We start from the raw sequence: 288,358 nt of genomic DNA on the forward strand, positions 1-288,358 counted from the left end.
TCTTGAAGCAGTCCAGCACAAGTTAACACAGTCAATGATGGCAATAGACTCAGCGTATAGCAGACTCCAGAGGAGAACCAACACAGTCCAGCAAGATATGCAATACACCAGCACAGTCAATGAGAAGTATGCATACCGTGGTTCAGAAGCAGGTAGTCAAATAGGAGTGCAGGGATACCTGAGCGGCAGGAGGCCGGCTGGATGAGAAGTCCCAGGATACCTGAAGCAGCGGTCAGTAGGTGCAGCGCACAGATAAGTAGACCAACCGGGACACGAATCCACAGGAATCAATAACACGTGGAACTGGACTCACGCAGAACCCAGGAGAGTGGCGATGATCCAGCAGAGGAGTAGTAGATGAAATATAAATCCAATGCAGACAGGAGGGTAGACCTGCGGGACACGTGAAGGCGTGGAGAGCGGATCAGCAGTAGATGGATGATAGCGCGGTCAGCAGCAGCAGGGCTCTGCGGTACACGGAGGTAACCAGTAGCAACCAATAGTTGTCAGTAGCGATGGCACACGGGATAGCAGAGCAGACCAGGAGCTGTTGATCACGGAGAGTAGCAAATGGCAATGAGAGCAGCAGTCTCGAGGAAACACAGAAGAGCTGAGAAGAGACTGCAGTGCACAGGAGCAGCGGATAGGAATCAGCTAACTTGTCACGCTGATGAACACAGGCGAGTTGTAGGCTGGAGGCTGTAGTGCACGGAAGCAGCGGGTAGACGTCAGCTAACAATCCCGATGATGAACACAGGCGAGTTGTAGGCTGGAGGCTGTAGTGCACGGAAGCAGCGGATAGACAACAGCTAACAGTCACGATAATGAACCCAGGCGAGTTGCAGGCTGAAGGCTAGTAGTGCACGGAGGCAGCGGATAGGAATCAGCTCACTGACTTGATGAGGAACAGGTGAGTGGATGTAAAGTAACGGTTGGAGTGCACAGAGGCAGCGGGTAGGAACCAGCAAACAGTCACAGTGAAAAATAATAGCGATGAAGTGGATTAGAGGACTGAAGTGCACGGAGGCAGCGGATAGGAATCAGCAAACAGTCACAATAATAAGTAGTAGCGTTGAAGTGGTTTGGAAGACTGTAGTGCACGGAGGCAGCGGATAGAAATCAGCTAACAGTCACGATGATATAGTTGATGGTAGAAGTGGTATGGGGACCACAGTAGTAGAAGTGGTTTGGAAACCACAGAGGTAGAAGTGGTTTGGAAACCACAGGAATCAGCAGCGCTGAAAACACGAGGAATACAGGAACACCTTCAGAGACTCATAGGGAATGAGACTCCAAGATCAGGCCACGTGGTGTTGACCACAGGTGCTTAATATAGGGAGTGTTGCCTGATCTGCCAATTGAGTTAAAGGGACATACACAGAAGTATAGGAAAGGGCTGCGCATGCGCAGACCCTCAGGATGGAGGACGGCCACAGTTCCTAAATGTCCGGGAAGAGGCACTCACGGTACGGTGAGTGACAGTACCCCCCCTTTTAAAGGTGGGCACAGAACGCCTGGAACCGGGCTTGTCCGGATTTTTGGAGTAGAACTTCTTCAAAAGGGCAGGAGCATTAAGATCTTCGGCTTTGATCCACGAACGCTCCTCAGGACCAAAGCCCTTCCAATGAACGAGGAAACGGAGGACTCCTCGCGAAATTTTTGCATCCAATACCTCAGTAATCTCGAAATCCTCCTCCTGATGAACTTGAACTGGCTGCGGAGCTGAGGGAGGAGTTGAGAAACGGTTGATGATAAGAGGTTTGAGTAAAGACACATGGAAGGCATTGGAAATCCGAAGATTCTTAGGAAGAAGAAGTTTCACACATACTGGATTGATTACTTGAATGATCCTATATGGACCAATAAAACGAGGGGCGAATTTCATAGATGGAACCTTCAAACGAATGTTTTTAGTAGATAACCAGACACGATCTCCAATTTTTAGTGGTGGAATAGCCCGCCTCTTCTTATCTGCGAAAGATTTATATTTGATAGATGTCTTCTTTAAACAGGTTTTGACCTGAGACCAGATATTTTTAAAGGTCTGACAAGCAATCTCCACCGCAGGAACTTGGGTGGGCGGGAGGGCAGGAAATTCCGGAAAAGACGGATGGTGACCGTAGACCACAAAAAATGGAGTTTTGGATGATGACTCATGATACATGTTGTTATGGGCGAATTCAGCCCAAGGGAGCAACTCTACCCAGTTGTCTTGATTGGCTGATGAGAACATCCTTATAAAAGTCTCAAGATCTTGATTGACACGTTCAGTTTGTCCGTTAGATTGCGGATGGTAAGAAGATGAGAGTGCTAATCGTATGCCCAAGGTTTTACAAAGGGCTCGCCAGAATCTGGAAACGAATTGTACTCCTCTATCCGACACAATCTCAGACGGACATCCATGAATACGGAAGATCTCTTTAATGAAATGTTCAGCCAGAATGGATGAGGAAGGCAAACCAGCCAGAGGAATGAAATGAGCCATCTTCGAAAATCTGTCCACCACCACCCAAATAGTGTTATGATTCTTACTAGGTGGTAAGTCAGTAACGAAATCCATACTAATATGGGTCCACGGTTTGGACGGAATGGGTAGTGGTCGCAGCAACCCTGCTGGAGTTCTGCGGGAGGATTTAAACTGGGAACATAGCTCACAGGAAGCAATGAACTCTTTGACGTCTCTCCTCATTGAAGGCCACCAGTAACTTCGAGAGAGAATCTCAAAGGTCTTGTGTTCACCGGCGTGCCCAGAAAAACGAGAGGCATGGAACCACAAAAGGATTTTCCTCCTTAGAGTAGGAGGCACGAGGGTCTTCCCAAATGGTAGCGTTTTGGTGGATGAAGCAGCCAGTGAGATACATTTGGGGTCTAGAATGGTATGGTTGGGAACCTCTTCTATATCAGAGGACGTCATAACAGCTCTAGATAAAGCGTCAGCTTTTTTGTTCTTGGCAGCTGGTTTGAAGGTTATTATTAATTCAAAACGGGAAAAGAAAAGAGACCATCTTGCTTGACGAGGGTTCAAGCACTGGGCAGACTGGAGATATGACAAGTTCTTATGATCTGTGAAGATCGTCACCGGATGGCGAGCTCCTTCCAGTAAGTATCTCCATTCCTCTAATGCAGCTTTGATAGCCAGTAACTCCTTGTCTCCGATAGTATAATTCTTCTCTGCGGGCAGGAGACCCCGAGAATAAAAGGCACAAGGATGAAATTTTTGCTGTTCCGAGCGTTGGGAGAGAATAGCTCCTAAGCCCACATTAGAGGCATCTACTTCCAGGAAGAAGGGGAGTGTCACATCAGGCTGTCGAAGGATTGGAGCCGAAGAGAAGGACTCTTTTAGTATTTGGAAGGCTTGAAGAGCCTCAGGTGACCATTGCTTAGGATTAGCCCCCTTCCTAGTCAAGGCCACAATAGGAGATGCAATGGAAGAAAAGTCTTGAATGAAGCGTCTATAGTAATTGGCAAAACCTAAAAAACGCTGGATGGCACGAAGAGTAGTTGGCTGGGGCCAATGTAGTACAGCATTCACCTTGTCGGGATCCATTTTCAGGCCAACTCCGGAAACTATATACCCCAAGAATGGAATCTGGGGTAATTCGAATGAACATTTTTCTAATTTACAGAACAATGAATTTTTCCGTAGCCTGGAAAGGACTTCTGCCACATGTTGGTGGTGAGAAGGCAGGTCCTGTGAAAAGATCAATATGTCGTCCAGGTAGACGACGACACATACATATAATAAGTCCCGGAAGATCTCATTAATGAACCCTTGAAAAACAGCGGGGGCATTACACAGCCCGAAAGGCATTACCAGATATTCGTAATGCCCGTCTCTGGTGTTAAACGCTGTCTTCCATTCGTCACCGGAACGAATTCTGATTAAATTGTAGGCACCACGAAGATCCAACTTAGTAAAGATACGGGCTCCCTTGATGCGATCGAATAGCTCAGTGATCAGCGGAATGGGGTACCGATTCTTGATAGTAATGGCATTGAGTCCACGAAAATCTATGCAAGGGCGTAAAGATCCATCCTTCTTTTTAACGAAGAAGAACCCAGCTCCAGCGGGAGAGGTGGAAGGTCGAATAAACCCACGCTGGAGGTTCTCCTGTATATACTCAGATGTAGCTTGAGTTTCAGGTAACGAGAGTGGATAGACCCGGCCCCTGGGTGGAGTCTTGCCAGGTAGAAGATCGATCGGACAATCCCAAGAACGATGAGGAGGAAGACGTTCAGACTGAGCTTTATCAAAAACATCGGTAAATGAAGCATATTGAGGAGGGAGTCCCGGTGAGGTAGATGAGATGGAAGATTGCTGTACTTTGAGAGGAATGACTTGGGAAAGGCAACGATGGTGACATTCAGACCCCCAAGACGTGACTTGAGGGGTGCGCCAGTCAATCTGGGGAGAGTGACACTGAAGCCATGGAAGGCCTAAGACAATTGGACTTGTCGTAACAGGAAGGATTAAAAACGATATTTCTTCATGATGCAGGGCACCAATCTGAAGGGTTACTGGAGACGTACTCTGAGTGATGAGACCGTTGATGAGACGTGATCCATCTATAGCCGTCACAGTAATGGGTGTTTTTAAGGTAATCACAGGTAGAGACCATTGATTTACTAATGATTTGGAAATAAAATTTCCTGCTGCTCCGGAATCAATCAATGCCTGTGACTCAAAGGTTTTGGTAGCACAGGAAATCGTAACGTCAAAGGCACAGACTTTAGATTTCATGGAAGATGGAGAGGACTCCAGGGACCCTAACTTCACCTCTCCAGAACTAGTTAGGGCCTGGCATTTCCCGATCTCTTAGGGCAAGAGCTGAGCATATGAGTGGAATCGGCACAATAGATACAGAGTCTATTCTTTACTCTTCGTTTCCTCTCCTCTGAAGATAATTTGGAACGTCCTATCTCCATGGGAATCACAGAGGGTGAAACTGGACGAAATTGAGGGTTAGAACGAAGAGGTGTTTTAGCCGAAGTTGTTTTCTCAGCCTCTCTTTCACGAAATCTCATATCAACACGATGGCAAAGAGAGATCAGATCTTCAAGTGACGAAGGAAGCTCCTGGGTAGTCAGTGCATCTTTAATTGTATCGGAGAGCCCCTGCCAGAAGGCGGCAACTAGAGCTTCAGTGTTCCACTGAAGTTCAGAGGCTAAGATCCTAAATTGAATGACGTACTGTCCTACTGTATGAGATCCTTGTCGCAGACGGAGGATGCTGGAAGCAGCGGAGGTCACACGACCTGGTTCATCGAACACACTTCGAAATGTAGCAATGAATTTGGCACTATCTTGCAATATTGGGTCGTTTCTTTCCCACAGAGGGGAGGCCCAAGCCAGGGCTTGTCCAGAAAACAAAGAGATAAGATAGGCCACTCTGGAACGATGGGTAGAAAAATTTTGAGGTTGGAGCTCAAAATGGACTGAACATTGGTTAAGGAAACCCCTACAAGTTTTGGGGTCCCCATCGTACTTTGACGGAGTAGGCAGGTGAAGCATAGAAGCTGTAGACACCTGGGATGGCACTGGGGAAACGGAGGAAAGCACAGGAGCCTCAGTAGTAGCTGTCACTGTCTGTCCAGATGTTCCTTGGGAGGTTAAGGATTGATAACACTGAAGTAACAGCTGTTGGCGGGCATCCTGTTGCTCTACACGGCTGACCAGATGCTGCAGCATCTCTTTGGCTGTAGGTTCCGTATCTGGGTCTGTCATGGCCTGATCTTACTGTCACGGGCACTAGGAGTCTTTACCCAGGGATCACCAGGTGGTAGGCTTACCAGAGCAATGTAGATGGTAACAGGGTACTCTGGTAGCGGGGTGATCACGGAACAGGAAACAGCAGATGATGAGATGCTCAGGAAAGTCTATGACTAGCAGCACTGGTAATATGGAGGTAATAGTACACGAGGAACTGTAGGACAAGGACACGTGTAGGTAGTCAGTGGTCTGCGATAGCAAGTTGTACCACTGCTATAGTGAGGAGGAATGTCCAACAGAAACGAGGAGGTGATGAGAGTCAGCGGTCTGCGGATAGCAAGTTGTACCGCTGTCTGAGTGAAGGAATGGAATCCAAGTGGAGGTATCCGGGGAGTCAGTGGTCTGCGATAGCAAGTTGTACCACTGCTATGTGAGAGGATACTGGAACAGGTGATACCGGAAACAGGGATCAGTGGTCTGCTACTAGCAAGTTGTACCACTGAATATATATGTGAGGAGGTGCACGGGGAGAGACTGCAACACAGGATATACACAGGCACCTTATATACGATCCACAGTAACATGCACAATATATATATAAATGACTGAACAGGTCTGCAAATATAGGAAGTCTCTTGAAGCAGTCCAGCACAAGTTAACACAGTCAATGATGGCAATAGACTCAGCGTATAGCAGACTCCAGAGGAGAACCAACACAGTCCAGCAAGATATGCAATACACCAGCACAGTCAATGAGAAGTATGCATACCGTGGTTCAGAAGCAGGTAGTCAAATAGGAGTGCAGGGATACCTGAGCGGCAGGAGGCCGGCTGGATGAGAAGTCCCAGGATACCTGAAGCAGCGGTCAGTAGGTGCAGCGCACAGATAAGTAGACCAACCGGGACACGAATCCACAGGAATCAATAACACGTGGAACTGGACTCACGCAGAACCCAGGAGAGTGGCGATGATCCAGCAGAGGAGTAGTAGATGAAATATAAATCCAATGCAGACAGGAGGGTAGACCTGCGGGACACGTGAAGGCGTGGAGAGCGGATCAGCAGTAGATGGATGATAGCGCGGTCAGCAGCAGCAGGGCTCTGCGGTACACGGAGGTAACCAGTAGCAACCAATAGTTGTCAGTAGCGATGGCACACGGGATAGCAGAGCAGACCAGGAGCTGTTGATCACGGAGAGTAGCAAATGGCAATGAGAGCAGCAGTCTCGAGGAAACACAGAAGAGCTGAGAAGAGACTGCAGTGCACAGGAGCAGCGGATAGGAATCAGCTAACTTGTCACGCTGATGAACACAGGCGAGTTGTAGGCTGGAGGCTGTAGTGCACGGAAGCAGCGGGTAGACGTCAGCTAACAATCCCGATGATGAACACAGGCGAGTTGTAGGCTGGAGGCTGTAGTGCACGGAAGCAGCGGATAGACAACAGCTAACAGTCACGATAATGAACCCAGGCGAGTTGCAGGCTGAAGGCTAGTAGTGCACGGAGGCAGCGGATAGGAATCAGCTCACTGACTTGATGAGGAACAGGTGAGTGGATGTAAAGTAATGGTTGGAGTGCACAGAGGCAGCGGGTAGGAACCAGCAAACAGTCACAGTGAAAAATAATAGCGATGAAGTGGATTAGAGGACTGAAGTGCACGGAGGCAGCGGATAGGAATCAGCAAACAGTCACAATAATAAGTAGTAGCGTTGAAGTGGTTTGGAAGACTGTAGTGCACGGAGGCAGCGGATAGAAATCAGCTAACAGTCACGATGATATAGTTGATGGTAGAAGTGGTATGGGGACCACAGTAGTAGAAGTGGTTTGGAAACCACAGAGGTAGAAGTGGTTTGGAAACCACAGGAATCAGCAGCGCTGAAAACACGAGGAATACAGGAACACCTTCAGAGACTCATAGGGAATGAGACTCCAAGATCAGGCCACGTGGTGTTGACCACAGGTGCTTAATATAGGGAGTGTTGCCTGATCTGCCAATTGAGTTAAAGGGACATACACAGAAGTATAGGAAAGGGCTGCGCATGCGCAGACCCTCAGGATGGAGGACAGCCACGGTTCCTAAATGTCCGGGAAGAGGCACTCACGGTACGGTGAGTGACACCTCCGTGTTTTGGTTTTGGCTTTGGATCTGTATTAACTTCATGTTTTGGTTGTGCTTTCGGCAAAACCGCTCTCACGTGTTTTGGTTTTAGATCTGTATTTTTTTTCTACAAAAATAGCTAAAAATTGCTCTTTTTTGTTCCTACATTATTATTAATCTTAATAACATTAATTTCCAGTCATTTCCAGTCAATTTTTGTCTAGTGACAAGAACACTGCTACCCCTCTTGTTTCTCTATGAGCAATAGCACTGACCAATGGCACTGGAGACTGGAAAGTGACAAGAACACTACTACCCCTGTATCTGTGTGAGCAATGGTGCTGGATCTCCTGGGGAGAGAGGTACTTATGGAATCCAAAACCCACAAGATCTGCCGACAGAATAATTAAGTAGTAATGCAACTTAGAAAGCAGGTCTAGAAGAAATAATAAATGACTGATTGGCAGTCCTAAAAACACAATATTTTTTTCAAAATGCTTCCTAGAACTGTTGGGCTACCAGGTACTAAAAAGGTTGAACAAGCACACAGGTTCTAGGCCTGTACACAAGAAATTGTAGTAAACTTATGCTTGGCCATTGATTGCAAAGATTTTTAAGACGAGGAGGTCTTAATAAGGGAATACAAATCATAAATTTATTTATATATGGCAATAAGCTACTAAAAATTATGGACTGCCAATTGAACATGAAAAAGAAAGCATTTAAGCAACTGTAATCTACCCTCTCAAAATCCAGTGCACAATTTAGTTTGATGTAACCAGTTACTTTGAGTGGGTGGAGATAGGGTCTTTTACAATGTTAGCAGATTGAAAACCGTGCTTGATACTCCACAAGTTGCAAGACACTGAGGATAATGGAGGAATACAATAGGTATCTATAAATAGTAATTTTGCCAAGGTATTCACTCAGAGACAGTGTTTGGATATCGAAATTGTGTCTGCAAATCACAGAACTGCTAAAAAGCTGAGGGCAGCACACACATACCTAAATGATGAATGACTTATAGTTAAAGCAGTTGAAAATAACAAGCGTAAATAATTTGTTTGCTAGCCTTTATAACTAGAGATGAGCGCACTCGGATTTCCTGAATCCGAGCCCACCCGAACGTTGCCGATCCGAGTCGGTTCCGAGACAGATCCGGGTATTGGCGCCAAATGAAAACTTGAAAGCGAGGCTCCGAGTCATAATCCCGTTGTCGGATCTCGCGATACTCGGATCCTATAAATTCCCCGCTAGTCGCCGCCATCTTCACTCGGGCATTGATCAGGGTAGAGGAAGGGTGTGTTAGGTGGTCCTCTGTTCTGGTAGATCTCGTGCTGTGCTGTTTAGTTCTGTGCTGTTTAGTGCTGTGCTGTGCTGTGTTCTGCAGTATCAGTCCAGTGGTGCTGTGTGCTGTGCTCTGTCAATTTTGAGTTCAGTGGTGCTGCTGGGTCCTGTGTGCTGTGTCCTGTTCAGTCCAGTGGTCCTGTGTCCCGTGCTCTGTGCTTCTAAGGGCATAGTTATTTCCCCAATATTCCCAAGTGTTTAAAAAATTTAAAAAAAGTTAATAAAAAAATATACAAAAAACTAATTAATTTTTTTTTTAATTACAACAAAATTTGCAAAACCAATCCTGCAGTATAAGCCCATTGGTACTGCAATATTACCAAGTTCACACATTCTGCAGTATCTTGTGCTACATATAACGGAGAGCAAAAATTTGGAGGATAAAGTAGGGAAAGATCAAGACCCACTTCCTCCTAATGCTGAAGCTGCTGCCACTAGTCATGACATAGACGATGAAATGCCATCAACGTCGTCTTCCAAGCCCGATGCCCAATCTCCTAGTACAGAGCATGTAAAATCCCAAAAGCCCAAGTTCTCAAAAAAAAGCAAAAAGAGAAACTTAAAATCATCTGAGGAGAAACGTAAAGTTGGCAATATGCCATTTACGACACGTAGTGGCAAGGAACGGCTTAGGCCCTGGCCCGTGTTCATGACTAGTGGTCCATCTTCACCCAAGGATCTTAGCCCCCCTCCTCCTCCCCCCCTACAAAAAATTGAAGAGAGTTATGCTGTCAGCAACAAAACAGCTAACAACTCTGCCTTCTAAAGAGAAATTATCACAAATCCCCAAGGCGAGTCCAAGGGTGTTGGTGGTTGTCAAGCCTGACCTTCCCATCACTGTACGGGAAGAGGTGGCTCGGGAGGAGGCTATTGATGATGTAGCTGGCGCTGTGGAGGAACTTGAGGATGAGGATGGTGATGTGGTTATTGTAAATGAGGCACCAGGGGGAGAAACAGCTGATGTCCATGGGATGAAAAAGCCCATCGTCATGCCTGGTCAGAAGACCAAAAAATGCACCTCTTCGGTCTGGAGTTATTTTTATCCAAATCCGGACAACCAATGTATGGCCATATGTAGCTTATGTAAAGCTCAAATAAGCAGGGGTAAGGATCTTGCCCACCTAGGGACATCCTCCCTTATACGTCCCCTGAATAACCTTCATAGTTCAGTGGTTAGTTCAGGAACTGGGGCTAGGACCATCATCGGTACAGGGACACCTAAATCCCATGGTCCAGTTGGATACACACCAGCAACACCCTCCTCGTCAACTTCCTCCACGATCTCCATCAGATTCAGTCCTGCAGCCCAAGTCAACAGCCAGACTGAGTCCTCTCCAATACGGGATTCATCCGAGGAATCCTGCAGCGGTATGCCTACTACTGCCACTGCTGCTGTTGCTGCTGTTAGTCGGTCATCTTCCCAGAGGGGAAGTCGTAAGACCGCTAAGTCTTTCACAAAACAATTGACCGTCCAACAGTCGTTTGCCATGACCACAAAATACGATAGTAGTCACCCTATTGCAAAGCGTATAACTGCGGCTGTAACTGCAATGTTGGTGTTAGACCTGCGCCCGGTGTCCGCCATCAGTGGAGTGGGATTTAGAGGGTTGATGGATGTATTGTGTCCCCGGTACCAAATCCCGTCGAGATTCCACTTCACTAGGCAGGCGATACCAAAAATGTACAGAGAAGTACGATCAAGTGTCCTCAGTGCTCTGAAAAATGCGGTTGTACCCACTGTCCACTTAACCACGGACATGTGGACAAGTGGTTCTGGGCAAACGAAGGACTATATGACTGTGACAGCCCACTGGGTAGATGCATCGCCTTCCTCAGCAACAGCAACAACTGCATCAGTAGCAGCATCTACTATCATATATTGTGGTGACCCACTCCTCTACGCAGTCCAGGTACATTTTTTGGTGCGATTAAGACCAGTTGATGGTTTTCTTATTATCTTGTGGTGACCCACTCCTCTACGCAGTCCAGATACATTTATTGGTGCGATTCATACAAGTTCAGGGTTTTTAATTTATATTGTGGTGATCACTCCTCTACGCAGTCCAGATACATTTATTGGTGTGAATCATACAAGTTCAGGGTTTTTAAATTATATTGTGGTGACCACTCCTCTACGCAGTCCAGATACATTTATTGGTGCGAATCATACAAGTTCAGGGTTTTTAAATTATATTGTGGTGACCACTCCTCTACGCAGTCCAGGTACATTTTTTGGTGCGATTAAGACCAGTTTATGGTTTTCTTATTATATTGTGGGGACCACTCCACTACGCAGTCCAGAAAGATACCTCGTTGCAACGTTTTGGACTAATAACTATATTGGGAGGTGTTCAGAATACACTGTAAATTAGTGGAAATGCTTGTTAATAAATGTTATTGAGGTTAATAATAGCGTAGGAGTGAAAATAAGCCCAAAAACTTGATTTTTGAACTTTTTATGCTTTTTTAAAAAAAAATCCGAATCCAAAACCTTAAATCCGAACCAAAACCTTTCGGCAGGTGTTTTGCGAAACAAATCCATCCGAATCCAAAACACAAAACACGAGACACCAAAAGTCGCCGGTGCACATCCCTATTTATAACCATATAGAAGTGTCCCTATTGTGAAGTATGTTCAGTATATACTTATTCTAGATGAATACTTGATAAAGGCCTGTGACAGGATGGACTTCCTATGCCACCCTGTCTGTTGTCGCTGGGGACCGGCTGGGCTTATTTTGTCTGTCAACGTCCAATTTCTTTATCCCAAATATGCCCCTCCTGTGGCAATAGGAGGTGCTTGCTGCCACCACTAGACTCCTACACCGGCACCTACAACCGCTTCCTTCTGGGTAACTCTCGCTGCTAGGGTACCCCCTTGCTGGTACACCTGGGCTGGTATACCTGACCACTTGCCTTCAGATCAGGGTTGCTGTGGATGGTTTCCCCTGGTCTATCACATTGGCCAGAGCTGCAGGTAGTGGGCAAAACGTTGGCACTGGAATGCTGGGTCCATCTCAGGAGAACGGATTGGATTTGGGTCTAATCTGTAGGCAGGGGCGGGCTGGACCGGGGGGGCAGGGGGGCAGCGGGCCGCTCAGTCTAACGGCTGTTCAGGCCGGCCGTCAAGTGGATGCAGTATTTGCTTAATTTTACCGGCGGCCGCATCACTTGTCACGCGATGTGGCCGCCTGTGCACCCCCCGGGCTGAAACCTGACAGCTTGCACCTGTCTGTAGGAATTTACAGCAGGGTAAGTAGTCGGTTCTTGAAGAAAAAGATGGTTTATTAGCTCAAGTAGTCCTAACAAGGACAGTTCACACGCCAGTCTGTGGTACTAGCAATCTTTCCAGAAGTATAGATGGTACAAGAATGATAACTTTCAGTGTACAAGGGCTCTCTTTTTATACAGTTTTGGACACAGCCTCACAGGGTAAGCCAGCCCCCTGAGTTATTTTTAGTATCAGGATGAAATATATGTTTCCCCAAACATAGATTTAAATGCAATTCATACTTAAAAAAATGTACACTTATCTGTGATATCCTAAAACTTGCTGTGATTTCCTGTTTTAGACACAGAGAAAATATAATAGCAAGTCTAATTAAACCTTCATGTGCCTTCAGTTCTGTTGGACACTCACACATCAAAAGTTCTAATTAACATGAGACTAACATGGAGGCCTTTCTTCAGAGAGTTGCAGAATACACATTTCCTCCACTCTATTCAAGATGAGGTCTTACCATCGATTTATACAGTGTCAAAATTACACTATCTTCCCTTGCATCTATGCCCCTTTTTATATATATATATATATATATATATATACACACACACATTGGCACTCTGCTAAGATCAGTAATTTAGTTAGCCATGTCGAATCTAAATCAGATTGTTCACCTGTAAGTGTCAGTTTATCAGTTATGAGCTCATCAGCTGGAGAGAATTAAATACACTGCATGGTTTGAGTGTACAATAAACTATGCTTTATTAGTTACAAGTCCCTATCTATATAGCAAAAATTACGTATTACAGAAAACTACGCCCCAACAGGTTTTAACCACTCATGTTCCCTTCACACAGATGATAATACAGTCTCGCATTATCAGACAGGAAAACTCCACAGGGGGGGTTGCTTATCTCCTGTCTGGTATGTCCAAGGTTATAAGCATAGCCTTGCAAATAATGAATTACTCCTACAAAACAGGTGCATCTAATTTGTATTTAAGCTATAACAGAACAAAATGGCTATAAGGCAACAAGATGGCGTCAGCTTAGCAAAATCACATTTCTCAGCCACCCCATCTGGGATACTGCAAAGCTTTCTTTAATCTGCTACCAGCCCTTCAGTGAAAAGGTCAAGTCAATCAGAATATTTATCTCACCTGTTTGCAGCCTTATGAAGTCCCTCATTTCTACCAAACCTTTGTAGGAGCAAAGATTTGTTTTGGATCTCTCTGCTTGTGCTTTGAAGAAAACTTGTTTTGTTTGACTGTACATCATGAGTCTACCTTTTCCAATACTTTGACCGTGGCTTCATCCCACCTTCTAATCCTTTGACTTCACCTTGTACCTCGGGCCAGTACTGTGACAACCATAAGGTACATAAAAATGTATAAAGTATAGCACTAAAACATTTGAATAAATTAGAGTGAGCAAATTCAATACAAATAGGATTATAAACATAGATACCACATGTTTTAGAACTATGTAACAAAAGTAGGTAAATTAATGATTATTAGACTAGCTAATTTCAAATTTATCATAGTAATGATAAATTGGAAATTAGAGAATGTACTTAATGATTTGCGATGACATTAAATACTATAATGCATTAGAAAAAAGAATAAATACAAATATTTTTTGTAAGTCTGAACATATCATTATAACATCCAAATACATGGATTTTATGACTGTTATCTATATCTAGCAAAGTTGGAGGCGAGAGTAATCGTAATGTGAGAATGTTTAGTACATCTGTCTTATGAGTTATGTCACTGATTGGGTGAAACAATACAATATTATATTGATTATTAAAGTGTAAACCCTTACTTTTAGCATGTACACTACATTACATGTAGCATAGGGAAATTTATCAGGTGCAGTCATAATATTAAGACTTGGAGGATTTTTGACCTACCAACTACATTTTCGAGATACATATGTCAGGCGCCGTCTCCGCGCTGACACTTGGTTCAGGAGACGGACGCCTGCATCTTCTCAGCAACCAAGTCCTGTTGCCTAGCAGCGGGACGCTATCTCTGCTCACCTGTCTGCAGCCAGCATGTCTTACCGCCAAAATCTCCCTAACCCTATCAGGAGGCGCCTTAGGGTATATAAAGCAGCCTCTGACACATGTCTAGTGCCAGAGTATTTGGTCTTCAGATTTGCTCCAGCGTTTGTTCCTGTGTTGCTGTTATTTGGATTCTGACCCCGGCTTGTTCCTGACTTCTCCTTTGGTTCCTGATTCTGGCTTAGACTGATATTTGGCATTGACCCGGCTTCCTGACCATTCTCCTGCTTCTGATTTGGCTATATCAGTTCCTCTGGTTTTGACCCAGCTTGTTGACTACTCTTCCATCCTGCATCCTGGTGGGCTGTCACCGCTGCCTCAATTTTTACCTTGCCAGCTGACTGATACTGAGGGCCGCGACCTGCACATCCCTTGCAGCAAAGTCCATACCTCCTTGCGGGGGTTGCTGGTGAAAACCAGGGGCGTGTTAGACTCCGCACCTCAGTACTCAGTAGCGCCAACTGCTGGCAGGTATCATCAATTCCACAGAGTGATTCTGACAACATAACAATATGGGGACTCCAAGGGATTAGATCAAAGATGACAAATCTGGATTCAACTAAATGGGGAAAGAAGGAACTTCTAACTATATTATAATAGGAAGGTCAGGAAATAAGCTGTGTCACGGTTATGGTTGTTCCCAGGAGAGAAATAAATGGCTGGGATATCTATGACAGACACTACAGGAAAGAGCAAGTTGCTTAGTCCTGAGCGGACGAAGCTGAAGTTCATGACTTGGATAAGGTAAAATCGTGAGGTACAAAGCCAATGTCGATGGGTTGGAGAATGTAGAATCATGGGGGACAAAAGCAAAGTTGATAAAACAAAACTTCAGCAGAGAAACAAAATTAGGAGTGAAGGCCTTATAAAAGCTGCATTCAGATGAGGTATCCGAGGCCTAATTGACTTGACCTTTAGCAAAGTTCTCATTGCAGTAACTGAGAATGTGCAGTGGCCAGTGCTGATGGTACATTACCACCCGTTGTTTGTAGCTGGTATTGCGGCAGATCCTCACATGTTTCTCTTCTCAGTATTGACGGGGCACTGCCACCTGTCATCTGTTGCTGGTAATGCTGCACATCTTAAAACTTCCCCCACCTCTTTAAAAGCAGACTCTGGAAGAGATCATTTAGGCTTGGCAGAATGCAGTCTGAAGGATTTGGCGAGCAGAGCAGGTGAACATCAGTCGACTTAATTCAAGAGTGGTCCTCAGGATCGAAGCCCTTCCAATGCACCAGGTAATGCACACCTCTCTGGTGTCTGCTGGAGTCAATTATGATTTTGTGATATAGAATTACTGAGATTCAGCGCTCAAAGGAGTGGAGCTATAGTGATCTAAATGTGCTGCAACACAGTAAACTTAATATTGGAAAAATTAAGAACACTATGCAGCTCTCTCCAGTAAAATGAGTGTGTCTAAATGGCATAATTAAACAATATATCATATGTGTCAAAATAACATGCATTCTATTAGATATAAAAGTTATTAAAAATCTTCTTAAAATATCCCCATATCTTGTTTTAAACATCAAGAAAATACAGATGATTTTTATTCTGCACCTTTGTAATTGCACTTACAGTTAGATAGTAGACATTCAGCATGTCCTGAAGCTCCTAGAATTACAGGGAATCATTTCATATTTTCTCAAAACGTTTTCTACAAAGTAAACTTTCCAAAGGCTGATCAGATGGAATATTTATTCCACCTGTCTGTGGCTGACCAGTAGTTACCACTCCAAATGAACTCCCATGGAGAAAAAAATAGAAAAAGGGAGAAGAATCTAGTGCATAACGTTTTGGTATTTATTGTTAAAAAAACATAAAACATGAAAAAAACATATAAAGTAAAAAAACATAGAAAATATAAAAATTATTCCAAATCGAATATTCAGTATCCTAAAATACTCCAGTATGTGGTTGTATAAATTAGACTCCTACCAGAAAAAAGGGCTGAAAAGCACATTCATCTCCCATAGAAATCAAAATATTTAGCCCAGGATAATATAGTGCAGGGTAGGTGAATATCAGCTCCACTGATAACAAGCTCATATACAAAGCCCTCACATGCTGCCTAATAGTTTCGATTCTGTTGATTATTTTTCAAGGCATGTGGAGGATGGGCCAGCAATAAAGATATAATTACAGGATTACTAATTATTTTATCAGCAACAAATGACCTAGAGATCAAAATTCAAATAGATTTTAATTTTTACATACCAACATTAATTCACAGAATGATAATATCATTAGTCCTTCCTTGTGGTTAACACATATCTAGATAACATCCTGGTTTAACACAAAAATATAACGCTAAATGATTCCTGCTATACATGGCAGCACGGTGGCTAAGTGATTAGCACTTCTGCCTCACAGCGCTGGGGTCATGAGTTGAATTCCTGACCATGGCTTTATCTGTGTGGAGTTTGTTTGTTCTCCCCGTGTTTGCGGGGGTTTCCTCCGGGGGGTCCGGTTTCCTCCCACACTCCAAAAACATACTAGTAGGTTAATTGGCTGCTATCAAAATTGACCCTAGTCTGCGTGTGTATGTTAGGGATTTAGACTGCAAGCTCCAATGGGGCAGGGACTGATGTGAGTAAGTTCTCTGTACGGCGCTGCGGAATTAGTGGCGCTATATAAATAAATGGTGATGACGATGATCAGAATAATTATAGATCAGAGTCTGCATAATACAAAATCACCCCCATAAATTTGATATTGGCGTGAGGGAATATTAGAATAGTATACATTTCTATTCTGTTTTGAAACTACGGCACTATCTTTCTATACAATTAAATCTATTTTTCCATGCGACTTAGAATTGCAAATATGCCTTAAGAAATAATAATATCAAGCAGCCTGCCAAGTGAATAGTCTGATTCTATTCCAATGACAGCTATCTTAAACTGCTAGATTTCTTTATACTTTTTCCTCAGATCGCAATGACATGCCGCTCCTACTCTGGTAATGAGAAGGAACGACACATTCAAGCTTCTTGCCCGCATGTCTCAAAATTATAATTATAGCTCAGGGAATACAAATTTAAACAGCTTGTCAAATGAGTATTCTAATGCCAGCTGTCTTGAACTCCTTAATTACTTTATAATCAGTCATACTTTGCAGAAAGCGATGGCATTCCGTCCTTACTTTATATATGTAATTGACCGATACTACCTTTTCGCACATACATCTGAGAGAACCCAGGTCCGGAACAACCCATTAAATAAATAATTTAATGACTGCTGTCTCGAACACCTCAATCTCAATAAATCTGATCGTTTCTGCAGATGGTATTTAATAAATACCAAATACACAGCAAAATAGATACTAAAATAAAGTCAATGAATGAATCTATCATTCTTACTATGTTTTGAATCAACAGTTATTGGAAATCTGCAATTTATATTGAAACCATCAAACAGAGGTGATTGTTAATATAACTATATGTGCCTCTACATACCTCACATAATATTGGATCAACTGGATGATGTATCCCTTGCTGTCCCCTTCTTCTACTGTGGGAGGAGGAACCATATTTCATCTCGGAAATGGGTCCTTCACCAATGGTCTCAGAAAGTGGAACGATGTGTAGCTCAGGGAGGAAGGTGGGAACCGTAGCCTATATACTAATCGTTTTACCTTACCACTGATTCGATATGGACCATTGTACTTTGTCCCCAGGTTAAATGAGGGCATTTTCAGGGCAATGTTGCATGGGGAGAGCAATGCTTTATCACCCACTGAAAATACTAGCTTGTCCCATCTTCTCTGGTCTGCAAACATTTTTTGTTTAGCTACCACAATCTTCAGACACTTTTTCATAATTTCCCATCTTCCCTGGAGATCCTGCATATGCATGTCTGCAAAAGAGATGATGGGATGACCACTGGATGGAAGCCATGGATAACATAGAATGGTGATCCCACCATGGAGTCCTGCACCAGTGTTAGAAATACATGAGATGAATGAGGTTGTGTTGCAATTAAAGATGGTTTATTGAGACTCAGCAGACAGGGAATAATGACATAGTACTGAACAGGCAATAATATGATATGATATGCAGGATAATAGCTGAAGCAAAACAGTTACACTGTGCTGAACAAGAAACAGAAATATGTAGACAAATATGGAGATACACGGTGTAGCAGAAAATCTCTGGCAATAGATAGTCACTGGCACTCTCCATTTCACCATCTTTCTCTCTGTCCTTTCTGTCTTTCCCATTACTCCCATTTTTATTCCTTACCTCCCTTTCCCCTGTCTTTTTTCATTCACTCCCTGCTCTGTTTATTCTCCTCTTTGTGTCCCCCAGCCATGTTTCTCCCCAAACTATGTGCCGCTCCCCCGACCCTATAGCATCAAGGAGCCAACCGCCATTGCATGCGCCCCCCCCCCCCCCCAAGTCTGTCGACGGTCAGTTTTCCCTCATAGACACCCCTGGGTGTTTTTTACACCCCACTGCCCCCACTGCCCTAATCACATGACTTTTACACAAATGTTATTAAGGGACCACAGCTGCCTGCCCCTTCCAAACCCATTTAATCAGCAGCACCTCCCCTTCCCAACCTCCCATTGCAACCAGTACACACTTTCCCCCCTCCCATGCCCCAGCCCAGCCAGCCGTGACTGTAGTATTGTGACATGTAGGTCATAGGCAGTTGTGACACCCCACTCCCCTGCCCTGCCATTTCCAAGCACCCAGGCGGACCCCCTACACAACATATACTTATTAATACTACCGTCCCCCCACTCGAGGGCCCACATGGGGGTGTTGACCTCAACCCTCCAAAGTTTCTTATAATTAACCCCCCACAGCTCGCCAGCCCCTCTCACTACCCGCCCCATAGCTACCTCTCCCCCCTGCCAACCACCATGCCCCCTCACTCTCACCTCATCATGCTCCAATCCCCACCGCTCACCCTGCCTTTTTTATCCTGTTGTTACATTCAGGATACACTCACTCTAGATTTGTACAGATCTAGCAAGGCTGAGGTCAGGAGGATTAACCTGTTGATCTGACACAGGTATGATGTCAGATCCTCCCTTTATTTCAGATTCCCCGCCACAAGGTCACATGATGTTTTCCAACAGGGAGTCATATGAGCTCCTCACTGTAAACCAGAATAGCGGCTGACAGGCGCTAGAAAAAAGACAGGTGAGCGCTCTTACACCTGTCTCTTCCCCTCTCATCATAAATACGTGCCCCTTATACCACTTCCCGCCTCCCTACCTTCTTCCCTACATTTTGAGGGCTTATTTTGTACTTGCACGTACTGCCACTGAGGTGCTCTAGGTTGTCCAGTCTCTACTATTGGGCTCTGACTGATTACAGGAGCACACATTGCCGGGTACTAAAATGTTTCTCGCTTCAGTACTGCAGATTTTACAGGGTGAGGAACATTTTCAGGTGGCGCAACAGAGTTTCACAGGGATCCGGTGATGCAAAAGTTGTTGGACGATACCATTTAGCACAATGTATGGAAGCAAGGGGACCCTATGGATGCAGGACCGATGACGTGTCTCTGGTGAGTATGATGCACACACTGCATTTTATCAAAACGACACACGACAGGACATGACATGATAGTACAGTGCCGGCTCTTTAAACGCTGACTGGGGCCGCAAAATCTGAGGCTATTACACACGCATCTATCTGATATAAGCAACCCTAAATAAGCACTGCTGCACAGTTGTGGAGACATGGTTAAGTAGGCTAGTACATCCCTGTCAATGGTAATCAGGATACAGGCTTATAAGTCCTGCCCACTTGGATGGCATGCCTTTTGTCAGAATGTATGATTCACCTTTACTACATCTAACTAAAACTCAGTACCTCCATGCAATCAACACTAAAAGGGTTTTAATATTGTAATTATTATCCCATGTGCAAGCATTTGCGTTTTCATTATTTAATCTGTTGCCGATTAATATGTAATTTTCTTTATACATATTTCGTAGATGACACGTGCCACTATATCCAGACAAGGTTGTATGTACATTTAACATAATTTTATTAAAGGAATAGAAGCTATAGATAACAGTTAATAAAAGTGGCAGGTACACCTATAGCCTGTGTGCGATTATCATGTTATCTGATGATTGGTTGATATAGGTTTATATGTCCCACTCCGTCGACATTGGTCTTGCCTTGGCAAACCTTTAGCAACGACATGCTTCATATGGGTTTTGGTCACAGGCTCTTTGTCTGTTAAAGGACCACAGCATTGCCAGGAAAGCATTGAGATCAACGACTAATACATACGGCGCTACTGCTGATTGGCCGCAGGTCACTGCTCTCTTCGAAGTAAAGGTGGTTCTTGGTCCTTTTGTGTGGGGGACTCTTTAACCTGCTTTGTGGGGGCATGCATTGTGAGTCTGGAGGGGGTGTGGTCCTTCTTAAGCCAGATTTAGCACCGGCCATTAAATAACGGTCTAGTGGCCATCCGCTCATTTAGTTCAGTATTCAGTTGTTTCAGCTATCTCGCATTTTGCTTTCTCTGCAATCAATTTATTCTAATTAAACTGTGTCCTAGTTCTGTGTCTGAGTTGTTTATGATTTACAGTATCGCGTTTTAACCATACTTGCCTACTCTCCTGGACTTCCGGAAGAGTAGGCAGACCTCCTGGATTCGCCAAAATTCCCAGCATTGAATGATGTAGAATGTTCACACTATAACACTACACACTATTACATGAGGATTTCCAATCTCTATATTATAAATAGAACTCGTGCAGCCAAGAGATCACTTTTCGGCGGGTGCTAGTTTAGTGTCGTTTAAATGCTTTTTTTTTGCCAAGCAAGGGTCATTTGGATGTTTTACAGATGAAGACCACTGGCTGTAGGTAAGTAATAAAGATGGTAAATGAGAGTTTGTGTAGAGGTGTTTTTATTTCAATAAAGTAATTTTTACAGTGGTATGTGTGTTTTATTATATTTTTCTTTGATGCACTTCAGGTCCCATCAGGCCCTGGCAGCCATAGGTATGCTGGTGCTTGTAGTACTGCAAGTGCCAGCATGACCAGACATTTAATGGCAGCCTGGTCATGCTGGGGCGTGTAGTGCATCACGGACAATATGTTTCCTTACTATTAAATATTTTTTTATTACCCCAAACCGCCCATGGGGGTGGGAAGAGCCCTAGCGCCTTCAGAACGTGGCTGGGTACCCCTAGAGGGGGTGCATTTTTTTTGTGGCCTCTATCTTCCTAGGGAATTCAGCCTGTGCTGACCAGCCTGGGACTGGTTTGTCATTGTAGCAGGGGGACCCACGTTGCAGGTTCCCCTGCTATAGTGCCCTGGCTGGCAAAGTCTAGTGCTTGTAATAGTAAAATTGTGGAGACCCCGTACTTTTTGTCCCGTCTCCCGATTTTGCTAGTATCAGCCTAGGCTGACAGCATTAGTGTTGGTTTGAGGGGATGGCACACTTTTTTGTTTTTTTATATTTATGTCTGGGGGTATTACCAGTTTATATTTAACCCTTCAGTTCAACATTTTAACCCTGTCGATCAAATGATCATGTCAACATTCTGAATGTCAACATTATGGTGTCAACATTCTGAATGTCAACATGTTCATTATTGACATTTCGTACGTAACCCCATTTTTGGTGCAAGTTAGCAGCTTGGAAAAGCGTATCTTGCGCCAAAAAAACAGACATAAGTCCAACTATAAGTGAGCTCCTTAGGCAACAAACTCTCTTAAACTGAGCGTAGGTCTGCACATGTTCCACTATATTGTGCAATCACGTTATTTCACTCAGTCCACGGTGCATTTGCTGGCTAGGCATGTCAAAATAGAAGAAGTAAACCAGCTACCATTAAGAGTGTTGGAGGAAAGTCAACTGGAAAGATTTATCATGTGGTTGGTGTACATCTGGGGCAAAGCTTGTCCTTTGAATTAACTATCTATATAAAACCAATAGTGTTCTTCAATTGACAAAATCATTGGACAGTTTGTTTTCTTGCGTTTCTTACACAACTTATATGATACAATTTACACAACTTTTTGGCCATATCTTTTCTATATCTATGTGAATTTGCGTGCTATCCATGGAAACTTACATTTAAGACATGCCGGTATGTTATGGGAGAAGATGTTGAAGCTTTGATATATTTTTTATTTAGCACAGATACATAGAATGTTTTAGTTTATTATCCTTATTTTTTACATTTGGTGCACCTCAAGGAATTGTTAAAGATTATCATGTTTTTAGATTGATACAAATTGTATTTTTTATATATTTTTTTTCATTTAGACTAATTTTATTTAATTGTTGTTGAGTTAAGGTGGAGTGTGTGTATCAGCGCTGTACATTTGTGTTGTTTATGGTTGATTTACAAACCCAGTTGAGTGAATGCAAACTAGCAGTTCCTTTGCTATGCTGTTCTACTTTAAAAAAAACAACAATTACGAAAGCTGTCAGTCTCTGAATTCTTCTGTGAATTCATGGCCTGCAGAGTCCAGTTGAAGCTTTTCCTATCTGTATTAAAGCATGCATTTGTCATTTAAACTGCCACTGTAAACAAATATTAACTTCCTAATGAGTAGGCTGTGGACCGGAAAAAGAGCTCAAATAATCTTTTTTCTTTTTTTAATGAAACATGGGACTTGCTTGGGCTGCATTGTGTGAAAAAAAATGTGAATTGTTCATTTCAATCTAACAAATAGGCTTTGGGTCACTGACTTTTAGAAGTCTGTCAGATTTTTTTAACAAAAAATAGAGACTAAGAGAATTCCAGTGGCAGTAGGGGTCTTCAGATATTCAAACTATAAATCACTACAGAGAGTAAATGAATTAGCCTATGCTAAATTATGTGAACATGGCTGACAGACTTTTAAAAAATAAGGTGAGGAAAGGGCCAGCAATACCAATAAGCAAACTAAGGCAGTTGTCTAAGGCAACAAAGCTTAGGGGGCATCTAAAACACTGAATGAGTCCCATTCAATGTTTTTAATGGCACCATAGCGATTCCACTTCTTACCAGTGAAGCTGTCAGCTGCTGCGCCTCCATGTCTGTGTTGGGCTTGGATTGTTTCACTTGGATGGGGTCCCCATCTCCCACCTCCCGCATCCTAAAGTAAGAAGCAGAGGGGGCAGGGTTGCTGCTTCTAAGGAGGGGGCACCTACAGATCTAGCACCGGCCCAGCCAAAAGAAACCATACTGTGCAATCTACAGAGGCATCACTATGCTTTTTAACATTAAAATAATAAATTTCCAAGTTCATCAATAAGGGGGGTTCTGGGCAACTATAACCCCCCCATCCCCCCCACCCCCCAGGTGCATGACTGTGTGTGTGGCTTTCTGATTTGTTCCTGTCACATTACATGTAAGTAATGCTATCTTTGAGGTTTGGTGTGCTGGTTTCAAACTATCTGCTCCTGTGGCTGCAACTGTCATTCAGCATAAGGGGTAGACGAATGTTTTCCAGCTATATCAGCTTCTGTTCAGTATCAACCGATAAAAAAATAATTTATTGTCTACCCTTTTGATTATATTCAAGCAACATTTTACTCAATACATACTGCACTAATGGTTGCTTCTGGTTCTGTTCATTTACAGGAAATGAGGAAAGTTTGAGTACCAAACTGATTTTAGGCAGTGCTGTACACTTCAGGAATATAGCTGCAATTTTGCATGTGCATGTCAGTTAGGTTTTACTATGATGTGCAGCGCTTCCTTCTTATAATTCAAAATAAGGTTTCTGTTGTGGATCATAAAAGGGCAGGAGCACTGATTGATATATTTGAATTCATTTTAAATTGTTTGGTTGTGATTTCAATATATATTTTATATGTAGTCTAGTTAGTTACATTTGTTGGTTGGTGTTTGTAGGTAGAAAAAATATTTACATAGGTTGTGTTTCATTGAGGTTTATAGGAGAACTATACATTCTCTGTCTCTTTACTGAAGATGAGATGTATGCCAGTGTCACTTCAAGTGACCTTGAATCCAAGGCTGTAACGCAGGTGGTGTGACCGGTGCCACGATCCAGGTCTCATGGCTGGGGGTGGGGGCACCATGGTTGTCCTCTATTTTCCCCTGTAATACGTGTCTGCCTTGACCGGCACCTGTTTCGGACTCTAGGGGGAGCACAGGCATTTCTTTGCTTCCTGGTGGAAATTAATGTGCAGCCCGGATCCTTTGCTCTACTGTCTGCCCACTCCCTACTCATGTGACAGCTTACCCCCTTTTCCCTCTGTATATGGCAGTCTCTAGTTAGTCCCTCCATTTTGCTTCTATTCTTGTGACCCAGACTCCGGCTTCATTTTGACCTTGCTCCTGCTCATCCCTGGCATTGTGGTTTTCCTGACTTCTGACCCCTGGCCTGTCTGACCCTCTGTTTTTCTTACAACCATGGATGATCCAGTGCAATGTGCCTCCTGGCTAACTTGGACTCCTGACACCTGTGGATCTTCTGGTGCCTTGTGCCTTCTGGCTAAACCTGGAATTCTGACACCTGTGGATCATCTGTTGCCTCGTGCCACTCAGCTGGAATCCTGTTACCTGTGGTTTATCCAGTGTCTCCTGCATCTCCAGCCTCAGAGCCTTACTTGGTTAACCAACTACCCTGTATCAAAAGCCGTTGTGCTAATTGCGTTGACTTGTGTCCTAACTTAGACTGCTTTTCTTCTATTCTGGCTGTTGTCTAGGCAGCCGGGATGCTACTCCCTCCCCTTCATGTCCCAGCTGTTGCCCAGACAACCTGCATGCTGTTGCTACTTCCACCCCGGTTGTTTGGCAGGGAGCCGGGGCGCACGATTGAGACTGAAATCACATGAATGCAGTCTCCTATGTGTTCATGGGGGTATACTACTTGTTCCCCCTTCTGATTGGTCCTTCAATGTTTAAAAGGTATGGAGGGCTTAGCCTCCCTGCCTGTTATAGCATACTTTGCCTTGCAATTGCTCTGCCTAATCTGGATCTGCATTCTGCTGTTTGATCACCTGTCATCTGACCTTTTGGCTTGTTATTTGGACAGTTCTCATTTTATGCCTGCCCTTGACCCTTTGGCTCTGTTACCTGGACTACCATTGTTCGCTGCCAGCCCCTGACCCTCCAACAGGAATCAAGATTCTCCCTCTCTGCTTCTTATATTTTGACACCTGGCCTGGCCCTGGTTGATTCTCTCCCCGCTAACCGTTCGTCGATATAAGCTTTTACTACTATCAGTGTAAATCCTGGGGACATCCGAGAATATCCTTCTACGTTAAAGGAGGCTGCTCTGGGTGAAGACCTCAGCTACAGTATCTGTTCTAAAAGCTTATACAGGATTTGGGAAAGCCCTAACACCCTGTGCTGTAGTTCTCCCTCTGTGTCTAAGATCTGCATTTATCCTTACACCTACCATCCCTGCTGTCTTAAACCTGCTGCCTCAATGAACTAAGTTGCCATTAACCAACCATTCATTGCATCTGTTGGTTCCTGTGTAATTCATGCTATACTTGCTATTTCCTGCTGTCTTGTATCTGCTGCCTCTAAGAACTGAGTTGCCATTAACCATGCACCTATTGCTCCCTGTGTAACCATGTTATCAATAAAGATTTGTTTTCATTACCTGTCACAACTGTCAGGAAGTGATAAGTTGGACTCTAGTACTCACCATGATTGACACTAGCAGACCAGAGGTGCAGAGTCTAATGAGTTCCACGGTGTTCACCAAGAACCGCTGCACAGCAGGACAGACTATGCTGCAGAGAAGTCGCAGATTGTGGTCCACAGGACTGCCTCAGAATGTAGCACTGCAGACAGAAGAGTTGACTGCAAAAGTGGGTGTACATTAGTTCATTATGATCAGGTGGGTTTCGTCCCTGGTAGGCAGGCCAGGAATAACACGAGGAGAACCATTGACCTTATTCACATACTTAACACTAGGAAAACTCCCTCCATTATTCTATCCTTGGATGCCAAAAAGGCCTTCGACAGGATCTCCTGGCAATAAGAAATATATAGGAGTACTGGGCGGTGCTAAATTTAATCACATAAATAAAACAAAATAAAAAAATCACAAATCCCACTTCGTGACAAGTGAATACAAAAAAAAATATGAATTGAAAATACTTATATTTGCATGAAGGGTAGATCCGTGTATCACAGTGTTCTGATCTTTTCCTCCATATTATGTAGAATGAAGATATATTGTAAATAAAATATAAAAATACAACATAGTGTGATGTAAAAGCAAAAAATGTTATACAAAATATCAATGAAGTGATTCAATCCTTAAGTTTGTTGTTTTTTAGATTGTTTCCACTACGGATTCTCTCCTTATGTGATTCCACTCACCAGATGATATATAGATAAGCGCTTTAGGTGCGCAAATACATTCAATGTGATATGATGTCTAATCCATCTCCACCCGAATCCTTAAGTGAAAACAATTACAAGAGTGATGTAAATATAAAGCCCGATATCAATTTTCTTTGAATTCCTCCGTGGAAATATCGACATTTTTCTTCCAGATATGTTCCCTCAGTATTGATATGAAAAAGGAAAATAAAACGAATTTAGCATGATACCGTTTGACTAAAAATACATATTTATTGCACATATACAGCACATAAAAAAAACTATATAAAAAATAGTCTCTGGCAGTTTATGACCCATACTCTCAGGCACTTTGGTCTGTGTGGGGACTTCCTGACGAGGGTACGGGCTTCCCATCCCTTCGCTAAGGTTAAGGTCAATGGCTCTCCTTATGATCCCATCCCAATTAGTAATGGTACCCGCCAGGGATGCCCTCTTTCCTCTTTAATCTTTGCCCTGGTCATCAAGCCTCTGGCAGCTACTATCCGAGCCTCTCCAGATATAAGGTGGGTGGACACGTGGTCTCTGGAGTAAGCTCTCTCTCTTTGCTGATGATATACTCCTCACGCTCCAGCAACCAAGAACATCTCTGCCCAATCTGTTCGAACTCCTCATGGGATATGGACAGCTCGCCACACCTCCCCTCCCCATTTGAATCTCTTTGCCTCTCTTCCCCCTTGCGGAGGGGTATGATTTCTTCCTTGTATAACCTCCTACTGGAGAATATGTTGCTTTCTGGGAACGCACATGACAGATTGAATGTGGCCTCTAGTTCTATATCTACATTAATTAAAGAAAACGTTTACAACGTTTACTACAGGTGGTATCTTACACCCGATAGGCTTGCAAAGATGTATCAGTCTGCTTCTCTTAATTGCTGGAGAAATTGTGGTCTTTGAGGCACCCTCAAGCATATTTGGTGGTCATGTCCTGTCATTTTCTCCTTCTGGGATAGGGTTGCGGGTCTCCTCTCCTCCCTCCTCCAATGCCCTATTAGGAAGAATCCGTGGTCCTTCCTACTTTTCTACCCTAATCGGGACCTTGATGTTCACTTAGCGAAACTAGCTTCACATGTTCTGGCGGCCGCTAGAAGCCTGATTGCTAAACTTTGGAAGCGTGCGGAGCCTCCCCGTGTCTCTTCATTGCCAACATGGAAAAAAATCACTTCCTTTCTACGAGACAAAGAAGATAAATTTCATCAAATCTGGGCTCCCTGGCTTTATTTCTAGGGTCCTGTACTTTTCCTCCCTCTAAATAACCCTCTCCCATATAACCCCACATAACACCGGGCCTATTGCTTCTCCGAGCACCATAATATAAACTTGACAACATCCCCTCCTGTGCGAGCTCATGCTCCTTTTAGTTCCCCTCACTCGACGACCATTGCCTCACGCCTCCCCTGCTCTTCACCACTTCAATATCCACCCATCTTCAATATCACCCATTTCAATATCCACCCCTTCAATATCACCCATCTTCCCTTTCCTGATTACTACCCTATACTGTAAAATATACTTTTATTATGGAAAGTGACAGTGGTTGATATTTGTATCTTGACTGCTTCATCTAAGTTGTGTTTGTCACTTATGTTAATATAATAAAATTTTGAGTTACAAAAAAAAATAAAAAAAAATGGATGTACACAGGTATCTCCGGCCGAGTCAGACAAACCAAGTTTGATACACATGCTGTCAAGGCAGGGCAATGGAGGAATCGGAAGCAGAGTCTCAGAAAGGCTAGATTTGGTACACGGGATGGCAGGAGCCGCGACTCCACTCCCTTGGGGTCTGGCGTCCTGGCCGTCGCTATGACGACCGGGATGTCACTTCCAGTCTCCGCGTCCCGGTTGCCTAGGCAACAACCGTGACGCTTGCATTTCCCTGCCGCAGCGCCCGGCTAGCTGTCAAACAGCCAGGTGCGCGGCACAGGGCTAGTTAGTTCAGCCTTATAGGACAGATTGGAGGCAGTTCTTGTTGCAGCCATCTGGCTGATTACTATGCAGCTGGGCACTGCTTCTGCATTGGCCGGCAGGGCCATTAATTAATTAAGCTAATCCTGGGGATGCTTGCAGGGCTCTGCCCTGATTGGCTCTTAGCATTATTTAAGGCAGTGAGGACTGAGCCTCACTGCCGCTTATAGCGTTCTGTACTCGGTATTGGTGCTTGCTTCTTTGCTGTGTTGGTGTTAAACCTCAGACTGCTTTCTTATTGTATGACCTCTGCCTGTTCCAGGATTCTGAACCATTGCCTGTGACCCTGACCTCCTGCCTGTACCCGGACTCTGAGCAATTGCCTGTGACCCTGACCTCCTGCCTGTACCCGGACTCTGAGCAATTGCCTGTGACCCTGATCTTCTGCCTGTATCCAGACTCTGAACCATTGCCTGTGACCCTGACCTTTTGGTATCTGAAATCTCCACCGATGCTCATGCCAGTCCACAGATATTTGGTCTGTCTCCACTCCGTGTATTACCTCCTGTACCTGTGCGCCACCGTGTGAGCATAAACTTGTACTTCACTGAGCTTAAGTCCTGGGGGCATCCGAGTACCTATGAGCATAACCACTCTCTACGGAAAAGGCGGCTGCTAAAGGTGAAGACCTCTTCTACTAAGTTCTATAAGTTTATGCCGCACTGGTTGCCATAACATTGGATATCAGGCAGCATGTAGTCAGAAGGCAGAGGTTTGGTACACTGGATATCAGGTAGAAACTCACAGGGAGGGGAAGCTGGAGCGCACGCAGAAGGAGTAGCATCAGGAGATGGGCGCGTGCCAACAAAATTGCTATGACACTGAACTATTGTCAGAGCGCAGTTTATAAAGCTAGATTTGAAATGACAGCCCTGACAGCTAGTCACATGAGCCGACACCCGGAAGTACTGAAGTGCAGTGGGAGCGAGAACGGGGCTGGAACCAGGACTGGTAAGCTCCTGACATTACCATAACTCTCCATAGTGTTCATGCTAGGAATCCTGACAGCTTGAAACAACCATCCCTCCATCCCTTCAGCATGTGACAGCCTCCACCCTTATCAGTCTTTCCACTCCACTCTGTCACTACGGCGGTCCCTCCTCCTCTGTCACCACTCTAGGAATCCTGCCTAGGCACGCAAAGCTACAGTCTTCAAACCAGCCGGAATATGGATGACTGAATATCCAGGTGGTGTAACTCAGGGAAATTGATTTTCTCCCAACTGTCCTGATATTGGTGGGACATCCTGAGTAACGGGCTGGAAAAGCTGCAGTGTTTAACAAAAAGTGGGTGGCGTTTTACCCAAATATGTCCATTTGTGGGTGAAGTTTGGGCGGAACGAGGGGGAAGGGGTTATTTTGTCCTGATTTTGTGATTCGAAATCTGAGGTATGAATATGTGTGTTCTTCCAGTGTGAATAGCAGGGCATGGAGTTAACAGACATTCTTAGTTTATAAAGTGATTGTCATAGGTCGGGTGGAGTCAGCACAGGTCAGTGCATACAGACTGTAATCACCGGTTGTCAGCTCTGTTGTCAAGTCTGTAACGGATATCAGAGAATGAGAGGCTACTCACCTGCACACAGGGGCCTGGTGACTGATGTGCCGTGCTCTGGCTACTCATTTAGTAGCATGATATCGAGCTCAGTGAGGTCAGTACCAGATATTTTCACTTCAAAAAACAAAACAAAACAATTTTGCAATGAACATGTTGTGAATATCAAACAACACACAAAGGGTTTGAGTTAGATGTCTGGGTGCAGAATTTGCATCCACGCAAACCATGTTGCAGTGTAACGGGAGCAAATGCTCACACACATACTGGTCCATTCAATTTTACACTGCATTTTAAAGTTTGGCTGTACCATGCCTTTCTCATAACTTTAAATCAGGCTGCACATTTTCCCCTCTGCAACACAAAATGATTTTTCCAGGTGCAGATTTTGCACCAAGTAGCTGGATTTGTCCAAACTGTAAATCAGCTCTGTGGCCTGCAATGACTGTTCCTATGATTACAGAAGTTATAGCAGTATTTCAATAGCCGATGTTTGGCAGAAGTCCTTTTTCCAGGATCAGGAGTTACCCCAGTATTTTGTAGTACCCAGCATCAGGATTTTAATAAGTCAAATAATTTGTAATAATTTTTGAGTGTGGTTATTAACTAAATTCTAATACTGTAGATACTACAGATCTGCAGATACACATCAGAACTGTCCCAGGAGGTATCATGGCTTTATCAGAACATCCTGTGCTCTTCGATCTGGATAACCACGTAAAACCGTCCAAGATGTTGTACGCACTGCTTGATTCCTAGTAAATGTTTTAGCTGTTAAGTCATTTTTGACTCTTATCCAGGTCTCCAGATGTGTCCAGTTTGTATATTGTACATGCTTGGGGAAACCCATAGATGTCATGTTTCTAAAATGCTCCTTCTTAATAATGTATTGAAATGATCCTTAACACTTTCCCTGTGTTTATGTATCCTTACAATTTAGATTTACTGCATATAGCAATAATAAGATTTGATTTGGGACATGTGCTTTCTAATTCTGTCTATGTTAAATCTATTTTTTTTACTATTTATAAACTTTTTTTTCACTTAGTGAAGCTGTAAGACCAGCCTAAACTCAGTTCCATTGTGCATGTTCAAAAAGTCTAGCTTGGTCAAGCATGTGCATATCCACCGAGGCTGGAGTCTTACGGCTCCCAGCCAGTAATGGCGGACAGCTGAGTATCAATTCGCTGTCCTGACAATATTTTATTAATGAATTGTGGTGATAATTGATTTTCGATTTTCTATTTTTGTGATAAGTGGTGATAGAAAACCAACCTTATTGCTGCAGAATGGTAAAAATAAATAATAGATGTGCAGATACTGAGGGCAGGAATTCGCGTTGGCACCAGTGCTGTGACAGGGAAGATTACCTTTTGTAGTCTGCTTTGCTCCTTTAAGGCTCTGAAAAATGATACTTGAAAGGCGCTTAACTCATACCCCCCAACATTTGCCTCTCCGACAGTGGGGCGGGGCCGTGGCCACATCATACTGGGGTTTGGCCATCCTAGAGCATGCCTAGACTGCCCTATACTCCCCTCCCAACAACATTCACAGCACGCGTTCAAGGCTCCTCTGCCATGTAGAGCAGCAGTGAACGTCACATAACCCCCAAATATCGAGATACAAAGCTGTCCCGATCGGGGTGGTGGGACAGAGCCCTTATGACACCTCACAGAACGGATTGTCCAATCAGCTTTCCTTGATTTGTACTTCATTGATTTTTACTGGTTTCTAGCAAACTGCTTCTCATGAATTTTGTTTCTGACCACAAAATAGTTGTGTGTGAGACTAATGTACCTTTATGAATAATGCTCTTTTTAGGCAGTAACACATTAATAGGTGGAGCTTAATCTTGTAAAAGAAATATGTCAAACTGTAATAGCTTCTGACTGATGCAGTTCTTTGCTTTTAAGTGAGTGGAAGAAAACAATTATTAACACTTTTCTGGCTGATTGAAAAAAAAGGTCAAGAAACTGCAATCAGATGACACTTTTCTTATTTCTAATTCACCTAACATATTTCTGAGTCCAAGTACGGAGGCCTAACTTTGAACGAATTTTCCAGATTTCTTGGGACTGAATCACTGAGCTGCGTGTCTGGAGAGTGAAAGTACATGGAGTTGTGTACACTATGAGCATACCTGGCATACAAGTTCTACACAGGTGTCTGCTTTCCTCCTGTCTGATCACACATCTCTTATAAACACTACATAGTCTCTGGTTTGCTTCTGATTATACTTTTCTCTCCATATTATAACAGTCAATAATTTGCCTTCCAATAATATTAGAGATGTGCGATTACTCCTGGGTTTTGATTTTGGATGTGGGTTTAGTTCTAAAACATCTTTGTGCTTTGGTTTTGCCATAAAATCATGAAATGTTTTGGTTTTGGATCTGGATTTAATTAAAAATTGTGAAACATAGGTAAAATTATGTGATTTTGAGCTGTGTTTGCTCCTATTTTGCTATTTATAGCATTAAGAGTCATTTACAGTCTATTTTCTAATGACCTCTTTACAACTGTCCAAATTTTCACCAATTTTGGCCAAGCTATTGCTGCTGACTTCAATGTGTAGCTGTTGACCCTCTTCAATGTGTCACCCATGCTGTCTAACAGTTACCTACTTGGTGTATCTTCTTTTTTTATAATGAAAATATAATTTATGTAGACATCTTTGATGAGGATGATGATGAGGGTGATGATGACATTGTCATTTGTCGCAATTGAGGAAGAGGACCCGTGACCACTGTTATCCAAATGCCCATGATTTATTTGCTCACATCCTTACCTATTGTCTGGTTCAACAACCAAAATGTTGGTTTTTGTAGGTGTCCAAACAAGTCAAGCACTTCAGCCACAAAGTAAGAGTTCCGGTCGCTGAAGTGAATGTTCTTTTCCATCTTAACTTGCACCTTTTAATATTGTGCCCTCTCATCATCTTTGAAATGTCTACTAATGCAGAGACTGTCATGACTCAGAACCCCAAACCTTGGATCTGTTGGATTTCTCCAAATCCTAATCGCTCATATCAAAATAATATAATAGATTCTGTGTTCCAAAATTGAGAATATTTATCTATCTATCTATCTATCTATCTATCTATCTATCTATCTATCTATCTATCTATCTATCATCATTATTTAATATATTCACCCCTTTGGTCATAACTTGAAAGTATTCACTACCCTTGGTCAATATTTAGTTGAAACTCCTTTTGAAAGCTATTACAAACACTTGTCTTTTTGATAAGTTTGTAATAACTTTGACCAGGTCAAATTCCTCTTTGCAACATTGCTCAAACTAAGTCAGATTAATTTGGTACCTGCAATGAATAGCAAGTTTGAGACATTGCCACAGATTTTCTATTTCTATTTCTATCTATTTCTAAGTCACAACTCTCACGTGGAAAATCAAAAATAGCTATTTCCAACCTCATTTTAAGAAACTCCAATGTTGCTCTTACAGTGTGCTTTGGATCATTATTGGAATACAAAACTTCTAGTACTCAGTTTCCCCCAGATCTTGTACACAAAGGACCTGATTCATCAAGGCACACATACTGGGCATATGTTTTAAAATTCATGAAAATTCTGATCTGCGTACCCCCCGAAATCAGCAGGAAACGGATCTGAAGATATGAGTGCTGATGAATTCAGGTGTAAGTCTGCTCTGCTCTACTACACAAGATGCTGCAGAATACGTCCAATGCCTATTTGTAATATACATTTGCAAAAGAATGCACAGAAATAATGTTACCTGTTAATAATATAAGCATTAATAACATAACAGATAAAGAAAAAAAAAGATATTTCCCTCCTTCCCTAAATACATTTTTCTAGGATGATCTTAATGACTACTGAACACAAATTCATTTTTTACAGTTGCTCCTGATTGCAAACACATGTTATAGCATGCATACGAGACTATCATCACTAGTACTCAGGACTTAGACTAGCCCTGTAGCTGGAGCAATAGATATGGCAGTAAAAAAGCACTTTTGAGAAGCCCAAAGATTTATTTGGACGTGGCTACGTGCGTTCAAGTTTGGCACGCTCCTACTGTATATTGATTACGGCAAAACGCCCCTTCCCGCACTGTTTACTCCCAGAACTTGTAGGCTGTAGTAATGGTCCTTTGTGTACGTAGATGCAGTGAACATTGCTGCGTTTAAGGAAAGTTATGTAAAAATAAGTAAGATAAACCCATGTTGCTTTAGAGGGGGATGTAAATTTAAAATGTGCTGGCAGATTTATAGTTGGGGTAGAGATGTCCTAGATCAACTTTAAATTTCAGTGTACAAATAAGCCATCAAGTATTTGTGTGCTACATGAAAAAACAGCCAATATTTTCCTTATGTGCAAAATAATAAACTAATTTGCACCCCTTGCATTGCAACATGGTTTTGTCCAGAAAACTTAAGTAAGAAAACGTACTCAATTTCTTGCCTAACTTCCTTAATGAATCAGGCCCAAAGCGATTGATTATGCGCGCTATACGCACAAAATCGGCTGATGTGTGCCTTGATGAAACATGCCCATAGACACTGACCAAGATGCTTACAACTAGCGACCAACTTAAGGGTTAAAGGTCAGGTAGGCAGATTCATACATAAAAGGGCACAAGCAATACAAAATCAGCTGGTAAAAGGTTGAGGTCAAAACAGGCATTACATTTATGTTAGGCAGCAAATAAAATCTGATCCGGAACAAAGTAAAGGTCTGTGTGATGATGAAGATCCATCACCAGGGCCGGACTGGCCATCTGGCAATTCTGAAATTTGCCAGAAGGGCCGATGGCTGTGTGGGCCTTTTCTTTTTTCTATTTGCAAAGCGGGGGGCGGGCGGCTCCAGCGCCGCGATCATGTGAGTATACAAATACTCACATGATCGCGGCGCCGGCGTCCACCCCGCCCTCCTCCCCTTTGTTTGCACTGAATGTCGGGCGTGATTCAGTGAGGAGCGGCGCCCGGAAGAAAGAAGAAAGGAGAGAAGAGAGAAAAGAGAAGAAATACAGATGTAAGTAAAAGAGAGTAGAAGCGAAGAGAGGTACAGGGGAATGAAAAAGGGGAGAAAAGGAAAAGGGGAATGAAAAAGGGGAGAAAAGGAACAGGGGAATGAAAAAGGGGAGAAATGAACAGGGTAATGAAAAAGGGGGAATAATAGGCACAGGGGAATGAAATAGGGTGAATAGAAAGCACAGGGGAATGAAAAAGGGGGGATAAAAGGCACATGGGAACGAAAAAGGTGGAATAAAAGGCACATGGGAATGAAAAAGTGGGAATAAAAGGCACGGGGGAATGAAAAAGGGGGGAAAAAAGGCACAGGGGAATGAAAAAGGGGGAATAAAGGCACAGGGGAGTGAAAAAGGGGGGATTAAAGGCACAGGGGAATGAAAAAGGGGGGATAAAAGGCACAGGGGAATAAAAAAGGGGGGATAAAAGGCACATGGGAATGAAAAAGGTGGAATAAAAGGCACATGGGAATGAAAAAGGGGGGAGAAAAGGCACAGGGGAATGAAAAGGGGGAAAAAAGGAACAAGGGAATATAAAAGGTGGAATAAAAGGCACAGGGGAATGAAAAAGGTGGAATAAAAAGCACAGGGGAATGAAAAAGGGGGATAAAAGGCACAGAGGAATGAAAAAAGGTGGGATAAAAGGCACAGGGGAATGAAAAAGGGGGGATAAAAGGCACATGGGAATGAAAAGGTGGAATAAAAGGCACATGGGAATGAAAAAGGGGGGAGAAAAGGCACAGGGGAATGAAAAGGGGGAAAAAAGGAACAAGGTAATATAAAAGGTGGAATAAAAGGCACAGGGGAATGAAAAAGGTGGAATAAAAAGCACAGGGGAATGAAAAAGGGGGATAAAAGGCACAGAGGAATGAAAAAGGTGGGATAAAAGGCACAGGGGAATGAAAAAGGTGGAATAAAAGGCACATGGGAATGAAAAAGGGGGAGAAAAGGCACAGGGGAATGAAAAGGGGGAAAAAGGAACAAGGGAATATAAAAGGTGGAATAAAAGGCACAGGGGAATGAAAAAGGTGGAATAAAAAGCTCAGGGGAATGAAAAAGGGGGCTAAAAGGCACAGAGGAATGAAAAAGGTGGGATAAAAGGCACAGGGGAATGAAAAAGGGGGGATAAAAGGCACAGGGGGATGAAGAAGGGGGACATAAAAGGTACAGGGGAATGAAGAAAGGGGGGTAAAAGGGACAGGGTGATGAAGAAAGGGGATGAGATTAAAGGCACAGGAGGATGAAGAGGGGCAAAAGCAGCATGGCAGAATGTGATGAAGGGGGTAAAAGTAGCATGGAGGCCGCAGTGCGATCATAAGGGGGCACAGTGTGGGTGATGATGAAGGGGCACAGTAATGTGGCAATATAGCGTGTGTGAGGTAGATGGTCGCTAATTAATGGGTGCTATTTTGTTTTCAGGGTAATGGTGGGGCAATGTAATAGTGGGGACTATTAATTTAAGATGGGGTGGTTTGGGGGTTATTGAATGTGGGGGTGAGTTTGGGGAGAATGAGGTCTATTTATTAAATGTGACTATGAATTTAATGGCAGTGATGGTTGCAGGAAATGGGTATATTTATGAAATGTAAATACTATTAATATATTGCTGTGGCTGTTTGCAGGGAGGGAAATAGGTTTATTTATTAAATGTGAATAATATTATTTTGATGTTGGGGCTGTAGTGAGGCCTAATTTTAAAACGTGGGTGCTATATTGATTTAACAGCGGTGCTGCTTGGAGTTTTCTAAATTTCATGTACCCATTTTTTTTCCAAATAGGGCCCCCAATATTCCAGCATCCAGACAAGCAGCAACTGATCTAAAGACACCAGCAGCCACAAGTCAGGTAGGAGAGAGCAGGACAGTCTGCCAACTGTCCTGAATTTGTTGGGTGACTGTCCCGCTTAGTCAGGATTTGGTCTGACTGCAAGGACAGTTGGGAGGTATGTCCTGCTTCACATTGTACTGCTTGTGAAGGCAGAACTGTGTGCACCTAACAGTAGTACTCACAGTATTGCCTGTGTATTTGTTGAAAATGTGTCTAGTAACCATATTACATGTAGGAGCCCCCCTGTCTTAAGTGCCTAGGCCCCCCCCTTCCCCCCCCCGAGCCTTAATCCAGCTCTGGTTAGCAGCAGGAATCTGATAGTTGCTCCCAGTCCCCGGACAGGACACAGCCTGCAGAGCAAGCCAAGGAGCTCTAAATCTCATGAGATTTATTAATCTTGTGAGACTCAGAGCTTCCCTGCTCATACTACAGGAAGTTCCCATGCTGATGGATGTCAGAGGCATAGATAAGTACAGTGGACTAGGGTGTTGTAATGTGTTTCTGGGTTGGGGGGTGGCGTGATGTGGGTGGGGAGGGCCTGATAAATGTAATGTTTTATTATAATGTATATATCAATGCCCCATGTCGACCACACCTCCAACATAATGTGGCCACGCCCTTGGCACCGCCGCCGCTGCGCAGCATCACCAACAGAGGTGGGCCTGTGTGCTTCAAATGCCAGGGCTGATTTTTAGTCCCAGTCCGGCCCTGTCCATCACATTTGAGGAAGGGGTTGGGGTTAAGTTGTCATGCAGTCTAATAACTCCACCTCTTCCTCCCATAATTGGGTGTGATTTTGTCCTTCATAAGACATGAAAGTCAAGTCTAAATTTGCCTATTGAAGCAGTAATGCCATGAAAAATGAAGATTTTTTTTTTGTTAGTTTATTTTGTTTTTACATAAATCACTGTGACAGTTTATAGGAATTATCTGGGTAATTATCATTTTTCCTTTGTTTGTTTCTTCAGGCTGCTATTAATGTGATGTGACTACCAAAGCAAGCACAGTCACATGGCACACTGTAGTGAGCAGAGAGGTTTTGGAAAGTCCCTCTGAGCTCTGTCTGTACTGCAACACTGTACAATCCTTCCCCTCCTTCTCCCTTCACTTCACATGCTGAAAGTCTGTAGGAGGGCAACTAAGAAAAATGGCTTTCAAATGCATGCTGAAAAGGTATTTAACGTTACGAGTTACGGGTATTGGTATCCCTCTGCTGTTCCCTAAGACCTGTGTATTTGGTGTGGGGGTGGACATGCTATTGTGCAGGAGTGCAACGAGTTACATTGTTAGCTGGGTGGTCCTGGTTAATGAAGCAGTGGGACATGAGCGGTTTACTTACCAGTCTCAGAACATTATGCCAAAATATTTTTAAGTATGGTCTCGATGGGACAAATTTGAGATACGCAGTAAGATCACTAGCAGCTGATTTTGACCCGGACTGATAGTATTTCCCACTGCTTCCTCTGCACAATCAGACGTTTTAGCTGCTGGTAATGGGCATCCCATCAGTTTCCCCTATGTGTTGTCTGCTTTGTGATTGAAAATGGACAGATTAGTATCGCATAAAAATAACTTGCCCCCAACAAGATAGGAATTGTCTGCAAGTGCACCTAAGACGATGCCAGATAGGTAAAGTACCTTACACTACCAACCTCTCCTTCAAGAAATTTAATGTTTCAGTGGACAACCACACACTGTTTTTGTTTTGAAAGCAATCATTTAATTCACTTGAACCTCTTACCAGATTTGTGAGGTGTTCAACTATGTAACTGGTTTTTAGTATTTCAGAAGAGAGAGGAAAATGAATAAGATTGAGGATGTTTACCATGTACACAGAAAACTGAGAAAAAATAGTGAAATTCCAGCAGAGGAATAGAGTGAAATATTAGGATCAAATTCTGCCCATGTTATATATTTTGTCTGATAAAACTGATAATTAGATATATAACCTATGCCTTAATATCCCTTCTTTAAGTAGACCAACCGATCCTATGGACAGTTCTATGAAAATGTGGATGATCGTCCAGTTCTGGATCATGAATTTATTCGAGGACAGATAGGGAGATATTGCCTGGATCATATATTAATGCAGGAGGTTTGACAGATATAGTCTGTCTGTTTGTTGAATATGATGGGATAAAGTTGGAATCAGAGCAGCAATGTTTTGACCAGCAGGGAGAATGGAAAGGATTTCAGATGGGTCTTGAGATAGTATCAGCTTTAATATTTTAATTAGTGGCCAATATGTGATATTAAAGGTGAAGCATTGGATTCAATATATCCTAAGCTTTTATGGTCAGTAAATACCTTGAGCGATTTAGAGATCCAACAAATGTTGTCATTCTTCATATGCCCATTTGACTACTAACAGTTCTTGGTTACTCATTACATAATTCATTTCAGCACATGAAAAGTTCTTTATTATATAAGCATTGGAGTGAAGTTTCTGGGCTGTTTCAGAGTATTGCAAGAGGACAGAACCAGCACCTTAGGGGCATCAAGCGCCACAATGAAAGGTTGCAGGGTGACACAACACTATGAAGGCTAATTCTTAGGATTAGCAAAGCAATGGGTACAAATGATGAAGAGAATTTATTAATAAATTGTCTGTGGTAGTTGGTGAAATCCAAAATCTTCTAGGATGGATTTTACGTTCTTGGTGAGCCCAGGCTAATATGGCCATAACCTTTCTAGGATGCATGTGTAAAGCTGAGTTGGTGATTATTTATCCAAGAAATATGACTTCAGTTGTTTGTTTTAAATATAAATAATTTTCTCTGAGCTTGGCCAATACTAAATAGACGCAGTTAAGAAGAGAATATCAATATCTCATCAAGGAATATGACTACAAATTGTCCTAAACGTTGAATAAAAATGTACAGAATACAGGAAAATGGTCAGGGTATTAAAGAGACCAAATAGCATGACTAAATGGGTCTGATGGGCATAAAAAGATCATGTAGGGACATCTGATGGGCATGTAAGGGGCATGCAGGGATGTCTGATGGGCATGTGGGAGGTTTGAGGGAAATATTGGTACTGGTAGGTTAATTGACTTCTTAGAAAATGAACCCTGCCCGGTCTGTGTGTGTGTGGTAAGGAATTTAGGTTGTAAGCTCCAATGGTACAGGGAATAAATAGAAGGACAACATATCCTCTGTATAGCACTACTTAATATGATTGGCACTATATAAATAATTACATTACTAATGAGGATTGGTTTCAAGGGTATGTGAGCAGGTCTGAGTGGGATGCTGGGGTCATGTGGAGAGGTCTTAGTGGCATGTGGGGTTTTGGAGTATATGTGGGACCTGAGCGCATGTAGGTGCATTTTGTGGCTATTGAGGGTCTGATTAGTAGAATTATGGAGCAAGTGAGGGGCATGAGATGTTTTTTTGGGATGATCAATGTTGGTGTACCAAGGTCATTCTCGGGCTGTTTTCTTTATTCTGGAACTTAAGGGCAATGTGTGTTCCCTCTGAATGTTTCAGGCAGGTCCTTGAAGTAAATCAAGGTTGACCATCACTGTGCTATATGATCCACTGCATGGAGCGGATAACATAATCTGTTTATGTTTGTGCTGAATAAAAAGTAAAAAAGGCAATTAACGTTTTAAACTATATCTCTGTTTTATTATAAAGAAAGTGGTAATAATCATTTGTAAATAGAACAAGACTGGCACTACATATCTTTACTGTCAGCATACGGCAATCACTGCAGTATGTTACATGTAATGTTTAGGATGTAAGAGGAAACCCCCTCATCCCATCCCACATACTAATCTTATCTTAACAGTTATACATCTATATTTATTTATTGGCTCATTTATCCTCTGCCAGGAGGGTTTCTTATGCATCTACTACTTATAAAGTAGTACCAGCATTCACAAATTTAATGTAAAATCAGTGCAAGACATAGGGGTGGATTTACTAAAGCTTCTAAAAAGGAAAGTGGAGGTGTTGCCCATAGCAACCAATCAGATTCTTGCTATCATTTATATAGTATAGTCTAGAAAATGACAGCTAGATTCTAAATGGTTGCTATGGGTAACACCTTCACTTTTCCTTTTTAGTAGCCTTAGTAAATCTACCCCATAATGTGCATCCATCACCCACGCCCACTGGGGGCTGCCATTTTGTGTATTGAACCAACATTCATGAGGCTTTAGCTTATCAAGTCATGAAATCAATGTCAAGTGAATAGACAGATGGCATTCCCAGGAATAGTGTCCCACAAATTGTCTTTCTCTGCTGTGTGTAAGAGATGTGTGCACTTTAATATTAATGAATGATTCAATGGGACAAATACTCCCTATTGAGAAACGGGACATTACACAAAGATGTCAAGATGTAGCACTTTACAATTGGGGACAAACATATATTTCAAAGAGCGTTGTACCTCCTTGTAACTGCAGATGCCACTGTTGCTATTGCTGTCTATAGAGAGATTTTACTGAACTGAGGGGTCTATTTATCAATAGGAGCCCGAGATTTGGACTTTTCCTATTTCTGAAAAGGCCGAGCGCTGGTAGAAAGAAAGACAAAGGCAGCACAAGTACTACTGCTGTCCTCCGCTTGCTGCCGCCATTTCAGTATGGCAATACCTGGGGGCGCTGTAAGGAAAATATGCTTTATTCATATTAAAAAAAAAACATTTTCATTTTATTTTATTATCTTAAATAATTTTTTATGTAAACTTTATTATTTATTTTATTTTTACACAAATCTGGAACTGGAAGCTCATGTTCAGGCTTCCAGCTCCAGTGCACATGCGAGAGTCCGCGTAGTCAGGCAGTATTGCAGTGGAGTTAAGCATCACTCAGCTGCCCCAGCAACCTTTCACTGATAAATAGATCCCTAAATAATTTTAGATACAGCAATGTTACCTGTGACACATGCAGAATATCCACTTTACTAGTGTAAGAGTACCATGATAACAAATCAATACATGTAATTGCAAGTTGCAACTCCATTAGGCTTCGCAAGTGGTCTAAAATGTTGTGTCCACCTGTTTTGATCTGCTGTGGCACCAAGTTTAGCTGTTGGTCTAAGAGAGCACAGATGTATTTCTATGGGTTCCAACACGTCAATTCATTTTTACATGAAAAAATAGTGCTTTTGATCATGGAGATATGAAATCTGGTACAAAATGTGACATATAATAATACACATGGGGCCTCATATAGTGTTAGGAGTAAGTCCAGCTGAAGGGTGTTAATTGCATCTGGAAAATATGTGTGGAAGAGGTATAAATGCAAATTCTCCTTTTTTTTTGCATGCATGCAGGGAAAACGTTGCCCACTTTTGCAAAAATTCTGGGCAACTTTACTTTTACTCAGAGATTTATAGCTCGGCTAGGATGTACTCCCCCCCCCCCTTCCCCCAACTTCAAATGTGTCTGCACATTTTAAATTTGTCTCCATTCACGGTGGCTAAGTGGTTAGCACTTCTGCCTCACAGCGCTGTGGTCATGAGTTCAGTACCCGACCATGGCCTTATCTGTGTGGAGTTTGTATGTTCTCCCTGTGTTTGCGTGGGTTTCCTCCGGGTGCTCTGGTTTCCTCCCACACTCCAAAAACATACTAGTAGGTTAATTGGCTGCTATCAAAAATTGACCCTAGTCTCTCCCTCCCTCTGTGTCTGTGTGTGTATGTTAGGAAATTTAGACTGTAAGCTCCAATGGGGCAGGGACTGATGTGAATGAGTTCTCTGTACAGAGCTGCGGAATCAGTGACGCTATATAAATAAATGATGATGATAATTCCCTCCTCCCCCACTGTAGCATAACATGTTTTTGCCATACCAAATTTTTTAAGATTTCAGGTCAGGTGACAAGTGCAGGAGGGGCATTACTGTAGCACCACCCCTGTTATGAAATTCCGTTATTCACAGCATCGCATAGTGGGGGCGGGGTCTGATTATGCCAATTGCATCATTAAGCCCCACCTTCACTGGGATCCAGGAGGATGCTTACTCTTCTGTGAGGACTCCCTAAAATTCGGAAGCCTCACAAAAATTCCTGGAGAGTAGGCAAGTATGGGTATTGCCAAGGTGTTAAATTTGCATTTTCTAGCTGGATTTACTTCTAATGCTAAATCAGGTCCATTTATTACTAATGCCAACTAAATACTTTTCTAACTAAATACTTTGTATTACATTCTATTCAACGTAAATCCTATATAACAGTATGTAGTTTAAACACTGTGTACTTTACTAGAGCCAAAGCTAGTATATAAACCAAGCACCAACCTGTTTTGCATCTCTTAGTTGATGATTTCACAGATGAGGGCAATTAAAACAATTCATATGTCACACAGTGGAGACAGCCATTCTGTGGGCTGAACCAATATTCATGATTAGTGATTTCACTATTTCCTAGTGAATTAATAAGCTGAATATTTGTTCATAAAATGTCTGTCTTCTCTATGTGAAGACGATGGATATACTTTAATTATAGCTACATCATGACACAAAAGTTTTGTTTTCTGCTATTCCCATCTGTAACACAAGTAATAATAAAGCATTTGGCAAATAAACCATAGATGCAAAATGACACAAATTGTTTCCAGCGCAATCTGTGCCAATAAAATCTTTAACAAATAAGTGGATATTTTTTATGTAGATGAACACATTTGCAGTATTATCCAAGTCAACTATGCAATCCCAGGAGTGGTCAAAGGGTGGTAGTAGACTTCACTTTGGAAGATAACACTTGCTTAAAGCGTCTTTTCAGGTCTTGCATGTTGGGAGACCTTGGGCGCACAAGATGCAGTCCTCTTCGCTTTTCCCCATTACAGCTGAAGATCATTTTGCCAACCTCCTGGCAAAGCTGGTAGAAAGCTCCATATACCCCTTCATAATTTTCTCGGGCAGATACTTCAGCATATGTGCCGGTCAGTTCATTGGCAAGCTGAAGACCTTCATCAGAAGACACCTGCCGGGCCCTTAAGAGATCAGCTTTATTTCCTACCAAAAGAAGCGGAATTTTAGTGTTTGGGTGGATTTTTCTTAAGTGCTGGTATAGAGGCCGCATCATGCGGTAACTAGTGTAGTCTGTGATTGAGAAGACAAATACGAAGCCATCTGCCCAATAAATGGATCGGTTGATTTGCTCCTGGCAGGAAATGCTGTCTGTGTCTTCCTGTGATGAAGAGAGTGAGAGAGAACAACTCAAGTTTAGCAGATCTTACTTCAAACTCTTGGCTAAATATAAACATAATTAATATCAGTCCTCTAAGTTGCTACAAATGCATCAGCCATGTATACAAAACATTATATGCTAAAATTCATCCATAGTCAAATTCATAGTCTTCTTGGCATGTCTAAATTAAAATAAAATGTGATAATTTGCCAGTTTCAGGGAAGTTGATCTATATGAAACCCATGCTTTCTTTCCACAGCTACTCACTCACCCTTAGGATTCTTAGACTTCTTTTCCACAATTTTACAACACCCTTTGTGGGGAATTCAATTACATACAAAGTACTGTCGGACCCTTACATGATGAGACTTTGTGGGATGTTAGGGTAGTAGATGAAAAAATCAGCAATATTTTGCGTACCGTAATACCCAACAGAACATTGCATGTAACTGACTCCCACCCCCCCCCCCTCTTTATGACATAAATTGCATCAATCTAGCATTATTTCTTCCTAGCTGTGCATAATGTGGTTTGGTTTGGCACTATTGTTTTCCTATTGCCCAGTGAGCGTCAACTCATACTGATTGCTCAGTCAATCGGAATGAAATGTCGCTTGTGGAGCAATGGGAAGTCAGTACCTCACATCCAATCACCGGAGGCCTGGGCTTTCTCGGCAGGCATCTTTACTAGGAGGGCCAGAAGGTCTGATAAGCATGATATGCCTTTTTCTGTACATTTGTGGTGTCAGTGTAATGAATGGATTGATTTATCTGTGTCGGGGCGTGTAATATCAGTGTCGTGTCATATGGTCAGTGCTTTATGTCTTTGTGTTGTCAGTGTTATAGGGTGATTGAGAACTGAATCCTTCCCTCATTTTACATTTTCCTGGAGTTTACAAATAGTGCCATGATAAACAATTCAATACATGCAATGATTGCTGTTTTAATGACATTGCAAACTCATTTGTAAACGTAAACAAACTGTAACTGTAAATAAAATAGCTGTATCTCCATAAGAAGCAAAATCACAACATACTGCCAGAAAAAATAAACAAATTGATGTTTAACAGCACACATTCCTCCTGTATCATGTGGAACAAGAGCCACTGTCCCCTTTTTATTTCTATATTACTCTTATTTTACTTGGGGAAATTGAGACAGACTTGTACAAATCAAGGTGTAGAGCACAATTAAAGGTGGTTTCGCACTGTGCAGCCGAGGTTTTGCACTTTATAAATGGCCTGCAATGTAATTTCATCCATCCTGGGTAGCACTGTGATGGATACAGGCTATTCATTTTAGAAAGTTGTGTTGAGAGGTATGCAGAGTACAGGCCTTTTTTAGAGCTAAACATAAAAAAAGCAAATTTGCACCTTGGCAAAATCACGATGCAATGTAGGGGGGTGGGGGGGACAAATTTAAAATATGCGGACAAATTTAGAGTTGAGAGGGCGTGTGTCCTGGCTCTACTCTAACTCGCAGTGTAAATAAAAAAGTTGCTCAGTTTTAATGTGCTACATGCAAAAGCAGCCAGTATTTTCCCTGCATGCCAAATGAGAATAAAAAATAAATGCATACAACCCCTTACATTGGAACATGGTTTGCCCAGGAGAAACTTTGCTCCTTTTCTTTGCTTTGTTTCTAAGATTATATGAGACTCTGTGGGCATGTGTCATTAAGGAGAGCAAGGCAAAAAAAAGGAGTAAATTTGCTCTTGGAAAAACTATGCTACAATGCAAGGGTTGCAAATTAGTTTATTATTTTTACAGATGTTCGCTCACTCCCATGTTTTGGTTTTGGATCTGGATTAACTTCGTGTTTTGGTTTTGGTTTTCCTACATTATTATTAACCTCAATAACATTCATTTCCAGTCATTTTTTTGTCAAGTGACAAGAACACTTCTACCCCTCCTGTTTCTGTATGAACAATGGCACTGGAGACTGGAGAGTTACAAGAACACTGCTACCCATGTTTTTGTGTGAGCAATGTCACTGGAGACTGGAGAGTGACAAGAACACTGTTACCCCTGTTTCTGTGTGAGCAATGGCATTGGAGAATGGAGAGTGACAAGAACACTGGTACCCCTGTTTCTGTGTGAGCAATGGCGCTGGATCTCCTGGGGAGGGAGGTACCAGTGCCGTAACTAGACATTTCAGTGCCCTGGGCGAGACAGGGCACCGGCGCCCCCCATCAAAGTGGGAGTGACATTTGCCAAGTGGGTGTGGTCAACCTAATGTGGGGGTGTGGCTAGCACTTTACTGTAAAGAATTCTGCTACACATATTTGCAAATGCATGATATATATATCTATCAGAGCCGGATTTACAGCTCATGGGGCCCTAGGCAAGATATTGGTTTGCCCCCCCCTTCACACACACAGTGGCCCCTCACATACACATAATACACACACACACAGTGGCCCCTCACACACACATAATACACACACACACAGTGGCCCCTCACACACACATAATACCAGGGGCGGATTGGGAACTTGGCCCTGGAAAAATTCTGAAAGTGGCCTCATGTAGGCGGGACCAATAAATGGTAGGCGGGGCAAATTGTAGGCGGAGTTAGCACTCCATTAGCTCGAGCCACATTGGTTTTTATACAAGGCAAATGCAATACGCTATGGTAAGCAGAGTCCGTCTATCACAGTTGACGGAGCTAACACACATATAGGCAAAGCATTGCACATGTAGGTGGAGCAGTCACAAGTAGACAGAGTCAGCACACCAGTGGATGGTGTATACACATTAGTTATGTAAGTGGAGCAGCTTAATCCAGCAGCAGGGAGTTCCCAGGGTTAGCATTAATGTAATAATAGTTGGGTCACCCACCAGATCAAAAAGTCTCAGTAACAATATAAAATTAAAAAAATAAAAAGTAAATCACACTGCTTCTGCATACCTGTATGCAAAACTGTAGCATGTCAAAACCATGCTGGTGTGTGCCTTAACCCCGAAGAAGAGGTTCCAACCTCCCAATGTCCTCTATTCCTCCCAATCCCCTCTTCTTGGAGTTAGGGATTTCAAAGATAAAAACCACATACTTTTAAATAAAACTGTGATTACTTATACACACAAGCATGAACAATTAAAACATTTTTCTTTTTCAGATTAAATTAAAATACTCCCATGGATGCATCATACATATTGAATTGCAAGGTTTATACTGTTCTGCATGATAATTTAGCCAGTATTAGTGATACAAATACAATATAAACAGCCTCCTAGTGACCGCCATACAAAATAAACATCATCCTAGGGATCGCCATACAATACAAAGAGCATCCTAGTGACCGCCATACAATACAAAAGGGAATTCTAGTGACCATCATACAATGCAAAGAGTATCCTAGCAAACGTCATGCAATAGAGAGAGCATTCTTGTGTCAGCCATACAATGCAGAGGGCATTCTTGTGTCTGCAATACAGAGAGCATCTTAATGACACTATATAAAGTGCCCTGTGTGTCTGCCCCTGTATGAGTGCAGCCCTGTGTGTCTGCCCCTGGTATGAGTGCGCCCTGTGTGTCTGCCCCTTTATGAGTGCGCCCTGTGTGTCTGCCCCTTTATGAGTGCGCCCTGTGTGTCTCCCCCTGTATGAGTGCGCCCTGTGTGTCTGCCCCTGTATGAGTGCGCCCTGTGTGTCTGCCCCTGTATGAGTGCGCCCTGTGTGTCTGCCCCTGTATGAGTGTGCCCTGTGTGTCTGCCCCTTTATGAGTGCGCCCTGTGTGTCTGCCCCTTTATGAGTGCGCCCTGTGTGTCTGCCCCTTTATGAGTGCGCCCTGTGTGTCTGCCACTGTATGAGTGCGCCCTGTGTGTCTGCCCCTGTATGAGTGCGCCCTGTGTGTCTGCCCCTGTATGAGTGCGCCCTGTGTGTCTGCTCCTGTATGAGTGTGCCCTGTGTGTCTGCCCCTTTATGAGTGCGCCCTGTGTGTCTGCCCCTGTATGAGTGCGCCCTGTGTGTCTGCCCCTGGTATGAGTGCGCCCTGTGTGTCTGCCCCTGGTATGAGTGCGCCCTGTGTGTCTGCCCCTTTATGAGTGCGCCCTGTGTGTCTGCCCCTTTATGAGTGCGCCCTGTGTGTCTGCTCCTGTATGAGTGTGCCCTGTGTGTCTGCCCCTTTATGAGTGCGCCCTGTGTGTCTGCCCCTTTATGAGTGCGCCCTGTGTGTCTGCGCCTTTATGAGTGCGCCCTGTGTGTCTGCCCCTTTATGAGTGCGCCCAATGTTTTTACTCACCAACTATATGTTGAAGTACAGGACTAACGATTATTTTATTGAGGTAGAGAGAGCATAAAAGTCTGTATATTCAGAGAGGAACTAGAGGTTTGTATATAATCTGCATTTATAGTGTACATATGGTGCTAGTGAATATGTGATTCTGTGAGTGTTAAAATACCTGCTATTTACTGCACAACTTCTTCATGTGAGTTAGTCAGGAAGTCAGAGGAGCCGTCCTCCACTCATCCCACCCCCTTGCGCTGTCACATTGGATCTGCAGCTGCGGTGATGTCATCACAGATGGACGCATAGCTCTCTCCCAGTCAGCAAGAGGATTTGATCCTTTCATCACTACCTACCCCCCCCCCCCCGCTCAAGTGCCAACCTCCCTCCCTTCTCACTCTACACCCCCCCCCCCCGCACGAGTCGCGGGGGGGGGGGGGGGTGACGCGAGTCGGGGGAGGGCCAAAAAAAAATATATATTTTTTTTCCTTTTAATGTGCCACAAAGGTGAGAGTAGCGGGCGGCTGCTGCACCCTCTCGGGCTTGCGCCCTGGGCGACAGCACCGCCTGCACCACCCTAGTTACGGCTCTGGGAGGTACGTATGGAATCCAAAACCCGTGAGATCCGACAACGCAACAATGATGTTTTGCCTCAATTCAGATCTGAGAATGAGCAAAAGTACCGGGTCCCCTAAGTTCGGATGGGCTCAGATTTCAGAAAACCGAGCTCGAGCATCTCTAATTATTTTGCACATAAGGTATATGCTGGCAGTTTTTTCATGTAGCACACAAATGTTTCATAGCTTTATTTTTACACTGAAATTTAAAGTTAATATAGGATATGCCCAACCCCAACAATAAATCTGTTCCCATATTTTAAATTTACCCCCCCCCCTCCTCAATGCAACCTGGTTTTGCCCAGGTGCCAAGTTATTGTGCAAAGTTATTCCTTTTTTATGCTTTACTCTCCTTAATGACTCAGGCACTGTGTGTCTATTTGTATATCTGGAATGAAAAAAAAGTGTTTTTGTTTATTTTAATCTTAATGTTTCTCTTTGGTTTATTCAAAGTTTGGCAATAACACATTTACGTAACCAGTGTATCTGGTGTAAAAAAATGTGTTTGTAAGCACAGATGGCCAGTGAAGCAGGGTAACGGAAAATCCTGTGTAAAAATATTATTATGTGAGATAAATCACCATTGATCATGCTGGGAATCACTAACTCTAGAAAAGTCTGATACCTGTAGTAAATGTATCAATCTGCTGGTTTAAAAAAGTAGAGATATTGCCTATAGCAACCAATCAGATTCTAGCTATCATTTATATAGTACCTTCTACAAAATGACAGCTATAATCTGATTGGTTGCTATAGGCAACATCTCCACTTTTTTTAAACTCGCAGCTTCATACATTTACCCCCTGGAACTTTTAAACTTTTATACCTACTAGGGATGAGCGCACTCGGATTTATGAAATCCGAGCCCACCCGAACGTTGCGGATCCGAGTCGGATCCGAGACAGATCCGGGTATTGGCGCCAAATTCAAAAGTGAAACTGAGGCTCTGACTCATAATCCCGTTGTCTGATCTCGCGATACTCGGATCCTATAAATTCCCCGCTAGTCGCCGCCATCTTCACTCGGGCATTGATCAGGGTAGAGGGAGGGTGTGTTAGGTGGTCCTCTGTGCTGTTTAGTTCTGTGCTGTTTAGTTCTGTGCTGTTTAGTTCTGTGCTGTTTAGTTCTGTGCTGTTTAGTTCTGTGCTGTTTAGTGCTGTACTGTGCTGTGCTGTGCTGTGCTGTGCTGTGCTGTGCAGTGCTGTGCTGTGCTGTGCTGTGCTGTGCTGTGTTCTGCAGTATCAGTCCAGTGGTGCTGTGTGCTGTGCTCTGTCCTTCTGAGGTCAGTGGTGCTGCTGGGTCCTGTGCTGTGTCCTGTTCAGTCCAGTGGTGCTGTGTCCTGTGCTCTGTGCTTCTAAGGGCATAGTTATTTCCCCATTATTCCCAAGTTTTTAAAAAATAAAAAAAAAGTAAAAAAAAAAAAAAAATTAAAAAAAAAAAAAATATATATAATAATTATAACCAAATTTGCAAAACCAATCCAGCAGTATAAGTCCATTGGTACTGCAATATTACCAAGTTCACACATTCTGCAGTATCAGTCCAGTGGTGCTGTGTCCTGTGCTCTGTCCTGCTGAGTTCCGTAGTGCTGCTGGGTCCTGTGCCGTGTCCTGTTCAGTCCAGTGGTGCTGTGTCCTGTGCTCTGTGCTTCTAAGGGCATAGTTTTTTCCCCACTATTCCCAAGTTTTTTAAAAATAAAAAAAAAGTAAAAAAAAATAAAAAATTAAAAAAAAAAAAAATATATAATAATTATAACCAAATTTGCAAAACCAATCCAGCAGTATAAGTCCATTGGTACTGCAATATTACCAAGTTCACACATTCTGCAGTATCTTGTGCTACATATAATGGAGACCAAAAATTTGGAGGATAAAGTAGGGAAAGATCAAGACCCACTTCCTCCTAATGCTGAAGCTGCTGCCACTAGTCATGACATAGACGATGAAATGCCATCAACGTCGTCTTCCAAGCCCGATGCCCAATCTCCTAGTACAGAGCATGTAAAATCCCAAAAGCCCAAGTTCTCAAAAAAAAGCAAAAAGAGAAACTTAAAATCATCTGAGGAGAAACGTAAAGTTGGCAATATGCCATTTACGACACGTAGTGGCAAGGAACGGCTTAGGCCCTGGCCCGTGTTCATGACTAGTGGTCCATCTTCACCCAAGGATCTTAGCCCCCCTCCTCCTCCCCTCCCCTACAAAAAATTGAAGAGAGTTATGCTGTCAGCAACAAAACAGCAAACAACTCTGCCTTCTAAAGAGAAATTATCACAAATCCCCAAGGCGAGTCCAAGGGTGTTGGTGGTTGTCAAGCCTGACCTTCCCATCACTGTACGGGAAGAGGTGGCTCGGGAGGAGGCTATTGATGATGTAGCTGGCGCTGTGGAGGAACTTGATGATGAGGATGGTGATGTGTTTATTGTAAATGAGGCACCAGGGGGGGAAACAGATGATGTCCATGGGATGAAAAAGCCCATCGTCATGCCTGGTCAGAAGACCAAAAAATGCACCTCTTCGGTCTGGAGTTATTTTTATCCAAATCCAGACAACCAATGTATGGCCATATGTAGCTTATGTAAAGCTCAAATAAGCAGGGGTAAGGATCTTGCCCACCTAGGAACATCCTCCCTTATACGTCACCTGAATAACCTTCATAGTTCAGTGGTTAGTTCAGGAACTGGGGCTAGGACCCTCATCGGTACAGGGACACCTAAATCCCGTGGTCCAGTTGGATACACACCAGCAACACCCTCCTCGTCAACTTCCTCCACAATCTCCATCAGATTCAGTCCTGCAGCCCAAGTCAGCAGCCAGACTGAGTCCTCCTCAATACGGGATTCATCCGAGGAATCCAGCAGCGGTACGCCTACTACTGCCACTGCTGCTGTTGCTGCTGTTAGTCGGTCATCTTCCCAGAGGGGAAGTCGTAAGACCGCTAAGTCTTTCACAAAACAATTGACCGTCCAACAGTCGTTTGCCATGACCACAAAATACGATAGTAGTCACCCTATTGCAAAGCGTATAACTGCGGCTGTAACTGCAATGTTGGTGTTAGACGTGCGCCCGGTGTCCGCCATCAGTGGAGTGGGATTTAGAGGGTTGATGGAGGTATTGTGTCCCCGGTACCAAATCCCCTCGAGATTCCACTTCACTAGGCAGGCGATACCAAAAATGTACAGAGAAGTACGATCAAGTGTCCTCAGTGCTCTTAAAAATGCAGTTGTACCCACTGTCCACTTAACCACGGACATGTGGACAAGTGGTTCTGGGCAAACGAAGGACTATATGACTGTGACAGCCCACTGGGTAGATGCATCCCCTTCCGCAGCAACAGCAACAGCTGCATCAGTAGCAGCATCTACAAAATGGCTGCTCATGCAAAGGCAGGCAACATTGTGCATTACAGGCTTTAATAAGAGGCACAACGCTGACAACATATTAGAGAAAATGAGGGAAATTATCTCCCAGTGGCTTACCCCACTTAGACTCTCATGGGGATTTGTGGTGTCAGACAATGCCAGTAACATTGTGCGGGCATTAAATATGGGCAATTTCCAGCACGTCCCATGTTTTGCCCACACCATTAATTTGGTGGTGCAGCATTACCTCAAGAGTGACAGGGGTGTGCAGGAGATGCTTGCGGTGGCGCGCAAAATTGCTGGACACTTTCGGCATTCAGCCAGTGCCTACCGCAGACTAGAGGCACAACAAAAAAGCATGAACCTGCCCTGCCATCACCTCAAACAAGAGGTTGTGACGCGCTGGAACTCCACCCTCTATATGCTGCAGAGGATGGAGGAGCAGCAAAAGGCCATTCAGGCCTACACAGCCACCTACGACATAAGCAAAGGAGTGGGGATGCGCCTCAGTCAAGTGCAGTGGAGACTGATTTCCGTGTTGTGCAAGGTTCTGCAGCCATTTGAACTTGCCACACGAGAAGTCAGTTCCGACACTGCCAGCTTGAGTCAGGTCATTCCCCTGATCAGGCTGTTGCAGAAGCAGCTGGAGAAAGTGAGGGAGATGCTGGTAAGCCATTGCGATTACACCAAGCATGTAGCTCTTGTGGATGTAGCCCTTCGTACGCTTTGCCAGGATCCGAGGGTGGTCACTCTTTTAAAGTCAGAGGAATACATTCTGGCCACCGTGCTCGATCCTCGGTTTAAAGCGTATGTTGTGTCTCTGTTTCCGGCGGACACAAGTCTACAGCGATGCAAAGACCTGCTGGTCAGGAGATTGTCCTCTGAAGAGGACCGTGACATGCCAACAGCTCCACCCTCATTTTCTTCCACATCTATGGCTGCGAGGAAAAAGCTCAGTTTTCCCAAAAGAGGCACTGGCGGGGATGCTGATAACATCTGGTCCGGACTGAAGGACCTGCCAACCATTGCAGACATGTCTACTCTCGCTGCATTGGATGCTGTCACAATAGAAAAAATTGTGGATGATTACTTTGCTGACACCATCCAAGTAGACATGTCAGACAGTCCATATTGTTACTGGCAGGAAAAAAAGGCAGTTTGGAAGCCCCTGTACAAACTGGCTCTATTTTACCTGAGTTGTCCCCCCTCCAGTGTGTACTCGGAAAGAGTTTTTAGTGCAGCGGGGAACCTGGTCAGTGAGCGGCGAAGGAGGTTGCTTCCTCATAACGTTGAAAAAATGATGTTTATAAAAATGAATAATCAATTCCTCAATGAAGTACAGCACTGCCCTCCAGATACTACAGAGGGACCTGTGGTTGTGGAGTCCAGCGGGGACGAATTGATAATGTGTGATGAGGAGGAAGTACACACTGTAGGGGGAGAGGAATCAGAGGTTGAGGATGAGGACGACATCTTGCCTCAGTAGAGCCTGTTTAGTCTGTACAGGGAGAGATGAATAGCTTTTTTGGTGTGGGGGCCCAAACAAACCAATCATTTCAGCCAAAGTTGTTTGGTAGGCCCTGTCGCTGAAATGATTGGTTTGTTAAAGTGTGCATGTCCTATTTAAACAACATAAGGGTGGGTGTGAGGGCCCAAGGACAATTCCATCTTGGACCTTTTTTTTTTGCATTATATGACCAATCAACAGTCGTTTGCCATGTTCAAAAAGTAAAACCAAATTTAAAAAAATACAAGAAATTAAACCAAAAATAAAATGCCGTGTCATAATTTAAAACAAGAGGTATTGACGTGCTCTAAAACTACTGTATTGTTGTTTATATTTTATAAACACTACACTTGACAGCTTGAGTCTTTCAATAAAAAGTAACTGTCCATTGCACGAATATTTGCAACAGGGACAATTTTAGGGTTAAGAAAGTCAACTAATAACACTTCGACGCTGTCTGTCTTTATAAACACTACACTTGGAAGTTGGAGGAGGTATTGTGGCCCCGGCACCAAATTTACTACCGGGGCCACTCCACTGTGCAGTCCATATTTAGGTGTATCAGATATTAAACAACGGTGACAGTTGATGCCCAATTTTTTAATTATATTGTGGCCTCGGTACTAAATTGTGTACCGGGGCCACCACACTACGCAGTCCAGATACTTGTTTGGTGGAATTCAGACCAGTTGAGGGTTTTATTATTATATTGTGTGGACCACTCTATCTATACCACACTACAACTCTATATACCACTCTATTTCATACTTTAATTCTATTTCATACTTTAATTCTATTTCATACTTTAATTCTATTTCATACTTTAATTCTATTTCATACTTTAATTCTATTACTAATTACCATAAAGAGGAACAAAATAAACCAATTTTACCAAAAGTATAATATGACTTAGACTTACAAACACTACACTTGAAAGATCGTGCCTTTAAATGAAAAAGTCAGTCTTCATTGCACGACTATGTGCAACAGGGACAGTTTTTTGGGTTTACAAAGTCAAACAATAACACTTTGACCCTGTCTGTCTGGGATCTCAATGACGAATTGTCTGTACCATGTTTGGAGGAGGTATTGTGGCCCCGGTATAAAATTGGGTACCAGGGCCACCCCACTATGCAGTCCAGATACTTGTTTGGTGGAATTCTGACACGTGGAGGGTTTTATTATTATTATATTGTGTGGACCACTCTATCTATACCACACTACAACTCTATATACCACTCTATTTCATACTTTAATTCTATTTCATACTTTAATTCTATTTCATACTTTAATTCTATTACTAATTACCATAAAGAGGAACAAAATAAACCAATTTTACCAAAAGTATAATATGACTTAGACTTACAAACACTACACTTGAAAGATCGTGCCTTTAAATGAAAAAGTCAGTCTTCATTGCACGACTATGTGCAACAGGGACAGTTTTTTGGGTTTACAAAGTCAAACAATAACACTTTGACCCTGTCTGTCTGGGATCTCAATGACGAATTGTCTGTACCATGTTTGGAGGAGGTATTGTGGCCCCGGTATAAAATTGGGTACCGGGGCCACCGCACTATGCAGTCCAGATACTTGTTTGGTGGAATTCTGACACGTGGAGGGTTTTTTAATTATATTGTGGCCTCGGTACCAAATTGTGTACCGGGGCCACCACACTACGCAGTCAAGATAGATAGATGCGTATTGCGTATCATAGATAAAGTACATTCAGTGGTGTGGGGCAAATTGAAAAATATTCAAAATGCACTGACATTATCAAAAACAAGAGGTTGTCACACGCTAAAACTCCAACATGTATATGATGGAGAGGATGGAGGAGCAGCCGTATGTGTAGTGTAATGCAGATCTGTTGAAGGTTTTTTATATATTTTATTGTGGTGCCCAGTGCCCACTCCTCTACGCAGTCCAGGTACATTTATTGGTGCGATTCATAAAAGTTCAGGGTTTTTAATATATATTGTGGTGACCCACTCCTCTACGCAGTCCAGGTACATTTATTGGTGCGAATCATAAAAGTTCAGGGTTTTTAATATATATTGTGGTGACCCACTCCTCTACGCAGTCCAGGTACATTTATTGGTGCGAATCATAAAAGTTCGGGGTTTTTAATATATATTGTGGTGACCCACTCCTCTACGCAGTCCAGGTACATTTATTGGTGCGAATCATAAAAGTTCAGGGTTTTTAATATATTGTGGTGACCCACTCCTCTACGCAGTCCAGGTACAATTATTGGTGCGATTCATAAAAGTTTGGGGTTTTTAAGATATTGTGGTGACCCACTCCTCTACGCAGTCCAGGTACATTTATTGGTGCGATTCATAAAAGTTCAGGGTTTTTAATATATTGTGGTGACCCACTCCTCTACGCAGTCCAGGTACATTTATTGGTGCGAATCATAAAAGTTCAGGGTTTTTAATATATATTGTGGTGACCCACTCCTCTACGCAGTCCAGGTACATTTATTGGTGCGAATCATAAAAGTTCAGGGTTTTTAAGATATTGTGGTGACCCACTCCTCTACGCAGTCCAGGTACAATTATTGGTGCGAATCATAAAAGTTCAGGGTTTTTAATATATTGTGGTGACCCACTCCTCTACGCAGTCCAGGTACATTTATTGGTGCGAATCATAAAAGTTCAGGGTTTTTAATATATATTGTGGTGACCCACTCCTCTACGCAGTCCAGGTACATTTATTGGTGCGAATCATAAAAGTTCAGGGTTTTTAATATATATTGTGGTGACCCACTCCTCTACGCAGTCCAGGTACATTTATTGGTGCGAATCATAAAAGTTCGGGGTTTTTAATATATATTGTGGTGACCCACTCCTCTACGCAGTCCAGGTACATTTATTGGTGCGAATCATAAAAGTTCAGGGTTTTTAATATATTGTGGTGACCCACTCCTCTACGCAGTCCAGGTACAATTATTGGTGCGATTCATAAAAGTTTGGGGTTTTTAAGATATTGTGGTGACCCACTCCTCTACGCAGTCCAGGTACATTTATTGGTGCGATTCATAAAAGTTCAGGGTTTTTAATATATTGTGGTGACCCACTCCTCTACGCAGTCCAGGTACATTTATTGGTGCGAATCATAAAAGTTCAGGGTTTTTAATATATATTGTGGTGACCCACTCCTCTACGCAGTCCAGGTACATTTATTGGTGCGAATCATAAAAGTTCAGGGTTTTTAAGATATTGTGGTGACCCACTCCTCTACGCAGTCCAGGTACAATTATTGGTGCGAATCATAAAAGTTCAGGGTTTTTAATATATTGTGGTGACCCACTCCTCTACGCAGTCCAGGTACATTTATTGGTGCGGATCATAAAAGTTCAGGGTTTTTAATATATATTGTGGTGACCCACTCCTCTACGCAGTCCAGGTACATTTATTGGTGCGAATCATAAAAGTTCAGGGTTTTTAATATATATTGTGGTGACCCACTCCTCTACGCAGTCCAGGTACATTTATTGGTGCGAATCATAAAAGTTCGGGGTTTTTAATATATATTGTGGTGACCCACTCCTCTACGCAGTCCAGGTACATTTATTGGTGCGAATCATAAAAGTTCAGGGTTTTTAATATATTGTGGTGACCCACTCCTCTACGCAGTCCAGGTACAATTATTGGTGCGATTCATAAAAGTTTGGGGTTTTTAAGATATTGTGGTGACCCACTCCTCTACGCAGTCCAGGTACATTTATTGGTGCGATTCATAAAAGTTCAGGGTTTTTAATATATTGTGGTGACCCACTCCTCTACGCAGTCCAGGTACATTTATTGGTGCGAATCATAAAAGTTCAGGGTTTTTAAGATATTGTGGTGACCCACTCCTCTACGCAGTCCAGGTACAATTATTGGTGCGAATCATAAAAGTTCAGGGTTTTTAATATATTGTGGTGACCCACTCCTCTACGCAGTCCAGGTACATTTATTGGTGCGAATCATAAAAGTTCAGGGTTTTTAATATATATTGTGGTGACCCACTCCTCTACGCAGTCCAGGTACATTTATTGGTGCGAATCATAAAAGTTCAGGGTTTTTAATATATATTGTGGTGACCCACTCCTCTACGCAGTCCAGGTACATTTATTGGTGCGAATCATAAAAGTTCAGGGTTTTTAATATATTGTGGTGACCCACTCCTCTACGCAGTCCAGGTACAATTATTGGTGCGATTCATAAAAGTTCGGGGTTTTTAAGATATTGTGGTGACCCACTCCTCTACGCAGTCCAGGTACATTTATTGGTGCGATTCATAAAAGTTCAGGGTTTTTAAGATATTGTGGTGACCCACTCCTCTACGCAGTCCAGGTACATTTATTGGTGCGATTCATAAAAGTTCGGGGTTTTTAAGATATTGTGGTGACCCACTCCTCTACGCAGTCCAGGTACATTTATTGGTGCGAATCATAAAAGTTCAGGGTTTTTAATATATATTGTGGTGACCCACTCCTCTACGCAGTCCAGGTACAATTATTGGTGCGAATCATAAAAGTTCAGGGTTTTTAATATATATTGTGGTGACCCACTCCTCTACGCAGTCCAGGTACATTTATTGGTGCGAATCATAAAAGTTCAGGGTTTTTAAGATATTGTGGTGACCCACTCCTCTACGCAGTCCAGGTACATTTATTGGTGCGAATCATAAAAGTTCAGGGTTTTTAAGATATTGTGGTGACCCACTCCTCTACGCAGTCCAGAAAGATACCTTGTTGCAACGTTTTGGACTAATAACTATATTGTGAGGTGTTCAGAATACACTGTAAATTAGTGGAAATGCTTGTTATTGAATGTTATTGAGGTTAATAATAGCCTAGGAGTGAAAATAAGCCCAAAAACTTGATTTTTAAACTTTTTATGTTTTTTTCAAAAAAAAATCCGAATCCAAAACCTTAAATCCGAACCGAGACCTTTCGTCAAGTGTTTTGCGAGACAAATCCGAACCTCAAAAATAACGAAAATCCGGATCCAAAACACAAAACACGAGACCTCAAAAGTCGCCGGTGCACATCCCTAATACCTACCAGCTGCTGGCAATGCTATCCAGATCACATGATACTACTATTGTATGGTAGAAGGTGGCGTTCTCAATTTACCCCTCCACCCTTCCCATATCCCACTTGTCGACTCCCAGAGAGATTTCAGTGGTGTTAGTTAGCACTGGGAAGGAGATTCAACCTCCTCTTAGCATCTATACAGTGAATTCAGATATTGATTGAACAGGAGTTATGGCCAATGCAATTTGAAATTGCTTTCACCTATGTCTCCTAATTGTAAGTGGCATACTATGTACTGGGGGCACATGTAAGTGGTATACTATGTACTGGGGGCATATGTAAGTGGCATACTATGTACTGGGGGCATATGTAAGTGGCATACTATGTACTGGTGGCACATGTAAGTGGCATACTATGTACTGGGGGCACATGTAAGTGGCATACTATGTACTGGGGGCATATGTAAGTGGCATACTATGTACTGGTGGCACATGTAAGTGGCATACTATGTACTGGGGGCACATGTAAGTGGCATACTATGTACTGGGGGCATATGTAAGTGGCATACTATGTACTGGGGGCACATGTAAGTGGCATACTATGTACTGGGGGCATATGTAAGTGGCATACTATGTACTGGGGGCACATGTAAGTGGCATACTATGTACTGGGGGCACATGTAAGTGGCATACTATGTACTGGGGGCATATGTAAGTGGCATACTATGTACTGGTGGCACATGTAAGTGGCATACTATGTACTGGGGGCATATGTAAGTGGCATACTATGTACTGGGGGCATATGTAAGTGGCATACTATGTACTGGGGGCACATGTAAGTGGCATACTATGTACTGGGGGCATATGTAAGTGGCATACTATGTACTGGGGGCATATGTAAGTGGCATACTATGTACTGGGGGCACATGTAAATGGCATACTATGTACTGGGGGCACATGTAAGTGGCATACTATGTACTGGGGGCACATGTAAGTGGCATACTATGTACTGGGGGCACATGTAAGTGGCATTCAATGTATTGGGGGCACATGTAAGTGGCATTCAATGTATTGGGGGCACATGTAAGGTGCAGTCAGTGTATTGGGGGCACATTTAAGGTGCATTCATTGTATTGGGGGCACATGTAAGGTGCATTCAGTGTATTGGGGGCACATGTAAGGTGCAGTTAGTGTATTGGGGGCACATTTAAGGTGCATTCATTGTATTGGGGGCACATGTAAGTGGCATTCATTGTATTGGGGAACATGTAAGGTGCATTCAGTGTATTGGGGGCACATTTAAGGTGCATTCAGTGTATTGGAGGCACATGTAAGTGGCATTCAGAGTATTGGGGGCACATGTAAGGTGCAGTCAGTGTATTGGGGGCACATTTAAGATGCATTCAGAGTATTGGGGGCACATGTAAGGTGCATTCAGTGTATTGGGGGCACATTTAAGGTGCATTCAATGTATTGGAGGCACATGTAAGTGGCATTCAATGTATTGGGGGCACATGTAAGGTGCAGTCAGTGTATTGGGGCCACATTTAAGGTGCATTCGGTGTATTGGGGGCACATGTAAGTGGCATTTAGAGTATTGGGGGCACATGTAAGGTGCATTCAGTGTATTGGGGGCACATGCAAGGTGCATTCAGTGTATTGGGGGCACATGTAAGTGGCATTCAGAGTATTGGGGGCACATGTAAGGTGCATTCAGTGTATTGGAGGCACATGTAAGTGGCATTCAAAATATTTGGGGCACATGTAAGGTGCATTCAGTGTATTGGAGGCACATGTAAGTGGCATTCAATGTATTGGGGGCACATGTAAGGTGCATTCAGTGTATTGGGGGCACATGTAAGTGGCATTCAGAGTATTGGGGGCACATGTAAGGTGCATTCAGTGTATTGGAGGCACATGTAAGTGGCATTCAATGTATTGGGGGCACATTTAAGGTGCATTCAGTGTATTGGAGGCACATGTAAGTGGCATTCAATGTATTGGGGGCACATGTAAGTGGCATTCAGAGTATTGGGGGCACATGTAAGTGGCATTCAGAGTATTGGGGGCACATATAAGTGACATTCAGAGTATTGGGGGCACATGTAAGGTGCATTCAGTGTATTGGGGGCACATGTAAGTGGCATTCAGAGTATTGGGGGCACATGTAAGGTGCATTCATTGTATTGGGGGCACATGCAAGGTGCATTCAGTGTATTGGGGGCACATGTAAGTGGCATTCAGTGTATTCGGGGCACATGTAAGTGGCATTCAGAGTATTGGGGGCACATGTAAGTGACATTCAGAGTATTGGGGGCACATGTAAGTGGCATTCAGAGTATTGGGGGCACATGTAAGGTGCATTCTATGTATTGGGGGCACATGTAAGTGACATGTACTGTATGTGGCATACTATGTATTGGGGCACAACTATGGCATAATGTTTATTTGTTGGTCCCATTACTATTACTATTATGATATTAACATACATACACAAACACACACACACACACACCTAGATTTTAGCCGGCACACTGATAGGAAAAAAGGTTGCCAACCCCTGCACTAGAGAGTATAATCCTTAGATACAACAGATATAGTCTTAAGACTTAATGCATATCCAAACATTGCAGCTAGAGCTGATAAAGAATCACGAAGCGTGGAGTTGAAAAGTGGAGATGTTTTGTTTGGGTTTTTTTTACATACGATATGCATTTAGCAACCGATCAGATTCGAGCTATCATTTATATAATTAGTGGATCAGTCCCCTTTCGAGAACCACCCTGGCGCTTAGCAGATGATACAACTTATCCACTTATAGGAAAAAAGGGGGGGGATAAGGAGGGGCCTCCGTAAGCTTCCCTGCAGCTTAGACCACGGTACACCAGACCGTAACAGTAGCTACAACATACACAAAAGGACGTCTAGCGCTGGGAAGATCTTACTGAATAGTGGATACTCAATTGATAAATATAGTATGGCAACAGTTAGAAACTGTAAACTTCATTTATTAAAATAACATAGTCACACTGTATAGTCCTTCTCTGAGATCACACATTAATACCATGAAAATCTAAAATTCAGAACAATACATCCCCATATACATATTCTACTTTCCCGATCCAGAAAATGGACCGTGTATCTCGTGGCTACCGTGCCACTAAAGGGAGAGACGGCAAATAAAAATTTGGTGAGGCCAAAAATGACGTCAAAAAATGTAGTACATGCCTGTATCAAAACATATTAAAAACAATAAAAAATATATGTGTGTATGTGTGGCACAACGTGGAAAGTCCAAAAATGAATCACCACTCAACTCCTATTATCCTGAGTCAGAAAGAGTGTTCCAAACGGGAATATGCATCCATTGTAAAGATCGATCATACACATGTAATATGCACAGTTTCCTCATGTATTTTGGTCAGAGACCTGTGTAATCCTCCGTGGCCATAAAAATTAACATAAAAATTCTTCGTACATCAACTAGCGAAATACGTTAGAAGACAAATCTTACCGCATCCTAGGACACCTTGAAAGAGTCATGGAAATAGAAAACATACACCTCTCCGATTTAGATCCTTGTCACAGGAGACGGTCAGTGCACCAAACAATTATTTCATAGTGGTTCTCCAAAAGCGGGTATCTGAATGTCCCGGGCAGCAGTCGTCTATGCTATTCGTTCCCCTTTGGTGTAATAGGAAAGTAAGACAGAGACGAAAGTCGCGAGCATAATTAGCTCTTTCTTCTCACACAGCGCTGTGTTGGTTGATGTTCACACTTGCTCACTTGCTGACGCGTTTCGTCCTATATCCAGTAGGACTTTCTCAAAGCTCTATTTCCCATACTCTTGGCTCCTATTTAAGCGGTTTTTGGGGGGTGTGATTTTCCTCCAGGTAATTAACTCTTTGGAGTCAGATCATCCACTTTAGACTTATCCCTTCCAAATACATAGATAACCATATATCCATAGGTCTTTAAATCAGAAGAGAGGGAGGAACAGACCTCCGATTTTAAATGCCGCTCTCAATTCTTCTTTATCATAAAACGCCGACTCTTACACACAGTTCACATTTTTATATATTTTTCTATATTATAGATTCCTTCAGATCAACTTATATATATATATATATATATATATATATATATATATATATATATATATATGGCACTTATATATATATATGGCACATATATATTCTTTGGATGTATTAGATAAAATTTGTGTATGAGAAGGCTTGAAGTATGGAAATATTTTATGTGCCAGATAAGAAGCAAACATTGAATAAGGGATAAATAGATCCCTACATATATATTTATTTTTGGGGTCTATTAGAAAGGATCTGTATATGAGAACATTTGCACTATGGAAATAATTTATGTGCCAGATTGATAATAAACATTGGATAAGGGATAAGTTGATCTGAAGGAAACTATAATATAGAAAAATATATAAAAATGTGAACTGTGTATAAGAGTCCGCGTTTTATGATAAAGAAGAATTGAGAGCGGCATTTAAAATGGGAGGTCTGTTCCTCCCTCTCTTCTGATTTAAAGACCTATGGATATATGGTTATCTATGTATTTGGAAGGGATAAGTCTAAAGTGGATGATCTGACTCCAAAGAGTTAATTACCTGGAGGAAAACCACACCCCCCAAAAACCGCTTAAATAGGAGCCAAGAGTATGGGAAATAGAGCTTTGAGAAAGTCCTACTGGATATAGGACGAAACGCGTCAGCAAGTGAGCAAGTGTGAACATCAACCAACACAGCGCTGTATGAGAAGAAAGAGCTAATTATGCTCGCGACTTTCGTCTCTGTCTTACTTTCCTATTACACCAAAGGGGAACGAATAGCATAGACGACTGCTGCCCGGGACATTCAGATACCCGCTTTTGGAGAACCACTACGAAATAATTGTTTGGTGCACTGACCGTCTCCTGTGACAAGGATCTAAATCGGAGAGGTGTATGTTTTCTATTTCCATGACTCTTTCAAGGTGTCCTAGGATGCGGTAAGATTTGTCTTCTAACGTATTTCGCTAGTTGATGTACGAAGAATTTTTATGTTAATTTTTATGGCCACGGAGGATTACACAGGTCTCTGACCAAAATACATGAGGAAACTGTGCATATTACATGTGTATGATCGATCTTTACAATGGATGCATATTCCCGTTTGGAACACTCTTTCTGACTCAGGATAATAGGAGTTGAGTGGTGATTCATTTTTGGACTTTCCACGTTGTGCCACACATACACACATATATTTTTTATTGTTTTTAATATGTTTTGATACAGGCATGTACTACATTTTTTGACGTCATTTTTGGCCTCACCAAATTTTTATTTGCCATCTCTCCCTTTAGTGGCACGGTAGCCACGAGATACACGGTCCATTTTCTGGATCGGGAAAGTAGAATATGTATATGGGGATGTATTGTTCTGAATTTTAGATTTTCATGGTATTAATGTGTGATCTCAGAGAAGGACTATACAGTGTGACTATGTTATTTTAATAAATGAAGTTTACAGTTTGTAACTGTTGCCATACTATATTTATCAATTGAGTATCCACTATTCAGTAAGGTCTTCCCAGCGCTAGACGTCCTTTTGTGTATCATTTATATAATAACTTCTACAAAATGACAGCTAGAATCTGATTGGTTACTATAGGCAACATCCCCACTTTTTCAAACCCCCAGCTTCATACATTTAACCCCTGGAATTTTTAAACTTTTTATACCTACCAGCTGCTGGCAATGCTATCCAGATCACATGATACTACTATTGTATGGTAAAAGGTGGAGTTCTCAATTTACCCCTCCTCCCTTCCCATATCCCACATGTTGATTCTGCCTTCCAGAGAGATTTCAGTGGTGTTAGTTAGCACTGGGAAGGAGATTCAACCTCCTCTTAGCATCTATACAGTGAATGCAGCTATTGATTGGACAGGAGTTGTGGCCAATGCAATTTGAAATTGCTTTCACCTATGTCTCCTAATTGATTAAACAGCTAGGACTGGTTGGGCTTTCAAGCTCTCTGATCAATAAGTTGTCAGTGCTGTTGATGCACATTTGAAATCTGGTAAAGGTATGGGACCATCACTGGGCTTCTCTTCTTTGTTTCTGCAAGCGGGTAATTCCTGATATTATCCAATATCTAATACTTTAAATCAGTGCTCCTCACCCAGTGTGCCACGGCATGACGGTGTGCCACGAGATGTTGCTAAGTGTGCCGCAGTGCAATGCCTCCAATAGGAGAAAAAGTACAAGATTTATGGAGGTACATGCGTCATACTATGGTAAACTGGAAGACCTTGCCGTAAGGAAATCATTTCACCATTTGTTTCATATGTTTTCTTTGTAAAATATTTTTGTGAAATAAAGAGTTCATTATTATTATTATTATTATTATTATTATTATTATTATTATGTTACAGAGGTGACACTTATGAATGTATTGTTTACGTGTGACGTTCCCACAAGCGTGTTCCTTATCTCTCCACTGCTGTTGCTGTCATAGTTGGCAATTACGCTTATTAGACTTGTTTTTTGTTCAAGTTGCAGGGTTTTCTTGCAGGTCCTGGGTTGCGGGTTACACGGGTTGCGGGTTACACGTGTGTCTCTCTTGGGTCTCTCTCGCCCTTGCTTTAGGTACTGCCTGAGAGTCTGAGACACTTCTAAATTTCTGCCCCTCCTCTCTGCCACGTATGTTCCATCCTATCTTCCCCTCCCACTGTACCCAGACGTCCTGCCCTCCTTCCTACTTATCCTTTCCCTGGGTATGGAGCTAGCACTGCCCCTTTCCTGTTACTTGCTGTGGTTAGCCCGTTTTGGTGAGTTTATGTTCATATAACTTTCTCTCTTTTAATCACTGATCTCCGCCGTCTTTCCTCCAGCAGTCTCTTCCTTTCTCTCCCACATTAACTGTAATCCAACAGCACAACAACGTCGGTAAGCAGCGGATCTCTCTGTCCACGAGCTTAAAGTGCTAGCCCTTTGGAACAGGGACGTCTGCATTTACTTCCTATGGAACGTTTTATATTGTGCAATGAAACTGGTGTACTTGTCAGACTTAATGTAAATAGGACTGCCTGAAATAACCAACATCATCATTTAGGCACTGTCAAAATAATCAACATAGTATATTATTGTTTTTTGGAACCATGTTTTTTACGTTATACTGCACAAATAATCTGGTGTCCAGCTAATTAGAATGTGCTGTGTTATGCTAGCTGTAGAATATGTAGCAGAGCCTTGACCAAGAACTTCGAGTTGCTCTGTCAAATATTGAGCTGAATATAAAACTATTGTGTTCATTAAAACAAGCACAGGTATCACATTAGTTGAAGTCAAAAGTTAATATTATTTATAGTTATAAACTAACATAGTTAATATAAGTTATAAGAAAAAAAATAACAATTTAATTTAATTTCTGTGTATGCATTTTGTAATTCCTGCATTTTTTGAATATTTTTGCTTTTGGTGTGCCTTGGAATTCTGGGAAGGGCTTAGGTGTGCCGAGGGTAAGCACTGCTGTACATCATTGGGTGCAAGGTCATCTTCTGCCAGCACTAAAATGCATCAGTAGTGGTGGCAGTGATCCAGCTGCTGGCCCAAGGGTCTGTTGGGAAAGATCTTGTTCAATTTGGCTAATTTGTGTATGGTCAAGTTGGACATTGTTCCTAGCACCGAGAATCAGACCTGGGGGTAAATGTATCAAGCTGAGAGTTTTCCGGCGGGTTTTCTAAAACCAATCAGATTCTAACTATCATTTATTTAGTACATTCTACAAAATGATAGCTAGAATCTGATTGGTTGCCATAGGCAACATCTCCACTTTTCAAACCCGCCGGAAAACTCTCAGCTTGATACATTTACCCCTTGGTCTGTGTCTGGTTAGATTAACAACATCTGCACAGCTGTATGTTCAGCAATAATTTTTTTCTGTCTAGCTGTATCCTCTCCTATTTAGATTATGTGGTGTAATTAGCATCCATGGGATTTTCTGTAATAAGTTGATGAATGAGCTTGCCCTTTTCTCAAATCAGCAGCTATTCTTTCCTATTTATCAGTATAGAGCTCTGGGAAGATGTTAAATTCTATGTTTGGATTGGGGATTAAATGTTAAACCACAGATTCAGCAGGGAAAGCAATGACATAAGGGTTTTAAAAGACATAAATTAAGCAGAGATTCGTGAGTATGGATGTTATTATTCACAATGTTTGTTAGATAAATCAGTTCTTGGAAACATCAACTCTAGTGCTGTGGATTAAAATAGCTATAGAACAGTTATATAATGAGCAAAACCTGGGTAACTGTGTATACTCTTAATAAAGTGGCAAGGACAAAATGATCAGTAAATAAAAGGTCACATAAACTTTTCTTTCCGATGGTATGTATCTTCTACCAGCAACGCGGCTGTCACATTGGATGTGAATGCAAAGATTGCTTTATCCAGATGGAGCCCTACTCAGCTGTGTTGTCACACATGATTTGTTTTCTGCTTCTTTTGTATTTATACAAACTCACATTTTCTACCAAATGTTCCTATATTGCAGCATGTGTGGCCCTAAAATTAGATTTTATTAGATTTTGATAGTCCAAACTTGGAAATCTGGTTATGGCATGACTGCAATCTGCAAATATGGGAGGGTGGTTGGATTGGTCAATCTTCGCTCTATCATCACCATCATCATCACCATTTATTTATATAGTGCCACTGATTCCGCAGCACTGTACAGAGAACTCATTCACATCAGTCTCTGCCCGATTGGAGCTTACAGTCTAAATTCTCTAACATAGACACACACACACACACAGACTATGGTCAATTTTGATAGCAGCCAATTAACCTACTAGTATGTTTTTGGAGTGTGGTAGGAAATCAGAGCACCTGGAGGAAACCCACGCAAACACGGGGAGAACATACAAACCCCACACAGATAAGGCCATGGTCGGGAATTGAACTCATGACCCCAGCGCTGGCAGAAGTGCTAACCACTTAGCCACCGCTTTACTTGATATCTTTGCGATTCAGTTGTTCAGCTTGATCGCTGAACAGCCCAGTCTATGCAATATAGCCCGGCACATACTAGCCAAACTGGTCACAGTTCCAGTTGTGATGAGGCCAAATAACTGAATCAGTATGCATGTGGGGTGAATTGCACAAATTTCATCTTTTTTTTTTTTTCAATCCAGTTATGGAAGATAGGAGGACAATGTCAGCCCTGTTTTATGTATGTCCTGTTTTCTCCACTGCAGAGAATTGTGGCACCTTACACATCAACAATTATAATAATTATCACCAGGAGTATTTTTCTAATGTTAGGCCCTTCTCTCTAGTGATCTTCATACCAAATCATCAGTATGGTGCATTTATAAATCTGAAGCCAGGGGTGGGCTGGCATATGCCCCAGTATTCCCCTTTGGGGAAGGGAAGTCAATGCTAACATTTTGCCTAGGGCACCATGAAATCTAGGCATGGCACGAAGTGTGAATAGCAGCACCCCTCACGATCATCCTTTATTGATCTTTATTTCAGCAGTCACACTTTTACAAGAAGTCAAATAGGGGAAGGGAAGTCAATGCTAACATTTTGAAAAGTGCATGTTTTATGGTGCAAGATGGTGGCATTTGAGGAGGAGACAGTGGCGGATCCAGGGGTGGGCGATCGGGGCAATCGCCCCCCTAGCAGTGACTTGCTGCCGGCGGCTGCACAGTATGTGCAGGTCCGTCCAGCCATGACAGGCAGGGACAGTGTGCTGCCCGGCTGCTCTGATTGTGTTTTAAACACAATCAGAAATGCCGGACGACACACTGTCCCTGCCTGTCACTGCTGAGCAGACCTGCACATAGTGTGCAGCCGCCGGCAGCCTTAGGTGTCAGAAAGGGGGCGGGGCCTAAATCACCCCCCCTAAATTGCCCGGGGTACAGCAGTTTTCTAGATCCGCCCCTGGGAGGAGAGGACTTCGTTGGCCAATCAGGACCAGATGGACTGAGTGGTGATGTATCTAAGTTGGTGCACTGGTGCACTAGTTTTGCAGTGCAAAAATTAAGATTTCATTTTGTGGAGATAAAAAATGATATTGAAATGAAATGAAGAAGCTGAGTGTGCACATTGTTAGGTGCATCTGAGGCTGTGCACAAAGTCTTCATCTGGTTTTATACTATAGTTGCTATGGGACTCATTATGCACCTTACAGCTGCACTTTGGTGGACTACTCCCAGTGACAAAAGAGAAAACTTCAAACACATATAAGTGTCAAATGTAATAAACACATTCCTGATATATCCCTCACTTTAATGTATGCCAGACATGAGACTAAACTGGATGAGTGTTTTAGTTCAATAATCTAAGTTTTATTTAATCTAAGTTGTGAGTGTAAAGTGGTAGGAGGTAGGGCTTTGATGTGACATTTACATGTTTGCACAGTGCGCCTCTACACATTTTCCTGACTCTAACCATACCTAGTTACACTTCTACTTTGCGGAGGCATCTCCCAAGGACGGACAAAAGGCATAAACCTTCATTTGTGCTATAGTGGGTCTTCTAGGTACACTGGTACAAAACCAAGTAGCAGATTTTTTGATATGTATATTTCACTCATTGTATTTTGTATTTTATTACAATATTTTAAATGTATTTAGTATTATTATAATCCTCTTATTTATAATCCATATTTCATGCAAATATTAGCTTGGTTGAATCATATTAAAGTCAGTTATATAATGTCAAAGAAAAAATCTTCATCAACTCTACTGTATTTGATTGTGCTAAACTTAATATTAGTAATTGACCAAGTGAAATAAATGTTGTATTCAGGAAGTGAATCATATCTGTCTGTTTTACCAAAGAAGAAGAAAAGCCTATTGTGCTCAATCCGCATATCGGTTATCTGTGTGTACCTTGGCACACCCAACTGTGTGTCATTTGTCAGTGTGTTGACTCATTGTACCGTGAATATAATATTTCAAGACAAAACACACATAAATGTGAATATATACCTCACATGATTTGTTCTGATTTTACTCACATATTATCCATTGCTTGTTGCTATGATGTCATACATACGTCCAGCCAGTTTACAGTTTTGGAAAAACTCAATTTATTTTCATTTGTTTTCATTATAATGATTAGAATATTGATTAGAATGGTTCAATTATTGGAAACATGTAAGTAAAAACATATATGTGCAGGTATGCAAGTCTGTGCTTTTTAAGAGATGAAAGCCAAGTGATTTTAATTAAGAATATTGAATGTTGATACTGTACAGTACCTGATATAAATAGTAATATATGAGGTATATGCTCCAATTAAAAAGCACAAATTCATAAGATCATAATAGGTTTTGACAAAATGCACTCACAGACGCGGTATGAAGTATGCTGGGTGCATAATCGGGAAATCCGGATGACCGGAATGTCTGCTGATGGAGAACACCCACCCGTAGCCTCACTAGAACAATGAGTAGTATAAGGAGACTTCAGGCAATGCAGGTGGAAGACCAGTGACAGCAGCTGCCTGTGTAATGTTCTAGAAACCCACACAAGACTGCCATGTAAATTACATTTTCCAGAATTCTTCTTTTGGATATGCTCTTATGAGTATTTTTCCTACAGAGCATTGCTTGAATGTCTCCCTAGCATTTCTCCAATTATTCAAGTGAAGCTGCATCTACAGCTCTACAAACTGATCGTAGTTGCCAATTCTTCCTATAGAAAGTGGATTTGGGTTTTACATTTTTAACTTTTGTGTTTTTCCCTGCTGTGTAGAGTTGTTTTGTTGAGATTTTACATATAACTAACTCACAGCAAACTGGAAGTACAGTCTCATCCCTGGAAGTGCTATCCCGCTATTGGGTAAGTGTACACAAAGTAGGAGTGGTTATAGCAACAACAAAGAGTTTCTGGTTTTATTAATATGTTTTCTTAAAATTATTTTTTGAACAATAAAAAATCTATGCATTTAGCAGTTTCATGAAAGTGAAGGGAAATCTGGAGAGTATTTAATATCAAAATTCTATGATGTACACTTTTAAGTGAAGCATTTTATTTCGTGCATTTTGCTGTTTGTATTTTTTATTTAATACTACAAATAAAAACTTTTATACTTACATGATTTTTATTAGTAAGATAAGCAGTCTAATATTACAGGTTATTCCACCTACCCTTTAACCAATAGGTTGCGTTTGCTTAGCTTTTTCTGGGACAGAGATGGGCTGGTTTTGGCCTTTTCTGGGATGGTGATGAGCTTGTTTTGATCTTTTCTGAGACGGAGATGGGCTTGTTTTGGTCTTTCAGGGTTGGAGGTGAGCTTGTTTTGGTATTTTCTGGGACAGATATTGACTTGTTTTGGCATTTCTGGGTTGAGGATGGGCCTCATTTATATTTAGTACACTTTTTGTTGCATTTGATTATATTTATTCACTGTGAGCGCAATTGGGACAATTTATTTGCTGGTTTGTTTGCTCAAGGAGGGATACCTTGGTCCCACTACCGCTGCACCTCACTGCTCAGCCTGTTATTGAGCACATTGTGTAGATTTTCTATTTTTGTTTGATATACAAATATGGCCAAAAGTTTTGAGAATGACACAAATATTATTTTTCACAAAGTCTGCTGCCTCATTTTTTATGATGCTAATTGGCATATACTCTACAATGTCATGAAGAGTAATCAGATGAATTGCAATTAATTTAAGTCCCTCTTTCCCATGACAATTAACTTTATCCCAAAAACAACATTTTCACTACATTTAAGCCCTGCTACAAAAAAAACAGTTGACATCAGGTCAGTGATTCTTTCGTTAACACAGGTGAGAGCGTTGATGAGGAAAAGGCTGGAGGTCACGCTGTCATGCTGATTGAGTTAGAACAGGGTAGTTCAACCCGCGGCCCGCGGGCCGCATGCGGCCCAGCACGCCTGTAAATGTGGCCCAGAAGAATTTTTGGTTGTGGCAAGGGGGCAGCACTGTTAATGGAAAAAAAAATCCTGCTAAAAAAAGAAAAGAAAATACTTACCTTGCGGTCACGCGGTCACGTCAGCTGGTACTCCGACTCCCTCCCTTGTCTCCTCCTCCGTGCGGTGCTCGCAGTGAATGTCGAGTGTGATGTGATCACGCCCAACATCCATTGCGAAGCGCAGCACAGAGGAGTTACCCTCGCGAGAAGAACAATCAGCAGCACAGAATTGGAGAAAAGAAGAGAAGAGGACAGGAGAACAAGCCGATTAAAAGGTAAGTTAAGGGGGATTTTTTTTATTATTTCAAGGGACGCTGACCAGTGAATAAAAGTCACCTGGTCCTGGAGCATCATGGACATTATCTCCCTGCTACATACTTCTACTTGTAATACTATTGGGGCATTATATATTATTCTCTTTGGCCCATTATAAGTTGTTATTCCTTAACTAACATAGTGGTGTAATTAGCAAAACAGTTCACAATTTGGGGTCACAGTGGTGTATATGTCAGGTACCGCAGGCCTGGTCAGGGCACCCTGATATACAATGCCTATATATATATATATATATCATTTTTTTTCTCATATATATATATGAGAACTATGGTTTTTTGGATGATCAGCTATCGTTATTGTTAGTGTATCTAATGTGCGGCCCAAACCAACTTGTCGTTTTCCAATGTGGCCCAGGGAAGCTAAAAGGTTGGACACCCCTGAGTTAGAATAACAGGCTGGAAGCTTTAAAAGGAGGGAGGTGCTTGAAATCATTGTTCTTCCTCTGTTAACCATGGTTATCTACAATGAAACACGTGCAGTCATCATTGCTTTGCACAAAAAGGGTTTCTCAGGCAAGGATATTGCTAGCAGCAAGATTGCACCTAAATCAACCATTTATTGGATCATCAAGAACTTCAAAGAGAGAGGTTCAATAGATGTGAAGAAGGCTTCAGGGCACCCAAGAATGTCCAGCAAGCGCCAGGACCGTCTCCTAAAGTTGCTTCAGCTGCGGGATCGGGAACCACCAGTGCAGAGCTTTATCAGGAATCGCAGCAGTCAGGTGTGAGTGCATCTGAGGCGAAGACTTTTGGAGGATAGCCTGGTGTCAAGAAGGCCAGCAAAGAAGCCACTTCTCTCAAGTAAAAACATCAGGGACAGACTGATATTGTGCAAAAAGTAAAGGGATTGGACTGCTGAGGACTGGGGTAAAGTCATTTTCTATGACGAATCCCCTTTCAGATTGTCATCTGAAAAAACGTTTGTCCGGAGAAGGAAAGGTGAGCGCTACCATCAGTCCTGTGTCATGCCAACAGTAAAGCATCCTGAGACCATTCATGTGTGGGGTTGCTTCTCAGCCAAGGGAGTGGGCTCACTCATAATTTTTCCTAAGAACACAGCCATGAATAAAGAATGGTTCCAAAACATCCTCCAAGAGCAACTTCTTCCAACCATCCAAGAACAGTTTGGTGACGAACAATGCCTTTTCCAGCATGATGGAGCAACTTGCCATAAGGCAAGAGTGATAACTAAGTGGCTCGGGGATCAAAACATTGAGATTTTGGGTCCATGGCCAGGAGACCCCCCAGACCTTAATCCCATTGAGAACTTCTGGTCAATCCTCAAGAGGCGGGTGGAAAAAAACCCCCCACAAATTCCGACAAACTCCATTGATTAGGCAAGAATGGGCGGCCATCAGTCAGTATGTGGCCCAGAAGTTGATTGACAGCATGCCAGGGCGAATTGCAGAGGTCTTCAAAAAGAAGGGACAACACTGCAAATTTTGACTTTTTGCATAAACTTAATGTAATTGTCAATAAAAGCTTTTGACACTTACGAAATGCTTGTAATTTCACTTTAGTATACCATAGCAACATCTGACAAAAATGTCTAAAAACACTGAAGCAGCAAACTTTCTGAAAACATAGACTTGTGTCATTCTCAAAACTTTTGGCCCTGACTGTAGACATATGTGAAGACATTGTAACAAGTGACTGACAAGATTTCTTAAAGTTGTAGTAAAAAATGAAAATGCTTTTATTAAGTCATCTATCCATGCATGCGCAAGTGATAAATAGGTAATAAATGCAGACTTATTTCTACAATATCAGCATTTAATGATTCAGAGCTGTTACAATGGTCATTTTCAAATTTGATGGAACACATCTATAAGCTTAGCTACATACACTGAAAGCAATATAAAACAAGCCTAATGTATGAACTTTGTTTGTAGCAGGCAGTGAAGCATTTGACACCATAATCTTCCTGCATCAGTGTAACAGGAGCCTTATATCACTATTCTGTGCTTTGGGAGATCCTGCAACTTCTGCTCTCTAACTCTCAATTTGTGGTTTCTTGTTTGCCTCCATTACCCTCAAAACATAATGACACTGCCTGTGTTACCTGCAATATGGCCCTTACTTAAAAAATGACACACTAACATTACCTTACAGGTAGACTTTTATACTGCGGGAGGAAACTAAAGCACCCAAAGGAAACTCCAAAGGAAATACAAACTCCACATAAATAGATCCCCGGTAAGAATGGAACCCAAGTTCCCTGGAAGGCAGCATTGCTAACCAGTGTTCCAGAGAACCCTAGATGACCTTATGTCCAGCAGAGATTGCAGAAAGTGCCATCCACATATGCCTAAATTCTAATCATAACTATACATCTAAATGGAGCCCCCTACATGGAGAAAATATCCTCAAAACTCTCCCCTGAAAGAGTATACATTATATATTAGCTCTGATGCGTTGTTTGACTACTGAAGTGACTAATATAATCCTAATGTGTGACTATGTAAACAGATTTTATGTATTTTGATGTAGACCTGAATAAAGTTATACACAAATCTTCATTATTGTCTTTGTAATGTACATAACAGGGTTATATGTTGTAATAATGAAATGCTTTTATGTATAAAGTAATAAATTAGTATATCAGCAAAATTGTTTGTTAACAGCAACTATACACAAAAGGCAGGCTCAAACTAGATTGTTTTGCACAACATTTTTACTGTAATTGTAATGTCTCTGTGGGACAGAAAGATTGAACTGTACAAGAAAACAAATCATTTTGGAAATAGAGCAGTGTAAAGTCCTAAATACCAGCTAACAGTCAGAGCGGCAACATCATCATAATTGGAGTTGTTTAAATACAGATAAGTATGTAGTTAAGTGACTGTTCTGGAGCTGTCTAGTGCTCCAAACTGTGTTATTGCTAAGACCTCAACAGTGACATAAGTGTCCTATGAAGTGACCTTGAGCATAAGAATTACATTAGCAAGAGATCATAGAAATATGAGTGGCTGCAGGTCTGTAGTCCAAGTCTTCTTGTCCTAATTTGTCCAATTCCTTTCTTTACACTAGACTTGCACAGGAAACGCTCTAGATAGCTCCAAACTGCCAGCAGCTGTTCCTCTCTGCCTGGGACGGTTCTTGGAGTCACTCGTGAGAACGTAATGTTTTTATGCTCCTTGCAATGACGTAAGGGAAAACTCCCCAATCAAAGGTTATTGCCTGCAGTGTCAGAGACACTTCTAATTTGTAATGCATCTTCTCTGTCAATGCATAAACCTTTCTCCCCTCTATCCTGATGACCCTTGGAATAACTTGATATAACAACACATCTGCTTAATATATGACAGTCACATAAATAGCCACCATATGTAAATACCATTATTTAACTGCATGATAGATCCAAACCTGGGTTATAGAGTAAACATCAACAAATTAAAAAGTAAATCAACAATAAAAAGTTTTACAAAAATAATTTTTAGCACTGTAATTAATTGAAATTTCTTCCAACTGTTTACTCAGTTTAATTTACTTTTAAAGTGGTTTGAAACATGTTCTCAATAACAACTTGGCTGCTGCAGTCAATCACACAAGGGAAATTCATAATTCAAATACAAATAAACAGGCAGCCAACAATGAGGAAATTTGACATACCAATTCTCACAGCCCCACTGTGAGTTTGTTAATACGGTCCATACAGACAATCACCACTTTTAGTTTTTTTAGAGCAGCTGGCCTAATGTTCTGTAGCTATGCGTGTTCATGGAATACTATAGTTATTTATTAATTTACAATATTGTTTCAGCACTTACTGGATTTATTTAATGGGCATTTTTTTCTTGTTGTTAAAACATAGTTGCTTTGCTTCTGCCTTGCATTAGTGCCTGAACTCACTTCTTGGGGTAAATTTACTTAAAATCGCGTTAGGTGGCGGCTTTAAACCGCCACACATTGCCGGCGGTTTAGTGCTCTAAACTGCTGCATTAACTATAGGGCAGGTTGAGGCTGCAATAAAAAATGCCTGGCGATGAGAGGCGGATTGAAAACAGCTGTTTAGTCAAAACCACATAAAAAAGACAGGGTTTTTTATACCTGCGTCTGATTGGCTTGATAGCTCAAGCATGCAGTTTGAGCTATCTTGTCATTCAGAACATAAGGCAAAGCACCATTGACATATAAATGGGGACATTCATTTTTTATTTGTTAAGGGGTGAAATGAATTTATAATTAATTTATGGGGCAAATTTAATTTTTTCATTATATTAAGGGGACAAAATGATTGTATTATGACATCATAAATAATTATATCCCCATTAACAATCAAATATTGTTGCCTGGTTAATATAATTATATATTCATATTTCCACCATAATATAATACAATAATAGTGTCCTCTTAATAAAATGAAAAATAAAATTGGCCCCCATAAGTTAATTATAAATTAATTTGCCTCTTAATCAATAAATAATGATTGCCCCCATATTTTATATCTGAATGCTGCTTACACTTATGTTCAGAATGGCAATATAGCTCAATGCAGACTGAGCAATCTCGCCTCTCACAACCACCCATTTTTTGGCTGTTTTTTCTGGCAGCTTTCCCAGTGGTTTGACAAACAGCAGCTTAGCAAATCTGGCTGTTTGTATTTTGTTCATGATAAACATTGGGATGTCAATTTGTAAAGCGGTGATTTGTAAAACTGTGGTTTCAGCCTTTTAACTGGCGGTTTGGCCTTTAATAAATCTGATGGTTTTAAAACCGCCGGAAAAACAGCTGAAAACTGTCAGTTTCATCAACCCGCCCTTTAGTAAATCTAGTCCCTTGTGTGCAGTATTAGATGAGTGTAGTCTGAAAGAGCTGCGCTATATGTTGGTGCTATATAAATAAAGCATAACGGTGATAAAAATACCGGCTGACCACTGACTGACATTTTACACTGGGACCTCCACAACAACTGTAAAGCCACAGCAAATAAATAAATAGACCGATGGAAGGGAATTCCCAATTGACTTTAGTAAAAGGAGACTGAGGTCTGAGTAGGGCCAAAGGAGCATAAACGCCAAGGCTGTGTCAGCCCTGCAGTAATTAATAGAGGAGAGTGGGGGTTAGGGGGAAGATAAAGGGGAATGGATTAGGTATAGATTACGTCTGAAATAGAGAGGAACTGGTTAGGAGGGAGCCAAGGGAAGTAGTGAGGGAGTAGTAGTAGGGATTGCCAGAGGTGATTAGAGAGGGAATCTAGGGGTGTAGACTAGAGTAGAATTGTTTTCAGAATTCCCATCCTCTCACGCCACAGAGAGGTTATAATATGTATTATATGTTATCTACCTCTGACCTGATCTACCTTGTCTCATCTCTGGTAACCGCCTCTCGCTCGTGCCTACAAGACTTCTCCCGTGCTGCTCCCCACTTATAGAATATACCATGCCCAATCAGACTTTCCCAAAGTCTTCAAATATTTAGACATTCTGTAAAAAGTCATCTCTTTTTGAAAGCTTACTTTACCCCTGATGATACTGTTCACACTAATACACCCTCACAGCTGTTCCAATCTTCACTCTAAGCTACACTAGCTCCTCTTGTTTCAGCTGTGCCCTCTTCCACATAGAATGTAAGCTGTCTAATGAGCAGGTTCCTCATACCCTTTGTTTTCATGTCTGCATTTATTTTGTCTGCCTTTTATGTCCTTGCTTTATGTATGTCATGTTTTTCCTACTGTACAGCGCTGCAGAGCACTGTATCACCTTACAAATATATAATAATAATGTTAACGTGTTTTATTTGCAGACGAGGCACAACAAGGTTGAAAAGCACTGCGGTCAATGGCCATGGGAGGGCGCAAGTGGCAGCTATGAGAATACTTCCCTTTCAAAGTGCGAGTGAAATACTCTTCACCACCGTTATGGGGGATCTTGTTAGAAGCCAAATAAAGGGAAGTGGGATCTCCAGGTCTTGAGGCGCCTGGGGGCATTGAGAGCCCTCTTTTATTGGTTGTGATAATTACAGTTAAGGCTGGAGCTGATGGATGCACTGACATTTTCTATGTCACCTTTCAAAAGATTGATTTATTACCTCTTTTCTCGCCAAAGCAAATCTCATGTATTTATTTCAAGGAAAAGCAGATGGGCAACAAGAAAGGGGGGGCATCAGAAGTTACTAGATTTATGGTCCACACATCGACATGTCATGTCCTCCCACAAGACTGGTATACTCTTCTACTGAAATACTATGTAGTTTAAGCAATCCCATGATCTGTTTCATCAACTTCAAAATTGGGCACAAGAGGACAAGCAGGACATATGAAAATAATGACAAGAGAGTCTCTAAAGACGAAAGCACTTAAGCAGCAGACTTGTGTGCATTTCATTAGCTTACACTTATCATTGAGGGTTAAACTATCCCTGGGCCAGGCCGACCAATAGGGGTAAAAGTGGGAGGACTGGGCACCTCATATGTATCCCCAGGGAAAATTATCCAGTTCCAGTCAGCTTCACGAGATCTCGCCCACCCACCCTTGGATTGAAGTTTTTCTCCTTTGTTTCATCGTGTTTTAATGAACGCTTTTTCCCGCATCTCAGAGTAGGCACAGTTGTTAGGAAGGGCACTGCGAGCAGCGGCTGATGAGTACGGCGCTAACGCTGATTGGCCTTAGGTAGGTCACTGCCCCCTTCGAGTTAAAGTGACTCTTGATCCTTTTTGTGTGAGGGATCCCTTAGCCTGCTTAGAAGCAGGTTATTGTGAGTCGAGAGGGGGAGTGGTCACCTGCCGCCAGGTTTAGCGCCGGCCAAGCAGCTAGGGAGTAGCCCGGTTTGTTATGTGGATGGAAGGCCAACTTGCCATGTCCTCACTTGGTTCTAGTTATCAGTTTTTATGTCACGGCGCTTACCTGTTTCAGCGCCGATCCCCCGCTTCGTACCGCCGCACTTCCGGGTAGGTCCCGGCGGAGGTCAGCTGATCTCTGGGCGGGGAATTCAAATCCTACTTCAGCCCTGGTCTGACACACTGTCTGTGTCAGAGCAACGTGTTACCTGCATCTGTCTGCATTCCCTGTGCTCCTATCTCCCTTGTGCTTTCCCCTTGCTACTCCAGACTCCTGTGTACCGAACCGGCTGTATTCCTGACTACTCTTCTGCCTCCCCCCTGGTGCTACACCGTGGATTGATTCCTGCGTACCAACCAGCTTCCACTCCAGGCTGCTACCTTCCAGATATACGGTTAGTGAACCTGGTTATCAGTTCCCTGTAGATCTGTCCGTGCCACTGCCTGTCCATCTCATAGAACTCTCTCCTTACGTCAGTAGGCTAACCTAGGGGGCCGCGACCTGCGGTTCTCCGGCAGCAAATCCCACCCTGCCTTGCGGCGGTTCTTGGAGAAGACTGGGAGGGCCGTTAGACTCCGCGCCCTAGGGAGGCCGGCGTAAATACTGACTAAGGTAACCTAGAAACCTAACACTTTAGCTGTCCCGCAGTGCACTTTCTCTGCCACCAATTTCATTTTAAAATAAATTGTGACCTAATTTTGCCACGTATTCAGTCTCTGTGTCATTATTTTAATTATGTTAAGTAAGTAATGGACAGTAATATACGGTATAGGAAAGGTATGAAGTTAGGCATCCAAGTTATGATGGTTAAGAAGAATTTAAATATTTTCTAAAACAAAGGTTCATGAATGTAATAATATTTCTTTTTGGTTAGTTTCATACATGTCATATGGTGCCTATATTTGCATTGACTTTCTTGGAAAATGTAACTTCTTGTTGCACCGCTAAATTAAAAATTATTGGGGTATACTTACAAAATGATGCTATATGCACAACTGTGCTATAATTACATAACTCCCAAATGTCCCAATTTAGGTGGGACAATCGCAGTTGTAGGGAACTACCCCGCCATCCCAGCAGTCAGGGCTGTTGGGAGGTATGTCCTGGTCACTACAGTGAGTGAGTGCCACAATTATGGGATAGGGCATGTCACAGTTGACTGGTGCACTGTGGCCAAGTGCTGAGCCCTGAAAACTGCGCAATGAAGCAGCTTCTTTCCCAGGGCTCCAGAGTACCAACACCTGGAATATTAATATGTCTTCCACAGGGGTGTTTGAGCCTGCAGACCAATATAAAATTGCTTGCACACTTTCTATTAGTCTGTAGCATCACACCCTCCCGTCAGCCATGCAGATACCACTACCTTCCACCCCCACGACCAGGGCCGAAGGTTTTTCACAAAACACCCCTGGTTACAGCACAGTGTCATACATTGCACCATTTATTTAGTGTGTACAATATGTACAATGTGTGTACATATGCAAAATTCATTTAAAAGTTCACATACAATTTTCCACAATTACCCCTTCATTTGGTATAAAATAATATGCGTTATAACTTCCCACTGCAGTTACCTGTTCTGAATGAATTAATGTTTGTACATATAGTAGAGGCAGCCAATTTGTGTGTGGAATCAATGATAATGAGAATGATGCCTATAAACTCACTAAGAACTACTGACATTAGTTTGTGCCCCATGCCTCAGTGATGACACTAATTCCTATTGAACTGAGGCATTATTCTCTGCAACATTGCCTGTCTCCACTGTATGTAGGAGATGGGTACATGTTTATACCCATTGTCATTTAGAAATGTGTATAAACAGCAACAATACAAAACTGGTCATTAAAGAAGAAAAAACAAACTTTAGCAAAAAAAATATAAACCAGAAGAACATTGTCAGTGTGTCATTTTCACAAACTTTTTAACTTATAAAAGTGGGTAAGGTAATTCTGAAGGGGTGGGGACAAATAGGAAGGGAGACACCTTACCTACTGAATTGCAGTATAGAGTTAAAAATGGACTTATTTCCAAAAGAAAGAATAATAATACATCATGCTTGCCTCATTTCATTTCTGAGAGATTGTACAAGTCAGGGGCGAACGGAGGATTGTCTCCCCCCCGACCCCCCCAAAAAAACACCCCCGCGAGAGCTGCTCCGTTTCTTCAGCGCTGTCCTATACAGCAGCCGCGGCGCTGTCTAAGAAGCGTCCGCGGCGGTGCTGTATACACTACAGCACCGCCGCGGACGCTTCTTTGACAGCGCCGCGGCTGCTGTATAGGACAGTGCAGCTATAGCGGCCACTTAGTTAGCGCAGGGGGGGGGGGTTTCTGGAGACTCAGAAACCCCCCCTGCGTGCGCCACTGCAAGTAACAGCTGACATGTCCCCTCTCAAATCTCCTCAACACCACAACTCTCCTTACCACCTTTCTGACAATTTCTCTCCCACTCACCCACAGACCCTCCCAGCCCCCCTCCCTCTTTCTCTGTCCCTGTTTTTTCTCTTTCTTACTCTCTTTCTCTACTCTACTTGGCTACTGTCACAATCAGAAACTGAAATCTAGAATCCTCAGATCTGCCTTGGCACTACTGTACCCAGAGGCGTGGAGTCTAACGGGACAGGTTGTCTTCGCCAGGAACCCCCGCAAGGAGTTATGGGCTTTGCAGCCACTGTCCCACAGGTCGCGGCCCTCAGGGAGAGTGTTAGACGAGACCTGTAAGGAGAACACAGGAGTAGGAGAAACTCTGCAGCGAGAAAACCGCAGAGTGCTGAACAGACTTGAGAAGAAGAATGAATGAGTGGCATTGAACAGCAACCAAGGAATTACTGGAACATCGAGCTGAACACGAGGAAGTGATATCTGAGAATGAGTAGCGCTGAACAGCAATTGAGGAATCACTTTAACAGTGGCACAAGCAGCAGGAGCAAAGGGAGCCATGTCTGAGCACAGTCAGGATTTGAAATACAAAGAGGAGGCACCAGACTGTCAGCTCAGGTGCCTTAAATACCCTACTAATTAAGAAAAGCACCAACAGTAAAGAAGAAGAGGTTTTCAAGGAAGATTTGGTCTGCGCAGTCGCAGACCTGAATCCAACATGGCCACCACCATTTTAAGGACGCGGCGCCGAGAGGAACCCCTGTGTGGAACAGGTAAGTATGCCAGGACCCGAGTGCGGACCCGGCGTGTGAAAGCTACTTTACTCCTATGTCTATTCCACAGTTTTCATTTGTGGGGGCTCCTTTTCCCAATTTAGCTTGTTGGTCAATGATAGTTCAGCTGTGCGAAGCAAGAATAAAGATTATAGGGTTACAATAATGCTTGAATGGGGTAAGATATATAAACAGTTGTGCCCTGGGCAGAGACTGTAGAAAAGAACGCTTTTGTACATATTCAAACAAGTTGGGAATGCCATCTCTCTCCAAAAGGGAATTTAAGGATCTTTAATTGCCCATCAATAAAGCCATATACTAATTTATGCACGCCATTAATCTTCCTCCAAGGATGATTGTATAGGGGAGTGGAACCAGGTGGGCAGTCAGAGTGGTCTCACACTGGAGTTATTGGTGTATGTATAATGATTACTTTACATTTTCTAATAGAATATAACCATACGGATCAAGAAAAATAATAGGACCCCCAAGTGTAACAACAGACATGGGAAGTTGGGAACACTTAAAATGGAAGCCGTGGTAAATACTCCAGTGGCTTGGTGTTTAAATTTGAAGCCAGCTGGAAAAGGATGAGGTGTGTGATTTATTCATACAAATAAACTTATTTATAGAAATCTGTACCTGTGGAACATGGACTGGAATTGTCTTAAACAAGTACAAAATCTGGGGAAGAATATTCATTTTAACAAAAGCAATGTGACCAAACAAGGAGAGAATGTCTCCTGTTAACATCGCTTTATGCAAACATTTTACTGTAAATAAGGGCAGTAAGTGGGAAATAGCCATATGAGAGCTTGTGGTAGCTTTGTAATGGACAGTGGGAAATGCTTTCAGCACAATGAGCAGGTTTGCTCACTAATGATAAAACACACAAATATGAGTCACACTTGTTTCTGAGTATTATCTGGACCAGTTTATAGTGGATATAAAAAGTCCACACACATTTATTGAAACTGCAGCTGTGATGTAAAGCTTGAATTAGATTAGAAGATAAATCATGTCGGACCTTTCTCCATTTTTAATGTGAACTGGCAACCAATAAAATTCAAGTGAAAAACAAATAGACACTCTTACACTAATACTTTGTGGAAGCTCTTTTTTGCATAGCAATGAGCCTTTTTGAATATGTCTCTATCAACTTTGCATACTTGGATATTGCAAGGATATCCCACTCATCCCCTGCAAAAAAGTTCAGGTCAATCAAATTGCGAGGATATCTCCTGTGCACAGCCCTCTTTGGGTCACTCCACATGTTTTAAATAGGATTGAGGTCTGGACTCTGACTTCATCATTCCAAAACGTTGATCTTCCTTTTCTGAAGCCATTACTTGGTTGACTTGGATATGTGCTTTGAATTGTTATCATATTGGAAGCTGAAATTCCTCTTCATCTTCAGCTTTCTGACAGAGGCCAGCAAGTTTTGATCCGTCCTAGCTGAACAGAAGCAGCCCCAAAGGATGATACTGCCAACGCCATACTTCTTTGGGTGATCAGCTGTGTTGTCTTTGCATCAACCCTTTCTCTTAGGATGGGCACACACTACAGAGGTTTCAGCCCATATTCGGGCCAAATCACACAATAAACGAGCGATCAGCCCAATAACGCATTACTATGTACATTGTAACGATGAACGAATATCGTTCCAAAGCAGTTTGTCATTTCATTTGAATTTTAAACTGAACTAAAAATCTCGTTCAACGATGGAACAATGTAGTTCTAATTCTGCATTGTGTATGCACTCAGGATCAGCAGTGTCCAAAGGTCTCTATGGAGATTGCAATTTTTTCAGCCGATGGTTATGACAGAGGAAGAGCACAGATCTGGAAGTAAGTCTTGTAAAACTGTATAGTTTTATACATGAATTTAGTTTTTTACATGAATCGCCATGCTGATTGAGACTTTTTTTCACTCGTTGGTAAAATCGCTAAAAATATCACTTCAGGAGAAATTTTGTATAGTGTACCCAGGCTTAGAATTAAAGCCAAAAAGGTCAACCTTGGTCTCATCAGACCATATGACATTTTTATAACATAGAGTGATTGAATGTATTATTTTTTAAAAATTTAGCTGGGCTTGGATGTGAGAAATAGCTTCTGTCTTGCCACTCCACCACAAAGTCCACATATGTGCAAAATATGGGAGATTGTTATCACATGCAGGGAAATAAATGATGATGATGATGATGATGATGATGACGACCACCTCCTGCCAGAAATTTCAGGGGCTCTTTTAATGGTGCTGTAGAAGTTTTGGTAGCCTTCCTGATGAGTTTTCTCCCTTTACTTTCATCAACTTTGGAGGGACATCTTGATCTTGGCAATTTCTCTGTTGTTCCACAATTTCTCCATCTATTGATGATAGTCTACACAGTGTTCCATGGTACATGTAATGTCTATATACCCCTCCCCTGATTGGTTTCTTTCAACAGTGAGTTTTCATGGCTATCCCAGTAGTATGCAACCAAGAAAACCGCAAGGATTTCCTACAGGAACAGATGATCTGCGGTTAATACAATCACTTTCATTACTGGCAGGTGTCTGATAATTACCTTTGAACGTGAATGTTATTAGATACTTCTGAACATAGCTACAGCCCCATTATTAAATGTTGTACACACTTATGCAACCAGAATATTGTAGGTTTTTTAATTTCATTTCTTTTTCCTAAAAATTGTCCTTTGAAAGTGTAAAAATTCTGTGATGATATACCTTTAATTTCAGGCTTTATATCACAAACACCTGCAATTTCAAAAGTGGCGTGTAGACCTTATATATTCACTGTATTTTCATGAAGCATTACAGGTTTCATTCTGTTCACTGTTTTTTTAAACAAATGTTCATTTTTAAATACATCTTAATCAAGATGAATGTTGGCTTTTCCCCTTATACCATAATGCTGTGATGCTGGTGAGGATCCTGGAGTGGTCAAACGCTACCAGTGAAAAGCAGTGGATTGTTATTGAGGGATCATACCTACGTTCCTCACCTCTGTCTACTCCATGGTTATGCAAACTACACCTCATTAGACTACCCACCATTGGCCCTACCATCTTAGCATGGTCCAGACTTCGGATCCTTCCCCACCTCTCCTCTATTATCTTACCACTGACCCCCTTATTTGAAAATCTACTTTTTCCCCCGGGCTTACAAACTGGCCCTTTCAAGACATGGGTGTGTGCTGGTATCACACATGTCGGCCAGATGATAAATCCACAGGTGTGTCCTCCTTTGCTGAGATCCAGGCTAAGTGGGAGCTTCCGGGTTTGGAAATATGGAGATACCTCCAAATTAAGCACCTCCTGACCTCAGGTTTACCTCGCAATGACATAACTAGAGCCTCCACAGCATTTGAATCGCTGTGTCTAACTGACAGTTGTCCTCCTCACCTGCTCTCCAACATCTACAAACACCTTATCGAATATCTTTTCAGCTCCTTACCTAAATTTACCACTGCTTGACAATGAGATCTGTGAGAACAGGTCCATGAGGCAGACTGGTCAGCCATTTTTGAGACCACCCATGCTTGTTCCTCAAGTGTGTCTGCGGTAGAGACCCACTACAAGGCTCTATCAAGATGGTATATGTGTCCAGCCCAACTAGCAAAATTTTATCAGGGTGTTTCAGATTCCTGCTGAAGAGGCCAGAATGCCCCTGGCACTCCAATACATATCTGGTGGGACTGTGCAGCACTTCAACCTTTCTGGTCCTAGGTCATTGACGGTCATTGAAGTCTCTGCTGAAATATTAGGAGATGTGGTACCGGATAGTCCTGCCTTCTGGCTCCTCAACAAGATTGACGTCCCAATTTCTAGTTTTAAAAAATCCATTTTAAGATATCTTATCTCAGCTGCAAAGACTGTGATTCCAACTGTCATGAAATCCGAGAGTCTTTAATGGATCCCTTGTATCTGCCAGGTTTGGAATTGCTCACTCAGGGGTGCGGAGTCTAACGAGTAGGTGGTATTCACCAGGGACCCCCGCAAGAAGGTATGGTCTTAGCTGCCCCTATCCGACAGGTCGCGGTCTCCTGGGTGAGTGCTGGGCAGATTGGTAGATTGGTAGGAGAAGCCAGGAGCGTAGAAGACAGAAGATGACTGATATTGGGCGGTGACCTGCAGAGGCGTGGAGTTACTGAATCAGCAGTACATCAATATGAGAAACGGAGGTGCAGACGATATCTGACTTGATGATTGCAGTCAGAGCAACGGCAGGAGAGTCACTGGAACAGCGGTAGTTCAATATGAGCAATGGAATGTAGAACTATAGCTGATCCGATGATGGCAACGCAGAGCAACAGCAGGAAAGTCACTGGCACAGCGGTAGTTCAGTATGAGCAATGGAGATGTAGAACTATAGCTGACCCGATGATGGTAACTCAGAGCACCCGCAGCATTTGGAGAGCTGCCAGGAGAAATTAAAATTACTCTTAAGGAGATCCAGGGTTGGAGATGGCAAATGAAGCGCAAGGGCCTCGGTCTTAGAATAATTAACTTTATATCCCGATAGCCATAGGCAGCGAGGACATCAAAGAAGGATCACATTGGGATCCATTGGTATGGTTATTAATGACCGCAATCTGGCAGCCTATGTGATGATCTCCTGGACTTTAAGACATGTCAGTTTGAAGATAACGTGACCAAATTACTGCATGTGTGGATAGATCTACCGACTTTGTGTTACATACAGAAAGGTAATGTTACAACTCGTTACCTGTTCATCACTCTCCACAAAGTTAAGAAGCAGAAGCAATATTTTCCCTCTATTGCAATGCCTGCTCAATCCATGTCCTTCTCTCTCTTCTTTTCAGATAAAGCGATAGCCTTTGTAGAGGAAGAGCCAGCAAAGAACATGGTGTACATGAAATTGCATTTGTGGAATGAATTTACCCTCGAGGAAAAAATAGCGTTTAAAGTCTTGCTAAATTAAAAAAAAGTTAATTCAAGGAGATAGGTCCACATTAAAGTAAGAAATCAAGTAATGTGCTACAAATGTATGAAAGCAGCAACTGCAGTTAACTGACCAAGCAGTGTGCAAATGAGCACAAATATGGCTCAAATTGTATCTATTAACTACCAAATACACATTTCTCTTCAAGCTTCGTTTACAATGCTATAATTTTACTGCAATTTTTTCCTTCGTTTTGTTTTTTTCTAAAGTACATCATTAAGTGAGAAAGACCCCAGCAGAAAGTCCATAGGCGTAACTAGCAGTGTGGTAGCATATGTGGATTCTACAGATGTATGCCTATACGCTGTGCTCCACTGAGCATTCGCTAGGGCTGGCGCATGCGCAATTCAGCCCAATTTGGGCGTATAGCCCAGAAGAGAAGTGAGGGGGCCTCTGGCGCGGTTAGCAGTTATGCTAGGCTTCCATAACTAAAAACTGAAAGTATATTTTTTTATGATAGTTTTCCATTAAATAAATGACGGCATATTCTCCCCAAAAGAGGCAATACTCCTCTAAAATCAAAACAGTTGCTCATATGTCTTGTGAAATAAATGTCATTCATCTAGAGAGTAACAGATACTAGATAGTGACAGTGAGCAGTGATGCCTCTCTATTATACAACATTAATATTGCTCCTCTATGATATATTACCCCATAAACTACAAAAGAATTTCTGCATCCACATGTATTGTATTCAGCCAAGTTTTTATCCCTTCACCTCCTTTTATCCTTGGCATCCATTTGATCTAGAGTAATATTTAGTTATATAGCTCAAAGCAAGACTTTGGCATATGTGATCCAGGGCCACATCCTTTAATAACAACATTGCACAAAGCCAGATTGCAAACTTCATTCTAAATGTGAGCTAGCCTCCACTTCCCAGTATTAGGATGTACATCATAATGACTCACAGGGGTATATTCTTACTGATAATATAAATGTTGGGGTAACCCTGTGCATCTGCAGTCTGTCCTTAAGACAGTTCTTTATGTGCAATTAAAAACCTCAAAATATTTTGATACTTTTTTTGTACTTCGTTTACTTATTTGTGCATAATTGTACCTGAAAACAGACCATCAGAGCAATGTATTTCTATTATTAGATTATTTCTTTGATCTCAATACATAAAGACTAGCATCAGCCACTTTGAGAGTACTCATCATTAGAGCTCCCAGTCAGATGAGGCTAAGATTGCACAACTAAAATACCAGTAAGTACTTTTATTTTTTCCACAAGTTTGAGAACTGCACTGTAGATATGTGTAACATCTGCAAAATAAATCTGCACATTTTCATCTTTGCAAGTTAATAGCACTTTATGAACCACAGTAGTTTGGATTTTGGTAAATTAAAAAAAATATATCTCCCTTCATTGGTTTGGCTGTGCAGGTCCATAAACAGCTGAAAAATCTAAAAAGCAACATGCTCATGGGGTTATATTAAATGTGGGGAAGAGCAGCCAATGTAATCTTCAAAAGTAGTAATACTATGTGTTTCATTTTACTGTCATCCAGGATGGCCCATTTAAGTACATATTTAACGAAGTTTAATTATATCTAAATAAAACAGAAAAATACTAACTATGACAACACAGCTACATAGTTAATAAGGTTGAAAGCAACACTAGTTGAATGTAATACAAAATTCCTAGTGTGATACCTGCCAATTCAGCCTCACAGGGGGAATATCCTTCCTGATGCCAAAACAGCAAAAGGATAAATTCATCCACATAATGTCCTCTAGTAATTATAGGTACAAATACAATTTGTTGCATTCTTGACAACTTTATGTGGTCACATCCGCGAGGGCAGGAAGGGTGTATAGGTGGTGGGGAGGGGCTTTGTGAATTGCGTCATTTTGGCCCACCCCCAGCGACATAATGCAGCGGGGCCAAAATGACGCGATTCCCAGAGAATCGCGTCATGCTGGCTCTAATCTACCCACTTCACTAGTGAAGTGGACAGATGCGGGAGGATGCCTTACTCTCTTGGGATTCCAGGAGACTTACCCAGAATTCGGAAGTCTCCTGGACATTCCAGGAGAGTTGGCATGATGGAGGTTACATCCTAACATTTATAAATTCTGTTAGTGAATTCACTTAATGTGGTAAGGAATTTCAGAACTTAAACACCCTTACAGTGAAAAATCCCTTCAAGTGCTAACAGTGAAAAGGGCCACTTTTCATTCACCACTGCTGACCATTTGCTCTCCTTATAGTCCAACAATGTTTGTTACATAAATCTTTCTATTGACCTCTAATATATTTTTTTGAGTTTATTAAATCACCTGTAATGTCTTTTTCCCCAAAGTAAACAAGCCTAGCTTTTCTAACCTCTCTCTACAATTTAAGCCCTACATTTCCTTTATTAATAAGTAATGAGAAATATGCTTCTGAAGTCCCTCTCCTATTCCTTCTTACAGTATGGTGCCCAAGATGTGGTCTAACTAGCGAGCTATGCAATAGTAATACTATGTTTGCATCAAGTGCATTTATCTCCCTTTTTGTGCACCCCAGGATTGAATTTTCCTTAGTACACTCCATTTCCTCTCAGCTGGTATCCCGTCCTTTTCCATCTCAGCTTTTACCAATTATATTCCATTTACTGTATATTGATCTATGTTAATCATACTTGCCTACTTTTGAAGGCAGCTGTCCAGGAGGGGGTCCACCGAGGGGGCGTGGCCACGCGTGGTGCGCCGTTAGGCCCCGACCCTGTCAATCTTAGACAATTTCGGCCAATCGCAGCAGGGGCCGAGGCCACGATGATGCGTTTAGCCCCGACCCCACCCACTTCAACAACGGAGATGACTGGATCCAGGATGTTTGCCTGCTTTCTTGGGAGTCCGGGAGAACTCCTAAAAATTTGGGAGTCTCCCGGACATTCCGGGAGAGTAGACAACTATGATGATAACAAGACTACAACGCTTTGTGTCAAAGCACACCTAACATACTAGGCCTTTTACAAGGTAGTTGATAAAAAAATACAGGGCCCAATTATGATTCCTAGTACACAGCATTAATACATTTAGTAGTATTATAGTTTAAATGTAGAAGTCCCCAAGTGCCAGCATGCCCAACCCTTAATGGCCTGGGCATGCTGGGGCTGGTTGTCACTATAGCTGGGAAACATTACGCTATGGGTTTTCCTGCTATAGTGCCACCAGCCCTGGCTGGCATAGCCTTGTGCTGGTATTGGCAATTTCAGTGGGGACTCCACACTTTTTGTTTCCCCCTATTTCCAATACCAGCCTAGGGTGGCAGGGGCAGCACTAGGGCTGGTTTTAGGCAAGATATATTATTAATATGATGTTAGAAAATTCAGTTTTTGGGGTCACCCTGCTACTGAGAAGCTGCCACATTCTAGTCTTCCCCCAGGAAACTGATGATATGAAAAATATGTTTTTATTCCTGTTTATTTTAATAAACTATTTTGCATTTGTACTTCTGTATGTCAGTTTGTTATCCTGAGATTGAGTTTTGAGAGAAGTCAGCTCTAAAACTAAATCTTAAAGGTAAATGTATCAAGCTGAGAGTTTCCGGTGGTTTTGAAAAGTGGAGATGTTGCCATAGCAACCAATCAGAGTCTAGTTATCATTTTGTACAATGATGATAACTAGGGGCCTGATTCATTAAGGATCTTAAATGAAGAGGATCCTTATTTCAGTCTCCTGGACAAAACCATGTTACATTGCAAGGGGTGCAAATTAGTATTCTGTTTTGCACATAAGTTAAATACTGTCTGTTTTTCATGTAGCACACAAATATCAACTTTAAATTTCAGTGTACAAATAAGCTATCAAGTATTTGTGTGTTACATGAAAAAACAGTCAGTATTTAACTTATGTGCAAAACAGAACACTCATTTGCACCCCTTGCATTGTAACATGGTTTTATCCAGGAGACTGAAATAAGGATCCTCTTCATTTAAGATCCTTAATGAATCAGGCCCTAGAATCTGATTGGTTGCTATAGGCAGCAACATCTCCACTTTTCAAACCCGCCAGAAACTCTCAGCTTGATACATTTACCCCTTAGTTGTGTCAAAACCGAGTAGTTAATAGTGAGTGTGAGATATCATTTTGGGGGGTGTTGTAATTATTAGACACACTAAGTGGTTATGTTTTGATTAACACCCAATCGTCACGCATGCCCATGTTGACACATGGTCCAATATAATAATATATATTTTTCAAGCTCTTTATGTATTTAAAAATATTATGGTATTAGACTTGATCATTTTTACATATTTTATTACATTCCTCTTATTTCCATACTTTTTGTCAGCCTCTTCTAGTTTTACCTATTTAAACGCTCTCTTATTCTCCGTTATTACTTCCAATGCTTTGTTATATAAACATGTGGATTACCTTTTATTTCTAGAAATGTTGTTGCCATACAGTATGCACTTGCAACAGTATTTATTTTAAATATTTGTAAAAATTTACCATTTTGTCTTGCAACTTTTATTAGAGTATATTTCCTCAGTCAATCTTTTATGTATATCTGAGCCAATTAAACTTTGCCATTGAAAAACTCATTGTTGTATTAGGACCCTTAGCCTTATTCAAGCTCCAGTCAAATGCTACAAAGAAAACATATTAATGTTATTAGAACAGAAGTTTGGAATAAGGCGCAACTGGGAAGGTAATGAAATGAACAGGTTTTCTGAGTATCACAACTTCCGGAAGTTGCAACGGAGACACGATTACGCTACAGCGTGTGAGCAGGAGCTTAGCCGCGTTTGAAAGATACCCTGATGTGCACTGTTATCTTTATCGAATGTAAGTGCAATTTTATTGTTGTTCATTAAACATTTTTATACTGGAATACTACACTATTTGGGGACTTTTGTCTTCTCTTACTTTCCGTTTGGTTACTGGGACAACTGAGCCTGGAAGATTGTATGTAGACACGATCGCGCTGCAGCATGTGAGCAGGAGCCCAATCGCGTGTGAAAGATACCCTGATGTGAATTGTTACCCTTACTAAATGTAAGTGTATTTTATTGTTATTCACAAAAATATTTTTATATTGGAATACTACACTACAAGGGAATCCTTGTTTCTTCTTGTCTTCCGTATTTATATGAACTGTATGGTGGATCCTGGGAGAAACGGATGGGAGTATATCGAGTGATTATTTGGAATCACATTCAGGTGACCTGAAAAGATTGCATATTGGGACTTTATACATTTCATATTGTGACTATGGACGATTTATTATATTTTACATGCTACCATTGATGAAATCCATTCATGTTGTGATACTCAGAAAACCTGTTCATTTCATTACCTTCCCAGTTGCGCCTTATTCCAAACTTCTGTTCTATTGTCTGTAACTTTGGGAATTTTAGTGGGTATTCCCAAGAGAATCGGGCTGCATTCCCCATCCTCTCCCCTATCCTATAGGAGCGCAGGAAGGACATCTATTCTATACTACATATTAATGTTATTAGTGTTTTTTTCTATCATTTGAGTAGATATTGGGAATCATTACATAAGTAAAAAGACAAGGTCAGTTAACTGAATCTCTGAAATGCATAAAAAGAAAATATAATTACAAGTGGGAATCTTGGTAGATAAATCCATATTTTATGTTTTACAATATTGAATTCATGATTTGTTTACTTAAATCATTTACATACTGTAATTAATGCTGTAACCTAATGTCATCATATTTTTGTTTATATTAAGAAATTTAACTTATTTATAATATTCTACTGATATTGAAATATTTGTATACATGTGTACTACTGTACTTGAGTTTTTTGTGCAACTATTGTACAACAGAAGTTTTTCTATACTTTCTCTAAATCTATACTATAATTGTTTTTTTCCCTTTTATATGGTTTCCTTTCCCTATTTTGTCCTATCCCAGCTATGAATCTTTTCTCTGTGTACTATTGTCTCCTGTATGGGCCTCTGTCTCCACTTACAATTTCTACATGCTTTCCCAGCCTTAACACAACAAAAGTTAATCCACTGTTATTTGTTAAATGTCTATTGTACTTGTGCCCAAGTGCACAAGTCCAGTACATTCAGCTGTTGAAGTGTGTCGTAAGTTTCCTGGATTCCTGCACAGACCTGTGTGTACTATTGTTCAAGTGGCAAGTGTTGGATTCCAGCCTAAATCCATTTTGTCATGCACCAACAATTGCACTATGCTAGAATCTACACCAGGCGTTCTAAACTTTTTTTTGGCCAGAACCCAGAGTGCTCTGGCAAATCAGCTCAGTTAAGTTTGGAACTAATGCTGTCTTTCTTTTTAATCACTTTACTGTCGTTTACTTGGGTATATTATTTTTAGTACAGATAACAAGTATGGAATTTGGGAATGATGCAGAATAACAATATTAAAAACGATTAACAGTTTTTTGAATACTCGTTTTAAGAACAAGGTGCCCCATAGGTTAAGAACTCACTGATCTAGAGGACACTGGCACCCTGTAAACAGAAAACAACTTGGCTAGTACCATTGGCAACGCACTTCTGTTTTCACTGGACCCCTAATCCTGTACAAGTGGCATCTCTTCAAATACTTGTTACTGTCTGCAGCTTTATCTCTGTACATTTCTGTCCTCTGTTCACATTGTTCTTGGGTATACACGACATACACAGGCTTAAATAAAGATGTATGACTTATGTCCAGATGATTCAGATTTTAACAATAAACATACAAAATGCACTTATATATACAAGGATACTAAGTCAGTCCAGCACCCACTATAAACAAGACATTCCAGTGACTCATGTCTGGCTAATTACAATTAAGATATGGCCCTTCTTCATTTTCTGGGAATTGGTATGGTTATTCCAGTTGGATCTTCTCCCAAGAGAAGTTTAATGTGTCATTAACCTCAATGCTGACAGAGAGATTTAAAGTGTTCTGATATCTGATGGGACTGTACAATCATTTCCATGTGCTGGGACTGAGACTGATATAACAGCACTTTCCACTTTCTGTCAGCTGCTTCCTAAAATGTACATGAAGAGCACGATGTTCAAGGTCTCTGTATCTGTAGTAACTGCAACCATTTGTGGCCATGCATTCACCCAGCTATTACAACATGTACATTTCTTTATATGTCTTTACCCAGTCACTGAAATCATGGACTTTTTAAAGTAAAAGTAACTCCATATGGCTTCTAGACAAAGACACACAATGCATTTTCTGCATCTACCCAGGCTTGCCCTAATTTATGACACGATTTTACTCTATGTCCCGATATGACAATGTTTGTATAATTACACCATTTGTAAATATTACATGATCCATTTTACATTAGAACAACATGTCACAGTTATAACCCTGAAACTGAAAGTTCTGCAAGCTTTTTGTAAACAAATATGTGATTGACTTGGAAATATTTGTTACTTGTTTGACTAAGGAGGGGAAGGAAAAGAAAACATATTTACAGTTGTCTACACTTCCGGAATGTCAGGGGACTTCTATAAGAGCAGACAATCCTCCTGAATCCTGCTTAGCTGTCGCATGGAAGGCAGGGACATAATGCAATAATAATCAATCACCAACCATCTCTGTAAACACTGAGGGCCTGATTCATTAAGGTACACAAAACTAACGTAATGTGCGTTTTTGTTAAAAATGTACGTGAAACGGGTATACGCATGGTAGTAGTCAACAAGGAGCGAATTTGAAGGTATGTGTGGTGTTGGATAGGGGTGAAGGTGAGCTCTGCTCTACTAGACAGGACACTGCAGGATACGGCAAATTCATATGAAGAATTTAACCTCACAAAAGAACGCACAACAAAACTCTATCAAATTAATGTTACCTGTTAATAATATAGGGCCTGGTTCATTAAGAAAAGTTAAGCAAAAAATTGAGTAAGTTTTCTTACTCAAGTTTTCTGGACAAAACCATGTTGTAATGCAAGGGGTGCAAATTAGTTTATTATTTTTCACATAAGGAAAATACTGACTGTTTTTTCATGTAGCACACAAACACTTGATAGCTTATTTGTACACTGAAATTGAAAGTTGATCTAGGACATGCCCTATCCCAAATATAAATCTGCCATCACATTTTAAATTTTCCTTCCCCTTCAATGCAACATGGTTTTGCCTTACTTACTTACTTTTGCTTAACTTTCCTTAATGAATCAGGACCATAGTCATGAATGACAAAACATTAAAAAAAAATAAAAAAAAGTTGCTGTTTTTTTAAAATAATTGTCCCCATGAAAAACATTTATTAAGATGTAATTAATGTCTACTCTACATAAAATACAAGTACAAATACAAGTTGCTCTTGATTGCAAACACATGTTCTAGCATACATACTCAGCCGCCATCACTAGTTATTGGCACTTAGTCTAGAGCTGTAATCTGAAGCAAGTGATACTGAACTGAATGCTGCTGCCTGTGCTGGAGCTTGGCATGCCTTTACTGTACACTGACTACAGGCATACGCCCATTCTCCACCCTGTTCCCTCCCTGAAATAGTAGGCTGTCATAAGTGTCCTTTGCGCTCAAAGGTGAATTGAACACTGCTGCAGTCTGTAGAGTATGGTCCGGTCCTAGGCATGTGCAGAGTAATTGTGCGCACTATACGCAAAGAAACGCCAGTTACACTTCTTAATGAATCAGGCCCTGAGTGGTAGTAGTGTGATGATGCAAACTGTGTCATGCTATGGACACTCAGTTCCAAGCGATGTCCCATCAGAGCCTCTGGTGATGAGGCTCAGCAGGATGTTAGGGCAATACAACATCGCTGATTTTCACTCGCACGCGGAATTGCGCAAATCTCCTACGGGAGTTTGCACTGAGTTGAGTTTCCTCCTCAGTGTTTACTGAGCTGAGCTGGGTGGGCTTTACTCAACTGCAATAACTACTTGATGACACAAATGATGTGATCAGGCCTCATTCACCTCTTCTTTTCTTACTTTGCCTTCACACGTTCTGGAAGTGAAAAGTACGCAGATATAAAATATAATGATTTACAATTCTATTTTTTCTTGCAATACAGACCAATCACTGAGCACTACAGCAGATTTTATCAGCACTGTCTACAGATCATTTTACTTTGCAGAAAAAGATAAGCAGTACTTTACAATAGCCCTTCATTCTTTGGTACATTTTTGATAATCTGATTACAACTAAACTTCCTTTTTAAAAAACTGGAATCAAATACAGTGATCTGAGATTAGATGATTTCAATAATATTTCCAAGATGTCAATATGATGCTGCCAGATCTGAAGAGGTCACGGTGTCCATAGCCGTAATGTCAGATTGCTGGCAGGGGCTGAGGATTTGAGACTACAGTTCCATATAAATAGTTGATTTTTCCTTATGAAAGTCATATCTTTCAACAACGTGTAAACATAAAGATATATGGGGTTCATTTAGCAATACAGTATTTTCCAGCATTGTAAAACAATTTCTACAAACTCTCTGCTGCTGGGTAGTGCATGATATGTACACACTGTCTCAATGAAAATTGGTTATCTCTAATTTGCATTAGCACATTTGTATTTACTCTTATGTACTTATTTTCCATTTGAAAACTCCTCAATACTTACCTACTTTTTATAAAACCCCATCTGGGATATCTCAATGATTTGTGCCATTGTGCAACAGGGGGTGGGGCCATAGTGACGGGATTCACAGAAAATAGTGTCATTACGACCCTGCTCACTTTGCAAGAAAATTGGGAGGGATCTGGGAGGGTGGCTTACTCTTCCGGGACTCCGGGAGAACTCCCCGAAATTTGGGAGTCTCCTAAACATTCCAAGGAAGTAGGCAGGTATGTTTCTCTCTACCCATCATGATAACAGCTACTACCTTTCCACTACATGCATGCTGCATTGCAGTTATGCATGTAAGCTATATGTTCTCATGATATAGTTGTTGATCAAAGCCCTATAGCTCCCATATCAACAAACCTCTATCTAAGAGATTTCAGATAAGTGGGTATTTGAAAAAATAAAAATATCTTTGAATTTGTAAGGGCAACTAGCCATTTAAGATTAAATTCTCTACTTAACTACAAAAGTATCTTTTCTTTATTTTGTTTTAGCTTCAATGAAAATTGGTGGATTTATTTTGGGTATTGACATGTCTGAAAACAAAAGGAAAAGTCTTAAGCTAGGTACACACTGGAGAATTTTCCGACCAATCTGTTATCTACGATTGTACCTACAACTGAAGGTCCGACCAGTCCAGCGATTCATGCATACACACTACATACGATTTACCTTCAGATCTGTGCTCTTCATCTGGTCCTATAGTCGTTTAGAGAATGACAGCACAATATGCATTCATTCATTCCTGTCACACTGATTAACCACCTTTTATAGCTATCCCCATGTCATAATGAATTTTGTTAGCTTTTGTGACTCTGAAACAAAATATTCAGTCTCGGAACAAATTAATGAATTATTCCATCTACAGCACACTCTACATTTAGTCACCAGGATATGTTCATTGCCGGCATCGGCTGAAAAGACCATGACTCTGTAAACTCTATGGAGATCATGATCGTGAGTTCATACACACTACATGATTGGAAGGTGATTGGAACGAGATTATTAAACAGTATGATCCACCAAATGAAACGACAATCGTCACTTTGGAATGACTGTTGTTCATCATGTCACTATACACACTAGCGCCATATGTGTTATTTATCGGATGATTGGCAGATAATTGGCTGAAAAACCTCAGGTGTGTACCTAGCCTTAGTAAGGTGAAGTACGGGGGAAATCTAACAAATGAAAATAAAAACAACAGATAAAAACACATAAAGATAAAGACAAATACTTGATAGCTTATTTGTACACTGAAATTTAAAGTTAATATTTGTGTGCTACATGAAAAAACAGACAGTATTTAACTTATGTGCAAAACAGAAAACTAGTTTTCACCCCTTACATTGTAACATAGTTTTGTCCAGGAGACTTAAATAAGAAACTTCTTAATTTAAGTTCCTTAATGAATCAGGCCCATTATTATTAGAACATGCAAATAAACAAGCGTCTCACCTTCAACAAAAAAACACTAAATCAAGAAGTCATTATTGCACAGTATATTTCCTGCTCTATACCATCCAAAAATGGTTCTTAAAGGAGATCTTATGAGTCTTTGGTCCTTTCTGCATTTTTTTTTAAATGTTGTAAAACAAGAGATATCTGATATAAACCATCATCAGCTAATACATACATCAGTTAATAACTGACAGTCTGTTATTTAAGAAATATTAAAACACTGGTAAGCTCATGCCTCTGGAACAAAGGTTGTAAAAACTCTTTTGTATGGTTTTGCTAGGTTCAAGCTAATCACCAATTTCTATTTTTCTGTTTTAACAAAATACCCATTAAATTGTACCGTGAGTACCCATTGCATATTGCCTGAATATCACATTTTCCTACCTATAGCTTGAAACCTTTGCTGCATGTGATCAATACAGTCGCACAGCTTACCTCCATTAATACATAAGGTGTGTCCTGCACTTGGAGGGAAATTTGCTCCCCATCGATTGTTACTTTTCTTGAGTATAGTGCACCTGCAGAGTAATAAAACAAGAATGTATCAGAGTGGCATCATGTGGAGCGATTAGCAGCACTAGCTAGTCTGTGCTAATTGGCTTATTGCATTATGACCACTCCAGTAAATAGCATCTAAATCATTAGCATTACATTCACCTATTCACATTACTTCTTTGATATTACTTTTGGAACTACTGTAACAACATATGCTATTTAATTTAATGTACTGTCATTAAAGTGAATTTCATTAGGTAAATTCTGTTATTACAGGGGCATAAAAACATCACCTATGTCTGTCTGCACATACACTACATGTTTTGAAAACAATCAGATCGCGTCATCATTTTATAAATGTCAAGTAACAGTCAGATAACCAAAATATGGGGGTTCTGAAAGTGGACCTCCTAACAACACGAGATGTCAATGATTTCCTCCCAGGTTCAGATGCTTTATATCTGACCTGAAATTTGTGTCTTGTTTATATTTTCCTCTGATTCATTCAAAGGGTTCTTCAGAAGCTTCAGGCAGAGGAAGTGGAGGAAATACAATCTTTCCTACCTAACAGCCATGGTTCCCACATTGAAACTGGAACCTTGTTGGCTTTCTCAATAGGGTGCCTTTTGACAACATAATTTGAAATCCCTTCATTTGAAACAAGGAATTAATAGCCCTAGGAATACCAGTCAGTAGCGGCTATTTCAGTTAAAGTTGGGAAAATATCCACAAATTTAAAAGATTTTTTCATTCTGACCCAGACATTTAGGTTTCACCATTTTCATCTCCAGCCTAAACGTGTTTTTTAACTTACTGACATATGGAGAGGTCAAAAGTTTAAGCTCTAAAAAAGTCCATGTATCTTCCTTGTCAGCGATGAACAATGTTCATTGAGATCAAAATCTTTGGTTATACAGTTTATTAGGACTGTAGCGGAAAAAAACCCAACTCTTATTTAAGTTGAAATGTTCCCAAAATGGGGGTTTGCCAATGGTCCTTGAGGTTCAATTCCTTGAAGTGTATACAAGCTTTTTTTTATCAAGATAAGGTAATATTAGGATTTAAGGAGGCCATTATTCCGAAGGATGCCATCACTTTCCACATTAATTAAGAATATGTTTGCAGTTATTTTTTCAGCTCATCAATCTCAGAAACAAGAACGGTGACAACCTCTGGAGATAAGGGGCTGAGCCCATACCCTGAAAAACAGCCCCATACCATTATCCCTCCTCCACCAAACTTCACAGTTAGCATAAGGCAGTCAGGCAGGTAAAATTCTCCTGGTATCCACCAAACCCAGACTCACTCATCTGACTGCCAAACAGAGAAGAATGATTTGTCACTCCACAGCACATGTTTCCACTGCTCCACAGTCTAGTGTCAGTGTGCTTTACACCACTCCATCTGACGCTTGGCATTGGTCTTGGTGATGTGAGGCTTACATGCAGCTGCTCAGCCATGGAAACCCATTCCATTAAGCTCCCGCCGCACAGTTTTTGTGCTTACATTAATTTCAGTTGAAGTTCAGAACTCTTCAGCTATGGAATCAGAAGAGCGTTGGAGACTTTTACGCACCATGCGCCCTAGCAGTCGTTGACCCCGCTCTGTGATTTAACGTGGTCTTCTGCTTCGTAGCTGAATTGCTGTTGTTCCTAAATGCTTTCACTTTCTAATAATATCACTTACAGTTGACTGTTGAATATCCAGCAGGAATGAAATTTCACAAATCGTCTTATTGCAAAGATGGCATCTTATCACAGTACCACGCTGGAAGTCATTGAGCTCTTCAGAACGACCAATTTGCAAATGGAGACTGCATGGCTAGGTGCTTGATTTTATACACCTCTGGCAAAGGATCTGATTGAAACACCTAAATTCAATAATTAACAGGTGTGGCCAAATACTTTTGTCCATATAGTGTATATGGAGTTTACAAAAACCTTCAGAAAAAGAATTAGGCTTTTTGTAATTGCAGATTACAAGCAGCTGCTCTTGGACCATTGATCATTGAATTATCAAACAGCCTATTGTCTGAGAGAGATAACCATTCCCGAACTTATCATGGCCCACTCTACCCGAATATATCTCCGTATTATGGGCAGCATTTTCCATGGTCTCACAAGAAGATATTTGTAAGGCAGCTAATTGGGTTTTGCTAGTTATTAAGCAATTATATGGTAACATGTTGTTTCCACTGCGAACAGAAAATTATAGTATTTGACGATAATTTTCCTAATTTTAGTCATAAACTGTCACCAACAGGTCATGTTTTAGAGTTTCCCTCTGTGAGAACCAGTGAGATAAACACTGGCCCAGTGAAATAGTAACATTTACCTGTGCATAAGTAAATACATTCTCAAATCATGAACTATTGGAGGCAAATGAAGACTGAAGATAAATTCCAGAGCATAAATACTGAATGTTTGACATATTAACTTTAAGACACATCAGTTATTTTAGATATATGAATAGTCTGTGTTCTTCTATGTACTAATACTACAAGTGTGTGTGCAAACATGCACTTTATTTGTTCCCCGGCTGTGTGTTAACAGGCTATAAAATACATAACTGTTGAGCATGTTTCAGATTGTAATAATGACGTCTGCACAAAGACATTCCGATTTGGGCCAGCTGATGAATCAGTTCTGTTTGACACAAGTTAATATTATTTAATGTAATGTCAAGACATTTAAACACAACTGTTTAAACACAAACTCATTCAAGAGTTTGGACTCTGAAACTTGCAGTCTTGGGGAAATATGAGGAAGTAAAGGAAAGATAATTGACCATGGCTTAAACAAGTAGCTTCCAAGCAGAAGTTTTTCAGTATGAGGGATAATGATGATTGTCCCGGAGAAAAGAAAAAGAAAGGGTGAAAAAAAGGGATGTGGTTGAATAGTTTACAAGGTAATAGGAAGATTATACCAAGAACCACAATTCACACACTCCAGGATCAATAGGAATACAGAATTTTAAACACACACTACTCAAGATATTCCTCTCTAGAGAAAGCAAGGGCAAGGGCAATGTTAGGTAATGGATGGGTGAGATTTAAGATAATATTGATTGTACATGAGTTTATCCTGTGCTGTTAACAATCGTTATCAGACGGAAGAGGCAGAGAGGAATCTCCATGCTTCCCTGTAAGCAGAGTTCTTTTTGTAACCAGATGCTGGGCAATTGACCCTTCTCTTCAGCCTCTGTTCAAACTTACCAGTGTTTGCTTCGTAGTCTCCAATAAACCTCTTTGTGAGAAACCTTACAACCAACGCTGGAACAAAGAGAAAGAAAGCACTCTGTTAGTGCGAGCCTTGTAAGGTTAGATGATACAAATTTATTGAGTCTGAAATTAGTGCCTAACCGCATTTTTTTTACTGTGTCAGCTGGGGGCTGCGCATTAACATGGACAAGTCTTTCTGAGAATGGGTAGTCTGACTTGTCTCTTTGACAGGGTAATGACAGGCCAGGTTTTCAGATTTTTCTGCAGTTGTTAATTAATTAATTGAAACCTATTAATCATAAAACACTGGTCCGCTTATGGTCTGGGAATTGGTTGTAAAGTGCATTGTTGGAAATATAAAAGCTTTGTTTTCATTAATGTAAGGTCATGTACGAAAAGTGCAAAATATGCATTCTATTTGCACACATAATTCAAAACAAAAAAATAGAAGTAAATATGTTTTTTATGTTATGTGCGCCTTTTATTACATGTGTTCAGAATGCAAAGAGTAAATAAGCTCTTATATTTCAATACAGCTGCAGTTTCCAGTGGAGATTTGCCTTTACCGATCTGCTGCCTATTGCTGCACAAAGTGATTAAGCCAAATGGATAAAAACGCTGCTGGAAACTGCAGCTCTACTGGAATCAATGGTATCTTATAAATAGCACACATCATTATCATCATCTATTTATATAGCGCCACTAATTCTGCATGCAGCGCTGTACAGAGAACTCACTCACATCAGTCCTTGCCCCATTGGATCAGCCAGTTAACCTACCAGTATGTTTTTGGAGTGGGGGAAGAAACCGGAGCACCCAGAGGAAACCCAGGCAAACATACAAACATACAAACTCCTCACAGATAAGGCAATTTTCAGGAATTGAACTCATGACCCCAGTGCTGTAAGACAGAAGAGCTAACCACTGAGCCACTGAGTATATTCTGCTTTTAAGAAGTTATGTGTAGCTGATTTTTTTCTTTGCATGTCACATTCAAAATCACCATAAAACACTCAATATTAAGAATAGCAATTTTCAGTAGGAGAACAACTGTTCATAAAACACTTGAAAATAAAATTGACTATGGAAAACTGCAGCAGGAACAAAATCACCAGTCACCAGTAACACTACACTAGCCTGTCCCTGTGACAGTAGAATTTTGCACAATGTAATAAGCACAATTTTTTTCTATTACTTCATAGGTCATGTAATCATTGCAACTCCATACTAGTATGATTATACACATGGGTTTAATGCATAAATAATTGTGCAAAGACTTAATTTATACAAAATCTTTACAATGTTACACTGCATTACTGCATTACTGATGTCATTATGTACATGTTTTGTTTTGGTTTTTTTTAACCAAGGCCGCAATATAGATATATTATAAATATATGTATTTCACTATGGAATTATGTATTAAACAATGATCTTCAGTAAAATATCTGTTGAATGAGTCATGTGACAGGTGACATCACTCCTCACCAACTATATATATATATTTTAGAGGAGTTTCTAGATGTATTCGTGTCTGGTATATTACTATAGATACACATTGACTATTTAATACTGAAACTATTTTCAGATTTGGATAATACAACGTATATACCATCTCTACACCCAGTACAAAAAAAGCCTGCATTGCTTTTAATCATTCATTGTTTATGATAAAACATTTACATTGGTATTGAAAAGTCTGAACTAGCTGTAATGCCCATATGCCCATTTAATGCCCATAATGTCATATCTGCTACAAGGTGCTGTGTGCATGCTGTGATGTATATACAATGTATTCATGCATATGCAGGCAATAGATTATCCCAAGATTCACCAATTAATAATAGATATCATACACTAAAGTGCAACTGCGATGTGGTTGCTCATGGTTTATAGTGGTGGATCTGTATGTTTATTTCCACTTTCAAATTTCTTTTAAAAAGTTGACAATTGGGGGTAACAAAACCTTAACATAGTGTTTTGTAAAATGTCCTTTATTATATATAACATACTGCATAGTACCAACTGTTCAATGCCACACACTGGTTCCCTAGTTTCTGCTTGCTTTCTATATGCATATACAGACATGAACATACCACAGTAAGCACCCACACATATTAACAATAAACACATTTTGCTATACAGTACAATGATAACATTAAACTTATAATAAAAATTATATTAAACTTAGTGTTCCCAAAGTTGTGTTACTGGTTGAGGAGTTTATCTATAAGATCTATGTGCGTTATATGAGGCATAAAACACATAAATTGTCAGTTTCAGCGAGCAGTGCCTTCTAGCCTTCACCTTCAATATAAGTTGCTGCACTGTTATCATGAATGCAATGTTCCGTTTATCCCTTATTGTACAGTACTGAGGAATATGTTGGAGCTACATGGCAGAATAACTATACTCCACAGCTGGTGTAAAATTAATAGAAATAAATATTCAAATAGTTTAAATGACAGTGGTGACTTTTTTCTGTTATAGCAATTCAAAAATAATCATTCAAATTGACAATTAGAAAGATATCCACCCTGTGCTTTGTGTTGTACTCCATTCCACACAGAAATGTAGTCTATCCATGTAAAAAAAAAACCTAAACATATATGAAGAATGTTTGGGATAGCTGTTCACAATGAGTTAGATTGCCACTGCCGAGTTTCATTTATAACCCTCAACACCTTCTCAGTGTCCCAAGAAAATGTCAACAAAACAGTTAAAAAGTTTCTATATAACAGATTAGTTATGATGTATCAGCTTCAGTTTACGTTCAAAATCTGTTAATTAACTGCAACATAGATACTCTGAAAACAATGGTAAAGATCATTATCTTCCTTGTGCAGAAACCCTTATCATTACTATACTATAGAACATTTAAAATAGAGTTTGATGCTCTACATTTCTTTTGTTACTGTTAGCAGAGAAGATTATTTAATACACAAAGTAAACTGGTCTAAAACAACATTAAATTAGATAAGAGTATATAATATCAACTAGAGGGACTTGCAGTCTTACCTGTTTTTCCAACACCACTGCTCCCCAGAACCACAATCTTTATGTTCCTGTTAGGATCACAGTCCAAGAGAGGGTATTCAGGGATAGGAACTAGTAGATAGTTGTGGGAATACTGGGACATAGTCTACAAGGACAATTATCCAGTGAGGATGATGTAGTCTTATTATCAAGTTCCACAGCTTCTGGAAGCTAATAACATTGTTTGGAAGTAGGTCAAGCTGCTAAGACCTCCCCAAGCAAGACCCTACTGTCCGCAAACTGAGGGACTTGTTCAAAGGCAGAAGGAAACTTTTCTCTCCCAGCTTGAGTGAAAACTGATTCCTACACCCATCAGCCAATCACAACGTTTCCTTTGACATTCCATGGGGAGGGGATCTGGGAAACGGTGATTTTAACTGTATCTCCTCAGATAACTTATTTTTTAGATAACTTTCTATACATCCCTATTCTTTCTGAAGATTGTACAAGAGTGCAACAAATTAAGGAACATGTAAACACTAACATATACTGTATGTACATAAAATCACTGCTGTTTTCTTACTCCAGCTTCTTTCTTAAACTATATTGTTAGTATATTAGAATTATACATACACTAAATATATTTGGCAGAAAGAGCTGTCTTTTATAATGTCCCTAGACAGGTTTATTACAAATAACTAATACAAAATCTGTAAAACTGTCAACAAGCTATAAAAACTGCTCCATGTATGCATTCAGTTTACACGCTAGTATATTTTAAACACAGTGAACAATTACTGTAGTTTTGACTTCCAAAGCCTGGTACACAGCATTTGATATTGTGTAAAGAAATGGTTAAATAAAACTGTTGTATTTTCAGTATGGGAAAGAGTTCAAGCTTCAATGATTTAATCCTTATTCTTCTGAGACGCCCTGCTAGAGGGAGACAGAGAACAATAAAGACCCAGGGTCTGTGAGTCAGTTGTAAAACATGCAGCCTTTCACAGACTGCAACAAAATTCAGTATTAAAGACTTGCCCACTGATGATAGACTTTCATCACCATCACCATTTATTTATATAGCGCCACTGATTCCGCAGCGCTGCACAGAGAACTCACCCACATCAGTCCCTGCCCCATTGGAGCTTACAGTCTAAATTCCCTAACACACACACAGACAGAGAGAGAGAAAAAGAGAGAGAGAGAGAGAGAGAGAGAGAGAGAGAGACTAGGGTCAATTTTGATAGCAGCCAATTAACCTACCAGTATGTTTTTTTGGAATGTGGGAGGAAACCGAAGCACCCGGAGGAAACCCACGCAAACACGGGGAGAACATACAAACTCCACACAGATAAGGCCATGGTCTTTGTCAGAGCATCTTGCACATTTGTTTGACCTAAAATAATATACATCTTAGTTTAAAAACATGAATCAGCATTTCATTTTTACAAACAAAATAGCATCATTCACCACTTATTCTTGTGATATGTTTGTTATAAGTTGAATTCTGCATATTATAATAGTGCAAGCTTTTTTTTTTAATTTCTAGTCAACCTTTCTGTGAAAAATAAGGGCCTGATGTAATGTCGGCCGCAAGTCCAACTGATCAGCGCAAAAAGCACTTTTAGCCAAGGATTCGTCTCAGTTTGCACTCCGACTGAGACGGATCTCCCCCTTGCACATCTCTGCACTTAGAGAGGTGGAACGGGGAAGGTAGCTGGCGACCCAAGGATTGTAATGGCGTGTTCACACACTTTACATGCAATGCTGAGTTGAAAGCAGCCGCAGATAGGTCTCTAAGAGACGTATCCAGTGTCAGACTGGGGCATGAAGGGCCCACGGGGGACTGCAACGGTAGGGGCGCACCAGAGGCTGTGTGGCCAGCCACCACAGAGGCGAGACCAGACTCTAGAGGGGGAGTGGTCAGCCCATGAAGGGCATGGCTAGCGGCATAGTGTACTATATAAAGAATGCAGTGTATATATAAAGACTGACTGCATAGTCTAGGCCCCACCTTTTAGGTCGGGACAAAGTCTTGCTCCACTAGAATTAGAACAGTTGCCAGACTGTCCTGCTCTCTCCTACTTGTTCGTGCAGCGTTCACTACCTGCTGCTGCTGATGTCTTAAGCTCAGTTGCTGTCTGGCAGGCGCGGGCTGGCAGTTTTCGGCCCGGGGGCGCACAGGTGGCCGCATCACGTGACACGCGATGCGGCCACGTCATAATGACGCGGCCGCATCGTGTGTCACGTGATGCAGCCGCCTTTACGCTGACATGGCCGCCGGTGATATTGCTAGATTATTTCATCCACGGGGGGGATGGGGGGAGGCGGCCGGCCCGAACAGCCGTTAGACTGAGCGGCCCGGGTGCCTGCTGCCCCCCGGTCCAGCCCGCCTCTGCTGTCTGGACCCTGGAATGTTGGGGTCCTCCTTTGAAAAAGAGATATGTACATTAAATATGGAAAGCCTAGCAATGAGGGCACACTCTAGCCCCCTTCCCCAATCAGTCTCAATGTTAAATCAATAGCTCTCACGTTTAAAGGGTGCGTGTGAGTGTGAAAAGCACTGGCTACTCCCCTACAGCAAAAAACTTTCATTGTTGAGTACACCATCGACAGAAGTGTAGACTGCCTGCTCAAAGAAGTGTGACATATCTCCGGGCAGGCAAAACAGAAGTCCTGAGTTTCAGGGCAGCGGGACAGTGCCCTAAAAGCACTACATAGGTAATGGAAGGTATGTAGATATTATAATGAAACAGACAAATATGAAAAAATAATGTTTCAAAGAAAGACAAAAATTGACAACACACACAAAACACATATACAAGAAGAGATACACTGTCTCAGAATAGTTACAATTAACCATACTATTACTACCCTTAGTGAGAATATACAGTGCCACCCCCAACCTTGGCTCCATGGGAATTACCTTTGCTGCAGATCAGGGGTTGGCTAATATCTAATCAAGCCCAGATGTGCCAATTGTGCATTTATATTTTATATTATATATATATTATTAATAATAATGGAACATATTATGCCACACAGTAGTGCCCCAGTTCAATTTATGGCACATTGTTCAATTTATGCCACAAATCATAATATGTCACACAGTAATGCCCCCAAATCATACTAAGCCACACAGTAATGCCCCCAAATCATTCTATGCCACACAGTAATGCCCCCAAATCATATTATGCCACACAGTAATGCCCCCAAATCATATTATGCCACACAGTAATGCCCCAAATCATACTATGCCACACAGTAATGCCCCCAAATCATTCTATGCCACACAGTAATTCCCCCAAATCATTCTATGCCACACAGTAATGCCCCCAAATCATATTATGCCACACAGTAAAGCCCCCAAATCATATTATGCCACACAGGAATGCCCCCAAATCATATTATGCCATACGATAGTGCTCCAGTTCAATTTATGCCACATTGTTCAATTTATGCCACAAATCATATTATGCCACACAGTAATTCCCCCAAATCATTCTATGCCACACAGTAATGCCCCCAAATCATATTATGCCACACAGTAATGCCCCCAAATTATATTATGCCATGCGGTAGTACCCCAGTTCAATTTATGCCACAAATCATGATAAGTGTGCATCATGTTATGCCACACAATGTCTCCAAATCATATTATGCTACAGAGTAGTGCCCCCAAATAATATTATGCCACAGAGTAGTGCCTCCAATTCATTTTATGCCAAGAACAGGCTACTCCCCCAGGTAAAAAGGGAACATTGTCAAGTTTGCAAAAAAAGCAAAAAAAAAAAGTATAATAAAATAAAGTAAATGTGACTTACCTCTGTTTCATCTCCCCTCTCTGTGGTCGGCTGGGCAGGGTCCTCGCAGCTCCTACATGCTGCCAGCATCGCAACGTCATGATGTGTGCGACTCTGAAAGGTGCAGGTGACTTACACTTGCAAATTTTGGACTTGGGTGGGTCCCACCTACATAGGAACGGGCAGAGATTGAGAACTTAAAGTGGCCCTGGAAAAAAAGCCTGAAAGTGACATTATGTAGACGGGGCCACATAAATATTAGGTGGGGCCCAGTGTGTGTGTGCGCCTACTGTATGTGTGTCCTTTTCTTGTCACTTTCCTGACCTTTGGCTGCTGGTGTCTTTAGCTTAGATGCTGCTTGTCTGGATCCTGCAATGTTGGATGTCCTATCTGGAAAAAAATGGGAACATGACATTTAGAAAACTCCAACCAGCCCTGGCACTAAATCAATAGTACACACATTTAATAATTAGGCCTCCCTCCAGCCCCAACATTAAAATAATAGTATTCACATTTGATAAATAGATCTATTTCCCTCCAACCAGCCCCGACATTAAATAAATAGTATCCGCATTTAATAAATACACCTATTTCCCTACCTCCAAACAGGCCTAGCAATAAATAGCATTTAAGTTTAATAAATATAACCATTTCCCACCACCATCTCTGACATTAAATAATTCACATTCACATTTAATAAATAGCCCTCCTGCCCAAACTTAACCCCATGTTCAATTAATAGCCCCAAACCACCCCAGCATTAAAAATCCTGCCACCTCATCTTAATTTAATAGACCCCACTATTAAATTAAATTAGCCCATCACCCCACAAATAAAAGTGCACACATTAGCCACCACCTACTTCACACCCACATTATATTACCACAAGCCCCCTGCCCTCTCCCCATTTTGCTTATAACAAGCCCCCCTGTCCTCACCTCCCCTTTTCACTTATAACAAGCCCCCCTGCCCTCACCCTCCATTTCACTTATAACAGGCCCCCTTGCCCTCACCCCCCCTTTCACTTATAACAAGCCCTGCCCCCCATTTCACTTATAAAAGCCCCCCTGTATCACCACTATTTAACTTATAACAGCCCCCCCCGTCCTCACCCCTATTACATTGCCACAAGCCCCATTGTCCACACACACATAGCACCCACATTACCATAACACACACAAATTAATTTCTCATACACCCTGACTCAACCCCCTCTCTCATACACACATTTCTCATAAACACAGACATACTAATACATTTATCATACACACTGGCACACATTCCCTCATACATACACACACTAACACACTTATCATACAGACACAGACACACACACTAATACATTTATCATACACACTGACACACATTCTCTCATACATACACACTAATACATTTATCACACACACTGACACATATTCTCTCTCATACATACACACACACTTATACATTTATCATACACACTGACACACATTATCTCTCATATATACACACACACTAATACATTTATCATACATATAGATATAGACACACACTAATACGTTTATCATACACACTGACACACATTCTCTCACACACACACACACACACACACACACACACTGATACATTTATCATACGTACAGACACAGACACACACTAATACATTTATCATACATACAGACATAGACACACACTAATACATTTATCATACATACAGACATAGACACACACTAATACATTTATCATACACACTGACACACATTCTCTCTCATACACACACACACTGATACATTTATCATACGTACAGACACACACACACTGATACATTTATCATACACACTGACACACATTCTCTCTCATACACACACACACACACACACACTAATACATTTGTAATACATACAGACACAGACACACACTAATACATTTATCATACACACTGACACAGATTCTCTCTCATACACACACACACTAATACATTTATCATACATACAGACACACACACACACACACACACTAAAACATTTATCATACATACAGACACACACACACTAATGCATTTATCATACACACTGACACACATTCTCTCTCATACACACACACACTAATGCATTTATCATACATACAGACACAGACATACACTAATACATTTATCATACACATTGACACACATTCTCTCATACATACAGACACACACTAATACATTTATCATACATACAGACACAGACACAGACACACACACACACACACACACACACACTAATGCATTTATCATACATACAGACACACACACACACTAATACATTTAACATACACACTGACACGCATCCTCTCATACATACAGACACATCTCACCTTTCTTAACTTTCCTGCTTTGCTTCCTTCATGGCAGTGTGGGTAGGGGGCGTGTCTGCTCTGATTGGCTGAGTGACTGTGTCAGCCAATCAGAGCATAGCACAGGGGGTGATAGGAGACAGTGAGGAGTTCCAGCCTGAGCAGGAAGCTCCTCTGTTTAACCAGCAACACAGGCTGCTCCTACACTTACATCTCCGAGGGGGCCTGGGAATTCTGGGGGGCCGGACCATCGGACAGTGGGGCCTACCGGCTATTTCCCCGGGATCCCGCTGGGCCAGTCCGACACTGGATGTATCTTTTGCAGGTGCTTTCTCCTGGTGCAACAGACCTTTTTAAAAAAAAAGGAGTAAAAAAAGAACTAAATTTTAAAAATAGCTGTGCACTCCATCCCAATCAGCTAAACCAACCCTTGTGCTGTTTGGGGTGTAGAAGCATGATTTGTTTCTTCTAACATTCATTTATTTATTTTACAGGGCCGCTGTGACTGATACACTTAAGTGTATCATGCACCCCGGCCCATAAGGCAGATATAGGGGTGTGTTTCTGCAATTTGCATAATATTTTGAGTGATCCGTCCAACTTGGAATCCTGTGTAAATTATGGGATACAATTTACACAGTGTAAATTACATCCAACTGTACATCAGACCCTAAAAGTACACCGTAAACAGATAATAAAAAATATAGTTATATTTAAGATACTTAGCAACAGCGGTGTAAAGTTAATAAATTCTATCAGTCAACAAAACATGGGTTGGTGTTTCATTTCTACGAATAAGTGAGTGATAGCTGATTACATTATTGTGGGATGTTGCTGTCCGTGGTACATCAGCTCATCTAGTTAAGAAAAGAGATTGTTGAACACCAAATACAAAATCAATTTTCCCTCACAAATCTCTTCATTAGGTACTGCAGCAGGAAGGCTGTCCCTTCATCTTTAATCTTGGCACCCTCCTTCTGGTGGCTTTCAACTTTAATAATGGAATGACTGATGCAAAATTTGGAGAATAGGTATTGTATCTTTCACCCAGAAACCTGCTATCCAAAGCTCTGAAGACCATGAAGCAAAAACAATTGCTGCTCAGTGATAATGTCTTCTTACAATCACTATGAGGAGCACTGTTCAATCATTTATTGAGGAGAGGAATGCCAGAGGCACTTTGGTTTAACACAGAAACATTGGATATGTTATATAGTATATTTCATGCACAGTGCTCCAAATGGAAGGACAAAAAAATCCTTATCTGGAAAGCTGTATGTCCCAATCATTCTGGATAAGAGATCCCAATATCTGTATTGCTTGCTGACTAGCTCAGTCCTTCCATCTTATTTATTTGCATTTGCTCATTTCTAGGGGTTGTGCTGTAGCTTTTATTTGTTAATGACAGTTCATGGTATCCTATTATTTACTACCAACATGGCCCATTCATATCTATTAAATGAATGGGATATGTCTACAGAATTAATGTGCCATGGCCATGTAGGAAATCAAATGTTTCATAGTCTGAAACCACTTGTATTGACTCAGCAAACTAACAAAGCGGTCACCACTGAAAGAGAGGTAAATTGGGAAAATCTTTACTATCTGTTGACTGGACAATCGGGTATGTTATCATGTATGCTGTATGTGGTGGGTATAAGACTAATGGGCATGAGGCAGAAAACTTGGCATTCATATCGTATGCAATCGATGGTGGTAGGCATAAGTATGAGGGCTAAGCTGAGTTCAGGGTCATGTTGTTATGCTGAAAATGTGGTAATCATAGGGTATATGGCAGGCATGGGGTCGTTTTTGTGCTGGGCATGTTGTGCCCAACTCAGTACTGTATTGTGGTGGACATTTGTTTGTGTGGGGGTTGGAATGATTGTCTCCATTATTCACTTCTTAATAATACAAACTCTATAAACATTTTCCATGTTGTTTTCTTTTATTCTGTAAATATGTGTGTGTTTCATATCAGTTATATATTATGTGCTCTCTCCTGGGTGAATGGAGGAACCCTGTTTTTTTGGTAAATAGTGTAAAATGCACTATTTAGTAATATAAATAAAAGTAATTGTAGAATCTGAATACAGATTCTCTTTAAAAGTAGAACTAAACACATAAAAAGTGATTTGATATCAGGATGAACTGTATTATTTTTCTTGAATATCTGCACAGCTCTGGTTAATCACAAAATTATTCAGAATTTGCTCATTACCTAGGTCATAGAGTGAAAGGTGTCCAATTGCCAGGACCAAACTCCAGGGGCTAGATTTACTAAACTGCGGGTTTCAAAAAGTGGAGATGTTGCCTATAACAACCAATCAGATTCTAGTTATCTTTTATTTAGTACATTCTACAAAATGACAGCTAGAATCTGATTGGTTAATATAGGCAACATCTCCACTTTTTCAAACCTGCAGTTTAGTAAATCTACCCCCAGGTCTGAGATAATACTGATTCTAGTAAGATCACTTTCTAATTGACTACTACTGAATTGGAGACAAATGGCCAAGCACAACCGTTAATAAAGTAACAAGATAAACATTCCTAGTACCTCTCATGCATGTGTGTCATGGGCCAGTGGTGGAACTACAACTGGTGCAGCAGGTGTGGTGCACTAGGAGGCAATAGGGCCCGCTGCAAGGAGAACTAACGAGCTGTGGACACCAGTTCCCTCCTCCCTTTTTCCCTGCACCGGCGCCCACAGCTCGCTAGTTCCGCCTCTGTCCTGAGCTAACTGACCCTTGAAATCAGGAATAATTGTACAGTTGCACTAACTATGGCAGTGATCATAATAATTATTTCAGCAATATAAATGCTCTGTAGCTCTGCAGCTGATAAGTACTGGGTGAGATGAACACAAATCCTAGAGCATATAAATGTAATATCATATTTATGACACTATTTTTGATATCCTTTGTAGAAGGTTTTTATATATATAGTCCTTTATTATTTTTAACCTTTAGAGAAATAAGTTATTCTAAACAGACTTTTCTTTCTCTAAAATAAGTGAAGCTATGTACACAAATTATAATTGGTCTGGACAATCGTTTTCACCTAATTTGGCACTTACGGCTGCGACCATTCAAGACTCTATAGCTAAAAATTATTCATTGTGCCTTAACAATACTTGTTGATCACCTTATCTGTCTGTACATGTATGTCCACAATTATGAGGGTCACCAGCAACAATCCCTGCCTGGTAAGTGGTTCCTGAATAGCAAAATTTTACCAAAAAGCGATATCAATGATTCTCTTCCGATAGTGGTGGTTGTGTGCATACAAAGACTAAGCTGAAAACATCCACAGTCCTTAGAAACAACCATATCAAAATGTGTATATCACTATATATACACACACAGCATGATGGCTTAGTGGTTAGCACTTCTGCCTCACAGCACTGGGATCATAAGTTTGATTCCCAACCATGGCCTTATCTGTGTGGAGTTTGCATGTTTTCCCCTGTGGGTTTCCTCTGGGTGCTCTGGTTTCCTCCCACACTCCAAAAACATACTAGTAGATTAATTGTCTGCCATCTGTGTGTGTGTATGTTAGGGAATTTAGATTGTAAGCTCCAATGAAGTAGGGACTGATGTGAGTTTTCTGCGGAATTAGTGGTGCTATATAAATAGCTACTGATGATGATTGATATATATAATGGTAGAAGCCATTTTAACACGTATGGCCAATAGTAGGCTACTCACAAGGGGACTTTGTCTTTTATTATTATTATTATTATTAATTTTTATTTATAGGGCGCCACAAGGTGTCCGTGGCGCCGTACAGGGACAAAAATGAATTACAATACAAGGTGAGACAGCACAGTACAGTAAACATAAAGCACAGTAACTCAGTAAGCTCAATGCACAGCTAGTGAGGGCGGGGGGAGTATCTGCAAATGACGGGGCCCAAAAGGAGGGCGCGGAAGACAGGGAGACTCCCAGAGGGGGGAGGAGGGCCCTCGAGGAGGAGGGCAAAGTAGCTGGAGAGCAGAGTTAGAAGTGGTGGAAACAGGAGGAGAGATGGCCCTGCTCAGAGGTGCGTACAATCTAAGGGGAGGGATGGACAGACGGAGAGGGAGAGAGGGAGAGTAGAGCGACGGAGGCAGGGAAGGGGAAAGAAGGGGAGAGGTAGAGGATAAGGTAGGTAGTTAAGTGGGAGTCTGTCTGTATATTTTAGCCTTCGGATCAAGGCACTTATACACATTATTTTTAGTCACATGCAGTGGTCGAAGTGTGTGTGTGTGTGTGTCGGGGGGAGGGGTAAGGTGGTATGCCACACCGCCACTTCTTCTACTACCTACATTGTAAACCCAGAGCCGCAACGAGGCAGGTGCGGGCGGTGCCGTCGCCCAGGGCACAAGGCCAAGGGGGCGCAGCAGCCACCCGCTACCTGCCTCTGTACCTCAACCCTTAAGTTCTGTTTAAGGGCTAAAGAGAGAGAGAGATATTAACTTACAAGAGTTTGATGTTTCAGCCCTTAAGTTCCGCAGTGGAACGCATGTGCGTTCCACTGACGGGAAGTTCGGCATTTTGAAAGTTTGCGTTCCAATGCGGAACTTAAGGGCTGAAGCATCAAACTCTTTTAAGTTAATCCGGGACTATGTTAACTGATGATAAAAGTTTTAGCTGGATATTCTGTAAAGGGTGATCTGTTCTCTGTATGTTACCGTTTTACGTGTTTACAGATTGCAGCTGCTTTTTACTTTAGTTTTATTTGTGTTTAATGTCAGCATATTGTGAGCTGCTCCCAGTTAATCGCAGAAGTGGAAGAAACATAATATTAAATACCCGTTGATCACAATTGTTATGAGTGTTTTGTCGCTATCCAATAACGATTGTCGAATCTCGATTTGTGTTTCCAACACACAAAGATTTATTCTCAAAAAGTAGCAGAATATATTCAAGCGAAATAATAATAATAAGTACAGCCGTTACTTATCGCAGGCGCTCTGGATCCAGTGAACAGTCATTCAGGTCTGAAGTCTGTGGTCAAGGTGACTGAACACTAGATGAGGAGCTGTTGCTTATATGCACACAGAAATACAGTAAAACAATGCAAAGGGTGTGGCTTGCTTCTATTGGTCCAGGTTTAAGGAGGGTCCAGTAGGTTGCAGATCATAGGCTAGTTTAAGCTCAGGATTCCAAAGGTGGGGGTCATCTCTCCAGGGAATGGGCTCCGATCTTTCCGCCAAGATTTCTAATCCTAATAGTCCATAATTCCTTAACATTAATAACTTGCGTATGCACTCTACGATCCATTCGCAGAGTGAACCGGACAGTTGCAAATGTGAAGGGGATTAGTATGATACCACACATGACATGATTCCTTCAACGTGTACCATATGTTTTACTGATATGCATATAACTTATAATATTACACATAAACTCTACTATATTTCGACATAAACAACTATGTGCTGCAACTACCATTAATGTGTACTATTTTACAAATGTGTGTGTTGGTGCGAATGTATGTAAAAGCGTAAATACTGTTGTTGCCCCGTGTTGCGGCTGCGTACGCCCTTCCACGCCGTAGAGTGCTCTACACATATTTTCAGACAAAGACAACCAAGTTTGCTCGATTTTAATTGAAATGACTTTATCCAATTTGCTGACTTCGACACTTTCATAAGAATAGATGTCGCTCACATGTACTTAGTTGCACTTTGCGTTAAAGTCATTTTAGCATCTTTGTATCATACTGACCACTGTCCATCCAGTGCACAATGTAATACATGGATACACAGATTTAATAGCACTTGTATATGGTGATAACTTATTGTACATGTGTGGATGTTATGTCCTATAGAAACCTTTCATACGTCACAGGTAGGGAGGCAGTGGGATCAGTTAGATGGTTTCCGTGTTGTATATGCAAATTTGTTAGTATATCTTTCTTGTTTCCCACGGCAAGAGGTATTCTCATCATAACTGTTTACGTGCAGATATTCAAGTCTGTATATACTAAAAAAAAATATATATATAATAATATATAAAGAAATATATAGTGAGAGAGAGGAATAAAGGTTTAAATCTAGAAAAAAAAAAGATTACACGTGTTTATGAGATCCCCGTTTTTTAAATCATATTTGATTATATGAAGCAAATTGATAATATGAAAAAGATTTCAACTACATCTGCCGCAATGTTTGTTTGAGAGACAAGGATAAAGCATGACAATTTTTGTCACAATATATTAAAGTAACTTAAACCTACACATACTGCAGTATTTTAGTTACATTGAGGCATTATATGAATAAGACAGACAATTTAGTATTACAATTCGAATTAAGTATATGTGAACCCCTCCTTAAATTCATGCCCAGTACAGTTTATGTAAAATAAATATATACTTTGTCCTCTACATAAAACAACTAAACTTATGAAATTCTTCCGCACTGCTGTACAGAGAACTCATTTACATCACTCCCTGCCCCATTGGGGCTTACAGTCTAAATACCCTAAAACACAGACACAGACACTTTTGCTGTTCTTATTTGAGTATTAAGTGCATAAAATATTAGAATACCTATCGCTATATATTTTTTGCATACTTTAAATGGTCATTAGGCTAGAGAGCCGGTTGTTAATTTATTGGAATCTCACCACTGTGTGTGTGTATATATATATATATATATATATATATATATATCTATCTAAATTATTTTTTTTAGTAAAGTCCTAGCCACACCCACACATTAGGTTGGCCACATCCACTTGTCAAATGCCACTCCCACTTAAATGGGGGGCGCCGGTGCCCTGTCTCGCCCAGGGTACTAAAATGTCTAGTTACGGCACTGTGTAAACCTATCAATTTCTATTGACTGACACTGACATTCCCATTACATTTTTCATACCGCCACTTCTACATTTCTACTTCGATCATTGGACATGAGATCTAATGAGCTCCACAAGCCCCTGGGTTGGTATATTAGCCTAAAACATATGGATATGTGTCTGATATGTGAGGTACACTGAGCAGATAGGTCATTTTTGTAAATAATACAGAGACATAGCCACTACATTTTCAGCCATGAATATTAAAATATGGTCGGATTTTAATTCTTCTCGGTCACCTTTATTCACACTTGTGTCGATTTTGGGTCAATTTGGTCTAAATTGGCAATTTTAGGCTAAGAACCTTTAAGAACCAGGTCTACATGGATACCATTCACACTTCTACCATCTAGATGGGTTTATTACAACAATAGCACAGTAAAACACACTTATATAAATAATTCTATCCGCATGGAATAGATAACAATTACAATGAAATTCACCCAGGTGATGACAAGGCCAATATATGTGATTGTGGTTACTCGGTCTGAAGTAACCTGTATGCAGCAGTATGGTCAGCTATACACACCCATGTTCATCCATACACCTATAAACTATGGATGCTGTCTATTGCTCCAAGTCTCTGTCTCATTCATTCCCCGGAACATCTGTCACAGGCACTCTACTCCCATGTCTCTTGTTTCCGGCCGGCTCACTTTCAACGTAACACAGCAGCGGGCGGAGCGCTTTCCCGGTGACCCTGCTGCGGCTGTCAAGGGCCGAGCTCCGGTTCATCATGGCGACGGCGGAGGAGGGCGGATGGACGTACTGATGACCGTCCGTAAGATCGCCTCGATCTGTACGATGGTGAGTGTGGAGAGCCGGGGCTGGGCAGGGGAGTGAGGGGAGGGGGTGCTGGGTGTGTAAGTGGGGGCAGACAGGGATTAGGGGGTGAGGTCCGGAGCTAAGAGAGATATCAGTGGGTGAGGGCTGCTCTGGGGTACCTGATGGAGGGGAAGTAGCTGACATCCCAGTTATGTAATATATTGTAATGTGTCACTGTTATGCTTCATTAGGTATACATAATGGTAACACTTAGTCATGTACTGTATATCTGCTGGCATATAGGAATAAATGCAGAATGACAAGCTGGCATCTAATACTCTACAGATACCTGCATATAATTATAGAAATAAATAACCTGTTCAGCTAGTAGGTAGTCCTGTGTGCATTTTAATATCACTAGTCTTCGTGTTACTATGTTGACAAATTAGTTGTGACTTAAGGTTTTTTATTTTGGTGAACAGGGTATTCATTTTGGGGACATGCTTTGTGCAGAGATTATGCACACAGTCAGGCTCTTCTGTTGATGAAAATACAATGACTGAGTTTAAATAGTGCATTTATTATCACATAAAAAAATATGCAGTAATTGAGGAGTGTCACTGCCAGTGTTTATATTATTTTGTATGTGTGCTGTGTTGAGTGTGTATTATTGTATATTACTGTAGCTTTACCTAGTATGTGTATGCACTCTTTCACTTTTTTTTTCTCTTGACACCTGTTTTGAATAGTGCCACCCTAGATGGGTGGACATGCGATGTATTTTCTGGATCTCTAAATGATGGGGGATGATGTTGTGAATTTATGTTTATGTTACTGTACTGGTACTGATCTTGGTGATGTCATAAAGTACAAATTACAAGATTAGTGCTACATAAAGATTCTTGTGATGGAATATGTGTGTATATATATATATATGTGTGTGTGTATGTGTGTGTGTATATGTATATATATATATATATATATCTGCTGAATCATTGTAATGCATCACTAAAGCTGTCTTTAGAATAGAGGCTATGAAATATTACACAGTAGCTGAGCTATGAAAAAGACATAACTTGTTTAGATTAAATGGTTATTTCAGGGTTTTTTTTAACTATTTGTGCATGTTTTAAGAATCCAGAATTATATGTAATACTTCTATGTTTGATATTTTTTAACAAATTAATTTCTTTACTCAATTGTGACTTTGTGCAGCATACATTGAGTGGTACTATGGCTAGAAAGTAACTAAATCCATATCATAGGGCAGCACGGTGGCTAAGTGGTTAGCACCTCTGCCTCACAGCGCTGGGGTCATGAGTTCAATTCCCGACCATGGCCTTATCTGTGTGGAGTTTGTATTTTCTCCCCGTGTTTGCGTGGGTTTCCTCCGGGTGCTGCGGTTTCCTCCCACACTCCAAAAACACACTAGTAGGTTAATTGGCTGCTATCAAAATTGACCCTAGTCAGTCTCTGTCTGTGTGTGTGTATGTTAAGGAATTTAGACTGTAAGCTCCAATGGGGCAGGGACTGATGTGAATGAGCGCTACGGAATCAGTGGCGCTATATAAATAAAGGGTGATGATGATAGCTACACCACACAACCTTTAAGGGCTCCTGCTCCTTTAAAAGTTCTGCCTGTGATTCCTGTGACAATCAGGGATCAGCATTTGGAGAAAAGAGGGTGTACACTTCAATTATGTACCTGCAATAATAGTTGTAAATACCTCTATCTAAATCTGTCCAGCAGGCTGCTGTTCTGTCTTTTGTTGGAAGCAGACATTGTTCAGGAGGTTTTTGCTTGGTTCTTGCTTGTTTATCACTCATCGCTTTGTGGTAATGTAAAGCCGTTTTAAAACTGTTTTCCTAGGTAACAAACATATTATTTATTATTATTATTTTTAAGACTGCAGATTGGTGGGTTCATACACCAGGGCAAAGCCAGTGATTACACAGCAAGCATAGCTGAAATACTTTTATTTTTGTTCTTTATCCCCACATTTTAGAATACTTGTGATTTCGACTAAAGTTGATAGGGAGAATACAAATCAAACATTACTTTTTAAGAAATCTACAAAATAAGACTAGAATAGGATGGAAAACTGTATTTGTCTCTATACTTCATATATGAAAAATTGAATTTGTGGGATTAGTAGTTTTTTCAAATATAATTTTGATTATCTGACAGTTTAAAGGACCCGTGTACTTCTAACTTTCATTCATGAAATATTCTCATCTATAATATGTTATCTCTATGCGGATGATACCCAAATTTATGTATCCTCTCCTGATCTCTCGACATCTGTGTTGTCCCGTGTAACTGACTGTCTTTCTTCTATTTCATCTTGGATGTCCTCTTGCCAACTCAAACTTAATCTTTCTAAAACAGGGTTAATAATATTCCCACCCGCCAACAAGAGCATACCTGACATTTCTATCTCTGTTGCTAACATGACCATAAATCCCACCCCACAAGCTCGCTGCCTAGGTGTAATCCTTGACTCACACCTATCCTTTGTTCCCCACATTGACTCTATATCTAAATCATGTTACATACATCTAAAGAACATTGCTAGAATTCGCAAATATCTCACACAAGACATTGCAAAAACCTTAATTCATGCACTTATCATCTCCCGCATTGACTATTGCAATTCCCTCATTACTGGCCTTCCCAAAAACAGACTCAAACCCCTACAATCTATTTTGCACACTGCGGCAAGATTGATTTTCTTTGCAAATCGTTATTCCTCTGTTGAATCACTCTGTATGTCTCTACACTGGTTGCCTGTTTTCTACCGAATCCAATATAAAATACTCTTACTAACCTACAAGGCCATCAACAAAGCTGCACCAACATACATCTCCTCTCTTGTCACAAAATATCTCCCAACTCGGCAACTCTGTTCTGCACAAGATCTGCGTCTCTCATCCACCCTCATTACATCCTCCCATTCCCGATTACAGGACTTTTTCCGGGCTGCACCCACTCTATGGAATTCTCTCCCTCGCACAATAAGACTCTCCTCTAGTCTACAAGCTTTCAAGCGTTCTCTGAAAACCCACCTCTTCTGACAAGCTTATAATATTCCTCAACCACCCTCTTAATCTCAGTACATTACCCTATTACCACCTGTTATACAACTACCCCTTGATCACCATTGTTATGTGACAGGATCATTTAGCTTATGAGTCACTTTTACCTTTGCAGTCTGGCTGGGCCGACTGCAAATGTAGACTTAACCTCATGTGTCAAACTCCCCTTGTCCAATAGATTGTAAGCTTGCGAGCAGGGCCTTCTCACCGCTTTGTCTGTTTTACCCAGTGTGTTTATTAGTTTACTGTGTTTGTCCCCAATTGTAAAGCGCTACAGAATATGTTGGCGCTATATAAATAAATGATGATGATAGACTATAAAGTCCACCTGCTACTTACACATCACATCATCTGAACAAACAACATAAACTAGATTTATTGGGTTTTTTTGCTGCCATGTACAACCATATTCTACGTAGATATTGGATATTTATTCATATTAATGACAGTGTGAACGGTCCATGTGATGGCTGTAGCTTGTTCACTGTGCTTCTAATGTAGGTGTTGCAAATAATACTAAAAAACAGACAAAACCTCCCCTTCATAGTAACAGCATGTTAGAATCATACTTTCAAAACCTCCCAGCTGCATATTAATGAGCGCTTCCGTAAGACTCCATAGTATTCTACTGTGCGTTAAACCCCCCTAAATCATGCAGGCAACGTCATAACTGATCCAGAGCAATTGCTTGCCAAAAAATGGTCATGCATCCCCCTCTTCCTGCCTTAACAAATGTGTCCATTTGTTAGCCTGACTGAAATGTTGAGTTACAAAGAAGTACTACCCTTCTCTCACCTGCACTTTCATGTTAGTCTGTATCCAGACAGACGTCTTTTTCCTCCTGTTAAAAATACCATTGGCTTGCTTTAATTTAATTTATCTTTCCTCACACCAAGGCCAAGATCATAGAAAAACACCTAATTGTCTAAAGAAATAGGGTCTATGAGCTTAGTTATGGTTTTAAAATTCCATTCAAGCAAATTGAGAGGTGCTTTAGAAATATCTCTAAAGTGTCACATCGCTTTTAATACACTCCTAAAAAAGTCCATCTGGATATAACCTAGATATAATATGACATTTTAATACCACCAACTTAAAAAATAGGTGAGAACTGACATTTAGCACTGGTAGTATAAAACGGGAAATGCACTAAAGATGCGCTACCATCTAGGTTTTACTAAGATGCCTATATAAGACTGTACCCCTCTTCTGCTCTCCTATTATCCATTTGTGACTTGTTCATAATGGGTTCAGTTCAATGGAAGAAAAATTGGCTGAGGCTGAAGTGAATGTCTACATAGGGATACATGATTAATATTTTCTATTACTACAGAGCGAACTGCAAGGCAACACACTTATAAACTATAAACTCTTCAATAGAAACCACTTTTTGTTTTCTGGTGTTAATCTGGCATTATGCACCAGTAAACTTCCATAGTGCATATTTACTTTCTTTGGTAACTTACTTTATAGAAATTGTGTCTCTATATTTTCTAATTAGGGCCAAATAGTAAATTGAGTATACTGTAATGTTCTTCCCTTTTGTAGAAACTGCATTTTGAAAGTTGTTAAAATTCCCTAGACCAGAGCTTCTTAACCTATGGGTCACTGTTGACATGCACTTAGTTGGGGTTGCCATGATAATGTTTATACAATCTGATTCTGTATTAATAAACATATTATGTTTATTAGCACCATGTTAGGATTGTACTTGCAGAACCCCTCAGCTGAATATTGATGAGCGCTTCCATAAAGTGAGTGTAGACAAAACAGTGTAGAATTCCTTTAATTCTAGAATCCAGGGAAGATATGCATCCATCGGCTTCAGTAGACATAATGTATATACATGCATACAGGAACACATAGATGACATATGGAGCATGTAAATAAAAGTTTATTAGTGATTCGCCGTTAAAAGATCAATAAATCAATGTGCTTCATGTTTAGACAACACACCATGTGGGAAACGTAAGAGACAACTTTATAAATTTAAATATGCATGCCCAGAAAGGCGGGGTTGTTGGAGGAACTATTGGCAAATTGTCGAACAGATGGTCGTGAGTGGGTACACACTGCAGAATTGTCACTACATTGTTCCATCGTTGAAAGAGAATTTTAGTCCGTTTATAAAATCAAATCAAACCATGCGATGTGCTTTGGAACACTTAAACACGATCGTGGGAGCGTACACACTAATGTGATATCAGACCTAACAGTCTTTTATAATGTGATTGGCAGGATAATCGGCTGAATAACTTGTAGTGTGTAACCAGCTTCTAAATAAATACATTAACAAAATTGACACTTTGATTCCAAAGCTTACTAGACATAATCAGGCTTTTTGTTGGAATAGACAAAGAACCCCTGCCCTAGATTTACACTGGGTGAAGTGTAGCAAACATGCATGTGTCTGAATTATTACACACAATATGTCTGTTTTTATTTGTGTTGCACAGTGTACTTTTATTTTGTGCATGACTAAAGATTTAGGTGTCAAAGTTTCCTGGTTTGACAGTTGTGGATGCCTTTTGAAGGTGTATGACACATCTAGTAACCTAGTGCATCGAAGTGAAGAAACTAGTGTAACCTACTTTATGATCTACAGTGCATGTAGCCCCGTCTGGTATCAGCATTGTAATTCATTCGGTGACGTGGTACCACAATACAACACTGTTTTGCATACTAGTGAAAACTATTGGCTCAAAGTATGTTAAAGTGACTGGTGTACAAAGCAGAGTACATTCTGCTGAGATTTGTACAATGGAGAGCACATTGTGGCTTGGGCACAAGGCATACCCCACTTTGGGGGTTAGGTAAAGCAGATCCCCAATCTGGCGGGTAGTGTGTAAAACAATATTTTGTTTATAACACTGTCCTGCAATGTGCTGGTTAGTGTATAGCAGACCTCTAAACTGTGGCTCCCAGAATATAGCAGATCTCATAGTCTCCTACTCTTTTCCCCATGATGTCCTCACCGTCTGCCCTAGTGTCTTCTTATTGCAAGGGGGTTTAACATGTGGGAGCGGCCAGTGCTATCCAACAGGCAGCTCTCAGCACTGATTACTAGATGTGTTGGTTTTTTTTTTTGTTTTTTTTTCACAGATACTTGTTTGATGCTAAGAGCAAAACCTTTTAAAATGTTTACTGTGTTCCTGATTGTCTTATTTGTATAAAGGAATATCTTCACCCATTTTTGGCAGAGCTTATATGGGATGCATAAGGATGCCACTTACTGATGTTCTAAGTCAACTGAATTGTATGATTATATGACTAGATCTTATTATCCTCATCATTGTTATTGTATTGCGTCATGTCATACTTTACAGGAGTATATGAATTCACTGTATCATTGATGTACAATCCGTGGGCTACTTGAGGCCTGCAAGGTAATTTTTGGCGGTCTGAAGGAAGCATGACGGGCAGAGGAGGACCCAGGACACCAGGGCAGAAAGTATTTCTGACCCAGCATCCCCCTTATCGCATTGCACCAGGTCTGGCCATGGTTGCATGGATGGGGTCTGTGACAGTAAGATCAGCCAATCAGTCAACAATTCAGAATGAATTGGCCACGCTCTGATTCACTGTTGGCCATGGTCTTCACAGGAACTTTTACAATGTTGAGAGGTTTCTGCAAAGAGGTTCCTCTTTCCTTATAGTAAATTCCATGTAGGCCTATTTTACATTTTTAAGCAAGTTAACATTTTTTTTGCAGCCCTTTCAAATGAGTAAAATCCTTTCCGTGCATGTCTAGTGCCTGAAGCTTTGTTTAACAGAATTGCATGAAGGGTGTATAAAGGGTTATAACAGCTACATGTTAGAGAGTTTGTTTTCTTTTGTGAATCTGCTTGTTCTTTGCTCTTGTTTTGCTGACCCTGCTTTGTTTAGCCTTGAAAACCACAGTCACTAAGTGAAACAAATCAATATTAAGGCTGATAAAGCGATAATTTGCTAGATGGTGCCAGACAAGACTGCTAATCGTGGAGGCCGTCTGCCCAAGCAAAGGGTTAAATTGCGATGTGTTCATTATAAAGCGCTGTGTTAATGGTACTTGGTAACATTTCTTTTCAAACCTGCATCATCTACAGTCTCCAAAGCAGTTCTCTCATTTGGGTTCTTGACTGAATGGGTTTATAATTCTTCAGCCATGGCTGTTTGTCAGTTACCTGCCCACTCTTCATTTACTTCTTCTAGGTAAACAGTCAGGATTCTCCGATCTCATCCAAAGAAACCTAGGACTGATACATATTAGCAAAAGCTATGTTACTAATTACTACTAGCTTCTCCCATTGAAATACTAAGAGAGATGTGTAATAACATATGAAAAAAACTACATAGTCTAAAATAGGTACCACTTAATGGTATAAAAACAAACATATTACATAGGGTATCCACTTATGTATTTTGTTTCTTAATAGTTAGCATTCCAAGTGACTAAATGTCACCATTCCTGAGATGTGCCCTCCTTTGTATGAACTCGCCAGATATTGCTTGGAGGTTTATAGTCAGGATAAAGTCTGTTTCTTAGAAGAAGTGAAGGAAAAATATCAATGTAGGTGGATTTCCCCTTAAAATTGTATGCCCTGTTAATTTAATACAATTCATGATTGTTGAGTATATGTAATTGGTGGGAGCAGCTATCCAGTTATGTGCTGCCATCATCTGAGAAGACCCATCTCACTGATAGAGCGATCGGACAGATATCCCCAAAGATGGAGCATCCCTTTAACTAGAAATGCATGTGCCCCAAAACACACTAAAAATATCTTCTCCAATTCACTTCACAGCTTTATTCAAAATTGATGTTTTTGAAAACATGTACCCATTTACTGCAAGTTATTAATTCAGTACTGTTGTCTTCTGGCAAAAACAGCTGTCAGTGCAGGGCTGATTCAATACTGCATGGAGCAGTATTGGCAAACCTTATAAATGTCAATGCATTACACCATTCATTCGGTATTACTGCATTTTCATATATTTTGTGTCGTTTCCATCAACAACACAGATGTAATAGTGTTTCTTTTCCTCTTAAATCCCTACTACAACCTACCTCATAACCTTTTCTCTGCTGCTGAATTAATTAGCTGGAGCCCTGGTAAAAACAGCTGCATGGAATATAGAACCGAATAGTCTGTTTTGTTTGCCACTTTAAAAAATGATAGGAGAAGGACAACGAGCTGGAAGATCAATCTTTTGAGTGATGCTTTTGATTGATCTTCCTAGTCAACACCCCCTGCAGTGTCACACAAACCTGTTTTTTTTTTTTTTTGGCCGAACTGGACTGTTACTTTCATGACATTGTCATTCTACATATGACACAGCAGTATGTTTCCATAAAAATGTAAAAAGCCAAATTTATTTAATTTTTGAAAAAATCTCAAATTATTCATACTGTAGTTAATAAATCCCCAAAGTTCTGTTTTGGGATCATGATAGGATCATCTGCTACAAGAGCTTTCATTTTTGAGTGATTAATGAAGATTGTGTTTATTGAGGCGTTACACATCTGAGAAAATTAACAAAACATTATTGTTTTCCAGTTCACTTTATTAGATGAATGCACGCTCCTCTTCAGGTGCGTTTGGGGATGAGATTCTACAGACAGCGCCTGCTCCCACTTCTGCGCAGACGTGCAAGCTTAAGTTAAAAGATTCTCCACTTGTGTTGAATAGGCCCGCCTTTTACAAGGACAGGTTACGTTTTGTGTGGACTTTAATTAGTAAAGAAAAGCCCCTTATTCGCTTATTTAAGCCCACCAGACCCTGGACCATTTGTGTCACATTTGAAAAAGCAGATTGTAGTATTCTGGGAGTATGTGTGCTGGGAGCAGGTAGGGACAGCAAATTGCAGAACAGGCACACAACACAGTGGCAGTCTACTACTTCCAGAGGAAACTCATAAACTTGTTCAAGACAAAATTTGAGAAACCACCAAAAAAGATTTTCTACTTCTCTGATGGGTCAGCCGTATAATTTTTAAAAACAAGAAAAATTTTGCCAACTTCTGCTGTCATAAAGATGATTTTGGTGTAGAAGCAGAGTAGCATGTTTCAGCGACTGCACAAGACAAAGGCCCTTGCGATGGTGTAGGTGGCCCAGTGAAGAGGTTAGCATCCCGAGCAAGCCTGCAACATCCAGAGGATCAGATTCTTACACCACAATAACCTTTTGTCTGGTAGAGGAAGGCATCATAGTTATGCATTTTACTTTCTCAGCATGAGAAGAACATATTGAGACAACAATATTTGTAGATGATCACTTCAAAAACACATTAACAATTCCTGTGACCTTGAAATTCCATGCTTCATACATGCAGCACCCACAACAAAAATCTTTGTGAAGACGTTTTTCCGTCTCACAAAATGCATTTGAAGAGTAGTGAAAACATCCCAAGAAAAGCTCCCACTTGCTGACATCAGAGGTTATGTAACTGCTCTGGGAAAAAGATGAAAATATAGATGAAGTGAAAGTGACATCCTCCATCCAGCTGGTCTATCACCATCTTTTTCATACTCCAGGAAGCCGGATGTTTTATGGATTACTATGGTAGATGTTCTGTGTAAGGTGAATCTGTTAACGCCAACAGGTCGATTGTACACCCTTTCTGAAATAGAAATACTAAAAACAAATAACGCCTTCAGCCAGATCAAACTCATTAAGTAGCACCATCCAGATCAGCAGCACCAAATAGTAATGATCTGTGCAAAGCTTTCTTAACATATATGAAAGACATACAATTATCACAAATGTTTTATATATTTCAGTATTTCCCCTGACTTCCAAAAAATTTCGATCTCTAATAAGTGATGTTATGGGTAATGAGCGCTACATGTGCAAGGTTAGAAATTCTGATTATAAGTATTATCGGATACGGTTTCACTGGTACAGCTGGAAGTATAGAATACATTCTGGAGTCAGGGAACTAGTATATTCACAGGCTTCTCTTTCTTGGTCCCTGGTTAGCATTGTCCTGTGCATCCACCTATTTGTGTTGTCCTGAGTTATATTATTAAATGTACAGAAATTCTGTTTAATATGCTTTTTTAGTTTATCAACTCTCACAGCTGTATATTTTTCAAATCTCTGTATTGGAAGAACTGCTGTTATGTCCGCTTTTTCATTAATAATTGTTCATATCCTATAGTTAACCATTTACCTAATGTGTTACTATATTTTTAACCTGGATAACGAATATGTCAATTCATTGATTAGATTAGCAAATGCTTGTTTGCATAACATGTTAGGTTTTTTTTTTATTATTGTTTTCATTTTTGTTTGTGATATAAAAAACACATGATTAAAAAAAAAAACAACCAGTATTAACATACTGTGTGTCATTGTACATAATATCCATTAAAAGGATATTTGAATGAGATGAATTAAACGTAATGAACAGGCCTAGATAGTTCTCATTATCATTATTTTAACACAGTCCAAAAGGAAAGTTCTTGTAGCAGATGATCCCAAAATAAAACTGGGGGTATTTATTAACAGTATGAACAATTTTTGAGCTGTTTTTCTAAAATTAAAAAAATATGGTTTATTGAGAAAACCAACATTTTTTTTTAATTTATAACAGCAGATATGTGTATAAAGCACAACAGTACAGGTCATACATATTATCCAAGTACCAAGATTACTAAATGTAAAGACATCAGATAAGAAAAATAAGAAATGCATAAAAATAACAGACGAAATCTAATATATATATATAAGCCTAGCGGCGTGTGTTAGTGTGTCAGAAAGGGCTCATCCAATTGACCTGAAATTTGGTATACTGACATTATTTGCCAAAAAAATGATAATAGTGAAGTCAGTTAACTTCCATCATCCCCCCCCCTTCCCCCCGTGGGAGGGGTAGTAAAGGCTAAATTTACCAGTTGAGGGCTCAAACTCTTGACCGTGTGGGTATTTATTTACCAGAGCCTGTGTTTGGTCATGGACAATTGTATGTCGCATTTTCACGAATACGGAGAAGCAGTGATGTGAAAGTGCAGGTTATGAATACTGCCCTTCAAGGAAGACTGATTGAGCACAGCGATAAGGTGTTTAGCAGAAACGTTGTGTATCGAGAGGTTTTAGAACAGTAAGACGATGGAGATTAAGGATGTGGCGATGGAGAAGAATGATGAGGTGGTGACATGTGGACAAAACCACGTTAAAAAAGGGCGCTTACGTCGGGAAGTAACGCTCTTCCCCTGAGGAGGCCTGGCCTAGCCCCAAATGCATGTCAAGGACACCTTTTTAACACCTTAAGTAGCTTGATTTGACTAGAATACATGAGTATCATGCACGGGTTAACTTGTATAGATACATTTTCCTCATCCAAGTACATTCCAAGAGGGAGTTAAAGATCTGCAAAGTGAACAATTGAGATAGAAAATTTTCCCAATACCAAAGGTGCATCTTGTGCCATTGTACATATCCAGTGAATAGAACACACTGCTATAGTTTTTTTATTTTTTGGGAGGTGCGAGGGGGAGGGACAGAGGGGGAGAGGTGGATAGAGGGAACACAAAGAGAATAGGAGAAATAAAGTTATAGAGATTGTAGAAAGAAAAGGAGGGAGAAGCAACTTAGGCTTATGAGAGGCCTGGCATAGTAAAACGTTACAATTTTTATTGAAATTGAAACAAAGGTTTAAAATGATCCCTTGCCCAACTCTCTGGCTCAGGGTTTCCCAAACCCAGTCCTCAGGGCTCCCCAACAGTGCAGGTTTTCCATATCTCCTTGCTGGAGCACAGGTGTATTCGTTACTGACTCACACATTGTAACAGATCCACAGGTGGTCCTAATTATGTCTCATGTGATCCGGAAAACCTGCACTGTTGAGGAGCCCCGAGGACTGGGATTGGGAAATCCTGCTCTAGCTCAATTAGGTGAGCTACAAATGCAGTTTAAAAAAAAAAAAAAAAAGTGTTAAACATATTTTTCGTTAAAATTGCAGCTTTAAAGGCATATAACTTCAATACCAGTATACATATTGGTCTAAGATTTGGTGTTTATTTTACATCCATGGCAGCATTTATTATATCAAATTACAATACAATCTGAAGCAATCAGTTTTTAATACTGTGTTGATTTGGTATGAAATGACCCAATATTACACCACATGGGAGTTGCATTTAACCTAAGGACCATGCTATCCCTCTAGTTCAACTGGTTGGGGTAGTGAGTTTGCTAGGGAAAAACTAGTTTTAAGATAATGATAACAAGGTAGAACTATAACATGTATTTCATTTGGCAATTCATATCCCCCAGTTGATAAAGACTTTTTGGTAGAATATTGGCATATATTAGGTGTTCACAGATTGGAAAGTATATTCAAATGATGAGAAATATGAATGGAGGGGTTTCCTTAACCGTGGTACACTTTGCTCTATGCTATTGGGATCCCTGATGACATGAGGACGTCCACAGATGAGGACCTGGTGTCCAGAGCTTGCCACAGCAGAGTGTAAGATCAAGCCTGCTCCATCTAAGTGCTATGGCATTGCTTCTCACCCCCCCATGCTTGATAACAGGAAGTCCCAATGCGATAACTGTTGGCACTGAAATAGTCACATTTGGTCTGTTTGGTTTTTTTTTTGGTCTTTTGTGTATAATTCAATAAGTATACTCCATTTACTATTACTGTGTCTACCCGACTCCCACATTCACTATAATGGCATCCACACTATAATATGCTTAATTTTATGGCTGTTTATATCAGAGAGGATGAATGTGCAAAATTACCTCCCCTGCAGATTCTTTATTGACAGTGGGCTGGGAGTATGCAGGCCTCTGTCTACACATAGTACCAAACGTTGTGTCATCTGTATGTTTGCCTTGTTTCCATTCTGATGGTCTTGGTGTAGACAGAGCACTGCATACACCAGACCAACTGAAGATGAAGTATATGCATGACAGGTGAGTGCTAGATTACCTATCGGCAAAACCGTTAACCCTTACTGCTGCAGATCAGCTGATAAGCTTATATGTTGCTTTCTCATCCATAAGGGTTCATACACAAGGGTGATAATACTATGTGGTTCACATGTTTTCTTAAAGCTTGATAAACACATTTCAAAGCTGATTGCCCTAAAAATATTGTAAGTGTATAGATCTGTACCCATGCACGCTTTCTACAAAGCTTTTCACTGCTTTGTGGCAATCTGAATGAAACCTATCGTGTTACTGAGCATTAATCCTTAGTACAGTTCTATGGCAGCATTATGGTACATTGTATACTATGCTACAGGGTTACTTAGAGAATGCGATTTAAGTCAGTGATGGGCAACAGATGGCCCTCCTAGTCTTTACCTGAGGCCCCTAGCTACTTCCTGCTTTATTGTCAGATTTATTTATTATAGCTTGTGACGCTTATTTATCTTGGATTAAAACGTCTACTGATACGTTATTATTTCTCTCATTATTGTTTTAACTTTTTATTAAGGGTAGTGTGCAGCGCTTTTGAATGTTAGAGGGCTGTTTATGTGGCCACTGTTAGTGTATCAGGTTCCCTATAACTGTTTGAAATACTCTGTAAAGATTGCAGACCATATACAAGGTTTTGTCTACACTTGACATTTCTTTTCATTGCCTGTGTATAAGAGCTCTTAGTAAAAATATGTCTTTGTAAATAATCTTATTAATCGAAGGATGTTCATTTAAACACAAAATTGTAGTATCTCGTTTGGGGATTTGAAATGTTGGGTGACAAGTATTTTTCACGGTAAAGTTTATTTATGGAGATTCTGCAATGTATTAAAATGTAGCGAAACCCTAACAAAAGCAGAGCAACAGCGTGATTGGCAAAGTTTAATGGTATATTGGCATCTTGTTTTTTTGCAATACAGTAATGTCTCTATCCAAAAGTATCTGATGCTTACACACTCCTGTCATCTTGCGGAAATTGTCTTGCTGAGTTAAAAGCAATCCATCAAGCGTTGGACTGGCAAACATTGCCTATTGAGATTATGTAAATAACACGCTTTCACCTGTCGCAGCTATTGAGTGAATGATGTAATTTGAGGCAGGGTGTATTGAATTGATAGTAGGCAGGTCTGGACAAATAGGTATTGTAAGGAAATTGTAAGTACAATCTTCTGCCATGCACAGAGCATACCAACAGCAAAGATTAGGGCTTTTATGAAAAATATTTTATGCAGTCCAACTGACCTGCAGGGGTATCCTCTGCCTGTCAGCTACTGTCCATACACATTAGACCAGCACTGTTGCCCCCACAGCATACTAGCCAGTACCCCCGCTTCCCCCGCATAGTAAATGTACTGGCCAATCCGCCTGCACAGTAGACTTGACCAGCCTCTGTGTGTCTCTTTCTGAGAGCTCGTAGAAATCTTAATTCTATTAATCTTCAACAATTTTCCACCTCTCTCCAACACCTTCTCTCCCCTATCTCTACATTCTCATCCCCTGAGATGGCAGTACCTCATTTTCACCTAACCTTAGCAACGGCCCTTGATCAAGTGGCTCCAGCGACACTTCATACTACACGTCGACTTCGATGTCAACCGTGGCACACCAAAGCAACACGAAATCTTCAAAAACTGTCCCGTAAAGCAGAACGTCACTGGCGTAAATCTCGAAGCTCTAATGACTTCTTCACATATACTTCTGTCTACCACTCCTATCGAAATGCTCTGGACACTGCAAAACAAACATACTTTCAATCTCTTATCTATGCTCAGGCTTCTAACCCCAAACGCCTTTTCAATACATTTAATCATCTTCTCAATCCTCCCACCCCGAACCCTCCATCTACTATCAGTGCTCAGGATCTTGCTACCTACTTCAAGGACAAGATTGATAAGATCAGACTAGAAATGGTATCCTCCTCCTCAACAAGCCATCAGCTCATTTCCTTCCCACTACCCTCTGACACCCTTTCTTCATTTGACCCCACAAATGAAGAGGAAATTTCTACGCTCTTCTTATCTTCCTACTCTACCTCCTGTCCTCTTGATCCTATTCCCTCGCAAATTTGTAGATCCCTGTCTTCTGTGCTCATTTCACCTCTAACTCAAATCTGTAATCTCTCACTCTCTACTGGCATCTTTCCATCACTATACAAGCATGCAGTGATTACTCCTATTCTAAAAAAACAAAACTCCGACCCAAACTCTCTCTCAAATTACCGTCCCATCTCTCAGCTCCCTTGCCCCTCCAAGCTTCTAGAGAGACTTGCCTACACTCGCCTCACACGCTTTCTTTCCGCAAACAACCTGTTGGATCCTCTTCAGTCTGGCTTTCGTTCTCAACACTCCACAGAGACTGCGCTGACCAAGGTTGTTAATGATCTGATCACTGCTAAGACTGAACGCCATTACTCTCTCCTAATTCTCCTGGATCTCTCGGCTGCATTTGACACCGTTGACCACTCTCTTCTCATACAAACGCTGCAATCCCTAGGTCTTCAAGACACAGTTCTATCCTGGTTCTCATCTTACCTCTCTAATCGCTCTTTCACTGTTAATTTCTCTGGAGCCACATCTGCTCGGCTTCCCCTATCAGTTGGAGTACCACAAGGCTCGGTGCTAGGTCCTCTGCTGTTCTCTATCTATACCGCTTCTCTTGGAAATCTAATAAGTTCCTTTGGCTTTCAGTATCATCTCTATGCGGATGATACCCAAATCTATCTATCCTCTCCTGATATCTCGACATCTGTGTTGTCCCGTGTAACTGACTGTCTTTCTGCCATTTCATCTTGGATGTCCTCTCGTCAACTCAAACTTAATCTTTCTAAAACAGAGTTAATAATATTCCCACCCGCCAACAAGAGCATACCTGACATTTCTATCTCTGTTGATAACATGACCATAAATCCCACCCCACAAGCTCGCTGCCTAGGTGTAATCCTTGATTCACGCCTATCCTTTGTTCCCCACATTGACTCTATATCTAAATCATGTTACATACATCTAAAGAACATTTCCAGAATCCGCACATATCTCACACAAGACACTGCTAAAACCTTAATTCATGCACTAATCATCTCCCGCATTGACTATTGCAATTCCCTCCTTACTGGTCTTCCCAAAAACAGACTCAAACCCCTAAAATCTATTTTGCATGCTTCGGCAAGACTGATTTTCCTTGCAAATAGCTATTCCTCTGTTGAATCACTCTGTATGTCTCTACACTGGCTGCCTGTCTTCTACCGAATCCAATATAAAATACTTTTACTAACCTACAAGGCCATCAACAAAGCTGCACCAACATACATCTCCTCTCTTGTCTCAAAATATCTCCCAACTCGGCAACTCCGTTCTGCAAAAGATCTGCGTCTCTCATCCACCCTCATTACATCCTCCCATTCCCGGTTACAGGACTTTTTTCGGGCTGCACCCACTCTATGGAACTCTCTCCCTCGCACAATAAGACTCTCCTCTGTTCTACAAACTTTCAAGCGTTCTCTGAAAACCTACCTATTCAGACAAGCTTATAATATTCCTCAACCACCATCTTAACCTCACTACCTTTAGCCTGTTACACAATTTCACACAAGACAACTACCCCCGGACCAACATTGTTGTGTGACAGGATCATTTAGCTTATGAGTCACCCTACCTTTGCAGTCTGGCTGGGCCAAGATGCAAAATGTATACTTAACCTCATGTGTCAATCTCCCATTGTCCCATAGATTGTAAGCTTGCGAGCAGGGCCTTCTCACCTCTTTGTCTGTTTTACCCAGTTTGTTTATTAGTTTATTACGTTTGTCCCCAATTGTAAAGCGCTACGGAATATGTTGGCGCTATATAAATAAATGATGATGATGATGATGATGAGAGCAAATTGGGAAATATGCTCTTATTTCTAAAACACTAGCAGTTAGCGGGTCCGATTTGTGATGTGCACCAGTTTTTATATATTGCCAAATTATTTGGTAAATAGACCAAAAAGGCTATTTAGAAAAGATTTGTTGTTTCGTTGTGTTGTCGTCATGTGGTGTTGTGGAGAGCTTTCCTTCCAGCAGTCAAACAATTGTCTTCAATACTTGTTGCATTGTTCTTATTTGGTCTAATAAATAACATTTCAATACTGAATAACTATGCAAGATTTGGCAGCCTTACCTTGAGAGCTGTGGAAGATATTCTCAAGCTAACACACAAACTTATTAAGGGTGCATTATATATATATATATATATATATATATATATATATATATATATATATATATATATATATATATATATATATATATATATATATATATATATTATTATAATTAATTTACTATCTGTGGGACTCATTCACTAACATTGCATTTAGGTGCAGATTTTGCACTCAACAACAATCACTCAGCTATTAACTAATCTATTTAGTGCAAGTTAGATAATGATAGCAAGGGTCTGGTTATTTTAATACAACGCCACTTTGCTCCATAATACTGTGTTGTCAAATTAGACCTTGATACATCAAAACAAATTTACAAACGTATTTCAAAACATACTGGCAGGAGATCTTGGAATTCTATAGAAATGGGTAGATGGCACCCTATTATCTAAATATATGGAGGAGGGCTAGTGCCAGGGTGTTGTAAATGTATACCCATATATTATAGAACTTGTGGAGACTGCTTCTATAAATATTTGGTTTATGTAAGGGCATGGCCCTTTTAATTTGAGGGAGCCAAAATCCCACAAAGGGAGTGTCTGGTTGCTTCCATTTGAGAATTAAAATAGAACATGTTCTGCTCTAGGCCCAACAATTGTGCAATGAAATCTACTCTAAGAATAGTCTGGGTTTCAGATCAGAAAGTGGCCATGTGATAGCATGACCATGTGATGAATTAAAATTTGACAACTTTAGGTCCATATATAAACATAAAATTTGGGTTGCAGTTATGTGTGAGTTTAATTAAAAAATAAATAAATTGTAAAATGAGTGCAACCCATTCCATGCCCCTCATGTTGATTGGTTCCCTGTAATATCATTGTTCACTGTCATGCATATTTGTTTGTCTAAGAAACTTGTCTCAAGCACAATTTGTTGCAATCTTTTAGTGAATGGCTATTTACTCTCATATTTTTCCTTTCTTAACTAAAATCTTGGAAATTGCAATAAACAGTTTCTGAGAGAAAAAAAAAAAAGACTCCAAATACTATACTATGTGATTGTCAATGCAATCACATTAAAGATAATCCAGTTGAGTTGTTATTGTCAACTTGATCAGCATGGGGGCTTTGTCATAATTTGCTATTGCCTCAGCCTGGTCTGCACAGAGCTGTATTCAATAAGTGTTCAATCTCCACAGGGAAAACCAGATATATACCAATTAGCCCTGGGGTTCTGTCTGCCCATCTGTAGAGTAGAGTGGTGTGGGTTGGGGTAATGAGTAAAAGTTTGTAATTATTTATGTGTTTGGAGCTATAGGTCCCAGCAAGACTCAGCAGCCATTAACTGATTGGGCATTCTGGCATTTGTTGTGTTTAAAGTGCTTGCATGCCTGTGCTTGCATGCCTGTTGCTGCCAGAGTGTCCGGAAAAACCATGCACAGAATTTCCCAGATTCGTAATATCATTAATATAGTATTCCCAATATGATTCATTAAGGGGTGGCCTTCTGTGTCATGAGCCTCTGACAAGCCATCAACCTAGTTTGAGCTTAAGTTCATATGGATGGTTGCGGGTCATGTGCAATCAATGCATGAAGGGCACAGAGGAACTTCCCGCCTCAGATCTTCGATAAGTTTGTTTATATTTTTGCACAATAGGATTTTTTTTTATTTTTTTTTAAATAAACACCTGTGCACGGCCTTACTGTTAATGATTTTCGCTTACACACACCTGTTCTGCCTCTCCGGGCATATGGGGTTGGATTACACTCAATGTGCTCTGTCACCAGCACTCAAAGTGCTGGGGACATTCAGGCGCTCTGGAAATAGTGGTGCTTTGAACAATCCATATTCAGGGATTAGGGTTGGAGTTAGTGGCGTCGAATTGCTGACCTAATAATATTGACTACATTTCAATTGTCTACCTAACAATACTGTCAATAACATTGTCAACTTTCCAAGCCTGTCTATATTATGGTGTCGACCATATAAATGTTGATCATGTAGCTGTCTAACATATGTGTCACACCCTTTGGTGGACACAGAGGAGACTTGCACCATTGTTTAGTAATTATATATTTACAGATTTTTATATTTTACATTCGATTGGAAAGCACCAAAGTAAATGTGGTGTTTTTTTTATTTTTGATTATTAAGATCTGCTGGAGTCTTGGTCACGTAATAGGCAGCATTTTGAGGAGCGCTTTTGTGCTATACGAAAAAAAATATGCTTTCTGCTTTACCACCTCTTTTTAGGATCCTATGATCAAATAGTCATTGTATGCTGACATAATGTACTTCTCAGCAATACTGTTTTTGCGTGGCTGAAACACCGTTCCAGCATGGTGGGGATTCTGTAATGCCTCAAGGTTTCCATGATAATTTGGGAGTTACAGACATGAGGTGTTCTTTTAAGGTAATCGGATTAAAGACTGTGTATGACTGTAATCCATGGTATTGGTCTAAAATGTCCATCCCAGCAAAATGAAACTAATCTTCTACATACGCTTCTATGTTTATGATATTTATAATTTAGATTAAACTATCTAGCTTTCACAGACCTCATTCTCCAAAGCTATGCCACGTCAATAGATCTAAATTGGTCAAGTCTCTGCTAATAAGGAACTCGTGGAAGTCTTTTCCATTTACTACTAGAGCTGGGCAATATCACACTATTAATGTGGAAAAACACCTCCATGGAACAGTATGTTGTGTCTAGAGTTCTCTGCTGTACATCTGCTCGCTGTCATTTCTACATATATTATGCATATTATAATACCTCTGACAGGTCTTAAAAATTGCTGCCAAAAAGATGGTCATTGTTTAACAAATCTGTTAAATTATACTAATGGTTTCTTAACCAGGTTAATGGATGGCCTTCAGGAGCCCTGGGAACAGGGCATCATTTATTTTCCTTTTTTTTTTTTTCACTTCCATTTTTTGTTGCTTTCCCATTTTTTTGGGTTTTGTTGTGCCTCTGTGTTTGGGGTGCTGGCTTGCCTGTCATAGATTTGTGCCCTTAACTAGCAAAATAAAAACACGTGTGGGTATAGGTGGTAGGATAAACCTCACACATACCTGCTGAATTATCATGGTTTCCTTCAATACCCAACCGTACTCAATTCTCTACCAAAGTAGCAATGCACTATAAGATTATATTTATACTAGGACAGTCATAAGATAGATATATATGTGTGACACTTGTTTTGTATGACATGCCATAACACTTGATATTTGCTGTTCCACCATCCTATTTTCTGGGTTTACTAAAACTGCAGATTTTTTAGGGCTCTACATTTTAAAAAATAGTCTTTATGTAGGTTACTAGGGTAAGGATTGTACTTCATGACCTGCATATTTCACCAGGTGTTATATAATCCCATCTTCAGAGTCCTCTGCAGGATATCTACTGATGCATTTATACCTAGTAGCTATGTGTTTAGCATGTAGCTGTCTTTAAACACTATAGCACCTGGTTAGATGTTCTGCAATGTAGCTGTTACAATCGCTACTAACAGTCCAAAGCCTGGAAGAGAGGCAGACTTTCCATCCAGGTCAGCCTTACCTGACTCTCTTGCTTGGCTGTCTAGCTGAAGATCGGTCTTCTTGTGTTGTGATGTAACAATAATAGCCCTGAGGGGCTTCTCCGTGACACCCAGAGAAACAGATGGAGAACTGACTGCCATATTTTTTGTGATGTGGGGAGTGGTTTGGGGAAGGGGGGACCAAATCTGTTTTTGATTGTTTACGGGTTCTTTAAAATAAAAATTAAATTGTTCTAAGACATTTATGGGAAGTTAGATTCAGTTGTAAAAAAATTAAAACATGTTGTGTGTTTTATAAAAGTGATGTATTATTGTGGTATTAACTAAACCATTCCACTAGAAATGCCAGACAATATGGTGATATAATGTTATAGAATATGGAGTACAAGGAAGGATAAGCCACAACATAATAAGTTTATATTCCCATTACTCCTATTTCATAGAATACCCCTATTGTCTTTGCTGAGAAGAGTGATGGCATAGCCTCTATATAGAGATGCAGTATATAATGTTAGTCTATCCCGCACATTAAGTAATCCCTTCTTCTTCTACTTTTCTCTATGGGTTTCCTGGCACGTTGTACCAATAATCACACGGTGGGTTCTTTAGCAATACCTTTAGAAAATAGATTGAGCAATCATTCAAGTTTCCCATTTTTTTTTTGACAGGAGAGAATTTTACCAGTGTTTGCCTGTTGGTCTGAATGTGAGAAACTTGTATAACAAAAGTCATACTTCTCACACATAGATCTGACACAAAGGTCAATATTAACATAACAAGCACAAATCTTACATGTGCTGCAGTGAACTGTCTTCTCGATATATCTTTGTTTATAACTATTTTAAAAGGCATAATAAGACCTTAAGAGACAAGCACACCTACTGCAACATCCCTATACATAGGAAAAGCCTATGGGGTTCTATACTATGCTACTGCTTGGTAAAACAGAAATGTATGATTAACATATTTATATGTATTGTCAACTTAATTCACTTTCATGCTGGGACTGGTGATTTTTTTAATTTTTTTTTTTAACTGTCTTTCTTACTTTTCTGCAGTCGTTTTTTTCCAGTAACAAGAAAAAAAGGGAAGCAATACTTTATATGGAAATAATAAATATTGGACATATGTTGCTCTTTTACTTTGGTAGTATTCTTTTGCTACTGTTAAATGTACTTCAGACATTAGTCTTTGAATAAATATTATTAGCCAGATAGTAGCAATAAGTTATTCTCCCGGCACTCTGAGGACAGTAAGAGTTACTTATGAAAGTACAAAAGCACAGCACAAATGAAGGTTTCGTGAAATCTTTTTATCTCCATTTTATAGAGTAGGTAATCTTCACAATATTATACCATACTGCAAGTTTACACAATAACATATATTAATAAAACATTATTAATAAAGTTTTTATGGACATATGATTTAAATCCTGGGTATTGTATAATATACACGGATCAGCCACAACATTAAAACCACTGACAAGTGAAGTGAATAACATTGATCGCCTTGTTACAATGGCATCTGTTATTGGGTGGGATATATTAGGCAGCAAGTGAATAGTCCGTTCTTAAGGTTGATGTGTTGGAAACAGGAAAAATGGGCAAGTGCAAGGACAGGATCTCCAGAACGGCAGGACTTGTGGGATGTTTCCAGTATGCAGTGGTTAGTACCTCCAAAAGTGATCCAAAGAAGGACAACCGGTGAACCGGAGACAGGGTCATGGGTGCCCACTGTTCTTTGCTGCACGTGGGGAGTGAAGGCTAGTCAATCTGGTCCAATTCTATAGAAGAGCTACTGTTGCACAATTTGCTGAAAAAGTTAACGCTGGCTATGATAGAAAGGTGTCTGAACACTTAGGGCTAGATTTACTAAGCTGCGTGTTTGAAAAAGTGGGGATGTTGCCTATAGCAACCAATCAGATTCTAATTATTTTGTAGAAGGTACTAAATAAATGAAAGCTAGAATGTGATTGGTTGCTATAGGCAACATCCCCACTTTTTCAAACACGCAGCTTAGTAAATCTAGCCCTTAGAGTGCCCATGACCCCTGTCCACAATGGGCATGTGAGCGCCAGAACTGGACCATGGAGCAATGGAAGAAGGTGGCCTGGTTTGATGAATCACGTTTTCTTTTAAATTATGTGGACAGCTGGGTGCATGTGCTTCGTTTACCTGGGGAAGAGAGAGCACCAAGTTGCACTGTGGGAAGAAGGCAAGCCGCGGAGGCAATGTGTTTGGTCTAAGTAATGGGGTGCTGGAATTCATGTGGATGTTACTTTGACACATACCATCTTCCAAAAAATTGTTGCAGACCAAGTACACCCATCCATGGCAACTGTATTCCCTGATGGCAGTAGCCTCTTTCAGCCATATAATATGCCCAATCACACTACAAAAATTGTTAAGGAATGGTTTGAGAAACATGACAAAGAGTTCAAGGTGTTGACTTTGCCTACAAATTCCCCAGATCTCAATTGGATAAAGCATCTGTGGTATGTGCTGGATAAACAATTTTGAGTCATGGAGGCCCAATTTCACAACTTCTAGGACTTAAAGGATCTGCTGCTAACTATCTTGGTAGAAAATATCACAGGACACCATCAGAGGTCTTGTAGAGTCCATGTCTCGACGGGTCAGAACTGTTTTGGTGGCACGAGTGGTACCTACACAATATAGCCAAGTGGTTTTAATGTTGTGACTGATCGGTGTGTATATATACACACCCTTTTTCCAAACAATCTTATTTCAAGTCTCTTCCCAAATCTCTTGTCTCCTCTTGTCTCAGTCCTCCAACCCCTGTCGTCTTTTTGCTACTTTCAATTCCTTCCTCCCACTCACTTTGCTTTTGATTTTGCCTCCCATTTCATATCTAAACTTTACTCCATCCATCAGGATATTGCCTCCCATCTGGCTCCTTTTGACCTCTCTTCCCCTCTCGCTTGACCACCCTGCCACCTTCTCACCCATGTGGTCCATTCTCCCCCTCACCTGCCCCCTTGACTATATCCCCTACTGCATTCTTTGCTGCCTATCCATGAATGCCTGTTGCCATCTTGCCCATCTCTTCAACCTGTCCTTTGATTCAGGCACCTTCCCATCATAGTTCAAGCATGCCCTTGTCTCTTCCATCCTCCAAAAACCATCCTTGTCCTGAACTCCCAATCCAGCTACGCCCCATCTCTCTCTTTCAGTTTGCTTTAAAGCTTCTTGAGCGGATTGTCTACAACCTTCTTTCCTTCCTTTCCCTCATTGCCAAGCTTCAATCCAGTTTTCGTCCCTTCCATCCTTTTGGGTCTGCTGCTTTTGACACAGTGGACCATCCTCTCCTCCTGCAAATTTTACACTCCTTTGGCCTACGTGACACTGTTCTCGTCTGGCTGATTTCATACCTTTCAAACAATTCATTCTCCATATCTACCTCTTCTCTCTTACACTACCTGTCTTTGTCACGAGGGGTCTGTTCTTGGTCCCCTTTTTTTCACCCTTTTACATTTTTTCCCTTGATGATCTAATTAAGTCTTACGGTTTCCAGTATTATCTGTCGATGATCTGTCGATGATGCCCAAATCTACATATCCTCTCCTGACCTCTTCCCCCTTCTCTCCTGTTCCTTCAGCTGCAATCTCTTCTTGGATGCCGCACTACGTTAAATTGAACATATCTCATTGTGTTCTCACTCCCCACCATCCCCAAGTTTGCTCACCTCCTCTCATCTATCTTTTGACAATTTTGCATTATCCTCTGTCCAACAAGTTCATTGTCTAGGAGTTATCCTCGACTTTCCCCTCTACTTCACTCCCCATATTCAATCCCTCTCCCAATCTTGCCGTTTCCACTTCTGGAATATTTCCAGGATTAGACACTTTCTCACTTGGAGGCAACTAAGACCATAATCCACTCTTGTTGCTTGTCATCTCTTGTCTGTACTATTGCAACCTTCTCTAACTGGTCTCCCTTTCTCCTGCCTCTCCCCACTCCAATCCATCCTCAACACTGCTGCCTGTCATAATTTTTCTTTCTCCCTGCTCTACATCTGCTTCCTTTCTCTGTCAATCAAGTCTGGTTCCAATTTCTTACCCTCCCCTATAAAGCCGTAATCCAAAAATCTCCCCCTTACGTCTTCATCCCCCTAGCCCTCCACACTCCGTTGTGCCCTCTTTGTTCTGCCATTGACCATTGCCTCTACTCACACTCTTGTCTCCAAGACTTCTCCCGTGCTGCTCTCCTCCACTGGAACTCGCTCCCTCTGACCAATTTAGGCTCTCTACCTCCCTTCAAAGATTCAGGCTCTTAAAACCCACTTTTCGATAAAGCCTATCAGCTTACCTCTTAACTCATCTGTACATCCCTTGTCTCAACCTCTGTTACCTCCCTTTCGTCTGCCCCTCCTTTTTAGGTTCTAAAATTTCACAAGCAGGATCCTCTTCCCACGTGTCCTCTATTCCCCACTTTCGTTACCACCAGCATGCCTATGTCCGCCTTCCTTTTCTCAATAAACGATTCTGATCCTGTTTGCCACGCTCACTCTATTGGGTACAGGCTCTGCTAGTGCTGTCTTGCTCCCTTTTATTTCCCCTTTTTTCTTGCCTCCTATTTTAGGGAGAGCTTATTCCCCCTCTTGCCTCCTCTGTGCTGGTTATATTGATCTGCCTATATTCTAGTGCTTTGCCTCTATTTATTTATTTTTTGTACAGTTTTTGCCTTTAATGTTATGCTCTGTGGATATATTTACAAACACACTTAAGTTTTCCCTTACTAGAAATATATTTAAAAAAATAATAATAATAAAAAATATTATTATTTTTACATAGTCTATACAAACAATTGCTTATCTGTTGCCAGAAGAGCAGGGCCTGATTTAAGGGTTCTGGCCGCCCTAGGCTAATACACCTGTAGCGCCTCTCCCTCCCATCCCCAGTCATTGCTGGAAAATACACCTGAATTTTCCTTTAAACAAATTTAGACAGATGTTCTTACCTGTTCTTGCTTGTTCTTGCAGCCTTGTTGTTGTTTAGCTATCTTCTGGAAAGTTGTGATCCTGTTATGAAAATGTGCAAATATTACAAACCCTCAATCATTAAGCTCTTCAGAGAGCCTCCTCAAGAACACCATACAATGCAGAGATCACACCCCCCTCCCCCCCCCCCACCCCCACACAAGCTGCCAATTCATGACTCCCCTGCACACTGCCCCCCCCCCCTTTAAAACACGCACGCTGTCTCCCCTGTCTGCATAAACAAAAATCTACTTACCTGTCTTTTTCTCTTCTGTCGGCAGTGAGCTCCTCTCATTGCAGCTCCTCCCCGACTCAGTTGGGACGCGATGATGACATCACGTTCATCCCTATGCTTTCAATGGATCTTTTACTTGTGGGCGATGGCACCGTTTTGTGCAAAAAAATAAATAAATGGGTACTTTAAAAATTGAATTGAATATAGGGTAAAGTTAACCCGCTCTAAAATGAGTGAAAACCGCGTGAAAATGACAGCGCGGTATAAAAAAACCTGCAGTTAATTGAATCCCCTCTCCCCATAGACCATTTACTGAGAATAACATTCAGTATGCAGAAAATCTGAGACTATTAACATTTTTCCAGAACATCCGTTACAGGTGCATTAACTTTTACCTTATAGGGTGTCTCCATTACTGACTGCGTTATACAAGCTGCAGCCATGTTTCTACAGACCAACATGCAGTGAGGCTATTTTAAATAGCTCACCCACTGTGGTATCTACATTTGAGTCAACTTTGTTTGAAAATTTCTCACCAAGTTGTGAGTTGGATCGCAGTGGGGAGAAGTGTTGGTGTAACAGGCTACCCCTATACTGACCCACTTTGACCACTGGTTATAAGTTAGCATGTCTTGAACAGGATAATGTGCAGTGTTGATTACACATGCTGATGGACACCAGACACTTACTTACTGAAATTACCCGTGGAGTCTTGAATACAGTGCATTTATACTTGACAATAGTTAAAATTAAATGCATTTAATAGGCCTAATTTTTACAAATGTGAAATAGTGATATTGGGCAAAATAAATGGAATTTAGCAAAATTTAATTGAAAGAGCCTGTGAAATATTTAACTATATTTGATTTAACTACATCTAATAATTAAAAGTTGTATTTAGAGTGACTACAACACATTTATTACAACAATTTTCATATTGTATATTCTGAGGGAAGAATGGAGCCGGTCACAAAAAGTCAGTGCTTCTCTTCCGTTGGGAGGTTTGTAAACTGCCCATAGAAGTGGTTGTTTTGCTCAGGTAGGTGCTAGGTGAAAGATGCATTATGAATTTACTGAAAAAGCAGAGCCTGGGAAGATGGGTAACACGGGTCTGTCAATTCATTACGGTGGCTTAGTAGTTAGCACTTCTGCCCCACAGCACTGGGGTCATGAGTTCGATTCTCAACCATGGCCTTATCTTTGTGGCGTTTGTGTGTTCTCCACATGTTTGCGTGGGGTTCCTCTGGGGGCTCCGGTTTTCTTCCACACTCCTAAAACATACTAGTAGGTTGGGTCGGCAGTTATACCGACCCATTGGAAGTCCTCCACTCCCCCGTCCATCAAGGAGTGGTTCCAGAAAATAGAATTTTATAGATCGATGGATGAATTTAACATTCTTTTCAGCAGATAAATTTGCAGATTATTATGTCACTTGGTGTCTCTGGCTTGCATTCCTAGATGAAGGGAAACTAACATCCTTGACAAGTTCAGTTCCCATTTCCACAACCTTTAATGTTTCATGTTTACCACTATCATAATCACGAACACAATGAGGTTGCTCCTTCTCTCCCTACCTAATCCTCCCTTCCTCTCTTCTTCTCCTCATCGGACTTCGTCCGACTGGAGCGGTCTTATTTCTTCACCTATTATTTCCCTTTATTTCTCTTACTTTCTATTTTTCTTGGTTAAAATTATATACTTGAGAGTTTCTGTAGAAAATCATAGATTTTTCTAATGTTTTGTTCAATTTGTCTATGATGATTCAATCCATTGTTAACGGTTTTGTACACTTCATAAAGAAATAATGTATGAGGTACAAAGCAGATATATTGGATACAACATAATGCTGGACTTGATATTGGACTGGCAGTGTATTTGGATTGAGGGGAACATGAGGGGAAAATTGCCTGTCCAGATCATAGATTGTTAGGGTTGGCCAGTGCTTGGGTGTTTTCTCAGCAGCTGATTAGGGGATATGTGGGTATATTTCAATTACTCACCCAACCTCAGAGGTTGATGCCACTTAATTTTATTGACAACAGGTGATTTACATGTCAATACAGCAGTGGCACAAGCTTAACTGACAAACCATTGGTTTCTACTTCCCTTAACTGGCCAATAAAACACTGCACCTGCTAACTGTCCAGCTGGACATGTCCATGTGACTCTCCTCTCTAACTCCACTATAATACCCACTGCACTATATACATTAAAACACACCTGCCACAATTTATATGCTTTTGTCATTTGGTCATCTTGTGGTAAGTTCTCCGCCATAACAGCCAGTGTAGAAATGTCTTATCTTTCTGTGCTAAAAGATTTAAATATTACTAATGTTTTGTTTTTTTGTTTTGGTTTTTCCTAATAAACTCTTTTTATTTCCCACAGGGCACCAATGCCTCAACATTGGAAAAAGAGATCGGCCCAGAGCAATTTCCTGTAAATGAACATTATTTTGGTTTGGTCAATGTAAGTTTTTATTATTTCCTGTTCTTGTCCCACTGCTACATCACTGCATTGTTCTGTATTTCTCTGTGGCCTCCATATTGATGCTTCCAGTCTTATTGTAATATTGCACTTTTATTGCTTTCTTTTAAATCTCTCTCCTATCTTGGATGCTGACCAATTGGTACAATGAGGTAAATCTGCAAACAACCATATTTGGCCACATACAGGGCAGCTACATCATTTATTTGTTTTTTTTTTTAAATACAGATTTGTCAGAACTTATGAATTGTTACACAAAAGGGATGTCTTATATTATGAAAAATATGTTGACTTTTATTGTATAGTGTCATATTTGGTTTTAGGCTAATGGTAAATGAAATCCAAATGCAGAGAGGGTGGATACTACAGAACTTGCAGCATTGTAGTACTTGGCACTTGTGTTGTGCTTTTTGGAGCATAGAACAGGGTGTTATCAAGAATTCTTTCAGTTACATAAACATATATTTAATTACCTATGCATGTGTTTTCTATAACTAGAGGACTTAAGGTTTTCCCACCACTTCCCTTCACTAGTACGTTAGTGAAACATCTACTAGTTCTCTAATGTTGCTGCCCCCAGTAGTCTCAGAGCTGAAGGAGAGACACATTGGTTTACATATTGGGCAACTCCTGATCTGAGTAGTATTCAACCAGTCATTTGAAGTCGGTGTATCGTACATAGATCAGCGGGGTTTTGCTAAGTCTGTTAAGGGCAAAATTGCCCTTTTTTAAAAAAAAAAGAGCGTCCATATACTTAAAAAGACTTACTGGACAAGAGTAAGAATGATTCTAAACAACTAGCTGTCTCCTGTATTGTGCAATGACATAAGTGTGCGATAGCTTTTCTGCTACTTGCATAAATGGTGATGCACAACAAATAAATACACAGCTTAAAGTGAGGCTTTGAGGGAGTAACTATGGGCTGTTTATAAAGTTGTCTTTTTAGCAGGAGCTCTGTAATACAGTAACAGCTCAATCAGTTATCACGCTTCAGTATTAACTTTCGAGGTAATGATTAAATATTTATTGGTTTCAACAGATTCGGGAAAACCTAGTAACTTACCTCAAAAACTCACCAGTTCTTTTAAGTGTCAGGGTATCAAGCCTGAATACTAAAGTTTTACTGGCATAGTTTCCTTTTAGGCTTGCGACACACACGTGCTGTGAGTGTTCGTGGATCTCAGCCCTCTGAAACCCGGTAATTACGCTCTGTATTTACCTTCACATAGCAGGTGGTGTACACGCTGGGCTTGTGGTATACTGGAGCTAGTATGCTAGGACCACTACAATAACACTGGCCGCTGCATGATGGAAAATAGTGTTTGTAAGTCCCAGGTTTCTAATATTAAAACATGCTGACACTTAAAGTGCCCGTGTGTCACTAGAGTTACCGGAGAGTGGGTAAAATATGGGTATACAAAATAAATGCGGACGTGAAAACAAAAGGTGGGAGGGCCCTGCTTATATTCTAATTGCTAGAGCGCATGATTCGGAGTGGAAATTGTGACCGTTGTGAGAGCACTTTACTGTGGGTAGTATAGGTGGGAATAGGGCAAGTTCAAATAAAAATATTGGTTTTTTTTTAGAGAGTGTTAAAGATTTAAAGTCGGTGGAAGAGTCTGGTCATAAGTGGTTCTGCTTCCAGTAGTAATTTAAGTTGAATTCTAGATAACACAAAAAGCCAGTGTAGGGATTTGGAAAGTGGTGTGAGCATGGAATATCAGTCAGATCACTAAAAGCCAGGTACTGCTGATTCCTGCTCAGGCTAGCAGAACATTAAAGCAGAACTGGCACCTGCACACTAAGGGCCTGAGTCATTAAGGAAAGTAAGGCAAAAGGGAGTACATTTGATTGTGGACAAACCATGTTACAATGCAAGGAGTGCAAATTTAGTTTATTTTGTACATAAGTTAAATACTGTCTGCTTTTTCATCTAGCACACAAATACTTGATACATTTTTATTTTTACACTGGAATATAAAGTTGAACTAGGACATGCCCTACCCCAACTATAAATCTGTCCCCGCATTTTAAATTTACCTCCCCCCTCCAATGCAACATGGTTTTGTCCAGGAGCAAAGTTACTCCCTTTTTTGGCTTTGCTCTCCTTAATGACTCTGGTCTTAAATGTATGCTGTATCGGAAATCTAACAATGAACATGTATTACAACCATAGGTGCCAGCTCTGTGGGTACTTTGTGCTGCTGCCACCATCCATGTCCAAAAAGGCAAAGGCAATTGCTATAATTTATTGTATATTTACCTTTTTTAAATGTCTGCATAAAGATTTAGTAGTAACTGCCTTTCTCCATTAGATTGTAAGCACTCTTATTTTCATGTCTGCACCTTCTATGTTTCCCTGTTTTATACGTGCGATGCTTTCCACACACTCTGCGGCGCTGTGTAGCTGTGCGGCAATTTACAATACAACAATAATAATATTATTCTTGCTAGGTATGACCTATTTCAGATGATAAATTAAACAAATGTGTGCACTCTGAACAAATATGATTAACCCACTAGACTCCCTGGCGCTGCTCCAGGATCATCTTCATAGAACATGTCAACAATGATGTAGAGAGTGTGGACAGTACTAGCTGTCTGATCCCGATTTCAAATGAAGATAGTTATAGATACACATACATAGTAGTTTTTATTTATATTTTTTATTTTATATTGTAATATTTATTTATTTATTTTTTTTTGGAACAACTTACAAAAAACAAATAGTATGAACTGGAAGCAGCATTGTCAGAAAACGTCACCAGCAAACGCTTAGCATGTTACCCCAGCTTTTGACTTTAAGCCCATTTAGAGATCAGAACCATGAAATCCGTAGAACAGGTGGTGGTGATGTAATCTGTAAGTGGTAATGTTTCTTTTCCTTGTTTCCTATGCTGATTATATCATGTGTTATATAACAATCCCCCCCTTGTCTTTTTACTGTGTTCATCTGGTACTGGCTGTTTCTCCTCTCTTATTACAGTCCTATAATTGCATGACATTGTTGCTGACTTGGTTTGTGAGATTATCCTGTTGTATAAAATGTACAACTGAATTTAATTCTAAGGACTGAAAATGTGGAGTGTTCTCACTGCGCTATAAATAGGAGACCTAAAAATAACCTCAATGGCTTCTTTCCGGTCCATGCACATTACTGTTGCCATGTTAAACATCTTCTCTAATGATTTAATCGGAATACAGTGTTCAGATTTAGTTCCCTCAAGCCCTTATTACAGACATGTATTACATGAAGATAATACATAACATACGTTTAAGGGTTTGGAATCCACAGGTTTATTCCAGGTTGTTAATGTTATTTCTTAATCACAATAACTATATAGAACAGCACGGTGGCCACATTATAATGCTCAAGCGTTAGCACATTGGTCTCTATGGGGGGGCACTTATTGCCAAAAGTAACATGGCCTGCGCTCTATTACCGTTAGTACGCTTATTTTTAATGCAGATTTTTATTATTTTTTTATTATATTTTTTTACTCGGAGCTGTAAGCAGAAATACGGGCTAAAATTACCGTATCAACTGTAATAGAGTGCAGGTCGCCTTACTTTCGGCAGTAACACAACCAACTGAATTCTCCCCCAATATATTTAAAAGAAAAAAAAAAAGCTGCTTAATCTAGAAATATTATGAAAACTTTGATTTTTTTTTTTTTTTTCTATTACTGTTTTGATTTTCTTGTATTAAGTTGTGCAAAATGTATCCAATTTGTTTATCCAAAAATGTCCATACAGAAGCATCACTCTCATAGCTTGGTTATATGCCCTTTCTTGCTAAATATGTCCAGTACGTGTGATAACTGCACAGCAGCATCCACTTCTATTCTGTTTGTGTCCTTCATCACAAGTTAAAAAAAACTGACCACTCGTGAAGGAGCTTCCAACAGTCCTCTAAAGAGTGTTTTTTTTTTTTTTACTTTTGCTCCATCAAGTTTGCTTTTTATTTTACTTTCCAGTTGATTTTTGGCATCACTTTTTAATCTGATTCTTTTTAGATCTCTTTATTATTTCTAACTGTTTTTCTGTCTTTCTACTTCCAGTTTGGCAACACTTGCTACTGCAACTCTGTTCTACAAGCACTTTATTTTTGTCGCCCGTTTCGGGAAAAAGTATTGGCATACAAGGTCCAGCCACGGAAGAAGGAAAGCTTGCTCACATGTCTGGCAGATCTGTTTAACAGTATTGCCACACAAAAGAAGAAAGTGGGGGTTATACCGCCCAAGAAATTCATCTCCAGATTGAGGAAAGAAAATGGTATGCAAGAAAGGCCAAACCATACTAATGGTTTGGTTCACATCGAATGCACAGTAATCGCCAACATTTTTTATTTTAGAATTGGTTTTCTGCTATTCACCTGTAATTATCTCAGAAATAAATGTAGGCTACATTAAACACCCCTTTATTTAATAAAATCAATTTTAAAAAGGCAAAAATAAACCACACTGCATCTGCCTTCCAGGTTTCCTATTACTTTGGCCCTGAGAAACTGACGTGATGCAGGCATGATACAGGGGGTCACCGGAGCATTAATAGGGCAGAAAGAATTGTTTACAATCCATTTTAAAGCCTGAACATTATTCCCAGTGGTCCCAGACTGCCTTATAATAAGGCAGAGTATCTTCAGTCATGCATGTTTTTGTTTATTGGGTCTGAGTGCCAGCTGGATGCCATCATCCACTTTACAGCCAGTAGGATATAGATAAATACATTTCTGTACATACTTATTTCCACCTCTTATGGTTTTGTTAAGAAAAGCTGACTAGGCGGTTTTCCATATTGACTGCCCTGTAGGAGAAACTTGAATGTAGCCCTCCAAACGTTTTTCCAAAGTTGAATCCATCTTATTTGCTGCCCTTCAACCTAATAGAATCTTCATTTGTGTAGCTAACCCCTGTTTTTTCCTTATATTGTCATTTCTACCGACCCGTAGTCCTTTATTAAAGTGCCACCTGTCTTTTATTTGTAAGCTGATGCAATATCCACAATAATGTCATTCGCTGGGAACAATTGACACTACTGAGGAATAAATTGCTAGGTTTTAGTGCATATTTGTTTAGCAGTGTGATATTACATGACAAAGGGCATATAAGGTAGACAAGTAGGAGGTAGTTAAGACCCTGCTTGTAAGAGCTTACAATGTAATGGTATTGTGGTATTCTCACAAATACAAGCTCAACTGTGTGCAGGTGATAGGTGCACTTTAAATGAATCCTAGTGTTTGCTCCCTTGCTATACATTTGAAAAAAATCTTATAAATGTATGCAGTGGTGGAAGTGGACTGATATGTCATACCGCCACATTTACTTCTGCTTCTATTCACTTACATTGTCCATGCCTCCACTTCGACCACTGAATATATGATATTAAATTGTGTGGATTCCTACATTTCATAAACCACCACCACCCTCTTGTGGAGAAATGTATGTAATTCTGTTAGGAAATAATACTATTTGTACCTGTATTGGATCTTAAATCTGTGTAATTAACCATGTGGAAAAGAGGAGCTGAAAGAGTAAGATGGAAAATGGTCATTAATGGTATTTGCAGGGAGTAAATAGAAAACCTATTGCAGTGTAAAATAAAAGATCTCAGAATGGTTGGGAGAGGAGAGCAGGAACACTATATAACCATAAATCCAACATGTATTAGTGAACCTAAAATTTACTGCACAATTCAATTAAATCTTCCCAGAAACAAAGTTAATTTATTCTGTGATGGATGTGGGAGATCTCCATTTATTATATAGATATATATTCGCTATGTCAGAAATTAGGGGAATTAGAACACAACCAGAGAAGAGGCATGCTGGCACTCACACCAGGGGATAAATTTATTAATCTGCAAGTTTCTGGCAGGTTTGAAAGCTGGGGATGTTGCCTATAGCAACCCATTAGATTCTAGCTGTCATTTAGTACATTCTACAAAATAACTAGAATCTGGCCGCTATAGACAACATCTTCACATTTCAAACCCACTGGAAACTCGCAGCTTGATAAATTTACCCCCGGATGTTCATTACTGGGTGCTCTTTGGAAGCTTTGTATACAGTTTACAGAATAGCATTATTCTCCTACATCTCCTCTTTTCTACATACTAGTCAATTGCCAAGATCTATTAAAAAAGTATCTTATGGTTTTTATAATGTATACATCTTGAAGATGAAGGAAAATTATTTCTAAAAACAAATATAAAAGGGTAGGGTTTGGTGACCAAGGGCACTATAATTTAGCTATAGCTGACATAACCAGGAGGTGTCATTCCTGACACAGGATGTGAATAAATATCACTGTGAATTTTAATCAATTCATTACGTAGAATTGGACTGTAAATCGTTGGTTTTGTTTCATTGACTCGTGCAGAACTGTTTGATAACTACATGCAACAAGATGCCCATGAGTTCCTAAACTACCTTCTCAACACTATTGCCGACCTGCTGCAGGAAGAGAAGAAGCAGGAGAACCAGAATGGCAAGCTGCAGAATGGGAGCTTAGAACTCCCGGAACCAGATAAGCCTGACCTCACCTGGGTTCACGAGATCTTCCAGGGAACCCTAACCAATGAAACCAGATGTCTTAACTGTGAGACTGTGAGTTGCACAGACTGCATGAAGAACTAGTTTTAAATGTTCATGTTATCAGGTTTCTAATACATAAATTGTAATCTATTAGGACCTATTTCTGTAACAGCTGTTGTCAGACCGTTATCTATTTGGATCCACAAATATAGACTATGCTAAGTGGCACATTTTACAATCTCAAACTGGAAAGGAGTGGATTGTCAAAGTACTTTGCTACACAGTTTCTCTCTTTTTGGTTCCATAGTATAAAAGGCTGTACTGAGCAGGACTAAATGACTATAGCATTGCCAAAACAGGTGGGAGATATGGGATGTGGTGTTTACATTATAATACAGTGCAATAGGGTATGAAGGATATTTAAGGGCTTTGTGGTAATGGAGTCCTGTGTCACAGGAGCTGACATATAGTGCAGCAATTTCCACTGTGGAATCTTCTTCTCCTAGGAGGATAACAGTTACCTCTGTTCCTCCATGGAGCCCCAGTCTGGGATGTGAGCTGAGATTCTATGGAAGCGAGTGTCCCTTACTTTAGAGTATTTCATTCATTGTAGCGGGAAAATAGTCTTATCCTCCAGAACTCTGCTGTGCTGTTGCATTCTATTTTTCCTTGGCCTATATTTCTTTCCTTGTTACAGTTTCCTGGCTATGGGCTCTGTATCTCTGTTGCTCTCACTGGCTTTTCCCTCTCATTATTTCACAAACTACAGATGGTAGCACTTAGACCCCATCTTTTAATATTTAAGGTGAAACTGCGATTTTGACATTTTTAAGGGTTTAATTATGGGTTTGTTTTGTGTATTATGAACATGAGCTTTCTAAATCTCCTTTTCGGTCTTCTCTTTAAAACTATACTAGATCGAGAGTCCTAAAGAACAGATATATCAAGATTGCACAATACAAGTAGTTTTTAATTTTGTTTACAGTGTTACACATTGTGAGTGTTATGGTTATTTAAATATTTAAACCATTTAAAATATATAAGTGCTGAAAATACCTCTTACTAAGATTTAGGAACTGGTGTATGGTTTATTAGAGTGTATGTAAGCTTCATTTGGGACTAGTAGCGCTATTAGAAATTCAATTTTCAGCATTGATTTAAGAATGTTGTCATGTCTGATAGGTGGTTTGTTGAAAACTATCTTCTTGATGAAGCCACGCAGGTATTTGATTAAGATCATTTGGGGCACACATTTCATGCTGCTTTGGACAAGCACATAATAAGGGTGTCGCTACCCATGCTAAAATCTTGGCAGAATGACCTGTGTTGTACAGAACATTCATAGAACCCCAATAAACCCCTTACTAACAGTCTGTTACTGTTTTATATATAGGGGCATTGTACTGAAAACATTCTATATGCTGCATTTTAAGCTCATTGTTACTATCGCATATAAAAGGTGGTTTGTGCATAATAGTGGTTTGCTACTTCCAAGGAAATCTATACCAATATTTTTGTACCTTTTTGGTGATGCTGTTGTATTGTAATTTATGAATATTTTATTTTACTTTGACGGAACACAAAAAACAAGGCTACTCTTATGATTCTCTGCATAACTTAAGTTTTACTGAACATTTTTAAAATGGCAAAGTGAGAAATAACCCTATTTGTGAAGAGCATAATTGTTTCCATTTATTCTATATTAAGAGTACATTGTTTTTTCCTTGTTTTATTCATGGTAACACTGTGTTTTATTCTCAAGGTTAGTAGCAAAGATGAAGATTTCTTGGATCTCTCGGTAGACGTGGAACAAAATACTTCCATTACACACTGCTTAAGGTGAGTCACAAGCCAGGCTGCTCAATTTCTTAATTGTTCACAGAATTTACTTGAGCTGTTTTAAATTGGATTCTTTTTTTAATGAAAGTCCCTGTTCTCTGTATACCAACTTACTTTGTAAAACAATAAACATGTGTAATTATAATCTGATGATTTTCTAGACTGTCAGTCATGCCTGAAGCTCCACATCCAATATAGGTTACCAGTGTGTCTTGTCAGGTTTATTTTGGGTTGTTTGGAAGCAAGCATTGTCAATAATGGTGCCTCTGGGTTTTGAGGGTATCCACCCTCTTTGTCTGGAATATAAAAACTGTAAAGGATGGGTTCCTTTTCCATATAAATAGTGGTACAAAATAATAAAAAAAAAAAGTATATTTAAACCCTGGGGTCTGCAGCGTCATCTAATCTATACTTTGGTGTTTCATATCCACTAGAGTCTACAATGAAAATGTCAAAAATATCCTCTGTACAGCATTGCGGAATTGATGGTGCTATATAAATAAATGGTGATGATGATTGCTGATCAAGCAGTGTACACACTGTCCAATGCTCTGCTCTAGCATGGAAACGATGCAACAATTTCATTTCTGTGCAGTTGTCCTGCCTCCATTCTATGTGTGATGGCACAATGCCCACACAGCGCCACAAACTTCTCGTACATTGGGATGAACTTTAGGCCAAGTATTACGTGGATTGTTGTTGTTGTTTATTTATGTGTCATTCATATTACACAGCACTGCACAGAAAATATGGAGACATTCACATCGGTCCCTGCCCCATTGGAGCTTATATTCAAACTCCCTAACACACACACACGCTTACCACTGAGCTACCACACTGCCCAATATGTTACTTCACTGTCTCTTTGAATATTCTCTCAGTATTTATAATTGTGCCTTTAAGATATTAAATATGGCAGTTGATACGTAAGGGACAGCCATGCCATAATTAGTTGTTCGTCATTGTGATTTAGAGAGACTGGTTTAAGACAGTCAATGTATGTGTAGTGTTTTTATTTTCATTTTTAACCCCCACCTCCTCCCTGACATTTTCTTGGTGCAGTCATACCCAGGTATGATGTTCCCACTACTTCCGGTAACCCACAAGTAGTACTTATGGGGGTTGCTTGTTTTTTGTGTTCATTATTGTTTCTCTTGTGGTGGCAGCCATAATGCACAGTGGTGATTTTAATCATGTGTTTTAATATTTGTTCCTTTAATAAAAAGGATGGGGACTAGTTATGCAGTTTATGTGCTGTCTATTGCTTCCTTTGTTGATGTTATTTCTTCAATCATGATAAAGCCTCAGTGAAAGATGATACTCCCTATTGTGTTTTGTTTCTATTACAGTGACCATTCATTTGCTTGTCTGTACAATTATATTACTAATGTATTAGTTTTTCTAATTGGCTCCTATTTATTCTTATCAATTTGTCTTTTGCGTTTTGCTCTAGCTCACCTTTTACTGTGGGCGTTATATTTGATGTATCTACTGCATGACAGTTGGCTGCCGCCCCCTCCTTCCATTTGCAGAAAGCTCCCAGCAACAACTTTTCTCCTCCAGCCGAATTGTAGAGTTTCTCACACTCAAATTCCTCCCTTCTACTCCATGCTGATGTGTGTGTGTGTGTGTGTGTATGTATGTATATATATATATATATATATATATATATATATATATATATATATATATATATTATGTGTGTGTATGTATCTGACTGTGTTGTTCACAAAAATCACTCCCTGGCGGTGTGTACTCTACTCAGTTGTGTACTCATTTGTCATTTGCGGAAAAAATGTAACATTTTGTGTTCATCGGTATGGATCATGATCAGTTTACAGAAGAGCAGGAGCACCAGCCAGCTGTTGGCACCAGTCCTGATGATACTAGTCCTTCAACATCATCTACTAAAGCCTATGCTCATGGGCATAGTGGGTTTAAGTCAAGGAAACGTAAATCCAAAAAAACAAGCTTTTACATTGGTAAAGAAGAAAACACCTTTAATAAAGGGAAAGTTTACTGCAGCAAAAACATAAAATTGCCAACATGCCATTCTACACACACAGTGGCAAGGAAAGATTCATGCAATGAGCTCCTGGTGAACAAGCTGACAGCTCAAGTGATAACATGACATGACGACGTCTCCTCCTTCAGTTTCTCAGGCAACTGCTGCTAGGAAAAAACGTAACCTTCCCAGAAGACCCAATGGTGATGCAGATGAGTCGGCACAAAATTTTGACGTCTGGTTTAAAAGAAATGTCCAAAATACGTAACCCCTTTGCCGTAACTCCACTTTATCGTACGATCAACATCCAAAGAATGGTAGAGGATTATTTTAATGACTGCGTACAAATAGACACGTCACAGTCCCTTTACATACTGGGAGGAAAAAAAGGCAATTTGGAGACCCATGTACAAACTCTCATTGCACTACCTAAGCTACCGACTATTCAGTGTGTACTCAAAGGGGCATATTCAATTAGCTTTTGGATTCGCGGTAACGCGCCGGAACAGCCGTGAAACGTAATACACGGTACCGCAATAACGTGGATTTTCGTTCGCAGCCCATAGGGTTGCGAACGAAAATCCGCGTTAATGCGGTACCGTAATACCCGCAAGAACGCGCACTTTTCGCGGCAACGCGCGTTACCGCGAATCCAAAAGCTAATTGAATATGCCCCAAAGAGTTTTCAGCACAGCCAGGAACATTGTTAGCTATCGACGTAGGAGGCGGCTTCCTAAAAAAAAATTAAAAAAAATGGGAAAGATGATTATCAAAATGAAATACAAATTCCACGAGGAAGGCCTTTACCGGCAATTACATCAAAGTACAGAAAATTCTAAAATGGTGGATTCCAGCGGGGATGAATTAATATTGTGTGAGGATGATGTACACACTGTTGAGGGTGAGGAAAATGAAGATGATGACGACGACGACGTCATCTTTTCAGATCCAAAACCAAAACACGTGAGGACGATTTTGGCAAAACTAAAACACAAAGTTAATACAGAGCCAAAATCAAATCATGGGGCTAAGTGAACATCCCTAATTTCTGCGTATATCCATAAATACTGCCATATAGAATAGAGTAGAGCTGTCCTGTCAAAATAATCTATTCCCATATGTCCTGCTAAACATTTATAGAAAAATACATTGTATTGTAGCACAATTTCCCTTCTGTTTTAAGTAAAATACAAATTTTTGTCTTGTTTTTGTTTTTATGCACATCACTTTGGGGGTAAAAGTGTTGTTGTGGTTCCCATTTTAAAAATGTTACTAAATTCCTTAATTTCTCATTTAACAGCACTTCTGTGGGGTTCTCTGGCTTAGATGTGTCTGATCTACCCTCTTATGGAGAGAGTCGAGCAGTGCAGAAGGTGAATGGCATACGTGCCAGGACCCTGCTAAATACAGCCATTGGTCTGGCCCCAGTGGATGAACCCCCACAAAAGTACTATTATTTGGAAGGGATTGAGTAAATTCTATTTTTAAAGTGATTTATTTTTATGTTTTTTTGCCTTCTATGGGAGACTTTTTATAAAAGTGGAAATTTTTTACTTCACTTGTATTTTTAAGATTTGTCCTCCTTTGTACTCCATATTGTATAATGGGTTATTGAAATAAAACGTCACTCTTATACACCTCATGTAGTCATTTTATCAATATTTTTCTGACAAACATTAAAAACACAGCAAATGACCCTGTCTGAAGAGAACAGAGGCCAACTCTTTAAAGCGCAGAAAAATAATAATTTTTTTTATGGACTTAAAAAGACCACTTAAAAAGGATGTATTCACAGTAATGACTTTTTTTCATATAATACGTTGAAGAATTGTATAGTCGTTCGGTCACCAGACATTTTTAAGAACATTTTCAGATTCCTCCACTTTTATGGAAGTCGACCTCCTATTGTGACATTGTGTGTTAGTCATACACTTCTTTGTTGTGTTCCTGCAGGGGGTTCAGTAACACAGAAACACTATGCAGTGAATACAAATATTACTGTGAGCAGTGTCGAAGCAAACAGGAAGGACAGAAAAGGTGAGTCTACTCTCTTACTCGCCACTCACTGGACAAGTAGCCACATCTATATCCTTGTCATGGTATTTATACAGTACACCTCTATTGAGGATTTATTCTGCTGGTTGGTAGATGATCATGCAAACTATTGCTCCTTATATTCAAGGAGTTTTTCACCTTCAGCTGGCTTTAATGTATTTACTTTTACTAATTGCATTTTGTTTGTTTTATAAATTGTTTATTTCTGTGATTTTTAGCAAAGTCTCTATATCTAAATAGATGTTGATTTGTGTTGTCCCTGGGTACAGCTCAAGCGCTCTGCATTGAATGCAGTGTTATCCAGAGTGTAGCTGTGCATGGAAGCCTGAGCATGTTCTTGTTACATGTTTGTGAATTACTGTTGGATGTACTTCATTAAACAATTGCTTGCTTGTAGACTGTGGGGGTGGAAAAGGTACCACAATTATGAAATGTAGTAAATTCCTATTTATAAGAAGTGTAATCCTGGTGCCACAGACACTATGGTATGAACAGCAATATCAGGCAGATGTCCTGATATGGCACCGTATAACCCCCAAAACAGAACAATAATGGCTGGATAAACTGATCAAAACCAATAAGATCATTACCCATGTGCTCGACCACCTACGTGTGTCGCCAAATTGAATACCGATCTTGTTGGTTGCTGCTCGGATCGTAGCTTGCAATGAGCAGTAGTCTATTCGAGAACCCAGCAACTACATACGGTAGTTATAAATTGAGGTTATAATATAACCACTGCAATTACATTTCTAATTTTATTAAGGATTTCATTATATTTTAATCTTTTTGATCCCCAATAGTTCTTAGAAACCCTCAAAGAATTGATTATTAATAAGGTGCTATCAATCGTAATGAAGATTAGTTTAGGGTGTGCTTGCTGGAGAGAGCTGTAGGATCCCTAACTTCCACTTGGAGTGGGTGATCTGTCAATCAACAACTAATGCACTGCAACAGCTACATTAGACTATAGAGCACATTACTCTGAAGTTCTCTGTACACCAATGATCTTGTTAATGTGAATAGATGGAACGACATGTACTGTGCTAAATGTTAATCTCCAGAATTCTTTGCAGCTACATGGGCGCCTGATGTTACATTATTGAATAAGTACTTTTGAACAGGACATGATTTCTTTGAATATCTAATGTTAATGCTGAAAGACAATTTTGCTAGTGTATGTTTGGTATAATAAGAAATCTAGCCAGGCAAAGCAGTAGCTAGGACATAAAATTGTACCAGCTTGTAGAGAGCTTTACCTGTTTAATTATAAACCCAACGTTCTGCTAATGGCTTGGTGTGGTGACTATCATGCTTTTGGTTTTATTTTCTTTTTTTTTTCTGAGTCTCATGTTCTTGCTGGACCTTAAACATATATTATAATTTATGCATGTCCTTGTAACATGTCTGATCAATAACATGACAAAAGTGACTTCATTTCACTTTGATGTATGGAAACCTTTAGCCAAATATCTTGCTAATAAATTATTGTTATAGAGTATTATCTGTGTAATATATTATTTTCATCTCTCTGGTGGGCCCTTAGACCTGTGTTTACTGACTGACTCGGTATACCCCATTCTGCCATGGATAACTAATCTTTTCTTTTAATGTCCCTTCATATTTCACATTTTGTCCTTCCACTTAACCAAATGTCTTTGCCGTCTTTCCCTTTTGTTTAATCCTTTGTACCCCACTTTCCGTTATCTTTCATAGCAAGGAATGTATTACAGTTCTACACTTCTGATAATGTTTGCACTGAACAAGTATTTCCCAGCATCCCTCTTCATATTTTTTATCTCATTGATAGAAAATGAGATTTGTATGTGTATATTATTATTTAGTAAAACCATGAAGTGTTCACTGATTATGTTTCTAATCTCTTGGCAGGATGAGAGTGAAGAAGTTGCCTATGATATTAGCCCTGCACTTGAAAAGATTTAAATACATGGACCAGCTGCACCGATATACCAAACTCTCCTACCGTGTGGTGTTTCCACTTGAGCTGCGGCTCTTCAACACTTCCGGGGATGCCACGAACCCTGACCGAATGTATGACCTTGTAGCGGTGGTGGTCCACTGTGGCAGGTTTGTAAATCTCTGATGATCAAAGAGAAGAATTAAGTTGTTTTTTGTTGTTTTTTTTCTTTAACCCTTTGTGTTGATGATCAGAAGCCATCTTGGTGATCGTTAAAACGCATGTGGGCTTAGTAGCATATCTCTAATAATATATAATTCTCAAATAGTGCTTTTTTGCTGCTGATATCTTAATTGGTAATACCTTTTCATTTCAGAGTGACTCTAATTTGTTACTTTACTTTCCATGTGTTGAGTAGCAATGACTATTAGTTTTAAGAATTTTTTTATGTTCAAATCCCTGGAGGAACGTCTGTGCTAAATAAGGATATTCATTAAATAAAAATGGCTATTAATCATTGTAACTTATCCAAGGTTGCTATCATTTTCTCACTGCACTAGAAAATAACCGTTGCAAACTGATTGGTTGCCATAGCCAAGGCCACATTTTTTCTTTTGTCAGCTTTTTTGAAAATGTGTCCGACTATTTTAATGCTTTGTAATGCTGTTTACGCATCCAGGTAGCTTTCTCACTCTGTTTGCACATTTTGAAACTAGTCCTGTCTTATTAGACATTTTCTTACAAGACTCCTGTTTGTCTTATTCTCACCTATCAGAAATAGGAGTAGCTTCCAGGTCTACTGTAAATTTATAATTTTATAATACATAAGTAATAATGTGTTTGTAAACCCCTGTAATTGATATCTGTATAGACGGAGATTACTGATGTAATTCCTGCAGTCTTCATTAGGAAAAAGTATGTATTATAAGAAATAATGCACACCTTACTGTAAAGTATTGCAGATATTAGAAGGCTTGAGCTCAATCACATATTTCAAAATTTGTAAACCCTAACTTTAAACATTATACTTTTGGCTACCTTTGTCTTTTTGTTCGAGAACTCCTTCCTGGCTGTTATTTTCTAAAAGTAATGTTTTTGAAGGTTACACAAACTTCTCCTCCCGCTGGCTAGAATAAAGTGTTGGCGTCTTTTAACAGGGATTCGTACAGTCATTGAGATTGTGCTCTTAAACCTTAAACCTTCGTTCTGAAGAGCTTATTGAGCCCCTATGAGACAATAGCACCTGACTGTATTACTGCTTCATCAGCATTTGCAGCCATCATATTTGGCAATGAGACACACATTCTTTGTTTACTTTAGATAACCACTATAATTATGGGAGGAAGTTGGGTTCGAACACCTCCTTTCCCCACACTGCACATTCACACTTCTACCAGCTCTTTCCATCACTCACGTTCCCATTTTTTGAAGTACATACTGTCTGGATTTTCAACTCATTCAAATATGTTGCGGTGATCTATCATTTCCCCTGGACCACAGCAACAATTCCTTGAACATTAATCTGCTTTGCTGCCTCCTATCTTAACCTCTGACAATCCCCATCATCGTTGTAGTGGCCACTGCCTTGTGTCCTCCAGACTTTTTTTTTTTTTTTTGTTTCCGATTTTTTTTTTTTTAATTTATTTAACCTTTTCAGCTTTCAGACTATCATTTTGTAAGCTCCCCTCCACCACTTTAAGCTTTCAGCTCTTAAACTCTACCAAATTTCTTCATACACACAGGAATCTCAATTCTATTAATTTTCAACAAAATTCGGATTCGCTTGGGAAACTGATTTGGGGGAGATTAGTGATGAGGACTGGGCTATTATACTTGAAAGTCCATATAGAGTCACTACATTTAATAGATTTTGTCAGATACAAGTTTTTCTCTTACATAGAGCTTATCTTGCCCCTCTGCGGTTATCTAAATTTAGTGGTGATCAAGAAAAACTTTGTCCTAAGTGCGGAAGTCTGAGAGGAGATTTCTGACATATGTTTTGGGAATGTCTGGAAGTGTATCGCTTCTGGGGTAAGGTTATGGACTGTGTAATGCAGCTTGAAGAGGGGATTTCATCCTTTAGTCCAAACAAACAGGGTCTAGGATTAGACTTAGAAGAAAGATGCAAAACTCATTAAACTACTTATTACCACATTATTTATGTTAGGTAAAGTAGTAATTGACAGGAAATGGATGGCCCAGGAAGCTCCCACATTGAATGAATGGATATGCCTTGTGAATGAAAATCTAAGCCACAAAAGACTTATGTGTACTAGACGTAATCTAATCACCAAATATGAAAAAAATTGATGTAAATGAAGGAAAAATTCAACAATTGTCCACTTCTATGCAACAACTTCTCTACCCAGGTTCTACATTGTCCTCTACCGGTCTGGCAGTACCTTATCTGTTTTAAGGGAAGGGATGTGTAATCACACAAGGAATAGGACTGACCTCCGTCTTAAATTTTTTCAAATAAAATTTATAAGTAATATGAATGCAGAGGTGCTCTTCCAACATATAATAACTATAAACCTAAAAGACCAGAGTTGGAACTGAAAAAAAGGCACTCGAGTCCAGGGATATTAAATATGATTCACATTGTATCTATAAATTATTATTCGTGTTAATCTGATATACGTTCATTTGAGACAACATGTAATAACACATTATTGTCAGTTAGCCTTTTATTTTAAAAAAAACTATTTAAAAACAAATAAAGAGAAAAGTGTATTAAAAAAAATCAGTGCCTTTTTCGTAATAGCCGCAATCTTTTAAACAATTATTATTATTATTATTATTATTATTATTATTATCTTTGTTAGGCGCCACAAGGTTTCCGCAGCGCCGCACATAGTACAAACAGTAGACTATACAGGGTATAACAGTACAGAACAATAAACAAAAAGTACCAGTACTTCAGAAACTCCAGGCAGGCAGATGCAATAGACACGGAGCAGAAGAACGGGTAAGGAGACAGGAGGGAAGAGGGCCCTGCTCATACGAGCTTACATCCTAAGGGAGGGTAAAACAGACCAGGCACAAGAGGAGCCAGTTGAGGGAATGGGAGAGAGGGGAGAATGAGCGGAGGAGATGGGGGTTAAGTGGATGGTTGGTAGGCTTTGAGAAAGAGGTGAGTTTTGAGTGCACGTTTGAAGGAGCACAGAGTAGGAGAGAGGCGGATGGAGCAAGGGAGGTCATTCCAGTGAAGGGGGGCTGCACGGGAAAAGTCCTGGATTCTGGAATGGGAAGTGGTGATCAGAGTTGAGGAGAGGCGACTGTCATTGGCCGAGCGCAGGGAGCGGGCGGGAGTGTGAATGGAGAGGAGGTTAGAGATATAAGGGGCAGTAGAGTGGGAGAGAGCCTTGTAAGTGGTGGTGAGGAGTTTGAAAAGAATTCTGTAGGGGAAGGAAAGCCAGTGAAGGGCAAGGCAGAGAGGGGAGGCAGAGGACGAGTGGCGTGAGAGGTAGATGAGTCTTGCGGCCGCGTTGAGAATAGAGCGGAGGGGGGAGAGACGAGAGTGGGGGAGGCCGGTGAGGAGGAGGTTGCAGTAATCCAGGCGGGAGATGATGAGTGCGTGTATGATGGTTTTGGTGGCCTCCTGAGAGAGAAAGGGACGGATGCGGGCGATGTTGCGTAGTTGGAAGCGACAGGCTTGGGCAAGGGAATGAATGTGGGGGGCAAAAGAGAGAGAGGAGTCGAGGGTGACACCCAAGCAGCGGAGTTGGGTGACGGAGGAGATGGTAGTGCTGTTAACGACAATGGAGAGGTCATGGGGGGATGGGTGGTTGGGAGGAGGAAAGACAATGAGTTCAGTTTTGGAAATGTTGATTTTGAGAAAGCGCTCCGACATCCAGGAGGAGATGGCGGAGAGGCAGTCAGATACCTGAGCGAGGAGGGTGGGGGAAAGATCAGATGAAGAGATGTAGGGTTGGATGTCGTCAGCATAGAGGTGATACTGAAGACCAAAGGAGGAGATGAGAGCGCCAAGTGAGGAAGTATAGAGCGAGAAGAGTAAAGGACCGAGAACAGAGCCCTGCGGGACTCCAACAGGGAGAGGGTGGGGGGAGGAGGAGGAGCCAGATGTTGATACAGAGAAGGAGCGGTTAGCAAGGTATGAGGTGAACCAGGCAAGGACAGATCCAGAGAGGCCAAGAGAGAGAAGGGTTTGCAGCAGGAGGGGGTGGTCCACTGTGTCAAAGGCTGCGGAGAGGTCGAGGAGAATAAGTATAGAGAAGTGACCCTTGGACTTGGCCATTGTGAGATCATTACTAACCTTGGCCAGGGCAGTTTCGGTGGAGTGGAGGGGACGGTAGCCGGATTGTAGAGGGTCAAGGAGGGAATAGTCAGAGAGATGTTTGGCGAGGCGGCTGCAGACAATCCGCTCGAGAAGTTTGGAGGCGAAGGGGAGTAGTGAGACAGGGCGATAGTTAGCAAGAGAGGTGGGGTCGAGATTGGATTTTTTGAGGATAGGGGAGATAAGGGCGTGTTTAAAAGAGGAGGGGACTATACCAGAGGAGAGTGATAAGTTGAAGAGGTGAGCGAGGTAAGAACAGGCTGTGGGAGAGAGAGAGCGAAGGGGGTGAGATGGGATGGGGTCGAGAGGACAGGTAGAGGGGTGGGGAGGAGAGAATAAGGGAGCGGACTTCTTCACCTGTAGTGGGGCAAAAGGAGCACCAGAGTTGGTTGTTGCGGGGAGGTGAAGCAATGAGGGTGGCGGGGGAAGGGGAGGAGGAGGTGTTCAGTCTGATGGCCTCAGTTTTGGACGAGAAAAAGGTGGCGAAGTCAGAAGCGGAGAGGGAGGGCGGGACAGAGGGGGGGGGGAGAGAGTAGGGAGTTAAAGGTGGCAAAGAGGCGGCGGGGATGGGAGGACTGAGAAGAAATGAGGGACTTAAAGAAGGTTTGTTTAGCGAGGGAGAGGGCAGAGCAGAAAGAGGAGAGGATGAATTTGAAGTGAAGGAAGTCAGCCAGGGAACGAGATTTTCTCCAGAGGCGTTCGGCAGTGCGAGAGCACTTTTGGAGGAAGCGGGTGAGTTTGGAGTGCCATGGTTGGGGGATAAGGCGGCGTCGGCGGATAGAGGAGGCCGGGGCGACCGCGTCAAGGGCAGTAGTGAGGGAGAGGTTATAGAGAGAGGACGCCTGGTCAGGACAGGCTAGAGAGGGAAGGGGTGATAGGAGAGTTTCAATGGAGGAGGAGAAAGAGGTAGGGTCGATAGCGTCCAGGTTGCGCCTAGTGAGGGTGGCCTTAGGCGGGGTGGGAGAAGGGAAGGAGGAGAGAGTGAAGGAGAGGAGATGGTGGTCAGAGAGTGGGAAGGGAGAGTTGGAGAAGTTAGAGAGATCACAGAGGTGAGAGAAGACAAGGTCGAGGGAGTGACCAAGACAGTGTGTGGGGGAGGAGGTCCACTGAGTAAGGCCAAGAGAGGAGGAAAGAGCGAGAAGTTTGATGGTGGCGGGGTCAGAACAGTTGTCGATGAGGATATTAAAGTCTTTATTTAAAGAGGAAACAGCTGGAAGAATACAAACATCATATTAAACAAAACATACTACTATTTTTCATATACAAAACAAATGGTTTTCTTAGTTTTCAGCTTTGTGTTACTGTTAATGCTTAAGAGCAATTTTTCTATTTTATGCATGGCACTGTTGTATGGTAAGGTCAAAAGAGAACTGTAGCAAAGCGGTTACGCTATTATTTTAGATGACCTTGGTAAAACAAGGAACAATGGGTTACAAAAACCATTTATTTCAAACCATGAGTATGTTATAGCTACATATTTTCTAACATTGACTCTAGCAATGCAGCATCTATAAATACAGGGGTTTGGCCTGATCCCATTTCAAGACATAGGTAGTTTATGTTCCCATGTGAACAGCCGCAATCTTTTAAGGGACAAAAACTTTTTCTTGTCTAGTAAGGAGGTCTATTGTCAGGCATATATTGATTATACCAAGGACAACACTTATTATGTAAATGTCATTACATGTAGGTACATGTAATGTTCTCTTAACCCTATACTCTCACAAATCAGTCTATGGCTTTGTCTTGTGCTCATCCCAGCCTTGACTAAAATCTGTAATACCTCTCTCTTCACTCCTATCTTTCCTTCATTATTCAAGTATATTTTGAAAAGAAAAGAAACAATTTCTGAGCCAAACTCTCAGGTTACCATCTCATGTTTCAGCTCCCATGCCCCTCCAAGGTTCTTGAGACTTAAACGCTTTCTTTCCTCACAAACTATTTCATTAGGTTTTCATTCCTCATCCAAATTCTGAGTCAAAAATGACACATAGGTAATAAGCATAAGATTGGATGTGGGGAACAAAGAACAGTTCTATTACATACATCGAAGAAACATTTTCAAAATATGTATATTGGTACACAAGACACTGGTTATTGTAATTGCCTTCTTACTGGTCTTACCCTAACTAGACTTTCACCTATATAATCTATTTTGAATGCATTGACTATACTAGGTTTCCCTGTAAAACATTCTTCTACTACTGCTCCTCTGTCAGTCGCTACATTGGTTGCCTGTCTTTTACTGAATCTGTATAACACTTATACTAACAAGGCCATGAACAAAACTGCATCAACATACATCTTTGTCGCTAAATGTCTCCCAATTTAACCCCTCCATTCTGCAAAATCTGCACCTCTCTTCCACGCTCATTACTGACTACTATTCCCAATTACTGGACTCTTTTAAGGCTGCACTGTGGAATTCCCTCTCGTACAATAAGATGCACCTTCAGGCAAGCATATCAAACAACCCTCTAAGCCCCAAACTAAAATTGTTGTGTAACTGGGTCATATTGCCCCACGAAGCACTTTTTGCCATTGTAGTCTGACTGCATCATTATGCACTGTGGAACATAATCTTATGTATCAAACTTCTATATTCCTATAGATTTGTAGATCTGCAAGCAAGTCCCTCTTTGTCCGTCTGTTAATACTCAGTCTTGTTTTATTACTGTGTTCCCAGTTGTAAAGTACTCTAGAATGCAACACTGCATAAAAAGTAGATATATTATATATTTTAACCTTTTTTATTTATGTGGTCACAAAAGACATAAAAGTTGAATGTTAAAACCAGAGTTGTGTTTATTTTGTTATAATGGCCACCACCAAAATCAACTGAATAACAACGATTTCCTCTTTTTACTGAGGCAGCGGCCCAAACCGGGGACACTACATCACCATCGTAAAGAGTCATGGATTCTGGCTGCTGTTTGATGATGACATTGTAGAGGTTGGTTTGTTAGTTTTTTGTTTTTCTTTTGTCATGTCAGATTTTGTATATTTGCCAAATAACCTCAGCCTGTGAAACATCTAGTTCTGTGTTCTAGTATACAATGTAAGCATTCTGTAAATTCAAACCTGTATATCTTAACCAATGCATGCTGTTCTCGCTAATTACATATTGACTATATTGCCAGGCTTCACGTGTTCAGCTTTGGTTTCATTTGCCTTTTTAGTTAGATTGTAACCCTGGAACCAGAATAATGATGGCCTCTAGGATACGAAGCAAATTGTTGACAATATAGTAGAATGCGTTGCATAGATTTAACACTTGTTCAGTAAAAAGCATTGCAACCTACTTCCTAATATGTTCTGATAGGTGTCCTTCATTCTTACTTAATTTGAAATAATGTAGTCCAGGGCCGCAATGTGTTGACTCAAATATGTTCGTTTAAAAAAAAAAAAAAAAAATTATAATTTTGTTCTCATACTATGTATTTTTATCTTTTTATATTTTGTATACAATTGCATCATTAGTATATAGTGACTTGGAGTTTTGGTTAGACATCCGAATTACAGTGCTCCTCTTTATACTACCAATTTAAGCCAAACTGGCATCATAGCAAGGGTGACATAGAATATAATACAATTTAATGTACTGTTATGGTGGTAAGTGAGGGTGGTGCTATATAAAGAGGGTGTTTATAAAGAGGGTAACTATACTTATGTTATACTTTATGTTACTTATAACTGCTGTTATGCAGTTCAAATGAAGAACGTTGTTAGATTAAACTAAACATAAGGCAATAAAGCTGATTAAAAAAATATTTGAGTCCCAGCTACTATGCAGATACGTTGCTCCTATTTAGGAGAATAGACTTCTGCAAAAATGGCGTACTGGGTACAGTATGGATTTTATGACATTTTCTGGAGGTTGGCTCATATCAATTTACAAAAATGGAGTCCGTTTATTTACATGCTGTATGTTTAGGAGACATAGGTTTTAGTGGTAATCAACAAATATTTCTCCTTTGCTGTTTTTCATTTTTGAGTTATTGTAGAAAAACATTATTGGTAGAAAAGGCTTTTCGTTGTCTAGAGAGATATCTTTGTTTACTCTTCTCTCCTTTTGACCACAGAAAATTGATGCCCAAGCCATTGAAGAGTTCTACGGTTTAACATCGGACATTTCCAAAAATTCCGAGTCAGGATATATCCTGTTCTACCAATCCAGAGACTAAACCCCATTCTGGGGCCAAAAAAATGCTTAGTGCTGAACAAGGGCAAACTGTTGGACAGTGAATGAGGCATAAACGTCCTATAACGTGGACATAAAAGATTCACATAACTGCTGCCGTGGATATCTGTATTCAGTTCCTGGAAGGACTTTTTCACATTTAACTCCTCTGGACACCGCAGTATACAAAGCAGGTCTTCTCCAATAAGCCACTTCAATCTGTTTTCTCTTTACCAAGCTTTTTCCATCGCCCAGACAGGTCAAAACCTTCCAAACTCCTTATAGGCTGAGAAGAGTGGTTTGTTGCTGTTTTGTTGAAGAGTCCGTGGGAAGGATGACATCCACTACTGAGTGTAATGAGTCACTCGGACCCAAGCAAAGAAGATAGCACTTTGTAAGACAGAGAACGGCTGTGGTTTGGTGCTCAGTTCATTCACATTCAAGTATTTTAAGGTTACAAAAATGTGATTCATAACAACCAAGTTATTGTTTCATATTACTTATAATCACATCCGTTTCTGCACCATCTTCAGTGATTCCTGCCTTCCATTTGTTTGCTGTAACACTCCTTGTAGTGAGTGTTAAGAGGCTGCTGTTCTGCACACTAAATAATGGGATCACTAGTTTTTTTTGTTATTTAATATTTCTTTCAATATATGTTTTGAATTTTAGCACCTTTTTTATGATTGAAGACCTCTTCAAGTATTGCTGCAGTAATGGACATAGACGGACAAGGGTGCAAAGCTCAAGATGGTTGCCACCCCCATTCCGCAAGCACCCTAATCAGGAGTGTTGCTAGGATCGAATTACATTAGCGCACGTGAGTTTCCTGCCATGTTTAAGTCACTTGTGCTCCTGTGATTTGGTGCCAAGAATGTGGATGGCTGAATAAGTGGTAGGGTTGTTAATCCTTGCTCTGTAGGCTCTTTGCAACTGCTGTCCATAAACCTCAATTACAAATGACAGACTGAACAGTTCAGTAGGTTTAAAGTGTCAAAACCCATGAATAAAGCAATTTACCCCATCTATCCATACTTGATTTTGAGTTTAATCTGTGGTCTTATATAACATACCTGTTACTCCTATAACAAGTGATTTGAATGAGATTCAGTTGCCTCCCCTGTGTGCTACCTCCTTCCACCCCATTTGTGCCAGGAGAACACATTTAGAGATAAGATAACTTTCACAAGAAACATGTTTCATGGCCGACCTGGCCACATCACAGAGCTACAATGGTCCAGAGATACCTTCTTCTATTTTCCCCTTTGCTTCACCATTCTACACTATATTTGTAAATTTTGCATTTCAGTTGAATGTCTATGGATCGGTGGTAGGTACTGGTAACACTGAGAGTGACTACCATAAAATCTAAACTGACTTTCCCGACTCATAATACATGATGACTGACCTTAACAATGACGCAATAAGTCCCCGGCAGCGTGATAACAAATCCCGATCACCAGAAAGAACATCATTCTTTTGACGTCATTTTAAATTTCTACCTCCTATATATGTCTTTTTAAAGCAACAATGCCGATTCTCAGGTGACCTAATTCTTACACTTGGGAAATAACAATAAGGTTAGGTCTAGGGACCCGGCATTGCCGCTTTAAAAATACTGATTATAGAGGTTGCGATTTAAGTTAACGTCAAAACAGACTGCTGTTCTTACTGCTAATCGGGATTTATCACACTGTTGGGGACTTGTTGTCATTGTTAAGGTTAATCATCATTTACTATGAGTCGGGCAAGTTAGTTTAGTTTTTGTCGGTTCGTGGTAGTCACTGTCGTTTACACCACCTCCGTTCATTCGTACCACACCCCTATGGATAGAGCTGGGTTATTAGTTCACTCTGCGTTTGGGGAAGATTAGGAGCATTTAAAGCCAAATTTGGACTGTGAATTTGTGCGTAATGCTCTGACACCTGAAATAATGTTACTATTGCTAAATTGGCATTCTGAACACTTAAGCTGGGTACACACTACAGGGTTTTTGTCCAATAATTGGCTCAACCAGCCGACATACGACCGCTCGTTCGAAAGTTGGGTCAGTGTGTGTGTGTGTAGTGACACGATGGTCGAAAGTCTGCCCAAATGAACGATTGTCGCCTCATTTGGTTGGTCAATATTTTCGTTCCAATCTCCTTTTCTGTTGTGTAGTGTGTATAAGTTTTCGACCGATCATGTCTATCCTCCGATACTTCCTCGACCTGGGGGGCGTGTGTATGTAAATTTGTGACGCCTGTACCAGTCTCATGTGGTGCGGTATCTGCACATCAGACTTGTGTTTTCTATAGATGTGTGTGTCAGGTTGCAGACCATTACACTTGTTTAAAGCACCTGTGTTATTACCCTTTGCATTTATCTTTGGAGCCTATTCATATTTACCTTTTATAAACTTTTACCTTTATAATCTATTAACCTTTATTAACTAATATTTATAAAATACATAGAATAAATCAGTGTTGATGCAACAGTTTTATTGCTGAAAAAAGTACATTTATTTTATTGTAGAATGACAAGTGAAAAAAATAGTATTACACTTAAAAGGTGCTACTGGTTTGTGGTACAACAGTTCCAAGCAGCAAATACATTTTGACAAAAGTATTCTCAGGGTGTTTAATTTTAAAAATTTTTTTAATTAGAGCAGTTTCTGAAAAGTGACATCATTCATACGAAGAAAATTCTTAGTCATCTGGGTTGTTGTCCCGTATCTCCTGTAGCCACACGCATATGAGAGTTGTCTCTCCTCTTGAACCAATCTTTGTTCCAACAAGATCTATTTTTTATTTTTCTCCTTTTTTCTCTTTGGTTCCGTACCTACAGTCTTCTTGCCACAGTAAGCAGGAAAAGTGCAGTTGCTTTTTCTTCTACTGTATCCATTGTAGGTTTAAAAATAGGAATGAATGAAGAGACAGCATTGCCTTCTCTTTTTTGGGTGTTAACTATAGTGAAAGCTCTGCCCCTTTATGCTAATGTCTTTGGTATATCGGTACATGCCCCAGTGTGTACGAAATTGCAATCATTGCTCACGACAACATGGCTGTAAAAAGTCGCTAACGGGACGGCCGCTCTTCCCTATATCGTCTAAAACAAGGCTAGTGTGTATGCAGTCCATGGACCGAGCGATCGGACCATCGATCGGATGTAAAATCTATCGACATAAAAGTTGGTGGAAAATTCTGTAGTGTGTACCCAGCTTTACTCTGTACTGTGCTATCTTCAATCTCCAGTGAATGACACCTCCTGGAAACATTATTTCATCCTCCCTATTTTAATTATGTACAAATATTCTCTTTAAAAGACACTTGACTGAAGGTAGATCTAGGTTCCATGTTAGCAACCAAATTGATGCTAGATGAATTTTCTGTAGATGACAAAAAAGTGCCTTTTTATTTTTTAACTAGTTTTTAAGACACTGAAAGACTTCAATACAAAAATTCCCATTCTTCGGGTTAGTTTACAAACTGAAGCTGTGTGTTATATTTAAAAGATTTTAATTCATTCATACATCGCGCTCTAGGGGTTTACAAACATTGCTCACATTTGCGTATCCGTACTAAAACCGCAGCAACCAATGAATATTTGCTTTCATTGTCTGGCCTGCACTAGAGCGATAAAATCCAATTTGTATTTGGTTACTATGGTTTCCAAACAGGTTTGCACCTTTTGAACAGTCTTAGTAAATAACCATCTTTATGTTTCATTCATGCAGTCTGTATAACTCAAACTAATTTCTGTTCACATTTGAAAACACTGAGTAGATAATGAAATGTATTGCTACAGCTACCTATTTTCTGGACATCCTTAAACCGCTGATAATAGCAACATGTTTTCATGGGGACCTGCGACATAAGGAACATACACCTTTGCATATTTAGCTACAGTCCTAAATATGGGACCTGACACAAGTTTCTTTTATCTCAGGTTTAATACTTCCCCACATGCCGCCTTCATGTCAGCCAGTTTCATGGATATGAATTTTCAAGCAGCATCTGCATTTTGTTCAGTAGTATTGAAGTCCTTTGTCTATAAGCAGCCTTCTATGGATCTCTAAAACACTTCTGTACAAGTGCAGATCATGAAGGTTACACCTTTATTCCCTATAGATTGGTATTCTAAGTATTTGTTTACTCTGCCTGACTTGTCCTGAAGTTTTTTGGAGTTGTACACTCTTCTGCATAGTATACCACAGAGTCTTATGAAGTGTTATTTTTATATAATAAACAGATATATATGTGTATGTATGTGTGTATGTATATATATATATATATATATGTATATATATATATATATATATATATATATATATATATATATATATATATATATATATATATTTTTTTTTTTTCACACACACACACTATATGGACAAAAGTATTTGGCCACACCTGTTCATTATTGAATTGAGGTGTTTCAATCAGACCTGTTGCCAGAGGTGTATAAAATCAAGTACCTCAGCATGCAGTCTCCATATGCAAATATTTGTGATACAAAATGGGTCGTTGTGAAGAGCTCAGTGACTTCAGGTATGGTGCTGTGATAAGATGCCACCTTTGCAATAAGACGGTTCGTCAAATTTCATCCCTGCTGTATATTCCACGGTCAACTTTAAGTGATATTATTAGAAAGTAGAAGTGTTTAGGAACAGCAACTCGGCCACTAAGGGAAAGACCACGTAAAATCACAGAACGGGCTCACCTACTGCTAAGTCTCCATTTTGTTCCCCCCTTTTGCAGCGATAACAGCTTCCACTTTTCTTGGCTTTCCATAAAATGTTGGAGTGTTTCTGTGGCAATTTGTGCCTATTCATTCTGTAGAGCATTTATGAGGACAGGCACTAATGTTAGACGAATAGTCCTGGATCACAGTGTCCATTCCAGTTCATCCCAAAGGTGTTTGATGGGGTTGAGGTCAGGGCTCTGTGCGGGCCAGTCAAGATCTTCCACACTGAATTCATCAAACCATGTGTTTGTGCCCCAGTGCACAAAGCAAGGACTACAGTCATGTTGGAATAGAAAAGGACTTCCCCAAACTGTTGCCACAAAGTTGGAAGCATAGCATTGTTCCAAATGACTTTGTATGCTGAAGAATTACAATTGCACTTCCCTGGAGATAAGGGGCCTAGCCCAAACCCTGAAAAACAGCCCCATACCATTATCCCTCCACCACTAAACTTCACAGTTGGCATAATGCAGTTAGGCTGGTATTGTTCTTTCAGCATCCACCAAACCCAGACTCACCCATCTGACTGCCAAACAGAGAAGCATGATTTGTCACTACACAGAACACATTTCCACTGCTCCACAGTCCCGTGTCTGTGCTTTACACCACTCAGACGCTTGGTATTGGTCTTGGTGATGTGAGGCTTGCATGCAGCTGTTCCGCCATGGAAATCCATTCCATTAAGCTCCCACTGCACAGTTTTTGTACCTATATTAATGTCTGTGGAATCAGCAGAGCGTTGGTGACTTTTACGCACCGTGCGTATTTGCAGTTGTTGACCCAGCTCTGTGATTTTATGTGGTCCTCCACTTTCTAATAATATGAATTACAGTTGACCATGGAATATCCAGCAGGGATGAAATTTCACGTACAGCCTTATTAAGAAGGTGGCATCCTATCACAGTAGCATGCTTGAAGTCCCCGAGATCTCTAGAATGACCCATTTTCGCAAATGATTGCAAAAGGAGACTGCATGGCTAGGTGCTTGATTTCATACACCTCTGGTAAGGGGTCTGATTGAAACACCTCATTTCAATAATTAACAGGTGTGGCCAAATACTTTTGTTCATATAGTGTGTGTGTGTGGAAAATTAATAGCAACCAGACACTTACTTGCTTTGAGTAGAATAGTTTAAGCAGACTAATGAAATAAAGTTCCTGGTTGTTGCATTCTGAAAGTTTGCAGCTCTGTCAATAAATAAAAAAAACCCTCTGAACATTAATTCATCAGACATTAGCACTGTATGTATGGGTTTTTTAAAATATATTTCAAAATTGCAGGTGCATTATTTCTAAAATGTACAGCCTACATTCTAAAGTTTAATCATTGGCGTTTACACATGCCAGGACCATTAGATCAATGATTATGATTTGGCAACCAGATCTGAAGAGTTATTGTCTGTCCTGTGTGTAGCCACTACTGAGAATCACTGGACTACAGTCATGACCAAAATTTTTGAGACTGACACAAGTATTGGTTTTCACAATGTTTACTTCTTTAGTGTTTTCAGACCTTTTTTGTCAGATGTTGCTATGGTATATTGAAGTAAAATTACAAGCATTTCATAAGTGCCAAAGGCTTTTATTGACAATTACAATAAGTTTATGCAAAGAGTCAATATTTGCAGTTTTGACCCTTCTTTTTGAAGATTTCTGCAATTCGCACTGGCATGTTGTCAGTCAACTTCTGGGTCACATACTGACTGATGGCTGTCCATTCTTTCCAAATCAATGCTTGGAGATTGTCAGTTTGTGGGTTTTTTGTTTGTCCACCCGCCTCTTGAGGATTGACCACAAGTTCTCAATGGCATTAAGGTCTGGGGTGTTTCCTGGCCATGGACCCAAAATGTTGATGTTTTGATCCCTGGGCCACTTGGTTATCACTATTGCCTTATGGCAAGGTGCTCCATCATGCTGGAAAACTCATTGTTCGTTACCAAACTGTTCTTGGATGCTTGGAGAAGTTGCTCTTAGAGGAAGTTTTGGCACAAATCTTTTATTTATGGTTGTGTTCTTAGGCAAAATTATGAGTGAGCCCACTCCCTTGGCTGAGAAGCAACCACGCACATGAATGGTCTAAGGATGCTTTACTGTTGGCATGAAAAAGGACTGATGGTAGTGCTCACGTTTCCTTAGCCGGACAACCGTTTTTCAAGATGCCCCAAACAATCTGAAAGGGGATTCATCATAGAAAATGACTTTAGCCCAGTTCTCAGCAGTCCAATCCCTGTACCTTTTGCAGAATATCAGTCTGTCCCTGATGTTTTTCCTGGAGAGAAGTGGCTTCTTTGCTGGCCATTCTTGACACCAGGCCATTCTCCAAAAGTCTTTGCCTCATTGTTCATGCAGATGCACTCACACCTGCCTGCTGCCATTCCTGAGCAAGCTCTGCACTTGTGGTGCCCTGATACCGCAGCTGAAGCAACTTTAGGAGATGGTCCTGGCGTTTGCTGGACATTCTTGGGTGCCCTGAAGCCTTCTTCACATCTATTGAACCTCTCTCTTTGAAGTTCTTGATGATCTGATAAATAGTTGATTTGGGTGCAATCTTACTAGTAGCAATATCCTTGCCTGTGAAGCCCTTTTTGTGCAAAGCAATGATGACTGCACGTGTTTACTTGCATGTAGCCATGGTTAACAGAGGAAGAACAATTATTTCAAGCACCATCCTCTTTTTAAAGCTTCCAGTCTGTTGTTCTAACTCAGCATAACAGAGTCATCTCCAGCCTTGTCAGCAGTTCTACCTGTGTTAACCAGAGAATCACTGACCTGATGTCAGCTGGTCCTTTTGTGGCAGGGCTAAAATGCAGTGGAAATGTTGTTTTGGGAATAAAGTTCATTGGCAAAGAGGGACTTGAAATTAATTGCAATTCATCTGATCACTCTTCATGACATTCTGGGGTATATGCAAATTGGCATTATAAAAACTGAGGCAGCAGACTTTATGAAAAATATTTGTGTCATTCTCAAACCTTTTGGCCATAACTGTTGAAACCAATGTCCTTCATTCAAGTAACAAAAGTTAAAGAACGCCTTGGTATATGGTTGGGACATATCGAGATTTAATTAATTGACTAGTAGAAAATCCCCTTATTACCTCTGCTCCAAGGTCAGAAGACATATGAGGGATATGTTCTAGCAGCTTGTCAAGTCCATCTTAAAGAAAATGCAGCTGGATAAACTTTATAGAAGGAATGTTTGGTGCTATGTTCCTAATTGTGCACCATTTTGTAAAAGTTGCTCCTACTTTATGCTTTCGACTCCTCCTTAGGGATATATTTACTAAACTGCAGGTTTGATAAAGTGGAGATGTTGCCTATAGCAACCAATCAGATTCTATCTGTCATTTTTTGTAGAATGTACTAATCAAATAACTAGAATCTAATTTGTTGCTATAGGCAACATCGCTACTTTTTTAAACCCGCAGTTTAGTGTATATACCCCTTAGCCTTTAGTAGCATGAAAATAACCTTTTGCTTAAAAGTTTAAAAAGTCTCAATTCTTTAGCCAGAATACTGGGTTTGGATGATATTTGACCCCAATGAAGGTCATATTGAGAGTTACTGCACTGCTAATTGAAGTACCGCGTCTTGATCGTCTGCGTTGGCAGAATTGTTATCACCCTTAACTTGACTGAGGAATCATGAGTATGGGGGATTCTATACATATTCCAGAATAAACTACTATTTTGTTTAGAGGGCATTTGCCACCTCTACCTTGATGTCTGTGTATCTGATAAAGAAACTTTTTATCTTGGCATTTGCCGCTGTCAACATAAGATATATCTGTAGGAGTACATACTTTTCCATGATCTTGTTGACACCTGCTTGTTCAGTGTACACTGTCCTGGGTATAATACATTGCGGCTAAGGATATCTGCCCTCATGTTGCTGATCCCAGCTATGTGAGCTGCTGACAACCCTTCCAAGTTACCATCTGTCCATGATGGCAAAGGTCATAATGTTCTTGTAATAACCTGGCTTTTTTTTTTTTTTGCCACCTCGAACGCTGATATAAAACACTACAGAATTGACAGTGTATTGTGACATCATGGCCCAAATTGACCTAGAAGTACATACAGGCCTGGATCGCTGCTGTTATTTCTCTTGACACACTGTTACAGGCAAGGAAGAATAGTTCTTCGGATACCCATTAAGGGATTAATAAGAAATGTTATCACATGGTGTGATTTGCAAAACAGCGGCGGAAATCTTTCCACATATTCTTGACTGCCTCCAGAATGGTTTCACCTTTGTTTTGCTTTATCTACATTCAAGGTAGAAGTGCCTGTTTTGAGTGTGGTCTTGGATGACCAGATGATTTTCCTGGTGGCAATTACATCTGCTTGTAGAGTTAGAGAATTGAAGGCACTGTGGTCCACAGAGCCTTTTTTTCAATGTTTATGTGGATAATATGGTGCTTGGAGCCAGTCTATAATTTCTTTCTAAAGTACTGTCTATGGTCCACATTAATCAGCAGTTTTTACTGCCATCTTTCTGGCCACAACCAAGAGATTGAAATAAAAGAAAAGTGCTTTCACTGGACTTTGTGAGCGCAGTTTCCATATATTTGTCCATGACGGAAGGATTCAGAAATGCAGAACTAGTCTATGGTTCCAGCAGAAAACATTCTTTTAAACTAGCCATTTCCAGATGGATCAGAGAAATTATTATACAGACGTAGAAGTGTAATGGGCCTCAAGTTCTGGAGCTCTTCAGTTCCCCTCAACATGAACAATGGCAACATCTTGATTAAGTGTGACTCAGGTTTTGCAGCGGTGCTTTATAAAACAGCTGTATGGTTGTTTATCATACTTTCGCTAGTCCTTATCTATATGTGTTATCTGCGTCGTATTCTCAGTTGAGAGATATATTTTCAGTTCACCCATGAAATACATTTGTGTTTCCCTCCCTACTGTATTGCATTGGTATATCCCAGTGTTATGGCTGCCATGGAGAATTCAAGAGGAAAAGAGGATTAAGCTTACAGTTAATTAGTTTTGCTTGAAAGACTACATGGCAACCCAATGATCCGTGATCCCCTTTTGGGCAACTGGAACTTTGCAAATAAAATGTTTATTTAATAGCCTCCTACAAGGTTTCTTTCAAAGCTACCCACTCCTTCCAAGTCTTTTGGATTTCTGAAAAATGTTCCCTAGACGATGACTTAGGAACGCCAATGTATGTCCATCTTTTACTACAGCCATAGCCTAGTTGTTGATGATGATGTCTATTCTCAAAGGAATTTGAGTCTGACTCCCTCCTTTGTGTTTCTTGAAGAGTGGGCCTCCCTGGCATTACTGGGAGAAGGCTCTAAGGTCTCGAGTTCCCCAGTTTTTAGACCTCCTCTCTTCTAACACTGTTGATATGATCTCCTTTTAGGTATGTCGTAAAGTAATGAACTTGACTTTCCACCTGAGAGTTTTAGAATTAAGGTTTCTAACTTCTGCCCAAAAAGATACAGCCCTGAGAGTGAATTTTGTTTTTTGATTGTACATCCACCATTCAAGGTAGTGACCATAAAGCCCATCAATGAGCCACTAAAGAGGCCATAATGGCTGAAAGTCTAATTCCATCAACAGATGCTTCCCATATAAACTCTGTGTAATTTACTGTCATTGCCAAAGCAGGTATCAAACCTGCACCAGAAATCATGTGCAGCTTCCTTGACCCACCTTCGTTATTTTTATCCATTACATTTCTAAAGGAATTGACATCCTCTTATTGAATAGTTGTTTCCTTAGATGACCTGCTATAGCCATACTTATTTTTGGGTGTATAGTCCAGGCTTTAGTTTGTTCTGCAAAAGGATACACACAATGTTTCATACTAAATTGTTTATCTGGATCGGTGGTAGTCATGACATACCACACACCAACACTGCTTACCCTGACCTAGTTATTCTGAAAGTGGGATCCGCGACATACTGATGTTCCCGACTGTTAAAAAAAAAGCTGGGAAAAACCCACAGGTAGCAATGTTTAAGGTTTTCAACTTTTTTTTGCTGTTTTTTTTCAACTTCAATGCAATAAATCTATTTAGCAGAAATCCCTATCTATATGAGTAAACAAAACGGTCTCCCTGGGGCTTAAGCTAGGTACACACTACAGAATTTTCCACCAACTTTTTAGGCCGAGCGATTTTACATCTGCTCAATGGTCCGATCGCTCGGTGCATGGGCTGCATACACACTAGCCTTGTTTAGGACGATAAAGGGAAGAGCGGACGTCCTTTTTAGCGACTTTTTTTACAGCCATCTTGTCGTGAGCAATAATTTTAATTTCGTACACACTGAAGCATCATTTGCGGGGTATGTAACGATATACAAAAGACATTAGACTAAAGGGGCAGAGCTTTCACTATATTTAACACCCAAAGCCGCATAAAAAGAGAAGGCAACACTGTCCAGTCATTCATATAAAATTAGAGATGGGCGGGTCCGGTTCTTCGAGAACCGAACCCACCCGAACTTTGGGTATCCGAGTACCGAGCTGAGCAGCTCGGTACTCTCCCGCCCATTCCGAATCCAAATCGTGGCCGAACGTCATTGTGACGTCGTCTGATCTCGGGGCTCGGTTCTCGCGATACTTCAACTTTATAAATACACGCCTCCACAGCAATCCATCGCCATTTGACAGAGGGAGAGAGCAGGGTGTAGTCATAGGCTAATTAGAGCAGGGACAGAGAATACAATATTGTTCTTGCAATTGCTCTAACCAAAATCGCTAGTGCAGAGAGGAGGATAGAGGTTTATTATTTTTTCTTCATATTTGGCACTCCCCAGCGCTTTTGGGGTGTCCCCCATAATTGTGCATAAATATTTCTGGCTGTCAAAAGTCATATCTGTCAGCAGTATCTACTAAATAATTTTTAGCACTCCCCAGTGGTTTGCGCTCAGAATGGATTCAAAGCAGTCCACATATGATCTGAATGAGCAACCAGGTTCTGTCACCAGTCCTGATGTTAGTGTTCCCAGTACGTCATCTGGCCAAGGCGATGTCAAACAACAGAGTGTTTTCAAATTAGTGCAAAAAACAAAAACCCAAAAATTTTTTACTGTATTGAAGCGAAAAAGAAGTGTAACTGAGCAAAAGTTAAGTGACGATAAAAAAAAAATTGCAAGCATGCCATTCTACACACGCAGTGGCAAAGAGAGAATGAGGCCTTCACCTTTGGCTATTAGTGGCAGATCCCAAAAAGTTACCCAGCCTACAATTGGTGCACAACTACTGTTACGCGTCAAAGCCGAGCTGCAAGATAACAGTGAGGCATTACAGGAGAATATTTGCTCTGATTCACAAATGACAACAATCCCTGTGGAGAGTCCATCCAACAGTGGGATGTCTAATCGTAAGCATTCTGCTGATGTGTGCCTTAATAGCCCGAGTGTAGCCGGTGATACCCAAATTGAGGATGCCACTTTGGAATTAGAAGAGGATGAGGGGGAGATTTGTGTAGGCGACGAGGGCGCTAATGATGATGTTGATGATTATGATGCAGACAGATACCAAATTGCCTTTCTCAATTTCTATTTATATTCTAGATTATATAACGGCTGAATAGTTTTCTATTTTACTCCTAGTGGAGAGAGGATCTGATGCAGACAGATACCAAACTGCCTTTGTCCATTTCAATTTATATTGTACAGTATATAACGGCTGAATTTATTAGTATTTTATACAAGTGGAGGGGGGCCTAGAGAGACAGAAACCAAACTGGCTTTCTCCATGTCAATTAATATTGTACAGTCTATAATGGCTGAATTTTTTGGTATTTTATACAAGTGGAGGGGGGCCTTGAGAGACAGAAACCAAACTGGCTTTTTCCATTTCTTTACATATTTAACTATAAGTGTAGGGTGTAATATACATTCAAAGACGATGGCTGCATTGCCAATATGCATAGATGGAGAGGAAGACAATCTGTTTTGTGTGTAGAATAGGCCTACCAACGAAGAATTAAACAGTTTTTTTGGATGATTTATTACCTCAACAATTAGATTACTTGTCTCTAAAACAGTTGGAGCACTAAATTGGGTTAATTTAGGCCCAAAAACATGGATTTTCCAAAAAAATAGCAAAATAAAACCAAAACACGCAATGGCAGTTTTGCAAAACCAAAACCAAAACACGACGGTAATCCAGATCCAAAACCGAATCCAAAACCAAAACACGGGGGTCAGTGACCATCTCTATATAAAATAGAAGTTTAGTAACACACATAAAATTTAGAAAAACCTAACTGCTATAGTGTAATGCAATGAATATTTCCTAATAAAAAAATCCCTTCGTATGTAATGGAATGCTCCATTCTCGGAGTGCATCATCGCTGATTGGTCCACAGCAGAAAGGAACGCCCATGTCTGAGTGTATAAAATGACAGAGGAACCTGTTTGGCGCCGAGAAGCGTGAGAAGATGGCAATTGAGAAGGTGTCAGTGGGGGTTGCAGCTATGGAGACGGAGACAGAGTCAGAGATGGTGCTGGAAGGGCCAAAAAATTTCGAAAAAGTTAAGGTGGGGGATGGAGATACTCAAGAAGAGCAAAGAGCAAATCCAATGAGCCCAAGAGAGGTGGAGATGATGGTCAAAGTACTGGACCAGGATGACAACGACATTAAAAAAAAAAGGTCAGTAGCACATGTAGTATACTTGCTTGAAGGACTTTATTTCATTCTAGTGTCACAAGGCAATGTAAACGCCTAATTTGTAACATAATTTTTTTTTATGTTAGAACGAAGAATTAACGGTGAGAAGGCCTGTTTAGATACCACTGATACCACAAATGTTACACCTGTTATCTAACAAGAAAAAATTGAAAAAGAAAAATATATAAAAAGTTCAACACGAAGGTATTTTAGTGAACATGTGTAGACGGCTAAATGCTTTGGGCACATACCTGTACCGTTATAATAACCAAAATGACGCCTGTTTTCCGGAATATATGGAGGTTAAGCCCGCTATTACTGCGATTGCACCACAGGGACCAAAACATAAACTGATCTCGAGCAGTGTGCTAGGTGAGAAAATGAGCGTATTTATGTCGTTGAATATAAATTACAGATATAGAAGTTAAATGATAAACATTTCCTTGTTTTGTAGGTAAAGAAATCAAAGGAAATAGAAACCCAAGCGACATCAAGACCTGTTCTGGCACAAACCAGTAGCACCTTTAAAAATACTCTTTTGTGATGAAGTGCTCTGCAGTACTCTGCACTCTGATTGGTTCTCTGAGCACGTACACGTAAATGTACCTTTTTTTTCCCTGCAATAAAAATGTTGTATGAATACTGTGTGGTTTATTCTGGGTATTTAACAAATATTAGTTAATAAAAGTTAATATGACTTTATAACTTTAATAGTTTATAAAGGGTAAATATGAATATATTGCCAACATAGATGCAAAGGGTAATAACACATGTGCTTTATACAAGTGTAATGGTCTGCAGCCACACAGGTGCAATATACATCTACACAAAACATGTACTGGGACAGACATCAAAAATTTACATACACACGCCCCCCAGGTTGAGGAAGTATCGGAGGATTGTCGTGGATCGGACGGAAGTTTATACACGCTACACAACGGAAACGAGATTGGAACGGAAATATTAAACAGTACGACCAACCAAATGAGGCGACAATTGTCCATTTGGGCAGACTTTCGACCATCGTGTCACTACACACACTGACCCGACTTTTGAACGAGCAGTCGTATGTCGGCTGATTGAGCCGATTATGGATGAAAACCGTGTAGTGTGTACCTAGCTTTACTGTGACCACCTGATCTGGGGCCTTTTGTACTGTATTGTGACACAGGAGTTGCACTGCAATAAAGACAGCAGAATAATGTTCACAGCAGACAGTGGACCTCTTGAAGCTTAAATTTTCCTGTTACTCCTGCTCTGTTCCTCAGTAGCAAAGTTAAAAAATCTCCTGGGCCATAATACATTCATACCAACAATGTACATCCTTAACTGTGCACACTTACCACTGATCATTGGGGGATTGCTATCTGCTGGGAAGCCATTCCCACCACCTCTCCCCCAGTGTGTACAATAATGTAAGGGTGGCAGGGCTTCTGGACTGGAGTTCACCATCTTCCTTCAACTCCTACTGACAGTGCAAACAGCTGCAGGTAAGACTGCATCGCGTCATTGCCAGTGCTGATGCTGGAAGAGGGGTGGATTAACTCTTGGTGTGTGCTGTCATGGATGGGAAGGAGTAAATGTAGAAGTTTAGTTTAGAAATTTATTTAAAGTAAAGGATCTCTTCCCCTGTCATGAGCCGCGGCGGTACTCGCAGCCGCCGCGGCTCGCTCCCCGGTGTCCCGCTGTCACCTTGACGACCGGGACATCGCTTCCACCCAGCACCGGGCACTCCTTCAGCGCGGCATCCCGGCAGTATAGGGAGCTGGGCGCGCACGCGCGTTCAGTAGATTATTGGATTCAGCCTGTGGGCTGAATTAGCAGGCATTAGCCTGCAAGTGTGTATAATTTAGGGGCAATCCCTGATTGGTCCCTCTGTGTATTTAAGGCAGTGAGGTCTGCTGCCTCACTGCCGGTTATAGCTTAGCTTTTACTAGTTCTGCTGACCTGCTTTGCTCCTTGTTCCTATCCTGTGGATACTCTGTCGGATTTCTCGTGTATGACCCCTTGCTTGGAATTGGACCCTGCCTGTTGTCTCTTGTGACCCTGACCCTTCTGGCTTGTACTTTGGACCCTGCTACCTAGCTAGTGACTATCCTGCTTGCCTGTGACCCTTGACCTTGGTTATCGTTTTGATTATTTGCTGCTTTCTACCAGTCTCCTGGCCTGCCGCTGTGGTCCTGTGTTACCAACCCACACTACACCTGGAGCCAAGTCCTGGGGGCATCTGAGTACCGGTGAGCGCATCTAGCGCTAAGGGAAAGGCGGCTGCTAAGGGTGAAAACCTCCGTCATCAGTTCTGTGGGTTAGTGATTAGGGCCAGCAGCCTAACATCCCCCCCAACGTTACCAGGTAAGTTTGGACATCAATAGCCTTGGATTCTTAATGCAGATTAGATTGGCTCATAGAGGCCACAGTGTTATGCTCAGGAGATGACTACACAGTGATAAGAGGAATAATAATCTAACCAGATGGGAACTTTTTTTGTTATGTGATTGAAGCAAAACAACATACAGAAATAATACATTGTGTGATTCTTTGACGTGGCATGTAAATCATAGGTTTGGATAGAATGTAGGCAATGTCCACAGCAAAAGTCAGTATTTTGTTGGGAGCTGGATAAATGATGACCCCGTACAGGGGAGGACTGGCAAATGTTAGCCAGCGGGGCACAGCTCGACTCTAGCCTATTAGGAACTTTTTAATGAAAAAAATGCAGGTGACCCAGCCCAAGTAGTCCACTATGGGATCGACCTGGGGTGCAGATGCCCCCCCTGCCCCCCAGCCTAGTCTGCCCCTGACCCCATAACATTGCTTGCTATGATTAAGAAAGTGTCTTAATGCTTGACAAACAGTAAAGGAGGCAGGTTGAAGCCCCTGTCAGGTACTGTTCTGTGAATGGGGGTGTTGTGAGGATTAGGGACAATTTTACTACAATGGTGGGGATTGAATGCAGAGTTCCAACTGCAGTGTGAAACAGTCGCCAATATTTTGATAGAGAACAAAAACTCCACTTGATCATGGCAAGAGCCTTTTCTGCATAAAGTATACTTGCATACTTTTTAACTCTCCCCTCCAGGATCTCCCGGAGTGGAGGTCAAAGGGCAAGTGTGAGGTGTTCATGGCTCCTTTAAATTGCATCATTTTGCCCTGGCCCCCATGGTGAAATACCATGTATGCTTCATCATCCTGACGGAGCGGGCCAAAATTACGTGATTGATGAAGAATTGTGTCAGCTAGTCTTATGTTCTGCCCACTTTGCAAGGATTGTGGCAGGGTAGCCTGCTCTCAGGGATTCTGGAAGAGGTACCCAGAATTCTTGAGTCCTGTACACAATAAAGGTTAGGCACCAGCAAAGAGAGACCTTGCATAATTATGTAATGAATAGTATTAATGAAATACATTGTGTTAATTGAAGCCTGCTGGCCTGGGACAAAACGAGCTTGCTAATTCATAATTAGAGATGGGCGGGCTCAGTTCCCAGAGAACCGAACCCGCCCGAACCTCGGCTCGGTACTCTCCCGCCAATTCAGAATTCAAAACGAGGTAAAATGTCATCGTTACGTCGTCTGATCTCGGAGCTTGGTTCTCACGATGTTTCAAATGCATAAATATTCACCTCCACAGCTATCCAGCGCCATTTGACAGAGAGAAGGGTTAGGTCGCAGGATTAGAGCAGGAAGAGAGGAGTATAGAGGAGGCATTTTTCCAAACATTACAAACTGTTTGGGGTGTCATAATCCCTCTTAAAGAAACAATTTTCTGCGTGCAGAAATTGTAATATACCAGCACAATTTTTTCTGAATTTGCACTACAAGTGTTGGGTGTCACATATTCCCCTGTAGTAAAAATCTATTTTCTGGTGCTGAAATTATTATATACCAGCACTATATATATTTCTGAATTTGCACTACAAGTTCTTGGGGTGTGACATTTTCCCTATTCACTAAAAATCAATTTTTTGGTGCTGAAATGTACCAGCAGTATATATTTCTGAATTTGCATACAAGTGTTTTGGGTCTCATTAAAATGGATTCATAGCAGTCCACATATGAGCAGGATCAGCAAGCAGCTGCTGGCACCAGTCCTGATGGTAGTCTTTCCTGTACGTCATTTGGTAAAGCCTATGTAAAAGTACATTGTCTTTTTAAGTCAGGGAAAAAAAACACGCCAAAAAAAACCTTTTACCATGTTGAAGAGAAAAAGAGCTGTAACTGATGAAAAGTTAACTGCTGAGTGCGAGATCTAAAAAATGTTACAGAGCTGCCTTTTTGTAAGGTCACTCGTGACCAAGCAAGACCCAAGTAATTTAGAGTCCCAAATTAGAAGAGGATGAGGTGGAGATTTGTGTAGCCGACGAGGGTGCTAATGAGGATGTTGATGAGGTTGTTTGTGTAAGTCCTGCACCAGTGGCAGCAGTTCTGGCACGTGACAAGAAGAAGCCCATTGTCATGCCTGGGCATAAAACAAAAAAATACACTTATGTGTGGAATTATTTCTACCCAAAACCTGACAACAGTTGTATAGCCATTTGCACTGTATGTCAAGCCACAGTCAGTTGAGGGAGGGATCTTAACCATCTTGGAACATCATCCACGAGAGTTCATGGCAAGGTGTTGGGAAAAGCTGAAAGTTATGTCAAAAAAATAACAAGCACTCCATAATCAGCCGTCGGGATGTCTCACCTACATCCCGACGGCTGCAATCTACACCCACAACACCGTCCTCATCAATATCCTCAGTAGCTATTGGAGTTAGCCCTGCATCCCACTTTGTAAGGCTCGATGACTCCTGCACTATAATTGATTCCTCTGAAGAATGTTTGAGCGGTAGTCCCACTGCTGCTGCTGGAGGTGAATCTTCCTCCCATAAGAAACAATTAACTGTGAAACAATCTTTTGCCAGAGGAAACACATATGACAGCAGTCACCCAGTTGCCAAACAGATCACAGACGCCATGGTTACTATGTTAGATCTGCATCCAATATCCAAAATAATTGCAGCTGGTATTTCACAGTTGATGTTTTGTGTCCCCGTTAAAAATTCCATCGCGACACCATTTTTCCCGTAAAGCTATTCGGCAACTATACCAAAATATTCGTAAAAATGTAGTAATTGGGCTCAAAAATGCCATTCTACCCACTGTACACTTAACCACAGATATGTGGACAAGTGAAAGTTGCCAAACCAAATATTATATGTCTGTGACAGCCCACTGGATTGGTCATTCGCCTTCACAAGCAGGAACAGCAGCAGCATGTACACCACTACGTAACATTTGTCACAGGCAGGCTACTCTTTGTATCACCGGCTTCAATAACAGGCATACAGCTGATAATTTGTTACGAAAACTAAGTAATATGTCATTGATACATGGCTTATACCACTTTGACTCTCCCCAGGATATGTTATTTCTGATAGCGCAAACAATATTGTGCGAGCATTACAGCTGGGTGAATTCCATCACATTCCCTGTTTTGCTCACACAATAAACTTGGTGGTGCAGAGCTTCCTGAGAAATAACCGTGAGGTGCAGGAGATGCCTTTGGTGGCCCGTAAAATTTCGGGACATTGCCATCATTCTGCCACAGCATGTAGGAGATTGCAGCAGCTCCAAAAAACAATTTAACTTGCCCTGCCACCAACTTAAGCAAGAGGTCTTAACAAGGTGGAATTCCACCCTGTACATGCTTCAGAGGGTGAAGAAACAGCGCAAAGCCATCCAAGCGTATTGCACAAGCCATGACATTGGGAAAGGAGGGGGTTTGTATTTCACTCTTGCACAGTGGGGAATCTTTCTGTGTTGTGCAAGGTGCTGAAAACATTTGAAGTTGTGACATGTGAAGTGAGTTCAGACTCTGCTAGCTTGAGCCAAGTCATTCCCTTAATTCGACTATTGGAAAAGCAGCTTGACAAACTGAAGGAGGAGATGAAAGAAAGCAATTCCGCAAAGTATGTTGGCCTTGTAGATCAAGTACGTAATTCGCTTCACAATGACTCAAGAGTAATTAAAATATTGAACTCGGATCACTAAGTTTTGGCGACTGTGCTTGATCCGAGGTTTAAGACCAACATTGATTCTTTGCTTCAAAATGACCGAGATGTGAACATTTGCAAGGAGCTATTGGTCAGCAAGTTGTCCGCTGAACTGGGCCTTGGCTTGATGATGTCTCCTCCTTCAGTTTCTCAGGCAGCTGCTGCTCGGAAGAAATTGCACTTCCCAAAGGAAGCAGGGATGACGCAGGGGGCAGACCACAACAGTTTGACATCTGGGCTGGTTTGAAAGATTTTACCAAAAAATGTGTGACCTTGCCCATAACTCCATCCAATCCTACTATTAACATGCAAAGGATGGAGGATTATTTTCAAGAGTTAATTGATATGGAAATGTCAGACAGTCCCTTTCCATACTGGGAAGAAAAACAAGCCCTTTGGAAACCCATGTACAAACTTGCTTTGCAATATCTAAGCTGCCTACCCTCCAGTGTGTACTCAGAAAGAGTATTCAGCACAGCCAGGAAGCTTGTCAGTGATCGATGTAGGAGGTTACTTCCGAAAAATGTGGAAAAGACGATGTTCATCAAAATGAACTACATCTTCTACGAGGAAGGCCTTTACCGTCAAATACATCCAAGTACTGACACTTCTCTAATGGCGGATTCCAGCGGAGATGAATTAATAGTCTGTGATGATGATGTACACACTGATGAGGGTGAGGATGATGCTGAAGATGATGACGACAATATCTTTTTAAAACTTTCAGTATAAGTGTAGGTTGTAATATACCCCCAAAGAAAAAAAGGACTTGGGGCATTTCTATTTAACGTACAGTCTTTGCTGGCTGCTGTTTTGTCAATTTCACTATAAGTGTAGGGTGTAATCTAGACCCAAACAGAAAAGATGCTTTGACCATTTCTTTTGATCGTCCAGTCTTTGCAGGCTGTTTTTAGTGCTTTGGCTGCCACCCTGGATTGGTGTGTGTGTATCTGATAAAAGCACACATCCTGGGGGGTCAGCGCTCGTTGACATTTATTAGCTGTAGAATTACCTTACTTAACCAATAAACAGGTGGAGCATTAAATTATGTTAGTTTAGCCCAAAAAATGAAATTGTTTAACAAATTGCAAAACAAAAACAAAACACGCAAGGGTGGTTTTGCCAAAACCAAAACACGAAGGTAATCCAAAACCAAAATACGGGGGTCAGTGAGCATCTCTATTCATAATTAGAAATTGTCAAATGTAGGGCTAAAAAAACAATGTAAACTGCTCCCCCACAAGATTCCCATTTGTGAAATCCACCCAAAACTAAAAACTTTTTAGATTTAAAACTTATTTAGATTTAGGAGAACATTTTCCTTTTTTTGTTAAATTAAACGCCAGGCCTTCAGTTTAACCATTATCACCTCCTTGATATTCTGCATGTACTGTGTAAGTTGCTTGTTTCTGAGTTGAGTTGGGCAACTTCTTCCTCTACAAAAGTACTCCCAGTACTAGTGAAACCTTTAACATGAATATGACTCATAATTCAGCATAGAGGGCAGAACGATGGCTAAGTGGTTAGCGTTGGGGACATGAGTCCAATTCCCGACCATGGCCTTATCTGTGTGGAGTTTGTATGCTCTTCCAGTGTTTGCGTGGGTTTCCTCCGGGTGCTCCGGTTTCCTCCCACACTCCAAAAACATACTAGTAGGTTAATTGGCTGCTATCAAAAATTGACCCTATTCTCTTTCTCTGTGTGTGTGTGTGTGTGTATGTTAGGGAATTTAGACTGTATGTTCCAATGGGGCAGGGACTGATGTGAGTCAGTTCTCTGTACAGCGCCGCGGAATCAGTGGCGCTATATAAATGGTGATGATGATGATGATAGAGGTCATTTCCTATTTACATACTGAAGGGCACCTACCAATGAAGAGAGCACTTCCCAGCTTAAATGAAAGGCTCAAGTGATTTACATATTGAGATTACTAATATATTGGTCTGATTTTTGGTGCATCGTGGGGACCTGTTTGTGTCATATTACATTTTTAAAGTTGTAAATATATACTATACCAGATACAGTATACAGGTTTAACAAAAATAGAACAATGAATACATTTATAAAATGGTCTTGGGCATGAAAGTGTTTTTACTGAGGTTTTTATGCGACTTTTTTTTATTTCTGTTTTTTTCTTTTTTAACATCACAGTTACCTACTATCTCGCAATGTCCAGAAGACTCCCTGGAGGGAAACTAACGTCTTGTATCCTGCCTCTACCCACAAACTGGGCCAAAAGAAAATGGCCACCTCTTTACAACTCTAAGATTGTATGCCCTAATTGCTCTGGGTAAGCATAGTTTGCTTCCTGCAGAAATGTGGACCACTAAAAAATGGCTTCCATCCTATCACTCAGAGCCAGGGGCAGTGTTTAACTTTTTAATCATTTTATTTATCTGATAGAATATAGTAGTCCAGTCGGGAAGTAAGTTGAAAGGCACAGCCAAAACTACAAAATGTATTGATTAAATTTGATAGAGCAATATTTGATAGTTAAAGAATGTAGGACCTATTTATCAAGCCCTGTATATGCAATAACAGTGTAATGCAGCAATAGGACTTCTGGCTTTGTTCTATTTATTCACCACATTATCACAAGCAATTAGGCCCCCATGCTTCTGCTTGAAAGACAATATTTATCAAGCAGTGCTGCAGTAATTATGGCAATGCCAGTGTTAACCACAGTAACATAAAAATGTTATTAAATAATTAAAAAAAATGACTTTTGCAAATTGTTTGCTAGGCACGCCCCACTTGGGCAGAACGAGTCCCTCAGTGCAGCACTTCAGTTGAAATTTCACAATCTCTCTGACATTGTTATAATTTGGCAATAATGTTTAAAATTAGATTCTGAAATGCATAAATACTGTAAACTCATTAATTTCAAACATTATTGCCAACTTTTTCCTTTTATGGGATCTCCCAGAGGGGAGGTCAGGTGGTAAGTGTGGGAGGGGACGGAGACATGCGATGGCTTCTCCGAAGTCCTGTCGCAATGTCCGATTTTGCACTGTAGAATTTAGTGTAACACATGCAAAAATATTTTTGTGTGTTACTCAAGGTTAGGTACCTGGCGGATCGCCAGTGTACAATTTGAGCTACAGTTCACCTGCAGCAGATATTGATATAGCGCCACTAATTCCTCACTCACATCGGACCTGCCCCATTGAAACTTACAGTCTAAATTCCATACACACAGGCCGAGAGAGACTAAGGTTAATTTAATAGCAGACAATTAACCTACTGGTGTGTTTTTGGAATGTGGGAGAAAACTGGAACACCCAGAGGAAACCTATGCAATCACGGGGAGCACATACAAACTCCACACAGATAAGGCCCTGGGCAGAAATTGAACTCATGACCCCAGTACTGTGAGACAGAAGTGCTAACCACTAAGCCAACATGCTGCCCACAGTTAAATGGCAACTACATATCTTCAAGTTCCTTAATACTCCCTTCAATTACATACATTGGTGGTTGCTATGGACCATGTATGCCTGTGTGCGACTTAGCAATGCTGCTTTCTATGCCAGCACAGCTGCATTTATGCGGAGAAGCTCCCGAGCTTCTGCTGCTCACATAGGGAGGGTGTGACCACACAGACCCAGCGTGGAAAAGAAATGAGAGCAATAAGTAAGACTATCATTGTGATTGTCAAACTTCTGTCATTTTCATGACACGGAAGGTTGACAAACACATTGATAGTTAAAGATTCATTGGTTTTAAATTCATTTTATCTTTGCATGTGGAACTCCATCTGTCTCCTGGTTTGCTTAAAATAAAAACAAGATAAACACTAAATTATATGGAGTTTTTTATTCTGCCGGTAAAAGTTAAATAAAATGTATTTTAACAGCTCTAAACAGTTACCTTCATATTGAGTTTACAATTTATTTTAAGAATATTGAGTACATGCTCACAAACCAGATTATTTTACAATTTATGTCATTCATTAGAATCTATGGAAGATTCCAGGCACTAGAAAGCTCAAAGGGTAGCATAATTTGCTTAATTAATGCCAACAATAGTGTTTGTCTCCTTTAAATATTTTAAGCTTACCAAATATCTATGTAAATACCCAAATGTGTAGAAACAAAAATATTTCTAGATTGGGCCGCTAAATTGGAGGAAGCGGCTGCCTCTTAGGAGACTCTGCAACCACCTGTGTTTTAACCCTAAGAAAACCACAAAATAGAGGTGCTCACCTTCTTCAGCCATTAATTACTAAAACAATTATCAGTTACAATAATATAGGTAGAGGAGAGAAATATGGTTTAAATTAGATGCTCGGGCTCGGTTTTTGGAAAACTGAGCCCACCCGATCCGAGTACCAAGTTGGCTCAGCTCGGTACTTTCGCCCGCCCTCGGAACTGAAAACGAGGCAAAATGTAATTGTCGCGTTGTCGGATCTTGCAAGTTTTGGATTCTGACTAAAAGGGATTCCGTCGCACAGATAATTGGAAGCTTCCCTTAGAATATAATTCTGTATTAATACTCCTAATGGATATATAGAGGGTGCTATCTCGTAACAACAAGAGACAGAGGCTGCAAACTAAAAGAGCAAAAGGTTGTGTTTTATGAGATGCACAGCAAATTACCTGAGTCATAGGATATATAAAAGCTTAAAGATACTCCAAATTAGAACTTAACTTTTATTGATCACATAAATAAAATTGAATAGCGAAAATAAAGTGTTAATATGGGCAAAAGTTTAGAGTGAAATAAAATGTGCTGGAAGCACTCTGATCCAAAGAATATGATTAATGATAATAATGAATGAAGGTCCCCATATTATAGTGGGTTTCACATCCTCATATACAAAAATAGTGGCAGCTCAGAATCTATAAGGCACAACAATATCGATAGCACATAGCAGGTAAATATCTGCCCTTTAAAGCTTTAATCAGATCTAAGGTATAGGTTAGATGGTAATGATATTTTCCTTTAATGTCTGACAATAATATCCCTCAGATCCAGAAGTGGCAGTTTTTAGTGCTGAAAGACAAATTATAGGGCTGGCAGTGCTCTTCAAAGGCTCCAGTGACATTTTACTGTGCTATAGCTCACCCAGAAACAGGAGAGCTGGCAGGGTTGAGTGCTGAAACAGAAATTCTAATAGGACTGGCAGTGTGTTAGTGGTCCCTGCGGCCGCGGGCACCGACGCGACTCTCTGGGGTCCCCTGCTGGCGTCCCGGTCGTCGCTATGACGACCGGGATGTCACTTACGGTTTCTGCGCCCCGGTTGCCTGGGCAACAACCGGGACGCTCTAGGCTCCCTGTCGCTGTGCCCGGCCAGCTGGTTAACAGGCGGGCGCGCGCGCACAGGGTTAGTTAGGATAAGAGCCAATCATGGCTATTTCAGGTGTTAAAACAGCATGTAGCATGCAAATCCACACGTCTCTTTCTCACAAAGATGGATCTCCAGTATAATATTTATGTCACTTATACGTACGATTTGCATGCTATATGCTGTTTTATCATGGGACTCTGGTAGACAGCCTTGCCACTTCAATATATTTGCTGCAACCATGGATTGTGAATTGATTTAATTACTGCTTTTAATTTATCCCCCGTTAGTGGAACTTTGATTGACTGAATACCTGCGGCTGCAGTGCAAGCCAACTCTCTGCCTCAGGTACTGGGGGGGTAGCAGGAGGAACCACCTCAATGTGTTATGTCCATTAAAGATTACCTGGCTGTCCAATGGAGGTCACCATTTTGTGGGCTAAACCAATATTCATGAGAATACAGATTATCAATTTGCTAGCAGTGATTCATAAATAATAGTTGGGAAGTGCCTCAGTGATATAACTAGATTACAGTGAGTTGATTAGTTGCATTCCCATGAATATTGATGCCTTTGTGATTAGACAGCTCAATAATAACCATATTTACATTGATAGGCTCATTATCAGACATGTTTGTAAATGAAGTAAAAAGATAACAGCAGTCCCCACTTATTGGCCTGTATGCTATTAACTTATGACTGCAATAGATCCCAATGTCCTAATGTACTTATGTGTGGCCAAACTGAACATTAATCCTGTTGTCTGGTGCTTGCATCAAGTGTCATCATAGGACTGTATGTGCCCAGTGTAAATAAATAAATGTGTGCATGTAGCTCTTGCACATGCCTGGTTTGACTGGAAAGTCACCAACTGCTACAGTGCTTCCATCTGGGACATAAAAGTCAGTATTATTAAAGGGCGTAGGTTGGCGATATAGTTTGTGTGTGAAAATGGGGGAAGTAGTAGTAAATAAATTGTATGTTTAGTACACAGTCACTTAGAAGTATGTTGAAGCAAACTTTGTTTTCTACAATACTATTGAACACGATCTGCTGCATAAATGATAAAAAAGATCCTCCAGCAAATGTGGATATATGCAATGTTACCGTTAATACAAATTAGAATACCAGAGCAGTATAACTGAGACACTCTTACAGTTCTCCTAACAGCTAACACTCACAGAATAATAACGCATATACTTGGTAAAGGTGCATCCTTTTTTTCCCGTGGTGCAAGTGGTTGAATTGTAAATGACAGTAATCTCATAACCTCTGTGAATCAATTATCGTAAAACAAGTAATGTGCAGAAATGAAGCCTATAAATTTGCTCAGTCATTGCACTGAAACCCCTTTTCCAACAGAACAGTAGAATACTAGCTAGGTCAAAATTAGCCAAGTCTCTGTGCAACCTAGTGCAACCCCTCTGAGGGTGAAATTGATGGTGATACTTCTCATAGCCTTCGATAAACTGATGATTCTAGAGACCTTTGGCCTTCCTGTATCGTCTCTGCCTAATGATTTACTGAACTTTTTTACTAGATGGACGGTATTTGAGAGGCCGTCAATTTGAGAGGCCTTACTGGGCACCAGGATTGCTAAAGCTGCTCCAACAAGCCTTGTTAATTTGGAATGAAATGCGAAATAAGTTAGATGGTACCGGGATAGACCCTGACACTTTGCGCTAACACTGTGTTGTCTAAGCTTTCTAAAATACAACAGCTTTCCCACTGTCGAGATGCGGGAGTTACTTCCCTTGGACAGATTTACTCTGATGGTACCCTTAAAATGTTTGCACAGTTGCGTATGGACTTTCTCCTTCCCAACTATCTATTCTATGGATATCTCCAATTGTGTCTTGCGCTAATATCACAGTTTGCCAAAGTCTTCCTACCATGTGTCCGGACCCTCTCCATTTACTTCTCCAACAAGTAGGCTCAACTAAAACTATTTCTATACTTTATACCAATGTGCAATCCCTTCTTGCTACAGATGATTTAGATGGACTGCAAATGAAATGGGAGACAGACTTGGGTCCCCTGAATGATGAAGACTGGAGCTTTATGCTGGATAGTACTATGGTAGCCACGTCTTGCACAAGATTTAGACAAATCCAGTTATACATCCTACATAGGGTTTATTATTCTCCACACAGGCTGCTTTACATGGGTGCTAGGACTGATTCGATTTGTCCTAATTGTGGAGGTACATCTACCACATTTTGGCATCTACTCTGGAGCTGTCCTACGGTAGGAGATTTCTGGTCAAAAGTGGTAAAGGGGATACGTAATACGGGTATTGAAATTCCATTGTTATTTCATAAGACATGCTTATTTGGTATAGGGTGAACTTGTTAATGGGTAGGAATACAACCCAATATGTTATTAGTCTTCTTACTTTAGCTAAAGCTAGAATGTGGATGGCTCGGGATGCCCCTAATTTTAATGCATGGGTGACTTTAGTTCATGAAACTGTGGGACATGAACGATTTACTTATCAATCAAGAAAAACTATGCCTAAATACTTTAAAATTTGGTCAAGATCCCTAACAGCTGATTTTGATCCTGACTAGAAACCCTGTAATCCCTCCTCACTTTCCTCCTTCCCCTTGATCTAACAATAAATTACTCATATTCTTTTTATTTTTGGACTCTTACTGCTTATATAATTCATCTTTAATCAGACTAACTTTATTTCAAGTTATGTATTCTCTTATTTATACTCTGTTAATATTTTAATATCTATTCTTTTTCTGTAAGAAGCTGGAAACAAACAGATTGAAATCCTTAGGGGCATATTCAATTGGCCCCGTTACTGTTAAAAGTAACGCGGCCTGGGCATTATTACCTTATTACGGTAATAGTGCACATAATTACTGTTATTATGGTAGTTCTAACGCCAGCTCCCTGAGCTGCGAGCAGAAAGCCGGGTTAAAACTACCGTAATAACGGTAATAGCTTTAACCTGGCGGTACTTCAGGGAGAATTGAATTCCCCCCCAATGTCAAATTCACATATATTATTATATTATCAACTTGAAAACATATTAAATATATATTATATTACATTGAATGTTATATACATGATATATATATATATTGAGATAGTAATAAATTTTCTTTAAATGTAACATTATATTTTATGTAATGATAAAACTTGAATAACTATATTTGATTCAAAAAAGAGAAAAGCGCTAATGAAATTCTTGGACCCAAAGGAAATCTAAAGCACCAGAATTAAGAACGACCCACTTCTGTGGGCAGTAAGTGCAAACGGGAGAATGCAACCAAGAAAATGGCAAAGAAATCTTACAAGAATAACTGATCTTTATTTAGGGTTAGGCTGGGTACACACTACAAAAACTTTTGACCAATTTTACAAATGACGGAAGTTCCAATCAGTCTGTCGATTCATGCATACACACTAAACACGATTTACCTTCAGATCTGTGCTCTTCATCTGGTCCTGTAGTTGTTTAGAGAATGACAGCACAGTATGCATTCATACATTTGTTTATTCCTGTCACACTGATTAACTGTCTTGCTATAGCTATCCATATATCATTACAAATTTTATAAATATTCAGTCTTAGAGCGAACGAACTAATTATTTCATCTACAGCACTCTCTACATTTATTCACCAGGGCATGCAGCACGGTGGTGAAGTGGTTAGCACTTCCGCCTCACAGCGCTGGGGTCATGAGTTCAAATCCCAACCATGGCCTTATCTGTGAGGAGTTTGTATGTTCTCCCTGTGTTTGCGTGGGTTTCCTCCGGGTGCTCCGGTTTCCTCCCACACTCCAAAAACATACTAGTAGGGCGGTTCCCAAACTGTGCGCCGCGGCTCCCAGGGGTGCTGCGGTGCTGTTACTGGGGTGTCGCGGGCCAGACCTAGAAAAAAGAAAGAAAACAGAAACTTACCAATCCGCCGGGCGCCGGGACCCAGCAGCCTCCTCTCTCCCGCAGCTGTCTTTGAATATCGACGTCAGTGACAGCTGCGGGAGAGAGGAGGCTGCTGGGGCCCGGCGGATTGGTAAGTTCCTGTTTTCTTTCTTCTTTCTGGCGCTGGCGCGGGGCAGAGTGGGAGGGATCGTAGCAGAGGAGGGGGACAGAATGATGGCAGAGAAGGGAGACAGAGGGCAGAGGAGGGGGACAGAATGATGGCAGAGGAGGGGGACAGCGTGAGAGAGGGCAGAGGAGGGAGACAGCGTGGCAGAGGGGGCAGAGTGTGTGGATGCAGAGGGGCATTTTTGCATACAATTAAATAAGTATTTCTGTCGTGACCTAAATACTTATTACAATTTTTTGACCCAACTACTTCTAAAACAGGACTGCTCAGTAATTATTTTGGAGGGGTGCCTTGAAAAAATTTGGAGACTCTAAGGGTGCCACAAACTGAAAAAGTTTGGGAACCACTGTGCTAGTAGGTTAATTGGCTGCTATCAAAAATTGACCCTAGTCTCTCTTTCTCTCTTTGTCTGTGTGTGTATGTTAGGGAATTTAGACTGTAAGCTCCAATGGGGCAGGGACTGATGTGAGTGAGTTCTCTGTACAGCGCTGCGGAATCAGTGGCGCTATATAAATAAATGGTGATGATGATGATGTTCATTGCCGACATCGGCTGAAAAGATCACCACTCTGTAATCTCTATGGAGATCGTGATCATGAGTGCATACACACTGCAGGATCGGAAGGCGGTTGAAACGAGATTATTAGTTTTATCAACCAACCAAATGAAGCGACGATTGGTCATCATGTTAGTGTACACACTACTGTGATATCGGGCAGAACAGTCGGTTTATGGATGTTTGGCCCGATAATCAGCTGACAAACCGGTAGTGTGTACCCAGCCTTTATCCCAAGCACTTTCATTGTTGGCAGCTGTATACTAATTACCTTTGAATATGATTTTGAATGTGCTTTGTAAACGCTGAACACAGCAACAGCCCCTGTATGAAAGGGTGTGCACACTTATGCAATCAGGGTATTACAGGTATTTTATTTTCATCTTTTTCCTGAAAGAGAAAAAATGCCAAATTTCATTTGAATTATGTGGGCTGCAAGGTCACATTAAAGGTACAAAAAAGGTCTGTCACCTGCAACTTCAATAAGAGTGAGTAGTCTCACCTTAGCATATATAATATATATATATATATTACTTGCATACATCCAATTTATTTTACATACTAATATTGCAATTTACTATATTTGTTTCAATTATGAATAAGTGTGGGTCATTCTCAGTAGTGTAGCACCTTTTAATACATTTGTTAAATTAGGGCGGTGTTGGCTAACCTGTGACACTCCAGGTGTTTGTGAAACTACAAGTCCCAGCATGCTTTGCCAGTATATAGCAGCTAATTGCTGTAAGAGTATGCTGGGACTTGTAGTTTCACAACACCTGGAGTGTCACAGGTTAGCCAACACTGAATTAGGGTGTGTGGACCCCCAGACAGTGTCTTCATTGACTTCCAGTCACTCCACTGCCAAAGAACAAACCAATTTGTCTCATTGTTCCCAAACAATTGCTCCCACTTGGCAGTGAAAGTGCTGTAACAGAGCTGTTTAGATAACGCAGATTGTGACCGATGCTTCATATGTCAAGTGACGTATATTTGTATTTGGACAGATCTTACAAATATTGCACATCTCTGTTTAAGGACTACAGAAGGCTATAGATCCTGTAGCACAAATACTTAACCTGCCCACTTCTCTTTATCAGAGGAATTCATTAGTCCTCTTCTATTGAACTCGCATCCCACACAATCCTCTCATCTGTCCACTGACAGAAGTCTGCGTTAACCTTTCTGCTGTTAAGAAGAAGCTGCTACAAGGATAATGGTCATTAAAAGAAAAGATGTGCAAAAATGGTTATCCCCCACCCACAAGCTGTATGCCATAACAGCCAATCAGGGAGGAGGGTAGCACAACAAATGTGTGCATTTATGCAACCACAGACTCTTTTAAAGCCCATTTCGTGCACAGATGCACATGAAAAAACTAATTTCAGATTAACCTACCAGATCTCCAATATGCAACACACCCTTAGTCTCAATAATGCTTTAAGCACTCTCCAGGATTGTGAAAGATCTGAGATTGCTGAATTTCTCAGACATTTGCAGCTGTGAACAACAAGTACATGAAGGGAACTTCCCTTAGGGAAGAGAGGTTATTTAAATATATCTAATTATGTATTTGTGCTTGATTTTACGTTCACGGCCCCCACAACACAATATAAACTAGTTATTATTTATTTATTCATATAACACCAATGGGGGTATAGCACTTCAACATAATTAAAAAGTTCAAAGTACAAGGGAATACATTGCAATACAGGAGCTAAACGCAAGCATTTTGAGAAATGTTATGCTGCAAGGTTCAAGACTAAATGATGGAGCTGCAAAAGGAAATGTCAATACTTCAGAGAAGGATTTGAGATGGACGTAAACCTGCTCGTTATCTATATGTACACTACAAAATACAAATTAGTATCTTCTTACTCAGTGTTGGCTCTATTTTCAATACTGAGCAACAAAAAATATGAAGAATATTAAAGTGGCAGCCTCATGAAAAAATCAAGTGTGTATTGTTTATGTTTTTTTGCTTATATTAATCACTGTGGCAGACTATAAGAAGAATGCTGTTATTTATAATTTCTCCTTGTTTTTTTCTTCAGGTTGCTATTTAAGATTTTGGATTAGCATGGCAACCACAGTCCAATGGCACATAATGTAGCGAGCAGAGAGGCTTTGGAATGCCCCTCTGTGTCTGCATTGTGTCATCCTCCTTTGCAATCACATTTTATGCTGAAAGTCTGTGTCTTACTGTTTCTGTGTCTGTCAGCTATTTTTGTTTGCCAAACCAAGATATTTTTAAATGAAGATACTGATTTGCAGTAAAGAAATATGAAAGATGCATTCTTAAAAAGGTACTTAGCTTACTATTTAAGGAAAAAAATTGTATGTGGGATTGCTGTTTTAACATTGTTACATTTTTGGTTTGTTTTGCTAAAGGTGTTGACCTTTTGCAGCATCATGATCAACCTTTTTTTATATAGCGCCAGCAAATTCCGTAGCGCTTTACAATTGGGAACAAACACAGTAATAAAGCAATACTAATGCAAAGATCTGCTTGTTTGTGTTTCCTAAAGAGACACTATTGTATAATTTATGTTTAAACATTGTATAAAGAAGCACTACCAAATAGGAAGACAAATTCACCATTCCAAGGAAGCCATTCACTAGAAAGATATTTTTCCCCTGTGGGGGACAGGTGTAATGCATACTTGCCAACTTTGGCAAGTTTGCCTCCGGGAGATGCACGTGGGTGTCTGGGGGCGGGGCTTGGGGAATTGCATTGTTTGGTCCCGCCACCACCATTTACTTAAGTATGTCCAGGAATCGGGAGTCTCCCAGACATTCCGGGGAGTAGGCAACTATGGTATAAGTTCAAAATAGAAAGTGGGTCAACTGCGCTCCCTAACATATGCAGCCATGCAGGGAAAAAGGTGGAAGGGATTCCACACTTCCCAAGGCACATAAACAGACAAAAATAACTCTCCCTAGGCGCTGTAAATAAAAAGGTAATTTTGTTACAGCAAAGTGTGAGAAGGACCAAATATTTATTCACAATACAAATGGTAAAAGGTTCTGGCCAGAGCACAAAGTAATCCATAGTAAAATAGAAACTCATATGAGATAGTATACACAGTCACATATACTATGGGACAAAAGCAGGTGGTACCACAAAAAGTTCCTATTGGTGCTAGGCAGTATGCCTACTAGTAAAATAAAATAAAAATGTTTGTGATGATATACACAGTCTAGTTTCAATGGGAATTTCATATGCAGAACACTGAGCAGACAGCAATGGTGGTAGAGTACAGAGTCTCAATCCGGTGAAGGCTATAAACTAGATGTATAGGAATGGACCGGCTTGTGGCTTATGTAAGGTTGTGGAAAGTCTTGCTCCAATGGGTATTGCAACCTCGATGGCAAGGACATAAAGTACTATAATATACATGCAAATGTTGCCACAGACGTACCTCTTGGTCCTCTCCTAAACACAGTCCATTACCTCCCCATGTACTCGCGGGCCATTGCTGATGGATGATCGTGAAGTGCACGGCGGTATTGGTAATGAAACGGTAAAGTTGCATATGCACATGTGAGCTAGTCTGAACAGCTGAATGTTACTTCCGTGTTTGTTAGACAAGTCTTGGTATTGCAAGCGGGCTGAATGTCAAATATCTTTTAGCATCACTGGCATTCATAGGTGTGATGAAAGTAATACATTACCAACGCGTTTCGCCTGGTATATAACCGGGCTTCTTCAGAGAAGAAAGGGAAGTGGTGACGGGTCTATATTTTCAGTTTATATAAGCTGATGACAGTCTCAAACATCTAAGATTGGAGAATGCACAGAGGGCGTAGCCATCCTGATCAAAATTGTCCTATTGTTGGAAGAATGCTGGTGTCACACGTTGCTTAGCAGAAAAACAGCCAGGGAGAAACATTTAATTTTTTCACAGCGTTTTTTTATTCTGATTTTTGATGATGGCCCATGGAAGCATTACATAGTATCCTCCTTGGTGTTTTGTCTTTTACATATAGCAAACAAACGTGCAAAAAAATAGACACAGCAATCAACGAAAGACCTGGTTGCTAAAGCATGTTTTAAGATGGCACTTAAGCGTGGCAGGCAGCATTTTACATGATTATACAACATCTCCCAGTACATCTCCCAGTATGAAATAGTAATGCCATCTTTAAAACACTATTTTTTTTTAAATAGGAAAATATCACAGAATAGGCTTTTTCCAGATATGGGTGACTGCAAATACCTTTAAAAAAAAAAAAAAAAGAAGCTGATTGTGACATCAGCTCCAATGGCGCTAAATGTTGTTATTGTCCTACATTTAAAACCATTAGTCATAATCACATTCTGTTAAGGTTTTCGGTATACACCTTAGGGCGAGTGTCCCAAAACCTCCTTGCCCATCCACATGTAGCCAGTTGATTCATATGTGAAGCAGAAAGTACATAACCAAATACTTTTCACAATGGATGATGATGGATAGAAATTAGAACAAGCAGCACTCATGATCTGTAATAAAATGTGTAACATGTCCATGAACCTGAATCTTCTGTTTTACTTAGTGATCAATGATCCCTATGGCAACTTCTGTTCTATTCACCATAGTGTCCAATTGTATGCAAACAGAAATAAACCACCTATGTATACAAGACCTAGTAGTCATATCAATGAATAATAATAATGAGGCTCTTATCATACATTGTTAAAAGCCACATGTTTATCATTGTGATAAACATTTCAGATTCAATTATCATTTGTCTTAGATTATTTTGACACACAAATTGATCTTTTCATACTTTCTTTAGTTTAAAGAAAGGAAACAAACTGTAGCCAACATAGTTGCTGGACATAAAGCAATGTGTCGAAAGCAGGGCCTGATCAACCACTAGGCTGACCAGGCTGCAGCCTGGGGCGCGGCGCTGCGGGTATTTATTTATTTTTTTCATTCTTTTTTTTTTTTTTTCTTCATTCATTTTTTTTTTTTGGGGTGGGGGAGGAGGGGGGGTCGCCGCGGGGGAAGGGGTGTCGCCGCGGGGGGGTGGAGGGCTCGACGATCAAAAGCATTGGTGGTCAGTGGTTAGCAACACACAGCCAATCGCCAGGCTGCCTGTTGCTGTGCAGAAGACAGGAAGCAGGACGTCTTCACTTCCTATCTGCTGATCTGAGGAGAGGAGCGACGCTGGCACAACTACAGGTAAGTGAAGGGGGGAACTGCCCTGCATATCTATAGGGAGGGGGGGGGAACTGCCCTGCATATCTATAAGGAGGGGGGAACTGCCCTGCATATCTATAGGGAGGGAGGGAACTGCCCTGAATATCTATAGGGGGGGGAACTGCCCTGCATATCTATAGGGAGTGAGGGAACTGCCCTGAATATCTATAGGGAGGAAGGGGGGGAACTGCCCTGCATATCTATCGGGAGGGAGAGAACTGCCCTGCATATCTATAGGGAGGGGGGGGGAAACTCCCCTGCATATCTATAGGGAGGGGGGGAACAGCCCTGCATATCTATAGGGGGGGGGAACTGCCCTGCATATCTATAGGGAGGGGGGGGAACTGCCCTGCATATCTATAGGGAGGGGGGGGACAGCCCTGCATATCTATAGGGAGGGGGGGAATTGCCCTGCAAATCTATAGGGAGGGGGGGGAACTGCCCTGCATATCTATAGTGAGGGGGGGGGGGAACTGCCCTGCATATTTATAGGGAGGGGGGGAACTGCCCTGCATATCTATAGGGAGGGGGGGGGAACTGCCCTGCATTTCTATAGGGAGGGGGGGGAACTGCCCTGCATATCTATAGGGAGGGGGGGGGAACTGCCCTGGATATCTATAGGGAGGGGGGGAACTGCCCTGCATATCTATAGGGAGGGGGGGGGAACTGCCCTGCATATCTATAGGGAGGGGGGGAACTGCCCTGCATATCTATAGGGAGGGGGGGAACTGCCCTGCATATCTATAGGGAGGGGGGAACTGCCCTGCATATCTATAAGGAGGGGGGGACTGCCCTGCATATCTATAGGGAGGGGGGGAACTGCCCTGCATATCTATAGAGGGGGGAACTGCCCTGCATATCTATAAGGAGGGGGGGGAACTGCCCTGCATATCTATAGGGAGGGCGAGAACTGCCCTGCATATCTATAGGGAGGGGGAGAACTGCCCTGCATATCTATAGGGAGGGGGAACTGCCCTGCATATTTCTAGGAAGGGGGGGGGAACTACCCTGCATATCTATAGGGAAGGGGGAACTACCCTGCATATCTATAGAGAGGGGGGAACTACACTGCATATCTATAAGGAGGGGGGGAACTGCCCTGCATATCTATAGGGAGGGGGGGGGACTGCCCTGCATATCTATAGGGAGGGGGGGAACTGCCCTGCATATCTATAGGGAGGGGGGGGAACTGCCCTGCATATCTATAGGGAGGGGGGGGGGAACTGCCCTGCATATCTATAGGGAGGGGGGGAACTGCCCTGCATATCTACAGGGAGGGGGGAACTGCCCTGCTTATCTATAGGGAGGGGGGGGGAACTGCCCTGCATATCTATAGGGAGGGGGGGAACTGCCCTGCATATCTATAGGGAGGGGGGGAACTGCCCTGCATATCTATAGGGAGGGGGGGAACTGCCCTGCATATCTATAGGGAGGGGGGGGGGAACTGCCCTGCATATCTATAGGGAGGGGGGAACTGCCCTGCATATCTATAAGGAGGGGGGGGGGGAACTGCCCTGCATATCTATAAGGAGGGGGGGGGGGGAACTGCCCTGCATATCTATAGGGAGGGGGGGAACTGCCCTGCATATCTATAGTGAGGGGGGGAACTGCCCTGCATATCTATAAGGAGGGGGGGAACTGCCCTGCATATCTATAGGGAGGGGGAGAACTGCCCTGCATATCTATAGGGAGGGGGAACTGCCCTGCATATCTATAGGAAGGGGGGGAACTACCCTGCATATCTATAGGGAGGGGGGGAACTACATTGCATATCTATAGGGAGGGGGGGAACTACCCTGCATATCTATAGGGAGGGGGGGGAACTGCCCTGCATATCTATAGTGAGGGAGGGAACTGCCCTGCATATCTATAAGGAGGGGGGGAACTGCCCTGCATATCTATAGTGAGGGGGGAACTGCCCTGCATATCTATAAGGAGGGGGGGAACTGCCCTGCATATCTATAGGGAGGGGGAGAACTGCCCTGCATATCTATAGGGAGGGGGAACTGCCCTGCATATCTATAGGAAGGGGGGGAACTACCCTGCATATCTATAGGGAGGGGGGGAACTACATTGCATATCTATAGGGAGGGGGGGGAACTACCCTGCATATCTATAGGGAGGGGGGGGGGAACTGCCCTGCATATCTATAGTGAGGGGGGAACTGCCCTGCATATCTATAAGGAGGGGGGGAACTGCCCTGCATATCTATAGGGAGGGGGAGAACTGCCCTGCATATCTATAGGGAGGGGGAACTGCCCTGCATATCTATAGGAAGGGGGGGGAACTACCCTGCATATCTATAGGGAGGGGGGGGAACTACCCTGCATATCTATAGGGAGGGGGGGGACTACCCTGCATATCTATAGGGAGGGAGAGGGGGGACTGTAATACAAATCTATAGGGTGGGAGGGGGGGGCTGCCATGAAAATCTATAGGGAGGGAGAGAGGTTGATATGTATGAAGGAGGGCAGAGGAGGGGGGCTGATATATGTGACTGGGGGAGTTTTGATGTGACGGGGGGGATAGCTACAGAGTGGAGGTAAGGAAAATAGCTGCAAGGGGGGTGGATGCAGGGTGGGAGGTAAAGAAAATGGCTGCAGCAGGGGTTAAGGAAAATGGCTGTGGGGGGGGGGGGGGGGTTGTGGTTAAGAAAAAAGGCTGCAGGGGGTATTTAAAAAATAGAGTAGCTTTGGGGGGCAGAATCTCATGATTGTGTGGTGGTCACATGGGTGGTCTCAGCAATCACTGAATACTAAATATTAGTGAGATGGGGCTGGTAGAGGTTTGTATTTGATTGACAACAAATATTCAGATATTGCTTATATATGCCTGTCCAATGGGGTACTTTTAGCTGGCCATAATGGAGTGTTTTGTTTTAACTAAAGGGCCTAATCATTCAGGGTTTGCATTATAATACATTTTTGCATTTTCAAAACAGGACGCCAACTTTCCAGAAGCCAGCGAGAGGATAACAAAGTTGCAAGAGATAAGAGCAAGAACAGGTAAGAGACAATGGCACAATCTGTCTAAATTTGAATGCTGGAGAATACACCTGAACATTCATATTCAGGAGTGTTCCTATACACCTATATATTCGGAGGAGGGGGGGGGGGGGGCAACAGAAAGCACTGATAGAGAAGAAAAGGAGCAGGAGCTGGAGATGGGAGTAGAAGAGAGAACAATTATTGAAGGTGTGGAGATGTCCTCAGGTCCCATGGAGACAAAAGTCTCATATCCAACTGCTGGGATTGGGGGTATCAAATCCATTGTCTCCACAATGTCAAAAAAATTGTTGCCTGAATCAATTAAAATGCTAGTCAGCTTTCCAGTTACCCTACAATCAATAATATTTAATTGCCCTTAGTGTTGAACAGCATGAAGAATGCTATTAGCTCTTTTTCACAAAAATGGATTTTTATGTAGGAGTAATAACTTTACTTAAGTGGTTTAGCTACACTTGTATAACATGTGAAGAGCATGCATGCCGAGCGAATAGAGATCACTGCTGGTAGACAAATGTATGATCTTGATTAGTCTAAGTGCCCATTTTTATCGGAGATCCTGAGCCAAAATAATAAGAAGGTAAGCAGTGTCTGAGGCAAGTTTAAGACTTGGAGATAGTCATGACCTTGTCCTGAAGCTTGTCAGGGTGTGCCAAGTAGATAGCCATTACTCAGAGTGCCACAGAGAGGCATGCTAGGCAGAGTAGCAAGGAAGAAACTAGCAAGAGCCTAGAGAAGTTGCGGAGATGCTGAGTGCATTTATAGGCGGGCTGGGCCTTACAGTGCACAAAACTCAAAGCAGTTTAGTCGGCTCAAGCTGTGATTACAGTCATGAGGATAGAGAATCCATTCCCAAGTATGAGAGCAGTGGAAGTCGTAACATTAGTGTGATATTCATGTCCAGTGGAAGAGAAGAACCTTAGAGTGAAATGTAAGTTGCCTGGAGAGATTAGGAGGGACAGCTGTATAGAGATGAGAGTGATTATGAAGTGTCTATACTTGGGTAATAACATTGGTTTGCATTTGAGTTATATTGCAATCAAGAAGCTTTTGTAAGAGGTGTTTAATAAAGAGTGGATTGAATCTAGCGATGGATAATACCAACTATACTGTATTGAGGCATTCATGATGGTCCACTATATACCTGTTTCCAAACTTGCATATCTGGGGCCCCTTTTCTACATTTTGACTCACAGTCCAGGGATGTGCAGAGTCTGAGCTATCTTGAAAGTATGCTGAGCAGAAAGTGAGTGCACCTTTAAAGACTGAGCCTATAGACATAGTGACAGAGCCCAGCTGTACACAATAACATCAGACAAGTTGCATGTACCAGTAGGTCACAATATGAACCTCCATGTAACTATCTGACAAACTTGCAGCAAGGTGTAAATGTGTTGCCTTTATTATGCTGCAGGTTCAATTTTGCACTTAGTTATATGAATCAGATTTGCTATGTGCCAAACATCTTAGGCAAAAGAAACTCAAAAAGATAAAGCAGAATGCGGCAAACTGCCTGTAGATTTTGTGGTGTAATGTCTTGTGTGGAAAAATAATCACTAGTGCAGCTCTAGCCTAAGTGTAACACTGATAGAAATTATTAAACTAATTTGTGACTCTGGGGATTCCACTGTATTCCACTCTAATTAACAGATCATTGATTGTTCTTTATTGTTTTTTTTTAATTGATGTGTGGGTGTTTATGTGTATATACTAGGTTTAGCTTTCTAAACCCATGCTGGCCATTAGCATATTAGTCAACTTTAGTGGCAAGAAGAAGTAACGGGGTTAGGTGCAGCGTAGGTGGCTACGTCTCTAGGGGGATTTTAGATTAACATATATATCTGCTGTTTATATGTAGCATCTAATCATGGCTTGTATAATACACTCTGAAATTACATATTTAGTTGCAAAAAGATTCATTATTTTTAATATCATCTATGCTTCATGAAATATTTAGACACTTTTTTTACAATCACAAACAGTAAAAGAAACAATATGTTTCTCTGCAGTCTGTAAGAATAGGTCCCTGTGAAAGGGTTAACAATAGCTGTCATAGCAGGAGATTCCCTGGCAGCCGCTCACTCTGACTCTGTGTAGGCGGAGGACAGAGGCTGTTAACATGTCATTATATTGGTCTGCATCCTCTGAAATGTCAAGGTGAGAGGTATGCAGAGCACCCGATAAGACTACCCATCGTGTCTGTGGATGACTCATAAAGCAAGCCTGATGGCGCATGTGGGAATAAGCTGTGGATATCACTGTCAGGAACTAAACATATGAGCATTGCGCACAGCTGGCACACCAAATATCTCTTAAAATCACATTTTACAGCAAAAAAGGAACCAATTGGTCCATCTATTTGCCTAATATAACACCTATTTAACTTTTTGAATTGCTTTTTCTTTGATGTCCTGAATTACATTGAGCACTTGTTTTCTCCATCATATCAGCTCATTAGATCTGTCACCTTTTCTGTGATAAAAAGTATGAACTTAATTTCATATAGGGGCATCTGACACCACAATTTTACTGCACCAGTTTGGTTGGAGTCTTATGCTGGGTATGCACTACAGATAATTCATGCGATTATCATGCAGATCACATGATAAACGACCGTTTGGTTGCCTCAGTGTGTACGCTCCCATGATCATGTTTTATGATACCAAAACACTTTGCATCTGTTGATTTGGCTTTAAAAACTTCCTAAAAACTTCCTAAACTTCCTAAAAATGCACTAACAACCAGCAGTCTAGGCAGATCTTTTTAGAGTTTACAGAGTCACGATCTTTTCAGCAGATATTTATGTGGTCTGACCGTAAATTTGGTAGGTGTGTACACACAAATCTGCATGATCATCTAGACTTTCAGACATTAGTAAAATCATTACAGAAATTGCATCTGCAGTAATTTTCTGCAGTGTGTACTCAGATGTAAACTAAGTACACACTGTGTATTCATTGCGTTTCTCTATTTATTAACATATATATAGCTCCAGCATCAGAAACACAAATAATTACCTTGGGCCTCGGTGTGGGCTCTGATTGGGTCCCCCAGACCTTATGGGGGTGTGTTAAAGTCCTGCCCCCACCTATCGGAGCAAATAGTGTAGACTAAAGCAGGTGCTGCAAACACAGCCTAGGTGGGGTGAGACCATGTGGGTAAAACAAATCCAGGGTCTGCTGGGACCAGTAGAGTCTTCATCTGTGATAAATCCAAAGATCCTTGGCAAAATAAAAACCCTTATACATGATGCAAGACTGCCTCCTAGGAGCTGCACCACTAACTCTTAGCAGCAGTAGTCATATATAGAAAATGGAGTTTCCACACAATTTGCGCAAGGAGCTAGTCTTGCATCCCGTATGATCTTTTTTTATGTAACCAAGCCAAGGATCCTTGGATTTATCACAGATGTGGAAGTGTAGATGGGACAGATGAACATAGGTAATGTACAGTAGGGGCGTTCCTCTATACAGTAATGTCCAAGTCAGGTTCAGGCACACGCAGATGTATGCTGGTTTTCTGCCATATCTCTTGCTCCAGCTACAGGGCTAAGTGCCAAATACTAGTGATGATGGCTTAGTATGCATGCTAAATCATGTGTTTGCAATCAGTAGCAACTGTAAAAATGTCTGTACATATTAAGAACAGCCTAATAATTGTTTTTAATGAAAAAATAAAAAAAATAACCTTTTCTTTGAATTTACGTTTTGTCATTAATGCCTATATTATTAATAGGCAACATTATTTGAGTAGGCTTTATTTTTTCTGTTCTTTAGTGAGTTTTTATTCTACATAGGTACTGCACGTAAGTATAGCAGAGTAAACCTACACTCGTTGTCATCACCACACGTAGCTTCACATCTGCTCCTTGATGACTTCGGGTGTATGGATACCAGTCTTACGCGTGTTCTAAAGCAAACGTACATTGCACTATTTGTGTGTACCTTAATGGCCCCAAAAGAGCAGCAAGAGATGTGGGGTTGGAAAAGGAGAGCCAAGTTTCGGTGATTGTGAGGATTTTAATGAAGTTGGAGATGAAGAGATTGTGAATGGAGGCCTGTTTGTTGCAGCCACATTTGACATTCTGGACAGTGCAGGAGAGAGGGAAGAAGGGAACCGGGAAGATGTGTTTGATATTGAAAGGATTGCAGGGTAAGTGGGTTAGGTGTTTGGGATGGAGGGGGGAATGGCCTGAGTGGAGAGTACAGAGAAGATGGTGGCCAGCGTTATGAAAGAAGTCCCTGGCAATCAGGAGGAAGAAATGTGGGCGAGGAGCTTCTAGAGCTAGGAGCAGCGTGGAGAGGAGGATGGGTATGAGGGAAATAAAAGGATGTGGGGATTGAAGTAGGGATTGCGGGACATCAAGTGAAATGTGGGACATTTGAGGGGAAGGAAGAAGGGGGAATTAGAAGGATGGTGGGAGAGAATATGGAGGGGGAGGAAGAAGATCAATGGGCGATAGATTAGGCACTGGGTCAGGAGGGAGATGTGGAGAACAATGGTGTTCTAACAATAGAACAGAGATGGTCATAAAAGGAAAGTGAAAAAGTGTGGTGGGGGGAGATGCACATTTCCCCCACCCACAATAAGGCTCAACTGTAATGGTGGAGGGGAAGATGGAGCTACCCATCTGCTTCTACCACTATAACCACTGCTGAGCTTCCCAGGGATGGGCTGGGCCCGAATGCTTTATACCCATCTCCCCTACTATTGGTACCCCTGGCCAGCATAGTCCACAGAGCTTTACAATTGGAAACAAACACAGTAACAATACAAGACTGTGTATTAACAGACATAAATGAGGAATGAGAGCCCTGTTCACCAGCTTACAATATATAGGACAATAGGAGTTTGATACATGAAAGTGCCACATATTGGTCCAGACAGATTGCAAAGGGAACAAACTGTTGAAGAAATGGATGTTAGAGTATAAAAGGTAAATAAAACTAAGTTTCAGTGAACTGTGTGGGTGGTAAACAGACTGATTAGCCTAGTCTGCAGTATATCGCTCCAAGCTCATGCTCACAAGTTTGCAGCACATTGCCCAAATTTTACAGGATATGTATTGCCTCATAGTTTGCTCAAATTGTTCTCTAAGGAGATATAATGGCTTGTTTTGAAGCCTATCCTCTGTCTAATAAAATGGATCCAAAATATCTTACACTCACTATGAAGGAGTGACCCCTCTAACCTCTAAGATGCCCCTACAATGATGTTGTCACAGGGAGCCATGCTTGGCCACAAGAGAATCCCTCAGGGATTCACTAGTTCAGTGGCTGCAGTGTGCATGCACTGATTATCTGTAATGGTACATGTGCATGGTCGCATTTGATGACATCATCACACACTTGGTGCTAAGGACATTTAAAGTTCAGGTCTGGATTATACAAGCTGCAACTGTGTACTTCAAAGTTCTCTTTACTTGGACTTCCCTGGACACAAGCAAGTATATTTACATTCCTCTCTTTCCCTAATTTTTCCCCTCACATCCATCTCTGCTTCCCCATTATGTACATGATGATAATGGGAAAATGTTCTATAGGAAAGGAACAAAGCTATAAGGAACTAAGGGGACCAGGTTATACTGGAAGAATGGTGCTTATTTGCTGGGAGCAGTGCTGATAACCTGTGCCAGTAAGCTGTATTGGAAGTAAGCTCTATATACTAGGATATGGCTGTGCTCTATGGCAATGCTGAGCTAATGCTGCTACCAGGGCCGGACTGGGACTAAAAATCAGCCCTGGCATTTAAAGCACACAGGCCCACCTGCTGCGGGCTCCATGCACTATATTGTTGCACACTGATGCTGGCGCAGTGCGCGTTGCTGGTGCAGTACAACATGACGTAGTATGTGTGTGGGGGGGATATTTATTTCTCCTAATGACCCTAAAATATTACATTGTTAGCACCCCAATTACATCAATAAATACCATAGCAATACATTATTAGTACCCAAATTACAGCAATAAATAACCTCCCACACATACTCATACTACATCGATACCCACCCACATTACAGCAACTAGCATTACCCCCCACATTACAGCAACCGGCATCACCCCCCACATTACAGCAACCAGCATCACCCCCGACAATACAGCAACCAGCATCACCCCCCACATTACAGCAACCAGCATCACCCCCCACATTACAGCAACCAGCATCACCCCCCACATTACAGCAATACCCTCGCCTACTTAGTAGCAATACTAAGCCCCAAACACACTACAACAATGCCACCACCATGTCTCCCCATACTACAGCAATACCACCAATTATACAGGTGCCATTGTAGGAAACCAATGTTTTGCTTTTGTCAAATCTCCCACAAAATAGCAACAACAGAGTACTTACACACATAGGTAACAGGTACCCTTTTCCCTCAATTAAATAGTAATGGCAGAGTTTTCATGAATCATTCCACACGAATGGAATGGCTCTCTCACAAATACAGGTATATCAGAAAAAACATAACTATTGAATGATCAGTTGAACCCACGCGGCCGCATTAAAAGTATTTCCAACTACAGCAAAATGTCAGAGAATAATATATTTTTTTTTACCACAGTAACTGAATATGCATTTTTTCTATTCATTTTGAATAACACAGTATATAAATTAAGGGGGATAGAGGAGTTGGGTGAGAGATAATTGGATGTGATCCATCAGTTTGATTAGATAGGAAAAATTTAGATTATTTACCTGGAGACGTCTACCCCCTTGACTTACAGGCAGGGTCGACGAGGAATTTTGGGCCCCGTTACAGTAACTTATTTGGGTCCCCGTTATATTTAACAATGATAGACTTGACTTTGGCAGAAGTTCATATTATGCCACACCGTAGTGCTCCCAGTTTATATTATGCCACACCGTAGTGCCCCCAGTTCATATTATGCCACATCGTAGTGCCCCCAGGTCATATTAGGCCACATAGTATTACCCTCAATTCATATTTGGCCATGCAGTAGTGCCCAAAAATCATATTATGGCATAGTAGTGCCCCCAAATCATATACCATACAGTAGTGCCCCCAAATCATATTATGTCACAACAGTGCCTCCAAATCATATTATGCCACAATAGTGCCCCCAAATAACATTATGCCATACAGTAGTGCCCCCAAATAACATTAGTGCCCAGACAAAAATTCATTCACAAATAAAAATTGGTACAGCATATCAGATACTGAGGGGCATATTCAATTCTCGGCGGAAATGCCGAAAATCCTGCGTTCCACGCACTATTACCGTTATTACGGTAATAGTGCGTGGAAAAACAGTTAATACGGTAATTTTCTCGCTGAATTTCAGCTCGTGGTAATAGTTTTTACGCGGCGGGACTTCCGGAGAATTAAATATGCCCCTGACAGTGTGAGTCCCAGGAGCAGCTTAATACACTATTTACAAAGCAAACAAAAATAGATATATTGACACAATCACAGATAAAATTTATGACAAGCAGTGTTTTTTCCTCTTAATTAAAAATCTCTGTACAGATAAATATGCAAGAAACATTACAGTGCAATAATGAGCAATACATAGTGTTTTAAACGTCATTGGATACACAGTAGTGCCCCCAGTTCAACAAAGGATGGTTAAAAACACATTGCACACAAGAAAATATAGGAACTTGCCTAATTATGGCATCCTGTATTCTGTTCTCCTACTGGGCGCGCTGAGCGAGGAGTGATCAGCAGCTGTCAGTTCACACAGCAAGTCGGGAGCAGGAACAGAGAGGGTAGTGGTCGAAGTGGGGGTATAGAAAATATAAGTGAATGGAGTATGAAGGCTTGATTTTTTTATCTTTTTTTTACTCTTGTCCCCTCTGTGCATTCCCATTCTTCATTACTACTTGTGTTTTATAATGGCTGCATCCCTGACATTCCCATTCTTAAGATGTCTCTCCCTTTACACTTTCTTTTACCTATGCCCCTGCACCATTTTCTCCTTTGTCCCTCTCACATGTCTTCCTGCACCACCTTCTCCCCTGGCTCTCTCACACCTCTTCCTGCTCCCCTTTCCCGTTGGCTGTCTCACCTCTCTTCCTGTCTTCCTGCACCCCCTACCCTCTGGGTCTCTTACCCCTCTTCCTGCACCCCCTTCCCCCCTGGCTCTCTCAGTCCTCTCCCTGCACCTCTTCCCCGCTCTCACCCCTCTATCTACACCACCTTTTCCATGGCTCTCACCCCTCTATTTGCACCCCCTTTTCCCTGGCTCTCACCCCTCTATTTGCACCCCCTTTTTCCCTGGCTCTCACCCCGCTATCTGCACCCCCTTTTTCCCAGGCTCTCAGCCCTCTCCCTGCACCCCCTTTTTCCCTGGATCTTACCCCTCTTGCTGCACCACCTTCCTCCCTGGCTCTCACCCCTCTATCTACACCCCTTTATCCATGGCTCTTACCCCTCTATTTGCACCCCCTTTTCCCTAGCTCTCACACCTCTATCTACACCCCCTTTTTTCCTGGCTCTCGCCCCTCTATCTGCACCTCCTTTTTCCCTGGCTCTCACCTCTCTCCCTGCACCCCCTTTTTCCCTGGCTCTCACCCCTCTTCCTGCACCCCCTTCCCCCCTGGCTCTCTCAGTCCTCTTCCTGCACCCCCTTCCCCCCTGGCTCTCACCCCTCTATTTACAACTCTTTATCCATGGCTCTCACCCCTCTATTTGCACCCCCTTTTCCCTGGCTTTAACCCCTCTATCTGCACCTCCTTTTTCCATGGCTCTCTCAGTCCTCTCCCTGTACCTGTTCCCTCCTGGTTCTCTCAGTTCTCTGACTATAGGGCATAACCGCACTAACTGAGTAAATAGATTTCCATATCATACATTCCCAATATTACTGACTATGCAGTTTGTACTAGTTATTCATAGATATATAATTATTCTGGTGGGTGCACCCTGTTACTACATATAATGTATAGAGAAACAATAGGAGAGAGAAAAGTATGTATAGAGGCACTCCAGGATGTGTAATAGATCTAAAATATAATAAATTTTATTAATATATATTAAAAACTGTTCCATACATGAGCGAAAATAGAAATAAAAATATTAAAATAAAAATGTATGTGCAACATGACACATTGTCACATTGCATACATCCTGGAGTGCCTCTAAGCATACTTTTCTCTCTCCTATTGTTTCTCTCTCGGTTCTCTCCCTGCACCTCTTCCCCCCTGGCTCTCTGAACTCGCGGCACCCCCCCCGCGCGATTTGCGAACAACGCGGCAAGCCCCCCACCCCGCGGTTTGCGAAATCGCGGCATCCCCCCCCCTGCGATTTGCGAAAGTCGCAGCACCCCCCCCTGGGGAAAAAAAATCTGTTGTGTCCAATGCAGATGATGAGGGAGGGAGCAGAGAAGCCGTCATCCGTCGTGTAACAGAGGTGGCTGGTTCCTGGAGAGGAGCCGGCCACCAGGAAGTGTCGGGCCAGCCCATCTAGCCATTGGCCCTTCTGGCATATGCCAGAAGTGCCAGATGGCCAGTCCGGCCCTGGCTGCTACCATGGGAATTATAATGGAATCGGGGATAAGCATATACACACATGCACACACATACATAAACGAGGAAGGTACTTATACACATTTACAAAACAGGCAAATTATTGGTAAAGAATACTTGTATCGTACCATCTATGAACTGTTTTATATTATGTATAAGCATGGTATTGAATATATAATAATATCTTAATTGAACCTCCACGTGTATGTGCAATCTTTTCTGATATAAGTATTATTGTCGCTGTGATGTGCTATGTGTATCTAAGCATATATGGTCATACTGTATAAATGTATAACAGAACTCGTGTGTAGGTGGCTGTAAGGAAATCGTACCATGTATATTATTATTGTTGTTGATTTGTAAGTGCCGGACACTGCAGAAAACAGGACATACATAAAACAGGGACATACAAGATAGACAAAATAAATGCAGACATATAAACAAATGATAGGGAGAGAACTTACCTTCTAATTGGAAGAGGGCACAGTTGAAACAAGAGAAGTGTGGCTAATAGTGTAGATTAGGAAAGATGCAATAAATTGGGTAGTATAGACAGAAGTAGGATAAGCTGTAATAAAGTGATAGGTTTTCAGAGGAAGGCAATATTTTTAAGGTGGAGGCGACAGGACTGGAATAAAGACTGGATGTGAGCAATAAGACAGAAGATGGAGTCAAGTGTGACACCAAGGCAGTGGGCTTGGGAGACTGAGGAAATAGTGGTGATGATTTTTGGAGTAGGAAAGATAATAGGCTCTGTTTTGAGCATGTTGAGCTTTAGGTAGCATTGGGACAGCTATGTGGAGATAACAGAAACTGTTCGTTATACTATATAATATAGAAAGGGAGAGGTCAGGGAAGAAGAGGTAGATTTTAATAGAGAATAGAATAGAATATCGATTGTGTATAAAACTCAAATTTACAGTTAATAAGCAGGGCTGCAGTTAGAAATGAGTTGCCCCACATTCAAGAAAACTGTAGGCCCTACATGCAACTTGATTATTTTTAATGATTTAAAATGTTATCTTGTCAACAATTAATGAAACTGATATACTCAAACATCAGACATAACAATATAAAACTTCAACTGCAACAACCAAAAATTCTAGTCCGGTGGGTAAATATAAATGGTAAATATTAGCTTATTCCACAATGCTTTGAAAATTATTTTAAATTCTGCATCTTCCTGATATTTCGTTAAAAAAACCAAAACTTGTCCTGCTGATAATTCATATATAACATGTCAATACAGGTCAATGTACATACTTAATATAATGATAAAAATGGTAGAATATTTCCCCACGCCGCTGATTTAGCCAACTTAAACATTTAATTTTACGCAACTTTTCAAAATCTTACTTTCAGGCTTTTGCAATCTGTGTTTAATAGATATATTAGCAATTATGTCATTCTTACGTACATTGCTATGACTGACTAGGTAATAATACAATAAAACGGCAAGGAGTTTACTTGCTTCCTACTATCCACCGTCATTATTCATCATTGTTTTGTGATTGTAACAGGTAGTTTTGAAGGACAAAGGTATAATAGGCTTAAAAATAAAATGTGTAAAGTAGCAATTAGCTCCAGGAAGGAATTGATCTACAATTGTTGGCTCCTAGTCTATGACATCACTCATCTTAGTAACAGCAAAAATCCTCTTTTTAAACATGAATTTAGCCTTGATGTAGACACTGGCATTAGAGGGGAGAGCTCACTGTCAGTGAGTGGAGTTTGAATGTTGCATTGGTAGAAACCACTGATCCCTCCGAATAAATGTGTGGTCCATGCACATGAGTGATTCTCAAGAATTGGTTTGTATATGTATTACATGACAACAGGCCAGATATTTCTAAAGTATATTTCTGTTACAGGATCAAATCAGTTTGAAATTATGGAATGGAGTTGATATGTGTACAAATATTAGTATTTTCTATATAATCGTATTATTGTGACTTTGTTTATTACAATATATAATAATAATGGGCCACAAAAAATGAATCACCTCTTAAGTCATTTGTGGAGTATGTCGCTTTGGATAAAAACTACTTAAATATATTAGGAACATCAGCCATTGCACAGTTTACTTCTGAGCTCATGGGCATAATAAAAAAGATGATAGTTAGTTAGGCACATGATATAAATACATTTCTTACAACACACTCCTACTTTACCTACTTGGAACTGTAAAGTAGTGCAGTGAAGATCTACTCTTGTGGACATTAAAATGTAGTCCCTGGCCAGAGAGGGAGTCTCCTGGCTTGGGTGGATTGTAGGCGAGCAGAGAGGACTGCAAGCAAGAGAAGGTCTGGTCCAGGTTGATTACTGCTTAGTCCTGCCATTAAGCTGCCTCCACAGTGACATATAAGTGTCCATACTGTACCTGAATTGTGTGATTGCATTATTGCGTTTCTTCACTATCAAAATACGCAGACAAAGTCATCCTGTTGATATTCCATTCTTGAACAATTGTTGAAGTTAACTCCTGAAGGGGTTGGGATATGGCGATAGGAATTTCGACATTTAGAATGTTAACATGTTCATTATGTCGCCACAGTTAAAATGTCAAAACTGTGATTGTTGACAGGTTGCAATGTCGACAGTAAGCATTAAATTTAAAGTGGCAATGCCGTCCGTCAATCCCGGCACTCACGCCGGCCATCACTTTATTAAAAATAGATAAATAAAACTTCAGTAAATAGCTGAGCCGACACTACATTAAAAAGAAAAAAATAAATGAATCCCGTTGGCACTACATTAACAATAAATAAATAAAATAAAAATCCCAGTGTGCCTCCCCAAACAGCTTCACCAACACTAGTGCTGCCAGCCTAGACTGGTACTAGCAAAATTGCGGGGCTAAAATAGACTGAGGTCCCCCTGATTTTTCTAGTTTCAACACTAGGGTTTGCCAGCCAGGGCTGGTGGCCCAATAGTAGGGGAACCCGCAGCATGGGGTCCCCCTGCCATGATGTTAAACCGGTTCCAACTGGACAGGCCCCACCCACCCAAGGGGTTCCCTCAACCCTGGGTGGTATGTGTGGGGTATTAGTAAAAATGGAATAGTAATAAAACATTTTGTCCCTAGTACACTACAGGTCTCAACATGCCCAGGCAGGGGCATGCTAGAGCTTGTAGTGCTAAAAGCACCATCATACCCATGGCTGCCAGGGCATGCTGGCACTCGGGGAACCATCTGTGCCAGCATGCCCTGGCACTCAGGGCTGACTGGGACTTGTAGTGCACCAAGACAAATGTAAATAAAATATGCACACACATTTTAAAAGGACTTTATTTGAAATAAATAAATAATCCCTTTGTAGTACTCACCTTCATCCAGGGTCTTCATCTGTAATCCATCCAGACTTGGCAAAAAAACCCAAAACATCCACAGAATCCCTGGAGGACAACACTAAACTAGTCCTTCAGGCAAGGACTCCCGGTGCGTAATGAGCACATTATGGCCACTACCTATATATAACATGGGAGTTTCCATGCAGTGACAGATCTATTTTTGTATGGCGATCTCCTTCCAACTGAGTTTAAAAGTTTTCCTCAGTCTCTGGTAGTGGATATTGTACTGTGTGCAGTGTGGGTTGAATCACTCACTCCATTTTACAGGTGACAAGATTCCAGAATGTTCTAGTTTGTTCAGCTCTGCCTCAACCTTTGGTTGAATAGCATATGGTAAAGGTCAAGCTTTGTGAAATGTCAGAACAGCTTTTTTATCTAATAGAATGCTGGCTTTCATTCCTTTAAGTGTTCCTATTCCTTTTCAAATATGGGTTGTGCATCAGTTAACAATTGTTTTAATATCTTAATAGTATCATCACTATTTGATGCTTTAGACGCTGACTCCTTCAATATTTTAATAGACTGCCAGTCAATTTGAATTTTTCGTAACAATTTGTGGCCAAACAATGCTGGTCCGCCATCAGTCCACCATTTTGTACTACATAAAGATATAATTTGAGGAATTTCAGTTGGTATTTCACATCAACTTTAATTTTCCTAGATTTTTTTGCCCATGGTATGTCTTAAACTATAGAGAGGTTTTTGTAATGGAATTTTTACCAAATAACTTGCAATACATTTTTGCTGTATTAGCAGAAAGGGTGGTTCCTGTGTCCAGTTTCATTTTCAATGTAACCCCTGTCACTTCAAGAGTTTATCCACATTACTTGACAATCTGCCACTGTTATACTGTACAATTCAAGACAAGTTAAATCATTTTCTGTTTCCCGAATATCACTTGAGTCTTTTGTTCACAGTGAGTTTTCTGTTTAATTACCTTATTGCTAGGTAATTCCTGACCAGCAAACTCTTTCAGTATGTCCCTTTTTAGGCCATTTCTTGCATTCCTTATCTTTCATTTATTGTTTTCACAATTAAATTTTTTAATAGACTTTTGGGGTTAACAACAAAATAAGAGACATACATAATAATAGGGAAAGTAGAAGAAGGGAAGACATGGGGGGGGGGGGAGGGGTACATTAACACACACATCAAACAAGTACTTCAGACAATAGTAAAAGTTGTATTTTATTTGTAGAAGCTGGTAGTGTTATGTTGTTTTTACAAAGAGGAGGAAAGCTGTGATGGGGCTCGGTGCTCTGAACAATATGTACTCCAATCAAACCATGTAATCAAAGGAGAAGAGGCTGATGTAGGAATATAGGAGACCTAGGGGTATATTTACTAAACCGCGGGTTTGAAAAAGTGGAGCTGTTGCCTTTAGCAACCAATCAAATTCTAGCTGTCATTTAGTTACATTCTACAAAATGACAGCTAGAATCTGATTGGTTGCTATAGGCAACATCTCCACTTTTTCAAATCCACAATTTAGTAAATATACCCCCTATAGTCTCCATAACATTTCTCCTCTGGATTTTGGCTATATAATTTGAAAGAGACAGGGGGAGTGGAGACTTCCAGGATTGTTCAATAGCTGCTCTAGTAGCAATAAGGATGTGGCCAGTTACATATCTCTTATGGTTCTGGAGAAAAGGAGGGTATAAGTGCAACAGAGCACTTTCTGGTGATGGAACTAATACTACAGTACTCACTTCTTTAATCAGATTGAAAACTTCCGTCTAAAGGCCTTGCAGCTTCGGGCATGACCAGAAGATGTGTATCAGGTCTACCTCACCACAGTTCCTCCAGCAAAACTTTGACACATTGGGCATAAATCTATGAAGTTTCTCAGGAATCAAGTAAATTCTGTGTAAAATCTTGAGAAGCATTTCGGAGTGATTAATACATTTTGACATCTTATATACATTTAGAAATAAACTTTCTCATTCATCATCAGTAATAGACCTTTGCATGTCCACTTCCCATAGAGACTGAACCGGGAATTTGCTACCCTCACTGGTAGAGAGGAGTAGAAGGTACCAGGAAGAGATGCCACCAGCTCAATTGGACGGGGATAACCTCATAGTTATGTAGGGGGGTGTGGGGGAGCAGGAACAGTATGGCATCTAACTTGGGACTGAAACCAGTGCCTGACCTATAAGTACTTATAAAAATCCTTGGAGGGAATTTTAAAGTGGTCTTGGAAGTATGCAAAGGAACAGAGGGAAGTGTCCTCCACAATGAGACTTAAGTTAACAATACCCAACTCTTGCCATGACATTGTATTAGAGGAAAAATATAATTTATTTATTCTATTAAATACAGCAGATTAAATACAGCACGGCCCACTTAACAAGTGAGGAAATCAGTTCAAATAAATACAGTAAGATAGGTTCCACAGCACATCTCTGGCAGAGCATCACCTCTTGGCCAAAGTCAGTCACAATCGTGTCCAGCTCTCATGGGGCCTCTTTTTATCACCTCTTAATCCAACCTTGGGAACTGCCTGCCCAGGGGAGTTGCAAAAGGTCTCGATTGGTGGACTATCCAGCCCCCTCCCCTACCTCCCCAGGTGTCCTCTCTTAGGTGACCCCTGCTGGGTTTGGCTCCTGGCTGTCTGTAGAGCTCACTAGTGGACAATAGAGAGCAAACAGAAATAACAATGGTAGCTTAATTCACTCAACTCCTGAGTGTTCCCTGTGGAGGTGGAATTCAACCCCTGAAGTACTTTTCCAAGGAGATATTATAGTTCCATCACTGATACTTGCAGATAACAACATGGCTAAAAAGTGCAGTCCGGGTATAGATTAGATTAAGGGGTTGTAACACTGATTCCATACACCATGCCCATTTCTTTACACCCATCACTGACAGGTTAGAGGAGGGGAGAACAAAATCAGATGATAGCTTAACCAGTGTGTCTCATGCCCTAAGTGAATCGTGGATGTTTGTTAGAGTAAAGGTTTTTAATGGCCTTGTTTTAGCATCTAGCCACAAAAGGTCTGTCAGAGGTATCAGGCAGAAGGAGTATTTTTCAATAGAGACTCAGGCCTTGGGAGGTGTGGGGGCCAACCAGTCCCTGAGCTGGATTAAGAAGCATGCCAATTGATAGAACTTCAGGTTGGGAGAGGCTAATTCTCCTTTTAGTTCATTATTTTAACATTCGATACTCTAGGTCGTTTACCTCTCCAAATGAATTCCAAGGACACCTTGTAAAATTAGGCCAGTAGCTGGTGAGGATACAAGTATGGGATCGACCTAAAGAGTTATAGAATTTTTGGAAGGAACATTGTTTTTAAAGCTGCTACCCTGCCAAACCACAGGACCTCATAATTAGCCCACATTTTCATCAGTGGCATAAAGTGGTTTAAAAGGGTAGAGTAGTTAGTAATCAGGGAGTCAGAGGGAAGTGGACTAATTTGTATACCTAAGTATGTCAGTGAAGAAGTTTGAACAGGAAGTAGGAGGATGCACTGGACAAATGGTAATGTAGTATGAGCTGTGGTCAGGATGGGGGTAACCAATCCCCTAGAGGTAAATAGCTTAGAGGTCCAGACGCGCTCAAATACTGCTGTCAGTGTGCGGGTGCAGGGTTGCAATAGGCACTAAAAGAAAATGGTAATAGTTGCAGGGGGAAGACAACAGTATGATACAGATTGGTACAGGATAATGGGGCAGTGCAAATGGGAAATACAGATAGGAATCAGAATAAGATAGACAGTGTCTCTGTTGGAAAAGGCAAATAGTCTGAGCCAGCTTCCTGTGTTAAACAGAAGAATGTTGAGAAGTCTGGTATGGTGGCTCTGGTTAGTTGTGAGCAATATGAGGAAGTGTGGAGTGGATGTGCAATTACCTTGCAGCGCTAGAACAAGCGCATGTGTGTGGAGAAGCAATGCAACGGTGATCTGCTGCCTGGTCCCGACCGTCTGTCGATATGGGTCTGAGGCCAGCCGGTTGCGGAAGCGGTGGAGCGTGCGGCTCACTAGGTCTGTGGTGTGTTTGTAGTATAACGCCGATCGCTGCTAGTCCGTGAGGGAATCTGCAGGCGCTGTGTGGATGACGTGATAAGTGTTCCGGGTCCTATTAGCGCTCGCAATCACGCATGTGTGAACCGAGGTGGATTGGAGATAGAAGTACGAATACTACATGGTGAAGTAACTCAAAGAAGTTTATTACATGAGTAATGTAGCACTTACATAGAGAGTACTTGGAAGTCAGCAGGGGTACAAGGTACAAGTCGGGTGGAGTGTATCGTCCAACGCGTTTCGTCCTATGGACTTTTTCAAGGAGTGATTGTATGGAAGTGTTTGGCCAGTATATGAGGGAATGGTGATCCACTGATTGGATGGGAGATCTGGGAGTTGATAGGCTGTATTTGCGGGGGAGGAGTTACGGGGTGGGTTGTTGCAGGTGATTGGAAGGATGCAATGAAGGCATGGGTTTGCCTTAAACACGGGAGAGCAAAATGAAAATGATTGGGGAAATCAATGAAGAAATAAAGAGAACAAATTATGCAATAAAAGTAATTTTAGTAAAACACGCTGTGTGGTCATTTATGGTTGCGTGTTGAATTACAATGTGTCTGACAATGCGGTTTACCTATGGACAATTGGTATCCAAAGTGATGTGGCCATATGGTTAGTAATCAGCGGGGGAATAAGGTGGGGGTGGGAGGCAGGACGAGTTGAGGAATGTTACAATATGACCAAATAGGAGAATGGGTGTGGGTGGGGGTGACACAGGTTGTATCGGAGGGAGAAGGTACCTAACTAGTGCGTGACAATGGGGATGTGGTAAGAGATTGGTTATGTACGAAACTGCTGATGTCTATGACAGCCTTAGTTAAGATAGTAGTGGTTTGAGATCAAAATCCAAGTTCAAGCCTCTGGGACTGAGGGTCTTGAGGTTAAAGATCCAAGATGCTTCTTCCCTATTGATTAGTTTCAGGATGTCCCCCCCTCTCCAGTTCCTTTTGATTTGTTTGATGGCTGTAAAAGTGAGGCCTTCTGGATTGGAGTTGGGAACTCTGTGGAAGTGTTCTGGGACGCTATGGAGTAGGAACCCCTTATTAATGTTACGTATGTGTTAGTAAATACGGGTTTTCAATGGTCTGGTGGTTCTCCCTACGTACTGTAGGTTGCATGTGCATTCCAAAAGGTAAATTACATTATTGCTGTTACATGTCATGAAATCTTTGATCTGGAACTGCTGTTTGGTAACCTGGGATTTGAATTGACTGACTGGTTTGGTTGAGTTAGTATGCATGTTTTTACATCCTAAACACCTACCACAATGGTAGAATCCTATGGGTGGTGATGAATGATCAATGGTTGACTGTTGTAGTCTGGTTGGGGGTATATGGTTGTGAACCAGGGTTCTGTGTAGACTTTTTGCTTTAGTGAACACTATTTTGGGTTGTGCGGGCAGAATGTGTTGCATTGTGGAATCCTTTAGCAGGATATTCCAGTATTTCTTGATTATTTTGCTGATTTTGTTGGCTGCAGTTGAGTATTGGGTGATAAAATAGATGTCATCAGGAGAGGAAGTGGTTGGTTTGTTAATCTCAATAGGTGGAGGTTGCTTGTATGTAATCAGGGATGCTCTGTCTGATCCTCAGGCCTGGTTGAAGGCTCTGTCAACCGTTGCTGTACAATATTGCTTGTCAAGAAATTGTTGTTTGAGTGCCTCCCCTTGTGTGTCGTAATCATTGAGATCTGAACAGTTGCGGCATATGCGTTTAAATTGACCCAGGGGGACACTGGAAAGCCAAAGAGGGTGATGGTGGCTAGAAGCTAGAATGTAGCTGTTAACGTCTACTTTCTTGTGAAATGTTCGTGTACTAATCGATTGATTGTGTATGAAAATCTCAAGGTCCAGGAATTCTATTTTAGATTGGCTTATTTGGGAGGTGAATTTGATGTTGTCTGGGTTGTCATTGATGTAATCTAAAAACTTGTTTAGGGAGTCTGTGTCCCCTTTCCAAATGAATAATACATTGTCAATGTATCTTTTCCATAGCACCAAGTTTGCGCCAAGGTCCCCGTTCCCCCATATGCGGTCTTCCTCCCACTTCGACATGAAGAGGTTGGCGTAACTCGGCGCAAACTTGGTGCCTCTGTGCTGAAGGTAGAAATTGTCTTCAAACCAAGTGTAGTTGTGTGTGAGTATGAAGTTTATGCCTGTGAGGATGAATTTAATCTGATCCTGGGATAGTGATCCTTCAGATTGGAGAAAATGCTTAACGCTGCTGATTCCTGTCTGGTGTTCTATGATAGTGTATAGAGAGGTGACATCAGTAGATGCCAACCACATATCTTGGGACCAGTTTACATCCTATAGTGCTTGTATGGCTGCTGTGGTATCCCTGAGGTATGATTTCTGCTTGGTGACGTAATCTTGAAGAAAATGGTCAAGATACTGGGACAGATTGGATGTTAGTGAATCTATCCCAAATATGATGGGTCTGCCTGGTGGGTTGATGGGGTTTTTGTGCAGTTTGGGCAGATAATAGAAGACCGGGATAATGGGGTGTTGTTTATATAGAAAATCATATTCCTTGGTGCTTAAAATACCGGTCTCTTTTCCAAATTTGAGTAGAATTTGTAGTTCTTTTTGGAACCTGGGGGTGGAGTCTGATTTGAGTCTGCTGTATGTATTGACGTCGTCCAATATGGATTGGGCTTAATGAAGAAGTTTGCCAATTATAATTAAATTTTGCCTTAAGGACTAGGGCAATAGCTAGAACTTCAGTTTTTGATACACTGAGTTTGTAAAGAGATGCTTCAGAATACTGTTGAAGAATATGATAGATAGCTGGTAATGTGGTCTCGGGGGTCGGACATGAACAGCAAGACATCATCAACAAAAAGGCTGAGTTCATGACACAAACGAGAGGACCTGCTAACCTGCTTCCAAAGGACTTTGCTGTAATTTTTCTGCTAGGGGGTCAATCGCTAGCAAAAATATAAGAGGAGATAAAGGGCACCCTTGTCTGGTACCGTTAGATATATTGAATCGAGAGGATAAGAAGCCATTACTAAAAATGCGTGCTGAAGGCTCCATGTATAAGACAGAGATAGCATCTAAGAAAAAGCCTGTGAACCCAAATGTGAATTTAACAGAAGACATGTACCCCAGTTGAGCCTGCCAAATGCTTTCTTCGCATGCAGAGAGAGCAATGGGCGGTTATTCCGTCAACACCCATGTGGTGTTTGCTGGGGGATTTCTCTGTGTGTTTGTTCATTTTAGGATAACCTCACCCTTTCAAGCACCTGCTATGAGCCTATAAATTGATTGAGCAACTTCCACTTCTGTATTTGTCTGAGAGGCATTTTGGTGTCAGTAACTGAGGGGGAGTGCTGGCGCTGAATTGCTGTTTGGAGGCTTCTGGGTACCTCTTGGTAAGTTAGCTCTCAATTTAAAAACACATCTATGTATGGCCCAAATATATGGGACTCTCACTGTTTAGAGTTAGGACCACCCTATTAGCACAAGCGCCGTGGAGTGGCGGGTGGCTTTAACATACATTTGCAAATGTGTGCAACTAAGACTTTTGCATTTTTATTTACAGTAGAAATGGCAGATCTTTTGCTGGCTATAGCAGTGTGATGGGGGATTTCTCTGTGTGTTTGTTCCTTTTAGGATAACCCCACCATTTCAAGCACCTGCTATGAGCCTATAAATTGATTGAGCAACTTCCACTTCTGTAGTTGTCTGGGGCCTGCCTGCCAAGAACAAATCCCACTTGATCAGGGTTGATCATTCGGGAAAGGATCGGGTTTAAACGTAGTGCAATGATTTTAGCGAATATTTTAATGTCTGAATTTAATAACGTGATGGGCCAATAGTTTTGGCACCTAATGGAGTCTGTTCTCGGTTAAGGATAGTAATAATTTAGGATTCCAATATTTCCTTGGGAAAGCAGAAGTCGAAGTAACATGTTTAAATAGTGCAGTAAGAGATGGGACCAGTTCAGTCCTAAATTTGAGATAAAAATTGTTAGTGAAACCATCTGGGCCTGGAGCCCTATTTGCATTCCTTATCTTTAAGCCAATAGGCACCATAAAAGGTCTGCCCAGATCGAAAACAAGACATTGGGCATGATTCATGTTCAGTCGCAACTTGCACACAACTTGCATTTTAAAAAATAGCATGGAACTTTACTTAGTTCCAATTCTATTTAAAGCCACACGTATCTCAAGATACATTTCCTTTTGAATCTGGATGGTAGTTTACTCTGCCTAAATGTTATTTGCTGTATGTAGACTGCAGTATAAACACAAGTGTCTGTTCACTAAATTGTGACATCAGGACACATAAAAAATGTTCAATTATAAAATAAAGGAACAACTCTTAACAGTATAATCATTAATACAAATACGGATTATAAATATATATATTTTTTATACGTGAAATAGATAAATCAAGATGCTTTTAATGCGCACTGTACATACAATGGGTCCAGGGCCGGATTAACAATGGGCCTGATGGGGCTGCAGCCCCAGGCCTCTCCACAGAAATAGGCCCAGGCCAGCCAAGAGTTAAAAAAAAAAAAAAAAAATTGTGTGAGGGCACCTGGCATGGGGAGGGTGGTGAGGCTTCCCTGGGGGCAGTCCTGTCATTGGAAAGCACCAGGCTGCCTGTTGCTGAGTGGGATCGGGGCCGTGTCTACAGAGGCTGTGTGTGACTTGTGCTGTGTGACTCATGCTGTACTAACTTCCACCCAGTCTCAGACGGAGGTCAGCGGCATTCAACACAACTGATAGGAACAATTTATTTTTAACAGGGGATATGTGACAACAGGGGATATGTGACAACAGGCCAAATAGTGGATATGTGACAACAAGCCCAACAGGGGATATGTGAAAATATAACGTGCATGTGTCAATGGCCTATGTGTATTAACATAGGGATCAGTTCCTTTTCTTACAACAAAATTACCAACCTTTTCAATGGAAATTATGCCCTTGTGCCACTGACAGTTAACTGTGTTTGACTATATGTATTTTGAGGTCTGCTCAGATGTATGAATACTGGAAGAAAGAATAGTTATATATAACAAATCTTATACATTCCCCTTTGGCCATTTGAGGTGTTAGGAGTGTGGAAATGACAAACAACTGATAATCACATTCTCACACATTAGCTGCACAGTTTGTTTGCACCAATAAAAATCATATTCTGCTCTCTGTATTTGGTGGCGGTCTCATGGCTGCCCTATTTATTGTTTGGCAGTCACAAGGTTGCCCTCTATATTGTGTGGTCATGACAAGGGTGCTGTGTATTGTATGGTGGTCACAAGGGCGCTGTGTGGTCTTCTGCTACTGTAGCACATCCACTTCAAGGTTGGATATGCTGTGAATTCATAGATGCTTTTCCACCTACAGAACTGCTGCTCACTGGATGGTAATGGTTTTGAGCATCGTTCTATAGACTGTTGTGTGTACAAATTCCAAGAGATCAGCAGTTTCTGAGGTACTGAAACAACCCATATGGCACTAGCAAGCATTCTACAGTAAAAGTTACTTGGATCACATTTCTTCCCTATTCTGGTGTTTTTTTTTTAGCAATTTCTGACCATGTCTGGATGCTTTTATGCATGGAGTTTGTTCCACATGAATGGCTGATTAGATATTTGCATTAACTAGCAGGTTTACCCTCCCTTAGGATGTAAGCTCATTTGAGCAGGGCCCTCTTCCCTCTTATCTCCATACCTGTTCTTTTGCTCCGTCATTAGTGCATTAGCCTGCCTAGAGTCTCTAAAGTTCTGGTATTTTTTGTTTACTGTTTGTAATGTTTCTCCCTGTTTAGTCTACTGTTTGTGCTGTGTACGGCGCTGCGGAACTCTTGTGGCGCCTAACAAATAAACAATAATAAAAATAATAATAATAAAACCTAAGTGACAGTGAATGTGTGTTCATGTATCTATCTATCTATTTATTTATCTATCTATCTATCCAGCAAACCTCAAGCGTATTACCTGCCTCTCCTCTCTTCCAAAGTCTTTTAAATGTGCCCTTTGGAATGCACACTCTGTTTGTAACAAACTTACTTCCATACACGATATCTGCCTCTTTTTCTACCTCAAACTTCTAACAATAACAGAAGCATTGCTCACGCAATCAGACACTGCCTCACCAATCATTTATAATTGGGGTAGAGTATGTTTTAGATAAACTTTAAATGCCAGTATAAAAATAAAGCTATTGAGTATTTGTGTTCTACTTGAAAAATAGACAGTATTTTCCTTATGTGCAAAATAATAAACTCATTTGCACTCCTCGAATTGTAACATGGTTTGTCCAGGAGAAAGCATACTCATTTTTTTGCCTTACTTTCCTTAATGAATAAGGCCCAATGTGTTTATATAGTCAATCTTACTTGCATACATATGTTCTGTGCTAGCTATTTCCACGTACTGTATTTGCCGGCGTATAAGACGACTTTTTTGCCCTGAAAAACATGCCTCCAAGTGGGGGGTCGTCTTATACGCCGGGTGCAGGCAGTGGAGTGGTTTGATTCAGAAAGCTGTGCAGCAGAGGGCGCTGCATTCGGGCCACACCGCGCATGCTCCTAATAACAATGGCTCCTACCGGTGATAAGAGGAAGTGGGAAGACGACAGAATGGCGACAGCGGGGATGCGAAGAGCTCAGTGGAGACACAACATCCCCTCTCCGGGTTCCGACTCAAGACTGTCCTGAGAGAGTCAGCACGGGACAAAACCATCTTCCTGCACGGACAGGTACCCGGGGAAAGAGTTGCGGGGTTACATAGCTGACTGAAGACAATGGGCGGCGTGTATCACTGGCGCGGTGTGTGTTATGTCACCCCATTGCTGTCCAGAGGTACAGATCAGGGGTGGGGAGCAGTATCTGCAGGACTGGAGCAGCAGCTTAAATAGGGCTCAGATCAACTCCGCTCTGCTGCATGGTTCAGATGGAGATGCCTGCACCAGTTCTCACCCTGCACTGTGTGGCTGAATGATGATGGTCCTAGTACATACACTGGTGATCACACTAATAGCTTTAACAAAACTTTTCAATCATTTGTGAATATGACAGCTGATGCCTAACATATTACAGTCATGTCTATTGATATAGTAGATGCTCAGCTTTCCAGTCTCCATAACACAGAATTACATGTCACACCAGCCTGTCTTACCACAGAGTGACGTCATTACACGTTGTAATGAGAGAAGCGCGCTCCTGCCCAACATCCCCTTGTTGTCATTTTATTAGAACATATGGGGGGTATTCAATTGACCGAGGTTTGTTTTTTTCATCCGCAGCTGTACCGTATGGTGTGCGGAAGAGGGGGTAGTCTTATACGGCGAGTATATAACAAACTCTATATTTTGAGTGGAAATGTTGGGGGTCGTCTTATACGCCCAGTCGTCTTATACGCCGGCAAATACGGTATATATAGTTTTTAAAACAAAGGCTATGCCATATCATTCATCACTATTAGTCGGCATTTACACCTGCCTTGTAGCTGATGCAAGTGATATGGCTGAACCCAGGCATGCTTACACAGGACTTGAATTGGACACATCTGCGTCAACACACCCTTACTGTATATGGCTTATGTTCATCCGCCCCTTCCCTGTTCTGCCTCCAGTCGTAGGCAGTCGTAATTGTCATTTGCATTAAGGCATGAATTGCATTCATTGGCTTAAGGTCTGTTTCTGAGCATGCACAGAGCTATTTCACACAAGATACAGCACGCAAATGGACTTACTTCCGAACTTGAATCAGACCCTCTCTGTTTGAAATATATTTTGTGTATCATACATTCAAACCCTTTTTGTAACTCTGAGACATCCTTTGCTGCTATCTCGCATTGAAACAGCAATAGACACTGCACAGTCTAATGTTAACTCTGGTTCAGTATCTATTTTGAATACTTTCACTGTGCATACCACACAAGCCTATCGCTTATTGCATCTGAGAGACCCATTCTAAATTGGCAGCTTTCAGATAACTGTGTCAACTCTGCTACATGTGCAGAAATACTTCCACCTTAAAATTGTTTTCATTTATGAAAACAAAATATTTCCACAATTATTAGCAGTTTGGGGTTCAAATGGTTCATTAGAACATCAACAATGTTCTGAAAGTAATTTTACTAGGTTTTACTGGTGTTAATAAACTGTGCAACAAACCGTATATATTTGTCCCCATTCCCCTTACTAGGGCTGACATTTTCATTTTGCCACAACATTATTTCAATCACAATAAAATTCCACATGGCAGTATCTTCTATTGTGTCATCGAAGACTGACACTGTGCCAATATATCCTAACATTTTGCTGAACTTTTTCCCATTGGGGAGTGCCTGCTACATTCACTGTACACTTCAGTAATGGTTGATTTACTCACCCACTCTTTGGATGTATGTATGCCTGACGTAAGCCTGACATAAACCTTGAGTATATGATGCAGGTACAGAGCTGGACACATGTTGAAATGTCTATGAGTTAGTATATGGGCAAAAATATGCTATTTTTAAAGGTGGATTTTATTTAGTTTAAATTACACCCATTTTGCAACCAACTCAGCTTCAGACCCTCTGTTTTCAGCAAAAAAATACAATAGTCATACAATGTCACACTACAATGTCACACTGTTTGCTATCATCTGTCTGTGATTTGTAGGGACAGTTATTATTATCCATTATTTATATACCGATAGCAAATTTGCAGAGCTTTGCAGTTTTGTACTCAGTAGGGAATATCAGAAAAGACCAGCTAGTAACGGACTGACAATGAAGGTACAAAATTAACAGGCAAAGAGGATGGTCAACACAATCCAGTGTCAAGGCCACAAGGAATCGTTCATTAAAATGCATAGCAGGGAAGTTTTCCCCAAATAACACACTTGTGACATTACCTTTTACCAAACCAAATAAAGACACGGACACCAAATTAAAGTTGGAATGAATGACGGTATTTATTTATATTTAAACTAATAGGACTGTAAGGCGGACGAGAGCAGGGCAGTCAGGAACGCAAAACCAATAAGGTGGAAAGGTCAGACCATAGTACCACCAACCCAGGATCATACCTTATCTATTGGCCAGTGCTAAGATCAAGTCCAACGGCAAGACTACGCCCCCTAATTAACTCCGCCAGTATAAACCATACAAACTGGCCCAAAGGTCCTCCTAACAAACGGACCAACCATGGTATGACACCATAACCACAGAGGGGTAGTGACCTATGACAAGATCACCCGAGCACCATATGCACAGTTACAGACTGCACTGCTCTCCTACCATGCCGCATGAACTTAAACATGCGGCCCGCCAACTACAAACCTAACCATTCCTCTTAAACGCCAAAACAGCTGGTCAATAAAATAACGGACCCCCTCGTCTGACAGGTGAACACCGTCTAATCTGTATAACAAAGCGAACTCTGCTTTCAACAATGGGTGCTTAATAACAGAAACACCCAAAACACGGAAGATTTTTCCGGCCACCTGATTTAACTTGCGGACAGACGCTGCAATATTAACCGCAGACATAGAAGATCTCCAACGACGTCTAGGGACAATGCAAGACCAGCATAGCTTGAGATTGGGCCATCTACTAGAAATAACAGCCATGTCTTCATAAATTTTAATGATGAGATCCAGGGTTTTAATTTGACCCACATCATTACCACCAGCGTGAACTACCAACACATCAGGAACACCATGTAATACAATTTCTTCTGACAGGAGAGGGAGAAAATCTACCCATTTTAAACCACGTTTACCTATCCATCTAATGGAAACATTATCCGATAACCAGGGACAAATACAGGATAAAGTGTGTCTGTTCGCCCAGAAAATGTAGGAGTGACCCAAAACCCAAACGGAGATCTTAGAAGAATTCAATCCTAAAACGAGATAATAAAAGGAGGGGAATAAGCAAGAAACCACGAAAAAACCAAACAAGCAATGGAAGAAACACCATATAAATATCTTGAATCAACTAAAGGCCCATGAACTAAAGTTATAATCCACAAAAACATAAAAAACACCTATTTATAACTAGGAGGTGGAGAGTGAGGTGAATGCTGGGATAAAACATTAATTCCAACCTTAAACCTAACAGAACGAAAGGAAAAGCAGCAACCCAGGTGAAGGTGAAAACCTATGAGGAAAAAGTCCTTCAACGCCCCTAGCGCCCTGGGTTGACTAGCTTAGAGGAGAAAAGAGGTAGAGAAGAGCTGCTTAAAGGGAAAAAACACATGTTAGACATCAGGACGAATAAGGGATTTATAACAGCCAGACTTCCATCTTCCTAGCTTTTGTATAGAAGCTACAGAAGCCCCACTTGCTGCAGCCGCTGTGGCCGCCCCGATCCGAAATGAATGTGTCCCGAATTCTGATGATGATAAACCAAGGGCGTTTAAAGCGTTGCACATAACTGCATGAAATTGAAATTTAGTGAGGGGGGAGCGATCCTCATGAACTAGCCAAACCTCTGATCCATGTGGCCTAATGTTGGTGAAATATTTACAGAGTTTAACAGGGCATATATTTTGATCCTGTTTACTAAGGGTGAACCAATGACCAATCCCTGCCTGATCTGTTTTTGATCGCCTAATTTTAACTTGAATGTTGTCGTCCGACAACACTACATGTTTAAATAGTAAAGCAGCTTCCGTCCTGCTTTTGGATTGTGCAACTAACTCACTAACTCGCATAGCACCATGAAAAGCCAAGGAGAATGCTGCCGCAAACAGTGAAGCTTCGAAATGGTCCAATGTCACTTCAGGCAGAATCAAAATCATACGGGACAATAATACTGGATCTATGGGCTTTCTCCTATTCTTGGGGGTGGGGTGGAACCTTGACCAGCCTTTTAACGCTTTATTAATGAGAAATGATTTAGTGGGATCAGGTACACTCTGCAACTTTGCCATGAATGATATACCTGCTAGCATAGCTGACATAGATGTTCTACTAAGTCCCTCCTGGTAACACCCCCACATGAAGTCTACCATACCGTTAGAATCCCCCGGGGCACGATCGGGACCGGATAACAGAAAAAACACCCATCGTTTCCAGGCTGCCCGATAAGCTTTCTACGTAGATGGTGCAAGAGAGACCTCTGCCAAGAATCTTAAACCGGACCGACCATCTGATAAGCATAAGATGGACAAGATGTACCCACGGGGTCAGCACGGGGAGCCAAAGATCTAAAGCGCTCCCATTCAAAACGGGACAGGGAGTCAGCAATACAGTTGTCTACCAAGTACATGTTTGGCGCAAAAATTTATGTCGAAGTCCAAGCAACGAAGCACCAGAACGCGCTGTAAATTTACTGCCGGCTTAGAGGAAGCGCGCTCTGACGGTTAATTGCCTGCACCACGCCCAAATTATCACACCAAAAGGAAACATTACGCCCTGCCAGCTGAGAGGCCCACAATTCCAGCGCTACAATTATGGGAAACAGCTCTAGTACCAATAAATTCTTTGTAAGCCCCCTGTCTATCCACGATTGCGGCCAGGATGCAGCGCACCACCGACCTTGGAAGAAAGCACCAAAACCTTTAGCGCCTGAGGCATCGGTGAATAGGTCTAAATCTAACGTGGAAACGGGAGGTGAAGGCCAGATCCTGGAACTGTTGAATTTCTGAAGGAATGTCACCCATATTGCTAAATCCTCCTTTATCTCGTCACTCAGTGTTATTAATGCGTGGGGTCTGGTTCTACCTGCTGTGGCCAACTGTAGTTTCCTGCAGAAGATTCTACCCATGGGTATAACCCTACATGGAAAATTGAAGGATCCTAGCAACGCTTGAACCTGTCTAAGTGTACGACAAGGAGAGGCCAGAGTGCTGGATATCAAACTCTCCATTTTAGCTATTTTATCAGCTGGCAAACGACAGCAGCCTGCCGCAGAGTCTATTTCTATCCCTAGGAACGACAAGCAAGATGATGGGCCTTCTGTCTTATCCTTGGCTACCGGTACTCCCATAACCAAGAAAAGAGCCTGAGCTGAATACAGTGTATCCGAGCATATTGCAGAGCTAGCCGGTCCTACAAACAGAAAATCATCCAGATAATGCGCGATGCCCTCGTGTCCTGTACCCGCCTGAAACACCCAATGTAGAAAAGAACTAAAAGCTTCAAAATAGGCACACGATAGAGAGCACCCCATGGGAAGGCATCTGTCAATATAATACTGGCCCTTGATCTTAAAATCCATGTAACGGAAGGATTCCGGGTGAAGGGGGAGTAACCTGAAAGCTGACTCAATATCTAATTTGGCCATGAGAGCTCCCGTTCCAAACCTACGAACGAGCATTAAAGCCTCTTCGAATGACTGGTATACGACAGAACTTATGTCCTGGTCTATGGCATAATTGACCGAATTGCCAGCGGGGTGTGACATGTGTTGTATTAGCCGAAATTTACCTGGCGTTTTTTTTGGGGACTATACCTACTGGGGATATAACTAAATCTGACGGGAGGGGGGAATCAAATGGGCCAACCATGCGGCCTAAACTTATCTCACCGCAAATTTTCTCGTCAAGGGTATCCGGAAATACATAAGCTGATTTTAGGTTCTTGGAGGCCCAGGCGCTAACAGATGTGCTAATAGGGAGCCTAAACCCATGACGAAAACCCTCGCTGAGGAAAGAAGCCTGGGCCGCATTCGGATAAAGACTAAGCCACTTTTCTAAGACCTTGATACAAATGGGAGACTGGGCTTTAATGAGCGCTGCCGTCGATGCCGCGGTTTCTGGAGAGGCCGGGGGCACTCCTGGGACACTCTCTGGCAGAATGTGTACCGCGGCAATAGGAGCAGATGTGTTTATATCTACAAGATTCTCCTCTGCCGCACGCCCCGTTATTGAAAGCGAAGCACCTGTTTTTGGCAACCTGGGGAGCTCCACGTCTCCCCCCTTGCGGAAACCGATTCCACTGTGCCCCTGAACTAAAGGCTAAGCTAGCCCGGTTTATTTGTATCCAAATTTCAACATCTTTAACGTCTAATGGCATGTCCACACGCCCGTCTACTCTCTCCCGAAACAATTCGTCGTATTTGTGCCACGTTCCTGGACGATCATTAATAAACATCTCGTTTATCATATGAAAGTATTTCCAGACTTCTTCCGTGGCCTGCGGTCTCGTCTCAATGTAGCATGCAGCGAAGGAACAATAACCCGACAGCCAGTTAGGGAAGGTTTTATAGGCATCTTCCCCTATACCCCCTCTCCCGCAGGCCACTTCTAACTCCTTCTTACTCGCTTTTGTGATCTGAAACATGTCTACGAACCAGCCTTTCCTTATCCTGTCTCTAATGCAAGGACGTATGCCCGCTAAGAGGGCGGTGTTCTCACATTGCACCATAGGGGCTCTAACTGCTGACGGTTTGACTGCTGTCCCTCGTCTAACCCCTTTTGATCTAGCACTACCAAAATGAGTGTTAAGAATCTTAATCAACTTCCGAGGACCCTCCCCCGATGAAGAGGGGGAGTCCTCGTCAGTGGACGACATGGGTGGGCTATGTGTAATCTCGTGTGACAAATTTAGATCCAATAACCCACCGCCTGCGCTCGCCACAGCTTGCTCCCCGGCTCCTGCTGCCCCAGAAGGTCCTGGCACGGATGAAGCCTCCATAACGGCCAAAACGGCCAACTGTCGCGGTTCCGAACCCGTCAAAATTCCCGCCGACACTGCTGCCGTTGACCGATGACTCTCCGCTGCAACTTCATCCCGGTCTGTGGCTGTGTCTGCGCTCCTGACCAGGTTCACCGTCTGCACCGATAACATATCCTTTGATGTTTGGGAATCTGTAATCATAGGCACGTTAGACACGGAAAGAACCTGATCTACACCAGTAGGGAGACACCCCCATGCCCCTCCTGCGCCAACCCCGACGTGACTGGGACCTGACCCGACAACTCCCGTAGGAGGAGGACAATACAAAGGTGAAACTTGATGGACCACGCCCCTAGCTCCTACATGAGGGCCCGACACCGGATAATAATGGGTATAAGCTCCTGATGGGATGGGGTAGGGAGGGGAAGCAGGAACTGATCTCCCTGCGGACAGAACTCCCCCACTGGGGGGTAAGGCAAACTCCACTCCACTCCGCCACCTACTATGTTGGCATAACCACGAGGCTGGAGATCACCCGGAAGACTACCTATAGGGACAGGCGCAACACGTGGAATCTCGCTGTGTATGCCCCCCCCCAAATGGCAACTGGGAGAGAGCGTTCGAAACATGACTCAGGGGCGGTAGAGATGAATGAACAGGCCCATCAAATCCCCGTGATCTGAGGTGGAGGAAGGGAGGGACTTGACGACCTGGGCCGGATCTCTGTATCTAGCAGGGGCACTCTTAACTCGGGCAGGACGAGACATTGCCGGCCAAGCTGAAAGCTAGAGGGGGGAAGAAAGGAGGGGTTAGGAGGGAAGGATATCGGAGGAGGGAGAGGGGGTGGGTGGTGAGACACGGAGCCCCGCGCTGCTGGGAGGAAGAAAAAGAGGAGAGGGAAGGAGGGATGGTAGAAAAAGAGAAAAATACGGGAAAACAAAACAGGGAATAACTGAAAATAAACACAGCAAAGAAAGAACACAATATACCAACACGGTAATACAGTACAAGGAAGGTTGAAACTACTCAGCCTGACTCTCTCAGGAATCCGGAAGCAGGAAGGACTGTAACCTCTGAGCACAGACTTATAACTGTGTATAAGTCCCATTCCCTTCCTGCTCCTATTGGCTGAAATTCCAGGAATCCACATATCATAGGTTCTTTGGCAAGTCACTCACCTGCATGATTTTAACTGCGTTTAGTCTAAGGGACACACTTCTCGAATAGGTAACAAGACGGAGACTGGTGCACAGAAAATCCACAGGAACTGTATAACAAGGAACAGAGGAGCAAAGGAGACCTAATACTTTGACATCATACTGTACAAGCAGCAGGCTTTAAATTGTGTAGCTCATTTGAATAAGGCAGGCAACGTGACATCAGCGGTCACATGACCGCAGTTTCAAAAGTGTTGAATTTCCTCACTCCTACTCCTAGTGGGAGCAGATCACTGGGAGAGGAAACTGACTGACGACAGTACCCACCAGGGGAAGCCAGGAAGAGAACACTGGGTGTGCTGCCTGCTGCAGACCAGTTGCTGGGACTATGGCATATTTGAGAAATTTCAAGATGCTGAATTTGGTCACCTTTCCACAACCTTTAACATGTCCATCGCAATGACCAGGCCCATCACCATTAGCAAGAATTCCTCTTGATTCTACATCTGGTAAAAAAACACAAAATGTATGAAATCTGCTTACACTGACCCTTAGATAAGCTTGAAAACGCTTTGGATATACCCTCAACATTTGTTAGAGCAGATAAAAAGCATGCAAGTGCTCAGGAAAATGCTGCTAAATTATATATTATCATTTGTAAGCTGCCAAAATACATTGCTTAGAAAACACAGGTAAGACACCAGCCTAATGATCATGTGCATAGATCATGTGATCTGTCTATAGACACCCTGTTAGTAATTATGTCATTATATTGAACAAAGCATTGTATGTGTTAAGCTTCTGTAGCTGGTAAACAGGGTTGATATTCTCAATCCAGTTGTATCTACTTTCATCTATTTGTTTATTGTCATCTCATGTAAAAGACATAGGTTGATGCAGGATAAGGTAGAAAAAGGTAGAATAAGATATATTGTTTGCTTTTCGCAGGTTACAAATCAAGTATGATTGCTTGTCTATAGAATTGGGATTTATCTCATTCAAAAGTAGCCTGAATGGCCATCCACTTTTCAGCTGATGTGTATGATGTCACTGTGATCTGATAATAAACTGCAATTCTGTGGGAGGAGGTCCATTCTCTAGAGGTGTAAGAGGTATAATGTTGAACGTGGGTGAAGAGGGTAGGTTGAGTCAATAATAAGAGCTATACGACACTGTAGGTGGAAGGACACAAGAAAATAAAGTCATTTTTACCATCAATGACTCATATTACAATAAGAATTTTATCATGATTCTTCTATATGCAATACAATTTAATATTAAAGACAAAGCCTATGCACTTTATTTAATTGCTAGTAATAACTGATTCAACACAAGTGCAAGGAGGCACATAATCCAGAGTTCACAATGCTGGGAAATTAGCAATCTCTATCAGGTTCTAATCATGCTAGTGGGCAATGACATACAGAGTGCTGAGAAAATAAAATAAGCATCAGTAGCCTATAATTGCCACATCATCTTATATTTTGACAGTCGTAGCCTAATAATGTGCCAGTAGAAAATACAAGGAAAACCAAAACAACATTTGTGTGGCTTACAGTTAATTAAAGAGTTTAATACTAACTTGAAGGCATAATATTAGTTTGCAAAAATAAAGATATATTGTTTACACCACAACAATTGCACTTATCTTTGGCAATATATTAAATATTTTTATGCTAAATAGCAGACATGACCAAAAGGTTGATAGTGATCCACCGATCACGGGCACTCAGTGGAAGATTGCAGGACCCAGTTCAACCCAGCTACCAGGGCCCTCTTAAGAACATCTTGGGCCCCGGGCACAGCAGTGCACCGGGGCCCCTATATATACCAAACAAAAATAAATGATTATATATATGGGCCCTGCAGCCAAGGGGGGCCCGTCTGAGGCAGCAAAAAAACCCAAAACCTGGAAAAAAAAAAGACAATACTTACCTTGCGGTCAGCTGGTGATCCGGCTCCCTCCATGGTCTCCTCCTCCGTCGCGCTCCGCAATGGATGTCGGGCGGGAGTGATGATGTCACGCCCGATATGCACTGCGAGCGCCGCATGGAGGAGGAGACCATGGAGGGAGCCGGATCGCCAGCTGACCGCAAGGTAAGTATTGTCTTCTTTTTTTTCCAGGTTTTTTTTTTTTTGCTGTCTCCGACGGGCCCCCCTGGGCTGCAGGGCCCCCGGGCACCTGCCCATTGTGCCCAATGGGAAAGAAGGCCCTGCCAGCTACTCTTTCTTATTTCTTTCTTTTCTGTAGTTCCTTGTATATCTGTGGGGTGGAATAGGTGCATAATCTCCAGGACCTATGTTTGGAGATTTTCTTACTTGCTATCCAGGCTTACCTCAGTCCTCTTCTTCTCTGGATGCAGTAAGTATTACACATACAGCTGCCACTGCACATGCAGGTTTAGTAACAAGCAAGTTACTTTTTATTAAAAAGAGCATTTCTTCAAATGATTTAAATCTGTTATCACCCTTCTGAAATGTCTATAACAAATTATGTATAGTGGCTGTAAAAGTACTGCGATAATACTTTCATTGGTTAAAGCCATCGAAACTTGCTCCTGGCAGTGACAGTGATAACCATTTCATGTATGTAAACAGAACATATTGGGCCTGAGTCATTAAGGCATGTAAATGCAGGTAGTAGTAAATCCCCAAGCAAATTGGCTCTGCATACTCCGGTAGTCAACAAGGAACAGATCTCAAGATACATTCCTTGTTGACTACAGGTGTATTTCGACTCTGCTCTACTACACAAGACACAGCAGGATACATTCAATTCCCTGCAGTGTCAGCCTGCGGACCCAACAGCATTACAGCTGCTGGACCCGTAGGCACAATTTAGTGTTACAATAAATTAATTTAAAAAACAGCGTGCCCCCTCCCAAATGGAATAACCCTAGTGCTGCCAGCCTTGGCTGGTAGTAGCAAATTCGGGTCAGAGCTGTCAGAGCTGAAAGTCCCATGCTATAAATAGACCTAGTGGCTATAATTTTTTTATTATGTGGTGGGAGTTACTGCATAGAGAAACTAGTCTGCTTTGTTTCAATCGGGTTTATTATTTTGCCAAGCATATTTCAAAGGATTATTTGGGTTTGTCAAGCTGCAAGAAAAGAAGATTTTTTTTTGTTATCGTGCTTGGAATATTTTTAATGCTTTTTTTTCCCTGAACAGCAATGAACCTTTGGATTATTTTGGGGGGTTTCATTCTTACAAGATTTGGATCCTTTAAAGCTTACAAGATGTTGAAAATTTACAGATGAAGAACACAGATGTTGGTAACTATTACTGGGGTTTTTTATTTTTCATTGAATTGAGTGGAAAAACAAAATATGTGGTTTGATTAAATTTTGGGTTGGTGTACTACAGGACACAGTGGGACCTGGGTTCCATAAGTGCCAGCATGCCTTTGTGAATCCAGTTTACTCCACTAAACTGTAGGTGTAGTAAGTGTTTTTTCACCTCTATATCATCCGGTTCTGAGCATGTACAGACTGATTTTGCAGATGCATTTACTTTCCTTAATGGCCCATTGTGTGTTCCTGCCATTTTAAGGTTCAGCCATGTGGTGCTGGACACGATTGTGCCTTCATTCATCTATGATGCCTCTGATTTGCAGCCACCAAGACTCCATTGTCAGCAGAAGAACATCAAACATCAGCAGAAGTGGAGGAGGGAGGTAAAAGGAAATAAGGGGAAGAAGTTGTAGGACAAGATACAATGTGGGCTGTGAGGAACACAGGGTAAAAGTGGGTGGTGGGGGCAAATCATAGAAAAGTAGAATAGATTTGATAAGAGGCATAAAGGAAGACAGACAGACACACCATGAGGGAGAAAGAAGAGACTGCACCTCCTATGTAAACGGAGAGGCCATATGCTGTCTCTACATGGCAATAGGCAGCATAATTGTGCACATTAATGAGAGCAGTCAATCTCAGTTGTAATACATCACACAATTATCTCCAGTGCTGACACTCTCTCTAAATGGGAGTACTATCAGGGTCTCTCCATTTGGGCAGATCTCACCTCACTGCAGGGTGTCTCTTTCTCTTTAAATGCTGTATCCTGTCCCACTCTGTGCTCATGGGTGGTCAGTTCTTACACACTCCTCTTAGGAAGCCTCTTACAGCAGACATCCATGCTCCTAACACTCAAATCACTGACAAATCAGACTGATAGGCCTGATTTAGCTAAACTTTTACTGCTACTCACTGCTGAATATCCGACTTTTCTCTGCCACTTGCTGGGTTTCTGAGCCTGCCTTACTGAAATCACACTCTCTGACATTTAAATATTTCGCTACAGCTAAGTCCCAGAGACTGCCTCTAGGAAATCACACTAGCTCACACTTGTCACTGAATAGGTGGCACTATCTCTTGCCAGGGGTGGACCCAGACATTTGCCCTACCCGGGGCGATTTTAGGGGGGGCGATTTAGGCCCCGCCCCCTTTCTGTGTTCTAAGGCTGCCGGCGGCTGCACAGTATGTGCAGGTCCGTTCAGCAGTGAAAGTGTGCTGTCCCGCTGCTCTGATTGTGTTTAAAACACAATCAGAGCAGCCGGGCAGCACACTGTCACTGCTGTACGGACCTGCAAGCCCCTGGTAGGGGGGGCGATCGCCCAGATCGCCCCCCCCCCCTCCCCTGGATCCGCCACTGTCTCTTGCCCTGCTGTATATCAACAGGCTACTGGAATAGCATGAACTCTGTTGACTTGAACTGAAGGAATTTCTGAAGATTTTAGCTAATAGTCGAAAGTGAGATAGAATTAACCTCCCTTTTACTGGACACTGGACCTGACATTTTAATGCTTTGACAGTCCCAACACACTCCAGAGATGGTTTAATTAATCACACATCACACAATCAAACATCCGTCAGTTACATTCATGCAAAACGGGCATTACATTTTTTTTCTGCACAACCACATTAGAAGTCTGATATAGAGCACATCCCTCCTTTAAACGCTTTGGAGAGTTGAGGAGGGACTCAAGTGTTGCGCACAAGAATCTCAGGTTCTGTTACTTACCCCTTCACTGTTTTTCTAAGCTGTTTCTGTGGTCTACACGCTCTGCTGGTCTTAGATATCTCTGCAGGATTCTGCCCAGTCTGTCTCCACTCCAGACATCCCTCCAAAACCAGTACATGGCGCTGCCATCTTGGATTCAGTCACCTGCTCTCCCTTAGTCAGTCAGAGCATTGCTTCAGCACAGCTGACTGCATCTTCAAATTAGGGGCTAGCAGTCTACACTTCAGGGCTTTCTCCAAAGCCAGTTCCTGGGCACTGCCATTTTAGATCTAGTCACCTGATTTCTTTCAGCCAGTCAGAGTGATGCTTTAGCCCAGCTGACCGCATTCTCCAGTCAGCTAATGAAAGTTAATATAAAAGGACTTCCTGGAGCCCTTACCTGTTGCCAGAGCAATGTTTAACCTTCAGATGCCAACCTGGTTCCCAGCAGTCTTCAGTCTTTTCTATTCTTCCTGCTCAGACAGTGCAGTCTGCATTCTGGCCCCAGTCTGGTCCAGCACTTCGGTTCAAGCACTCCGGTTCCAGTCTGGTCCAGTATACCGGTTCCAGCAGTCCAGTCCAGCAATCCAGTTTCAGTTTGGTCCAGCAATCCGGTTTCTGTCCAGTTCACATTCCAGTTCCTGCCTTGTTTCCTTTGCTAGTCTGATCACCATCTGTACCAGACCTTTCATTTCCATGCAAAGGAACATAATCAAGCCATTCAGCTTTATGCACGCAGCTACCAGCTTAGCTCCAGAGACACAACCCAATCTGGGTACAGACAGTTGCACAGCCATGACATTCAAGTATGTTTGTAGACTATTTGTGTCTGCATATAAGCTGGTATTTTTTTTAATTGGCTTAATTGCATGTCTTTTTTGGTAGATTGTGTGATTATGTACATGTGAATGAGATTATTATAATGGGATAAAGTGGTGATGCATTTTCAGAAACGTTACTTGCCATGCAGAGAGACCCCATTGCACTTTGCAAATTAACTTTATTTTTTACACCATCTTAGAACTTGAGACAAAATGCTTTTCACACACAGTGTACTGCATAATAAAAAAACACAGTTTTAATGTACAAACAGGTAACATACTGTTAATATGGAGGACTATGCTCCATCTCCCATGTTGGTAGTGGTGTCCTCTGTGATGTAGTGAAGACAAGAAGTGCGGCAGCCTCCAGTAGTCTGCATCACTCTACTGAGCATGCACAGACAGGAAGTTAAGTTCTTAACAAGGTTCTTCCAAGTGACAGTTGAAATGTAAAACATGATATAACTGGAGCTGCATCCTTTTTGTGGGCTCTTACTTATACATAGATATATAAAGTGACCGGAGGAACAGAAATATATATGAGCAACCTTTTGTCTGACATTGCCCACAACATAATCTTATTACCATTTGTATAAATGAATGTACTATAATAGAGTTAAGTACATTATTTGCATAAGCTTGTCATACTGCCTGTCTGTTACAGTCAGTATCAACTGTGAGCAACTGTATATATTGCAACAAAAGTGCCCTTCTTGTAGCACGTTTGACACTACTTGGTGTAAGAGCACCATGCAGATATCAGCAACACGGACATCTTCTCACTGTAAATCAAAATGTTGGTTTAGTGTTACATCACAATAAAATATCAAACGCCAGGACGAAACCAGGCACCCTGCATCTGGCTATACGGCAGTTCCCTAACTACCAGCCAGCCACTAACTGGCATCGGTTGCCATTCACACATGATCAGTTCATGTTTTTATACACAAGACTCCTCTCACAGGCTTGGCTTGACAGACAGGTGACACTCCCCCTTTTCCTTTAAAAGGAGTTCCCAGTAGATGTTCTGCAACCTCTCCTGATTGCAGACACCTTGTCAGCCTTCTGCTGTTGCTGTGGAAAACAACTCAAAGCATGTAAGTTAAATTACATTTTACACTTCAGCTTGTAACATATGTCACAGACCTGCATGAAACTGAACATAAACACAGTGCTACACCTGTACATAACTTGGTTTGCAATCTTTTACCTGCAGACTGTTAGCTCCATAGTCAATTGCACTCCGAGAGGCCTGTGGCAAGCCCCTCCCACTGCCACAATATGTATATATTATCTGTTACAAGTTCTGAAATAAGTAAATAATAACAAATTGGTTAAGTCTAAAAGCTTCTTGTGGTTTAACATCTATCACCAATGCCGCTGACACCTATTACATATACTAGAGATGCTCAGGCTCGGTGCCCCGAGAACTGAACACACCCGAATGTAGCAGATCCGACCGGGCTCGGTACTTTCGCGAGCCCTCGGAACTGAAAACGAGGCAAAACGTCATTGTTACGTTGTCGGATCTCGTGAGTTTCGGATTCTATAAGTACCGCCCTCCACGGCAATCCAAGGCTATTTCACAGATGGACACAGAAAGAGTAGCACAATTCTTGGCAGTCTCTAGTGCAGTTGGGCAGCGTCATAGGTAGAAAAGAAAGAGGAGGGTAGCAGTGTTATTCACAGTACATACAAAGAGGAGAGCTCCATTGCTCCATTGCTAATTGTCATTACTGAAATAGAAATAATAGGGCTGGCAGGCTTTTCTTTTGACATTTTGTCAAATTGTATGGTGTTATATAAGTTACACACAAAGAGAAGAGCTCCATTGCGCCAGTAGTCAGATCTCAGGATCTTTTGAAATCTATAAATACCGCCATCCACGGCGCTCAAGCACCATTTGAAAGAGGGACACAGAAGGGGAAGCACAGTGTGTAGAGCAGTTGGGTAACAAAATAAATAGAAATGGAAGAGGAGGGGGTAGCAGTGATCAACAAAGTCTACAGTGACATACAGGAGAGCTAAGTTGCTCCATTGCTAATTCTCATTGCTGAAAAATACAAATAATAGTGCTGCCAGATTTGCTGTAATTCTGCAGTCACATTTTACTGTGTTATATAGGTAACACACAAAGAGGAGAGCTCCATTGCTAATTCTCATTGCAGAAAAATACAAATACTAGTGCTGGCAGGCTTAGTGTAATTATACAGAGTTATATAGGTAACATACAAAGAGGAGAGCTCCATTCCTAATTGTCATTGCTGAAATACAAATACTAGGCCTGGCAGGCTTTTCTTCTGAATTTGCAGTCAAAGTGTATGGTGTTATCAAAATGGATTCACAGCAATACACAGAAGAGCAGGAGCACCAAGCAGCTCCTGCCACCAGTCATGATGATAGTAATCCCTGTACGTCATCTGGTAAAGCCTATGTAAAAGTACATAGTGTTTTTAAGTCAGGGAAACAAAAATCAAGAGAAAAAGGTCCAGGCAAAGTAATCTGCAGAAAAAAATAAAATTGCCAACATGCCATTCTACATACGCAGTGGCAAAGAAAGAATGAGGCCTTCGCCTTTCTCTATGAGTGCGAGTTCTGCAACTGTTAATGAGGCATCTTCTTGTAAGGTCAGTCGTGACCAAGCAAGACCTTGTTATTCGGACTCTAAAAGTGGTGCCCAAATACTTTTACGTGTAAAAGCCGGAGTTGGAAGAAAACAGTAAAGCATTAGAGGAAAATGTATGTTCAGATTCAGAAATTACACAAATCCACAAATCCCTGAGGAGAGTCCATCCACGAGTGCTATGTGTAATTGTGATCATTCTGATAGTGTACCCATAAGAAAGGCCCCTTTCAGCATTTCTGCAGATGTGTGCCTGAACATTCTGAGTGGAGCCAGTGATACACCAATTGAGGATGCCACTTTGGAATTACAACAGGATGAGGGGGGTATTTGTGTAGCAACGAGGTCGCTAATAAGGATGTTGATGAGGATGATGTTGTTTGTGTAAGTCCTGCACCGGTGGAAGCATTTCTTGCATGTAATAAGAAGAAGGACATTGTCATGCCTGGACATAGGATGAAAAAATCCACCTCTTATGTGTGGAATTATTTTTACCCAAATCCTAAAAAACAGTTGTCTAGCCATTTGTAGCGTTTGTAATGCCACAATAATGTAAGCATGGATGTCTAAATAGACTTGTATATGTATTACCTTCCACTTTGCTGCTGTTTCATCAAGTATTTGTAATCTGTACTTTACATCAAAGGTACCTAAATATATTATAATTTTGTGGGAATTGGGGCTGATTCGAAGCTCACTGATGAACTCGCTTTTTGCTGGGAATTACAATGGCTCTTTTTAGTAAATTGTCTGGCACCCTGGATTGGTGTGGGTCTGATAAAAGCACACATCCCGGGGGAATCAGCGCTTGGTGCCATGTATTAGCTGTAGAATTACCTTAGTTATCCAAGAAACGGGTGAAGCGATCAAATGAACCATAACTGGTTTCATGATCCAAAGGACAATTCCATCTTGCATAACTTTTCTTTTCTGTCACTGCTGTGTGACAATGTGTCCTAGATGTGCTAGGAACTGCCGTGTGTTTGAGTCAAGCCAGGTCGCTGCAGTATTTGTCCGAAAGTGTATGAAAATAATATTGTGACCTGTGAGGTAGTCAAAATTGACTACAAATGACTTGAAATTAGTGTTATAGAGGTTAATATTAAAGTAGGAACAAAAAAGAGCAAAATGAAGTGATTTTAGCATATTATAGCAATTTTTCTAAAAAGTACAGATTCAAAACCAAAACCAAAACACATGAGGGCGGTTTTGCCAAAACCAATACCAAAACCAAAAAACAAAGCTAATTCAGATCCAAAACCAAAACCAAAACCAGATCACGGGGGTCAGTTAGCATCTCTACTTAAAAGTCTCCAGTGACATTCTACTGTGCCATAGCTCATACAGAAATAGGAGGGATGGCATTGTTCTAGTCACTCTTCAGTCTCAGTCATGATGATACTAATCCCTCTACCTCATGTGCTAAAGTTTATATTCAAGTGCATAATGGTTTTAAGTCAGTGAAACAAAAATGTAAATAAAAGGCTGGTACCTTTTTAGAGAAAAAAAACACCTCTCTAATAAAGGTGAAAGTTTACTGTAGAAAAACATAACATGCCATTCTACCCAAAATATTACCAAGCATATCAGCATCAGCTAGCTCCCTTTTCTCAGCTAGATCTCAGCACCTGCAATCTACAATGCCATCATATTCACCCTCATCAGTGTGTACATCATCCTCAAACAATACCAATTCATCCCCGCTGGAATCCACCATCACAGAAGTTTGTGTACTTTGATGTAATTGCTGGTAATGGGCTTCTTCATGGAATTTGTAGTTCATTTTACGGAAGAGCTGTCACGATTTTTGGGCAATTCTTTTAAAGCAGACCAAATGTCAAAATGTTGTGCAGACTCATCTGCATCACCACTGGGTGTCTTGGGAAAGCTAAGTTTTTTCCTAGTAGCAATATCCAGAGAAACTGAAGGAGGAGCGTCATTGTGTCGCATACCACTTGAGCTGTCAGCTTGCTCACCAGAAGCTCATTGCATCTCTTGAGATCTGGGCCAGTTGGAAAGAAAGAAAAGACATAGCTCTTAAACCTAGAATCAAGCACAGTTGCCAAAATGTAATGATCCGATTTCAAGATGTTGATAACTCTTGAATCCTGGCGTAGCGAATAAAGTACTTATTCTACAAGTCCAACATAATTAAAGGAATTGCTTTGTTTCATTTCCTCCTTCAATTTCTCTTGCTGCTTTTCAAAAAATCTAATTAGGGGAATCACTTGACTCAAGCTAACAGTGTCTGCACTCTCTTTATAGGTGACTACTTTGAGTGGTTTCAGCACCTTGCACAACACGGAAGGGATCCTCCAATACGCTGGACTAAAGTACATTCCCCCTAAATTATATTCTTCTTGCAGCTGCTGCATTCTTCTACATGCTGTTGCAGAATGCCGAAAATTACCCTAAATATTTCGGGACACAGACAGCATCTCCTGCATGTCATTGGGCAGCACAGTGGCTCAGTGGTTAGTACTTCTGCCTAACAGCGCTTGGGTCATGAGTTCAATTCCCGACCATGGCCTTATCTGTGTGGAGTTTGTATGTTCTCCCTGTGTTTGCGTGGGTTTCCTCCGGGTGCTCCGGTTTCCTCCCACACTCCAAAAAAAACATACTGGTAGGTTAATTGGCTGCTATCAAAATTGACCCTAGTCTCTGTCTCTCTGTGTGTATGTATGTTAGGGAATTTAGACTGTAAGCTCCAATGGAGCAGGGACTGATGTGAATGAGTTCTCTGTACAGCGCTGCGGAATCAGTGGCGCTATATAAATAAATGGTGATGATGATGATTGTCATTTTTTAAAAAGTTCTGTACCACCCAGTTGATTGTGTGAGCAAAACAAGGAATGTGATGGAATTCCCCCCGCTGTAATGCACTTACAATATTGGTGGCGTTATCAGAAATCACATATCCTCAGGAGAGTCCAAGCAGGATAAGCCATGTTGCAATGACATCCCTTAATTTTTCAAACAGGTTATCAGCGGTATTACCTCTGACCTGCATCCTGTCGCGTCTCTGATAACCACCTCTCACTCCCGTCTCTTTTTTAGAGGTCACCTTATCCTTAATAACACTATTTACACTAATGCACCCTCACAACTATCCCAATCTCCACTCTGAGTCACACTCACTCCACTTGGTACAGCTGTGCCCTCTTCCCTTTAGAATGTAAGCTCTCTAATGAGCAGGGTCCTCCATGCCCTTTGTTTTCATGTTCCATTCATTTGTCTGCCTTGTCTGTTCTTGTTTTATGTCTGTCATTGTCTTCCGTACTGTACAACGCTGTGAAGCACTGTGGTGCCTTACAAATCTACGATAATAATCATTTTATTAATAATAATAATAATAATAATAATAATAATAATATGGCTTAGTGAATACACACACAAATGATACATAGAGTAGCCTGCCTCTGAAAAATGCAACGTTCTTGGGTACATACTGCTGCTGTTCCTGCTGGTGAAGGTGAATCATCAATCCAGTGGGCTGTCACGATCATATAATCTTTAGTTTGCCCAGTTCCGCTTATCCACATATCTGTGGTTAAGTGTACAGTGGGTAGAATGGCATTTTGTAGCCCAATAATTACATTTTTACGAACCTTGTGGTAGAGGTGAGGAATAGCTTTTCTAGTAAAATGGTGTCCTGATGGGATTTGGTAAGGGGGACAGAAGACCTCAAGTAATTGTCTAAAACCAGCTGCATTAATAGTGGATATTGGACGCAGATCTAATACTAGCATAGCCACCATGGTGTCTGTGATCCGCTCTGCGACTGGGTGACAGCTTACATACTTGCTTTCTCTTGCAAAGGATTGTTTAACAGTCAATTGTTGTAAACTACTAGTAGTCTTCTTCTTGGTCTGCTTTCTGGGTTGAAAATCCACCCCCAGCAGCAGGAGCAGCAGCAGTGGGCTTAACGCTCAAGGATTCTTCAGAGGAGTCCTGGATAGTGGAGGAGTCATCTTGCCTTAGAAACTTGGATGCAGGACTAACTCCGATCTCTTGTGAGGATATTGATAATGAAGGCGTTGGGGGTGTAGATTGCAGGTGCTGGGATCTAGCTGAGAGAAGGGAGGTAGCTAATGCTGGACTGCTTGTTGCTATTTTTTAGCATAAGTTTCTGATTTTCACAAAAGCTTTCCATGAACTCGCTTCAAATGGTGTAACATGGATGAGGATCCCAGATGGTTAAGGTCTCTACCTATACTGACTGTGGCTTTACAATGCTACAATGGCTAGACAACTGTTGTCAGGATTTGAGTAAAAATAATTCCACACATAAGAGGTGGATTTTTTGGTCTTATGCCCAGGCATGATAATGGCCTTCTGCTTATTACGAGGCCATTGTCTCAAGGACTGCTGCAGTCTTTTTGTGAAAGTGTATGAAAATAATATTGTGACCTGTGAGGTGGTCAAAATTGACTGCAAATGACTTGAAATTAGTGTTATTGAGGTAATAATAATGCAGGGGTAAAAGAAAATAATTATGTGATTTTAGCAAAAAAATAAGGATTTTAGAAAAAATAGGGATCCAAAACCAAATCACGCAAGGGTGGTTTTGCTAAAACCAAAACACGAAGTTAATCCAGATCCAAAACCAAAACCAGAACACGGGGGTCAGTGAACATCTCTACATATAAGAGCACAAGTGCCCTGCCAATACATACTCCCCAGCCCTGAAACCTCAACCAGCCTCAGGACTAGACAGCTTGTGCTGGTCTCCACTTTAAGACAGAGACCACAAGCATGGGGTCTCTCTGCTATATAGAAATCCATTTTGATGCCTTTGGACTGCTCTGTAATGATCCAGACAGAGTTGCCTCGGCTGAATCACATCTCAGGGCCCTGAAACAGGGTCGTCGCTCTGCTGAGGAATATTGTGCGGAGTTCAGGTGCTGGTCCACGGAGAGGGAGTGGAATGATCCGGCACTCCGGAGCCAGTTCCGCTTGGGCCATTCCGAACAGATAAATGACTCCCCGGTGCAATAACCAATCCCAGCTACACTGGAGAGACTAATGCATTTGGTCATTAAAATTTATCGCAGATTTAAAGACAGAAAAGCTGAGAGGGATACTACCGTTTCCTTGAAGCTGCTGAGCCCATGTAGCTAGGTGCTTATCACCTCACTTTGGAAGAGAAAACCCAGAGACGTACTTTAGGCCTTTGTCTACATTGTGGCAACAGGGGCCATCTCCTCCGAAGCTGTCCCAAAAGTCAGACAAGTTGGGGAAAGAATAGGCCTAGAGAACGTGGAAGAGGTTTGTCTAGGTCTGCAAATTTTATCTTTCAAGAATGCACTCCTGGTTCCTGCGGTAATTTCCTTTGGTGCATAATCTACATCTGTCTCTGCCTTCCTAGACAGTGGAGCTGCAGGGAATTTTCTGGATCTGGATTTCGCCCGTTCATTGGGGATTATGGCCATTAAGCTCGAATCGCCCATCACTTCACTGTCTGTGGCCTGGATGGTGGTCCTTTACCAGGTGGAAAAATATGTTCAAAGACACCACTGTTCTAGCTCACCGTGGGGGCACTACATTCTGAAGCTTTGTTCTTTTATCTTATTAATTGTTCTTCCATTCTGGTGATCCTGGGACACCACAGTCCAGTCACAAGTCGCGGCGGGGCCTCAAGCTGCCACGACTCACTGTGCCTGCAGGATGTGTCCTGGCCGTCTCCATGACGACTGGGATGTCACTTTCTGTTTTCGCCCCGGCCGTTGCCTAGGCAATGGTCAGGATGCTTTAAACTTGTAGCGCCGCGTCCTGGAATTAAGGGTAGCCGGGCACGTGCGCAACTATTAGGAATATTCATTAATTAACCAGCCCCTGAGGCTGATTTACCCCAGGCTGGTATCCTGGTTTAGCCTCCCTGCCGGTTATAGTTCCAGTTTCTGTGTGCTAGCCTGCTCCTGTTCTCTGAACCTGTTTCGCTGTTGGATTCCTTGTGTATGACCCTTGGCCCTGTTTATTGGATTTGATTCTTGCCTGTTGCCCTAACCTTTTGCTTAGTTTCTGGATCCTCCTCGTTTGCTGCCAGCCCTGACACCTTGCCTGATTCTGACCACAGTACCTGCTTCGGACGTAGACCACGCCTGATTCTGCACCCCGCTCCTCTGTGCTATGGTACATTCTTAAACCTGTACTACTGTGAGTATAAGACCTGGGGGCATCCGAGTACCTGTGAGCATAACGAGCTCTACGGGAAAGGCGGCTGCTATAGGTGAAGACCTCTCCATCTTGTTCTACTGGTTTATGATAAGACCGTTAGCCGTAACATTTGGTCTCAAACTTCATATTTAGCACAAATAAACTATATTATGGTCACCACAACCATTAATATAAAACTGTGCATAATGTAAGGGTGTGACAATCATACTACAAACAAGAAGAAATTTATACTTTAGTCTGAACTTAACTTTAGCAATAGATTAAAGAATGTTAGTAGATTTTTTACACTATAACAACTTTAAAATAATGCTATTAACAATGGGAAATGTTAGTTACATATATTGAAATATGTTAAGCTGGCCAGCTTATGCTACTGTCTTCCCTGCAGTCCTTATTGCAGCTCCATTCCCCCCCCCCCCCTTCAACTTGTGTCAGATGATCCCCATAGTGTCCAATAAGTGTTGCTTCTGTTTTGTGAATATGTGCTTTGAAAAGCTGTGTGGCTGAAAAACTCAACCCATTTTAAAACTCAACCCATAGGAATAATTGTATTACATTGAATTCATGCTTAGTTTAAATTAGAAAGTGTCCAGATTGGGAAAACTTTGGAATGACCTTGCCACTTTAACATCTATAGCAATGTATGAACTAACATTTGTTGTTTTTAAGACATAGTGCATTTTAAAGAAGCTTTGTACAATAACATGTTTGTCAGGCACCGCCTGTGAGATCGGGACGGATGTCCCGCTGTGCCGCTTCCGCCCCCGCTCGGCCGCCCGGCTACAAGTTCAGAAAGCGTTCCTGTTGCTAGGCAACGGGACGCTGCATGTAGGAAGCGCTACGGCGCTAGTGTTATGACAGCGCTACGGCACTAGTAGTATGACAGCGCTGCAGTGCTGAGGCTTATTGGCTACCAGAAGTATTTAAGCCTCTCTGGATCCCACCTCCTGTGCCAGAGTTTCAGGTCCTCCTGTCCTCCAGCGTATTCCTGTGATTACCTATCTCCTGACCTTTTGCCTGCCTCCTGATTATTGCCGTTTGCCTGTGACCGTCGTGACCCGGATTGCCTTGGCTACCCTTTTGGATCTCCCTTTTGTAACTCGCTACCAGAACGCTACCGACCCGGCTTGACTCACCACCCCTTCGGATTCTCCTTGTGTACCTGCATTGCCCGCACCATTGCTGAACCGGCCTGTCTGACATTTCTCTCGTGCTTCGCTATCTGACTTGTGGAAGAACCGCGACCTGCGTGTTCCCTGCAGCTGAGTCCATACCTCCTTGCGGGGGTCCCTGGTGAACACCAGGGGCACGTTAGACTCCGCACCTTCCTCCGAGTAGTGCCAACGATAGCAGGTACGCTATACTCAGTTGTGACAATGTTCTAGTATATGTTACTAAAGGTGGGTCACACACCAGGCAGTCGGGCTGCCTACCCGATGCTTGGCGCACTTACCTGGTCCCTGCTGACAGCTCACTCTGTCCCGGCCGCCACCATCTTCGTTTCGTCTAGTGGTAATGAAAAAAAAGCAATGAGAGAAGTTTGAAATAATTATATATTTATAATAAAGTTCTTCAGCCTCTTACATATACATCTCCTCAGTAAAAATTCCAGGCATGTGGTCAACTGATAAGAGGGGCTCGATGCATCAACTATTTTGTGCCTACAGGCTCCAGAGAAGTAAACCCAAATCTTCTCTTCACAACTAATGTAACCTCAGGGTGTGAGGATTCACAACACTAGCTCCAGATGATAGCTGTCAGAAAACTATTACTGTGAGTATTTGTGCAATAACTTCAGATGACAGATGTTAGATAACTAATTCCAATGACAGCTACAAAAACTTTCTCTCAATTCCTGTAATTATCACTCTGCAAAGAACAGCCATCTAGCTAGTCACCTCAAGTAGACTACTGCACAGATATCTTTACTCTGCAAATAGCCCTTCAGTGAAAGGGCCAAGTAAATCAGAACAATTCATTTCACCTGCTTGTAGCCTTTATAAGTCCCTCAGTTCTACCAAACCTCTGCAGGAGCAAAATTTTGTTTTAGATCTCTACTTGTGCTTCGAAGAAGACTTGTTTTGTGGGACTGTACATTACAATTCTACCTTTCCAATATTTCAACCTCTGCTTCATCCCCCACTATTCTATCTTCACCAATTCCTTAACTTTGGCTTCATCCATCACTATTTTACCTTCTACACCTGCAGGAAACTCCTTTCTAAAAGCAAGGGGGGAGTTTTGCCTGCCCATCAAGCTAAAGCTGTGGAAGGATTCTCAAGTATAAAAACCTGGTTTGTGCTACTGTGCATTTTTGTCATCCTGACAGAAATGTATTATGTTCTACTGTGATGGCACAATAAAAGCAGTGTTTCAGCAAGAAGTTGTTCATGTATGCATCATCAAAAAGGTGCCTGTGTCAAAAGTGGTGTTAGAAGTGGGATCACAAAGAACAGCCAAAGCAGAGCTGTCCACTCAGCCAACCAATAATGGTGGTGAGTAAATTGTATTGCCATATTCAATGAGCAACATCACATTCCTGCTTTTCTCTTGCAGTCTTTGGAATCAGATAACATCATTCTTTAATTTAATTTCTACATCAACCAGGTTACGTTCTCTGTGGAACATCTCACAGTTTCTACTGGAAATTAATCCAAATGCCTTTTCATTCTGGGTACAAGGTGGGATTAGGTTCCTTAAATTGACCTTTTTAGTCTCTTTCCTTGAATTGTCTTCCCTTCTATCCATGCTACACTTCTCTAATAAACACTTTTATAGATATTACACATCAATTTTACGACTTTCTATATTCTCGAGGTCAAAGAAGTTCTCATTCTAGATTGGAATCCCTCTGTATGGTTAATTCAATATCTAAAGGGTTAATCTCTTTAATATATACTCATTTATGACTGCCCCATTCACTAGAAAAGTATTCATTTGAGACTAAATTGATGAGGGCTACACTCACATATGAGGATTGGTATAAGATTCATCAAAAATTGAGACTTCCATTTGTACCACAATCAAAGAACACTCTTGTAAACTGTACTATAGGTAGTTTCTCACCCCCTCCGGGACCAGAGTCTTCATCATCAGATTTTTGCTAGCACCAATGTTCCCAGGTTGGTACTTTTACTTCCATGTGGTGGAGTTTCCCCAAACTTATAAAGTTCTGTGCAGAGGTCAAAAATGTAATAAAGTCTCTGACTGACATCTCACTTTCATCAGAATTCTACCTTTTGGCTGCACCGATACTAGGAGATCATAAGTACCTCAATAAACTGATTTGTCCTGTTTGCAGCACTGTGACCTCTCAAATAGCAGTGACATGGAGAACTCATGACTCTCCTTCTATTACAGCTGTGATAAACAGAGTTTGGTATAGATTAATCTACATGTTTGCTAACGCATCGCTTCCCTGGCTAAAATACTGCAATGCTGCAATTTTTTTTTTAGTATGTTTTACTATGGATGACACATATACTTGTACCGAATTAGTTATTCCATGGTTATCAGTGATGCGCAATATTCATCAATTATCCTCAAACTCCGCTTTACACAAACCCTGTTGCTCCCTCCCATAACCCCCCCCCCACATCTCATTACTTTCCCTTTTTTCTGACCTTCCTCCTGTTATTAAAAATGATAGCCCACTATAGTAGAGACTCTTTAGTCTATGGAAATCTTGTTTTCTATTTATATTATTTTATCGCTGTTACAATCTTATTAAATATCTGGTCTGGGCTGTCACTCATTAAAATTGACACTTGCAATGGCACATTTCTGCACTACTAACACATCTTATGCAGTATACTGCGGTATTACCAGTTAGCAATGGATTATTTCTCTGCAAATCAACTGTTGTGTAATCTTACGAAAGTGATTTTCCAGATCAAATCCACCGGCCATGTCCTTATCATTAATTCTAATTTACTAGAGATGTAATAACATTACTATATTTTTTTAAGAATTCTATTAAAAGTGCAAATTTTTCTATTGCTTCCTTTGATATTACACAGAACAGTTAATCATGGCTGGTTTTAGGTCCCTGTGTTTGACACGTTCAGTGTACCTGCTTGCTCTTCATACAGAGATTTCAGTGAATCTAGTCTCCTATAATTGCTGATGCTTCTCTCTCTCTGACCTCCTGAAGATGTTTCTTAAAGCTGGCATTGGCAGAGAGCCAGCAGAGGAACTTCTTTTATCCTAGAGAATTCAGTATAGAGGATTCTAAGATCGAAATAACTAGTGGGAGTTTTTTTTTTTTTTTTACAGTTCTTTGACTCTGAGCCAGTGATGTTACCCAATTATAGCCCTGGGAATTCCTCTTCATTTGCTGCTTTATTTCATGTGGTTAACCCTCTTCCTCGTCTGCCGCGGCAATAACAAACTGGAAATTACGGGATAATTTGCTATCCACTGAGAACTTAACACTGCAAGTTGTTATTTGTTTTATATTTCTTTGTTTAACTATACACTAGTATCATACTAGTTGTTCTACATTGTATTAGTGTGTTGTTTACAAATAAGTTAAAACAGATTTTAATGAGTTGAGAAACATGTCAGTATGGGAGTGAGAAAGGTCAAACCAAGTAAGATAAAAATGTACAGAAATTACAATGCCTAAATCATGTGGCGAAATTAAACTATAACCGCATATTTGGGGGGACAATTTGGACAGTTTCAGGAGCTATTGGTGAAGATGGAACATGAGCCCAAACATAGTCTGATAGTGGTCATGTGCTGACCAGATTTAGAGACATGTAAGTCATTTCCCTAAAACAAAAGCTAATATAAAGAATACGCCAAAGCTTTTGTGTTGATAAATTTCCTGCAGAACTACAGACAGGAAGTGGAAAATAAACTACTAATCACATTGGAATATACTCTATTAATGGGTTTTATTTGTGTGCTAATAAATGTAACAGCAAGCACTTTGAAATTAGTGATCACATCAGGGGCGCCCGCGCATGGGCAGTAGCTCCGTTTCGGCAGCACTGTACTATACAGCAGCCGGGGCGCTGTCAAAGAAGCGTCCACGGCAGTGCTGTATACAATACAGCACCGCCGTGGACGCTTCTTTGACAGCGCCCCGGCTGCTGTATAGTACAGTGCCGCTATGTGGGACACTTCGTTAGCGGAGGGGAGGGGTTTCTGGAGACCCAGAAACCCCCCCTGCATGCGCCCCTGCACATCAAGTATGTCTACTAGGGTAAAGTTGCTTTAAGGAGCTCAATTTTCTGTTTGAATCCTTACTTAGTTTACATGTTAAAATTTTATTTGGGAAGCTTCTGAAGCATATATCTTAAAGTTTTTTTTATTCTTTTCAGTATGAATAATAAGCTTATGTGTAGAGTGCTGATAGGTGTGTCATAGTGATGCTTCCCCACATAAAACGATATCCCTATCTTCAGAAAGAGAAGGGTTAACTGACTGTTAATTACTAACAAATGAAATTTCTATAATTCAAAAAAGTCAACAGATGCTTCTACTTGGATCGACAGATATCCGCTGCGATATTGCAGTGTGTGGGGTCCAGCTTTAAGGTATCTAACATTATATATGCATACCTTATTTAGTTTCAGTAGCACTGGCTGTCTAAATTTATGTAGGACCCTCAAGATGATTGTGCATTAAAAACAGGAAGCAACTGTAATTATTATTTTCTTTCTATACTTTCAACAGAGCACAGTCCACTACAAAAATAAAGTAAAATAAAAAGTTTTACAAGACTAGAATATCTTTCAGAATTTACACATCATTTATACATCAATGTCGAACGCTATATAGTCTCTCTTTTTGTGGTCTTAATATGTGTTGTTTCTAGAAATACATGTTGTTTATAGAAGTATAGCCTCTATATTTACTGCAGTTGACATCATAAATCTGATATTATTTAATTAGCGCTTGTTAAGGGGATTTCTTTGATTGCTTTGTTATATTATAAATATTAGTTGTCATAAGTAACTACTCAGATTTACCTTCTGCTTCATATCAGTGTATTTTATTTTTTTGTATCATAATCCACTCAATGTACTGGGCTACCTCGTATGTTGGTGCTTTATAAATAAATAATAATAGTACTTACTGCTATTAGATTATTTTACTGGTAACATCAAATTTGTGCTTTCTGCACCATTCTGTTAAAAAGGCATGTGAGGAAGAGTGGGGAAAAACGTGTGTAATTACTGTCACAGTAAGTGAATCTTTTTTTAGCCCTATATGACAGAATCAAATTAAAACACTTTACAATGTAACATATTATGTGTGATCAAAATGCGAGAAAGTGTCAGTTAGCTTTAGCTTTGTATAAAATAGTATAAACATCATTGGGGCACCTAATCTGTACATTATATTCATTTTAATATTAGAGATGGGGAGGGTATTTATTTAAGTGGGGTTTTTTATGACCACTTATCAATTTTTAATTTGAAAATGACATGTTGCTGGAATTTGTGAATAAAATATTGGGAAGGCAGCTGTCCCTGAGCATGCGATACTGATGTGGTAAGAGTTAATATACCCCTCTGCCAAGCCAAACTCTGCAGTTGTGCACTTGTGTGCTCCAGCGTGTAGATTTGGGCTTCAGTTTTACTAAAGTGAAAAAATAAGTATAGTTTAAGAACCTATTTGTAACAACATATTTGTAAAAACATATTTTATCTTATAAATGCTTCTAAGATGGAGTTAACAGGTGTGACAAAATGGGGTCTCACTAGACTGAGGACGTTTTATTCATCACCCGTTTCTCACAGTTTATTGTGCTTTTTAATCCCTTCCCCAGTCTAAGTATATACACCAGAGCATTGGTGTATTATGTGTATTGTTATTTATTGTTATTAGGTACAATTTGAGGGTTGGGTGCGTATTTACGATGATGAAAATTCCGACAGGCTTTAGTCCTACAAAAAAAACCAGAAATGTGACAAGAACGAATACAATATAAAGAGACTTACCTTAACACCGAAGCTCCAGATCTCCGATGGAAGCTGCATGCTGACAGCAGAGCCATAACTTAGAATTCCAGCGCCTGGGGTGAGAAGGACAAATGCCACCCCCCTAGCACTCAATTTTAACCAAATTAACCTAAAATATTCCTAAATTGCGCCCTCCCTTCAGCGTTGCATCCTGGGCGATTTCCCCGTCGCACAGCCCTAGTTATGGCCCTGGCTGACAGGCTGTCATTCCAAACACACAGGACTCCGGCACTTCAGTTTGAAGTCAGCACGACTTACATCAATGGAAATTTAAAGCGGCAATGTCTGGACCCTGCAGGTTTAAGTGTTTAAACACTTAACCTGCGGGGTCCAGACATTGTCATCATGGTAAATACAATTACCACCGCATTTTGCCCTTGCTATTACCTGCCGTATTGTATGTATTAGAAATATAAAGACTGTTTTCATATTGTGTGAAAATAGCAGGAAGCAGAAACCATGTTACATAGCAGGATGGAAAGTTAGTTGTTAGCTAAGGTATTTGAGTTAGCTAAGGTAATTACCATGTGTCTCAAATGTCCATTGTTATGAGGTGTGGCAGAGATCTGGGTTGTTAGTAATCAGAACAATATCTGCATGGCTGTTAATATGGCTAGCTGGCAGCCCAAGTTAGTTAATCTAGGAGGTAATTGGGTTAGAACCTCCAGATTATGTTAAATGTGTCTCCACTGCACTATACTGCCTTTAATAGCATTGGAAAATGTATTTATATGTATCAATATAAATGCTATTGAACCAAAATATATCAGAGGCTAGATTGTGTAACGCTGCAGATACAATGTATCAAATGTCTTAATGTTTCACGCAAGTGTGAAGTGTCATTAACTGATGTAATATCGTAACCCTTTGTTAAGTGGATCCAACCAAATAGCTAGTTCAGTTAAACAATTCCATTGTATAATCAAGGTAATCAGAGGCAGTGAGTCTGAGTCATTAAGGAGAGCAAAGCATAAAAAGGAGTAACTTTGCACCTGTAGTGTGTTTGTTTATGTAGTGTGTGTGTGTGTGTGTGTGTGTGTGTGTGTGTGTGCACCATATGTTAATGTAGAGTGTGTGTGTGGGCACAATAAGTTAATGTAGAGTGTGTGTGCGAGCACAGTATGTAAGTGTAGAGTGTGTGTGGGCACAGTATGTTATTGTACAGTGTGTGTGTGTGTGTGTGTGGGCACAGTATGTTATTGTAGAGTTTGTGTGTGGGCACAGTATGTTAGTGTAGAGTGTGTATGTGGGCACAGTATGTTAATGTAGAGTGTGTGTGTATGTGAGGGCACAGTATGTTAGTGTAGAGTGTGTGTGGGGACAGTATGTTATTGTGAAGTATGCGTGTGTGGGCACAGTATGTTAATGTAGAGTGTGTGTGTGGGCACAGTATGTTAATGTAGAGTGTGTGTGTGTGGGCATAATAAGTTAATGTAGAGTGTGTGTGTGGGCACAGTATGTTAGTGTAGAGTGTGTGTGGGCACAGAATGTTATTGTAGAGTGTGTGTGTGTATGGGCACAGTATGTTAGTGTAGAGTGTGTGTGTGGGCACAGTATGTAAATGTAGAGTGTGTGTGTGTGCAGGCACAGTATGTTAGTGTAGAGTGTGTGGGCACTATGTTAATGTAGAGTGTGTGGGCACAGTATGTTAATGTAGAGTGTGTGGGTGTGCGGGCACAATATGTTAATGTAGAGTGTGTGTGTGTGTGTGGGCACAGTATGTTAATGTAGAGTGTGTACAGGCACAGTATGTTAATATGTGAGGGAAGGGGGATCTTAATATAGTGTGGGAGATAGGCTATTTAATGGTGGAGTGCAGGTGGGGGCTAATTATTTAATGGGTGCTATTTTATTCGTGGGGTGATGGTGGGGAAATTAAATTTAATAATGGGGCCTATCAATTTAAGGTGAGGTGACGGGACCTTTAATGTAATGCTGGGTTGGTTTGGGACTATTAATTGAATATGGGGCTGATTTTGTGGAGGAGGGCTATTTAATTAATGTGAATATAAATTATTTAATGCCGTGGATGGTTTTGGGAAATGGTTATATTAAATGTAAATGATATTTAATTTATTCCTGGGGCTGTTTGGAGGGAGGGAAATAGGTTTATACATTAAATGGGATTACTATTAATTTAATTCTAGGGCTGGTTGGACGGAAATAGGTCTATTTATTAAATGGGTTTGCTATTATTTTAATGTCAGGGCTGGATGAAGGGAAATAGATCTATTTAGCAAATGTGAATATTATTTTAATGTGGTGGATGGAGGGAGGCCTAATTACAAAATGTGGGTGTTACGATTTAACACCGGGGCTCAGTGCCATAACTAGACATTTTAGTGCCCTGGGTGAGACAGGGCACCAGCGCCCCCCATCTAAGTGGGAGTGACAATCGTCGAGTGGGCGTGGTCAACCTACTGTGGGGGAGTGGCTAGCACTTTACAAGTTCTAGACCGCACTGAAACCCCCTCCCGCCTCATTCTTCACGTTCTGGCTTTGTAAGGATCTGTATGTAATGAGCCTCCATAGAATCAAAGTACTTTAAATGCAGCTATCACATGCTAGCTGTATAAAAAAGTAATTGGTTATTGAAATAAAACTCACTGAAACAAATTGAAACATATTTGTAATGGTACCGTCTGTATCACACTGCCCCTTCATCACACTGTGCCCTCCATCACAATTTCCCCTGTGCCATGGAGCCATATTTATCACAATGTGCCCCATTATCATTATCACACTAAATAAATAAATAAATATATATATATATATATATATATATATATACACACATACACACACACACACACACACACACACACACACACACACACACACACAATATAAATAGCATCCTAGTGTTCGCCATACAATACAGAGAGTACTCTTGTGACTGCAATACAGATACCATCCTAGTGACCCCATATAATATAATGAGCATTTTTGTGGCTGCCTCACAATATCACCCCCCTAATCATGAATGAACCCCTCTTCTAAATTGTTAACTCCAGGGTCATAATAAAACCCCTATCAACATTAACTCCCTCATCCAGTTTAATTATTAATCTCCGCATTATAAATTAATTTCATTCATATTCATTAAATCCCCTCATTATCTTCTTCAGTTTCATCAAAAGACTGTATATGTGTGTGCCCAGCGTGTCTGTCCCTGTATGTGTGTCCAGTGTATGTACAAGTGCATATATGCCCAGTATCTGTACCTGTGTGTGCGTACTCAGTGTGTGTAACTGTAGTTTCTGAAAAATGACTTACCATAAGATGTCCAGGGACAGCACGGCATGGTCTCAGTGCAGAGGAAGTATAATAATTGGTGCATGAAATTTAAAAAATTAATAATTAGCCCCAACATTAAAATAATAGTATTCCTATTTAATAAATAAACATATTTCCCTCTCTCCAAAAAGTCCCAGCAATAAATTAAATAGCATTTACATTTAATAAATATAACCAATTCCCACAACCATCCCAGGAATTAAACAATTTATATTCTCATTTAATAAATATCCCTCCTCACCAAACTCAGCCCCACAGTTAAAAGCCCCAAACCACCCCAGCGTTAAATTAAAGGTCCTGTCATCTCACCTTAAATTAATTGACCCCACTATTAAATTAAAAAGCCCCATCAATAAATTAAATTTACCCACCAGCACCTCACAAATAAAATAGTACCCATTAAATAATTAGCCCCCACCTAAACGTCACCATTAAATTAATAGCCTACCTCCCACCCATGTACTAAGGTACCCAACCTCCCTACCCTCATATCACACATTATATTAATACATCCCCCTTTCCTCACACATTATGGCAGCATACCCCCCTTTCCCTCGTAAATCCTAGCAGCATGCAGCACAGATCCCCCCCTCCATAATAGCAGCATGCAGCACACATCCCCCCTCCATAATAGCTGCACACATTTCCCCCTCCCCTCCATAATAGCAGCACACATTCCCCCCCTGCCCCCCCTTTGAAAGTTATCTTTTTCGTTTTTCTTCCTGTCCAGCCGTCGCTGCCTGGCTCTTCTGTGCTTCTCTGCTGCTCTGCTCCTCTGCTGCCTAGCAATGTCATGACATCAGATGGGATTGGTGTCATTTGTGAATCAGAGCAAACATTATCCTCTAATGCCTTACTGTTATCTTGCAGCTCGGCTTTGATGCGTATAAGTAGTTGTGCACCAATTGTAGGCTCGGTAACTTTTTGGGATCTGCCACTAATAGCCAAAGGTGAAGGCCTCATTCTCTCTTTGCCACTGCGTGTGTAGAATAGCATGTTGGCAAAAAAAATTTTTATCGGCACTTAACTTTTGCTCAGTAACACTTCTTTCTCGCTTCAACACAGTAAAAAAAAAAATTATTTTGTTTTTTGTACTGATTTCGAAACACTCTGTAGTTTGACATCGCCTTGCCCAGATGACATACTGGGAACACTAACATCAGGGGGTAAATGTATGAACATGCGGGTTCTTTAACACCCGCGTGTTCAGCGTGTTCGGCGATTAAATTTCAAGCGGCGCTGCATTGTAAAGGGAAGTTTCCCAGGACTGGTGACAGAACCTGGTTGCTCATTCTGATCATATGTGGACTGCTTTGAATCCATTCTGAGCGCCAAGCACTTGTAGTGGTAAAAATTATTTGGTAAGATACTGCTGACAAATATGACTTTTGACAGCCAGAAATATTTATGCACAATTATGGGGGACACCCCAAAAGCATTGAGGAGTGCTAAAACTTATTTGGTAGATACTGCTGACAGATATGACTTTTTACAGCCAGAAATATTTATGCACAATTATGGGGGACACCCCAAAAGCACTGAGGAGTGGTAAAAATTATTTGGTAGACACTGCTGACAGATATGACTTTTGACAGCCAGAAATATTTATGCACAATTATGGGGGACACCCCAAAAGTACTGAGGAGTGCTAAAAATTATTTGGTAGATACTGCTGACAGATATGACTTTTGACAGCCAGAAATATTTATGCACAATTATGGGGGACACCCCAAAAGCACTGGGGAGTGCCAAATATTAAAAAAAAAATAATAAACCTCTATCCTTCTGTCACGGGCACTAGGAGTCTTTGCCCAGGGATCACCAGGTGGTAGGCTTACCAGAGCAATGTAGATGGTAATAGGGTACTCTGGTAGCTGGGTGATCACGGAACAGGAAACAGCAGATGATGAGATGCTCAGGAAAGTCTATGACTAGCAGCACTGGTAATATGGAGGTAATAGTACACGAGGAACTGTAGGACAAGGACACGTGAAGGTAGTCAGTGGTCTGCGATAGCAAGTTGTACCACTGCTATAGTGAGGAGGAATGTCCAACAGAAACGAGGAGGTGATGAGAGTCAGCGGTCTGCGGATAGCAAGTTGTACCGCTGTCTGAGTGAAGGAATGGAATCCAAGTGGAGATATCCGGGGAGTCAGTGGTCTGCGATAGCAAGTTGTACCACTGCTATGTGAGAGGATACTGGAACAGGTGATACTGGAAACAGGGATCAGTGGTCTGCTACTAGCAAGTTGTACCACTGAATATATATGTGAGGAGGTGCACGGGAAGAGACTGCAACACAGGATATACACAGGCACCTTATATACGATCCACAGTAACATGCACAATATATATATAAATGACTGAACAGGTCTGCAAATATAGGAAGTCTCTTGAAGTAGTCCAGCACAAGTTAACACAGTCAATGATGGCAATAAACTCAGTGGATAGCAGACTCCAGAGGAGAACCAACACAGTCCAGCAAGATATGCAATACACCAGCACAGTCAATGAGAAGTATGCATACCGTGGTTCAGAAGCAGGTAGTCAGATAGGAGTGCAGGGATACCTGAGCGGCAGGAGGCCGGCTGGATGAGAAGGCCCAGGATACCTGAGGCAGCGGTCAGTAGGTGCAGCGCACAGATAAGTAGACCAACAGGGACACGAATCCACAGGAACCAATAACACGTGGAACTGGACTCACGCAGGACCCAGGAGAGTGGAGATGATCCAGCAGAGGAGTAGTAGATGAAATATAAATCCAATGCAGACAGGAGGGTAGACCTGCGGGACACGTGAAGGCGTGAAGAGCGGATCAGCAGTAGATGGATGATAGCGCGGTCAGCAGCAGCAGGGCTCTGCGGTACACGGAGGTAACCAGTAGCAACCAATAGTTGTCAGTAGCGATGGAACACGGGATAGCAGAGTAGACCAGGAGCTGTTGATCACGGAGAGTAGCAAATGGCAATGAGAGCAGCAGACTCGAGGAAACACAGGAGAGCTGAGAAGAGACTGCAGTGCACAGGAGCAGCGGATAGGAATCAGCTAACTTGTCACGATGATGAACACAGGCGAGTTGTAGGCTGGAGGCTGTAGTGCACGGAAGCAGCGGGTAGACATCAGCTAACAATCCCGATGATGAACACAGGCGAGTTGTAGGCTGGAGGCTGTAGTGCACGGAAGCAGCGGATAGACAACAGCTAACAGTCACGATAATGAACACAGGCGAGTTGCAGGCTGAAGGCTTGTAGTGCACGGAGGCAGCGGATAGGAATCAGCTCACTGACTTGATGAGGAACAGGTGAGTGGATGTAAAGTAACGGTTGGAGTGCACAGAGGCAGCGGGTAGGAACCAGCAAACAGTCACAGTGAAATATAATAGCGATGATGTGGATTAGAGGACTGAAGTGCACGGAGGCAGCGGATAGGAATCAGCAAACAGTCACAATAATAAGTAGTAGCGTTGAAGTGGTTTGAAAGACTGTAGTGCACGGAGGCAGCGGATAGGAATCAGCTAACAGTCACGATGATATAGTTGATGGTAGAAGTGGTATGGGAACCACAGTAGTAGAAGTGGTTTGGAAACCACAGAAGTAGAAGTGGTTAGGAAACCACAGGAATCAGCAGCGCTGAAAACACGAGGAATACGGGAACACCTTCAGAGACTCATAGGGAATGAGACTCCAAGATCAGGCAACGTGGTGTTGACCACAGGTGCTTAATATAGGGAGGTTGCCTGATCTGCCAATTAAGTTAAAGGGACATACACAGAAGTATAGGAAAGGGCTGCGCATGCGCAGGCCCTCAGGATAGAGGACGGCCACGGTTCCTAAATGTCCGGGAAGAGGCACTCACGGTCCGGTGAGTGACAGTACCCCCCCTTTTAAAGGTGGGCACAGAACGCCTGGAACCGGGCTTGTCCGGATTTTTGGAGTAGAACTTCTTCAAAAGGGCAGGAGCATTAAGATCTTCAGCTTTGATCCAAGAGCGCTCCTCAGGACCAAAGCCCTTCCAATGAACAAGGAAACGGAGGACTCCTCGCGAAATTTTTGCGTCTAGTACCTCAGTAATCTCAAAATCCTCCTCCTGATGAACTTGAACTGGCTGCGGAGCTGAGGGAGGATTAGAGAAACGGTTGATAATAAGAGGTTTGAGTAAAGACACATGGAAGGCATTAGAAATCCGAAGATTCTTAGGAAGAAGAAGTTTCACACATACTGGATTGATTACTTGAATGATCCTATATGGACCAATAAAACGAGGGGCGAATTTCATAGATGGGACCTTCAAACGAATATTTTTGGTGGATAACCAGACACGATCTCCAATTTTTAGTGGTGGAATAGCCCGCCTCTTCTTGTCTGCGAAAGATTTATATTTGATAGATGTCTTCTTTAAACAGGTTTTAACCTGAGACCAGATATTTTTAAAGGTCTGACAAACAGTTTCCACCGCAGGAACTTGGGTGGGCGGGAGGGCAGGAAATTCCGGAAAAGACGGATGGTGACCGTAGACCACAAAAAATGGAGTTTTGGATGATGACTCATGGTACATGTTGTTATGGGCGAATTCAGCCCAAGGGAGCAACTCTACCCAGTTGTCTTGATTGGCTGAAGAGAACATCCTTATAAAAGTCTCAAGATCTTGATTGACACGTTCAGTTTGTCCGTTAGATTGCGGATGGTAAGAAGATGAGAGTGCTAATCGTATGCCCAAGGTTTTACAAAGGGCTCGCCAGAATCTGGAAACGAATTGTACTCCTCTATCCGACACAATCTCAGACGGACATCCATGGATACGGAAGATCTCTTTAATGAAATGTTCAGCCAGAATAGACGAGGAAGGCAAACCAGTCAGAGGAATGAAATGAGCCATCTTCGAAAATCTGTCCACCACCACCCAAATAGTGTTATGATTCTTACTAGGTGGTAAGTCAGTAACGAAATCCATACTAATATGGGTCCACGGTTTGGACGGAATGGGTAGTGGTCGCAGCAACCCTGCTGGAGTTCTGCGGGAGGATTTGAACTGGGAACATAGCTCACAGGAAGCAATGAACTCTTTGACGTCTCTCCTCATTGAGGGCCACCAGTAACTTCGAGAGAGAATCTCAAAGGTCTTGTGTTCACCGGCGTGTCCAGAAAAACGAGAGGCATGGAACCACGAAAGGATTTTCCTCCTTAGAGTAGGAGGCACGAGGGTCTTCCCAAATGGTAGCGTTTTGGTGGATGAAGCAGCCAGTGAGATACATTTGGGGTCTAGAATGGTATGGTTGGAAACCTCTTCTAGATCAGAGGACGTCACAAAAGCTCTAGATAAAGCGTCAGCTTTTTTGTTCTTGGCAGCTGGTTTGAAGGTTATTATTAATTCAAAACGGGAAAAGAAAAGAGACCATCTTGCTTGACGAGGGTTCAAGCATTGGGCAGACTGGAGATATGACAAGTTCTTATGATCTGTGAAGATCGTCACCGGATGGCGAGCTCCTTCCAATAAGTATCTCCATTCCTCTAATGCAGCTTTGATAGCCAGTAACTCCTTGTCCCCGATAGTATAATTCTTCTCTGCGGGCAGGAGACCCCGAGAATAGAAGGCACAAGGATGAAATTTTTGCTGTTCCGAGCGTTGGGAGAGAATAGCTCCTAAGCCCACATTAGAGGCATCTACTTCCAGGAAGAAGGGGAGTGTCACATCAGGCTGTCGAAGGATTGGAGCCGAAGAGAAGGACTCTTTTAGTGTTTGAAAGGCTTGAAGAGCCTCAGGTGACCATTGCTTAGGATTAGCCCCCTTCCTAGTCAGGGCCACAATAGGAGATGCAATGGAAGAAAAGTCTTGAATGAAGCGTCTATAGTAATTGGCAAAACCTAAAAAACGCTGGATAGCACGAAGAGTAGTTGGCTGGGGCCAATGTAGTACAGCATTCACCTTGTCGGGATCCATCTTCAGGCCAACTCCGGAAACTATATACCCCAAGAATGGAATCTGGGGTAATTCGAATGAACATTTTTCTAATTTACAGAACAATGAATTTTTTCGTAGCCTGGAAAGGACTTCTGCCACATGTTGGTGGTGAGAAGGCAGGTCCTGTGAAAAGATCAATATGTCGTCCAGGTAGACGACGACACATACATATAATAAGTCCCGGAAAATCTCATTGATGAAACCTTGAAAAACAGCGGGGGCATTACACAGCCCGAAAGGCATTACCAGATATTCGTAATGCCCGTCTCTGGTGTTAAACGCTGTCTTCCATTCGTCACCGGAACGGATTCTGATTAAATTGTAGGCACCACGAAGATCCAACTTAGTAAAGATACGGGCTCCCTTGATGCGATCGAATAGCTCAGTGATCAGCGGAATGGGATACCGATTCTTGATAGTAATGGCATTGAGTCCACGAAAATCTATGCAAGGGCGTAAAGATCCATCCTTCTTTTTAACGAAGAAGAACCCAGCTCCAGCGGGAGAGGTGGAAGGTCGAATAAACCCACGCTGGAGGTTCTCCTGTATATACTCAGATGTAGCTTGAGTTTCAGGTAACGAGAGTGGATAGACCCGGCCCCTGGGGGGAGTCTTGCCAGGTAGAAGGTCGATCGGACAATCCCAAGAACGATGAGGAGGGAGACGTTCAGACTGAGCTTTATCAAAAACATCAGTAAATGAAGCATATTGAGGAGGGAGTCCCGGTGAGGTAGATGAGATGGAAGATTGCTGTACTTTGAGAGGAATGACTTGGGAAAGGCAACGATGGTGACATTCAGACCCCCAAGACGTGACTTGAGGGGTACGCCAGTCAATCTGGGGAGAGTGACACTGAAGCCATGGAAGGCCTAAGACAATTGGACTTGTCGTAACAGGAAGGATTAAAAACGATATTTCTTCATGATGCAGGGCACCAATCTGAAGGGTTACTGGAGACGTACTCTGAGTGATGAGACCGTTGATGAGACGTGATCCATCTATAGCCGTCACAGTAATGGGTGTTTTTAAGGTAATCACTGGTAGAGACCATTGATTTACTAATGATTTGGAAATAAAATTTCCTGCTGCTCCGGAATCAATCAATGCCTGTGACTCAAAGGTTTTGGTAGCACAGGAAATCGTAACATCAAAGGCGCAGACTTTAGATTTCATGGAAGATGGAGAGGACTCCAGGGACCCTAACTTCACCTCTCCAGAACTAGTTAGGGCCTGGCATTTCCCGATCTCTTAGGGCAAGAGCTGAGCATATGAGTGGAATCAGCACAATAGATACAGAGTCTATTCTTTACTCTTCGTTTCCTCTCCTCTGAAGATAATTTGGAACGTCCTATCTCCATGGGAATCACAGAGGGTGAAACTGGACGAAATTGAGGGTTAGAACGAAGAGGTGCTTTAGCAGAAGTTGTTTTCTCAGCCTCTCTTTCACGAAATCTCATATCCACACGATGGCAAAGAGAGATCAGATCTTCAAGTGACGAAGGAAGCTCCTGGGTAGTCAGTGCATCTTTAATTTTATCGGAGAGCCCCTGCCAGAAGGCGGCAACTAGGGCTTCAGTGTTCCACTGAAGTTCAGAGGCTAAGATCCTAAATTGAATGACGTACTGTCCTACTGTATGAGATCCTTGTCGCAGACGGAGGATGCTGGAAGCAGCGGAGGTCACACGACCTGGTTCATCGAACACACTTCGAAATGTAGCAATGAATTTGGCACTATCTTGCAATATTGGGTCGTTTCTCTCCCACAGAGGGGAGGCCCAAGCCAGGGCTTGTCCAGAAAACAAAGAGATAAGATAGGCCACTCTGGAACGATGGGTAGAAAAATTTTGAGGTTGGAGCTCAAAATGGACTGAACATTGATTAAGGAAACCCCTACAAGTTTTGGGGTCCCCATCGTACTTTGACGGAGTAGGCAGGTGAAGCGTAGAAGCTGTAGACACCTGGGATGGCACTGGGGAAACGGAGGAGAGCACAGGAGCCTCAGTAGTAGCTGTCACTGTCTGTCCAGATGTTCCTTGGGAGGTTAACGATTGATAACACTGAAGTAACAGCTGTTGGCGGGCATCCTGTTGCTCTACCCGGCTGACCAGATGCTGCAGCATCTCTTTGGCTGTCGGTTCCGTATCTGGGTCTGTCATGGCCTGATCTTACTGTCACGGGCACTAGGAGTCTTTGCCCAGGGATCACCAGGTGGTAGGCTTACCAGAGCAATGTAGATGGTAATAGGGTACTCTGGTAGCTGGGTGATCACGGAACAGGAAACAGCAGATGATGAGATGCTCAGGAAAGTCTATGACTAGCAGCACTGGTAATATGGAGGTAATAGTACACGAGGAACTGTAGGACAAGGACACGTGAAGGTAGTCAGTGGTCTGCGATAGCAAGTTGTACCACTGCTATAGTGAGGAGGAATGTCCAACAGAAACGAGGAGGTGATGAGAGTCAGCGGTCTGCGGATAGCAAGTTGTACCGCTGTCTGAGTGAAGGAATGGAATCCAAGTGGAGATATCCGGGGAGTCAGTGGTCTGCGATAGCAAGTTGTACCACTGCTATGTGAGAGGATACTGGAACAGGTGATACTGGAAACAGGGATCAGTGGTCTGCTACTAGCAAGTTGTACCACTGAATATATATGTGAGGAGGTGCACGGGAAGAGACTGCAACACAGGATATACACAGGCACCTTATATACGATCCACAGTAACATGCACAATATATATATAAATGACTGAACAGGTCTGCAAATATAGGAAGTCTCTTGAAGTAGTCCAGCACAAGTTAACACAGTCAATGATGGCAATAAACTCAGTGGATAGCAGACTCCAGAGGAGAACCAACACAGTCCAGCAAGATATGCAATACACCAGCACAGTCAATGAGAAGTATGCATACCGTGGTTCAGAAGCAGGTAGTCAGATAGGAGTGCAGGGATACCTGAGCGGCAGGAGGCCGGCTGGATGAGAAGGCCCAGGATACCTGAGGCAGCGGTCAGTAGGTGCAGCGCACAGATAAGTAGACCAACAGGGACACGAATCCACAGGAACCAATAACACGTGGAACTGGACTCACGCAGGACCCAGGAGAGTGGAGATGATCCAGCAGAGGAGTAGTAGATGAAATATAAATCCAATGCAGACAGGAGGGTAGACCTGCGGGACACGTGAAGGCGTGAAGAGCGGATCAGCAGTAGATGGATGATAGCGCGGTCAGCAGCAGCAGGGCTCTGCGGTACACGGAGGTAACCAGTAGCAACCAATAGTTGTCAGTAGCGATGGAACACGGGATAGCAGAGTAGACCAGGAGCTGTTGATCACGGAGAGTAGCAAATGGCAATGAGAGCAGCAGACTCGAGGAAACACAGGAGAGCTGAGAAGAGACTGCAGTGCACAGGAGCAGCGGATAGGAATCAGCTAACTTGTCACGATGATGAACACAGGCGAGTTGTAGGCTGGAGGCTGTAGTGCACGGAAGCAGCGGGTAGACATCAGCTAACAATCCCGATGATGAACACAGGCGAGTTGTAGGCTGGAGGCTGTAGTGCACGGAAGCAGCGGATAGACAACAGCTAACAGTCACGATAATGAACACAGGCGAGTTGCAGGCTGAAGGCTTGTAGTGCACGGAGGCAGCGGATAGGAATCAGCTCACTGACTTGATGAGGAACAGGTGAGTGGATGTAAAGTAACGGTTGGAGTGCACAGAGGCAGCGGGTAGGAACCAGCAAACAGTCACAGTGAAATATAATAGCGATGATGTGGATTAGAGGACTGAAGTGCACGGAGGCAGCGGATAGGAATCAGCAAACAGTCACAATAATAAGTAGTAGCGTTGAAGTGGTTTGAAAGACTGTAGTGCACGGAGGCAGCGGATAGGAATCAGCTAACAGTCACGATGATATAGTTGATGGTAGAAGTGGTATGGGAACCACAGTAGTAGAAGTGGTTTGGAAACCACAGAAGTAGAAGTGGTTAGGAAACCACAGGAATCAGCAGCGCTGAAAACACGAGGAATACGGGAACACCTTCAGAGACTCATAGGGAATGAGACTCCAAGATCAGGCAACGTGGTGTTGACCACAGGTGCTTAATATAGGGAGGTTGCCTGATCTGCCAATTAAGTTAAAGGGACATACACAGAAGTATAGGAAAGGGCTGCGCATGCGCAGACCCTCAGGATAGAGGACGGCCACGGTTCCTAAATGTCCGGGAAGAGGCACTCACGGTCCGGTGAGTGACACCTTCTCTCTTCTCTAGCGATTTTTGTTAGAGCAATTGCAAGAAGAATATTGGAGTCCCTGCTCTAATCAGCCTGTGACTACACCCTGCTCTCTCCCTCTGTCAAATGGCGATGGATTGCTGTGGAGGCGTGTATTTATAATCTTGAAGTATCGCGAGCCCCGAGATCCGACGATGACGTTCGGCCTCGATTTGGATTCGGAGCGGGCGGGAGAGTACCGAGCTGCTCAGCTCGGTACTCGGATAGGCAAAGTTCGGGTGGGTTCGGTTCTCGGGGAACCGGACCCGCCCATCTTTATTGATTACACAGTTCTGCAACCAAAAAGCTGTTTTCATAATTTTATCTGATTCTTATTTTTTTTTGGTGCGCTGAATTCGAAAATGACCACTGTTTTTTCCTGAGACGTCAGGTTTTTTCACAATCGAAATGTGCCTTGGTCAAACAGGTAGCTGGAAATCGCTAAATTTCAAATTCATCATACTTGGGGAAAAAAACTGAACATGGAAAAACAAATTTATTTTCACTGCCACTGCTCCCAAAAACATGAAAATACATGTTTATTGGTCCTGATGGTGATCACTGCATTGTTGAGTGTGCTTACTAGGGCCTGCCCGGACATGTTCTTTTATTCATTAACTTGTTCTCTGATTCCTCCACAATCTTATATTTCATTTCAGTGGTCATCCTGCTATTGTCTGTGTGTAAATTCGCCTGACAGTTTCTGTTTCATATGTGGAGAGTTCATGGTGAAAAAGCAGCAGTTGAATATTATTTTGTTAAGAAAGTTTATTTAGTTTATTTTAAATTAAAACTTGGTGACCAAGATAAAGTTTGGGCTCCTCATAAAGTATGTAAGCGGTGCGTCGAAGATCTTCATAATTGGTCAAAAAGCAAGTTAAAAGCTTTTCGATTTGGAATTCCTATGATGTGGCGCGAGCAAAAGAATCATAGTGATGATTGTTATTTCTGTTCCTGTGATGTGAAGGGGTACAATTCAAAGTTGAAGTACACAATCATGTATCCCAATCTTCCTTCTGCTATTCGTCCCATTCCTCATGGTCCAGATGTCCCCGTGCCTGACCCTCCTACAAACCTGGATGGAGTCAATTGGCCTGACGAGAATGGAACTGTACCTCAGCCAGAAGATGGATCAAGTTCTTCAGATGTTGAAGTTGACGAACCAAAACTTTTCTCACAAGAGGAACTCAATGATTTGGTGAGAGAACTAGATCTACCTAAGCAATCTGCTAAACTACTTGGTTCTAGACTTAAAAGCAAAAATTTGTTGATGGAAGGTACATCTTTTGAATGGTACAGACATCGGGAAAAAGACTTTCTGTCTTACTTTTTTCATGAGGGCAATTTGGTGTTTTGCTCTGATTTAGAGAGGTTGATGGCTCAGTTCCACATTCAGTATGATTCTTCTGAATGGAGGCTTTTCATTGACTCTTCCAAAAGAAGCTTAAAAGCAGTTTTACTTCACAATGGTGGCCGTTATGCGTCCATTCCTGTTGCTCATTCGTTGTACTTGAAGCAGACTTATGAGAACTTGGAGTTGGTACTCAAGAAAGTGGGTTATCAAAACCAAAACTGGTTGGTATGTGGGGATTTAAAAGTATTGTGCATGCTGCTGGGACAACAGGCTGGGTACACCAAATACCCTTGTTTTCTATGTTTATGGGACAGTAGAGACCGAAAAAATCACTGGAAGCAAAAAAATTGGCCACCAAGAAGTCTAGTTGTTGGTGAAAAGAATGTTCTCAGAGATACATTGGTACCCCCTGAGAAGGTTTTATTACCACCACTCCATATAAAATTAGGATTAATGAAGCAATTTGTTAAGGCACTTCCCAAAGATAGCGAATGCTTCAAGTACTTGGGATCCAAGTTTCCAGGTTTAACGGAGGCAAAACTGAAAGGGGGTTTTTGTTGGCCCGGATATTAGAAAACTCATATCCGACAAAGACTTCATCAGTTCAATGACTTCAACTCAAAAAGAAGCGTGGGTTGCCTTTACTGTGACCATAAAAAACTTTTTGGTAAACCAAAAGGACCCAAATTACAAGGAAATGGTGGAAACAATGTTGAAAGCGTTCCACAAGCTTAGTTGCTCCATGAGCTTAAAAGTCCATTTTCTCAACTCACACCTTGACTATTTTCCTGAAAATTTGGGAGCAGTGAGTGAAGAGCAGGGAGAACGTTTCCATCAAGATATAAAAGAATTGGAAAGAAGGTATCAAGGGAAATGGAGTGTTACGATGATGGCTGACTACTGCTGGATGTTGTACAGGGATCTTCCGGAAGTCACCTACAAGAGGAAAAGCTCAAAAAGAAGTTTAGAGTTTAAAAAAAGACGATTTCACAAGCAATCTACTTGAGTGTGGTGTTAATTTTGTCGTCACCTGTGCAAATGAGTTAATATTTTTCATGTAAATAAAATATTTTACGTTAAGAGATTTTTTTAAATGATGACCACTCGTTTGTTTGAAAACCTGATGTCCCAGGACAAAACGGCTGTCATTTTTGGATTCAGTGCACCAAAAAACGTAAGAATCAGTCAACTAAACCAAAACAGCTGTCCCCAAAAATGTTTTTGCAGACCTGTGTTATCTCAAAATATCTTGGTTGGTTTACAACTAAAGTGATTCGGAATCTAGTGCTGCTGTACTAGGTTTTCTTACTTGCTCACAGGACTGTTAAGTAAGGTTAATTTTCTACTGGTCTGGACCAAATTATTTGTTCAAAAGTGTTTATATGCAATTGCTCTTAATAAAAGAATAAATGACTGTTTAACATACCTACCCATACACTGATATATGTCCATTACTCTGCGTATGCCAGGGAAACAATACCTTGTTGTTGTATTTACCTTCCTAGAGGATTGGGACCCACCTCTAACAAAACCCCTTGGTTTCCCACTACGGCAGCACCTTACCCTTTTGTACAATACAGAGGGAAAAGTGGATCCCTCATTTCCTGTTTGTCAGGTATGTGGTTAAAAAAACAAAAAAGTGTTGCAGGGATAAGGAAAAGGGCCGGACTGGCCATCTGGCTCTTCTGGCAAATGCCAGAAGGGCCGTTGGTAAGATGGGCCGGTCAGTGACAGGCTTCCTGGTGGCTGGTTTCAGGAACCAGCCACCAGATCACGTGCCACGCGCAGCGCTGCACTGTCAAATCAGCCGGGTCAGAGGAGCGGGCAAGAGAAGAGGAAACCAGAAGAGAGAAACAAGAAGAGAAAAGAAGATGAGAAGATAAAGTACACACTAAAATGGGGGGGGGAGAGAGAGAGGATGCCACAGAGAAAAAGGGGGGGGTGCCACAGATAAAACAGAGAAGGGGGGGAAGGATGCTACACAGAAAATGGGGAAGGGGAGGAAGGATGCCACACAGAAAACAGGGAAGGGGGGCGATGCCACACAGAAAACGGGGAAGGGGGGATGCCACACAGAAAACAGGGGGGGGAGGTGAGAGCGGATGCCACACAGGGGAGGGTGGTGGGGGATGCTGTATAGTCCATAATTAGTCCTACTGGATATTTATATAAACTCACATTTTATGCAAATATAATTTAGTGGAGTTAATATGTTCCCTCTGTGGCATAACATGATTAGGGGGCACTATTGTGGCATACTCTGATTTTTGGGCACTACTGTATAGCATAATATGATTTGGGGCACTACTGTATGGTATAATATGATTTGGGGGCAGTATTGTGGCATGATATGATTTGGGGGCTAGTAATTGAAAGTGGGGCTGATTGGGGAAAAAATAACGTCTATTAAGTGTGAATAGGAAATATTTAATGGCAGTGATGGTTGCAGGAAATAGGTATATTTCTTAAACGTAAATGCTATTTAATTTATTGCTGGGGTTATTTGGAGGGAGAGAAATAGGTTTATTTATTAAACGTGAATACTAGTATTTTAATGTTGAGGCTGCAGGGAGGCCTAATTATAAAACATGGGTTGCATTGATTAAACACCAGGGCAGGTTGGAGCTTTGTAAATTACATGTACCCATTTTTTTTTCTTCCAAATAGTGCCTCCAACATTCCAGGATCCAGACAAGTGGCAACTAAAGACATCAGCAGCCACAGGTGGTGATAGTGACAAGAACAGGTAGGAGAGAGCAGGACAGTCTGCCAACTGTCCTGAATCTGGTGGGAAAGTCCCGAATTTTGGTGACTGTCTCGTTTAGTGAGATTTGGTCCGACTACAAGGACAGTTCAGAGGTTTGTCCCACTTCACACTGTACTGCTTGTGAAGGCAGAGATGCGTGCAACTAACAGTAGTGCACACAGTATTGCCTGTGTATTTGTCTAACATTTGTCTAAAATGATAACCATGTTACATAATAGGGGAGGACGTGATAAATGTAATGTTTTATTATAATGTATGTATCAATGCCCCATGTTGGGCACACCCACAACACAATATAGTCACGCTCTTTTCGGCGGCGCCGCTACGCTACTTCTTCTCCATGTTGCATGTACTCCATATCTATCTTTGTCTTCTCTTCCATGCGGCATGTCCTTCAGTCCTCCATCTTGCAACTCTACCTTTGCCTTTGTTACCTCTTCCTCCATGCGGCATGTCCTCCATCTTGTAGCTCTATCTTAGCCTTTGTCTTCTCTGCCATGTGGCTTCTTCCTACATCTTTATCTTTGTCTCTGCCATGTAGCATAACCTCCATCTTGTAATTCCATCTTTTTTCGTCTTCTCTTTCATGTGGCATATCCTCCATCTTGTATTTTCCACAGGGCATGCCCTCCATTTTGTAATAATATCTTTGTCTTCCTACCTCTCTCTCACATGCACGCCCCTCTCTCTCACGTGCACGCCCCTCTCTCTCGCGTGCATGACCCTCTCTTTCTTAATTTACATATACCTAGACACACAGAGAGGACCAACTGATATTTCACTTACATACATTATTTCTATTTTATCTCACTTTCTCACACTCACATAATCATACATACATGCATACATATAGTAAAAAAAAACCTGAAACTTATATATTTAAGAAATAAACAATATACCCCGTTAACTTTGTAACAGAAATGGATAGCACACTATTGAAAATAAACTGGAAACTCAGTTCTGATAATGACTTAATAGTATTGTATGATCCTTTTATCTATGAAATGCATCATATGTGTATTGTACACACGGATTTATATGTACTGTTTATAATTCAGTCATCTGTGAAGTAAAATAAATTGACACTATATATATTTGTCTGTAGGATTATCTATAAAGGGTTAAGTTATGCATAAGGCTTGTGTCGGAATATGCAATGTTACACGCGTAAGCGGGTTATCATGGTGATACTTTGGCAAGGTCATGGTCAAAAAGGGAAGTCACATATGTAGCTCTTATGGACTTTAGGGTCCATAAGAGATACCCATTTACATCCTTTAACCAGGTTTCAGTTCACAACAGTTTTTAAGTGATGTGTGCAAGCCCTGGGCTGGGACGTAGCAGACATTGGAATGCACTCGTTTAGTATAGGCACAGCAACTTCAGAGGCTGGCTGAGGGTGTTCTGTTGATGATATTAAGAGGCTGAGTGTTTGGCAGTCACCTAGTTACAAATCTTATGTCAGGCTGTCTCAGCAGTAGGAATGTCATTAACATCCTAAATGCCGCTTATCCTGTATTTGTTGTTTGTTTTGAAAATAAAGCAGTTGCTATATGCCAACATCAACATAGTCTACCAGTTTAATTTGGGTTTATAGATGACATCTGGATGGCCCGCCATTTGGCCTATCCACCCTTAATTGGGGTGAAGTGGCTGCAATGATGCCAGAACCAGGTTAGGGTGGCCTGGGGGAACATCAGCAGCAAGAAAGGGGGGCGGCCAGGGAAGCTCATAAAAACAAAAAAGATTCCTTTAGCGCTATATATGGCAGTGGATGTGAGAGACCAGAGCGCGAGGTCTGCGTCCTCAAAATAATCAAATATAATAACAAAAAATGCAATGATATCTTAAGTCACCAATGAAATGATATTGCACTGTGGATAATAAAAATACATTTATTTTAAAAACATCACATGAAAACCTCACATAAAATTGTGATATATCGCTATTCAATGGACAATAGTATAGTCACAATACAGGCTGAAATATGGAAACAACCATAAAAATATATATAGATGCACCTAAATTATTATAAAGTTCCTCTTAAAGGTTCTTCCAAAAATCGAACAGAATGTTCATGAAAAATCAATAGAGTGTCTGAAAAGTTCATACCGAACAGTCTCATTAGATTGTATAATAAACAATGATGAAAATGCATCAATCCTGAGCTGTTGCGGCTGATAATGAGTGAAACGAGAAATAACAGTCAAACTGGAGGATAATCCACAGTGTACAATTTAGGAAACAATCTCTTACCAGATTCCTGGATATAACGGTTTAACGTCCCATCTATACCTTTGCAATGGCTCTGTGAGCACTTGATGTCAGGTGTTACTGTGAGGAGTTCCCCCAAAAACTTTTGCCCTGATTCTCCAGTTCCCGTTCCTCCACGGGTTCCGTTAAAGAGCAGTATAGCGCTTGCCCGAAGGTATAAATCAACTGCCGATGTAGCGATGATCAGCAGTATGAGTACTTCACATAGATATTGTATCAACTGGAATAGTTATCGTAGATATTCAGGCACTCGTATCAGCACTGTATGTAACCTATATGACCATAGGTAGTGATCACATAAAGAAGTAAATCACCAACTGAAGCGTTTCATTTCAGGGAAGCTCAACCTCCCTTTTATTCCAGGAGGCAGAGCAGGGCCAGTAAGCAGTGATCAAAGTGCACAGGGTGGTCAAAGTGCAGTGGGGGCAGGTACTGCAGGAGAAGCACCAGCATGTTATAGAGATTCACACCCATCCCATCCCTTGATCCCTTACCAAAAAAGAGAACAACAAAGAGAAAAAGAAAACACTTTACCTCTTTGTTTCATTTGTATTTCTGTCTTGTTGTCAGACTGTTGTATTATTGGTGCTTCATAATGTCCAATTGCATGCTGGTTTGAAAACAAGGGAGTGTCGTATTGCACGGTTTTCTTTAAATTCCTGGTAGTGTTAACACTGGCTCCGCATTTGTTTTGTCACAGTTGCCAGGCAGAGGTAAGCCATAGGGTATAACTATGGGGGTGGGCCAGAAGCATGATGCATAGTCACCCTAGGAAGTGAGCCCAGCTCCAGCTCAATGCTTGGTCTTACGAGGGTGATGTGTCAAGGGCAAACGAGGGGTGAGAGCGCCAGGTGCTGGCTCTCGGGGCGTGCTTGCAGGTGTTCACACAATGGGCATAAAATGCCCCGGTTTGGGGAATTGGTAAATGTCACAAGCTTGCAAGACACTTTCTTCAATTTGTTGTTTGCTTTGGAAAAAATCTGTGACCATTCTTTACTCCAACACTAGTCTGCACGTTTTATTTCGGTTAACGGGTGACACCTGTATGCCACCAGATCGGCCTATCCGGCCATCTCTCTCTTGTCTTTTTATCCCGTTTCACTTCTCTTCTTAAGCTTTTTATATCTCACTGTTTCCTTTTTTGCCTCTTGAACCCTAATCTGCTCCATTTTTATACACAGCATCTCCTTCTCTTTCCTGGCTTTGCTCTCTTATTCTCGAATCACTATTCCCCATTATGTTCGCTTCTTTAATCCTCCCAACTACTTTCCAGTATTCTTCTCTCTTCCCTCTTAACCTTCCTCATTTATTGCTCTATCACTTCACTGGTTTTCTTAATCGATCACTCCCTTTTCATTATAGTTAATTTTATGTGAGTAACTAGGCCTCTCCCACAGTTCTGCTAGGTGCGCGGCCTTCTCCAGAAAATATGCAATCCTCCTAAAGCCTGCTACTTTCTCATTAGTTGATGTGGGTTGAGGACAGGAGGCTAGTTCTTCCGGTCCTCACTTCACAAAGGACTGCACAATGGCAATGGACTTCACTAGAAAAAACATTGCATACACTAAAAAAACATTGTATATTAGATCTACCTCATCTAATGTTCTATTAATTAGACTAAGAGTAACTTATGGAATGTTACATTGTAAAGTGAAAGCCTTTGATCAAAGCATAGCTTTTTTTTGTGCTGGACAGTATGAGGGGCAACAGGTAGCTTATATTTTCCACTTGGGTCTTTAGTAGAGATGGTCACTGACCCCCGTGTTTTGGTTTTGGATTCGGTTTTGGATCTGGATTACCGTCGTGTTTTGGTTTTGGTTTTGGTTTTGCAAAACCGCCATTGCGTGTTTTGGTTTTGGTTTTGGTTTTGTTTGGTTTTGTTTTGCTATTTTTTTGGAAAATCCATGTTTTTGGGCCTCAATTAACCCAATTTAGTGCTCAAACTGTTTTAGAGACAAGTAATCTAATTGTTGAGGTAATAAATCATCCAAAAAAACAGTTTAATTCTTCGTTGGTAGGCCTATTCTACACACAAAACAGATTGTCTTCCTCTCCATCTATGCATTTTGGCAATGCAGCCATCGTCTTTGAATGTATATTACACCCTACACTTATAGTTAAATATGTAAAGAAATGGAAAAAGCCAGTTTGGTTTCTGTCTCTCAAGGCCCCCCTCCACTTGTATAAAATACCAAAAAATTCAGCCATTATAGACTGTACAATATTAATTGACATGGAGAAAGCCAGTTTGGTTTCTGTCCCTCTAGGCCCCCCTCCACTTGTATAAAATACTAAAAAATTCAGCCATTATAGACTGTACAATATTAATTGACATGGAGAAAGACAGTTTGGGGTCACTCTGTCTCTCTAGGCCCCCCTCCACTTGTATAAAATACCAAAAAATTCAGCCATTATAGACTGTACAATATTAATTGACATGGAAAAAGCCAGTTTGGTTTCTGTCTCTCTAGGCCCCCCTCCACTTGTATAAAATACCCAAAAATTCAGCCATTATAGACTGTACAATATTATGAAAAATGGACAAAGCCAGTTTAGGGTCACTCTGTCTATGACACCCTACCCTTAAGGATAAATTGCCCTAACAGCAGCCTTTCAAGATGGTATGTGATATGGAAATGCCACAAGTCCCTTTCCTCTTTGGGGGTAGATTGCACCCTACACTTACATAGAAAGTTTTAAAAAGATGTTATCGGCATCATCTTCAGCTTAATCCTCACCCTCATCAGTGTGTACGTCATCATCACAGACTATCAATTCATCGCCGCTTGAATCCGCCATTAGAGAACAGTCAGTGCTTGGATGTCTTGGATGGTGAAGGCCTTCCTCGTGGAAGATGTAGTTCATTTTTATAAACATCATTTTCTCCACATTTTTGGGAAGTAACCTTCTACGGCGATCACTGACTAAGTTCCCTGCTGTGCTGAACACTCGTTCAGAGTACACACTGGAGGGTGGGCAGCTTAGGTATTGCAAAGCAAGTTTGTACATGGGTTTCCAAATGGCCTGCTTTTCTTCCCAGTAAGGAAAGGGACTGTCTGACATTTCCATATCAACTACCTCTTGAAAGTAATCCTCCACCATCCTTTGCATGTTTATACTCATATTGGATGGAGTTATGGGCAAAGTGACACATTTTTTTGAAAAATCCTTCAAACCAGCCCAGATGTTAAATTGTTCTGGTCTGCCCCCTGTGTCTTCCCTGCTTCTTTTTTGGAAATTTAATTTTTTACGAGCAACAGCTTGAGAAAGTGAAGGAGGACACGTCGTCAAGCCTAGGCCCAGTTCAGCGGCCAACTTGCTGAGCAATAGCTCCTTGCAAAAGTTCACATCTCGCTCATTTACAAGTAAAGACTCAATGTAGGTTTTAAACCTTGGATCAAGCACAGTGGCCAAAACGTACTGATCCGAGTTCAAGATCTTAATAACTCGAGGATCATTGTGAAGCGAATTAAGTACTTGATCGACAAGGCCAACATACTTTGCTGAATTGCTTGCTTTCAGCTCCTCCTTCATTTTCTCAAGCTGCTTTTCCAATAGTCTAATTAAAGGAATGACTTGGCTCAAACTAGCTGTCACTCACCGGACCGTGAGTGCCTCTTCCCGGACATTTAGGAACCGTGGCCGTCCTCCATCCTGAGGGTCTGCGCATGCGCAGCCCTTTCCTATACTTCAGTGTATGTCCCTTTAACTCAATTGGCAGATCAGGCAACACTCCCTATATTAAGCACCTGTGGTCAACACCACGTTGCCTGATCTTGGAGTCTCATTCCCCATGAGTCTCTGAAGGTGTTCCTGTGTTTCCTCGTGTATTCAGCGCTGCTGATTCCTGTGGTTTCCAAACCACTTCTACTACTGTGGTTCCCATACCACTTCTACCTCTGTGGTTTCCAAACCACTTCTACTACTGTGGTTCCCATACCACTTCTACCATCAACTGTATCATTGTGACTGTTTGCTGATTCCTATCCGCTGCCTCCGTGCACTACAGCCTTCTCTCCTTATCCACTCACCTGTTCATCATCAAGTCTGTGAGCTGATTCCTAGCCGCTGCCTCCGTGCACTACAGTCTCCAGCTTGCAACTCGCCTGTGTTCATCATCGTGACTGTGAGCTGATTCCTATCCGCTGCCTCCGTGCACTACAGCCTCCAGCTGGCAACTCGCCTGTGTTCATCATCGTGACTGTGAGCTGATTCCTATCCGCTGCCTCCGTGCACTACAGCCTCCAGCTGGCAACTCGCCTGTGTTCATCATCGTGACTGTGAGCTGATTCCTATCCGCTGCCTCCGTGCACTACAGCCTCCAGCTGGCAACTCGCCTGTGTTCATCATCGTGACTGCTAGCTGATTCCTATCCGCTGCTCCTGTGCACGTCAGCCTCATCTCATCTCTCCCGTGGGTCCGCAGAGTCCTGCTGCCGCTGCCAGCGCTATCGTCCATCTACTGCTGATCCGCTCTCCACACCTTCCTGTTTCCCGCTGGTCTCTACCCTCCTGTCAGCATTGGATTCGTATCTCATCAGCTACTCCTCTGCTAGATCATCTCCATTCTCCTGGGTCCTCCATGAGTCCAGTTCCATGTTTTACTGATTCCTGTGGATTCGTGTCCCTGTTGGTCTACTTACCTGTGCGCTGCACCTACTAGACCCCTGCCTCTTACATCCAGGGACTTCTCATCCTGTCGGCCTCCTGCCGCCCAGGTATCACTGCACTCCTATCTGACTGCCTTCTGAACCACGGTATGCATACTTCTCATTGACTGTGCTGGTGTATTGCATATCTTGCTGGACTGTGTTGGTTCTCCTCTGGAGTCTGCAATCCGCTGAGTCTTTTGCCATCATTGACTGTGTTACCTTGTGCTGGATTACTTCAGAGACTTCCTACATTTGCAGACCTGTTCAGTCATTTATATATATTGTGCATATTACTGTGGATCGTGTTTAATGTGCCCGTGTACATCCTGTGTTGCAGTCTCTCCCCGTACACCTCCTCACATATATATTCAGTGGTACAACTTGCTGAAGGCAGACCACTGATTCCTGTTCCGGTATCACCTGTTCCATTCCTCTCACATAGCAGTGGTACAACTTGCTACCGCAGACCACTGACTTCCCGGATACCTCCACTTGGATTCCATTCCTTCACTCAGACAGCGGTACCACTTGCTATCCGCAGACCGCTGACTCTCATCACTTCCTCGTTTCTGTTGGACATTCCTCCTCACTATAGCAGTGGTACAACTTGCTATCGCAGACCACTGACTACCTCCACTTGCCCTTGTCCATACAGTTCCTCGTGTATTATTACCTCCATATTACCAGTGCTGCTAGTCATAGACTTTCCTGAGCATCTCATCATCTACTATTGCCTGTTCCGTGATCACCCTGCTACCAGAGCACACTATTACCATCTACATTGCTCTGGTAAGCTTACCACCTGGTGATCCCTGGGTAAAGACTCCTAGTGCCCGTGACAGTAAGATCAGGCCATGACAGACCCAGATACGGAACCTACCGCCAAAGAGATGCTGCAGCATCTGGTCAGCCGTGTGGAGCAACAGGATGCCCGCCAACAGCTGTTACTTCAGTGTTATCAGTCATTAACCTCCCAAGGAACATCTGGACAGACTGTGACAGCTACTCCTGAGGCTTCTGTGCTTTCCTCCGTTTCCCCAGTGCCATCCCAGGTGTCTACAGCTTCCACGCTTCACCTGCCTACTCCGTCAAAGTACGATGGAGACCCCAAAACTTGTAGGGGTTTCCTTAACCAATGTTCAGTCCATTTTGAGCTCCAACCTCAAAATTTTTCTACCCATCGTTCCAGAGTGGCCTATCTTATCTCTTTGTTTTCAGGACAAGCCCTGGCTTGGGCCTCCCCTCTGTGGGAGAGAAATGATCCTATATTGCAAGATAGTGCCAAATTCATTTCTACATTTCGAAGTGTGTTCGATGAACCAGGTCGTGTGACCTCCGCTGCTTCCAGCATCCTCCGCCTACGACAAGGACCTCATACAGTAGGCCAGTACGTCATTCAATTTAGGATCTTAGCCTCTGAACTTCAGTGGAACACTGAAGCCCTAGTTGCCGCCTTCTGGCAGGGGCTCTCCGATAAAATTAAAGATGCACTGACTACTCAAGAGCTTCCTTCGTCACTTGAAGATTTGATCTCTCTATGCCATCGTGTTGATATGAGATTTCGTGAAAGGGAGGCTGAGAAAACAACTTCTGCTAAAGCACCTCTTCGTTCTAACCCTCAATTTCGTCCAGTTTCACCCTCTGTGATTCCCATGGAGATAGGACGTTCCAAATTATCTTCCGAGGAGAGAAAACGAAGAGTAAAGAATAGACTCTGTATCTATTGTGCTGATTCCACTCATATTCTCAGCTCCTGCCCTAAGAGATCGGGAAATGCCAGGCCCTAACTAGTTCCGGAGAGGTGAAGTTAGGGTCCCTGGAGTCCTCTCCATCTTCCATGAAATCTAAAGTCTGCGCTTTTGATGTTACGATTTCCTCTGCTACCAAAACCTTTGAGTCACAGGCATTAATTGATTCCGGAGCAGCAGGAAATTTTATTTCCAAATCATTAGTAAATCAATGGTCTCTACCAGTGATTACCTTAAAAACACCCATTACTGTGACGGCTATAGATGGATCACGTCTCATCAACGGTCTCATCACTCAGAGTACGTCTCCAGTAACACTTCAGATTGGTGCCCTGCATCATGAAGTAATATCGTTTTTAATCCTTCCTGTTACGACAAGTCCGATTGTCTTAGGCCTTCCATGGCTTCAGTGTCACTCTCCCCAGATTGACTGGCGCACCCCTCAAGTCACGTCTTGGGGGCCTGAATGTCACCATCGTTGCCTTTCCCAAGTTATTCCTCTCAAAGTACAGCAATCTTCCATCTCATCTACCTCACCGGGACTCCCTCCTCAATATGCTTCATTTACCGGTGTGTTTGATAAAGCTCAGTCTGAACGTCTTCCTCCTCATCGTTCTTGGGATTGTCCGATCGACCTTCTACCTGGCAAGACTCCCCCCAGGGGCCGGGTCTATCCACTCTCGTTACCTGAGACTCAAGCTACATCTGAGTATATACAGGAGAACCTCCAGCGTGGGTTTATTCGACCTTCCACCTCTCCCGCTGGAGCTGGGTTCTTCTTCGTCAAAAAGAAGGATGGATCATTACGCCCTTGTATAGATTTTCGTGGACTCAATGCCATTACTATCAAGAATCGGTATCCCATTCCGCTGATCACTGAGCTATTCGATCGCATCAAGGGAGCCCGTATTTTTACTAAGTTGGATCTTCGTGGTGCCTACAATTTAATCAGAATCCGTTCCGGTGACGAATGGAAGACAGCGTTTAACACCAGAGACGGGCATTACGAATATCTGGTAATGCCTTTCGGGCTGTGTAATGCCCCCGCTGTTTTTCAAGGCTTCATCAATGAGATCTTTTGGGACTTATTATATGAATGTGTCGTCGTCTACCTGGACGACATATTGATCTTTTCCCAGGACCTGCCTTCTCACCACCAACACGTGGCAGAAGTCCTCTCCAGGCTACGAAAAAATTCATTGTTCTGTAAATTAGAAAAATGTTCATTCGAATTGCCCCAGATTCCATTCTTGGGGTATATAGTTTCCGGAGTTGGCCTGAAGATGGATCCAGACAAGGTGAATGCTGTACTACATTGGCCCCAGCCAACTACTCTTCGTGCTATTCAGCGTTTTTTAGGTTTTGCCAATTACTATAGACGCTTCATTCAAGACTTTTCTTCCATTGCATCTCCTATTGTGGCCCTGACTCGAAAAGGGGCTAATCCTAAGCAATGGTCGCCTGAGGCTCTTCAAGCCTTTCAAACACTCAAAGAGTC

General features: G+C 41.4%; 2 protein-coding genes across 3 annotated transcripts; one reads left to right on the forward strand and one right to left on the reverse strand.

Moving 5' to 3' along the window:
- Positions 1 to 40,706: 40,706 nt before the first annotated feature.
- LOC142100692 (ras-like protein family member 11A-like) lies at positions 40,707 to 111,037 on the reverse strand. 2 transcript variants are annotated; one of them, XM_075184420.1, is made up of 6 exons: positions 111,007 to 111,037; positions 108,997 to 109,062; positions 104,912 to 105,035; positions 101,888 to 101,944; positions 98,614 to 98,696; positions 40,707 to 44,242 (listed from the first exon to the last, which is right to left on the reverse strand). In XM_075184420.1, exons 3-6 carry the CDS (start codon positions 105,030 to 105,032, stop codon positions 43,775 to 43,777), a joined length of 729 nt encoding a protein of 242 aa, XP_075040521.1. In that variant the 5' UTR covers positions 105,033 to 105,035; positions 108,997 to 109,062; positions 111,007 to 111,037; the 3' UTR covers positions 40,707 to 43,774. The 2 variants fall into 2 exon arrangements, with proteins under 2 accessions (XP_075040521.1, XP_075040520.1); XM_075184419.1 differs by lacking the exon at positions 111,007 to 111,037 and having other exon boundaries at positions 108,997 to 109,331.
- Positions 111,038 to 118,428: 7,391 nt separating this feature from the next.
- On the forward strand, positions 118,429 to 170,869 carry LOC142100693 (ubiquitin carboxyl-terminal hydrolase 12-like). Its single transcript, XM_075184421.1, has 9 exons — positions 118,429 to 118,637; positions 146,910 to 146,990; positions 151,070 to 151,283; positions 153,389 to 153,615; positions 155,306 to 155,382; positions 159,341 to 159,424; positions 161,333 to 161,530; positions 168,532 to 168,610; positions 169,740 to 170,869. The coding sequence occupies exons 1-9, from the start codon at positions 118,461 to 118,463 to the stop codon at positions 169,839 to 169,841; spliced, it is 1,239 nt and encodes a 412-aa protein (XP_075040522.1). The 5' UTR covers positions 118,429 to 118,460; the 3' UTR covers positions 169,842 to 170,869.
- The last annotated feature ends 117,489 nt before the right edge of the window (positions 170,870 to 288,358 follow it).

The sequence above is a fragment of the Mixophyes fleayi genome, chromosome 9 (assembly GCF_038048845.1).
Source record: "Mixophyes fleayi isolate aMixFle1 chromosome 9, aMixFle1.hap1, whole genome shotgun sequence".
NCBI lineage: Eukaryota > Metazoa > Chordata > Amphibia > Anura > Limnodynastidae > Mixophyes > Mixophyes fleayi.

What these genes read in the sequence shown, in the direction of transcription:
- LOC142100692 (XM_075184420.1), bottom strand. Translation starts at nt 105,032, where the DNA reads ATGTCCCAGTATTCCCACAACTATCTACTAGTTCCTATCCCTGAATAC. An exon ending in AGACTACGAAGCAAACACTG is followed by an intron (nt 98,697 to 101,887) that starts GTAAGTTTGAAC and finishes ATTACTCTGCAG; the next exon opens with GTGCACTATACTCAAGAAAA. An exon ending in CACCTTATGTATTAATGGAG is followed by an intron (nt 44,243 to 98,613) that starts GTAAGCTGTGCG and finishes TCTTCATCACAG; the next exon opens with GAAGACACAGACAGCATTTC.
- LOC142100693 (XM_075184421.1), top strand. Translation starts at nt 118,461, where the DNA reads ATGTCTCTTGTTTCCGGCCGGCTCACTTTCAACGTAACACAGCAGCGG. An exon ending in TCGCCTCGATCTGTACGATG is followed by an intron (nt 118,638 to 146,909) that starts GTGAGTGTGGAG and finishes TATTTCCCACAG; the next exon opens with GGCACCAATGCCTCAACATT. An exon ending in GTGGTGGTCCACTGTGGCAG is followed by an intron (nt 161,531 to 168,531) that starts GTTTGTAAATCT and finishes TTACTGAGGCAG; the next exon opens with CGGCCCAAACCGGGGACACT.